Source organism: Cydia strobilella, chromosome 17, assembly GCF_947568885.1.
Source record: "Cydia strobilella chromosome 17, ilCydStro3.1, whole genome shotgun sequence".
NCBI classification, from domain to species: domain Eukaryota; kingdom Metazoa; phylum Arthropoda; class Insecta; order Lepidoptera; family Tortricidae; genus Cydia; species Cydia strobilella.
Genome location: NC_086057.1, coordinates 15,850,851 through 16,129,339, shown reverse-complemented (window position 1 = coordinate 16,129,339; position 278,489 = coordinate 15,850,851). Strand labels below are relative to the sequence as shown.

The window sequence follows — 278,489 nt, the reverse complement described above, 5'->3', positions numbered from 1 at the left end:
TCACATTTGATACTACATACATGCTAACCACACTGACACTTCTATGTCACAACTATGTGCAAGCATTAAATGTCTCTATAGTTTAAACTGTGTCACTAGTTATTCATTAATAATGAATTAGGTACCAACTAATAACTAACTAATTAGGTACTAACTTTCGACTATTTCATTATTTTCCACTGTTTTTTGTTGACGTGATCAGGTCCTGGCAGAAAATCAGTGCTTTTCCTAATGGGTGAAGCGTAATACTGAGCCAGAACCTTTTTGTTTTGCTGCGACGCACACAGGATTTTTATTTGTATAAAACAGTATTTTATGTATTTTTTCCTTTTTCTCTACATATTATGTAAAAATCGGTGTGTCTTATTTGTTGTTGTAATTTTTATTTATTTTCTGGATTGTTCTGTGTACCTATGTCATTTCTGTATTTGAATATTTTGTGTGTATTGTGGCAAACAAATAAACAGTTTATCCATCTATCTATCTCAGATTAAACGTAGTTAGTTTTAGGACTAAAATTATTTTACATAATATAATATCATCATTATCATCAATGCGTCTATGTCGCTGCGCGCATTGGACACGACTCCAACGGCGCGATTCGGGAAATGAATTAGAGATTCACTAGATATGAAATAGTAAAGATATATGTGACGTCCCACGGGTAATAGGTACCTTATGGCGGTTGGCTCTTACGCTAATATTAACGCCGCTCCAATTAATATTGGATGGCCGCCATACCTTTTTTTTTTTTTTTTTTTTTTTTAATCAGGTAAATACACATAATATACAACTTAATTACAAAAGTACCGTTAAACCAGTAAGGTTTGTCTCGGTACACCTTTTGCCGTGGAACGTCACATCTTTACTATTTACAGGTTGATTCAGAAGACGTGAGTAGGATCAACACTATTTCGTAAATTATAAACAACTGTTTCGTGTCACTATTAGTGAGATTAACGTTAAATATTTTAGTCGTGTTGAAAAAAAAGTAACTAATTTATTTACGATATGCATGGGCGCCCCAAAATTAGAATAAGTACGAAACTACTTACCGATATTCTGTGTCAAATTGAGTCTTTCATTATGCAATCTGGTTACTTTTGAAAACTCGTATCTCACTCAAATTTTACAGTTTATTTTCTTTACTAGCTTTTGCCCGCGACTTCGTCTGCGTGGACTTAGTAACTGCAGCTAGAGTAAGAATAGCGCCTGGAAAAATTCTCATAGCAATCTAAATTGAGCATATTATGCACACAAATTAGCAGGCACTTCGTTAATTATCTCAATTCCACCCCGCTTTTTGCTTTCTTAAGGGATGATTTTCGGGATAACAACTATCCTATGTCCTTCTCAGGGACTCAACCTATCTCTATGCCAAATTTCATCTAAATCGATTCAGCGGTTTAAGCGTGAAGAGGGAACACACAGACAGACAGACAGACATACTTTCGCATTTATAATATTAGTATGGATATGCATGGTCGACCTAAAATTAGAATACTTGTACGAAACTACTTCCCGATATTCTGTGTCAAATTGAGTCTTTCATTATGCAATCTGGTTACTTTTGAAAACTCGTATCTCACTCAAATTTGACAGTTTATTTTCTATACTAGCTTTTGCCCGCCACTTCGTCTGCGTGGACTTAGTAACTGCAGCTAGAGTAAGAATAGCACCTGGACAAATTCTCATAGCAATCTAAATTTAAGCATAATTATGCACACAAATTAGCAGGCACTTCGTTAATTATCTCAATTCCACCCCGCTTTTTACTTTCTTAAGGGATGATTTTCGGGATAAAAAACTATCCTATGTCCTTCTCAGGGACTCAACCTATCTCTATGCCAAATTTCATCTAAATCGGTTCAGCGGTTTAAGCGTGAAGAGGGAACAGACAGACAGACAGACAGACAGAAAGACTTTCCATTTATAATATTAGTATGGATAATCAAAATGCTGTCATTACGATTAAAGAGGTTTCATGTTTATTAAATAGGTGTTTAAGGTAACCATGATTATAGAGAACTAAATTTGTCGCCAAAAAGTTAAAAATCAGAAAGTGTGGTATATTTCAACTAAATACGACGGTGATCGATCAATCAAGAGTTACTGAGTGTGCAGGATTAGTCCTGCTCACGTCTCATGAATCACCCTGTATAGTCGGTCATTTAATTACTTTATCAATTTTTAGGGTTCCGTACCTCAAAAGGAAAAAACGGAACCCTTATAGGATCACTCGTGCGTCTGTCTGTCTGTCCGTCTGTCACAGCCCATTTTCTCCAAAACTACTGTACCAATTAAGTTGAAATTTGGTACACATATGTAAGTTTGTAACCCAAAGACGGACATGTAACGTAAACAAATGAATTTTGAACATGGGGGCCAGTTTTGGGGGGTAAATGGGAAAACTAAAAAATAAAGTTTTTCAAACTATATCGTGTTACATATCAAATAAAAAAGCTCATTTTGAGAATGTCAATTTTTTTTGTAATTTTAAAATAAATAGTTTGGAAGTTATTTAAGAAAATAGCCAAAAATGACCATCCCCCCTTTATCTAAATACACAAAATAGTTCTTTACCTATAGATGACAGGAAAACCTATAAGAAATGTGCAGTCAAGCTTGAGTCGGACTTAATTACTTAGTTGTTGATCCGACCCTACGGATTTTTAAAAACCCACGTTTCACGTAAAAAATACATTTTTAAAAATTGTGTAATGTACGGAACCCTTGAAACGCGAGTCCGACTCGCACTTGGCCGGTTTTTTACTCAGTACATTTTTAGGTAAGGAAGAGTTGGTTAAAAGTTAAATCCCTTAAACGTGCCGGTACGGCACGCTCAACATAATCCGAATAAAATAAATTTAAACCCCAAAAAATAAAGGTAACATTTACATTACCGGCTTCGGCGAATTTCGAAAAAAGAAAATTCATCACTTTAGTTACTGTTTTTGATTAATATTCCTGGTATTTTTCTATTTTGGAATTGGATTTAGGAAGGTGAATTTTTTACTTTGGAAGCAAATCTACTCAGTGTCAGAGTTTGATAGCCGGTCGATCAATACAATAAAATGTCAATGTTCAAATTGTTCATTTAATACGTCAAAGTTCTTTATAATTACGGTACAGTCGCATCAAAATTATAGGTCCGGATTACGCGTCGAAACAATCTACCATTCTCGAATAAACTATTAAATTGTTATTGGAGTTGAAACTCTAGGTCCATGGGGTCCCAGCGCGCATAAGTTGTTTGCAGAAATCGCGAAGCGTCTGGTTGCCGTAACTGGTGACCGAAGAGCTGGCGGCTTTCTCGCACAACGTATCAGCATTGCGATACAGCGGGGAAATGCCGCCAGCATCCTTGGTACAATGCCTCAAGGGCCTATTTTAGATTTAAGCTAGTTATTAATTTCGTTTACGTAGTACCACTGTATATATCTTGTATGTATTGTATATTGTGAGATAAATAAATCATATCATATTAAATTATTGTTTGAGATAGGCCTCCTCAGGGGCCCATTTCTCGAACGGTATTAGACTACCTAATATTATCACTCCACGAACTGTCAAATCGTATGGGTTACCATGGCAACACACTAATAATATTAGACTAATACCGTTCGAGAAACGGGCTCCAGGAGTCGGATACTATTAAAAGTTGTATTAACACCGCAAGCGTCACATCCCTTAGGCTCGGCCGGTTTATACGGAGACCGTGGAGTGATAATTTATAGGGATTTAATAAACTTGCCATGAAAATCGCAAGTTGGAGGTTTTATGCGAGTTTTTTTTAATGCTATAAGATGCAAACGAGCTGATGAATCGCCTGGTGGGAAGCAATTATCGTACACCGCAAGGCTACCAGCTAGTTTGCCGTCGAAAAATCATGCATCGAAGACGGCATGCCGGCAATGCATATATTGATTTATTAGGTCAAGATGTACTAAATCTAATATTGTAAGTGTTATTATAACATTTATAACTAACAATCTGTGGGCTAACTCACCTGAAATAATTTATTAGGTATTATTATTATATATTATAACAACAATACGATATCATGACCATGAAGTATGTAAGTTATTATTAAAGTTTGCATCTCGAAATAATTGTATATTTAGTTAGCCTAAATACTAAAATGACAGTTCGGTTGGACCAATTATGGAATAAATCATTGATATTGACATGGACTGATATTTTTTATGGAATAAATGTCTTTCTTCTTCTTTCTTTTTCAATTAACTACCCAATATTAAAATGATAATTGGGTCGTCATATAAAAACAGATTTTAAGAATAAAACCGATCTTCAAATTGAAATCTCCTTTGACAGATACCGTGTAACTATTTCCTGGCCGGCGAATGGATGGCTTTTAATATGCAAATGCATTTCCAATTTAACTGCAGTGAGCGATAATATCGTTAATAGTAGGTAGCAACGCAGACAAATTCAATTCAGCCAAAGCTGTTCACAACTTCTTTATAATACTAGACGGGGGGCTATTTTCAACGTGATAGAGAAAAAATGTAAAAATAAGTAGGTAGCAGGTAGCAAAATAAGTAGGTAATAGTTAGTAGGTAGGTAGGTATGGTGTATCGTAGCTCAAAGTACAAGCAAAGATAGATATAACTCCGTAATAGATGGATACAGTCTAAGGAAAAAACGTGTCTCGAAAATCACGACAATTTGATTCTCGACCAGATGACGCCACTACCTTTGGCCTACTCTCGTATAGAGGGCGTTGACGGTTTCGTTTGTTATTTGGGTGTGTTTGTTTGTGACGCATATCAGTGACGCATATGGGTCAAAATCATATCGAAATAATTAAGTAATGCAAATAAAAAAAAAACATTTATCCATATTTATATACATTTTATCGTATTTTTAAAATTTTCATTTTTAGTTTTGTTGAGCTGGCGCGGGATAGGGAAAGCTGGAAGATACTCCACCGACAAGAGAATAACTCTTAAGTTAATGATGAAGATTTTTAGTTTTAAAGTGTGTCGATAGATGGCAGCGAATTTACTGTGGTTACAAAATTTACAAGTAAAACATGGTCTCATTCAGCCGTTTTTATAAAAACGAGTTTTAATCAGGGACCGGCCCGCTATCCCTTATCGGGGTTTTATAAGGGTATTTCATAAGGCTTAACTCACCATACCCTTTGCCAGACGAAACCCTTTGTTTTGGTTTTAAAAACCCTTATATAAAGCTACCACATTTGAGTAATCGGTAGCCCAAATACCCTTATAAAACCCTTATCATCCGCTCACCAACACCTTGCATATTGCTTATAAGGGTTAGCCTTATAAAGGGCTTCCCTTTTAGCATATAAGCGTGCTAATTTAAGTCTACCTTGTTCATAAAGCACACATTACTTCGAATCCGAGCGATCGTCGGCGGCGACGGCGGCGTTCTTTGACTAGGCACGTATTTTCTTTCCTTTTCATACACTACCGTAGATATATACTAATCCTGTCTCTTTCACGCAAAGGGAAACCTTTATAAAAAGCGCTTAAAGATAAGGGTAACCCTTATTAAGAGCTAGCCTTATTTTTGGTTAGCTTTTCGGTAAGGGTTAGCCAAAGGTAAGGGTATGAATAGGCTTGCAGTTCAAAAGGGAAAGTCTTTCAATGTGTTAGCCGTGTTTAAGTGTCACCCATTGAAAGGGTTTTATCGCGGAAAGGGTTGTCCGGTCCCTGGTTTTAACTCAGTTTTCAAACGCATTCATTCAATTATGATACAGGTACCGTTTGAATTCAGATTTAAATATTTATCGTCAACTGAGAATAGCCGCCCGAGTAAGTTGTCAGCTCCTTTTTATTCGAACTCCGGGTCGTCCCGGATCACCGGTTATTCGTTCTCATTGGCATAGCGAGTATAGCGAGTTTTTGTTGTGTAATTGTTTTTTTTACTTAATTATTTTACTGAATTATTTACAATTTGACGACCTTTTTTTGAGTTCGTTATTTAGAAACATTGTGACATTGTTAAATATCATGTAATATAAATCTTGTAATATAATATAATCTTAATAGCTTTCCAATTAGCTGACCAAGGGCGGGTTTAAATCCAGCAAGCTGTACCCGCACCTTTTTCATTACTTACACCAATGTATAGATAAATACTTACCTAATACCTACTTGCTCTTTATACTTAAGATGGACTAATTACCTACCTAACCCTTATACTATAACTAAAAAAAGCTGTAAAAAGTAATGAAATAAACTCATTTGTATTGTATTGTATTGTAATTTCCAATAAGAAATAAATTAATCTATCTATCTAATTATCTATCTATAAGTGAGAACCAAACAAGTTGGACGCGATCTCTTGGCAACGTAATCGATATAATTAGAGCCTTATCCTTAAATTGATGGCAAGAGGGGAAGGGGAAGAAGGAGGGTCACCTGGCTTGACAACATAAAAAATGGACGAACGTCGATCACGCAGCCAACTGGCAAGAATGGCTAAGAACAGAGAGAAATGGCAAGGTGGTCGCCGATGTCCGTTAAGGCATGGCAAACGAAGAAGAAGAAGAGCCTTATCGCTGGCGATTTGCGGAAGAATCGAAATCAAGGCGAGCGCACAGCACGTTCGCAGTGATTTACAACGAATTTGCTTTTTGTTCAAAATTCCCAGTATCTCGCTTTCGTTGCGCGCTCGCGTCGAGAACGCGCTCACGGCGAACTCGCTTTTAATTTCCCAGGAAATCGCCAGTTAAGAAGAAAACTAATACTGATCGCCCTTAAGTTAGCTTCAATATTAAAGCCGTATTAACCATAACGACAGATTTTTTTTATCGGAACCCCTATTGTAAATTTCATTCGATTGTGTGACGTGACGGACGTACCTACGCGTTTGCGTTAAGTCTCATTTTTTATGGGATTTGGAACAGCGCGCCAAGCGGGAGGTTTTGGAAACTCTAAATCCCATACAAAATGAGACTTAACGTTTGCGTACGTCACGTCACACTATCGAATGAAATATACACTAGGGGTACCTGAGCTATAACCGTGAAAATTATGATGATATCCGCAGTAGAACTAGGGTCACCGACATAGCTCGCAGAATTGCAAACCTTAAGTGGCAGTGGGCGGGGCACATTGCTCGCAGAACTGATGGCCGGTGGGGCAGGAAGGTTCTGGAGTGGCGTCCGCGTACCGGAAGACGAACTGCTGGTAGGCCTCCAACGAGATGGAGCGACGACCTGGTGAAGGTCGCGGGAATTCGGTGGATGCGAGCGGCACAGGATCGGTCGGAGTGGCGAGCCCTGGGGGAGGCCTATGTCCAGCAGTGGACGTATATCGGCTGACATGATGATGATGATGATGATGATGAACCGCGAAAATCGAAGTTCGTCAATTGCGGGCATTTTACTCTATCAAAGAAAACTCTATCAAATGAAAGTAAAAGAGAAAGATCCCCGCAATTTGCGAATTTTTGTTTTCGCAGTAGGCCCCCATTAGCATTCAAGTACTTCGCCTGAGCTATCAAGTCGCTAAGTCATTGGAATAGAACTAGTTCCTGGTTCAATGCAAACTGTCTCGCTTTGATTAGTTCAAAACTAAAATTGAACTTAAACTGAAAGTGAGACGGGATTCTTATTTGAAGGTAGATTTGTAAAGTTTAATACTTCTTATTGTCTTCGGTTACCGCGATAGTTACTCATGAAATAAAACTATGAAAACGGATTATATCGCGTATATTGAATTTATAATACATCCCGACGTTTCGAACTCTTTACAGCGTTCGTGGTCAACGGGTGACTGAGGAAAAATTACAAAATGCAAAAATACCCACATACTAAAATAATGAACAATCATAGACTACAAACTTTAAGGCTGGTTGTACATGCAAAATCGGTTCATAAGGCTAGTTATACACTATAATTATTTTTCAAGTAAAGATATATATATATACGCGATAAAAAACTATGCCGGCTCCAACCCTACACCACGGACCCGAGAAGATTTAATTCCCTCCTAAATTGTAGGAGGGTATCCCAATATGGGACCGGCAACAAACTCGGCGGGACACATCTTTTCAAAAACATCAGAATGTCCAGCATCATCCAACACTACGGTCTCACAGTCTATGTCTCGCTTGCTCCTTTATCAGGTGGACTACAGGATCCCAAGCTGGTGGTAGAGAAAAGCCATCTTCCCTATTAAAGTTTGGATATTTCTTAATCTCAATGGCCTCGCGCAGCATTCTGGGTATGTAACGCTTCTCCTTGGCAAGAACCAGAGGCTTATCAAACTTGATTGAGTGATTGGCTTTATCCATGACATGCTCACAGACAGCAGACCTAGGTCGACGGTGCTTGACATCAGCTATGTGTTCCTTCACCCGAGTGGAAATGCTCCGTTTCGTCTGCCCGACATATGATAGGCCACACTCACAGTCCAGCCCGTACACTCCTGCAGTCTGTAGAGGGGTATTGCATTTTACAGGCCTCAGGAATTGTGACATCTTCTTCATTGGCTTGAAATATGTTTTTATAGAAGCACGCTTCAAGATGTGGCTGATCCTGTCCGTGACCCCCCTGACAAAAGGCAGAATGGCAGGCCTGCGCTCAACTGTGGGGATCTTAATGTGGGACCTCTGGTTGACCCGCGGTATCCTGAGCTCGTTTGCCTGGAGCGCGCGCCTGGCATGCTGGAGCTCCGCGGCCAGATGCTGGTCATCACATATCCTCTGGGCTCTCTGAAACAAAGATTTGCCTACTGTAACAAGTTGACTGGGATGGTGATGCGATTTGCCATTTAAGTACCTATCAGTATGAGTAGGTTTCCTATACACAGTGCGACCTAGGGTGTTATCAGGATTTCTTTTTACCAATACATCTAAGAAGGGGAGAGAACAGTCTTTTTCCAACTCCATAGTAAATTTTATTTTGCTATGGATGGAATTTAGGTGATCCAAGAAAGTTGAAACACTACTTTTTGGAAGTATAGTAAAAGTGTCATCTACGTATCTTTTAAATATCTTCGGTCGCACAGGAGCCAATGAGAGTGCCCTCTCCTCGAAGTCCTCCATAAAGATGTCAGCGACTACTGGAGACACCGGAGACCCCATGGCCACGCCGTCGACTTGAAGGTAGAATTCACCATTCCATAGCAAGTAGCCAGATGTAAGGCAATGTTCCAACAGCTTAGCATATTCCTCTGACATGTTCTGCTCACATAACCTCTTCTTGACAATTTCAATGCAGTCTTGTACCGGTAGGCTTGTAAATAGCGACTGGACGTCAAAACTGACCATGATCTCATCATCAGTCAATGTTAGGTCTTTAATCTCACCGATGAAATGGTAAGAATCCTTTGTATGCGTGCTAGTGTTACCACGTAATGCTGAGAGGGCTCCCGCGAGGTACTGAGCCAATTTATATGTGGGAGCATCTATCTGGCTCACTATGGGACGTAGTGGGGCACTAGGTTTGTGTATTTTTGGCAACCCATACAACTTTGGAGGCACGGGGCAGTCAGGAACTAAACTTGCAACATTCAGATCAAGGCTGTCCGAGTAATCACTAATTAGTTCTTTAGTGGTTTTCAATACTTTCATAGTCGGGTCCGTCTTTACATGTTTGTAGGTTGTAGTATCCGCTAATAATTCCCTAATTTTCTGGTTATAATCTGAAGTATTAAGTACAACCGTCGCATTTCCCTTATCCGCTCGAAGAATAGTAAGGTCTGGATCATCGCGTAACGTTTTCAACGCGGCCAATTCATCTCTAGGCAAATTCCTTTTCGGAGGCTTGGCTTTCCGTAATAATGACGAAACATCCTGCCGTATAGCCTCCAAATCTTCCTTCTTTACCTGATTTTTCACCAGACAGTCTTCTACACTAACAATAATGTCCTCAAAAGGGATCTTTCGCGGAGCCACAACATAATTAAGACCTTTTTCTAATACTGAAAACTCAGACGTCGACAATTGTTTACTGGATAGATTGACAACCGACCGATTTGACACTGACAGCGACGTTCCGTTAGCGCTATTATTCTGAAGCCCTCCGTTATCGCTGCGTCTCGTTTTCGATTTTAACTTGTCAAACTTGGCACTTTGTCGTTTCTTGCATTGTTCAAATGTAAATGCGTAACGTTTATTACCTTGTTCAACAACATCATTAAAATCGGTGCTTGTCAACACTTCCTGCAATTGACCGGTGCCTACCTTAATCTGTTGCTCAAGTCTATAAGCCGTGTAACGGTTGTTATGGATGGTTTTGCACAGTAATCTCTCACTCGCCCGGCGAAGTATGCGTTCACTGCCGATAATGTCCTTCTTCGGAGCTATCTTCACGCATGTAGGAATAAGATTTTCATCTCGACACCTCTTCAAGAAATGCAGAGCGCAACGAGCGCGTGCGAGCTTATTCCCAAGGTCTTCATGTCGCCGGATTTTGGTTGCAACTTCCAGTCCGTACTGGTGTACATAATATTGTCTTCGGTTACCGCGATAGTTACTCATGAAATAAAACTATGAAAACGGATTATATCGCGTATATTGAATTTATAATACATCCCGACGTTTCGAACTTATTACAGCGTTCGTGGTCAACGGGTGACTGAGGAAAAATTACAAAATGCAAAAATACCCACATACTAAAATAATGAACAATCATAGACTACAAACTTTAAGGCTGGTTGTACATGCAAAATCGGTTCAAAAGGCTAGTTATACACTATAATTATTTTTCAAGTAAAGATATATATATATACGCGATAAAAAAAAAAAAAAAAACCAATCACTCAATCAAGTTTGATAAGCCTCTGGTTCTTGCCAAGGAGAAGCGTTACATACCCAGAATGCTGCGCGAGGCCATTGAGATTAAGAAATATCCAAACTTTAATAGGGAAGATGGCTTTTCTCTACCACCAGCTTGGGATCCTGTAGTCCACCTGATAAAGGAGCAAGCGAGACATAGACTGTGAGACCGTAGTGTTGGATGATGCTGGACATTCTGATGTTTTTGAAAAGATGTGTCCCGCCGAGTTTGTTGCCGGTCCCATATTGGGATACCCTCCTACAATTTAGGAGGGAATTAAATCTTCTCGGGTCCGTGGTGTAGGGTTGGAGCCGGCATAGTTTTTTATCGCGTATATATATATATCTTTACTTGAAAAATAACTATAGTGTATAACTAGCCTTATGAACCGATTTTGCATGTACAACCAGCCTTAAAGTTTGTAGTCTATGATTGTTCATTATTTTAGTATGTGGGTATTTTTGCATTTTGTAATTTTTCCTCAGTCACCCGTTGACCACGAACGCTGTAAAGAGTTCGAAACGTCGGGATGTATTATAAATTCAATATACGCGATATAATCCGTTTTCATAGTTTTATTTTAATACTTCTGTTAGTACAAAGGGAGGAATTGGTTGAAAACTGCAAATCTTAGAAGGCTTGACAAAAATACACTACAATACAATACAATATTGACAACTACATAAAACTAAAAATAATTGATTACAGGACAAGGCGTGACGTTAATTTTCAGTAGTAGAAAAAAGTAGATAATAGTAGGTACATTACGATACAAGTGCGAAAAATAGGAAATTCGCAACGAGTGGCGATAAATTAAAACACGACCGAATGGAGTGTTTTAAATCAACACGAGTTGTGATTATCTATTCGCACATGTACAGTAAGTAGGTATCGTACAACGTTTTACAGTAGTTACATAACTTACATAATAGTAGGTAGTGATTTGACTGGTAGAGAATGCCTTAAGGCATTAAGTCCACCATTTGTACTTATTTTATGTGCAATAAAGTATAAATAAATAAATAATATGGCCCTTTAAATTTTTGACATAGTCTGCTAATTATCACACTAATAAATAGTACTGTAAAAATATATTATCAAACTTTCCTATATAAATACTCTTTTTATAACTTTTGAAACATGATTATTCCCAGGTAGCAAAATGACGTAAAATGACGTCATTTTGCTACCTGGGTTCATACACATTTACATTAACAATAAACACAATTGCATAGCGACTTGATTTCAAATAAAGGTACATCCCTATGGCTACACTCGAGAGCAATGAAAATTATGGAAGTTTCCATACAATGTAACCCGTTACTTTCGAGTGATATCGGGCACTGCCAAGTCTCGCGCCAGAAAACTTCTTACCTAACTACGTACACTGCTGCCTGGACGACCCGATACTGACATTCTGTTGAAATGCTTCAAAAATAAAACGATACAAACGGATCCCGTCCCGTCCCGTCCCGTGTAATGAATATAAAATACATTCCGACGTTTCGAACCCATTACAGCGTTCGTGGACAACAGGAGACTGATCATCACTCTACACTTGCATTCACTGTGAGACCATAGTGTTGAAGTGTGTGAACGTTTTAGTATAGTACTTAGATGTAACAGACCAATTCGACCGTGCACCTGACATCAAACCGATATTTGAATCTTGTCAGTTAACTGTCATTTTGCGCGGGCGTCCCGCTCGCAATACATGCACGGACGAGTCAGAGCGAAATGAACGCACGAATACTGATATGAATCCAATATGATTCAAAAATCTAAATACCTAAAATTGTTATACAGTACAACAATTAATTAAGGGAAGTTAAAAGCGAGGTGAGCGCGCAGCGAGTTCGCCGTAAGCGCGTTCTCGACGCGAGCGCGCAACGAAAGCGAGGTACTGGGAATTTTAAACAAATAAAAGCAAATTCGTTGTAAATCACTGCGGAAATGCTGTGCGATCGCCTTGATTTCGATTCTCCCGTAAATCGTCAGCGATAAGACTAGCCTTACGATCCTATTTTGCAAGTATCACTAGTCTTAAAATTTATAGTTTTCATTACTGTTGCATATGTACCTATTGTAATTTTGACAGAGAGACTCTGGTGTTGCAGGTGTCCAGGGGCGACGGTGATTACTCACCTTTACCATCCGAGCAGGAGATTGGTGGTTCTTGGCTCCTATATCATAAAAAAACTATTTAGCAAATACTTTTTAGGGATCCGTACCCAAAGGGTAAAAACGGGACGCTATTACTAAGACTCCGCTGTCCGTCTGTCCGTCCGTCTGTCCGTCTGTCTGTCACCAGGCTGTATCTCATAAACCGTGATAGCTAGGCAGTTGAAATTTTCGCAGATGATGTATTTCTGTTGCCGCTATAACAACAAATACTAAAAACAGAATAATATAAACATTTAAATGGGGCTCCCATACAATAAACGTGATTTTTTTGCTGTTTTTTTCCGCAATGGTACGGAACCCTTCGTGCGCGGATCCGACTCGCACTTGGCCGGTTTTTAGTATTTGTTGTTATAGCGGCAATAGAAATACATCATCTGTGAGAATTTCAACTGTCTAGCTATCACGGTTCATAAGATACAGCCTGGTGACAGACAGACAGACAGACAGACAGACGGACAGACGGACAGCGGAGTCTTAGTAATAGGGTCCCGTTTTTACCCTTTGGGTACGGAACCCTAAAAAAACATGTTGGTACAACATACATGCGTTGAGCAACCCTCCCTTCCGCCACTTGACCCCGCTTAGTTGCTGCTCTTTAAAACGTTTTAAAAATATTTTTATAAAACGACACACATTCGACTTGTAAACAGGTATTTTATTGAAGTAGGTAACCAGCTACATGGTAATTTTTTTATAGAAAAATAAAAGGCACACGAAATTTGAATATATTTTATTGTCACGAACACATGACTTTTCAATCGTATATAGCGTTGAAAAAGCCGGGAAAATTGCGGGAAAATTTCAAAACGGCTTTTTTTTTCAAGTTTAAAAAAAAAACAATGTATTTTCAATATACTTAATTAGGAATTTAAACAGGTAAGTTAAGGTTGCAGGTCTAATGTGTTTGTTTATGTCATTGACACTGTCATCACTCATCAGTGGTATTGTGTGTGACGTATTTAATTTTTCTGAATAGAACTGAAAAAAAACCGAAAAAAAACGAAATTTTCCCGAAAAAACATTTGATTTTTTCCGGATATTTCATCCCTAATCGTGTAATTATTTGTCATCCTGCTGAATTGTTATTTTTCGATTAGCATTTGCTTACCAACGATGATCATCTTATTAAATTACATTCTAAATGTGCTAATTTCAAAATATTTCGCTACTACAGGTATTACCAAAAATACTTCCATCTATAAATAAATTCCAGCGAAACGTAAAAAAGCAAGCATGCAGATAAACGAGGCAGTCAATTTACAAGAGTGTATTCGAGGGCTCTTCCTCAAATCTCCATTCGTAATGAGAGGGATAAGGGTAGAGACAGACCACTTACTTGTTTTACGGATGAAAAGGTTTGTTTTTGGTCACAACATGAAATTCAACTCGAACGCGTAACTACTTTGACATCAAAATTATATTTAAATGATCAAACTAACATTTTATGTCAAAATAATATCTAAATGGTGTCATTTTGTTACCATTCGCCCGTGCATCTAGATCATGCCATATACTAATATGTGTCCGAACAAGTCTGAGCGAAATGGTGTTTCAAAATGACAATGGTGTTACAAAAGCAAAACGACATCATTTATTTATCATTTTAACATCAAAATGTTAGTTCGAATTGGCCGCCATATAAATGCAATTTATAGTTTTTTAGGGTTCCGTACCCAAAGGGTAAAAACGGGACCCTATTACTAAGACTCCGCTGTCCGTCTGTCCGTCTGTCTGTCTGTCACCAGGCTGTATCTCATGAACCGTGATAGCTAGACAGTTGATATTTTCACAGATGATGTATTTCTGTTGCCGCTATAACAACAAATACTAAAAACAGAATAATATAAATATTTAAGTGGGGCTCCCATACAACAAACGTGATTTTTTTGCTGTTTTTATCCGTAATGGTACGGAACCCTTCGTGCGCGAGTCCGACTCGCACTTGGCCGGTTTTTTAACATCTCTGTTCAGTAGGAATGAAATATTATATAGTATAGTAGGTACAAGAAGACCAGCTCACGTTTATAAATCTATTACGATTATTTCGTAACTGTGCGGTCTATGGGAGGTAATCTTCGGGGTAGAGCATTCAGCCAAGTTCCAAACTTTCCCTCTTCATGTCCAACGCTAAGATAAGGGATTTTTGTTAACATAGAATGATCACTCGACATAGTTGACATAGTTAGGTAGGTATAGTTAACGCTATCTCTACTGAGCTCGTTCACTTACCTGTACTAACAATGGCATTCTGTTAAACAAAAGCCATTATTTCTTTTGGTGTGAGCGCCTGGCCTTTGTGCCTGAGGCTCACACACAATGGCCACGCGCTCAGGCACAAAGGCCACGCGCTCATACAAAAGAAATAATGGCTTTTGTTTAACAGAATGCCATTGCTAGTACAGGTAAGTGAACGAACTCAGTAGAGATAGCGTTAACTATACAAACAGCAACTCTTAACTGCCCCTTTTACTCCAATGAAGGCGTAATTAGAGTGACAGAGAAAAATGTCTGCAATTTGCGAACTTCGATTTTCGCGGTTATAGCCCCGTGCTCAAAGTCGCCAGCAACATGCTCAAATGTCAAAATGACGCTAGGTGGATGGACATTAGCGGCAGCAATGTCGTGCCGCATTACTGAAGCAGTAATCCTGATGTAGTAACAATCCAAACGGTACCTTTAATCAGACAGCAGTGTAGCAACGCTACGAGTTGCTGCGTTACGAGTGTGCCCATTCGCCTAATTACCGCGCCCTAACTGCCGCTAAACTTACGTAACGACTACACACAACGAGACAATTGCACTGAAACCATTTTGTCCAGCTGAGTTCCTTGGATACATGTAATCTTTAAGACAGGTTTGAAGCTCATATCATGTATAATATAGCTATTAATGTCTATATCAGACAGCATTGTAAAGCAGTGGACTCGAGATCATTTTTACATTACCTTAGCAATGGTTAGCCAAAGTTTTTTAGCTCTAGAATGTGCGAATGTGCGTTGTCAATCAAATTCTATATATACAGGAACTACTTTATAATGTATCTGTAGATAGCAGGGTAGCTTAGAGGATATAACCAAACGGATTAAATAGGCGGCCAATGGTCATACACAATGAATGGACTGACGTTTATCTAACATGGCTATGTTTACGTTACGTATACATTTGACGTTCCCCTCCCCAGCAAAAATCGGCAGACTGTTTTGTACATGGCGTCTGTTTGGTTATATCCTTTAAGGCGGTTCCCTGAGCCAGAAGGCGAAAAATCTCCTTCTATGATCATGTTTTTCTAAGAGGCGTTGATATTCGTAGACGTGGAATAAATATATGTAGTTCTTGACTATATTATCTTTAATATCATAGCTTCCGATACACGAATTATGACACTTCGCTCGATACAATTAATTCCCAAAGTAACCTCTAACTCGGACTTTTAATGCAACTTTACTCGGTTATTTATCATGTTATACTATAAACAAATAAAGAAGAAAAAACAATCTTAACTTAAATAGTAATTTCATAGCTTTCGAATTTCGATATTGTAGGGTAACGTTTTTAAAACAAATAAAAATCGACAAAATTCGATCGAAATTGACAGTTGGCGCGCATGATCTCTCCCGTTCTTTCTTGCGAAATGTGACAGAGACAGCGGCAAACCGATGGAACGGCCTTAAGCAGTGTAGACGCATTGCTCTTGTTCTGTTACGACTTCCAATCGTGTAATTACCGCCCTAACTGCCGCTAAACTTACGTAACGGCTGCACACACAGAGACTTTTGCACTGAAACTTACCAGATTAAACTAGAAGCTATGTAGGTATTAGACCTTGCTGACTCTGGATTTCGAAAACTTTCCGACAAAAAATCTATATAATTGTTGAACAAGCTTACAAAATTTCACGAGAATCTGTTAAGAAATGCGACCTAAGTATAGATAGCAGCCAGCCGGCCGGATATATGAAAGCATTTTTACCCAATCTAGCTATAGAAGCTAAATATTTAAAAAAAAAACCGGATCCCGTCATTAATACCTATTTTGTACTTTAGTTACGCACCAGTTAAGTTATGTATATATATATAAATATAAATTCGATGTATATATTTATATTATTAGTACAATATTATTGCCAGCGCCGTTGACTATGCTGGTCGTGCCAGCTGCATTGCTGAGTGAAGACCATTTCGGTTTCACATCTCTATATCTGAGAATAATTGAATAAGGGGAAACAGGTTGGGGCACTTGATACGGCACGATACTTACATAAAGTCTATAATAGAAGGAAGAATAGAAAAAAGGAGAGGCAGAGGAAGACCGAGACGTGCGTTTTTGGACCAAGCTAAGGAGAAAATCAACGTAGTGACGTATCAGGAGCTCAAAGCAGTGGCAGAAAGAAGAACGGAGTGGCGGTTACTCCACCGACAAGAGCCAGGCTCTTAAGAGTTATGATGATCTCTATTTCTACTCTTTTGTTTATCTTTGTCTTGTATTTGCTATATGTGTTGTATTGATGTGTTGTCTGAATAAATAATTTCTATTCTATTCAATCAGGAACAGTGGCGCTTAGCTCACGCTTTGCGGCTTTCGGACAATTTAAGCAGTGAAAAGGCATCGCTACAAGGTGCCCATTCGCCGAATTCTCCTTCTTCTTAGTCGTACACTCTTGACAGTGGTCGTGGTCATGTCACGGTCGATTTCTGCGCCACGGCAGCTCTTGTAATCCGTCGCCATGTGGCTCTGTTTTTGGTGGAGTGGGAGTATGGCTGTATTTCCTGTGATGGACTTAATGAGGTCCGTCCATCGTGTTGGGGAGCGACCACGAGATCTTTTGCCCTTGAATTTCCCTTGCACCACCAAGCGTTTCATGGAGTCCTCGTTACGAGTGTGTCCAAAAAAATTGAGACCTCCTAATTACCTCGAAATCGCCTAACAATCGCGCCCTAAATGCCGCTGAACTTACATAACGGCTGCATACAGCGAGGCATTTGAACTGGAACTTGAGAAATTAGTGGCTCTATAAGCTCTAGACCTCGCAAACCTCCGTGGTTTTCCCCATTAAAAAAATTTAAAACCTAACCTACTACAAATTCCATAATGATTAGGTATTGAAAATGCTCAGAAAATGTCATGAGAACCTCTAATGAAATGAAAATCTAAAGAATCGTTACCTAATTAAATGATTCATCACTTTTCCGTATCTACTCTGTTACGTGTGCGTATATCGAATCAACTTTAAAAGTACTAGACAAATGCATCCGAAATCCTACCGCAGTATTCCAAGCACATTTCTATTATTTTTACGTCTATCGTAGAACAATGAAACCTATTTCAGCCCGCGCTGCACCGAAAGGTAGACAATCGAAACCGTTTGGCTGTACAATTGTCACCAGTCAACTGAAAAAGCGCAATTACGCTTCTAACACACTTTTTGTCCCTTTTCCACCCATTATTCCGTCCTGTTTCGACAAACAAAGGAATAAATCGTGGGCAAACAGTGGGTGTTTTTCTAGAGCTTTGGTGGTGATGAATTGTCTGTTGTATTTTGTTATTTTTATTACATTTACGAATGTTATTCTACTGTCTGCTGTCTAAATTATTTGAACGAGGACTGAATGTCAGGTTAAAGGTACCGTTCGGATTCAGACTACACCAGCATTACTGCAGCAGTATTTTAGCGCGACATTACTGCTGACTGAATTAATGCAGAAAATGTCAAAAATCCAGGCGGCAACATCAACTGAGATTTCCAGCAATAATGTATTAGTCGGCAGTAATGTTGCGCTAAAACACTGCTGCAGTAATATGTAGTTTTAATCTTGCACTGCCGCAAATATCAAATTTAATATTGCACTGCCGCAAATATCAAATTTAATATTGCACTGCCGAAAATATCAAATTTAATATTGCACTGCCGCAAATATCAAATTTAATATAAATTTCTCGAGAAAATTACTGACGTTCCTTGCAGCAAGTAATTTATTATGTATGTGTATTTTTGTAAGCTATACACTACATGCAAAAATGCTTTAGCTAAGCTTAACCTGTTCTGTAACATAACATAGCCTGTAAGTTTATACTAACAACAGCTATGGATTGTAACTGTCTCAAAATAAATAATTTTTATTTTATTTTTATTTTTATTAAGTAGGCTGAGCTACAACATTTACAGTGACATGAAAAATACATAGCAACATTTATAAACACAACAACAGCCAACCTGGGTGAACATTACACTATAATAATCTTGAAATAAATAATTATGGTCGTATAGTATTGTAGATATTTCAAATTGCGTCGAAACAAACGAAAATTCCTTTAAAGTCTTTACCAATCCAAAGCCACACAATACCCGATCCCATCAATGGCCGGCGAAATCATGTTTTTATTTAATCTCCCAGCCGCCTGACAAAACATTAAATGGAAACAAAACTGGCTCCAATTTACATTTGACTTGGATATTGGATTGGCTGATTGACCGCCGGCGGTTTAATTGTAGGATTTAAAAGTTTATTTCGTTTATTATATTTTGGATGGCCTTGAATGTTGATTCGGTTGAAAGTATCTTTTTTTCTAAATACCTTGTAATTTTATTACAAATGTGTAAATGTAAATATTGTAAATACATTTTCTGTCCTCCGGCCGGAAAGCGTCAACTTTTAAGTTTGGACTAATCTCTCCTAATATACTATTTAAAAAAATATGGCCCAGAAGGCCGGCCGTATTGATATTTCTTCGCTGAATGGTGATAGGTACTTATTCACTCTGCGAAATAGGGGCAAGACCTTTTGGTCACCAGGATCTATAAGACGTGCCGACAAATCTTTATACAGACGCTCGTCTCCGTCATTTAAGTAAAAGTTTTTTCGTCTGCGTGAAATGATGATGATGATAATTGATAAAAACTACCCTATGTCCTTTCTCGGGGCCCAAACTATCTCCATATCAAATTTTATCCAAATCGGTTCAGCGGTTAAAGCGTGAAGACTGTGAAGAGGTTACAGACAGACACACTTTCGCATTTTATAATATTACTATGGAAAGTATGGATTAGTATGGATATTCAGTAAATAAAAGTAAAAAAACTTACCTGTTAAAAAAAGTAATTTACTTTAATGATTTTAAAACAATGCCGCTGACGCGTCGCCGGCCGTTCGGCGCGCGTCACTGCCTCCAATTTGCAGACTCCGGTAAAATGCGACGCGATCGACGCTTAATGCAGTTAACGCGTTAACGAGTTCGCGGTGTGAATTTTTTCACATGTCTGTAATTGGATGGATAGTTTTTTTTGAAGGCAACTCGAGAAATAAGTATAGTTAGAGCTTTAAAAAATATTGATGTGAATAATATTCCTGTGATAAATCTAACAATATGCCATAGTGGCATTAAAATAACAAACATTCAATACTGTTTTTTTTTTTAATAGCAATAATTTATTCAATAATTGTTAAAATAGAAAAGTGTTCACGTATTCGTATTTCATGTATTACATTCAAGCATTTGTAAATAATCATCGAGAACACCAAAAAAAATCGGTTTGAAAGGGTTTTTGCGTTTTTTTCGAAACTCACTTTTTGCACTTACTGTTGTTTAAGTATTGCACGTCAGAATGGTAGCCTTATACTACAGTCAGGGGCATAAATATATATACATTCCCAAAGTTTCAAAAATATGTATACGCTCTTAGATAATAAAGTTTTCTGCGATACGTGTTCTGCGAAGTGTATTTCTGACAAATAATATTCTGCCAGATGAGGGTAACCCTGACTAGACCTAAGAAATTCAAATGTATTTTTTTCTGGCATTACCCGTTGGCATTACGCAGAAACATCATCAGCGTCACAATACCCAGTCCAAAGCCGCAAAGTTGTTTGCAACTACTTTATCCCACTTCATCCACAAACGCGGTTAAAAAACAAGATGGCCAAAGGAAATGAAATCCCTTGCTACAATGGACTGAAAAAGGCTGGCCTAATGAGCAGTCGTACTCTTATTTCAAAGTCGGTGAATTCACGGAGGGTTATTGTTTAACCAAGCAGAGGCTTTCCTTTGGCTGGGATCTGGGAATGGGTAGATGATATTTTTGTCGTAGGTGAACGGATTTCTGTTTAATGTTTAAGTTCAGTCACACTTCGCTTGATAACTTAATACACTTTTGTCTTTTTTAGGGTTCCTTAGCCAAATGGCAAAAAACGGAACCCTTATGGATTCGTCATGTCTGTCTGTTTGTCCGTCCGTCCGTATGTCACAGCCACTTTTCTATGAAACTATAAGCACTATACTGTTGAAACTTGGTAAGTACATGTATTCTGTGAACCGCATTAAGATTTTCATACTAAAATAGAAAAAATATAATAAATTTTTGGGGTTCCCCATACTAGGAACTGAAACTCAAAAAAATTTTTTTCATCGAACCCATATGTGTGGGGTATCTATGAATAGGTCTTGAAAAATAATATTGAGGTTTCTAATATCATTTTTTTCTAAACTGAATAGCTTGCGCGAGAGACACTTCCAAAGTGGTAAAATGTGTGTCCCCCCCAGTAACTTCTAAAATAAGAGAATGATAAAACTGAAAAAAATATATGTTGTACATTACCATGCAAACTTCCACCGAAAATTGGTTTGAACGAGATCTAGTAAGTAGTTTTTTTTAATACGTCATAAATCGTAAACAGCAATTTACCTTTCACTCACGTTTCACATAAAAAATACACACACTGTTAAAATTATGTAATGTACGGAACCCTCGGTGCGCGAGTCCGACTCGCACTTGGCCGGTTTTTTAGCATGGGAAACAGACTCGGCCGAACAAACGCTTATAACCTATAACCTACCCTGAGCCATTTTTTCGGAAACCAAGTTTAGCTTATAACGGGTCGTAGAAAAATTAGCGCTCAGTAGACGATAGAACAGTAACATCTTGTGTAAAATTAAGCAACTATAAAATTAAACATTACCGTATGGGGTGAGTAGGGTTCGCGGGGAGAGTTGGGTTATGAATGGGGAGAGAAGGTATAAAAGGGGGGTGAAATGGGTTTTTAAGGCTACTTTTACAAAAATAATGTATTCCAATTTAAAATGGAGCTATAGTAATACTCATAATAAAAAAATCGATCCTACAATCTTCCAAAATCACCTTTGTATGAAAACCCATCTCACCCCAATTACGAGGGACTACGGGGTGAGGTGGGATTTCTTGTCCAGTGGTGAAGGCCGGATTCGAACCGGCGTCTTTAGCTATCGCGACTAACGCCATGAACCCCTAGGCCACCTCGCCACCGTTCGAACCCAGCCTTCACCATGGGCTTCGTCACTTTTTCTTTAATATATCTCATCTAGAACAGTTTACATTTAATGCGTTTAGGAATTTATACTGCGCCTGAATTTATGTACTATCAGTACAAAGTTCAAGGTCATGTAATCCCCTTGAAAACCCTTCACCATTTTCAATCTCATACGTAAAAGCATTATCCCCAAGCCTAGCCATTATGACGTAATGGTTACAAACCCGCAATCGTTCTACAACTCTCCGAAACTACGATATAACGACGACTTAAGCCCGTTTTTTGTTCCCATCCATCGTAGGCTAAGAGCTGGCCCCGGGAAATGGTGCATTATGACCAACAAACTAGTAGAGTAGGTAGTATAGTTTAGATCTGAGCAAATTGCAGCTGTTCATCGGTTCGGAGGTCTGAATGTCAGGCCAGCAACACTCATTTTGATTCCTTTACGAGATAAGTCCTCATTATTTTCTTATTTATCCTCGTAAGTCCTAGCGTACCTTATACAGGTCTTTCCTGAGACGTGAGCAAGACTAATCCTACACACTCAGTAACTGTTCACTGATCGATCACCGTCGTATTTAGTTGAAACATACCACATTTTTTCTTATTATTCAACTTTTAGGTAAGGACAAATTTAATTCTCTACAAGCATGGTTACCCTACAACACCTAATTAATAAACATAAAACCTCTTTAACCGCAATGACAGCATTTTGACTATGAAGAAAATCTGTCAAACTTGACTGAGATACGAGTTTTCAAAAGTAACCAGTCTCTGATGACAGTGATGACACTCAATTTGACACAGAATATCGGTAGTTTAGTACTATGGGTGGTATAGAAAGGATGCCAATCTCTTATGGCAGAATTGTTGCAAAAGTGACCGCTTTCAGCTTTAAATAATAGTTCCTAATCTCTCCGGTGGCGCTAGTTAGGCTCTGGAACATGAGTATAACATGAACCATATAAGGCAACAAATAACCCGACCAAATTACGTAGGTTGTTTTTGGTAGTATTTCGGTGTATGGTGGCGCCGCCTAATTACTGTTTTTTGATGGACACTTTTCATACATAGAGATTTGGCTCCTTTATATAGTCTCCATGTTTAGTACTTTCTATTTGTAGGGCGACCATGCATGTTGTAAATAAATTGATAACTTTTTTTTCAATACGACTAAAACATTTACGTTAATCTCACTAATATTGATATGAAACAGTTGCTTATAAGTTACTGAATGTGTAGGCTTAATCCTGCTCACGTCTCCTGAATCACCCTGTAGAAATAAAAGAAAGTACCTAATTCAAAAGCACAAAAATTGGCCTGGTGCTTACCAGGTTATAGACTGTCGGTCCTATATTTTGTCAATAGAAAAGGTAAAGCATTGAATTTAAATAAAAAACTACGTAACATAAATTATAGTTCCATTATTTATAGTTTAATAGTAAACTCAATAAGGTTTCTGTTGCGGGTAGTATACGATGCTGTATTATAAAATAGATAGATTATTATGAACATCTAAAACATAAAAAACATTAATAATTCAGGAATACCTAAATGTTTGTGATAAACGCACAATTTTTATCCTTATAAGGTTTCGAACCCGAGGGTCTACCGTGAACCAGTCGTTCGACGTGTTGTCTCTCTGTCGCACTTGTATATTCGTACGTAAGTGTGACACGGAAGCAACACGTCGATGCGGCTCACGGTAGGCCCTCTGCAGGGTCACTACCGACTGGGCTCGGAGGCCGTGAAACTGCATACATCAACTGGCTTGCTGGCTTGGCATCATGGTTGCGCTTTGCTCCTTATTCTACAATAATAAGGTGTTCAAATGTGTCGGCTTTGTTGTTGACTTTGCTTTTTTAATTACTCGCATGTGGTGTTTACCAGTAATTAGTTATACATTTAGCATGTTATTAATGTTTGTATAGATGTAAGCCTCAATATAATAACTGTTGGTGAACCTTAAAAAAAAAGGGCTGGCTCTCCGGCTATAGGGACCTCGGTTAGTGTAAACCAGTCCCCCCAGACCCGTTTACGAATCCTGTTGTTCGCGTAATGGCGGCTTCTTAAGCTTAGCTGTCTTCGTAAACGCACTCGTAACTGTACAACTTAAAATAAACCTTATAAGATACTGATAAGATTCGGTTTAGATCACCGTTGGGTAAAATTTATTAGTTTTCGCTGGAGATAAAGGATTTTAGAGCTGTGATAGTTTATTTTGAGTTTTGTTCAATTTATTTGATGGAATGATCGAGAGGCAATTTGCTGGAGCTTTTTGAAATAGTTGTTAAAAGAAAATTGGAGATTATTGACGTGTGATGTGTAAGAGAGACAAGAGTTTTTGTTCACGACATTGCTCAATTTGGTGCTTATTAAATGTGCCAATTTTTGGGTTTTTTTTTTATTTATTTTTTATAGGAACGTCTCTAGAGTAGGTATCAAGTTTCAAGATCTCTAATGTGATCAATTTGTGATCTAATGTATATCGATGTAGAGCAGGTAATTTTAGGAATTATGCAAGTTAACTAAACAGCTACTATTTAAAGTGTATCATCAAGTTATTCAGTGTTTCTTTATAAAAACAACTGATAACTTGAGTTAATGACTGCTTACATTTTTAAGGCTTTCGATGTCATGCTTAGTAGTGTTCAGTTTTAAAAGAATCATTCTGTATTTGTATTGTCTGTATGACATGTATGTATATCCTGGGTAACATTTTGAGTAGGATCTTTTAACCTTTCGCTGAATAAGGCTCTTCAAATTATCCGCTGCGAATTCTGCAGTCGACAGATCCAAAACCGTTAACTCCAAGAGTAAATTTGAACTAAGAACACTAATTTAAAAACCAAGCGATCCCTGTAAACAGCCAGCTACTGCATAACTTGGGAGTTTACAACAATGCTGCAGAAACAGACTTTAAAACACACTTGCTATGCCCTTATTAAGATCGCATAAAGTCTATAATCCTGCAATTATCTGGTAAACGATTGTAAGTAGGATTTTCTTCCCATTTTATTTAAGCATTCGATTTTGCTTTAGGCACTGGAGTTAGAGTTTAAATTCGTGTAATTGACTTTAAAGGAGAAAGTTGATGGGAAATACGTGAGAACTGTCCACGCCATCGCAAAGCTTCTTATCAGACTGAATTAAGGTTGATTATGGCTTGCTGGGGCGGTGATAGCAATAGGTGCATTTACGGAGGTCGGTACAGTATTTGCATTGTTAATACACTGATTCAATATCGACGTGCTGTCGTTAAGCCAGTCAAGTGTTGTTATAAATATTAAATTTGCTCGTTTTAAACGAGTATTGCGTTTCACAAATGGTGTCACTACTATATTTCAGCACTGTTTACCCAGTTTATTTTATTTGCTATAAGTCATGTATATAGCTTTGCGTTTATATACTTACCTAGTCAAACATACGCTGTAACACTGTACTATATAGTCTAATATCATCTAAACTGAAACCTTCTATTCTATATATCAAACCTAAAGAACCTTTGAACTAACCCAAGTTGTAAGGAACTCTAAAAGCTAATATAATTGTTTCTGTGGTTTTTATTGGTATTTAATGGTTTGCAAGTAACAAGGAAGTGTCACAGTGTGGTGCCGTGACCAGGATACATTTTTCATGACGGTAAATTGCATTTATCTTTAAATATGTTTTTGACCACTACCAAGCGTGCTAATAGAACATTGTATACAATTTAATATAATAAACTGTACTGTAATTAGGTAGCGTAGGACTAAAAGTATGTGCCATAAAATAATTTAATTTCGTCTAATCAACCATGATCTCTGCAAAACATAATAAACACATTTGAAATTAAAAATATTTACCACAAAACTAATTAGTTGCTGAATATCGGATATTAACTATATTACCAATATATTAAATACCTAATATTAATTTTAGCATAACCGCAACATCTAATACCTAGTCTTGAGCACTAAATTGTAATTTTCGTCAAGCCATCAATTATTTAAGCTAATTATTTGTTAGGTGATTATTCGTATTTATGGGCGAGCGCTGGTGAATCGAGTTTTTTGACCAGTGTTATGTGGTACCGGTTCTATAGGATACATATGAAATTGAGTTACGCAACGCCCTGAAGATCTAAAGGCTCTCCGTCAGTCCGTTACCCTGACATGTCACATGTGACGGGGTAGTCCGGAGGTCCAGAGCGTTAACCGCGTAAGCTGAAGAAGCCGGTTCGAATCCGGCCTCCACTTTATCTTTATTATATTGAGATCTATTTCAATTTATAATCCATCTTGTTGTTGAAGTGGTATCTGATCTATGTTTAACAATGTACTCGCTAGAGTTTCATAGCGATTGCAACGTCAGCGGTCCCATGGGTAACGCTAATAAATTCATTTGAATCGGTTTGTTCGGTCCCCAATTGATAATAATTAGTACCCTTGAAACGGGCTTTGCGATAATCCATTGTTGTAGTCCCTTGGATCCAAAATAATAGTTTGTTATTTTACGCTAGGCGCATTACTTATCAAGGTTACCTTGTAGTGCCTTCAACAATAAAAATGAATATTCTGGAAGTTGATCTCCGATGATCGCACAGAATCGTGTATAGTGCAACGGTGGTTCTGTTCTCCGCGCGTCTGGACGCGCTGAATTATACTGGTATAATAATGCTTTCAGGGTGCTGCTGGGGTTGTCACGTTTCTGCAGTGCATCGTCCATGTTCGCGGAAGCACGCGTAGACAGTTTCGATGCAGTGCTGTGCTGCGGAAAAAGATGGCATCGCTTCTGAACATACGTTAGCGTGGTAAATCATATGATGCACATTTTGCGTCAGGTGCAACTCGCGTGAATTTGAGATCCGAACGATACCTTAATGGATTAAATGCATGTCTTGATAGGTATCCAATAGGATTCGTCCAAGTATCGGGATCGATAAAAGCATTAAAATTGCTTGCAAAGCCTAAATTGAGTTATTTTACTCTTGTCTTCCAAAAGACAAAACATCCCAAAACCTTGTTTCAACTGTTAGCAATGTAAATAAACATTTCCATGCTAATGGAGACAAAACGTAGGACGGTGATGAATAATATATGTCCCGGAAACAAAGCGGCTCGCTTGAGAATTACCGCGCTTATTAACGGCAAGGGAAACTTGGTCACCGTAGGGACACGGCTACACGGGGCCCTCAACCGACTTCAAAGAGGAGGTATGTTTTGCTAAAATTGTTTTTGTTCTTCCCCGCTTTCTCAACTCCAACGTTTAATTTGCAAAATGTTTATTTGACCGAACGCGTTTTCTTGAAAACCGTTTTTTTTTACCTTTACAAAAATACATCATTTACTTACGTCCATGGGCGACGATGACTGCTTCCCATCAGGCGGCTCGCCTGCTCGTTTGCTGACTATCACATAAAAAAAAAGTTTAGAAGCTATTGGCTTAGGTTAGATTGAAGGTCCTTCTAAAAATTAGACTGTTTTTAAAAAACAACGCGTTCGGTCAAATGTAAATTTGACAAATTTAATGAATAATCGAATAAACTATGTTTCGAAGTTGCCTTTTTTTTGCCTACCATCTATCGGTAGGTAACTCTAAAATTGCACTAAACTCGTGCTCACCAGTGAACTAGAATAATATAAATAACTTCAGTTTGTTAACAATTTCGGCCTGATTCACAATTTAAAATACGTCAAAAATCTGCTAAAGATACGATATGTCGATATGACGTTTTTGTTTTGCAAATTCCTTCTAAATTATTTTTTTAATTTGTAATTAATGTGCTAGAATCATGGTTAGCAATCTTACATTGAAATATTAGTCCAGCACAATTCTGCCGACTTATGACGTGCTTATGCTTGCTACTGTCGGGATATTTTTTTTTGTATCATTAACCTCATTTTGGTTATTTTATCACTGGCACTGGTTATATTCAGACACTTTACGCTAAGACCGAACTTCGTCTAAGTATAAAATAAACTATACAAGTGTAGAATTTTATGCATATCATATCATAAAATATTCACTGTGTATAATAAATTCGGAAGGAAATTTAAGACGCTGTATGAAATAAATTCTAGTTTTCCAATATTTCTCTCTACCTCTTTGCCTTGTTGACTGATCATGATAATGACAATTATGAAATAAAGGTTTTATTTTGTGCAATATGGTAAGTACATAATGTTTTCCATAATGTCAGTATCCAGAAAGGAAAATGAGGATTACGTTTTATAGAGAAGCGGCCGTCATCCGTCATCTAAGGTACTCTAAGGGCCACTTGCGCATCTTAGCGGTGTCAGCATGGTTGCATTTTTATCACCTGTCACTATGCCTGTCACTTTCGCACTTACATACTTGCTAGAACGTAACAGGCATGGTGACAGGCGATAAAAATGTTACGGTGCTAAGCCCGCAGGTTTAGTCAACTTACTCGGAGTTAATACAGTTTAGTTTAACCACGTATAAACGGTTAAGTTGTTGGCTAACCCTGGAACGCGCAAATGCCCCTAATTTAATAAAATTTAATTTAAGGTGGCCTAGCGGTAAGAGCGTGCGACTTTCAATCTGGAGGCCGCGGGTTCAAACCCCGGCTCGTACCAATGAGTTTTTCGCAACTTATGTAGGTACGAAATATAATTTGATATTTACCAGTCGGTGAAGGAAAACATCGTGAGGAAACCGGACTAATTCCAATAAGGCCTAGTTTCCCCTCTGGGTTGGAAGGTCAGAAGGCAGTCACATTCCTAAAAACTTATTAACTTATTAGTTGCCAAGCTGCCATGCCAAGGACCCCGGGATCCCATGAGCTGTGGCAAAAAGCCGGGATAACGCAAGGAAGATGAATTTAATAAAATTTAATATCATTGCACTAAAGTCTCCAATAGTCTTATATTAAGAATACTCTAGTGAAGTGAACTCTTATAGTTCGTCTGGTTGTATCTCTGGAAAGAGATCGTGCAATAAAAATGTGTCCGCTCTTCATGAAGACGTCTTTATTGAACATAGCAATAACGATGTATCTGACAGATAAAAACAATTTTAATTTAATTACATTTACTTTAAAAAACTCTGCACATTTAATCTTTCTGGGTTTTGCCATTGTTTGACTGAAAAAGAATGCCTTAACGCATTAAGTCCTCTATTTTTGCTACCATGTGTTTTGCAGTAAAGATAATAATAACTTTCGTGAGTTAAACTAACTTAAACTAATTTCACGTGTTTTTAGTCACTCACGCAACATATTTCGCAGAGCCTAGGCCGGCACTTTTAAGCACTAAAAATGCATGAGCAGCGGTCATGATACACCGTCGCTACACTTTTAGTGCTTGAAAATGGAAACCTGGCTCTCCGAAACGTGTCGCGCCTGTGACTAAAAATACGGGAATTAAACCGTAAAATTGGTAAGCTTAACGGATGTTAAGTTTTTCTCCAGGCAATAGTTTTACTCGTAGCAAAGCTCTAGACTTGGCTCTCGTACAGAATAGTTTCTGTCCGTGGCATAGTTGCTCGCAGTTAAAACAGCACGCCGCAATAACAGAAGTTTGGGGATCGTCGGGCGCCTGTGTGGGCGCCTGTTATTGCAAGTGCGAACAGGATACCCGCTCCTGGCCCACGGCAGTTGGACAGTTCCTAATAGTGATCTTATAAGGAACAGTAACCAACTGTAATTTTACGGTATTCCTAGTTTTAGGTGGTTGGCTTAAGTATTAAAAAAAAAATTCAACTGCCCCACTACTTAACTCTCACTAGGCATAAGAGCTGAACAAAAAAACAGGAATTCTATAATTTATTCAGAGGTTTGAATTTATACCCACCATAATACGGTAATTTATATACACAACCGCAAATGTCAGTTTATTTAATTCTGGGTACAATTGTACGCTGATAACAAGGTACAATCGAACAAACTGATTTGTGATCCACCATAGAACGTTTTCACAATAAGTGTCATAATAATTTCACTTTTTAAATCAATTTATTGCCAGTGACTTAGTAAATGTGAAAAGGTTTCACAGTGGGTCAGGATTCAAGTTGTTCGTTTATATTGATAGCAAATCTGTTTATGATTAAAATTTATTATTTGCATTAAAAAAGCCCTACAGCCCAGGTCATAGACATAGTATAGTAGTTATAGACATGAAACCGAGCGACCAGGGGTAAGAGAAAGACATATTCATGTATTGACAGGTTAATGCAGCATAATCCTTTTTTTCTTTCACTTATAAATTTCGGTATTTCGCCATCGCCTCCTACCTATGCTGCCATAACCCGACCATGAAAAAAAACCCGGTCGGTGATAAGGACAAAGCATGGCACTATTTTCTCTTTCCTCTTATAGGAATCGCAATAAGACTATCTTTCTCTATCAAAGAGTGTCAGGCCCTTGGCCCAGCCGGGCTAGCACATGATTGGCGCGAGAGTATCTCGCCGCGACATAGACTACCCGTCCCCCTTTAATTCATACAGTTAGTAAAAGACGGGTAGTCTATCTCGCAGCGAGATATTGTCGCGTCAATCATGTGCTCGGCCTACAGGTAGATTAACTGGTTTGACGTACTGTTTCCACCGCCGCCACTGCGCCTACCATCTGTCGGTCGTTTAATTAAACTCAACCAGTCGCAATTAAATGCTTATATTTTGCAGATGATCGCAGTTCCAAGTTCCAGTCCGGTTGTTCCGGCTTTAGTTTAAATTACACTACTTTGGAAGACATACAATCGTGAAATCTCGGTTACCACCAAAGTTTAACGGAGCGTAGGTATTGTAATATTTGAAGACATCATGTCCATGTTAATATTATAAAATAAATGCAACAGTAATTTTGTGTATGTATTTACGCTTAAACCTCTGAACTGATTAAGATGAAATGATTGGTACTGGAGATAGTATAGGTAGGTACCTATGAGATCTGTAAAAATCGGCCAAGTGCGAGTCGGACTCGCGCACGAAGGGTTCCGTACCATTACGAAAAAAAAACAGCATTTAAATATTTATATCATTCTATTTTTAGTATTTGTTGTTATAGCGGCAACAGAACTACATCATCTGTGAAAATTTCAACCGTCTAGCTATCACGGTTCATGAGATACAGCCTGGTGTCAGACAGACAGACGGACGGACAGCGGAGTCTTAGTAATAGGGTCCCGTTTTTACCCTTTGGGTACGGAACCCTAAAAATCAAAGGGGGTTGAGAAGACGCTGAGGCGTCATTACGCCCAGCCCATTTGAATAGAATAGAATAGAAGAGATTTATTCAGAAAACGCTTAAATTTAGGTATTACATAGACAACTACACTGCGCTCCAGAACAGGCATAGCTGACGTAGGGGAGAAGACCGCTAGGCTGAAGTGGGACTGGGCAGGTCACGTCTGCCGCATGCATCCGGATAGGATGCTTATTACGCATATGCCTTCTCGTGGTTAAAATACGGTATTATACATTGGGGTGATGCTACAAATATTGAAGATTTATTCATCCTTCAAAAAAAATGCGTACGTATTCTAGGCAACATCAAAAGCCCAGAGAGTTGTAAGCAGCTCTTTGTAAACCACAAACTACTGACCTTAACATCAATCTATATTCTCGAAATATGCAAATTCGTTCGGAAATATCCCCACTTATTCACAAAAGTCTATGAACAACCACGACGATACCCCGCGAGATACAAAAATAATTTGGCAATTACAACAAAAATTAATTTAAAATTGTACCAAGCAAGCCCAAACATGATGGCTATAAAGATCTATAACAAGCTCTCAGATAAAATAAAGAACGAAACATCTGAAAAAAAATTCATAGATAAACTCAAACAATTTCTAATAAATAAAAACTACTATAGCCTTCAAGAATTTGTTGATGATATCGAAGAAACATAACAAATAAAAATCGTCGGTCTGCCTCTATTCACACTATTCACAGCAATGTAATGCGCATAATAAATTCCAGTAATACATTATATTATTATTTTAGCTAAGTATGTAGTAATGTTATGAATAAGACACTGATGAAATTAGGATTTTACATTGCAATTTGTCATTTTTTTTTCTACCATTAGCCTACTTATTATTATACGACATCAATAAATTGAAATAATAACTATTAATAATAAACTGACAAATCAATTCAATTAATCATTTACCAATATAATTATTTTTGACGATATATTCTTAGATTTATTTTTAAGATTTGCGGTCATTTATTTTATTTTAATTTAAATTGATTACTAATAAGTAAATGTAATTAGCCTAGAATAATATTACTATTGTGTGCCCTTACAGGGTGTCATGATCTGACTTTATATTATGTAACACCTATTATGTACATGACAATACAATAAATAAATGATAAATGATAGGTGGGCTAGTATAGCCACCAAGTGGATGCCGCAAAAGAAGCGCGGACGTGGCAGGCCCAGGCGGAGATGGCGGGACGACTTAGACACCTTCACTAATAACTGGCCGGAAACAGCTCAACAACGGGAGTCATGGAAATCTAAGGGCCTTTGCCCAGCAGTGGGATACTACAGGTTATTAAAAAAAAAATAGACAACAGAACAATTTATTATTAATAAGCGTCACTGAAAGGGTCTCCACTCAGCTTTGCTAGTGTGGGACATACATAAATAGTACCTGCAGCACATAATACCTTCGTACATATTCTTGTAGGTTCTGTTAGTGAACTACTTTTCCGATCAGTGGGACACGAATTAAGACTGTATAAAAAAGGAACGTTAAATCACGCTCATGCTTAACGCTTCGCTGCAATGTTTTTGAAAATTATTATTAAAAAGCCGTTATTTCCAAAGTAAATAAATAAATAAATATTATAGGACTCTTTTTTACACAGATTGACTAAGTCCCACAGTAAGCCCAAGGAGGCTTGTGTTGTGGGTACTCAGACAACGATATAATATATAAATACTACTATAGCCTTCAAGAATTTGTTGATGATATCGAAGAAACATAACAAATAAAAATCGTCGGTCTGCCTCTATTCACACTATTCACAGCAATGTAATGCGCATAATAAATTCCAGTAATACATTATATTATTATTTTAGCTAAGTATGTAGTAATGTTATGAATAAGACACTGATGAAATTAGGATTTTACATTGCAATTTGTCATTTTTTTTTCTACCATTAGCCTACTTATTATTATACGACATCAATAAATTGAAATAATAACTATTAATAATAAACTGACAAATCAATTCAATTAATCATTTACCAATATAATTATTTTTGACGATATATTCTTAGATTTATTTTTAAGATTTGCGGTCATTTATTTTATTTTAATTTAAATTGATTACTAATAAGTAAATGTAATTAGCCTAGAATAATATTACTATTGTGTGCCCTTACAGGGTGTCATGATCTGACTTTATATTATGTAACACCTATTATGTACATGACAATACAATAAATAAATGATAAATGATAGGTGGGCTAGTATAGCCACCAAGTGGATGCCGCAAAAGAAGCGCGGACGTGGCAGGCCCAGGCGGAGATGGCGGGACGACTTAGACACCTTCACTAATAACTGGCCGGAAACAGCTCAACAACGGGAGTCATGGAAATCTAAGGGCCTTTGCCCAGCAGTGGGATACTACAGGTTATTAAAAAAAAAATAGACAACAGAACAATTTATTATTAATAAGCGTCACTGAAAGGGTCTCCACTCAGCTTTGCTAGTGTGGGACATACATAAATAGTACCTGCAGCACATAATACCTTCGTACATATTCTTGTAGGTTCTGTTAGTGAACTACTTTTCCGATCAGTGGGACACGAATTAAGACTGTATAAAAAAGGAACGTTAAATCACGCTCATGCTTAACGCTTCGCTGCAATGTTTTTGAAAATTATTATTAAAAAGCCGTTATTTCCAAAGTAAATAAATAAATAAATATTATAGGACTCTTTTTTACACAGATTGACTAAGTCCCACAGTAAGCCCAAGGAGGCTTGTGTTGTGGGTACTCAGACAACGATATAATATATAAATACTTAAATACATAGAAAACACCCATGACTCAGGAACAAATATCTGTGCTCATCACACAAATAAATGCCCTTACCGGGATTCGAACCTAGGACCATCAGCTTCACAGGCAGGGTCACTACCCACTAGGCCAGACCGGTCGTCAAAGTGGTTCAAATAAACCCGGTCTACCCTAATTAAACATTAACTCCCAATTTTACGAGACCATTTTGAAAAAAGGCAATTTATCTCTGATTACATTACTTAAAACATCGCCTGAACAAAAGCTAAAAGAAATCTTAAAGAAGCCAACTTTAACCAACAATACGTTTAACCCTTTAGGGCGGAAAAAGCGTAATTCAATTATGAATGTAAAGCTCAGCTTTCCCGTAACGTTCAAGGGGCTTTGGGAGCTTCTAGTGAGGAATGCACTTAAGCTTTTAACGGCGGACTTACTCCTTAACCTTTTTGATATCGAGCTTTTGGGAAGGTCGAATGGCAAGGAAGGTTTCTAGATTAATCATGTCTGTCCGTGAATTTTATAAGCGGTACGGGCAATTTGCAAAGGAACTAGGTATGTGTCGAAGGTCCCACTTTGTTGCTTACTATTGTATCTTTATACGAATAACCTTAAAGCGTCCTTATGGCCGCAAGGAAGAATGGAGGAAACCAGATCGCGCGGCAAATCACCTATGCGCTGGACTGACTAAATAAAGTCCGCAGTGGGAAACCGCGTATCTGAGTCTGCTAGACAGTCTGCTAACTACCGCCTCTACTACCGATGCGGACGCCTCAACGTGACCACGTACGCTCTGTCAAGAGCGATACGACAGAGAAGAAGAAGAAGAAGTCCTTATGGCAAGCGACAAAGTGGGACTTTTTGCTTGAAAACGATACATATATAATATATCTAGTGCTGTTTGGCACCGGTAGTATCAAAATAAGATCAAAACCATTAACAAGTTGTTCAATCAGAATATCAGAATCAGGCTCATAAATTGTAAATCTGAATACCGCTACATGGTCGAGAGATCTATAGGTAATAAGTTCAAAATTATGAATAAAACAAAAACTATAATTGCTTAACTTCCGGACGGTAGACAAAGGTAATTCTACTCGTGTATTCTAAATTACTACCTTTTTGTACGCAAACAATAAAAAATCTTCTCAAATTGGGACAGAAACAATCTGCGTATAAAAACGAGTGAAAAACGTAACAAACAAATTAGAAATATTAAAACAGTCTGACACGGCAGGGAAACTGATACCAAGTATGAATACTATGTTAAAATACTTTGTAAGAATACCAAGTATTCAAAACTGACATTTGTTTTGTGTAAGTAATAGAGATAAATATACATATCATATATAATATATATATAATATATATTATATGTAGGTACATCAAAAACAAGCAAGCAGGCTAGATACATGAACTAACTGTAATACAAATGTGTTTATTTCATGTGTAATACAAATGTATTGTAACATCTTCATACTACTATATCAATACAAATAAATAATTTCTGATTTCTAAAATGATATAAAACAAATTCATTTGTAAATTAATTTTAAGACTTAAACCATTTATTTTCTAGTTAAATGTTTATCACACTGTACAAACAATTCTCTGATGCATTAGTTCCAAATTTCAATGGGGTTTCGTACATCAAGCAAAATGTTTTTTTTTTTGTTAATAAAATCATAGTTTTTTATAGATGGAGTAACAAGTGTCAACTATGCACGGTTGAGTTGGACCAAGATAACCCTGCATGTAATTGCAATAACAATGTCATCATTCATGTCAAATTTCTGTGAAAAAATGTCGTTTATTTCAATATAAACTTACAGTGTAACACTAAAACGTTTACATTATACTATTACACAATTATTATGTGACCTATATCTAAGATGTTAATATAATAAGAAACTATACTAATTAAAATCATGTTACTTGTTCCAAATACTAGCAAGTATTAATCCCTGTATCCATGGGGTCCCACCACGCACAAGTTATTTTCAGAAATCACGAAGCGCCTGATTGATGTAACTGGTGACCGAAAAGCTGGGACGGCTTCCTCGCACAACCTATCAGCATATCGATACAGCGAGGAAATGCCACCAGCATCCTTGGTACAATGCCTCAAGGCCCTATTTTAGATTTAAGCTAGTTATCATTTTAGTTTAATTTACCTCTGTATATATATTTTATGTAAATAAAGAATCCCTGTTCCGAGTAAAAATACTAGCAATCCCCTCAAAACGATTAATATGCCAGTGCCGTAAGCAGAGGATGGCATTACTCAAATACTTGGAGTGACGCGCAGTTAATCCTGAGCACTTTTCCGGAATTATTTTTTAAATTTTTCGAAAAATTTGGCGACATTTTTTGCTTGGAATTTAAACAGTTTTATAACGTGAATTTAGTTTCTTTGATGATATCCTGCGAGTTGTGTTGACAGAACAAATGCTATTGAAATGTGTTACCTCTATTACTCGTATCTCTAAAGAAGTTTCCATTTATGATTTTTTGCTCAAACTTTGACAAAGGGATCATTCAGAAATAGGTTTGTCTATTTCGGACATTTTCATTTGGATGGGAAATAATTTAGTTTAGGGTAGCATTCTAAGAGGCAACCACTTATTTTAAAACAACATAAATTAATGTATAAAACGCCTGATTTACCGTGTTTACTCTATTTCCCGGTAGATGTCGCTTTTTATATCTAGAACTAGCGAACGGTTGTCTATCGTAGGATACATAAGATCATGGAGACTATATAAAGGAGCCAAATCTCTATGTATGAAAAGTGTCCATCAAAAAACAGTAATTAGGCGGCGCCACTATACACCGAAATACTACCAAAAACAACCTACGTAATTTGGTCGGGTTATTTGTTGCCTTATATGGTTCATTTATACTCATGTCCCAGAACCTAACTAGCGCCATAGGACAGATTAGGAACTATCATTTACAGCTGAAAGCTGGTCACTTTTGCAATAGTTCTGCCATAAGAGATTGTCGTCCTTTCTATACCGTCCATACATAAGATATTTAAGTTATTTTTGTATAACGAGGTGATTTGTGTGAGCCCAATAAACATACTATTGTTTATACAATTAAACGAGGTGTTTAATTGAAGCTTTCCTCTCGAAACCAGTTTAAAATGTACAATTAATAGCTTTAAAAAAAAATTTTAATTTCGAATTTTGTAGTTGTATTCTAAGTACGTACGTACGTAAAATCTTTACGGCATTATTTTATTCAGTGGCTAAGGTTACGTGTCAAATCAATGAAAATAAACACATATAGAGACTAGCAGTCTATGCTATTAATCGTCTCTGGTATTACTTACTCCACCGTAGTAAGAATTAGGCCAATGCATCAGCTGCAGACTAAACTCAGTTAGGAATTAGTTACTGGCGTGCTCTACCCCGACTTGCAAGTTAGCGACTTAGTTACTTGTCTAATGATGATTTAGTAAGTGTTGTAATTTGCAACGCACTAAATTGGAAATAATCGAAGATAGGTTTTGTGAACTACCCACACTTGATCTTGATTATTCACTACGCTAGGGCCACGCCTAGCCTAGCGTACAAGTAAATAATCTAGATCTCGTAACGTACTTATGTACTTACAAGTATTTAAAAAATTTATTCTCTGCGGAGTCGCAAGTTAACGAATTATATTTTGTTTAAATAAGAGAAAAACGGATATGGCGGCGGAGGTTTTACGTTACCTACTTTTAGTTCATGTCATCTCATATGTGGGTGAATATGGTATCAATGCATTCAGTTTGATGTCCTGAACACAAATATATGAGATGACAAGCGCAAAAATGGCGGGGGTAGTTACTGTGACGCCATAAAGTCGGCAGAACAAAGTTTTAGGCAGTCTGCAGATCCACCGCATTAAATTTTCGAAAAACTACACAATATACGTGAGTCCGATTTAAAATATAGCAATACTAACATTAGTTCAATAAAGTAAAAGTATCAATTTTTATTAAGTATTTACATTCTAATCTATAGTTTTTTGTTTTGTTTATTAATTCATCAGTCATCTTAACATGGCGCTATAGGATTAGGTTGTAAGGAAGACTAATAAATGTATAAGATGTACTAAGGTATTGAATAACGCTCATCTGCGACTACATGATCTACAATAGTGACTCATAACTTCTCTTTTCGACTAAGTGATACAAGAGAGTATAGTAGCGATTGCGATACACGGAGCTATAAAATACTTTTTATCGCCTGTTTAGAACCTTAAGTGAAAATTGCAGCTGCTTATTACTCATATAGATGTGAAGATTGTAGAATTCACTTTGGGCTACAACACTAGCTGCTTAACATGCAATATAGCGACCATAACAGCTACTGTTTCAGTTTCAGTTCTTTATTTGCTTTCTTAAGATACAAGTATCATGCAAAATTGTATAAAATAAAATAACCTGCTATATACCTAACAACCTGTTGCTGCTGCTGCTGTGGATCTTAAAGCTATAGATTGACCTCTTAATGATGTTTATGTCACCAGAGCCTGTAAGCTAAGAATTTGTAGCTATTATACAGCCGTTCTATGTCTTTGGGTGATAAAATAAGTGCTAAGTGTCGCCTAATTGTTTGTTCGATGCTACGAACTTGATTCGGATGCTGTATTTATCTATATACTTAAATAAATGTATAGAAATAGTCACGTGACTTTTTGTAGCATCAGATTCTGTCATTCCGTTTTCCTTTGGCGTTTGTCGTTGTACGCTTGTCACCTTGGCTAAGCCCCCTGTACAGACAAAACTGCAGTAGGAAACATTTTTATAAGCTCTCTAAATTAATTTCACCGTCACTCCAGGTTTATTTATACGCTGTAAAGGTAATCTGTTGGTGGCGGTACCTACATAATAACATGCTATTAAGAGCGCCATTTTCGTAACATAGTTGTGAAGTTAGTTACGTATTAAAGTTAGCTATGTCATAGTTCTAACAATTAGGTAGGCTACTATGTACCCCAAACTTTAAATACACTTTTCGTCGGGTAGTCACACAAATATCTGTTTTAACATTTTGCTGGGACGTCAGTTAGTCTATCTATTTAAATATCTTGTTGTGCGTACAAAATTAAAATAATGAGGAAACGTAATAAACCGTTTTTTTTTTTTAATGTTTTACCGAAATTTTATAAAATGTTTTTTTATCTTAGGGTGGATGAATCAACGTTTAGACCAACCCTTTTTGGCTCTAGCGTTGCCAAAAATATCCCAGGTATTAATTAGAAATCACATTTCCAATTTAATATTGAGATCATTAAAAATTCTTTATTTAATATTTTGTCTAAATGTTAGCTCTTTCAGAGAGCAAATCGCTTGTAACGTATAACAAAATGACATAAAAGTAATTTATTACTTATAATCGTACTTAAACTATCGTGAGACATATTTCAAAATATTTATCATTACGGTTTTTACTCACTATTATTTTTAGTCGCTTTTGGCGACATGTTTCGGATTCTTTGGGAATCCATCCTCAGGCACGAGTGTCCGCGGCGGTTGTACGTCGTGCACTGCCCGCGCCGCCCGCCTCGTCGCTCGTTGCGCACGCGCTGATGGGGCCGGGGCGGGGGCGGGGGGCGCGGGGCAGTCCGCAGATGGAGTCGTCAACCCCCTGCCCCGCGCCCCTCGCCCCCGCCCCCGCCCAATCAGCGCGTGCGCAACGAGCGACGAGGCGGGCGGCGCGGGCAGTGCACGACGTACAACCGCCGCGGACACTCGTGCCTGAGGATGGATTCCCAAAGAATCCGAAACATGTCGCCAAAAGCGACTAAAAATAATAGTGAGTAAAAACCGTACTGATAAATATTTATTACTTATAATCGGAATTTTCGATAGAAGTTTAAATGGCGTAGACAGATTTGTGTCTAGAAGTTTATTTGTCCATACGTAACCACATAATTTTAGTAAGACACACAGACAGAACTGCAACAAATTAATTTGCGGATTTTGTAACTTACTTTCTCAGATATACTATGATTTATGTTCATGACACTTAGCAACAAATTCGAGGTAACGAGAACAATGAAATGTTTAAAAAGTTTATTTGGAACTGGGTTTATAAGGATTAGTTTGAGATGGAAAATGTGAAGCGATAGCTGGAACCCTATACTTGTTAAATTTTTGGGGTTTCGTACCTAAAGGGTAAAAACGGGACCCATTACTAAGACTCCACAGTCCACTGTACGGGTATCTGTCTGTCACCAGGCTGTATCTAATGAACCGTGATAGCTAGACAGATGAAATTTTTACAAATGATGTATTTCTGTTGCCGCTATAACAATAAATACTAAAAACTAAAAATTCAATTACTTCAACTTCAACTTCAAAAATCGTTTATTCAAGTAAGCTTAATAATAAATTAATAAGCACTTTTGACATGTCATACAAAATATAAGTAAAAATTACAATCATTAATAATAATAAAAAATAATAATAATAATAAACAATACAATTGGCAACAATTAACAACAAATTAAAAGATAATGTCAAACATACATAAAAGGAATAGGAGTCAGCAGAGTACAATAAAATATAAATATTAAAAGTGCAAAAAAAGGCACAAGTCAACTCAGTCCCAGGCATTTTTGTCATTAATATAATCCTTGATATTATAATAAGCTTTACCAATTAATTTACTCTTAATATGTTTTTTGAATCTATGCAATGGAAGTTCAGTTACACTACTTGGCAGTTTATTGTAGAACCGTACACAGTTACCCTTATGAGAGTTTTTGATCTTTTGCAGCCGTGTAGTTGGCACTGCTAGTTTGTCCTTGTTTCTGGTATTAATGTTATGAATGTCACAATTTCTTTTAAAGTTATCTATATGTTTATGAACATATACAATATTTTCATAAATATATTGGGAGTATACAGTCAATATATTAATCTCCATGAACTTATTTCTAAGCGATTCTCTAGCACTCATTTTATAAATAAAACGTATGGCGCGCTTTTGCAGTACAAAAATGGCATTGACATCAGCAGCACTACCCCAAAGCAAGATGCCGTATGACATGATGCTATGAAAGTAGGCAAAGTATACCAATCTAGCTGTCATTTCATCTGTTAGGTGACGTATTTTACATACTGCAAACGCTGCAGAACTGAGCTTGTTTGCGAGAACATTTATGTGGGAACCCCATTGCAGCTTGGCATTAGTATACGGAACCCTAAAGGAAAAAATTAAAAAAGTTACGCTTCCGGCAGGACTTGAACCCGCAACCTCCCTATACTTGTGTTCAGAATTAGAGTTAATTAGAAGGGAAAAAAGTCAGGAAATTAAAACGGAACAAAGGATATATGATGCGACGCGCGAAACTTGCGACGGATTAAATGGCCATCGAGCGGGTTTTCACATTTTATCTAATTTAGGAACTGTGTGGCTACCACTAGTTTGACACTGACATAAACGCTAGTGAACGTAACTTACTTTCTATGCATCTCGCTCGTATTGAGATATTAGTGCGAGCGAGATGTATACAACAGTAGATTGTGTCACAAGGGAGCAAAATGACTTATTTACGGCGAGGGCGTACAATTGAATTGTAAACGAAGCGAAGGATCCTATAATAGAATCCCGAGAGTAGCGAGGGGTTTTAAAGTAGAATCCTGAGCGTAGTGAGGGATTCAAGTGTGTTACGCCCAAGATGAAAATAATTTTGCTACCATGTGACACATATTGCTTTTCACATCATCTATAAGGTAATTGTAATGTTTAAAACTATTATTTAAGCTAAAAATAATAATGTGATAAAAATGTAAAAATTGTGTGCTAGAACAGAAAAGTGTTACTTTGATCCCTCCTAGCAGGGAAGAAAAATGCCACTTTGATCACTCCTAGCAGGTAGAAAAAGCCCTTTTTCAAATTGGTGATGTGAAAAGTAAATTACGTAGACATTAGCGTATATGTCAGTGTTGACACTGTCAGTGACTCATGGTATGGGGACTGTTTGTTAAAAACCAATAGAATCACTTTTTGTTTTCCTCGCTCAGCGTGCAGTGATTCTATTGGTTCTTAAAAACACATCCCTCGCAACGCATCCTCGCACATCCCTGGTCAAAACGCAGCCTTTATGTGGTCGTTCTAAAAACATGCATCCCGCACCGGAACGGTGCACATGAATTTTGAATAGTTCCTCTCGACATTATTATCGTGTCAATTAATCTGCCAATTAAGCGCTAATGAGGCTTACGATTAATGTCAAAACTGTGCTAATTAGCCGATTATTGTATTAGGTACCACTAGATATACGTGATATTTAGCGAGATGAGGATTGTGTTTTGGTTTTAGTGCTCCTTCCCATGCCCATTTATACCAAAATTCTAGATAACGAAGTTCGGAGTTTTATTTTTAATTTACGTTCGATACAACTTTTCAAAATCTTATTTCAGTTTCTTCCGCGAATCATTTTTTTCATTGTTTTGTCTAATTGCCTCTATCGCTCTAACTTTCAGAAAGAGTGATCGAGAGGCTAAATTTCGATTTCGCTGTACACCCTCAGTTCCTCGGTATAAACTCGACAGAAATAGGATGCTCCGGCATAAGGAATGGGGCTTTTGGCTCGAAGTTCACTTCGTTTGGCTTCGTAGAGCAGGGCAGAGGCCGGAACTCCATGCTCTGGACGAGCTCTGCTAGTAGGTAGCGCAAGGACATCTGAGCGAAACGTTTACCTGCAGAAGATAATCAGTTCATTGTTATTTGAAAATTTGCATTTTCACACACACATTTGGTTCATCAATGTACTCGTACCGTAGGACATCTGTTATTTAATTGTTCTAAGGGCTCATAGACGACGCGTGAACTCGCATGTTGCACATTGGGAACTATTGATGACATCAAATTTACCCAACCGATCAAACACCGATATGTCGCCGATAAGCTTCAAGAAAGGCGGCTGAGGTGGTTTGGGCAGGTCAAAATAAGGCCGCCTGAATACTTAAGCAACATAGCTCTTAGTTTTACCTTTCCAGGCCTTAACGCCTGTGCGTTAGCTGAGGACGATATCGGGGATAGAGCAAAATAGAAGGAGAAAAGCAGGAATGCGGATCCCGTGACAATACGGGACAAAAGATAGAATGATGATGATCAAATACCGCAATGTAAAGAAACTCGCAGGCGAGTTTCCGCTATGTCTTAATATTGTTCAAAAAACTTACCTATACACATTCTGGGACCATCTCCAAACGGCATATACGAAAAAGGGACAAAATTTTGCTTATTCTCGGGCAAGAATCTATCAGGGTCGAACTTGTAAGGTTCAGGAAAGAACTTAGGGTCATGATGCATGCCCATGGCGTTGATGAAGATGGGGGTGTTTGCAGGGAGGGTGACGGTGTCGGTAATCTTGTAGTCGGTGGAGCAGATGCGGTCCAGCCAGCCCATTGCAGGGTATTTTCGCAAGCTCTCTGTAAAAGTAAAATTGGTTAAAAAAAGCTCAAATATAGACTGTTTTTTTCTGTATAAGGAGTAGAGTAAGTAAGAAGGAAGTTACTACAAGCTTCGGTTCCACTCATGCTATTAAAATATTATTTATACCATTGTAAGGGAAATTTCAAGTTAGTATTTAAATCTTTGAAAATCGAACTTAAAACCTGGACAAAAAATTCGTCTCTTTTTGCTATTTTTCATGTAAAATTTATAAATGATTCAATATTATCACCATCTTTCGACCGATACGATTCGAAAGCGACTGCCATCTGACCTTCCAACCCAGAGAGGAAACTAGGCCTTATTGGGACGGCTATCTAACCTTACTAAGACCAAACATCAGGAAGAATGAGACAGTCTGACGGATCTAAAGTACTCAAAGCTCTTTATACAAGGAGTAGACTCCGGTTGAAGCAAAAAGCTTTGGAAACTTAGCAAAAGAAAACTCCAAATAATCCAAGCAATAACTGGCCATTTCGGGGTCGAAGGAATCCTGGCCAAGATGGGACACGCTGACAACACCGATTGTCATATGTGTGGCGAAGAGGAAGAGACGTAGAACACCTGATGTGTGAATGTCACGCCCTCGCCAGACAAAGAATGAAGGACTTTGGAACAGGCTATCTGAAACCAAAGGAATTCAAAACGCTACCCATGAGCTCCATCATCCGGCACATGGAGATGCTGGAAAAAGCTCTTGAGTAGCTGATAGATCTTTCCTAGGGGGAACTGCACAAAAGATCCCTATGGGTCGAAGTGTATCCACAAGGGTCTCGTAAACCATAATATAAGATAAGGCCTTATTGTAGTCCGGTTTCGTCAGGATATTTTCCTTCACAGAAAAGCGACTGGTGAATATCAAACGATATTTCGTACATAAGTTTCGAAAAACTCATTGATACGAGCCGGGGTTTGAACGTGCGATCTCCGGATTGCTAGTCGCACGTTCTTACCGCTAGGTCATCAGCGCTTCCAAATGTTTAAATATCTGTAAAAATGTCTACTTTTAATGAAATTACTAACTGTCGACACCTTTTGAGTGATATATTAACTCAATCATAACGATATGCATAAAAGTAAATTTATTAACGGTCCAGGTTTGCAAATAGCAGCACCTAAAAATCATAATTCTTTTTAAATAAGTATAAAACTAAAATAAACGGTATTTACCTTTAATAACGCAGTTTAGATAAACCAATTTCTCCAAATCACTAAAACTGAAGTCAGCACCATCTTTCTTCTTTTTACCCTCACTCAATTCCTTATATAGTTTATCCTGAAAAAAGTTACATTTTTTAAGTTACATTTAAAACTTGGAAATTTTGGCGCAAAAATGGTATTTTAAACAAAAGGTTTGTTTTGATCAATTGACTCAGGAACACGCATTAAAGCAATATAAAATCCAGAAACGACAGTCTGACAATCTTACACATGCAATATGTACAGAGTAAGCTTAATCTAACTCTATGCAAAGTAGGTTAGATATTTCCTCCATAATGATTGAATAGAATAGAATAGAATAGAATACTTTATTCGTAAACACACACAGACAATAGACATACATTAAAAGAACATGAAAATAAAGTGTCACGAAATGGCCCCATCTCAGCATGCTGCTGGCGATTTCCAGCGCTGATCTTCCGATGAGACCATCAGGTGAGAATCACGGAAGGTAACAGACAAAAAGATTGTTGTTTTATGTAAGCAATACAAGGCTTATATTATATATATTATATATATATATATTTTAGACGACCGGTCTGGCCTAGTGGGTAGTGACCCTGCCTGTGAAGCCGATGGTCCTGGGTTCGAATCCCGGTAAGGGCATTTATTTGTGTGATGAGCACAGATATTTGTTCCTGAGTCATGGGTGTTTTCTATGTATTTAAGTATTTATATATTATGTATATCGTTGTCTGTACCCATAACACAAGCCTCCTTGGGCTTATCGTGGGACTTAGTCAATCTGTGTAAGAATGTCCTATAAAAAAAAAAAAAACGATCAGCTACTTTGTAACCAGCTTGATGATGATGATAAATTCCTGTTATCCCTCATTAGGGACATAGGGCTCGCAGAAGAATCCTCCATTTCCACCATCTATTGTAATAGCTTATTAAAGATTAAATCTATTTATTTATTTACCTGTATCTTGGAATTGTGAGCTAGCTCATTCACCATGAGTGTGAGAGCGACTGCAGAAGTGTCGAATCCTCCTTGCAGCATGATAGTAGCCTGGGCGGCTAGCAGGTCATCACTAAATTCTGAAACAAATGGAATTATATAATCATCATCAATATGTAATTTTTATGTAATTTTGAAGAAACATTAGTTTTAAGCCACAGCTATTGCTTTTATATAAATTCTGCTACCACCTATGGGAGAGCGGTGTCTCTTGACACAAGTGTCATTGTACGCTTAAAAAGTGGCACCTGCCCAGTTATAATTACGTTTGTTTGTGCGAACTCAATAAACATTTTTTTTTTTTTTTTTTATAATCATTGTCATCATAATTATTTTTTGTACTAGCCCATGCTGGCATTTATTTGTGTGATGAACAAAGATATTTGTTCCTGAGTCATGGATGTTTTCTATGTATATAAGTATGTACATACTAACTCAGGTAACTTTAGTCCACAACTTACAAACCGATCTATAGTCCAAATTCAAGTTCCAGTAAAATATGGATAAATATTTTTCAAATTATATTGATGTTCACGCGCCTATGAGGCGTGACCTATATTCTTGATTTTGTTGTTGTAGAATAATGAAAACTTGTTATTATAATAAATTAGAAGATTATTTATTGTATCTTCACATTTGTCTTATTGTTTTATAGCGAATGAATAATGACATATATTTGAAATCATAGTTTTATAAGTAGCATCCGCGCTAGACCACAAAGGTTGGATCGCTAACAATTTTGATAATCTAATATTATATAGAAAAAACATTAGTACCTAGCTATATCTAAGCTCCAATATAAATGAAACGAATATAAAACCATAAAGGCTCGTTAATAATCAACGTTAAGAACCATAGTTGTATATATAATAGGACAATAGTTACCTGAGTTTACGGTATTTATCTATATAAGTATGTTTACATAGTCGCCTAGCATTCATAGTACAAGGTTTGTGTAGTTTGGGACTAGGTCGATCTATGTAAGATGTCCCCTAATATTTATTTATTTATTTTTATTTTAGTTTATGGTAGTCAAACGCGCTATTTTAGTAAGCTGTATTTTCGTTATATAATGTATATATGTCACTCTATTGAAAAGGATTAAGTACCGTCAAAGATAGATATAACTCCGTAATAGATGGATACAGTCTAAGGAAAAAACGTGCCTCGAAAATCAAGAAAATTTGATTCTCGTTCAGAGGGCGCTACTAGTTTTGGCCTACAGTCGTATAGATGGCGTTGACGGTTTCGTTTGTTATTTAACAATTTTAACGCATATCAGTGAAAGAACATGGTTCAAAATCATAAAAATAATAAATGCAAATAAAAAAAATCATTTATCTATATTTAAATACATTCTATCGTATTTTTATAAATCTTCATTTTTAGTTTTAAAGTGTGTCGACAGATGGCAGTGAATTTACTGGGGTTACAAAATTTACTATGACAGTACCGCTCTAGTATAAGTTACTCTATGGTACCGTCTACAAGTTGCGCGCAGCTCAGGTGAAAAAGGGTATCTGTTTTGGTACTTTGCTTTGTACCCTGTATCACCTGAGCCGCGTGAAACTTTGTACCTCTTTTTACTAAAGCCTAAAGTTTTACCTTGCCCATCGTCAAGTTTTTCTTTCTTCATCTTAACCAAAGCGTCAAGAAGATCATTGTTTTCAAGGTTGTTGGTTGTTCTGTGTTCAATGATCGTACTCACAGTCTTTCTAAAGAAATCCACACTTTTTCTCGGGAAAAACGAGAACCTGAAAAAAGGAAGATTTTTTGGAAAACAATAACTAAGGGTCTGACTATGAACAACAACTATTTAATCGATCCCGTTAAGTACTCTTTTAAGATTTTTGGAAGTAAAAATATCCTTTTTTTCATTACTGTAATCACGCTCTGCACCAAATTCTCTCGAAACTTTTAGCCCTGTCCCAGGATTAAGTAGGTAGCAGTCATCTACAAAAATATTTGATGATATATGTGAACCCAAAAGTTTAGCATTTATCACATTAATTTAATCAAAGTATGAATACGGATGGATAATAATTAACTTGTTGCTAAGGTACATTAGCTAAGAAGATATTCACACCCTCGCCTAACAAGTTATGAAGGACTTTGGAGCAGGCTATCTGGAACCAAAGGAATCGAGAACACTACCCATGGGCTCCATCATCCAACACATGGAGATGGTGAAAAAAGCTCTTGAGTAGGCGAAAGGTCAGTCTTAAGGGGTTAATTGCACAAAAGATCCCGATGGGTCAAATTGTAATTGTTGTGTAAGGGCTCCCGAAATAATATGATAAGATAAGAAGATATTACCTGAAAATATCCACAAGAGCAGGCCAGAAGAATATGCTGTAAATAGACAGACCGCGAAACCAATCGAATCTCATGAACTCCCGAGTAACAGCACGAAGGGCACTGTCACCAGTGCCGACGGCATCGTTCTGCATGCCGAAGAGGGATGTCCCGATGATGTCGGTGGTGTAGTCCGTGAAAAGAGTCTGGAAGGGGATAGATAATTTATGAAAAAATACAAATAGTTGGTGACAGACAAAGTGGCCAAATATGTTGCACGAGTGCTTAATGATATGCAACAAAGTCGGAGGTATTAACACACTAGTATTAGCAAGCGAACTACCGCTTGACTACTAAGTCAGCGAACAGAGTCTCAGAGATCTTAGATAACGTAGTGTGAACCTTGATGAACAAAAAAACGGCATATTCAACTAGGGAACAAATCAAATTATTTTTTGAAATATTTTTTGATTTGTTTTTTAAGTAGTCACACTACTAAATATAAATTATAAACTGTAATAGGTATCATACACATAAGAAAACGTGACCAAGTCCATCGGTGGCCGAGGCGGAAATCGATCCCGCGTCTTCAGCTTACGCGGCTAACGTCCTGACCACTAGACCACCCGGCCACGGCAGTACCCGCCCCAAACTCTCTGGTGTATGCTATCTTTTTTTTTTTAAGGCTAGGCGCCATTGACCAACTCCAAGCGCGAGCAGTGTGTGCTTGCACCTCCTATACGAATCCTTTACTGGATTACGATATAGCGAGAGAGATGGTACTGCCATCTATCCAACTAGGGAACACATTTTGTTCGGAAGATAACAATAGTCACAATCAAATAACCTTTGCTGCCACAAAAATGATGTGTTACGCTGTATATGCATTTTATTTATGTCACAGGCAGGTCTAGGTCAAATAACGTAGATAACTTTATCGGGTATATTATGAATGTATTTTGTTACCTTTATTTCTGTCGTTTCGTCACCGGTTACACTACCGGTCGTGGTCGCAGATAACCTTGCTGATAACCGTTTGCGGGACATCAATAATCTGCGACTACGACCAGTGTACATGTAAACTATGTAAATTCATGATAATAAACAAATAATAAATAAATATTATAGGGACATTCTTACACAAGTTGGCTAAGTCCCACGGTAAGCTCAAGAAGGCTTGTGTTGGTACTCAGACAACGATATATATATAATACTTATACAAACACTTAAATACATAGAAATTATCCATAACTCAGGAACAAATATCTGTGTTCATCACACAAATAAATGCCCTTACCGGGATTTGAACCCAGGACCATCGGCTTCACAGGCAGAGTCACTACCCACTAGGCCAGACCGGTCGTCGAGAGATGATAGATTCGATATGTGTTCATAACGCGAATGCTTTAAATTATTTTATCGATTATCTTAGTCCGGGTTTCAAATGTTTTAAATATTCCAAAATCGTGAACTTGCCCTAATCTCTGTGGTCTTGTTATTCGCCTTATCTTGCCGTATGCGGTTGACGGTCGCTTTTGATTTAGACGACAGCAGTCCATGCATCGCCTTTAGCTTTGCTGCGGTGAATATGTATGTTATACGCCGCCTAATGTTACTCCATGCTGGATCCTAAAAATAGATAAAGCCCTTGATAAAGATGAACTGTGTTGCTGGTCCTATACCTGAATTAAGATTAGTAAAGATTATTTTTAATTAAATAGCACAAATTCACAAAAAGGTCGTCAATTGTATACAGAAAAGAATAATAATAAGCAACAAATAATTGGGCCGTGCCCCGCTGCTGGCGACACCCTAGGTTAGGTTTTTTAAGAGGCGATGGCGAAATACCGAAATGTACAAAAAATAACAAAAATACAAAATTCTTTATTTTATAATAATTTACATTTTTGTGATACAGGGGATGGAGCCGCCCGGTAAGCAAAACAATGCTTGTGTTGGGAGGCACCGCTCTTCCCTAGGTTTATAAATAATACTTTTTTTTTTTACAGTTTTTATAAGCTTGAGGTACCAATGGTACCATAACTAATGTATAAGAGTGAAAGAGAAAAAATCCTATGCTGCCCAAATTTTATATGAATGTCGCTCGGTGGCGCGTCTATAACTACTTGTATATACTATGTCTATGTATAAAATACTATATTTGTTACAGCAGTCATCACGATGAAAAATGGTATCTTAACTTATCTTGCAATTGTAATTGCTTTTCTTTACTTGCAACACGCTCGCAAGAACCCTGAATCTCCAAGGGCTACCTTTCGGCTTTACAAACCAACTACATACACAATCTTTTAGAGTTTTGAATGATTTACGGATAGTTTCACTAGACTTATATTGACCGGGATATAGACCGTGATTACCTTTTGTATTATTTATGAGCTCCCGATATTTCGATGCAGTTACATGCATCATGTTCACGGGTGACTGAAGATAGTGGGTGGGTGTCAAAGTTTGTGTAGACGGCACTTGATCTACCCTCATTCTTGCGCGTCGGCTGCGTTCGCTTTCAACGTTACCATCGGTCGCATTCACACTTGTTGGTCTGTCCAAAAACACTACACTCACGGTAACACATGATGCATGTAACTGCGTCGAAGTATCGGGAACTCATAAATAATACAAAAGGTAATCACAGTCTAAATCAGGGACCGGCCCGCTATCCCTTATCGGGGTTTTATAAGGGTATTGCATAAGGCTTAACTCACCATACCCTTTGCCAGACGAAACCCTTTGTTTTGCTTTTAAAAACCCTTATATAAAGCTACCACATTTGAGTAATCGGTAGCCCAAATACCCTTACAAAACCCTTATCATCCGCTCACCAACACCTTGCATATTGCTTATAAGGGTTAGCCTTATAAGCAATATGCATATGGCTTCCCTTTAGCATATAAGCGTGCTAATTTAAGTCGTCTACCTTGTTCATAAAGCACACATTACTTCGAATCCGAGCGATCGTCGGCGGCGACGGCGGCGTTCTTTACTAGGCACGTATTTTCTTTCCTTTTCATACACTACCGTAGATATATACTAATCCTGTCTCTTTCACGCAAAGGGAAACCTTTATAAAAAGCGCTTAAAGATAAGGGTAACCCTTATTAAGAGCTAGCCTTATTTTTGGTTAGCTTTTCGGTAAGGGTTAGTCAAAGGTAAGGGTATGAATGGGCTTGCAGTTTAAAAGGGAAAGTCTTTTTAATGTGTTAGCCGTGTTTAAGTGTCGCCCATTAAAAGGGTTTTATCGCGGAAAGGGTTGTCCGGTCCCTGGTCTAAATCCCGGTCAATATAAGTCTAGTGATACACAATCTTATTTGTAGGGCCATATTCCAATGTAAAATATTTCGTTATTTGTTTTTACGTTTAGATTGTCTTCTAAAAAACTGTAGACCAGTATTTTTTATAAAAATGTTAACGATCTTATTGCGAAATTCAATCAAACTCACTCTAATGGTGAAAATGTTAAGCCCCCCAACAGGATCCGACTTTCCGGACGCCAAATATCTGTTGCGAAAGAGGTCACTATCGGACAGCAGGATACGCTTCGAAACCTCAGGATCCGCTACCACCAGGACAGGCTGCCGGAATACCCAGATACCAGTTAATGGGGCTTGAAACTTTGCGTGTAGATCACGCATCCATATACCCTGAAAAAATACGTTATATACACGGTGTTACTTGAGCCACTCAAAGACAGAAGATGCACTATAGAAACCACACGTTGGAAGGGACCAATTGGAAAAAGGAATGCTGGTCGACCAAACACACGGTGGGCTGATGATATCACACAAGTGACAGGAGCCGACTGGATTAAGTTGGGCAAGGACAGGGAGGCATGGAAGAGGATGGAGGAGGCCTTTACCCAGAAGGGGTCCATATTTAATTAAACGAGTTTTGTGCGACGTTCCCAGACTGATCTGGTGTAAGGATTCGGTAGGATCCCTTGGGACTCCCAAATTACAAAACAGTGAGATCGCAGGCTGGAGCACTCTTAACTTGTGGCGGTTCTTCTTCATGATTGGATGTTGGGTTTGTAACTTACCTACATACATCTTGGGAAGGATCTTGGGTTTGAAAAAATTGCGTGTTTGCAGCCAGAAAACTCAGTTTGTAGCAGGCCTCTTTGGTATACTTTGTTATACTCTGACATGGTATAAGGGAGAGGTAGAAACGGGAGTTGGAAGGGGCAGACCTCGGCGGACTTTTCAACAGATCAGATCGGGGAAATCCTGAAGAAAGGCCAGGTCAAGAGCACCCTAAACCGGCGAGCGTGTATGAGGAATGTTATGAAAGTGATGGAAGCGAAAGAGGTATGCCAGGATCGTAGCAAGTGAAAATCCGTGATCTCTGCCTACCCCTCCGGGAAATAGGCGTGATTATATATGTATATATGTATGGTATATTTGTGTATTTTGTACCCACCACATTCTGTTTGAAGAAGCAGTCGAAGTTACCCAGCAATGGGTGTGGGGGGGAGTGCGGCACACCCCGTTCAGCCCAGAAGCGACTGTTCTTGCGGTGTTGAATGTACAAAATAGCCAGCAGACTGGCAAACACAGCGACTAGTAGTGTTAATAACATCGTGCTGGAAAATCGTAAAGAAATAGATCAGCAGTAAGAGTAAGGTTATTAAACTACGATACCTATAGAATGTGTGGCCTGTAATAGGAGCAAAAAATTAAACTGTAGGCTGTACTCCTCATACCAACCAACATTTGTTCAGCGACTTTTAAAAATAACTTGTGTTTTGATTACACACTAAAGTTTTTTCCAAGACGCAATGTATTGCGAATTTTGTTATGTTTGAGGTGTGACAGGCAACGTCAATCACAATGATAATGGCGTACATTGAAGGTAATATTTATTTTGTATTAAAAATGCGAAGTTTAAAGTCTTCATTATTTTTAAAAGTCGCTGAACAAATGTTGGTCAGTTTGAGGAGTATAGCCTACAGTTAAATTTTTTGCTCCTATTACTGGCCACACATTGTATAGGTTGATGGGTTTTTCATATCTGTTAGAGAAGTTTTGATAAAAAATAAACGTCTAGGAGAAAGCTAATATATAAAAACAGTAAAAAAAATGAAACTTACCTATTTCGCCGCGCCGTAATCTTGCGTAATTTTGTAATCGGTCATCTATGTGCCAGGCGGCAGTCAAAGGCAGATTTTAAATACTTAAAATCTTTCTTATTATTTTTAAAAGTGCAACGACTCGTTTGTTCTTTTAAATGCAACTATAATAAATTACCGATAGTATTTATACTCCGGTTGTATTTGTATTCTCTGATAAGATAAATCAAATTTGTCAATAAATATAGGCACAACCGCTGCCAAACTAGACATGAAATAACTAGAGCGAACGGGCCGAGGTAGTATTTATAATAAGTATGTTATTGTCCAAATATAATGTCCTTGGACTTGGACACTTATGATGCTCTGGCATGACTTGCGTTCTCACATGCAACTCCATATTTGAAGTAGCGCTACATGTATGAGTAGCTCGGAAAAACGCAAGTCATGCTCATGCTAGAGAGTACCTATTATACATACTTTACTCTTTGCTAGAGAATATATCCTGCCGTTAACCACGTATAGTTCGATGAATTTTATAGACAAAAAAATATATAGTAAAAATGCCGTGCAATCCCTAATCGGCAGTAACGGCTAAAAGTGGATTTCCAGATACTTAAACGCAAAAAAATAGAAAGGTACGCTCAATACTGCTGGCACGTACAGGGAAACTACACACAGAACATTGGCTAAACCAGACTGGACGCAGACAGGCCAAACAAGCCATGCCTGGCATCAACGGAAAGCTCACAAGGGTGCTCCTTCAATTAGGAAAGACCCGACTGAGCATGGTAACCAATGTCATAACAGGTCATGGACTATTTAACAAGCGTCTTTTTATAACAGGTGTCACAGACAGTCCCCTATGCAGAGGATGCATGGAGATAGAAGAAACAGCCTCTCACGTGGTGCTGGAGTGCAGCGGAGTGGCCCCATACAGGTCAAAACATCTCGGATCCCCGAGAGACCTCCCCGAGGTCCTACTCAACATCAAAGGTTTGATAGGTTTCCTCGAGGAGCTGGGCTGGCAGGACTAGCCCACCCCCATGTCACGCAAAATAGGCGCCAGTCGTCGAGTTGCGGAAAATCGCCCGAACTACAATACAATACAATAGTAAGGACCCGGATTACATTATTTTATTGTTAATAATTCCGTATAGGATAGGATAGGATAACAGGATAGGAACTCTGATTTAAACTTTCACGATTTTTACTCATTATTATCAAAGAAATCAAGAAACATAGAAATTTCAATCGAGACGAAGGTTTTAAGATCTCATCCACATGGAACCCAGTCATTAGTAGGTGTAAGCGAAACCAAATATCGAAAGTTGAAAAATCGAATATTGTGAGTGTTGTGTATCGACCCGGTAACATCCCTAGTGCGCAAAACGTTCAAGTTAATAAACAAGACCAAGTGCGGGTAGTTCGAAAAACTCGCGCGCCTAGAAGATGTTGATGTCAACTTTAGCCAGTCTTCTCCGAGACCACGGGGACAACGCCGTCCTCGAAACGTCGGAGGTGGGTTTAATACTTATTTTACGCGATTAAGTCCCGTCGTTGTAAATAATAAGGATATGAACTAATGGCGAAACCTAGTATCGGAGGCCAAGATCCACTTAGGGTCGCTGAACCAGCGAAGTAAGTAATAATTCCGTTATACGTATTACGGAATTACGGAATTACGGCATGGAAGCCCTATTACCGGCTCCACCATAGCTGTTTATACACATTGTTTACATGTTGATAACCCATATCAAACGATATTTGTACACTGATAAACAATAGTGTAACACTGCCCTTTTTTTTTTTTTTTTGTCGGAGTGGGAATGCACTTACGCACGGTGTGTGGGACTCGCCGCTCCTTTTCCCTCTCTTGGCGAGAGGGGGGGAGAACTGGCCCTACCCACTAAACCCACTCCGGCGTTTCAACCTCTTGGCCGTTCGTGAGGGCGCACTGGGATCGATAACATTCCACCACTGCGCCCTCCGGCATCCCCGGCTTGTCGCCAGAGTACCCTCACAATGGAGGGGGGATCAGAAACGCTTGGTCCCCCCCAGACGTACAATGCGGGTTCGACACCCGCTGGCCCTCCTAGGGCTCGAGGCGAGCATATGCTCTCAGCCTTCGACCCTGCCGCCTGCGTCGGAGAGGAAGCGCGTCAGCAGCCGCTTCTCGCTCCCTCTCCGCCTCCTCCTTCTGTGACATGACCTCCTCGCAGAAGGAGGCCACCGCTTCCCATTTCCTCTCGCTACACAGCATCGCCGCTATTATGATGTGTAGCGAGAGGTCCGCCACCCCCGTCGCTGCCCTGAGGGCAGCTCTTTCCACGGCCCAGCGACTGCACACCTCCAGAGTGTGCTGGGCCGTGTCGTCCACCGCGCCACATTCATGGCACTGAGGCCCCGGCTCTCTCTGTATCTTGTGCAGGTAGTGTCCGAAACAGCCGTGTCCGGACACCACCTGCGTCACCCTAAATGTCAGGGCCCCCTTCCTTCTCCCTACCCACTCATCCATTACTGGGAGGATAGCCTATATGGTTCGGGTTCCATAACGGCCGTCCTCCAAGGCATCCCTCCACCTTTCTTTCAGGCGCTCTGCGGCTGCTCGGGCCAACCTCTCCTCCTCCTCCGCATCCATGGGCGCCACGCGCCTCCTGGCCTCAGCCCTCTGCCAGTATCTTTCGGCCAGCACCCCCGCGTCCAGCTCCCAAGGCGGGGTGCCGGCAAGGAGGCATGTCGCTGCGTGAGAGGTGGTGCGGTAGGCCCTCACCATCCTCTGGGCCACCACCCTCTGCGGCCGGCGGAGCAGCGCCTTCGTGGCCTCCGTGAGTCGTCCGGCCCAGATTGGGGCAGTGTAACACTGCCCTGCTTATCGCATGTGGTACTTGCATAGAAAAAGATAAACAATTGCATGACATTTCTCCTACGATTACTGCATATATTATATAACAATTTGCCCACTACTTTTATTAAAGTTGTTGCTGATTTTTGACATGCACGAAAAAGTGTCACGTTGTGGACAGATCTCCATGGTAACGTTGTGGACAGATCTCCATGGTAACGTTACGGCATTTTTACACCACTGCCTAAAAAAAGGAGTGTATTGCTTTCAGCGTTCATGTTTGTATGTATGTGAGTTTTTTTATTCCACCATAAGTTCTTAATGCCTTAACCGATTTAGATGTATGATATATCATTAGAATCCTTACGTCATCCCGGGTGACATAGGCTATGTGACGTTATTATAAAAACAACATGGCGGACTTAATACGCCATATTACGCCACCTTTACAATAAGAACCTACATCTTCGCGTAGACTTTCTATTTTTTATCAGAAAGTTTTATTATTTTAATCAGGTTTACACAAAAAGGTTTTTAAAATATCACGCATATTTTCATGGAAACCTGTAACTATAATATTATGTTTTCGCCTTTAAAACATCCCGCTGTATTCGAAATTAAACTATTGTGAAACATATTCCAAAATATTGCGTGCCTGAGGAAGGATTCCCGACGAATCCGAAACATGTCCCCAAAGACAACTAAAAATAATAGTGAGTGAAACCGTACTGATCTAAATATCCCACTGTTTGTTTTAGGTTTCTATTTTTTGACATTTACATGCTGTATATATATGTCTTGTCTATTGAGCATCAAAAGTAGCGGATCAGACTATGCATCAAAAGTATCTACATTATCTGATAGGCCAACAAAAAGGGGACTTGTTTCATTGGACCGCGAGCAAGGCGCAAATTTCGTCAATCATCGACTCGTATAGCGGTTAACCGCTATGTATGATGGACCCTCGTGAACGCCAGCTGCCGCTCCGTTTGTGGGTTGAGGAATGGCAGCCACCGAAACGCGTAACACGGTCTTTCCACCGCGATACAACCGGCTGACGATTTGTTTTATTAACTTTATATCATCTAACAAAGTTTTATCAAACGGGAGGCGATGACGCCGATGACTGAAAATAATTTTCTTTTTTACATGTTCATATGACCAGCTGACGGTCTTTCCACAGCGATACAATCGTCTGACGATTTTGTTTATTCACAATAGCATCTAAACTATCATCTGACAAAGTATCAAGCGGGAGGCGATGACTAAATTTTTTTATAGACTTTATTTGCTGCCATTCCTCAACCCACCAACGGAGCGGCAGCTGACGTTCACTAGGGTTCATCATACATAGCCGTTAACCACTATACGAGTTTTCGCCCGGGAGGCGATTGGTCATGGAAATCTGTTCCTGGCCCGCGGTCTACATGTTTGTTGTAGCTGCAATATTTATATTGACTAATCGCAACGAGGTCAAACGCAGCCCGCCGGCTGCGTGCACCGCCCCGTGCACGCGTGATCCCAGGGGTATTTACTCGCTGCGCGGCAAATAGTTTCAGATTTAGAACGGAATGTAAAAAATCCACGCGGATTTAAATGTTGAATTGCTAGCGTTTAAGCTTTGGTATTTAGGCTGCAAATATTGGTAAACGAATACAGAGATTAACGCCATCATTGTTGGAATGCGATAATCTGTGCGTTATGATTTGTTTATTATGTTCACGATAAGAAAATGACGTTTGAACATTCACCTTCACAGGATGGTCCAAAATAATTTATACTGACTGCAAGTACTAAACTAAAATTAATTAAATTTTAAAAACTGCTGCAAATGCAAAACAATTTATACCATTAAACTATACTCCATGTAGACGTCAGCAAGTTTAAAGCTTTGCTTCAGGATCAGATATGTACATACTATATATTTTACAAAGGATTTATAATTATTTTACATCTAAACGTACAAGAATGCACACATTTAGAAAATTCCGTTATAATTCCCGCTAAGCACACTCATTGCCTTTTCACTGCATTACGAATGAAAGAGGCGCTCAGTTAACCGCGCAGAACGCTGTTTAATAATTAGCTGCGCTTGTTTAAAGGTGACAGTCCATTTGCAACCGCAGCTGCGTTACTGCTCCGACACTACTGCAGCGGCCTGAACGCGTCGGTGTTATTGTCAATTTCCATAGTAAAATGAATGACGATATCGACTGCACGTAATATGGTGATTTTAACGTTTTCCCGACCGCAGCTGCACTACTGCTCCGACACGTCGGTGTTATTGTCAATTTCCATAGTAAAATGAATGACAAGACCGACCGCACGTAGCATGGCCATTTTTGCGTATTTGGTGTATTATTGCAACTGCGGCTGCAGACCGCACGTCAAATCTGTCACCTGCACTGAAATGTCTTTGGTCACAGATATTAGTAGTTCTAAGCAAAGAGGATATAACCACTACGTTCTAAGGAGCTTATTACACCCACGGACAAAGAATTCCGATGGTACAGTCGCCATATATCGCAGATATATCGGGGCGGCCAAGGAGCTCACACATATCTAAACACGCCTTTATTGTCAAGGCGCTAGAGTGCATGTTCAGATATTTTTAGCACCTCGGTCGCTCCGATATATCCGATGGCGACTGTACCTACTGTAAACTTTTTTGCTAATCTATATTGAGCCCTAGGAGGATATAACACAACGGAGTAGCCATTGGCATTCCCCTCTGTCGAAAATAGTCGGCCAATGGTCATACACAATGTATGGACTGACGTTTATCTGACATGGCTATTTTGACGTTACGTATACATTTGACGTTCCCCTCCCCCGCAAAAATTGGCAGACGTTTTTGTACCGCAAATTACAGACGTGGCGGCTCCGTTTGGTAATATCCTCATAGATTGAGCCATGTCACAGAGCCAGTCAGGAAACTAGAATGATAGGTCCGAAAAGAGAGCGTCAAATTCGGAAGTTAACTATAGTCTGGCAAACACTTCGAGCAACACCGGCTTCCGACACGTCGGAAGGGAGGAGCCCAAGCGATATCTTACCGTATAAATCGTTCTGCCATTTTTTACGGAGGAAAACGTGCACACAGTCGCACTTCTCACTCACTACTTACAAAATCCAATCTCTAATGATGACACAAATAAATAGAAAATGACACACGTCAAAGACAAGTCTTGCACACCTCGATCTCTTTATAATAAAGAGCGCATTACACAATTATTGTGTGCAACACGAGGTGTGTGTTGTACGTACCGCGCTAGTTGTATGCATGCACAATTGATCTTGTACCTCGACAGAGGGGAAATAGTGCGAATGCCGACTCCTTTCCGTGTTGCTCGAAGGGCAAACCCAATTTGTCAGTAAATAAGAACAACCACAAAACTACTCATCCATTTCCTATACTATATATATATATACTATATTTCATATACTAGCCCAAGACAAAGATAGTATATGATTCTCTCTGTCTGTTTCAATTGAGACAGTCTCTATATTTTCCTATGTGATTTTTTTAACATTTCATGATAAATTCATTATATAAACTGTTCTTATATTTTTTCGTAGTTTTGCGAAGATAGCCATAAGGCCTATAAGCTCGACAGGGCACGAGCGATAGAGAGGCAAATAGAATACCGAATATTCGGCAAAGTGGCCGAATAGGCCGAATACCGAATAGTTGCGAATATTCCTGGCAACTCTAGTCGTAATATCATAGTATAGTTGGTCATCTAATGTTTGAAATGAGACAGTCCTTTGACAAACTATAATTATATAATGTCGTTTATGGTGACACTTTCTCATTTTGTCATTGCAAAGCCATTCCTGAGCTAAATAAAAGAAGCAATCATTAATTTTTATTACAAGGGGCAAAGATGTTGTTTAATATCTCATGGTATTGATACCCAAACGTACGAAAGGATACAAAATTGAACTACGAGAGAAGCGAATGGTTTAAAATTTAGAATATTGACAGTTACGGGGATCTCAAGGCATGAGGGTTAAACAAACTTTGTTACAGTGCAACACGTAATTTTTCATTACACCAACACGAGGAAACCATTTATTATTCAAATTAATTTATTAAAAGTTCTTTCTATCGGCCAAGGTGAGGGAAATAGCTTAAGGATTTCTTGTCTCGCCCGTCAAGTTTTATATGGATGGTGCGGTCATATCATGAAGAGTGGGACACCTGCAACACGAGAGGAATTATAAGATTTAAATTTGTGTTTCAGTTTGAAATACGAAACTGGACAATATGAAGTGTAAATTGCGCAATTACTTATAGCTCTTACAAATTATTTTATTCATCATACTTCACTGTTAGGTACTTAAAGAAAGTAAAATTGGCTTAATATGCATACTTAGAAAGATAAATCAGTAATATTTTGCTAATACGGAACGACTGTCTGCCCACCATTGGATAATTTATTGTTACGTGTCGCATCGCCATCTCCGGAACCCACGAATCACTGCAGAAATCAATGAAAGACCTGATAAAGAGCCTACCTGGCATGGTTTTGAGGGGACGTTTATCACAGACTTCTAAATCCAGCCGCACGTTTCTGACGGCCGAGTAGGTACCTATACTTGATGCAGGTGGATTAAGTAGTATATATCACGAGCTACATGAGTCCCGTTTGCGTCGGCTTGCTGTGTGCGGTGGTCACGGATTCAGGCAAGAGGATGGGGAAGAAAATTTCACAATGTGATCTTACCTTAATGTTAAGAATAATATTTTTCCTCTGCATTAATTTCATTTGAGGAATTTGGTTGTATTTCGTCAATTATTAAGTCTCATTCAATGTTGAATTGCTTTTCATTTAATCGGCAATATTCCCTGAATAAACGATCACCATTAAATATCAGATTTTATATTAATATTGCGTAGCTGCCTTCGTCGGACTCTGACTATTGTACTATTGTAGAAAGGCAAACTGGTCTTCTTTTTCATGTAACATGTAGCATTATCGTCACTCGCTTCTTCTCGTAAAAAATACAAAAATAAAATAAGTATTTTATTTGTACGTCTGACATTATATGACTTGACATTGACAAGCCATCAACGAACGCTGTCGCAACTGCACGCCGCAACAGCAGCAGTCGTGCTGCTACAATAGTGCTGGACCGCGTAACGTCGCAACTGCAGTGCAGCGGCAGTCACAAATGGACAGTCACCTTTAGTGTTACGGCTCTACAGCTTTTCATTGTTGGAAATAGAATTAAGTTTTGTATTTTAGTGAATTACCGTAAAATTTGTCTACTTTACTCCTCGCTGGATAATTTTCTTGTGCTCCAATAGTTTTTATAACAATGAAATGAAATATAATAACTAAATCGCAACCCAAAAGTAAGTTTTACAATACGATAGTATACGGTCTCCTTTAAATCGGCACATTTATATAAAGTAGTTTTAATATTTAAAGTAAGTTTCGAATTATGAGCAAAGTAGGCACATTTTACGGTATATAGAAGACAAAAATTAGCCGCAGCCAAATAACAACCCTACTCATAGTGTTGTGTTCCTGCCGGTGAGTAAGGTTGCCAAAGCTCAACGAGGGAGAGGAGTGTTAGGGTCGGCAACGCGCATGTAACTCCTCTGGAGTTGCAGGCGTACATAGGCTACGGAGACTGCTTAACATCAGGCGGGCCGTATGCTTGTTTTCCACCGACGTAGTATAAAAAAAAATACAACAAGAACAATTGAGATTGACACAAAATTTGTTTTGAATTGCCTTTTTAATTTAGTAACAGCGTGTATTTTTGATTACACAAACACTGTTTTTGAGGCATCTTGTCTGAAAACCGGTAGTATTTTTCTAAGACAAAAATCAATTTACTAAGCGTTGTCGAGTAATAGGTTCCACTCAACTCGGTCTATTGTAAATAAGTTACTAATCGGGTTAAAATAAATTAGAAATGGTTCTCTTAAGACGAAAGTGATCGCCTTTTCATACAAACGTAGTTCTCATTTTCTTCTCTGGATATTAACATTATTGAGTGAGTTGAGTGATTTTATTATAAGTTTTTCGGAACTTATGTACGAAATATCATTTGATATTTACCAGTCGCTTTTCGTTGAAGGAAAACATCGAGAGGAAACCGGACTGATCCTAACAAGGCCTAGTTCCCCCTCTGGGTTGAAAGGTCAGATGGCAGTCGCTTTCGTAAAAACTAGTGCCTACGTCAATTCTTAGGATTAGTTGTCAAGCGGACCCCAGGCTCCCAGGAGCCGTGGTAAAATGCCGGGATAACGCGAGGAAGAAGGAAGAAGAAGGGATATTAACATTATTGAAAATATTTTGACACAACTTGTTGTATAACATCCAACACAGCTATGCCCCTACGTTAGATATTTTCGAATTATATATTTAAATCATATAAAAATAAGAGGAAAATGGGGACTACGTTTGTATGGAGAAACGGCCGTCCCCTTTCCTCTTAATGTACTACACAAAGGAATGCCTACATTTGATTATGCCTGGAAAAATCACATCTGTACCATTGGGTTATTATTAGTAGAGCAGCAGCCATACCAAACAATGAAATTGTCCCAATTGCAAACTGTAGCAGGCGAACAAAACTTTGTAAGCGCCGTACATTTCATGGCGCTTACGCGTTTAGATCGCGAGACACGCTCCGCTTCTATGGTTTGTTGTCACAACAACTAACTCATAGTGCAATCTACTGGTTCTCTGTGAAAGTTCTATACGTTAGTAATAATAGTTCAATAATCTGTAATTCTGTACATTATTGTCTCATCAAAATACTTTTACATAACGTTAAATCTTAGGCTTAGGCTTAGAACGCACTGCGGTTTTTTTCTTGCGGTTTCAGTCTAATTTCTTGCGGTTTTAGTCTAATTTCTTGCGGTTTCAGTCTTTTAAGTGCGTGCGCTTATAAAGCATGCCGTACGTTAAATTTTTTGCGGTTGCGGAACCGCTTTTGAAAAAACCGCAGTGCGTTCTAAGGCGTCTAAGCCTTATGTAGTTTTCACGAAATTAAGTAAGCCTTTTCTGTAAACAAATGGCTTACTTGAATTAAGGCCAGACTCGCCTGTCATTATTTCATGTGGTCGATGTTTTTATAAAATAGGTACAAACTGTGAGCCACTGTTTTTAAACCGCAACCACGTTCCAATTTATTTAAAATCTCCGCTGAAAGTAATACTTACACGTGCCGACGAAAACCGACAAACTGTGTAGCAACTAGCGACCGACCGCGAAATCCCATTAAATTCGATTTAATTATCAATTTAATTGCCTATCAGGGTCGTTAATTATTTCCAAATTTAAATTAAATTCATCATTTGTCGAGCGTTATTCATATCCGGACCGGGACGGAAGAACCATTTAACTATTATTATAAATGAATGGAACCGACACACAAAAACCAGTAGATTAACGTGTTAATGTTGTCGTAACAACAAACCATAGAAATCTAAACGCGTAAGCGCCATGAATTTTACGGCGCTTACGAAGTTTTATTCGCCTGGTACAGTTTGCGATTGGGACAATTTCTGCTGGCTGCTGCACTAATAATATCTCAATAGGCAGAACGAATAAAAAAACCGGCCAAGTGCGAGTCGGTTCATCTTTTATCTTTTTATCTTTTATTTATTTCATAATATTAAATTACAATATAAATTATTTTTACACTAATCTATACGAATTTATATTATGATCGTCAAGTGGAAAATAACATTTGATTATAATTATACAAAAACAATACACAATTTAAAAACCATTTGAATAAGCAATCGATTAATTAATTAATTAAATTTTTAACAATGTCAAATAAAATGAGAAAAACAATGTCAATACGGCTAAGCAAGATATCTAATAATGATCGTCAAAATAAAATGAAATACACGTCAATAGAAAAATTAATTAGTTAATAAATAATAAATATTACATTTAATTTATTATATTACATGTTATTTCCATATATTCATTAACCGAGGTTTATTAGGTAGGTTAACATTTTTTTTTTTTTTTTTTGATAATTTGCATGTCGTTATGCGACTGAATACTCACCATATTTTAACAAAACAACATCTGTATTTTAGAATTAAGTATTCTTGCAAATAAAGAATCTTTATCTTTAGTATTATATATTTCTTCCTTTAGTATTATTTTTAATCAGAATTTAATCAATCTATTATTATTAGTACCAGTATCCATTATTATGATCAATCTATTAAATTTAAATGTCAAGATTTATTTATTATTAATTTTAACATAATTTTATTTTAATTCTTATTATAAGTGCAACTGTTGTCTTATTGTGTTATGCTTATTATGTATATGGACCAATGTTGTCTGCAATAAATGATAAATAAATAAATAAATTTTATCTTTAGCTTCAGATGCCCGAAGGGCAAAAAGCCCAGAAATAGGAGCCCCGTGAAAGGAAATGTTTCTTGAAAAGAAATAGGGCGGTGGAACCATGGTTAGCTATTTTGAGCACTAGACATATTGACTTTCAAAATATTGTCATTAGGCTTTTTGAACGTAGCTATTTTGAGCACTAGACATATCGACTTTCAAAGTATTGAAAATAAGATCGTTCGATTAAAAGTGTGTAAGCGTAAGTGTGTGTGTGTAAGTGTGTGTAGTGTAGTGTGATTAGGACCAGGCATCGTAAACTGCGAGCGAAATCCATTGAAGTACTAGGGTTTAGTCAAGTCAAAGTACGTCATTTCAATGGATTTCGCTCGCAGTTTACGATGCCTGATTAGGACATGCATCTAGGAATTTCGTACATTAGACATTTTGATTTTCAATGTTCTCTTTTAGGAATTTCGTACTTAGGATATTTGATTTTAGAAATTATGGTACGTAACCTATCAAACCGATACGTGCGTTCATTACGCTCAGACTTGTCCGCACAAGTATCAGCACGTTTGAATTTCAAGATATATCTCTAAATTGGAAATTGGTTCGTACGTGGTCCATTGTATATACCATTGGCTATTCAATTCAAACCGGGAACGCAGCTGGTATTTTGAGGACATTTGTGCCACGTACTTACCGGATTAGGATGGAGATTATTCCTTTATTTTTTATTGTATTTAATCAATTATAAAAAAACCGGCCAAGTGCGAGTCGGACTCGCGCACGAAGGGTTCCGAACCATTACGGAAAAAACAGCAAAAAAATCACGTTTGTTTGTTGTTGTTAAATATTTATATTATTCTGTTTTTAGTATTTGTTGTTATAGCAGCGGCAACAGAAATACATCATCTGTGAAAATTTCAACTGTCTAGCTATCACGGTTCATGAGATACAGCCTGGTGACAGACAGACAGACAGACGGACAGCGGAGTCTTAGTAATAGGGTCCCGTTTTTACCCTTTGGGTACGGAACCCTAAAAAGGAAAGTAATCAAGGGTTGCAGATACTTTTGGCGCGTTGTTTCATACTATTGATACTGACTGTACTCTCGTAAAGACGATTTATTATACAATTTATAATTAAAAAAAAACACATCAGTGAATTTAGATGAATATATAAAATTTATCGGCTATATTTCAGTCTAGATATAAAAAATGATCACAGGCGCAATATAATTTGATAAATTACCAGTTCTAATGGAATAACGTAAAATATTTCTTTCACGATGAAAAACTAAGAGCACCTATTATTTTGATTTTATGTTTCCAATATTTTCGGCTACATAGTTCAACCAAAATAGTTTTATTTTGAAACGGCTAGTTCTATACATTAAATAAGTTAAGGAAATGGTATGCTTCGACGACAAGGAAGATATAAGACGCACTCACACACACACACACACACACACACACACACACACACACACACACACACACACACACACACACACACACACACACACATTTCATTTTCATGATATATTTAAATTGTATTGTTTATTATACTTCCTAATAATGAAATGAAATAAAATGAATATTCTTTAATTCAGACCATGTCCATATACAATTAAATTACATGTAAAATTAATATTAAATTATATAATAATAATGTATCATTGGGTAAAATGTTTATGTAAAACCGGCTCGGTGAGTCCCAAGATACAGGCTCAGCCTAGTTTGGGACACGCAGGACAACATTTTCTACCATGTTTCTGTTAAGATAATAAATTATTTTTATTCTTATTCTTAGGTTGCTCGGAAACTTTGTACTTACAATAGGATAAGGTTTATCTATGCCTGTAATTAGTTTATGTAGTTTCAAATACCGTAGTTAAAAAAATACAGCGATTTAAATTTTTCATACGAAATTTGTTCTTGCTCTATTTCGTTAGTTTTATAAACTGGAGCTATATAAACTAATTACAGGAATAGATATACCACATGTCATTGTATGTACAAAGTTTCATTACAATCCGATACGTAGTATTAAAATGAGAACGAAACTCCGTTTTTATGGGAAGGTGAAAATTGGCCGAGCTTGCTGCGCACTCTTAAAAGAAGTTTTCCATGAAAACGGATATTAGGTTCAATAATTCAAAAAGTTCGTGCCACAGCCATAATTCATACCTCAGACTCTTTCAAATTCTTACGCTAACATCTAGTCGTCATAAATTTAATATTGCTTAACATTTACGCAATAATAGTATGATCATATTGCAAATAATGACGAAAAAAAGATAATTTATTACATTTGATTTATGAGAGGTTTGATTTGTATAGGTATATTCATTATATTTTTATTACTCTTGCTCGAAAAATATCTTATTTCATGCAGGTGTACTAAAACATAAAGGCCTATATTGTTCCCTCGGGAGTTATGGATTGTGAAAAAAAGCTATAGCTCCCTAGGGAGTTACAATTTTTTGTGTCACTAATTCATACAAACCAAGTAGGTTATAAGTTAAATACTTGTTCAAAGTCAGGGTATAGTTATATAAATGAGTTTTACTTTTAAAATACTGACGCTAATAATTTATTTCATTTGTTTATGTTTAAAAATATTTAATTTGATTAATTTAGTAGCAGTAAAAATATTTTTTCACAAATTTCAATCGGGGCTGAATGCCGGATGACAGACAGTTTTCGATGTCTAACCTGTCAAAAAATGACAGTATGCCAGACGAATGTTTGAGATGTCACCGTATTCGATAATAATTCACGACAGTCGCAGGAACAATATTTTTCATCACACTTGCGGAGAAAAAACTAAATTTCAAGCGAAATAATAATTATTTCGCGACAGCCGTAGGCACAATATTTTTCATCACACTTCGCACTTTTTCCCAAGCCTGCGGCTGTCGTGAATCTATAGACTCTCGTTTACAATATTTCACTTACACCCCCCCCCCCTCGTCTTACAAAGTACTATTAGCGTTCTCTGAGTATCCACAACACAAGCTTTCTTACTTAGTGGGGTTTAGGGGCAATAGTTTGATTTGTGTAAGGATTTCTTGTAATATTTATTTATTAATTAATCCTTATGATTTTACCCACACTTATAGAGCGACATAAAATAGTAGAAATTAAAAAAAGAACTAAAAAAAATCCATACTAAATTGCTGCCATGTTTAAGCATTTTACGTCAAAAATGTGACTAGTTACGTAGGAAGTGGCGCGATCGGTTTAATGTATTGCCAAAAATCGTTTCCCAAAGTATTACTTCCCAAACTATTTTACGCAAATTATCATTTGGCTAAATTTCATTTCGCAAATTTTCATAATCCAACCTAACCTTTTTTTTTTCGTTGGAAAAATGCTTTATGCATACCCACACCCTCGGGGGAGAAAGTGCGGGTTATGTGGGACTCGGCAAAAGGCGCCACTATCCACTAACAAACCAACGGTATGCCTGCGCGCCGCCAATGGGGCGTAGCCACGGGTTCTCTTAAGTACGCAACCGTGACCACGCCGGCGCCGCCCGGACTGCCGGACGAGGAGCCTCTGCGCCTCTACTTCCCTGGGCGCAGGATGGTACTCCTGGAGCCGGAGGTCCCTGCGCCACTCGTACAGAGACGCTTGGGCCTCCGCCTCCAGATCCCAAGGAGGTGTTCCCGCTAATAAGCACGCCGCATCGTATGAGGTGGTGCGGTACCCGCGTACGACGCTGATGGCCATCGCCCTAATCCAACCTAACCTAACCCAACCTAGTACGTCATTTTCATTTCGCAAGTATGGGGTTGGGAAATGAAATGGTTGAGAAGTAAAAAACTTGCTAAAATTTCATTTGGGAAATGAAACTGATGCCATAAGTTTGTTGGGAAGTGAAATTTGGCGAAAAATATTTTAGCTAAACGGCGGTATCCCGGCGCGATCAATTATTTACTACAATTTCTTGTCGGACTATATAATGTGCACATATTTATAGACTTAGAGGATATAACAAAACGGAGCAATTAACAGGCGTTCCCCTCTGTCGAAAATAGTCGGCCAATGGTCATACACAATGTACGGACTGACGTTTATCTGACATGGCGATTTTGTCGTTACGTATACATTTGACGTTCCCCTTCCCCGCAAAAATTGGCACTTTTTTGTACAGCAAATTACAGACGGCGTCTCCGTTGGTTATATCCTCTAAGTTTTTAAACGTATAGTCTAGATCTGAACTATAATCTACCTAATATTATATTTCCTGTAATCCTGTGTGTTGTCTGTATATTTTGTTTTGTAGGTTTATTTATTGTATGTATATTTAATATTGTCTTCGGTTACCGCGATAGTTACTCATGAAATAAAACTATGAAAAACGGATTATATCGCGTATATTGAATTTATTTAATACATCCCGACGTTTCGAACTCTTTACAGCGTTCGTGGTCAACGGGTGACAAATAAAAAAAAGTTCGGGTGTAAAGAATTCGAAACGTCGGGATGTATTATAAATTCAATATACGCGATATAATCCGTTTTTCATAGTTTTATTTCATGTATGTATATTTGTTTGTTTATTTTGTGAGTCAGAAAAATGTGCCATTTTCAACCAAGAGGGTACTTATTGTCGGTTGTCAATAAGCCGCTTTTTCCATATAGCTTCAACCTACCTTTTGGTTGAAAACGTCACAAATGCATTACGTAATCGTAAAACATTAATTTTGCCATTGCCTTAGTTCGAAATTATTTCCTATTCGTTAGTAACGCCACTATAGGAGCATTGCAATATTTGCATACACGTCTGTCCTGAAAGGGGTATTTTTTGCGATTCTAATTTGACGATGCAAAACTGCCAAAAAGCGGAACTGGTGAAGCAACGAATGTGGGCAATTGGCAAGGCACGGGTAACGAGGGAACAGTAGAAAACTGTAGTATTACACAAATACACAAGAGTACATATTTCCTGGAGAAACTCAAAGGCCCAGAGCCTTTGACCGTTATGAATTTGGCTAGATATGGTTTGCTAAAATAATATTAGTCCTTTTTTACATTTTTGAGCGTAACGTATAGGAGTTTAAATTAATTAACCTTTTTTAATCAAAAAATGTTATTACACATTGAACGAATATTTAAATGATAATAATATAAACGAATAACGAAACAATATAGAATGAATAATTAATATCTTAGTAATTATGTCATTTTCTATTAGAATGTAATATGTATGTAACTTATAAAATAAAAATAAAAAAATTGTTTTGTTAATTTAGTTTTTAAGAGAATTTTGCTGTGCCCTAACAGGGTATCATGTACCGACTATATTTTATTTACCACCTGTATGAAATGAACATGATTGCAATAAATAAATGAAATAAAATGAAAAAAAAAAATGAAATGAAAAATTTGAGTCCTGAGAAAGACACAAAAATGGAATATGGAACATTACGCGAAACTCTGCGTGGTGGCGCCACTACCACAATCTGAGGGTCAATCGCGAAACAAGAAAATCGAAAATTCGTTATCTAACATCTCTGTCACTCTTGCCAACTCAAGCGATAAAGAGGCAGATAGCGAAGTTTCAGATTCGCGTTTCCCGGTAGATCCTCTGATCCTCTGTAAACAAACCGCCTTGATGCATCAATATCATATTTCATTATCTCTGAAAACTTGTCATAAACCTGTTAAAGGTACAGTATGTATAAGTTACTCTAATGGTTTACTAAAAAGGCTAGTGGTGCACTCTGGTGGCAGAACATTGCAATATCCCCTATTGAAATAACGTAGTTTGCTGTAAAAATCTTTGATTATTTGTAGAAAGTACTAGAATTCCTACACAATAATTAATTCCGTATGAAGATTAGAAGAAGTTTCGGCGTATTTGTAGTACCTAACTTGAGTCTAACGGTTCACGGAAATGGATAAATAGGACATACTATTCGAAGAGAGAAAACGAATAACGGAACCAATGGCTTTCGGTTGGAAACCGCCGGATGGAAGCCGTGGTTCCGGGCGTGTACACTTTTGGCGACGGCCTGTCGAGAGTGACCTACAACCGGTCGGACTGATTTGGAGCGAGGCCAGAAGGGTCGCTGAGGATAGGCACATGCTTGTGGATGCCCTCTGCACCACTGGGGTGACTTAGGACAACAATAACAACAACTGGAGTCAAGTATTGAGTCTAGTCCTTAAGAGGAAGAGTCAAACTCGCTTCCCGCTTAGGTACATATCGCGATTGAGTTGTGCTGCAAGTAATAACAAATCAACAACAAATTTAGAGTTCAAATGCCGCTATAAATTTCTACAAGTCAGATTATGACATTTTGTCGTTGGAGAGCTTATTGTAATGCCTACATTCACGGCCTCCTAACCTAGCCGGTAGTGTTCCTACGAAGCGGGATGTTTTGGTTATGTTTGACTTTTTTCTTCTGTAAGTATCTATGTACCTATATCAACAGAATAAATAGTAGTACTAGGTACAGAAGTTTCACTCTCTAACAAAACGCGTATATTACGACAGATGTGACCGCAAGGTGGCGCAAGCGCGAGCAGGCGTCCATTCCTTAGCGGTGCGCGGCAATTACTATGGCTAGACACCAAAATTGGTGTGGGCCGCATGTACTTGTAACGACACGACGAAATCGCGGAGTGACTCACGCCTGCCTATATAAAAATCACTCGCACCTGAACGAAGATATTCGACCTTCTGTTGAAGTTGGAAGCTTTTGGGTGGTTTTTACTGTACTCGTAGTAGGATATGACTGTGGAAAGAAAAGTACAGCCGGCTCAGCTTAGTTCTTGGAAAAAACTAATTTCATTTCTTTTTTTTTTTTTTTATTTATTTAGGCAACAAACAGTCATATACAAAAATGATGTAATAATAAGCAATGTGTTAATAGACCTTGAGTGCCCTACCTTAATTAAATAATTTCTAATCTAAAGTAGCTAGTGTAGGAGCAGTAAGCGGAGAACAAAGTTATCATTAATTAACAAACTTATCAGTAACTTGAAGTGTATCTATATTCATTCATCCATGTATATGTATGCACGGGCAGGTTGCTTACTCGTACATACAACCACACGGGGTACACACAGAAAGTTATAAATTATTTGTGCATAAGTTACCTATTACAATGTTAAATTATAGAAGTTTCATACAAATAGGCGCAAAAGAATGCGATTTGGATACGGTTTAATCTAGTTTTAATGATGAACACCGAGTGCGGTCGGCGATACAACGAGCATAATACTGCTACAGTCTTTTTGATTAACTAAAGCCACTGGATTGAATGCCCCCGGTTATTTGTGGCTGGATTTCAGTTACCAGCATGCGGTATTTTGTTAAAAATTAACATGTCGTTTGCAATGTTTTTGATAATTAACGAAGCCTGCCTAATTAATAAGTACAGTTTATGTAGAAATTTAAATTTTTCCTTTGGAACACCTACTGACATGTGTAAAATTAATTTCCGCTACCTAAGGGTCCGGTCCCACCTGTACCCGTACCATGAGTCACTGGAAATTGTCAAAACGTCGCGTTATTAGGTAATAGACTCCAAAAAATCGACGATGTCTCAACTCTCCTCTGTCACAACTCACCTCGCTCTCCCCTATTGCTGCGGCCTCGACGCGGTCGCTGCACCTATCTGTAAATTTTCTTAATAAAATGAGTGATGAATGGAATGTCATGATCGCGGAAGTAATATGACGAACGCCGCTCAGGGCTAAGTGAGTTCGTGTTCTTCTCTCACTCTCACTAAGTAAGCGTGATCGAGATGGAAGTACGTGCCTGCGAGCGCGGATATCATGTTTTTTTTTAATGTTTAAATAAAAAACCGGCAAAGTGCGAGTCGGACTCGCGCACCGAGGGTTCCGTACTTTTTAGTATTTGTTGTTATAGCGGCAACAGAAATACATCACCTGTTAAAATTTCAACTGCCTAGCTATCACGGTTCATGAGATACAGCCTGGTGACAGACAGACAGACAGACGAACAGACGGACCGACGGACAGACGGACAGACGGACCGACGGACAGAGTGACAGACGGACAGACGGACAGCGGAGTCCTAGTAATAGGGTCCCGTTTTTACCCTTTGGGTACGGAACCCTAAAAAGTAATTGATACGAATACAATCATGATATTGCCGACTTTTAGAAGCAATTTTCATATATTTAGCTTTTTTGTGCAAAAGTGTACAAATTATTGCTACAAATTTTGAAAGTGCATCTTAGGATAGGATAGGATAGGATCATAAGATGCACTTTCAAAATTTGTAGACCTTTCTCGAGGGACTTTATCCATGCGAATCCTGTTTTTAACTTTCGCTCGATAGAAAAAACATCACGAACATAGAACAGGATAGGATAAGATAGGACAGGATTTTAGGATAGGATAGGATAGGATCATAAAATCCTGTCCTATGTTCGTGATGTTTTTTCTATCCAGCGAAAGTTAGAAACAGGATTCGCATGGATAAAGTCCCTCGAGAAAGGTCTCAAGATTGCTAATTAAATATATGGCAGCCGTATTGTGATCCGAAAAAGCCCTGCTGCAAAACAGATCGGCGACATCAACTCCTCAGCAGTAACGTCGCAACCGTAGTGCAGCTGCAGTTGCCATTAGGATGTTACCTTAATTATTATTATTTTATATATACAGTTGTACTACATAAACGAAATTAATAACTAGCTTAAATCTAAAATAGGTCCTTGAGGCATTGTACCTAGGATGCTGGCGGCATTTCCTGGCTGTATCGCAAAGCTGATACGTTGTGCGAGGAAGCACAAAGTATTCTATTTAAATTGTATTATTTCAACTTATCTGTGTCCAATTTCGTCTGAATACTTAATGTAAATAATATGTAAAAAAGAAAGAAGAAAGAAAGAAAAAGCATTTATTAGCAACAGCATAACAAGACTAAAACTAGAAATAATTAAACAGAATGAGGTTGCGCTAAATGGTCTTTACTCAGCTTGGTGTCGCGGTGTGAGCCAACATGGCACACTCCGCGACGCTGATTTTCAGTAAGGCCCAGTAGATGGACTAGTAAACACAATGTAAAAAATAAATAAGGGAAAGCTTAAATACAAATGTCAATGTGATACGAGCGAAAGCTTGAAATAAATGATTTTATTTATAAGAATTCGGGCTGAAAAATGGTTTCGACGAGGTACGTCAAGAGGATGAGGAGTACGCGAGGATAATGACGTTTTAATAGTACATTTCACACGTGTTGTAAACGACGTTTTTTAATACAATTGCGAAAAAATAATAAATTAATATATCATTAGTAGAATCATACCACCAAACCAAACCAAAACCAAAAGTACCTATACAGCCCGCGATACTTGAGCTGCCGCAGCCCGCGATACCTTCATACTCGTGCGCGCCCCGGCCGCGGCCGCCGCGGGCCCGGCGCGGGTTGGTCAACGACACCTCCTCATAACTCATGAGGCCCTGGTACCTGCTCCGCGCTAAATTCAATTTTAACTGCGTTTCGAAAGTATAGTTTGGAACTAAAAAGTAAAAAGCACTAGTTCGAGAAATTGAGCTTCTCGCACGCTACGCAGCCACAAAAAGTACCACTTTTTGAGCAACTGTATTAAAAATTCGATTTTGATTTAGACAATAGATTGGCGTTTTGTGACTATGTGGGCCTTTGTAGAAATAAAACAAAGAGTTGTTCCACGTCGTGGAAATATGGCCGCGCGCGGTTCCGTACGGCCTTGTTTATGTGCCGTGAAATACCGCCCGAGGACCTCTATAAACACTGAATGGCTCAAATACATAGTGAAACAGATACATCACTTTAACTCAGCTGCACAAAAAGCCACGGACTTTAATTTTTAAGTCATTTGCAAAAGACATTTTGACTTCACTTTGTCTCGGATGGTAAAGTAGGCCTTATTTTGTTAAGTTAAAGTTAAGAAATTTGTGCTCGTAGCTTCAGGAAAATAAATGTCACAAGTCAACATCGGTATGACCCGTTGAACTTTTCAGCGTGTAACCCCTACTTATTCGTTGCCTGGGCGCAAAGTATATTGTTGATAACTGAACTTAATGGATTTAATGGATTTTATCAGAATTGTTAATGTGTTAATAATCTTAAATGAAAAAAGGAAAAGCTTGACTGCCCTCCTTTTGCTATAAAAATGTTGTTGGTAACACTATATAGTTGCGGTTGTCATTATATTTGCCTATTTGCAAAAAATATATTGTTGGCTGACTAATTTGCAATTTTTTTTTATTTGCACAGTCAGCTGTAGCAAAAAGCATATAAATTTGTACGCAAAAGTGCTAAAAGCTTATAGTATTGCTGACCGTACCATCACATTTTTTTGGTTACGTACGCAAAGGGTAAAACCGGGACCCTATTACTAAGACTCCGCTGTCCGTCTGCCTGTCACCAGGCTCTCACGTTCATGTCTATTAGCTATCACGGTTCATGAGATAAAGCTTGGTGACAGACGGACAGTGGAGTCATAGTAATAGGGTCCCGTTTACCCTTTGGGCACGGAACCCTAAAAACAGGTATGATAGATTGACACAGCTCACAGTTGTTTAAATTCGAATAAAAGTGGATATTTGGGGGTTAGCCATGTTACAGTCTTTAATATTATAATAAAAAAACCGGACAAGTGCGAGTCGGACTCGCCCACCGAGGGTTCCGTACTTTTTAGTATTTGTTGTTATAGCGGCAACAGGAATACACCATCTGTGAAAATTTCAACTCTCTAGCTATCACGGTTCATGAGATACAGCCTGGTGACAGACAGACAGACGGACAGACGGGCAGTGGAGTCTTAGTAATAGGGTCCCGTTTTTACCCTTTGGGTACGGAACCCTGAAAGCAGGTATGATAGATTGACTCACAGCTAACAACTGTTTAAATTCTAATAAAAGTAGATATTTGGGGGCCAATTTAGTATAAAACAAAGTCGCTTCCTGCTGTCTGTCTGTCCCTATGTATGCTTAGATCTGTAAAACTACGCAACGGATTATGATGGGGTTTTCTTTTATATAATAGATAGATTCAAGAGGAAGGTTTATATATATAATACATCCTATTGCACCCGTGCGAAGCCGGAGCGGGTAATATAACGAAAAAATCCTGTGGATATATGTACATTTTGAAGCAGCTGTTTCGTCCTACCCTGTGAACCGTTCGTTACGGAAGCTCGTATTTTATTTGCGAATAGGAAAGGACTTACATTAGAATGTGATTAATACTTTTTATTTCTTTTTTATTGTCCTCTCAGTTGACAATGCCAATTTCGCTACCAGTCCATTTGGCAATAAATTATTGCGCATTAACTTTCTACATTGGAAATGAAGATGTAATAATAATTATTATTACGACGGAGCTAAAGTAAATAAGTTAGGTCTTTTGGGGAGAAAATAATGTTTGGTTCTTTTGTGGGAGTTAAATTGGATCATGACAAAACAAATAAGTCATATTGAAAGGCAAAGTGTTTCTTTTTGAGTGAAATTACGACATCATCATTATCTGTACTGTTTTAAATAAATAAATAAATATTAAACAAATAAATATTATAGGGAACATTCTTACACAAATTGACTAAGTCCCACGGTAAGCTCAAGAAGGCTTGTGTTGTGGGTACTTAACCACGATATATATAATACTTATACAAATACATAGAAAACATCCATGACTCAGGAACAAATTTAATATCTGTACTCATCACACAAATAAATACCCTTACCGGGATTCGAACCCAGGACCATCGGCTTCACAGGCAGGGTCACTACCCACGTACATATAAAAATTGTATGAGACATTCGAAAAGTTATTTAATTGTATACCGTATTTGGAATTATATAAGATTGAACTAATTTGCGGGAATTCGGTGGATGCGAGAGGCACAGGATCGGTCGGAGTGGCGAGCCTTGGGGAGGCCTATGTCCAGCAGTGGACGTCTATCGGCTGACATGATGATGATGATGATGAACTAATTTGACAATGCATGGACGATGGGGATGGAATTAACCGGACCGGATGGTCTCATCGGAAAACCAGCATCAGCATTTTAAGTCGCCAACATCGTGCTGTGATGAGACCATTTCTTGGCACTTTCTCCTTTTTTGTTTTTCTGTTTTGTATATTTTTTTTATTCTTGTGTCTTACGAATAAAATATTTCTGTTTTTAGGGTTCCGTACCCAAAGGGTAAAAACGGGACCCTATTACTAAGACTCCGCTGTCCGTCTGTCCGTCTGTCCGTTTGTCTGTCTGTCACCAGGCTGTATCTCATGAATCGTGATAGCTAGACAGTTGAAATTTTCACAGAAATGATGTATTTCTGTTGCCGCTATAACAACAAATACTAAAAAGTACGGAACCCTCGGTGCGCAAGTCCGACTCGACCGATTCGTATGTACATGATACTCTGATATTTACTTAGGTAGGTCCTACTTACCTATTTATGAATTGGGAAAGTCATCACATCTAAATCTCAATCACATTTTGTTTGGAATTTTAAAAATGCATTGCGTACATTTTTTAATTATGTAGTGGCTTTGGCAAGACTTAAATATTTACCTACATGTATTAGTTAGAACCAGCATTTTTATTTTATTTTTAATAATTATATTGGTCATATTAACACCAATATACCTACTCTGTAAAACCTCAACGTATACAAAAGCATCGAAAAACGTAGTACATCCGCTACGTCGGTACATCACTCAAATTGTGACTTTTTGTGCAGCCGCGTCCCATGTTAGGGATCCCTGTTTGAATCGAAACTATCGCAAAGCGAGAATTTTACTCGAGCAGTAGGTACTTACTTATCTCTTTCCTGAACTTTTCCATAATAGTTTCCGTACGGAATGGCAACGGCTGCGTCATTCCTCAACCCACCAACGGAGCGGCAGCTGACGTTCACGAGGGTTCATCATACATAGCCGTTAACCACTATACGAGTTTTCGCCCGGGAAGCGATTGGTCATGGAAATCTGTTCCTGGCCCGCGGCCTATTACGTAAGCGAACAACAACGGGCCCACAGCGTTCGCGTTCGCAACGAGATCGCCCACGTATGACACTTGTAATAGGTATCAAAGGATTGATTTACCCGCGCCGCATCGGTTCGCTTCGCGTTCACGTGAAGTTCGCCTACGTAGTACACTGCGTTACAGGTAGCGTTCGTAATGCGGCGCGCTATTGCTGCCGACTGCATTGCTGCCGCAAGTAGCAGTACTGCAATACTGCTGCAGCAGTAATGCTGCCGAATGCATTGCTGCAGGAAAAGTCAAAAAGATCATTTCATTAAGAGACCTGACCGACATAATTTATACTAACATGCCAATTCTAATCGAAATTAAACTATCGTGAGACATATTTCAAAATATTTATATCAGTACGGTTTCACTCACTATTATTATTATTAGCAGTGCACGACGTACAACCGCAGCGGACACTCGTGCCTGAGGAAGGATTCCCGAAGAATCCGAAACATGTCGCCAAAAGCGACTAAAAATAATAGTGAGTGAAACCGTACTTATCCAAATATTATGCCAATTCTAGTTTTAGTTATTGGATCTCATTCCAATTTGATACTGGTCTGTCAGTGCAGTGTCCAAATTGACGTTTTTGGTGTAAGTTGTTGTTGTTAACGTACACTGACATTAAAATGATATTAAAATCTTATTATTTATTTATCGTGCGTCTCGCCCGCTTCAATAATAATGACATCAGTTAGATGTCAGTCTGATATCAGTGTAGTTTAGAATTGGCCTGTAAATTAAGTATAAATTAGTATTTTTATTGATAAATGTAAAAAACACGGAACCCTAATAAATAACCAATCGCAGGCTTGCCCCGGGCGCGTTGACATCACCAATTTGCAGGCGCGCGTAAAGTTTGCATTCCTCTTTTTGAGCCGGCTGTTACGTTCGTCAACGAACTTTTATTGATAGCTGAAACTCTGGCTGGGATACGAACGTGTGTAATGTTTCGTCCAAAAAGGTATAAAATTGTAAATGGGCTAGGTGCTATTAAATATAATTGATAAAAGAACAATAATTAATGGATGAAAAATTCAAAATATTTAGATCAGTACGGTTTCACTCACTATTATTTTTAGTCGCTTTTGGCGACATGTTTCGGATTCTTTGGGAATCCTTCCTCAGGCACGAGTGGATGAAAAATTATTGTTGATGGATTGACACATGCACAGAGACACGGCAAAGTGCCGGAGGCATATTCTGAGTGTTATAACAGGTTATTACTTTGATCTGAATTTGAGTGTGTATCAGATCATATCCGAAACAAATCCAGATCAAATTCATAACATAATGTGTTATTAGCGTGTACTGCATGTAAAGGGGCGTATAGTTTTTATAATGTTTTGTTTCTATAAGCTTGAGTTCGAAGGGTAAGTAAATTGTAATAGAAATTTATTATAAGCAAAAGAGGCCGATTCTGATTGAACAATCCGTTAAGGCTTTGATCTTGTTTTCATCGAACTTGTCAATCGCTAACGCTGCGCTGTCATGTCAAAGCATTTCTCTTGCACTTGTTAGTACGCGTGAGATGAGCTGTGATTCGTTTCAATGTCGTATCATAACAAGATCATATCTATAACATTTTATTAGAATAGGCCTCCAGATTACTAAACCTCTGCAAATAGCTTATAGCTGTTAGATAAAACAATAGGCAAACCTACATATACTTACACAGGACGTATAAAAAAATCTAGGGATCCGTTTAAGGACATATTCAGTCTCGAGTTGTGATTAGGAAAAGGTAGAAGAAAAATATTGTTGACGCAAAAAATTTTTGGCTTTTGTATAGACTATAGAGGGTTGGCCGACTTGAACGACCTGCCCATAAAAAAAATTCGTCACAAAAAAAACCTACTTTTTCCTAATCAGAAAACGACACCGAATATGCCCTTAAACGGATCCCCTCTATTTGTTAAATCATTTTACGGTTTAGACTCACTTGTTTTAGTCACTCGCGCGACATGTTTCGGAGAGCCTAGGTCTCCTTTCTCAAGCACTAATAGTGCGAGCAGCGTTCACGACGACCGTGTATTGCGTACAACAGTTTAAATTCGATTATTGCAAACCCTCTATTTGTGTTACATCGTGTGTAATGTGTGTAGGTTATACACGCGGGTTTCATAAAATAAAACAAATCCATTTTACGGCACCGCATAAACGCACACGGATAATTGGACGAGAAACCTTTTTATAAACATTTTGTTTGTTTTTTTCCCTTTTAACGGTTCCAGCATTGATTGGATTAAAATTATGAAAGGGTTATTATCAATGATCGTTCATTGCTTTTTAGGGTTCCGTACCCAAAGGGTAAAAACGGGACCCTATTTATATTACCACTCCACTATAAGTCTGTCCGTCACCAGACTGTATATCTCATGAAAACATGATGTATTTCTGTTGCCGTTATAACAACTACGAAACCCTCGTTTGATGAGGCCGACTCCCACTTGTCCGGTTTTTTTTTATTTAATCCTTTATTGAGCAACTGACAGGCCAATTCGAGTTTTAGATATTAAATGCCATTCCAATATGATACTGTTCTCTCAGTGTCAAAACTCAAAAGTGACATTTTTGGTTGAAGGTTGACATAATGCGCAATTCAGCAGGTCCTCTACATTAAACTATTATTACTAACGTATAGAACCGACACAGAGAACCAGTATTTTACGCCATCAGTTGCTGCCGTTTTGGCATCAAACCATAGAAGCGGAGCGACAATCTCGCGAACTAAACGCGTAAGCGCCATGAATTTTACGGTGGCTTAGAATGTCGTTAGAAATTCATCACAATTTTATTCTGCGCATAAAAACTTGAATTGACAAGTAGGTACTTGTTGAAAAGAATTTCAAACCTTTTTTTAGGTATTTTATGCTCGGCATTCGTATATTTTTAAATCAGCATAAGGGTTGTTTTGTAAACAGGGATAATCCCGGGAGGCTGACTATTAATTTAATTTAAGGGCATTTTGTCATCCCTGATGTAGGTCGGTCCGTTCTTTATTAAACAGGTATTTACTGGTTTCGATATAGTCCAGAATAACTTGAACCCTTAAGGTTTCGTGTTGCGAATGCTATTGTAGTGTCACTGTTGCAACATTGCAGCAGTTGAAAAGGGGCGATGTCCTTAGTGAATTGGATGGGTGACATTGCCTTATTGCAGTTTGCGATTTGAGCAAATAATTCCGTCACTCTTTTTGTCAAGGAAGTTGATAGTAACAACAACTATTATTTGCTGCTGCTGCTGCTCCTGAAACGCTGCACGAACAACGCTGCTATCGCGATCCGAGTGTAATGTGCAAGTTGAGGTGAAAAGATAACTTTACATCGTATTATTTCCATTAAATTTTTTATAACATATCTATTGTCGCTTCTTGTGGAAGACAAATCTAGAGGCGCCGTCTGCAGCAAATAAAATTACATACCGTTTTTTGCGGGCCTCCCGTGTTGTAGCCCTTAGCCCAGTATCAGACCATCGCTTTCACCCGTTCATTTCAAACTCCATCAACTCTCAATCCCTTTCGTGTGCTGCCTCTGATGCGTCCCATGACACAAGCAAGGGCAGTATCCGCTCGGTACTCCTTACGTCTAATTAGTGTCAAAACTGCGAGTTGGCTGGCTCCGTGCGCGCCTCCCAAATATCCGGAACACATTGTTCCTTTATGGATAAAGACGTATCTAGTAACGTGAGCGTTAATAGGAGGCTACATTTAAACTATTAAGCTTAGAATAAATTAAAAGTGGAAAAATTACTGCCTTGGGTGAGACTTGAACTCACGGCCTCTGGATAGATACTCCAGCGCTCTGCCAACTGAGCCACCAAGACCTCATCCATAGTCAGCAAATCTTCCCACTATATGGGTCTAGGGGACCCTAGCGACATCTACCGTAAGAGTGTTACACTTCTTAAACGGCCACCGGAGTTCCAAGTCATATTGGAAATTCACCAGTTACGATGTGCTACCCATTCTAGATTAATTTTTAACAAGCAGAAACGTCTGCGATCGATGCTATTAAGCTTAGAATAAATTAAAAGTGGAAAAATCAAGTCTCAAAAATCAAGTTCAAGTCTCACCCAAGTGAGTAATTTTTCCACTTTTAATTTATTCTAAGCTTAATAGCATCGATCGCAGACGTTTCTGCTTGTTAAAAATTAATTTACATTTAAACTAGTCTACGATACAGCTTTATGAATAGCAGCCGTGTGACGTTCATTATAATTTATAATTTATCACGCGATTTGTCTTTTTTTCAGACGTCGGGACGGTAAACGACTTAGGGATGTATTTGGGATTTAAAAGTTTCGGAGGGGTTAAAAAAGTTCTGACATATTTATCAATAAAATCTTGTTTCTTTTCACAAAACCAATGTTAGAATGTGTCTTCGTAAACTAAAAGAATCTTGTCTTATAGGTAACTGCATAAACGCGCGTGGAACAAGTTTGAATAATATACAGCTTTTGTTCGCGTGCGTGATGCCGCCACATTCTTTTCGACTTTGTTGCTGAATAGTCTAAATTTGTATCAGTGCTTGTTTTCTTTGACAATATATATCATCACATGGACTTCTCATAGTTTCCTTTTACGCCCGGATCTAACAGGTTATGGGCCCAGCACGCTTCCACTGGTTTGCCAAAGTGAAATAAGTAAGCGTGTGACTATTAAGGTCTTGGATTCGGATCACAGGAGAAACCTATGAATTTTCCGCATTTTCCATGTTTATTTTTAATTAACTCATTAATTTGATTCTAGCTTATTAATCACAAAAATGCCCTCATGAGGATTCCAGTAACTTGAACAAGGCTTTGCGAAATTAAAAATAATTCTAAAGCACTGTAGGTGGCTTAAATCATTTTATTTTGAAGAGTTACCTCGATTTCTACAAGATTAGACCCCTTTCCAACTAGGGAACAAATCAAATTATTTTTATGTAATATACCTATATATCATTTTATAGTCTCACTAGCTCACTACTATATATAAATTATAAACTGAAATAGATATTATACACTAAAGAAAAAGTGACCAAGTACACGTGGACTTGGTCACTTTTTCTTTAGTGTATGATATAGATATAGATATAGATAGCGTTTATTCGTGGCAAAAAAGAGGAAAACACGTACATAGGAAAAACAACATAAATAATATAAGCCACGAAATGGTCCCGACTCAGCATGGTGCTAGCCTGGCTGGGCTAGCGCTGATCTTCCGTCGGGGCCATGAACTAGTGCAGTTCTAAGAATACTAACACAGTATAAAACAAATAATAAAAGACACGTCAAGATTAATTAAAACAAACAAGATGCAAAAATAAAAATAAACAACAATTCGTTAAATAATAAAAATGAGAGTGAGTGGCGGTTGCGGAAGGGACAAAAAAGGCAGTAAGTACATACTTAATACACTTATGTAAATATAATAATCTATATTGAATCTAAATGTAGCTTGTCTCAAGTTTGAGGCATTCCTCGTTAAATTGATGTTTAAGCATAAACTTTTTTAAAATTGTTTTAAAACTATGAATGCTTTGCAGGTTTCTGATAGGAGGTGGGATGTTGTTCCAACACCTAGTGGCTGCGTAACGAAAACTGCCTCTGAAGGCTGCTGATGTGTGTCTAGGAGTTAGAAGTTGAGTTGCAGACCGCCGACCCCAGCGTGACTCAGATATGGAAAGCTTCTCATACAAATAAATAGGAGTCTGACAGTTTATTACTCCAAAGAGTAAAGAAGCAAGGTGCAGCTTACGGCGGTGGTGCATTTTTAGGATATTGTGCTGATTAAGGAATGGTGATACGTGGCCCCGCAATGGAATGCAGAAACAAAAGCGAGCACAGGCGTTTTGGACACGTTGTATAAGTCTTTTGGTTTTACAAAGAAGTCGTGGTCCAAATACCGCATCCACATAATTTAATTTTGACAAAATAAGTGACTCTACTAACCTAACACGCAGTATTTCATTAATGAAAGGTCTAACTTTGTACAACACTTTTAGCTTGTAAAAGCAGCTCCTTACTACATCAGCAGTATGCTTCTCAAAACGAAGGCCATTATCCATCAAGAGACCCAGGTTCCGAGCCTCATAAACTTGCTCGATCGGCTCGTCTAATAGCGTGACTTTCATAGTTGGTGTGATACCAGCCAACAGGTGTTTACTTCCAAAGACTAGATATTTCGTTTTGTTCGGGTTAAGTAGCAGGCAGTTATCTGAAGCCCATGATGCTATATTACTAAGATCAGTGTTGAGTTTAGCTATAGCGTCATCAATATCAGATGGCTTGCATGAAATGTACACTTGAACATCATCTGCATAGACATGGTACTTACAGTGCGTGATGCGTGAGCCAATGTCGGCTGAGTATAAAATAAACAGAATAGGGCCAAGGATTGAGCCTTGGGGGACTCCCTTGGTTACGCTAATTGGGTCAGAGGTAATTGTGGAACCGTATATCTATTTCAGTATATAATTATACCCCTTCTTCATACACTGACGTGATGACACTTGGGTCGACTGTGAACCCAGGTAGCAAAATGACGTCAAATGACGTCAGCGACGTCATAATGACGGCATTATTACGTCATTATGACGTCGCTGACGTCATTTGACGTCATTTTGCTACCTGGGAAGTAAACTCTTAAAAAGAACACGAGTTGGTTTAACCGTGTTTGAGGAAACAAAAGCTAAAATAAGTTAAAAAAAAAACTGTAATAGATGTAGTGTGACTACTTAAAAAACACAAATCAAAATATTTAATAAAATAATTTGATTTGTTCCCAAACTTGTTTAAGTTAAAAATAACCAATATTTAAACAAATTTAAAATATATTTCTTTGAAATTAGTTAAAAAAAGATCAGTGGTAATAAAAGAGGCTAATAAAAATACTTAAGAAGTGAGTACCTGTGTAATTTAATTTTATTCGTTTGAAAGTCAAGGGCCAAATGAACAAGATAAAAAAACCGGGCTTCGTTTTATTTCATTGTATTTTAGTGCTCATGACAGCTGTCATCTCAGTACACCTTTTTACTTTAAAACATAATCTTGTGTCTGTCTGAGACAGTTTTAGTTGTCAATTTTTTTTTCTTGCTTGGTCTGACTACGCGATATTCTCGTTTTTCTTTTTCTGCTTGTGTTTTTAGTTGATCTACGAAACATTACTTACGAGTGAAATGAAAACAACGTCGAAACATCCAATGAATCAAAAGTTGCGCTGCGAGTTGGAGAGGCTAAGCGTGATCTGATTTGTCATGAAGGTTCCGAATGCGAAAATAATAATATCACGAAAATACTTACTGGTCAATGAGTAGTAGAGGTACGAATTAAGAGAAAAGGTTTCAGTCACGTATTTTTAGTCACTCGCGCGACATGTTTCGGAGAGCCTAGGTCTCCATTTTCAAGCACTAACAGTGCCTGAGTGAGTAGCGGTCACGACGGATGGGCGTCACATGGCGTCACGTACCCGCTCGCCGTCGTGACCGCTACTCACTCAGGCACTGTTAATAGTGCTTGAATATGGAGACCTAGGCTCTCCGAAACATATCGCGCGAGTGACTAAAAATACGTGAGTGAAACCGCTAAATTAGTTAAGTTAATATGTCTCACGATAGTTTAAATTCGAGAAAAGGTATTCTCCCTCTATCACTCTTTCGTATTAGTTTAACTGAGAGACTTTTGCGTATCGTTCGCTACGGCGCAAACGATTTGGTATCTTGGCTAGACACCCTGAAGTCGATCATAGCCTCCATCACTAAAGACTGCCATGTTTCTGTTCAAAGCCGTTTCTCTCCAACCGACGGCGCTGAGTTCGCTAAGGTATTTATGTAATTAATTGGTACTACGTCTCTCCAGACAATAAATGTCAACATCCAGGGCGGAAAATGTGACGTTTTCAACCAAAAGGTACCGCATTCTAATTGTCGATTTCTAATTGAAGCTATATGGATATAGCGCCTTACTGACAAGCGTCAATAAGTACCCTTTTGGTTGAAAATGGCACAAATAGAGAGTACGTTTATATGGAGATGCGGCCGTTCACTGCCATCTTAACTTAAGAAATGCACTGTTAAAGATCTCGGGTATCGGTAATATCGTAGTAGGTAGCTAAAACCCTTTTTATATCTAGTTGGATAATCATTCCATAATTGAAATTTGTAACTATGACGTAATGTTCGCAGACTCGTTACAAACTTTGCTGAGAAGTTTGATCCTGTCCACACAATTTTTTTATGAAGATTCAACAAAACTTGTTGGCTATGTAATTTGTTTAATTTTTTTTATTATTTTTTGTCGGTGAAATATTGCGTTTATGTATATAGTTGCTATACAATCTTTCTTTTTTTCATTTATTTAATGCGTTTACTTTAGAAATCTTCATGCCTACAATCTTTGGGTCTTCAGTTAAATATTTTCCACCACATCAGTTCATTATACCATACTCATGAGTGGCAAAGTAATTAGACGCAAATATTGAGATGTTTGCTTCATAATTATTAGCTGATGATGTGCGCGTTTTGAAAAATATAGATTTGACAGCGTTCATTTCGATTTGATTAGCAAACATTTGTTTAACACTCATACCTGACTTCTGTAATACAGGTTTTTACCTAGCTCAGAAGTCAGGGACTTCAAAACCTATTTTGTACTTGCTTCTGTCAATTTGTTTTTTTTTTATACCTTAAAATCTTAAGACGAACCCTTTAATTTTGAAATCTTTCGGATGTCAATATTAGCACGAAGAGTTAAACAACAACTTTCCCCGTTTGTTTAAAAAGCTAACCTATAAGTACCTAAGCCATTTCTGAGCGATTCCTGCTTACCCCTAAAATCCTCAGTCAACGGATATGAACTCATAAAGAACACAGAATAGGACAGCATAAGCTTGTACTCACCATGCTGGCCCGAAATATTGTGCTGCATTGTCAAGTTTATGCTAGGACTGTGGCCTAGTTCCTAACCTGAAACTTTTGCTGTGGAATTACCTTAGTTTATTGGTCCTGTCCATGCCAGCTTTTAGGTTTCCGCTTTTGGTTTCCCGACTGATTAGGTACACGACGTTCAGTATCAGGCGTCAGGCGGCCTAGCCAAGGCGACAATGGCTTATGTCTCTCTATCACTCTTCCATATTAGTGTGACAGTGACAGTTGCGTTTCGTTCGCTATGGAGCGGAAGCGATTGGTATGTTGTCTACGGGGCCAGTTCATTTATCTCGCGCTGACTTTTATTTATTGTTTATTATTTATTTATTTAATAAAATACAGAGTATTCATACAATAATCATAGCCCCGCAAAACTCAATAATGAGTTTGACTGTGGGGTCATCAGTCTCTAGTTACATATGTACTTAACTTAATTTTATAGTAGTGCAATTACTTGGCTGGTTGTTCTTCAGCAATTTCATCATTAACGGCCTGGGCGTCTAATTAGCTGGCTAATTAAACCAAATGACTACGAAATATCTACATTCGTTGTTACCAGAATCCTTCTTCAATCCATCTTTAAACACGTTCAGAAACAAAAACATCGACAAAACAAAAATATCGGATATATTTTCCATCCTTCGGCGAAGCTTTCTGCGGTTCGAGATGCCGGCGTATACCTAATCTAATCGATCTGCTTTACTATACATAAATAATACAATCGGAGGCCTTGGGGAGTTACATTTCTGTGGAAATCATTTTTCCAATGAAAAATGCTTTTATTCAATTAAAAAAATATGTTTTACTAGCTTTTGCCCGCGACTTCGTCTGCGTGGACTTGGTAACAGCAGCTAAAGTAAGTATAGCGCCTGGAAAAATTGTCATAGCAATTATTCAATTTGAGCAAATAATTAATTTGCACACAAATTAGCAGGCACTTTATTAATTATCTCAATTCCACCCCGCTTTTTACTTTCTTAAGGAATGATTTTCGGGATAAAAACTATCCTATGTCCTTCTCAGGGACTCAACCTATGCTAAATTTCATCTAAATCAATTCAGCGGTTTAAGCGTGAAGAGGGAACACACAGACAGAAAGACAGACAGATAGACTTTCGCATTTATAATATTAGTATGGATATTCTGTTGTACAGTTAGTAGCGGACAAGACAACACGTCAAAAAGTATATACTGTAAGGTATTAACAGAAATAAATAATAAATATACAAACATACACATATGCCCGCCGCGGGCAGAGGGTGAGAACGACCGAGGCCTAAGAGGCATATTATTACAGAATACCTCGCAATTTAAGGCTGCATTTCCGTTAAGGCTTAGATGAGCGGACATGAGTATTTCCATTAAGGCTTAGATGAGCGGACATGAGTATTTCCGTTAAGGCTTAGATGAGCGAACATGAGAATCTACATAATGTATCTTCTCCAATGCTATTGCTTGATTCTCGCATGTCTCCTTTCATGCCTCAGTAGAAAGACAGCCTATAAGTAAACATTTTAGTCGTATTTAATAGTAGAGATGCGCAAAACGCTTTACTGAGTTGAAAAGATTGATTCATATCCTTCGCTCGCGGTGATATATATCACTCATTTCGAGTTATACCTATATACATAGACATAGATAGTAGTACTGTGCGGTTTAAGAGGAATTTCCTCCCGCGTACGCTTCGGCTGTGGAATGAGCTCCCTGCCGAGGTTTTCCCGAGGGGCTACAGTATGGGGTTCTTCAAAAAAGGAGTGTACAGGTTTTTAAAGGGTCGGCAACGCGCATGTAATATCTCTGGTGTTGCAGGCGTCCATAGGCTACGGTGACTGCTTACCATCAGGCGGCCGTATGCTTGTTTGCCACCGTCGTGGTATAAAAAAAAAGTAGTTATAGACATAAAACCGAGCGACCAGGAGTAAGAGAAAGACATGTTCATGTATTGACTGGTTAATGTATGGCAGCATAATCCTTTTTCTCTTTCACTCTTATTGTCGGTATTTCGCCATCGCCTCTTACCTATGCTGCCATAACCCGACCATGAAAAAAAAAACCGGTCGGTGATAAGGACAAAGCATGGCACTATTTTCTCTTTCCTCTTATAGGAAAAGAGTGTCAGGCCCTTGCCTATATATCATCGCAAGTTGTTCACGAGTGAGCGGAGAAGAGAAGAGAGAGAAGTTAATCAATCAGATTGAATAAAGCCAAAATGTCACCACTATGGCGAACCACGCGTTACGGATTCCTCGATGTTTTCCCGACGCCCTCCGAATTCTTCCGAACCATTCCGAAACTGATCGTTTCGCATATTCTCATCGTCTCACTCGTTTTGGCTCGGCCGGCTCATTCGAATCATGAGTAGGAAAGAGCGAGCAAGTAACACTGTGATAGGTGTGAGTTGAAGAGTGAGTGAGTTCAAGATACAGGCCAATTCGAACAATGAGATACGTCATTTACTAGTTCTACAAACGATATGGATTAGATATGTCAGTGCCAGTGTCATTTTTGACACTGACATATCATATCGTTTGTAGATCTAGTAAATGACGTAAAATTGTTCGAGTTGGCCTGATAGTTCATTTAAATCACTCACTCGTGAACGATCATGTCTATTTGATAGAATAGAATAGAATGAGATTTTATTCGTAAGCACAAAATACAAAAGAAAACATAAAATAAGATTAAAGTGCCACGAAATGGCCTCATCTCAGCATGTTGCTGGTGACTTCCAGCGCTGATCAGGTGAGAAGAATCACGGAAGGTAATAGACAAGAAGAAAAGATACATAACACACACACACACACACACACATACACACATACATTTTTTTGTTATTTAACATACAATGAACAAATAGTTAAATACAACAAGCAAGAAGATACAACATAACGCTCTAATTAAAAATTATTTCTATAAAGTAAGCATCGTACTTGTAACATAACATAGAAGAAACAAGAAGATAGCGTTCTCAAACACAAATTTCTAATTATCAAGGTTCCACACACCTCCAGCAGAAACCACAAGAGTACCACAAATATTCCCAAATGTTCCTAATTAACCACCTTTGCATTTAAAACGGTGTCGTCAGACGTATGCATACTACGTTGGGCTCACAAACTTCGTCTAATGGAATAATCCATCGAACTTGCGTAAAGTCTGCAATTACATGCGCATGAATATGCATGCGATGTCATAATCGACCGTAGACTGCCTGACGTAGATTCCGCATTATTAAGCATGTTATTTATTTATATTTTGGAGATCCAACATCAATACAAAGTAGTTAAGTATGCATATTGCATAGGATATAACAAATTATATTTTTATTACATTGTCAGGACGGACTGAGCAACTTTCGCTTTTTATCATAAGTTAATTAAAAAGACTTCTACAATGTTTCACAAGTTATGATTTTACGACCGGCCCTAATCCAGTTGTCACACATGATTTGTTACGCATGGTTTCACTTTTAAGATAACCCTACTCTTAAACGATAAGAAGACGGTATATAAACCCATGCTCATCCTCAGGAGCTCATTCTGTCCTCTGACTCTTAGCAGTAGCTTTAACTCTAATTGTTAAATTGTTAAAATTTAAAAGTAATAAAGTAATTATTTTCAAGTTGAGCCTTAATCATTGAAAACTTCCAACGACGAGTGGTTCCCGACAACCGAAGAAGTAGACCTCCCCCTCGGTCGAAACCATCACTAAGTAGCAACAATTCATAAGAGGTGGAAAGCCAATTACAGGATCACACTTGTAGCTACATATTATTACATTCAAGTTTTACTTAAATGAAAAGTGTCTACGCTCAGACACAGCAACATACAACATAAAAGTTCATACAGTACGTAATGTAATTAAAAAAATTGAAAAAGATCTACAATCAGAAATACAAGAAAAAAGAAATATCTTGCTAGGCATATATTATTATGATAAAGCTTTGTAATAACTGGGTTAGAACTCACTGTCTCTAAGGCTTCCTTTCCACTGAGGCGGAGATGAGCAAAGATGATAGGAGACGTGCGGGAATCAACTAATAGCGTTTGTTATAATCCATATCTCTTCTCCAATCCGCTGGATTACAACCAATGCTATTGATTGATTTCCGTACGTCTTCTCTCATCTTAAGTTGAGCTCCCGAACTTCGTCTAATGGAATAATCCGTCGATCTTGTGTAAAGTCTGCAATTACATGCGCATGAATATGCATGCGATGCCATAATCGATCGTAGATCAGCAGAAAGTCGTGCTGCAGAAAGTCGTAGCGCTTTTTTAGACCACAATACATTTGCCAAAAATTTAATTAGCAATATTGAGGCCTTTCTTCCGTTTTTGACTATAGCTCGATAAAAAATCACGAACATAGGCCAGAAATGCACATTAAAAACTATAATAAATTATGCACAAAAACTATAAACAAAAAAAGTATTTCGAAAAATGAGCAATATTATCCTTGAGCGAATTGAGCGATTACTTTTTTATTATGTAACAAACAAAAAAATTATCCGCGGTCCCGAGCACGCATGTCCATCCCGCTCACGCTAACGCTCAATGAGAGTGAGAGAAGAACACGAACCGGGTCTTATGGGATGACTCACGTTAGAACGGTCCGAGCCGACATCCGTTTTTTATAGAAAGCATCACGTGGTCACCGATCGCTCGTCATAAAAACGAACGAACGAATTGTCGGATCTCGGTTTGGAGCAGGAGCGGTCTAGCGTGGGTCATTCTTAGGCTTAGAACGCACTGCGGTTTTTTCAAAAGCGGTTCCGCAACCGCAATAAATGTAACATACAGCATGCTTTATAAGCGCCCGCACTTAAAAGACTGAAACCGCATGAAATTAGAATGAAAACGCAAGAAAAAAACCGCAGTGCGTTCTACGGCTTAAATCGGAAGTCCAGCGGTGGCGAGGCACTTCTGCCTGGGCAATGGGACTGTATATGCTTACACTTCCTTATACGGAAAAAAACATAATAAGGACTATGTTTGTATTTGGTTCTTTATAATTATATTTAATTTAGGAACGCAACAGTCGTAAATGAGGTCGAAACAAAAATGTGCAGGCGTCGTCGTCTTATGTGCTATTTAGTGGATGTGATCTATGTAATCGAAGAATAAGTTGGGCAGTTCAGGGGTTCCAAACTCTGTCTGAAAAACTACTGGTTAATATTCATTCGAGCATGTTAGTCTTCACGTAAGGGTAATTAATTATGATCGAACATGGCTTTACACAGCTGCGTGTTTTGGAAAGAATAGTTATAGGTAGTAGGTAAAAATCACTACTAGGGTGCGTTGGGGTTAGATTGTAAGGGTTTTACACGATGAAAAGTCGCCCGTAATGCTTCGGCATACGGATGATTTTTTGTCTTACCCATCATGAAAAACCCATTCAATCTTACCCCAACGCACCTTACCACATAAAGTCGTTAGTTCTTGGCCATTATACGTTATTGCGTTTAGCGTTCCAAATAGCATCAAGTTTATTATAAAAATACAACAATAATATGTCCGTGTATAAACACGAAAATGTTACTTAACAATTGAAATGAAATGAAATGTATTTATTTGCCAGAATAATATATGGTACATTAATGTGATCTTAAGTAATTACCTTCTTTGATGAAAAATTAATACTGTGTGACGTTATAACAAAACTAAATTGAAAATATACTGTACGTTTTTGAATCCGTTTCCTGGAAGCTTTTATGTTTGAAAGCACTAAAAACAGTTTGTAACAATTCCCTAGATGTTACATCGGATCACGAGCAAATGCTTGAAGATTATTTCGCTACACAGCGGGAAGAAGTTGATAACTCGAGATATCAAATTGAAGAAATTTGAACCTAAAAGTAAAATCACATGAGGTTCTAATTTCTTCAATTTTATATCTCCAGTTATTTGATTTCAATTTCTTGCCGCCGTGGACGGATTTATGAAAGAAAATTTTGATATCTACTCATTCATCGTTTTAAACAGTATTTTATTTTTGATTATATTCTGTTTTTTTATTCCGTAGACTAAAATGACATTTCATGTGGTACTAAGAAATGTCATGTCTTACACATGAAACGTCATTTTAGTCTACGGAATAAAGAAAACAGACCTTAGGTAAATATATTTTAGACGAAAAAGTATTTTTTTAGACAAGCAATTTTATACCAAAACAGAGATAAAACGTGCAGTGAAAGTTTTAATTTAATAAAACAATATTCGCCTCTACACCTGGTACAAATTAGTATTTTAATCCCTGGATAATTCTATATGCAATAATATAGGCGATAACGAACCTAAAAGTTTTATAAATAATTTGTGTTGTTTGTGTTTAAGTATTAAAAGTTGGAAGTATGGCTTTATGAACGATCATAAAGAGGATAGAAGGGAATTCATTTTATTCTTAATTAAATTGTTGCAGATTAGTGATATCTATCTGAATTTAGATAGTAATATAATAAACTACCTTCCTACCCATGATTCCTTCGCGTGGAATGATGATTTTCGAAAAAAAAGTTTTTTGTTTCTTCCATGGACTCAAACTATCTTCATACCAAATTTTTACCTAAAGATTTTTAAGCGTGATGATAGAGAAACATGAAAGATTAAGAATACCTACTTCATATTTAATCAATACTTTTTTTTATAAATCTAACGTGACTTGAACATTATAGATAGTTTAGCCAATTAAGTAGATTAATAATTATAAACTGTTGATATAACAGTAAAATTATGACACATATAATTATTTTGATAAAGTAAAAAATAACAGTTTTCGTTTGATGTTGTATAAGCATTTCTATAAACATTTCTGTGAAAACAATTTTGTCGAATTTAATCAATGTAATACAAATTTCGACGAAAGACTAGGATCGATCAATTCCAATCTTTTCTTCATCTGTCAGTCTCAGAGGTAACAGAAATATACCAAATTCATTTTATATTTATGTTCGATGATATAATATAATTTCATAAGGATAAAAATACACAAAAACTGCTTCTTAAACCAAACGGCGATAAAAATACTATAAAAATAAATAAAATTGGGTTATCATAATAAGACAGGCTTTGTCGCACATGACGCAAATATTTGATTTATTATTTTCATTTGAAAATTTTATTTTGAGGAAATAGTTTACACAAATGTGAAACTTGTTATTTGTTAATGACTAGTCCTCGCATGTTTCTTAATTATTTCTTTTATACTTAGTAAATACGTTAGGTGTCGTAGGTTCAGAGAGTGGAGTTTTAAAAAAATCGGACCGCTTTAGATCACAATACGGTTGCCAAAACTTTTATTAGCAATCTTCAGGATTTTCTCTATTAACTTCCTCGATTCGAATCCTGATTTTTTTTAATTTTAAACTGCACTAAGAATTTGTAACAATTTATGCACGAAAGTCAAAAATTGCTTTTAAAAATGCGCAATTTTAAATTGAGGGAAGCCAGCGTTATTTGTTACTTTTTAGGTTTCCGTGCCCAAAGGGTAAAAACGGGACCCTATTACTAAGACTCCGCTGTCCGTCCGTCTGTCCGTCTGTCCGTCTGTCTGTATGTCTGCCACCAGGCTGTATCTCTTGAACCGTGATAGACAGTTGAAATTTTCACAGATGATGTATTCCTGTAGCCGCTATAACAACAAATACTAAAAAACAGAATAATATAAATATTTAAATGGGGCTCCCATACAACAAACGTGATTTTTTTGCTGTTTTATTTTCGTAATGGTACGGAACCCTTCGTGCGCGAGTCCGACTCGCACTTGGCCGGTTTTTTTTGTTACTTACAATAAATTAAAATTCAAAAACGTGGTGTCCGCGCGCTCCCGGGCACGCACATCCATATCGCTCGTGCTTACGCTCAGTGACAGTAAAAGAAGAACACGAACTTACTGGGACCTCATACTACAAATTCGTGCCTTAGTGAACCTTAGTAAAAAAACAAGATTAATTTTGATGGCTTCATTATTTTTTTGCAATTAGTGAGTTTTGATGGTCACATAACGATTTAATTTGTTGTATTATTAGGCGCCTAAAGGGGCCCACTGACTATCAGTCCGCCGGACGATATCGGCCTGTCAGTTGGAACAAAAAATTTACAGTTACGAACAACTGACTGGCCGATATCGTCCGGCGGACTGATAGTCAGTGGGCCCCTTAAAGTGTTTTGTTTAAGTACTACATTCCTAGTAGGAATTTCGTACTAGGAAAAACAATCTCCGAATGCAATTTCGTTGACCTCAGCGAATTATTCCTAATAATGCTCACAACAGTAATGATTTCGGGCACAAATCAAATGGGCTATCCCATCTCATCTATCTCATAAACCAATCCATATGCATCGAATATCCCAAATTGGATATGTCTCATAACCAATAGTCAATTTATTCGGAAATACGTCCCAATGTTGACCAATAGATACCTACCTACGCCAAACGTTATCCTCAATTGTGTCGCTAAAGGTGTCGTTCAAATTTCACCAGCATTATTGTTGCAGCAACATGATTAACGTTCGCAAAAATGTCTCGCTGCAATACTGTTGCAATAATGGCTGCCGATGGCATTACTACCGCAATGTAAAATTTCTTACAAATTTGTAAATAAAATTACCTTTTGACCTTTCCCTTTAGCAAAGCAGTCGACTGCATTACTACTGCAGTTGTATCGCAGCGCGACATTACTGCCGACTGCATTGCTCCTGCGGTGGCAGCACTTTCGTACATACATACTTGTTAGAACGTGACAGGCATGGTGACAGGCGATAAAAATGGGGCCGTGCTCAGCCCGCTGCAAATGCGCGATTTTTGATATTTGTGGCAGAAATGCATACGACAGTAATGTCACGCAGGTTACGCTGCAATACTACATGCAGTATTGCTGGTGTACTCTAAATCCAAACGGTTCCTTTATCGCATGGGTATCGCGATTAGAACGTTCAATCCGTCACTGCATTTGTCCAGAATACTACTCCAGTAACGCTCCTGTGCGTCACCATCCGTATATGACCTTAACATTTAAGATCTCGATGAGGTAAAAAATAACATTAAATATCAGAGTAATCACTCAAAAGCTTAACAGTCCCTTCGAAAATCTCCAAGCAAAACACCGAAACATTAACAGTTAAAGCATTCCAGTTTAAAATATATTTATTTATACAAAGACTAAATTATGGGCTATTTTCACCAACGGATTTATCTTATTTCGGCTTCATCTTTAAGCAGTATTCTTTCCCTGTACTTCGATTCACAAAGTTAAAGTTAAACATGGCTACTGCAGCATACACTGCTTCGTAAGTTTGTGATAAAATCAACTACGCTTCAATCCCAAGCGTCAATGTATACTTTGTAGTATACAATCTTGCGCCAAATGGTGGCATAAGGTGCACCCGAATCCAGGATTTCTTATAGTCAAGCAAGATAAACATCCAAAGAGGAAAAGGTCTCTAGCGAGTTTCCCCGCCCATTTGGACCTTTTTTTGCGCACCGACCAGATTCTTTCATTTTGACGACATTCCTCGGAAAATGATATTGATAAAATGTCCGGGTCACTGGAGTACCAATTTAAGCCTGATCGCCAGAGTTCAGATTTGAAATGAATGATGATTTATATGGAAGTCATTTTATAGCCGCATAAATCGGGGCAGGTGAGACATACAAAAGATTCAGTGTAAGTAAAACTCACATAAAATATCCGTCTAACACACACACACCGACTTTTCACATAGCTTGTGTACATTACAGTGATAACTGTCATCTCAATATAATTTTACGTTCGGTTATTGTAATAACCTGTCACAGAGTTTACAGTGGCAACACTGCGTCATGAACTGTCATTCATACCATGTAACGGAACGCATGTGTATATAGCTATTAATAAACCGTAATTAAATAATTTACAGTTTTATTTGGCTCCAAAATATAACAGTTATAAATTGTCATCGTGCCCAACCTATGTGAAAAATACTAGATTCTTAGATAGAGCGAATGCGTTGGTAAGTAGTCTACCGTTCGTTGGCGAAGTAGACACATGTAGCTTTTTTCTAACCTAAGTAATTAGCACAACTCTCGCCTAAAGCGCACGTTACTCAGAAGTGCTTTAAAATGAATTGTACTTATCATTAATGAAATGTTTACAGCAATCCTCTGTGCTATTAGCAATTCTCTTTGAATACAATACCTTTATGTTGCAGTAAGCAGATCTTAATATTAAGTTCTTTGTTTAATTTCTGGTAAGCAAAATTTAATTGTTATAAGTATATCTCTTAAATCATCCTTAATTTTTCTTCACCCGTCTCCAGTTTAATTAAAAAACAGAAATGTAATTAAAGATAATCCAGCCAATAGCAAAACACTGGCGTCGCAGGGACATTATAAAGTTAGCTCCGTACAAGACACTCGCTGTTATTTAGTATACCGCCGGGTGCGGGTAACGACTCCTCGAGCCTGCGAGCTCCGCTGTACCGTACAATGGAGTAGAAGTTGGGACGGGTGATGTACGACGTCGCGCTGTGTGAATTTGGAGATATAGACTTGGAACTAAACTTGGTAAGATATGTGCAAGCATGATATGACATTACGTCGCCGCTTTACCGTACAATTGAGTAGTGATTTTGGGCCCACGTTTGGGCGCCAATGAGCCTCATGCATGAAGTTTATATTTGTTACCGTTATATCATGTTACAAATGCATTTCCGTTTTTAAATTACCATTTAATTACTTAAAATTATAAATAAAAAGTACAAAAATTTGCCCGCGAAAAGCTAGTGAGCGAAACGCTCGAAACGCCACGTGACGTCACGCGTTCGACAGATTAGTGTCATTAGTAGCAAACGTCAGTTGGGCCGCCCAACGTGTCATCACGCTCTGTCGAATTCGCGCCAAAATTTATGAGCGTTTCAACCGCTCAAAAATTTTCAACATTTTAAATATTTTTTAATAAAATAATGTTAGGGTTTACAAAAGTATTTTTATCATTTCCGGTGTTCCAACGATATAAATTATGAATCCAAAAATAAAAATAAATTTATGCATGGAGCTAATTTACGTAAATTTATAAAAAAAATTGAAAAATATTTAAAAATGAGCAGGTGATATATGATCCATCGCGTACTGTAAATTCGAAGATACAGACTTGGTAAGATATGTGCAAGCATGATATGACATTATGACGCCGCTTTACCGTACAATTGAGTAGTGATTTTGGCCCCACGTTTGGGCGCCAATTTACGTAAATTAATAAAAATGGATGAAAATATTTAAAAATGGGCAGGCGATATATAATAACGCATACTGTGAATTCGAAGATACAGACTTGGAAATTAAACTTGGTAAGATATGTGCAAGCATGATATGACATTATGACGCCGCTTTACCGTACAATTGAGTAGTGATTTGGGCCCCACGTTTGGGCGCCAATTTACGTAAATTTATAAAAATGAGTGTAAAATATTTGAAAATGGGCAGCTGATATATATATGATACCATCGAGTTCTGTAAATTCGAAGATATAGACTTGGAACTAAACTTGGTAAGATATTATGTTCAAACATATTTTTTTATTATGAAGCCGCTTCACCGGGCTATTTATTGGTTTTGGCCCCACGTTTGGGCGCCAATTTTCATTAAATTTATAAAATAGACGTAGAATATTTAAAAAGGATGGGTGATGTACGATGCCATCGCGCTGAGTGAATTAGGAGATTATATACTTGGATTTGGAGATATAGTGTGAAATTGAAACGCCGCTTTACCGTACAATTGAGTGAAGTGATTTTGGTTTGGACGCCAAAGTATGATAATCAAACATAAATAAAATAGAAGGTAACTGAAAGACTATGATAACTAGGTTTGATCTTTTTAATTACATTTACAAAAACAGCGCGAAGTTTAAATGTTCCAATTAATCGTACATCGATCCGTAGTAAGCCGTTAAATTATCAAGAATAATAATAATTATTATACATACTCGAACGGTTTTTTATTTCTCTCCAGTCTCGCTTCGCGTAATTGTAATAACAAACGCATAATGTATCACTGATTTAAACTTTCACGATTTTTACTCATTATTATTTACAACGACGGGACTTAATCGCGTAATTCGCGCGTCGGAAGTAAATTTAAAACTTATTTTACGCGATTAAGTCCCGTCGTTGTAAATAATAATGCATAATGTATCGTTTGTACGGCGGCCTGTCTAAAGCAAGCTCCGCTTAACGACATCTCGGAGTTCGCAGCTGAAATGTTGGCCAATCATATTAAATTCCAAATATTCCGCACTCCGAATTAACAGTTTTAAACTCGAAACTGTCGTCGGCAGTTAGGCATTTAAACTTTGAAAAAAGGCTTAGCCTGATTATGCAGCGAAACTAGCTTGGATTTTTGCCAAAAAAAGGGTGTTATAATTTTTACGTGTATGTGTGTGGTAAGAGCTCCCGGTCGGATAAGTCTAGTGAAACTAACTGTGAATCATTCAAAACTGTTAAGGTTCATGAAATGGTATGCAAATTAATTTCTGTGACTCTACATATCAAATATAAATAATGTAAGTATTATCAAACCAATTGTACGTGAATTATGAAGTTCTGAATTCGCGTTTTACACGTTTATCTTCGTATTATTTCTTCTTTGTCAGGAAACAAAACATAAGAAAAGTGGAAATGTATTCAATGAAACAAACTTTCCTAGACTACAACATTATGTTTCCTTAAGAAATAAAAGTAAAAGTCACCGAGAACCCGTCACATTAATAAAATGAAATCGTGTTCAGAACGTACTATATACGGTGGGTAAAAAATAAGTGCATTCCCGTTGCCAGGGAGGTTTTGGGATTACACTGAGCAACTTTTACAATGGGACCAACACCGAAATCGCGAAAAAAAATTTGGCTGTCATACATTTTTGCTGGTCCATTTTCTATAGAAGGGTTAAAAAAAAAATTGCGATTTCGTGGTTGGTTCTAAAATTGCTTAGTATAATCCCAAAACGTCCCTGGCAACAGAAATGCACTTATTTTTTAGCCAGTCTGTATATTAATTTATTGCAATAGCAAGTAATATTAACAAAAATGAATAAAGCCTTATAGTACGGAATGGAATCTTTTCTTACCCTAGGTTACTGCTTTTTTCGAAGGGAGCGTAACCTGTTTTGAAGCCATGTAGGTACCCATTTTTGTACCTACTTTTCTATTTCTATGACACTTTACAAACCGAATAATTGTCATGTCATGCAACCGATGGTTTTCCGATTTTTATTAGAATTCCGATTAGAAAAATTTCACTCACGTATTTTTAGTCACTCGCGCGACATGTCGCCGCTAAAAACCTAAGTTAGTTAATATGTCTCACGATAGTTTAAATTCGAGAATAATTTCAATTTGGCATGTTCCATTAGTCAATAGATAGCGGGCAAAAGCTTTTCACAGACATTCTTTAGCTCTTTGAATGCATTTGCAAAGCATTCTTAGTCGTGAAATTAGCTGTCTAGACTGGTATCTTACTAAATTTAAATTTGATTCTTGGAATACCTTCTTTGAAAGTGCCCTGGAAATCAAGTTACATTTAATTTAGTACTCTTAGAACCCTTATCTTATTTACGTCGTATTTTTTATTTTGCAACTTTTAGAACATTATATTGCAAGTGCAATCAGATAATAAATGTTAGGACCGATATTTAATCACTTGCTTTTTTGCAAAAGGACAATTTCCCGAGAAACGTGTATGTATGTACCACACTTCTTGTCCACAATTCGTAAGACGGTGGTAAAGAAAAAAATCTAAGAAAGTAAGGTTATCTAGAATTAGGAATCGTTAGGTAGATTAGTTTTGGGATTAAGATATATTATAATATTAAGGGGGCGTAAAGCCAGAAAATTCATCATGTCAGCGGATAGACGTCCACTGCTGGACATAGGCCTCCCCCAAGGCTCGCCAAATAATTAAAAGGGAACAAAAGATATGGCATGCTTCGTTTAAGGGAAGATATGGCCATAGCGCGGGTTTATACATTTTACCTCAATTCATCATCATCATCATCATCATGTCAGCCGATAGACGTCCATTGCTGGACATAGGCCTCCCCCAAGGCTCGCCACTCCGACCGATCCTGTGCCGCTCGCAACCACCGAATTCCCGCGACCTTCACCAGGTCGTCGCTCCATCTCGTTGGAGGCCTACCGGCAGTTCGTCTTCCGTGCCTCAATTACTATGAAAATATATATCAGTTTATAATTTTGCTCGTTAGGTCCCCCGGCTACATCACTAGCTATTTTATATCCACATTTTCATACATATCGATTCGTATCGTAGGCAGGGTCACATGTCGAATTGACCCCTGGTCTATATGATTGGGGCGTGTGTCCTTTAATAACTACCCTTAAATACATAGCCCCGGCATAAACATCTAAACACGGAGACAATAGTATATAATTATCAAGAGCGAGACAATAAAGGACAATGAGGACAAAGAGGACAAGACAAAGAAAACCGGCCGCTTAGCCGGTTTCAGTCTGCGTTGCGGGTAAACCCAAAATTAGGTTAATTCAATCATATTAAATATTATTATATATATTTGTATAGTACAGTCGCCATCAGATCTACCTGAGCGGCTAAGTTGCTCAAATATATCTGAACACGCACTCTAACTCCTTGACAATGGAGGCGTGTTCAGATATTTGTGAGAACCTTGGCCGCTCGCTCCGATATATCTGATGACGACTGTCCTCACAACAAGCCTTATTGAGCTACTGTGGGACTGAGTCGATTTATGTAAGATAAGATAATTATTTATTTATTTACTGTTTCAAAATTCAACAATGCGATTATTTAATTACGCGAGTAACCCGTATAAGATACTCTTATTATGTTCGAGTCTCACGGGAGTTTTATAGTTGAAATTATTATCCCCCACCAAAAACATTTTCATGTAAAATGTTGCAAAAACGAGACCATATGGCTCGCATTGTCAAAAAGTTATCAGATCTCATGTAGAGCCAAGCTTCTAACTCTACAATTCCTTTAGCTACACAAAGTCTACACCTTAGTCAAAATATGTGGCTTAACTGTTTCGTTACTACAGGAACTATTGTATGACAATATTTTTTAATTTGTTAATTTTTAAGTAAGTTTTTTTTGTTAGTTTGTAAGTGTTAATTTTTAGGGTTCCGTACCCAAAGGGTAAAACGGGACCCTATTACTTAGACTCCGCTGTCTGTCCGTCTGTCACCAGGCTGTATCTCATGAAGAGTGATAGCTAGACATTTGAAATTTTCACAGATGATGTATCTCTGTTGCCGCTATAACAAAAAATAATGTCTCGCCCTAGCAGGGTCCATGCTGTACTCCATAATGGAAACACCTTGTAATACCATGGTTGGCATTCAATAAATGATATGATATGATATGATAAATTATATGATATTAAAAACAGAATACAATTTATGTGGGGCTCCCATACAAGAAACGTGATTTTTTTTGCCGTTCTTTTGCGTAAAGGTACGGAACCCTTCGTGCGCGAGTCCGACTCGCACTTGGCCGATTTTTTCTTTTTTCTTTTGGGGTATTCTAGCAATATGACGGTCTTCCCAGCAATATATTTTTTAGGTACCACATTAACTTTAAAATAATTATTTGATTGCGGTTTTATACACACGAAATGCAGGCATTTCCATCATTGTCCTATTTATCCGCTGGTCACAGCACGCATTGTTTTTCCACACACGACCCGGCTCTGTTTGCTGTCATTAATTATTATAATTAACAGCCCTTGGCTTTGACAGGGATAATTATTCTGGGAAATTAGAAACTTAATGGAGATCACTAGTGTATGGAATTAATATGGATATTAATTGTGTACTGAATTAAATCTGCTAGCAAAATCATGTTTGAAATAAAGTAAACATGTACCGCCTCGAATGAGACTCGAAATGATGAAACCAGGACTCACCTGGTCACCCTCGCTACCAACTGAGCTACCTAGACTTACTCGTCTGCATCATTCCAGGCAGTTATATTTTCTTTTTAGGGTTCCGTACCTCAAAAGGAAAAAATGGAACCCTTATAGGATCACTTTGTTGTCCGTCCGTCCTTCCGTCTGTCTGTCAAGACCCTCTCGGGAGCGCGTGGAGATATCGAGTCGAAATTAAGACCATATGCTCTATGCCATATGGTCTATGGTCCCTTGAAGCTGTGCAAAATCAAACTTCTAAGTTAACGTAAAAAAAGATACGGCCGTTTATAAATAAGTGAATAAATAATTCATTTATTGCAAGTAATGTGGTTAGTAAAACTTAATTCTATATTTTTTAGTTTATGCCGCTAAAAACGTATATTTCCACGCTCTCAAGGGAATCAAAATTTATAGGGTACTTCCCGTTGACTTAGAACTATGAAATTTGGCTAGTAATAATGCCCATACACTACGAGTACAGGGAAAAACATCTCAAAAATAATAAAATAAAAAATAAGTTAAATTTGTACCCCTTAGTGGGCGAGCCCGACTCGCACTTGTCCGGGTTTTTTTTTTCAAACAGAGACAATATTTTATTGCATTGGAACATATCCCCTCGAGCGGCAAAGAAATATTTTAAATTTTCGCGCCGTGCGGCGCGCAGCCGCCAGGAGGCGTGTTTTCCATATTAAAAATGGCGGCCAGCCGCACGCGCGGTTGTCAGAGAGCGTCCCATTCGAGGTAGCTTGCATTCTTACACTTTTTTATGATGGAGGCAAACTAGGAGATCGTCTAATGGTAAGCGATTACACTCCAGAGAATTAAAACTACTTTGTATACCAAAATAAATATTTGAAAGCTTAATGATATTAAAGCAAATGAAGCCCAATCTAGTTTTGTACAGTCGAGTTCATAAATATGTGTACATTTTTTCACCTTATTGCAATGGATAAAGGTAAATAAATATATGCATATTTATGAACTCGACTGTACAGCCAAAGAATTAAATTTCCGACCCATTTTGTACCTTGTCATAGTGGCAATCAATATGAAAGTCGCTAAAGACCTTATACAATTGTCACTTTGACAAGGTACAAAATAATTACCCACTATGGAAAGTCTCAATCTCAAAACGTTCTTATAAACAACACGATACATAACTGTATCAATTAAATCAATTTAAGTAATAAAATAGTAGTGTAAAAATGCTAACAATCTCGACGATAAATAATATTATATTCTTCTTAATTTTATTCGACTAATTTTGTAATCAACCCTCGCTCCAAATGAAAAAACATATTTGCGGACCTAATTGTAAATTGTAAAACCTAACAACAATTTCCAGCAGCAGCCCCTCAATTACAGAATTCATTACGGACCTTCCCAACAAAAACACGTTTCGTAAACAGAGAATAAAAACACCCCAAGGTCTCTCCTTTTTAAAACAATGTACCGCAAGCTTATTACATGTGTGCTCCGCCGTAACAGCAATTGAACGACTCATTCAAATCTTTAATTCTTTACCATATTTCCTCGCAACAAATTCATAATTCAAAATAGTTAAGAGGCGGCAGGCTGTGTTCAGTGCACCAAACTAACGAAGGACGATGATTCATATTTCGTACCGAAAAACCGATTTGACCTAGATAACACACGATATTTTCTGTGACTTTTAAGGCAACTACACATAATTATAGCGCCGTCATGAAGATGTCATGCGAGTTTCCAGTGAATTATCTCTCATTGTTAACGCCTCGTCTTTGTTCGGGCATCTTCGGGAGCCGTCGCCGACGCAATGCATGGTGCGGGGCGCGGGGCAGCGGGGCCGGCATCGGCCATTCTCTCAGCAATCTTGTGACGGACGGTCGAGCCCGTCCGCTTACCGTGATATTATACCACCTCTGTATCACCTACGTATCACAAAGTTAATATTATACGTGAATGTATTGGACTATGAGTGTCATTTAACTCACCTCATCCACGACCCCAAGATCTTCTCGTCCACCCCTACATGCGTGGACACTCATTTTATGTGAAACCCTTAATTTGTCTGGGTTACGTACCTTATTTAGTAACGAAGCAGTTAAGCGATCCCAGTCTTTTCTAGAATGTTACTATAAAAGCAGTAGGAACAAAATACAGAAGGAATTGATTTAATCTCATCTTCCCTGTCCCGTAAAGTAAATTTTCGATTTCCTCTTCTCTTGCCTTAATGAACGGTGCTGAAAACCGCTTGTAATTTCCACCGACGCAATGGATTTGGCCTGTGTGTGTTATTATAACCACGTGCCGAGCTTGATCAGGCGAACCATTATCATGCATTATAGGAAAAACTCCTTCCTTCTAAGAGCTGGTAAGTCTTTCAATCAGCTTTGCAAACATCATGGTCTCATCGATCTGTTCTGCGATAGCTTTAGTTCGATACGTAAGCTAATGACTCAGGACTTTTCCCACTGTTAAGTGTTAACAGTGGAAAAAGTGTTAACTCAACATTGTATCTCTATCCTGTTCTTTTTTCTCTCTTTTGTTCTTCTTGTTAACTGTTTAAACCAATTTTCCCTCTCTAGTAAGATAAGTAAAGTATATTTATAAGTTAGTAAGTATTATTAGTTGTAATTTCGCACACCATGCACTTTACGCAGTTTCTATCTGTGGAAACTTGTAATTGGCTCACTGCTTCTATGTTATTACCTAACGTGTTACTTCAGCTGTAAGTTTTCCTAATAAATAAAATAAAATAAAAAATAATAGTAGTTTATGTGACTGCTACATAATGCCTAATTATGTACAGTTACATACACTGCTTTATCTACATCACGAGTTGCTAATTACCTATTCGAACATGTATCGTACAACGTTTTACAGTATATAATATGACCATTAAAATTTTCGACATAGTCACATAATGTGCTAATTATTGCATTAGTGCGGTAAAGTAGCACCATAATATGTACTGTCAAATACATAAATACATAGAAAAATATAGTATTAAAAGGACACGAAATTGAGCGCTTGAAATTCAAAAATCGGCCCCCTGTGAAGCGCCTTACGCTTAAGCGAATTACGCCTGCAAACAGCATGTAACCTGAAACCAGGAAGCATATTCGAAACGGCTGCGATCGTGACCCAAAATGGTCCCGCCGGAAGATCAGCGCTGACCTTCGGGTCAGCATTATGCTGAGGCGAGACCATTTCGTGGTAAACTTCAACTCCCACCTATTTTATAAGTTCCTATAGCTTTAGTATACTTTTGTATGTAATTTTAGTTTTAAGTTTATCACGAATAAAACATTTGAATTTGAAAAAAAAAAAAATTACAAATCTTAAGCCCCCTTTAGACTGTTCAAGAACTAGCATGCAATATTTGATACATTGCTGAATTCATTCGATCGGTCAAATACCGCAATGTACCGAAAATGTCATGGAAGTATTTGAATCGTCTAGTGGGCCTTTAATTTGATTAGTTAATTAATAATACCTACAGTTGCGGGAAAAATCTATCGCTAAAGCCGTTTTTGAGAAATTACCAAAAAATATATGCAAATTGTATCTGAAAAAATATGATAGATTATTTGCCGCTACTGTACAGTCAAGGGCACAAATATACATTTCCAAAGTTACAAAAATATGTGTACGCTCTCACACCTTAGACAATAAAATCATATATTTTGCCTGTGACAGAATTTTTAGTGGGGTCTGCGTTTATTGTGATAGGCCTCAAAATTCTTAATGACTAGGGGATCATATTACACTGAATCTACGTGGCAAAGCTTGCAACCAAACGGAAACCAGAGGGTCTACCGCGAACCACGTTCGACGTGTTGCCTCCCTGTCGCACTTGTAAATTCGTACGTAAGTGTGACAGGAAGGCAACACGTCGAACGCGGTTCGCGGTAGGCCCTCAGACCTCCCCTAGGTGAGATTGTTTACAGGCCGTCATCCATCAATCAGCGATGACGCCGAGGTTATCTCGCCCTTATTTATCACCGTCTGTTTACCACCGACTTGTCTGCATTTGTTGGACGGATGTCTTCATTTCGCGGGATTCATGGATTCCCTAAGACAAAGTGGGTACGGGAATGGAATACGAATGAGTGAGTGGTATTAAATATAAATAGTTATTTTCAGAGGCTAAAATCTCATAAACGTTGAGTTTTGCTATTGAAATTCAGGATTTAGTAATTAAAATTAAAATGTACAGAACAAAAAGGAACTCTATCTATCCACCAAATTTTATCAAACTCTGAGAAAGAAAAAATGAACAAAAAAAAACCGGCCAAGTGCGAGTCGGACTCGCCCACCGAGGGTTCCGTACTTTTTAATATTTGTTGTTATAGCGGCAATAGAAATACATCATCTGTGAAAATTTCAACTGTCTAGCTATCACGGTTGATGAGATACAGCCTGCTAACAGACAGATGGACAGACAGACGGATAGACGTACAGCGGAGTCTTAGTAATAGGGCCCCGTTTTTACCCTTTGGGTACGGAACCCTAAAAATTGAATAAAATAAATATTTAAGTGGGGCTCCCATAAAACAATTTTGCCGTTTTTTGCGTAATGGTACGGAACCCTTCGCACTTGGCCGGTTTTTTAAATCTTACACAGATTGCATTTTTTTTTACAGCAATCTCACCAGGTGCTCACAGGTCCTGTCCCTTCCCTCTACCATTGTCCGTCCACGAAACTTCTATCAATGTTAGGCTATTTTGCCCTGCCCTTATTTTTTATGTATAGAAATATTTTCGGAGGGATTCCTCTAGTACCTTTGTTGAATACTTTATCTAATATTTTATTATGATTGCCAACCGATCATAGTCTGTATGGGATATTGGATGTTTTTTCGTAGAATACGCGATAAAAACTGGTTTTCTTTTAGTAATAAAGAATAAAGTTGACCTATTTGAGGTAATGGGGTTTGAGAAACTTTTCACAGGGTTGTATGGTCAAGGAATGAAAAGAGAATGGAAGCATTTGAAATGTGGTGCTGGAGGCGAATGGAAGGCATTAGTTGGAGAGACAGGATAACGAATGAGGAGGTGCTAAGAAGAGTGAGTGAAAGAAGAGCTATTCTGAACACTATTGCAAATAGACGCGGGAAAATGATTGGACACTTAATACGACACGACTACTTCTTTAAAACTATCCTGGAGGGGCGGATAGGAAGGAAGCGGGGTAGAGGAAAACCCAGACGCAGCTTTTTAGATCAAGTAAAAGAAAAAGTAGGGATCGTGTCGTATCTAAAAGTCAAAGAGCTGGCGCGGGATAGGGAAAGCTGGAAGATACTCCACCGACAAGAGAATAACTCTTAAGCTAATGATGATGATGATGTATGGTCAAGGAATTAAAGATTCATAAGAATCTAGCCTAAATTAGGGTCATTTTTATGGTTCCGTACCCAAAGGGTAAAAACGGGACCCTATTATAGTTAACGCTATCTCTACTGAGCTCGTTCACTTACCTATGCTGACAATGGCATTCTGTTAAACAAAAGCCATTATTTCTTTTGTGCCTGAGCGCGTGGCCTTTGTGCCTGAGCGCGTGGCCATTGTGTGTGAGCCTCAGGCGCAAAGGCCACGCGCTCAGGCACAAAAGAAATAATGGCTTTTGTTTAACAAAATGCCATTGTTAGTACAGGTAAGTGAACGAGCTCAGTAGATAGACCGCATACTATACTAAGACTTCGCTGTCTGTTTGTCTATCTGTCTGTTTGTCCGTCTGTCACCAGACATTAGTATTATCATTTAATTTAGTTTGTAATTTGTTTATTGTTTAAGTATCTCAAAGTTTTTATATTCTTACTGTAATTTAAGACTTCGCTGTCTGTTTGTCTATCTGTCTGTCTGTCCGTCTGTCACCAGACATTAGTATTATCATTTAATTTAGTTTGTAATTTGTTTATTGTTTAAGTATCTTAGTTTTTATATTCTTACTGTAATTTAAGACTTCGCTGTCTGTTTGTCTATCTGTCTGTCTGTCCGTCTGTCACCAGACATTAGTATTATCATTTAATTTAGTTTGTAATTTGTTTATTGTTTAAGTATCTTAAAGTTTTTATATTCTTACTGTAATTTATTTTAGTTAAATAAATGTCGTTTTGCTAGACAGTTGAAATTTTCACAGATGATGTACTTTTGTTTAGTTACCGCGCACATAATCTCATGTTAGGGATTTTGCACACAAATATAAAATAGATTTACCTAACCACTATTTTTTCTTGAAATAGATTTAAATTTTTTTTTTCAAATCTGGACATTCTTGGGCTCATTCTACTCAGAATCGACAGCATTCTCGACCCTGCCACAAAAAAATATGACCCAAAATTTCCATTCCATTACGTCACGTTTTAGTATGAATTTTTTTCACTTGTATATGAAAAGTGTACATACTACATGTACAATTTTCATACAAATTTTTGGGACATTTTTTTATCATCAAGATTGAATATGCTAGTGATTCTGAATTAAAACAACCCAAAAACACCAGGATTTGTGAGAATCAGGTTTACAATATTTATAGAAATAAAAATAGATAACGTCCGAATAATATATGTCTACGGTTGCGTCTAATTACCACGACTCTTTTCATAGATTTTTTATGGGTCGCGGCAATTAGACCGCAGACATATATTTTGAGAATGCTCCAGAAATCAAATTCCTTTAGTGTACTTCAAGGGCTTGACACTGTTTGATAGACAAAGATAGTCTTATTGCGATTCCTATAAGAGGAAAGAGAAAATAGTGCCATGCTTTGTCCTTATCACCGACCGGGTGGCAGCATAGGTAGGAGGCGATGGCGAAATACCAAAATTTATAAGAGTGAAAGAGAAGAAATCCTATGCTGCCCAAATTTTATATGAATATTCTTTCTCTTACCCCCGGTCGCTCGGTGGCGCGTCTATAACTACTTGTATATACTACGTCTGTTGAGCGTAGACTGTTTTTCTTGAAGCTCGTACGCCGAAGACTGGAACGCGCTGGCCGAAGTGAAGCTACCGCTGCCAATTACCTCAGAAATACCACCACCATGTTACCGGGTTAGTGTGAGGGTTAGTAAGAACACTTATTTCAGGGTTAAAGTTGTTAAGTGTAGAGGTGTTGTAGAAAGACTAGTTGTTGACGGACTGACGAGGCTAGGTTGGGCAAATAAATATGTATGAGAGCGCGACCGCGCCCCGCCCACTGTGTCACGTGGGTGAGTTGTGCAGAGTCAGTATCCATTTATTGGCCAATCAGCTTACGCTATTTTACAAAGTTAGGGAATAGGTAATATTTATTGTGGGACATTGATTCTTATAACTATGCACGAAATATAAAAATAAACATAAACACACAATGATTAAAAGACATAGAAAGTTACACAATAATAAAACACAAAATTAGAGGATCACAAAACGTACAATAAAAATATCTTAAAAGCTATATACGACAATCTCCCCCGCGTGTGCCAACACCGTCTCCATTCGTGGAGTATATAGGTATAAGCCGGGAAACTGGACGGCGGACTTCACCCGCTCGGGTGCGAACAATGGCTACTCTTACGTGGCCATCAGGGCCGGGAAAGAGTTGTGCGATTTCGCCTCTAGGCCATGTTCCTCGTGGCATAGAGCTGTCCGCTACGATGACGATGTCGCCTATATTTAGCTTCTGCACGTTCTGGTGAGCACTGGGCCGAGGGAGGAGGCTGGGTCTGTATTATTTCTGCCAGCGCCTCCAAAAGTGATCGGCTAAGTTCTGCGCTGTCTTCCATGACGACAGTGACATATCTTTGTCTGTGAAGACGCCCAGCGGTGCCATTGCGCTCGACCGGCCGATGAGAAAATGGTTCGGCGTCAGAGCCTCGACATCTAGGTCTGGATTCACAGGTGTCAGTGGTCTGGAGTTCACTACGTGCTCGGCTTCTAGAAGCAGCGTATGTAGAACTTCTTCATGAGGTGCTCTCTCTTTTAGTGTAGCTTTCAATGCAGTTTTCACGCTGCCCACGAGTCGTTCCCATGCACCGCCGGCGGAAGGGTTGCCAGGCGGTATCTTTTTCCAGGTGATCGCTCGTTCAGTCAGGAATGGCTTTAGACTGTCTGGCAGCGTTTTCTTGGCCTCTGCAATTTCTCGTTCTGCTCCGTAGAAGTTAGTTGCGTTGTCGGAGTACAGAACGGTAGGCGTGCCGCGCCGAGCTATCATTCTGCGCAGTGAGAGTATCATAGAGGATGCCGAAAGTGAGGCGGCAAGCTCTAAATGCACAGCTCGGGTAGTGAGGCAAGTATATAATACGCCCCATCTTTTCTCGCGGCGGCGGCCTATTGTAATATTCATTGGGCCAAATAAATCTACGGCTGCGGCGGTAAATGGCGGTTGATTCGCCTGGAGCCTCTCTGGTGGTAAGTCGCCTACAGGAACCTTGAGTGTGGTCCCCTTATAGGTCCGACACCATTGGCACTTATTCGTTATATAACGAATGCTATCGCGCAGACCGATAATATAATATCTCTGTTTCAGCTCGTTTATTACTGTTGAATGGTTGCCGTGATTGTAGAGAGCATGAAAATGATGTATTAGCAGCTTGACGAAATCTTCTTTAGCGTGTAGAACGGGTATGTGTACATCTTTATCTATTCTGGCGTTCAGCACGATGACTCCATTTTTGTCGAGTTTTACTGCGATTTTATGGAGTGGCGATTTCTTCGGAATCGGCCGTCCAGTTTCCATTAACTTGATTTCCTCTGGAAAGGCTTCATGTTGACTCCGGCGTATAAGCAATATCTCTGCTAAGTTCAAATGCCCCTTATTTATGTCTGTGTCTGGTTTCTTTTTAAGCAATGCGGCTTTAAAAACCTCGGCGGCAACCAGTGTTTTAGCGGTGGCGCGGACTAAGCGTACGAACTTTGAGAACCTACATACCTCCGGCAGGTACTCAAACTTATTTTTCGCGGCGCCTACCGAGCATACGAGCTTGTTAACGCGTTCTTCGCCCGTATCGGCGACGGGCGCGGGCGTTTTCTCTGTCGGCCAATGCTCCTCGCTTTTACGTACGAAATCGGGCCCTATGAACCATCGGTGGTTCGCTCCAAATTGCGTAGGTATACCGCGCGTCGCGTCGTCAGCTACGTTAGCTGCACTAGGCACCCAGCGCCAGTTGGCGGGGGTGGTAGTGTTCTCGATTTCCGCTAACCTATGTGCGACGAACGTTTTGTACCTACGTGGGTCCGACCGTATCCACGTGAGTGCCGTTTTGGAGTCAGACCAAAAATACTTGTCCTTTATTACGTAGTCTGACTCTTTGACTATGGTCTCCGCTAACCTAGTCGCTAGTACGCAGCTCTGTAATTCCATTCGTGGAATACTAACTACCCGGAGAGGTGACACTCGGGCCTTTGCGGCCACTAATGCGGACGTTCTAGTCCCCTCGGGGTTGACGCTGACTAGGTACACGGCCGCGGCATATATTTTTTCACTTGCGTCGCAAAAAACATGCATATATGCCTCCCTATTAAATGCGGGCACGTGTCGCGGAATTTCCAAGTCCCGTAATTGTTGTACGTTATCTATGAACGATCGCCATGCGGGTGCGAGCGAGACGGGTATGGGCGAGTCCCATCCGATTCCGGTGCGCCATATCTCCTGCATTAATGCCTTGCCTAAGACGGATATGGGGCTTACGTATCCGATCGGATCGAATATCGACATCGCACTACTCGTAACCTGTCGTTTTGTGGGTAATTTCTGACCGTTAAGTACGTCCTCGGGCGTGTTGCGAAAGTTTACGTTGAAACCTAAGGTGTCACGCTTGTGATTCCATTTCAAACCTAACGTACGTTCGCTCTCGCTAGCGCCTAACAATGACGTTTCCTCTTTACTGTTAACTACGTCAGCAATAACCGCAGGATGATTCGACGCGAACCCGCGAAGCTCGAATGACGCGCGCATATTTAGTTCGTAAACCTCGTTTACTATGCGCCTGGCGTCGTCCTCGGACGTATCGAGCGCGATCAACATGTCGTCCATGTACGTATTTTTTATTGTTTTTTCAGCTGCGATCGGAAATTGTTCGCTATGCGTTCTTGCGTTTTCGTTTTTGACGTATAGCGCGGTTGTCGGCGACGCTGCCGATCCAAATATAAGCCGCTTCATTCTGTATTCTTGCGGTGGAGAGGTGCGGTCCTCCCCCCGCCAAACGAAACGTAACGCATCGCGATCTTGTTCAATTATCTCGATCTGTAAAAACATTTATTTGACGTCCGCTATTACCGCGATTTTACCCTCGCGGAAACGCACTAGTACGCCAAAGAGTGACTCTAATAAGTCGGGGCCGGCCAAAAGCGCGCTATTGAGCGACCGTCCGTAGGCCGTGGCGGCCGCGTCCCACACTAATCTCATTTTGCCGCGTTGCGGGTGAAAAGTTGGGAAATGCGCTAAGTACCACACCCGGGGCGCATCGAGGGGGGGCGGCGACTCCATTTTCTCCGCGTAACCTTTGTCAAGCAAGTTAGCCATATGCTTTGCATATTCGGCCTTTAACGTTGCATCTCGGTCTAGTTTTCGTTCTAGACTGTACAGCCGTTTTAATGCTTGCGCTCGGTTATCTGGGAGCTTTTCGTCGTCTGTCCGCCATAATAAGCCCGCTCGATACCTATTCTCCCCCGGTATTTTTACACAGGTGGTTTTCAGCAAGTCTAGCGCGCGCTGGTCGGGATCGGCCCGAGGTAGCTTTTGTGAAACGCCTAATGATTCTATGTCAAAATGCCGTTTCATTAGCTCTAAAGCCTCGTCGTCCGCGGTTTTAGGCCGTGCGTGCCCTACAAAATTTACCGCGGCGCGGCGCGTTCTATCTGGGCCGTGTAAAACCCAGCCCAGTCTAGTTAGGCTAGCAATGGGAAGCTCAGGCGGGCCCTCTAAAATTTGCCGAGAAATGATGAGGTGCCAATTATCTTGTCCTATCACGATGGTAGGTATGCCGGTCGGGTAACTTAATTCGTCCGCGATCTTAGTCAAGTGTTCGCACTTGTCGACTACGTCACGTGGTACGCCCTGCATTCCTATGCCAATATCGCCAATCGTGATTACCTCCATCATTTCCATGTGTCGGCTACAAAAACCCCGTATTGCGACTCGTAACGTATACGAATCTGGATTTCTGACTACGCCGCCTATGCCTTTTATTTCCAAAGTTTCGCCTTTTACGCGAGGCGCGAGTTTATCGGCCGTTTCGTGAAGCATCAAAGTCATAGCCGCGCCTTCGTCTAGCAGCGCGAGGGTTTGCACGGTACCTAGCGGTCCCGACACCTCTACAGGCATGACTTTGAGGTACGTTTGCGGGAGCCTAATATTATTAACCGCTACCGCCGGAGCACTATTATCGTTCGCGGGCGCGGCCGCGTTCAGTCCGTGTAATAGCTTATGATGTCCGGCTTCGCATTGGTTAACTCCGCACGCGATGTACTTGCACTTGAACTTACGGTGAGCCGCGTCTAAGCACCTATAGCATAATTTAGCGCCCTTCGCTAAGTCCCACCGTTCAGAAATCGTCGCCGCTAAAAATTTACGACACGCGCTAACTTTGTGCTCGTGGCCGTTCTGGCAAACGGCGCACGTGCTGCGCGAGACAGGGACGGACGATGTCGGTTGTTTGGGCTTAGCTCCGGTCGACGCGGGTTTTTTTTTGTTACTATCGCGAGGCTTAACTTGCGCGATAGCGGGTTTATTACTACGACGCGCTTCGCGTACGTAATGATCGTGGGAATCTGATTCCGACTCCGTGCTAGAATCGCGGGAAAACGCGGGGGCGCGACGCCTATCGCGAGAACTGCTTGCTCGCCTAGGGTCGTGCTCAAAAGATACCGTGTTTACTGTGTTCCGCAATCTGTTCGACGGCCTATGTCGGTTGACGCGTTTGGCTGCAGTGCTAATTTCGTTCAAAAACTCCGATAATGCAACTAGACCGGGAGTTTGACTATTAGACTGCCTATATTTTGCCCATTCGTAACGCACAATCAGATTGAGTTTGTCCACGATTTTGTTTACAAGTTCAGGCGCGTGTAAGTACTGCTCTTGTCGCAGCGAACGTATGGTTGCGACGGCATTCGCAATATGTGCGGCGAAGGAAGCTATGTTCGCGTTGTCTTCTGACAAGCGCGGCATACGTTTTATATTATGCAACTCCGTTAACACAATTTCCTCCGGGTTGCCGAATTGCCGTTCTAGCGCCTCCATAATTTCGTACGGGTCCTGAACTGTGTACATTATTGATTTCACGGCGGTCCGAGCCTCGCCTTTGAGCGCGCGCCTAATACGACTTACGTTATTGACGGCACTAAACATGGGAGACGTGTCCTCGAACTCTGCCCTAAATGAAATCCATTCGGTTATATCTCCTCCGAATGAGGGTAACTCGGGCGGCTTATGGTAGATAGGTGCATAACTGCCGTGTGGCACCTCTAAATAACGCGGTTGCGGCCTACTAGTACCCCGCTCAATGGCGGCGGCGCGCGGCGGCGGCGCTGTCTCCTTCGGCAAGGGAATTTTACTATTCTCGATCGCGACGTCGTGCTCCTGTGGCCTACACTGTTGTCCTACCCAATTCCTAGTACGCCGTTCAGACTCGTCAGCCACGGTACTGCCTCTGTCAGAATTCGCCTCCAATTCGGCGATCTGCAGCTTTAATTTGGCAGTATCGGACTGCTTCTGAGCGACAACTAGAGCGGCTTTATGAACCTCGAGCTCGGCCATGAGCACCGATAATTGACTATCACGATCCCTATTTACCGATTCGCGACCTCTGATTGATCCACGAACAGACGGCGCCCGCGGCGGCGGCGGCGCGACCACGGGGTCTTTATTTACTAGCGTATTCGACCTACTGCGAACTGCTACCGTATTTTCTAACGCGTCCGAGTGTACCGAATTGTTGTCTATCTCTCCACCGCTATTCACTTGGTTGCCGGTGGAGCCTTTGCTCCATGTATGTGTCTCGGTAGACGTGGTCTTGCCGGACGAGGGGGTAAGGGTGTCTGTGGGCGCGGGGGCAGGCGGGCCCTTAGCGCGCGGTCGAAGATTTCTCGTACTCTTCGTATACATCTTCTTCTTTCTTGCACACACGCGGGGGGTCCCTAACTATATACAAATTTACCTGCCTAACACCTATGCCCTGACGCCACAGAGCGCAACGTCAGTGCCCCTAAGCGTAAATCCCTCGGTGCACTGAATCTCCCGCAATGACAAAGTGCAATGCCTAGAGCGTTCGAAAGCAGTGTGATGGCATCACCATGTGACACATGCAACGAAAGTTGCCAGGACGCGTGAGTGGAGGAAAACCTACAACACAGCACGGTCCGACCGGCAAGCCGGTTTGGTGGGGTATGGAGGGGTAATTGGGTAAGGGTCTGAGCCGAAGCGTACTTCAAGGCTCAGCGCGTTCGTTTTTCAAGCTTCTTTTTTCTATCTGAGTGGAGAAAAATCTCGACACTCAGCGCGTACTTGTTTCTTTGTTCTTTCTTCTATCTGAGTGGAGAAAATCTCAACACTCAGCGCGTACTTGTTTCTTTGTTCTTTATTCGGCTATCGAAGGACCATAATTGTTGAGCGTAGACTGTTTTTCTTGAAGCTCGTACGCCGAAGACTGGAACGCGCTGGCCGAAGTGAAGCTACCGCTGCCAATTACCTCAGAAATACCACCACCATGTTACCGGGTTAGTGTGAGGGTTAGTAAGAACACTTATTTCAGGGTTAAAGTTGTTAAGTGTAGAGGTGTTGTAGAAAGACTAGTTGTTGACGGACTGACGAGGCTAGGTTGGGCAGTCATATTTATATGAGAGCGCGACCGCGCCCCGCCCACTGTGTCACGTGGGTGAGTTGTGCAGAGTCAGTATCCATTTATTGGCCAATCAGCTTACGCTATTTTACAAAGTTAGGGAATAGGTAATATTTATTGTGGGACATTGATTCTTATAACTATGCACGAAATATAAAAATAAACATAAACACACAATGATTAAAAGACATAGAAAGTTACACAATAATAAAACACAAAATTAGAGGATCACAAAACGTCCAATAAAAATATCTTAAAAGCTATATACGACAACGTCTATGGTGTACTTGCATAGTGACATTGGAAAATCAGTTAAACTTTGAATTTATTGCACGATACGGTAAATAAATTCAACTGGTTGTCGAATGTCACTCACGGCTATTTCGCAGCGCTGTAATTTAAATACTTTTTAAATTAACAGAACGGCAGATGTACCTACAGGGAACTAAAAGAGTTACGTTTTTGCTTATTTGGCTACGGCACCTTAAAATTGATATTAAGGAGATAACAAGATACTGTAGCAATTTCAATACATCTTATAAAATTATAAACCAATGTGTGGTATGAAACAATTTGTGGTATTTTCTATAAAAAGGGACCGTATTGTCGATGGCGCTTACGCCATTATAAACGATGCTCCGATATAAATACAATGCCGCGCGACGCTGTGCGCCGTAAGCGCCATCGACAATGACAAAGGTACCTTTTTATCGAAAATACCACATTATACTTCATTCAATAATGCTTGTGTTGTACTAGACAACATATACAGGGTGGCAAAAAGTTGCAATCCCGTTGCCAGGGAGGTTTTGGGATTATATTGAGCAACTTTTACTATGGGTACATACATACATTTTGGCTGGTCCATTTTCTATGGGAGGGTAAAAATTTTTTTCGCGATTTCGTGTTTGGTCCCATAGTAAAAGTTTCTCAGTATAATCCCAAAACCACCCTAGCAACGGGAATGAACTTAATTTTTAGCGACACTGTAGATTGAGAAAGTTAGGATTCAGTATTATGCCTCAACTTAAAACCTCAAAGATTTTTGTTTAACCAATCCTTTTTTTAAACATTCGCTATTCGACCCTCGTAAAGATACCCTGAATTGTTATCTATCCACCAATATTATTTCGCGTTGGGTTTCCTGAAAATCAGAGAAGGGTCTGTCTCGAGGGAATCCGGTATCCATTAAAAGTTAGATTAGCGATGCCATCTGTTGCCCATCAGTTCATTAGGCAAGTTTTTACCCTTCGTCGTCTATTTGACACCCACAGAGGCATGTTTAGTTGGCCAAACCATGTTTATAGGTCACAGATAGTAAAATAAATCAATGGGGTTGGCAACTGTCAAAGGTTTCCATGGCGCCATCTTAGTTTTCCCCTTTCACTGTGATATTTGGCTTGAAGGACTGGCATCCAGGGCATAAAATTCCATTAAAAATGAATCTCGCGACCCAAACGCTTGGCTGTGGAATGAGCTCCCTGCCGAGGTTTTCCCGAGGGGCTACAGTATGGGGTTCTTCAAAAAAGGAGTGTACAGGTTTTTAAAGGGTCGGCAACGCGCGTGTAATATCTCTGGTGTTGCAGGCGTTCATAGGCTACGGTAACTGCTTACCATCAGGCGGGCCGTATGCTTGACTGCCACCGACGTGGTATAAAAAAAAAAAAAAAAAGCGCGTAAGCGCCATGAAACTTACGGCGCTTACGACGTTTTGGTCGCGTGGTACAGATTGCAATTGCGACACGTTCATTATTTGGTATGGCTTTTCTATAGTAATAGTAACTCATGTAATCAGGGAATAAAAGAGGGACTATGTTTGTATGGAAACGCGATCGTTCAAACGTCTTAAAACTTTTAAAAATGAACACTCCCTTCATAGATTTGCAATTTTAACTATAAAACTCCCGTGAAACTCAAACATATTAAATTATTTTAAACCGGGTCACTCACGTATTATTAAGTCGAATAGCTCGACATGTTTAAATAAATAAATATAAATAAACAAATATTATAGGGACATTCATACACAAATTTGCTAAGTCCCACGGTAAGCTCAAGAAGGCTTGTGTTGTGGGTACTCAGACAACGATATATATAATACAGGGAAATGCCGCCAGCATCCTTGGTACAATGCCTCAAGGGCCTATTTTAGATTTAAGCTAGTTATTAATTTCGTTTACATAGTACCACTGTATATATCTTGTATGTAAATAAATGTTTACTAGTTATAATACTTATACAAATACTTAAATACATAGAAAACGTCCATGACTCAGGAACAAATATCTGTGTTCATCACACCAATAAATGTCCTTACCGGGATTCGAACCCAGGACCATCGGCTTCACAGGCAGGGTCACTACCCACTAGGCCAGACCGGTCGCATGTTTCGGTCTAAACACCCAGCCCCTCGACCAGTGAAGACGTGTCGTGCTCCGTGAAGACGGTCCTCGTAAATTGGACCGAAACATGTCGAGCTATTCGACTTAATAATACGTGAGTGACCCGGTTTAAAATATATATTGTTTCATTATTCACGTTAAGCAGCGAACAGGCAAGTCCGTTATTTACAAAGTACACTTGAGGCCAACAGTAACAATTAAACAGCTCTGCGAGCTCGTTACGCCGAGTGCACTTCAGTGCAAATAAACGGTTGGTATTTACATATGCAGTTTTATCAAGTTCCGGCGAATCCGAGTTGGGGCAATTATTGTTTTACTTGTAGGCCTTTTAAGGGCAATTTTTGGTTTAATATATAGGGATGTCAATTGTGAAATATTCGCGTTGTTTGTATTAGTGTAGAGTTAAATTGTTAAGCTACCTTTACACGTCAACTTACGTCACGTACGTGACGCCCACCGTCGTGACCGCTACTCACTCATTCACTGTTAGTGCTTGAAAATGGAGACCTAAGCTCTCCGAAGCATGTTGCGCGAGTGATTAAAAATACGTGAGTGAAACTGCTAAGTTAGTAAAGTTAATATGTCTCACGATAGTTTAAATTCGGTTTACACGTCAACATATCTTACATACAAGCAAAAAAAAACACCAACAATTATAAGATACAACTAACTGCAATGCAAATATCAAATTCAAACTAAAGTATTATAAACTAAAATAGATGTCATACATTAAAGGAAAAGTGACGAAGTCCTCCTGCCCAGTGGTAAGGGCCGGATTCGAACCAGCATCTTTAGCAATTCGTGCTAACGCCTTGAACCCCTAGGCCACCCCGCCACGGCGCAACTGGTCCCAATTTCTCGACTATATGCCATCTTACTAAGACTACGCGTCTTTGACCAACTCTAAGGGCAAGCAGTACGTGCTTGCACCTCTTATACGAATTCCTCACGGAATTACGATATAGCGAGAGATTGGTGCTGCTATCTATACACAACTTTGGGAACAAATCAAATCAATACATAGTGTAAAACAGTCGCTTTCCGATGTCTGTAGGTATGTCTATCCCTTTGTATGCTTAGATCTTTAAATCTACGCAACGGATTTTGATGCGGTTTTTTTAATAGATAGTGATTCAAGAGGAAGGTTTATATGTATAATTTGTAAAGGTTTTGTGTAAATTAGTTGAACTACCGGTGCGAAGCCGGGGCGGGTCGCTAGTATTTAATAAAATAATTTGATTTGTTCCCTAAGTTGTGTAAAAGTATTATAATTACTTTGACATGTAGGTATAAAGTCTCTTAATATCGAATTACAAAAAAAAAAAAAATTCAAAGAACATACTATATAGTTTATTAAATTATCTTTAGAGATGTATAGGGTCTCCAAGAGTCAAAATCCTATTCAGAGTTAAACATAATTGTGAGATTTGTGACAAGGCAGCCTATTGTGGCATAAGGGGAACTACGCAAACCTACACTGAGTAATTGAGTACGGCCTGACATGCTGTTGGCCGGGTTTTTACAATAGAAAATGTGCCATTCGAAGTAAAATTTCATCATCTTACCTATTTCATCGTAGCTTATTTATTACCTGTCCTACACTGTAATACTTCTTTAAAAGGACCTAAGTCTTAGCCGTCAACCTTCCTGATTGCATTTCAGAGACTATCTCATCCCGATTAACAATTCCATTGCAATTTTCACTTAACCACTATTCTTTGGTCTCCTTCGCCCCTTTTCTAAACTATCCTGTACTTTAATAAAAAGGAAGTGCAAGGGGAAACAGGGGTCGAAAGTATCTGGTCATGTTTGTTGACTTTCTGAAGCTGTCGAGTTTAATTGAAAGAAATTGCTTTACTGCAGCGGATAAAAGGCGTTGCCACTTTTTTGCAAGTAAATTGAGCTGCAGTAAACTAAGAATTTTTAAGGGTTAAAGTGCTTCTTGAAGGCTGTGTAATTAAATATACCAAGAACGAGGAAAATTGGTCAATTAAAGCGACTCTATGTAGTATTTGAAGCGGATTTAGTTCTTAGCGTGAAGTCTTAGATATAAAATAAAAAATAAAAATATCATTATTACTAAATAATTTCACGGTTTAGCCTCACTTGTTTTAGTCACTCGCGCGACATGTTCCGGAGAGCCTAGGTCTCCTTTCTCAAGCACTAATAGTGCGAGCAGCGTTCACGACGACCGTGTATTGCGTACTGCCGCGCGCCGCAGTATGTCGCGCGAGTGACTAAAACAAGCGAGTCTAAACCGTGAAATTATTTAATGTTAGTATGTCTCACAACAGTTTAAATTCGATCATTATCACTAGTTACCTATGTATACAAACAGATTAAACAGTTTATAAAACAATTATTAGCAGCGCACTGACCTGCATTTGTAAATTAAAATTCTTATGTTCTTTGCTCCTCCGTCCGTTTAACATCCGTCTATAGAAACAACAACACTCTTAACTGTCCATCGGTGGACCTTATGTCTGTGGTAATAAGGTTTAAGAACTGTCAGTTAACAGTGTGGGCGATGGTACACTCCTTTTTTGGATAACCCCATACTTAGCCCCTCGATAAAACCTCGGCAGGGAGCGAGTCATGCGTCGAATGTGACATCTGATGTAGGTTTGCAGCAAAAGAAAACCTACACAGTTCTAAAGGCAAACTGTAGTTAGGAATTAAAATTCTACTTTTACTCAGTTCCTGCGATTCCTTCAAGCTCTGCAATTTTAATTTAAAAAGGAAGCCATGAAACAATTTTATTTATAAAACGGCACATTTTTATAAGAAAACGATGCCACTTATGATGTTGAGTTTGAATAGAACCATTTTGTTTACCTTTTGTGTTTTATTTCTCTTGATAATAGAGAAGAGTATTTGTATTTCACACCGTTGATCGCTCTTTGTTTTCATTTTAGACTTAAATTACATAATACAGTATTCACAAGTACTTATATGTAGCGTCAACATGTAAACCAACTGGAGCATACATCACGCTAAGCTCCGCTCTGCGTCAGCGTATCTCGACGTCACGTGTCACGGTCCTTGGGGCGTCACATAACGTCACGCCGTCATGGGTGTGACATGTTTAGCAGTCTATAATTCTTACTAGAGGACCTAGCCATGATACCAATCATTTGCATCGTAGCGAACTAAACGGAGTCCCTCTATCACTCTTCCATATAAGTGCGACAGAGAGACATTAGCGTTACGTTCGCTGCGGCGCAAACGATTTGGCATCTTGGCTAAGCCTTCTTCAGAAAGTTTGAAGTAATTTGAAGCCGATTAACAGGTTATTACTTTTATTTGGTTCTTGATAAGCTTGGAAGTAAATTAAATTGTTATTAGAGGCTGGTAAGCCAATTTTTCCAGTAGAAAAAGGCGACATTTTATTAGCGAAGGAACGACCTCCCCGACAAAACTAATTTTCTAGATTATAAGTAGGTAGACAAAAAATTGTATGTTTTTTTTAATGATATTGGAGGCAAACGAGCAGACAGATCACCTGATGGTAAGCGATTACCGCCGCCCATGGACATCCGTAACACCAGAGGGACATTTTAGTATGAATTACAACTGCATGCCTCTGCTCTTTATATAACTCTCTTTATTGCGTATATCTCAAATTACAACAGCTGATATCAATGAACTAGGTTGAGAAATGATATTTTGCCATTTGAGAATTAAGGTGATTTCGGTGTAATTATCAAAATATGAATGATGGTGTAATTGTTCCGTGGTCAATTAACCCCAGTCTACCCTATTCTAATGAATCCATATTATGAAACCAGTCGTATTAGCAACAGCATCAATCCTAATACAAATGTCAATTATCCAATCATTCGCTGGGGATACGAAAACACTATTAATGCAAATACTCGTACCTGATTCCCTGGTATCCGTGTAATCCGCGATTCGAATTATCTGCCAGGAGCTCGATTCGACATTTGCGTCACATCACCTTGATAAATAAGTTTTGAATGTTATGGGACAGTCTTACATAAATCGACCTAATCCTACAGTAAGCACATCAAAGCTAATGTTGTGCAAAGAGGATATAATAGGAGGTACCGCTCATAGTCAATTTTGTAACCCCAGTAAATACACTGCCATCTCGACACACGATTAAAACTAAAAATATCAAAAAATGTATTTATATATGGATTAATGTTTTTTTTTATTTGCAATATTTGCATTAATTATTTTTATATTATTTTCACTCATGTTCTTTTACTGATATGCGTTAAACTTGTTAAATAACAAACGAAACCGTCAACGCCACCTATACGAGAGTAGGCCAAAGGTAGTGGCGCCATCTGATCGAGAATCAAAATTTCTTGATTTTCGAGGCACGTTTTTTCCTTAGACTGTATCCATCTATTACGGAGTTATATATATCTTTGGTTGTGGGTTATGTGGGTACTAGACGACAAAACAGTATACAATATTATATAATAGATAGATAAAGATACCACGTGTATTATGCCACACGCGACACAACTCTATAGCGCGTAGCTTGATCACGTCAAATATTACAAATTTTTGAATTTTAAATTAGCAGTAAAAGTGATATGAGATGTGAGTCAGATGTGTCAGTCATATAAACCATTTCTGAAGTTAAAATGTACGGAGAGCTTCTTTTATATATTATATTCCGTCGCTGGGCAAATGTATTTAATAACAAAACTTCCGTGAGACACAGACATATTAAATATATTAATAACGGTAAACGAGGGTAGTTTCTCGCCCCCCCTGCCGCCACCGGCGCCCGCGCCGTCATCGGGCGCGGAGGGCTGCGGCCCGCAGTCTGCGCCGGTCCGTCACCGTCGACGCAAGCTCCTGATGACGCTCCTCGGTACGGAGTGAAACATGTCGAGCGTTTTCGACTTAAAACACGTGAGTGACCCGTTATTAATATATTTAATACAAATGTATTTAAGTTCAGGTTTACAAAAGTAGAAGACTAGTGAGCCAGTCTTGTCAATACTGCATACTGTATCCCTAGTGTTTTCATTCGATAGCGTGACGTAACGCGTTTGCGTTAAGTGTCATTTTGTATGGGATTTTGACTTTCCAAAACGTCCCGCTTGGCGCGCTGTTCAAAATTCCATACAAAAAGAGACAACGCAAACGCAAACTTACACTAGGGGTTCTGAAGGCTCTTTCGTGTACAAAAACAAAATGTGAATGAATGGTTCAATAATCCCCCTAACAGCATTTATACGTCATTATGACGTCAGCGACGTCATTATGACGTCGCTGACGTCACTGCTCCCGTGCTTAAATTTTCCCCGGCCTACCCTAATTTGTGATAATTCATTTCGTGTCATATGTCGAAATGCTATAGTAACAGCATGAATATAGCTATTGTCCATCACTAGAATATCTGCGTCCTGCGGGGCTGTGTTTGAAATAGTTTCCTCTATTAAGCGAGGCTGTGGGGAGCTCGGTATTAAAAGTTAGATTACGGCCGCCTACGCCATCTAGTGGGGGTGCTCGAACTTGCTTATTGCGCATTTTTGTGGTGCTGACGTTTATTTAGTTATTAATTAAAATAAAATTACACTCCGACACGTTCACGATACGATTTAAATACACATCCGAATTTATTTTGTTACCTTTATTTCCGACGTTTATATAGGCACAAGTTGGTCGTGCATGGTCCCGGCTGGAACTGAGGCCCCAGCAAAATATCAAAACAGAGATTTGTGTACTTAATATTGTCTTCGGTTACCGCGATAGTTACTCATGAAATAAAACTATGAAAACGGATTATATCGCGTATATTGAATTTATAATACATCCCGACGTTTCGAACCCTTTACAGCGTTCGTGGTCAACGGGTGACTGAGGAAAAATTACAAAGTGCAAAAATACCCACATACTAAAATAATGAACAATCATAGACTATAAACTTTAAAGTTTAAAGTAAGTATGATTGTTCATTATTTTAGTATGTGGGTATTTTTGCACTTTGTAATTTTTCCTCAGTCACCCGTTGACCACGAACGCTGTAAAGGGTTCGAAACGTCGGGATGATTGATGGATAAATTCAATATACGCGATATAATCCGTTTTCATAGTTTTATTTCATTTGTGTACTTAACTACTTTTAGTGCAATCAAATTAGATTTATTCCAGGAATTAATTCTCAGCAAGCTGGAAATCGTCTTAATACCTTCATTTGGTTCTAAATTAGTGTAATCCGAGTATTCTCCATTCCAGGAGTTGTGGATTTTTTTTTTCCTTTTTTTCAGTTTTTTATTTGCTTGCTCAGTGTGCATCCGACGGTAAATTTGCTCTAGTCATGAAAAAATTGACATCTGAGGATCCGAAAGATACTCTAATAATGAATTCGTAGTCAAATATTGTAAAAAATGGCCGCCACTTTGAATTTCATTCTTTTTGGTATAATCGTGTTAAAATACGATTTTTTTTCACCAGTGTCTGATCCACAACAACAATTTTTTTGGTAGTGACATTGTAATTGATGGTGGGTTCCTAAAATGTATCTCCCAAGGCTCCCAAAATTTATCCAAATCTCCTGAGATGGAGCAAACTCGGATAATACGCATTTAGGACCAAATGAAGGTATTACAATAATTTCCAGCTTGCTGGGAATTAATTTCTCGAGTTTTCCCATTGACCTGTTTATTTCTGGGGAATTACCTGCGAAACGATTCATAGCTGCTAATGTAATTGTAATGTAATTGAAGCGTTTTCAAATGGCTTATTATTACGATACATATGAATAGAATAATTCGGCTGAATATTCTGTTCGGCTGAATGATCTGTCTTCGTCAAACTCCATATTCGTCCCATCTCTAATTAGAATCATGAAGCGAAACATGTCTAGAAGTGGTAAAACCACGGTAAGTGTATTTATTGTACTACCTTTACTCTAAACTAAATGGTGTTACTAAATTTTTATCACAAAGTTGGTGTAATTTTATTAAGTTAACACAAATAGTGTCATAGATAGCAATTAGCGTATTAACAACAAGTGTATTTATCAATTGTATCAAATAATTTCGCATAGTCATAGTCATAGTCATTTATTCATATAACAATATACATTGCGTTTGAATTTCACATTATATCACAATAACAATTTTATAAATAACAATTAAAAATTAAAGTATTACAACTATCTAACATAACAACAATTTGGCTTATAATAAAATAATAAATATAATTTCCAAGTCTATGTCAATTCATCTAAATTAATTATTCGTTGCTATTGATTATGTCAGAAAAAAAGAGAAAAAAAAAACGATTCATTAATACTATATTGTACTCTGAGCTGACAAAAACTCATCAACCGAATAAAAGCACTTCTTTAACAAATAAGTTTTGAGACAATTTTTAAACAAATTTAATTTAGTGACTGTCTTCAAATCGGATGGCAATCTATTGAATAGAGTAACTGCCTGGTAAGCCGAAGAGTGTTTGCATGTTGTATTTGTCTGTAATTGGTTGTGCATTTAGCTCTTAAGCTAAAGACTTATCTTTTAAGTCATCGTGTTCTTTTTGTTGGACATTTCTGTTTCTTATAATTTTACATTTTTGATGATTACACATAAATATTCTTAATACTTTAGATAATCTACTCCGAATGCCCTGATGTTGTGTAGTTGTATTGTTGACAAACCTAATAAATAAAATAAAATAAATGCAAATCCTTGTCCAATAACAATGCTTGTTAAAAATGTCATTTTAAATTCAGGAAATCGTTATAGCTCTCTTTGTGGCGAAGATACCTTTGTCCACATAAAGGCTAGATAATGGTGCACATTTTATTTCTGAGTTTCAAAGAGGTATTTGATCTTTTTCGGATTCGGCAGAGTATTACAATTACTTGGAGGTAAAATTGTTTCCTTTTTCTTGCGCAAGTATTCAGTTAACAGTTACGAGTACCTACGGTCGATTGTATTTTAAGTACCTTTTTATTTTCCCCTATCTTTTTAGGGTTCTGTACCCAAAGGGTAAAAACGGGACCCTATTACTAAGACTCCGCTGTCCGTCTGTTTTTCACCAGGCTGTATCTCATGAACCGTGATAGCTAGACAGTTAAAATTTTCACAGATGATATATTTCTGTTGCCACTATAACAACAAATACTAAAAACAGAATAAAATTAATATTTAAGTGGGGCTCCCATACAAAAAGCGCGATTTATTTGCCGTTTTTTGCATAATGGTACGGATTCCTTCGTGCGCGAGTCCGACTCGCACTGGCCTGGTTTTTATGTCCATTGTAACCTCCTAATACGTCTCTATTCACTAGTTCGAAAGTCACATCCACCATAATCAATTGATCAGCCATTGGAATTCATTAAGTGACATGTTCGAAGTTCGAACAAGTTTCTCGCAAACAGGTCGTTTCTTCCAGTCTTTTATGGCTGTTTTATTTTATTCTGGCTAATAAAGACTGTTTGCTTCAAATAAGCACGTATTTATTTCGGCGTATTCGAAACAATGGCACTTAGGTATATACCTACGCACGTGCGTAATGTGACTGATGACTGAAACTGAGATTGGGAACGTGTTAAGCTTTAGGCGTATCGGGTAGTGTATTGCAATAGTTAGGTACTTAGTTATTTGATTTACAAGGGGGCAAAGTTGTTGTTTAACACCTTAAGGCGGTTCCCTGAGCCAGAAGGCGAAAAATCTCCTTATATGATCATGTTTTTCTAAGAGGCGTTGATATTCGTAGACATGGAAAAAATATATATAGTTCTTGACTATATTCTCTTTAACAACATAGCTTCCGATACACGAATTATGACACTTCGCTCGATACAATTAATTCCCAAAGTCACCTCTAACTCGGACTTTTAGGCCTACTTTACTCGGTTATTTATTATGTGATACTATAAACAAAAAAAGATTAAAAAACAATCTTAACATAAATAGTAATTTCATAGCTTTAGAATTTCGATATTGTAAGGTAACGTTTTTAAAATAAATAAAAACCGACAAAATTCGATCAAAATTGACACTTGGCTCGTATGTTCTTTCCCGTTCTTTCTTGCGAAATGTGACAAAGACAGCGGCAGACCGATGGAACGGCCTTAATAGCCGAGCAAGCGAAAGATTTCAAAATTAATACATAAAACTTTCACAGGAAAGTACAAACTAGTGAGCAAAATACAAACTATAAAGCATCACAAATCAAATCCAAATAAATGTTATTAAAAATGTTTTATCTTTCAAAATTGTCACTTAAAAGTCAATTGCATCAAAATACTTTGCAACTCTTGTGCATAAAATGCAACTTACTCATATGTTTTTGAAGAATAAAGAGTCTTTATGAGCTGGTGAAAAAAAAAAAACATTTTCGGATTTGTTACAGCTATCGTTTGGCATTTGGCATTTAATTTGTAATTTCTGTAGTGTTGTATAAAATAAAATAATAAATCAGCTTTATAATGGGGGAATGAGTAACATTGGTGAGCAGGTCGTTTCAGTTTTTAAATTTTTTTAAAATGGCCATCATAGGGGTACGCGAAGTCTACAGCTCACAGAGCCACTTGTCATATTATGGGAGAGAAATCTGCAGATAAAACCAAGAGCATTAGTATGCATACTTAATTAAGTATTAAACTTTTGGACTTCAGTTTTACTTTTTTTTTATGTGACAGCAAACGAGCAGATGAGCCTTACCGTTCCATTCGAACTTGGTACTAGATACGTCAAACGTCAACGTACGTTAAATATTACGTCTGAATACGATATGGATTAGATATTTCAAACAAAAACGTCACTTTTTACACTGACATCCGATCCATATCGTATCGAGACAAAATATTTTACGTATCTTGAAGTTTGAATCGGGCCGTTATTTACAAAGAACTACTTTACTGGTAACATAGAGTAACTTATACTAGAGCGGTACTGTCACAGAAAATTTTGTAAATTCACTGCCATCTGTCGACACACTTTAAAACTAAAAATGAAGATTTATAAAAATACGATAAAATGTATTTAAATATGGATAAATGATTTTTTTTATTTGCATTAATTATTTTTATGATTTTGACCCATGTTCTTTCACTGATATGCGTTAAAATTGTTAAATAACAAACGAAACCGTCAACGCCATCTATACGACTGTAGGCCAAAGCTAGTAGCGCCCTCTGAACGAGAATCAAATTTTCTTGATTTTCGAGGCACGTGTTTTCCTTAGACTGTATCCATCTATTACGGAGTTATATCTATCTTTGCTGGTAAGAAGTACTTTACTGGTATTGCTGCTGCACAAAATAAAGCGCCTTTTGGCCAATTAAAAACGTCAATGTGTCAATTGCCTTTATGCCACGTGTTTCCAATAGGCTCCTTAGTAGTGCATAATTGTTTTCCATCGTATTTTCCAGTATTTTCACAAAAACGTAAGAACGTATCTTGCTATTTCAGCCAGTCTTGGTACAAAAAGTACTGAAGTTGACTGAAGTAGCATGACAAATACGAACGTTTCCGAGAAAATACGCACACAATTATGCACATTAGATTAGATTTAGATTTATTTATTTCAGGATAAAAATTACACTATGAATTTGCATCAATGTCAAAATTATGCTTATCTTCTTAATCGTCAAACATTACATAATAAAAAATACAAAATAAATTAAAATAATTTTCTCTCCCAATAAGGATCGTCATATAAGTTCGTATAAACAAAAACATGTCAAAAATAGATGTCAATCTTAGCAATTTAGAATCATCATTAAATGTCAAACAAAATAAAATATCACAAAAGAAGTAAATGTCATTTTTAAAATACAATAAATCATTTGAATCATAAAATTATTATATTACAAAAATTACATATTTGTAATTTTGAATTTTTGAATTTTAATCCTTTTAATTTTTATTTCAATTTTTATTAATTTTTTTTTATGATTTAATTGTTCGTTTATTTATATTTTTTGACTTGGTTTATGAATTTTGTGATTGATTATTTTTAATTAATTTTAATTCTACTTGTAAATAGTGTGTAGGTACATAATATGGACTATTGGTTTGCAATAAACGATTACGATACGATACGATACGATAAAAAAATTACATATACATTACAATTTTACAAATTCAATTCCATGAAGTCACTTATAGAGTACAGAGGGTTCAACAAAAGGTTTCTCAATTTGCGCTTAAATGCTTCGTCACACGGCTCATTTTTTAGGTCAGCAGGTAATTTGTAATTATATTTTCAATGAATCACAATATATTCCTGATTCAACAGATTACATTAAGTATTTTTTTCCGACAAGATCAAAGTGCCCAGAGCCCTGGAAACACGAAGGAAGTTATATTAGACCCTGTACAAGTACAAAATCGTAATTGATTAAAAAAGTTGTCAAAGAGTATTCTACTATGCCGAGTATGGGCAGAGCGCAGATTAAAAGAAAGCAGACAGTCTGGAGCAACTAATAAAAAAAAGTAGACTGCTTATTTTATTAAATTATTAAAGAAAGATTACAAACAATACTATTACCTGCTTTAAATGGAGTTAAATCTAAGTTGAGATAATGCATTACATTTCTCTATAAGTTTCTTTACTTTAATTTGTTTAATAGAAGACCTAAGTTAATTATTTGCTTAATCCGAATGTTTTTTTAGTTCATTCAACAGTCAAGTTTTAAATCTTCCAAAAGTATTTACTAATTAAACTAAAGTATTAGTGTCATGGGGACGTTTGGGCCGGCTACGGTCCGGGGTGGCACCATAGCCTAAATAGTTTAATTTAGTGGTTAAGATTGACAAAGCCTGTTGCGGATTACATCATTTGTAAGTAGATGACGAAGCCTGTTGCTGATTTGCTTTTGTGTCCACTTGACGAAGCCTGCGTTGCCGATCACGATCTATGCATGGACTTTCTATTTACTGTCTTATTTATTGTGACGTGAAAATCTGCAAATAAATTGTTAATTAAACTAAAGTTAAATATTAGGAGTATATATAGGTATACTCCTAATATACCTAACTGCTATAGACCAATTATAACTCTCTTTTATTTTTATTAAACTGGCTCGAGTGAAGTTTTGTGCTATTTTTTATTTAGCAAAAGTACACACAATAGGGTATTTGACTGTACTTAAAATAAATTATTTTACACCATGCATGAAATAAAGCACCAGAAGATTAATGGAAAAAACGTAGACAGCAGTTATTTTTAGACACAATTTCTATTTTAAAACTCGTATAAAACTATGAAGAGTAGGTAATTTGAGTGTGACGTCACATGCTAGTGTTTCATATAAATTCCATAGTAGCAAAATCGTTTTGACAGTTCGAAAAAAGAAACTGATTTGACTAAATAGTAGTCAAATACCCTATTGCTTGGGATATAATAATTATGTATTGACAAAGTTTATGTTTCTATAGGCAAACAGCCTCAAAAGCAGCGGATCAGATTAAGCGACAAAAGTATCTAGTTAATGAAACCCCTTAATTTTTCTTTGGTGCGTGTTATTTATGTGTCATGTTTTACTTCCTCTCTTGCATTGAATATTTCTTTCTATTAAAGATCTTCACGAAATGAAAAACCTAGTGAACTTTCTGCAACAAGCTATTCTGTGGCATTGTCAAAGCAACCGCCCGTATGTGGGGAATGCGGCCGTGAGGCGGACTTACAACTTGCCGGCATTCTCTTCAGCTTTATGAGATACGAGTTGAATTGTTCTGACGCTTTAATATATGTTCTGTCCGCTGTTGGAACGATGTGGCGACACGAATTTGGTAAGCGTTTGAATTTGAATGAGTATGAGCATCTTACGACATCCTTAGACTTATATTGAATATAAGTATATTGACCGGGATATAGACCGTGATTACCTTTTGTATTATTTGTGAGCTCCCGATATTTCGACGCAGTTACATGCATCATGTTCAAGGGTGACTGAAGATAGCGGGTGGGTGTCAAAATTGTTGTGTTATGTTGTGGGTCTATATCCCGGTCAATATAAGTCTAGTGAAACTAACCGTGAATCATTCAAAACTTATGACATCCTTGTTGTTGTTGTTGTTGTTTGTTCTTGAAGCGCTGGTGGTCTAGCGGTAAGAGCGTGCGACTTTCAATCCGGAGGTCGCGGGTTCAAACCCCGGCTCGTACCAATGAGTTTTTCGGAACTTATGTACGAAATATCATTTGATATTTACCAGTCGCTTTTCGGTGAAGGAAAACATCGTGAGGAAACCGGACTGATCCTAACAAGGCCTAGTTCCCCCTCTGGGTTGAAAGGTCAGATGGCAGTCGCTTTCGTAAAAACTAGTGCCTACGTCAATTCTTAGGATAAGTTGTCATACGGACCCCAGGCTCCCAGGAGCCGTGGTAAAATGCCGGGATAACGCGAGGAAGAATGATAAGTGTAGTGAAACTAACCGTGAATTATTCAAAACTTACGACATCCTTGTTGTTGTTGTTGTTTGTTCTTGTTGTGACGAAGTGCAGAAAGACCTCAGCGAACTCGGCGCCGTCGACTGGATAGAAACGGCTTTGGACAGAGTAGCATGGCGGTCTTTGGTGTCGGAGGCCAAGATCCACTTCGGGTCGTCGCGCCACAGCAGTAAGTAAGTGATGTGATACAATGTCGATTGTTGTTAGTTCATTTGCAATTAGGTGTTTTGAGACTACTATCTGTAATTCGTAAATAATATGTTGAAGAAAAAATAGAGGTTATATTTATTTATTTATTTACATACAAAATTTGTACAGCGTTACAGTAAAACTAATGAACTATACAAATTAATGAAAAAGATAAAAGGTATATACAAGAAATGACAGTTAACAAAACAATTTAAGTGACATCCAGAGTTTCACAGTACGCCAGACATGTCCGACATATATTCGCCCAAGAAGTTGCAAAAATATCACTTTCTGGTGCCTATGACAGAAGCGAATTCAAAAGTCTTAGGGCTTGCACGGCCGGAGAGTTTCTGTGCGCTACAGTGCGTGTGGTTGGGGCTGCCAAGAGATTATGAGTTCGCGGCTTTAGGGGAATTCTGGGCACAAAGGGATTTAATGGATTACAAATCTATAACTTAATGTACTTTTAAATAAATAATATAGGACATTCTTACACAGATTGACCAAGTCCCACAGTAAGCTCAAGAAAGCTTGTATTGTGGGTACTCAGACAACGATATATATAATATATAAATGATTAAATACATAGAAAACACCTAATGAACTTAGGAACTCACACTCAGGAACAAATATCTGTGCTCATCACACAAATAAATGCCTTTACCGGGATTCGAACCCAGGACCATCGGCTTCACAGGCAGGGTCACTACCCACTAGGCCAGAATAGTCGTAAACTAGTAGGACTTTTAAACATTAAAGAACATCAAGAACAAATGTGACATTTTCAACTAAAAGGTGCCACATTGTCGCTTGTCAATAAGGTTGATTTCAAATTGAAGCTGTATGGACATAGCGCCTTATTGACAATGACAATCGACAATAAGTACCCTTTTGATTGAAAATGGCACAAATAAAGAAGATATGATAAAACAAATATTTATGTATAATAAATTAAGACACTGCCAACAACTAATTCCCTTAAATCCAACATTGTACCGGTACATTTTTTAAAGTCATAAGTTCGCCATTGTGACGAGAAAGGTATTAAGAATGAATGTGGAGAGAAGTACGAGGAGAGGAAAACCGAGGAAAAGGTGGATGGACTGTGTGAAAGATGATATGAAACTAACGCAAGTGAATGATGAGATGACGGGTGACAGAGATGTATGGAAGAAAAAGACATGCTGCGCCGACCCCAAGTGAATGGGACAAGGGCAAGCGAATGATGATGATGAAGTTCGCCATTATGTATTAAAACAAAGAACTATCAATACATTAAACAATCTCATGGTTTAGACTCACTTTGTTTTAGTCACTTGCGCGACATCAGTGACTAAAACAAGCGAGTCTAAACCGTGAAATTATTTAATGTTAGTATGCTTCACAACAGTTTAAATTCAACTATCAATATCGCCAGAACAAAACCCTCTATAGCTAGATACTATCACATACTATATACTGGAAAGGTCAAGCCAAAATAACCTAAAAAGTGGAAAGTCCAAGTTTGACAAGTTATTCCACCATAAGTTGACCGCGATATCCGTATTGTCCGCGTGATAGATGGCGCTAGTGATTGATGTGCCTGAGGCTTTTTGTTATCTTTGGACACAGACCACATGCGCACTAGATGGTGCATAGAGTCGGTTTAAGCTAATATTAAGGTGAATTGGGCCAATTACTATAAACTTAATACTTAATACTTTTTTTTTCAACCGTAGGAAAAACAGCCCATCTGCTTTTGATAAGATAAAGATAAAGAAAGTTTATTATTAATTTGATTGCTGAAACTAGAAGCAATCGCTGCTTGGTCGATAAAATTATCAATACCTAGTATTGTTTGGAAAAAAAACGCTTGTCTCGTCCCTCTGACGGATTTGGCCACATTGACCTTACACCGATTTCATTAGAACAGTTAGATAGTGTCATTAAAATGACATATTATCATAGAAATTGGTCATTAATAATAATGATATCGTCACATTTTGTCATCGCAATTGCTATATAGAGTTAACTTAGCTAAGGCATAATATGCAGTTGCCTAGCGATATGACTGACTAGTGACGCCAAGTGAATATTATTTTTTAATGGTCTCTGAACTAAGTTCGCCTTTTGTACATTAAGTTTTTCTTTTGTGCAATAAAATTTAAATAAATAAATAAATAGGGGACTGTCTGTATGCCTGAATTAAAAATATGTGACATATACAACCAAAAGGTACCACATTGTCGCTTGTCAATAAGGTTGATTTCAAATTGAAGCTGTATGGAAATAGCGCAATATTGACAACCGACAATAAGTACCCTTTTGATTGAAAATGGCACATATTATGTTTAATGACGGTAAATATTAAATACCTAATGCGGTATCTAAGAAGGATGTTCTATATATTGGATGAGAAGGCCGTAGGTATGTTGTGGACACGCATTTTCTAAAGGATTCCATCACTGTGGAGGACAATAGTGGACAATATAGTGAATATAGAAGAGAAGAAATAAATTGACCGGATAAAATATTCTATCGGAAGATAAGAAAGGTATCTTAAAAATTATTCTAGGAAAAGGTAGTTGACCTTTAAAAGTTTGTTTATTAACTTTTGGAACTAAAACTAGTTTATATAATATTATATATTATTTATTTAACATAATAAAAATCATCTTCATGTATCCGCGTCCATGCCTTCGACCAGTCCGTAGTTGACAATAAGTTTTATTGGGGTGATTTAGAAAGCGTGGTAAATTTAAAATGGCAAATATCTACCAGAAGCACTTTTCTTACTTTAGCAACACTTATGCTCCTCCAACGCTTACCAAGGCATCTTGCTTACTGTTTCTACAATAGAAAGTGCTAGAAGTTCAGTAAATTTAAGCGATTATCAAAATTGTCTCGCGTACGAAGTTACCCCAATACACATCAATAATTTCTTAACAACCGCCTAAATTATATACGGTAGACCTACACGCGTAAGGCATTACTTTTCCTCTGACCTTCAAAATTATCTGCGTAAACCGCCCCTATGCCTCACCGGCTAACCCATTTCCCTTTATTCATCCATATTACGCACGCATTCAGCTATTACACGACAAACTAATCATTACCGCCGTCTACAGCGCCACTGTCCATCTTCACCTTATCATTTCAAGAGAGATCATTAGGTTTATCTATTTCCTCACCCGCAAATATAACTTTGTCGTGTTCGCATAAACATTTGCGCCCGTGACCAGAGTAAGAATGTGTTTTTTCCTGGCGGTATTACTTTTTATTACTGTACACTTTATTACTGGTCAGTTTGGGTATATTGTTTTTTGGGTATAAAGTGAGTTATATGGGCGTGCTGTGTGGCATTGTTAAGTATGTCACGGGATATGATGCGTGACGTAATTTTCATATTATCTAGGTATTACATATAAATATATACGTATTTCTTAAAACACAGACATTAAAAAAAAAAAAAAATAATTTCAGTGGGTAGGTAGATTAAGAGGAGGCTAATGAAAAATTATAATTTTTATACCTATCAGTTGTTTTCATGAAATTACTTTTTCAAATCGCTCGGTATTACGTCCTTCATCATTCTGATGTCGCAATTTTTCCGCGTTTAAGATGTTTCCTAATCATTCAAGTAACTTCGCCAGATGTATTTGATGGCGGAGATAATATGGGGTTTTGATCTTAGGCATGAAATGACTGAAATGTTAAAAATGAGTTACGGCCCGATTCGGGAAATGAATTAGAGATTCACTAGATATGAAATAACCAACCTTAACTAGCCTTATGAACCGATTTTGCATGTACAACCAGCCTTAAAGTTTGTAGTCTATGATTGTTCATTATTTTAGTATGTGGGTATTTTTGCACTTTGTAATAATTACAGTCACCCGTTGACCACGAACGCTGTAAAGGGTTCGAAACGTCGGGATGTATTATAAATTCAATATACGCGATATAATCCGTTTTCATAGTTTTATTTCATGAGTAACTATCGCGGTAACCGAAGACAATATTAGATATGAAATAGTAAAGATATGTGACGTCCCAAGGGTAAAGGTACCTTATAGCGGTTGGAGTTTACGCTATTATTAACGCCACAGAAATAAATATACCATAGAAGACGCAAATGCATCTACTTCGCGTGTCCGAACCCCGACCAAGCGTCGAGGTTGACCTTCGCTCTTTACAGTCCATGCGCGTCAGTTGTTGCAGCCGGACGTCCGTGAAAACTTAAAAAATGCTTCGTTGCATGTTAATTAACTGCAACAGCCCAAAAATTGCGAGCACCCAAAGGCAAGAACATATTTCCTATCACAGATAAGTAATTTAAAATTATATTATGCGTAAATTTTGTATGAAAAAGTCGGCACGCTTAGTTTCAATACAAATCGTGGTATTTGCGTCATCTAGCGTATATATTAAATCTGTGATTAACGCCGCCGCTCCAATTTAATATTGGATGGCGCTTACGTCGCTATAAGGTACCTTTTGCCGTGATATGTCACATAGTCGCAAGGTTGCCAGCCTGTCGATCTTTTATAGGATACATTTCGGAGTGTGCCGAGAAACTGCACAACCTTATTCCTCCGTCCCATTTTTACCATCGGACCACACGACAAACGGCACTCCGGCATCGCTTCATGGTAGGAATTCCAAAAATACGCACGAAGCGTTTTGCTTCCACATTTCTTATGCGAACTGCCAAGGAGTGGAACGCCCTGCCCGAGTCTGTGTTTCCGCATGAGTACAATTTGGAGCTCTTCAAGGCAAGAGTTAATAGGTATCTCATAGGTAAGCGTGCTCCACCGTAGACCACATCATCACTTACCATCAGGTGGGATCGTGGTCAAACGCCTGCCTATTCATCATAAAAAAAAATAAAAAAATACCTTTACTATTTCACATCTAGTGAATCTCTAATTCTCTAATTTTTAACATTTCAATTAGAGGATATTACTTATTGTATGTATTATATCGGTATTAAAGCCAGTGGTTTATATAAAGGCTGACTTGGTACACTGATAGAGAATTCCTCAAGGCGTTAAGTCCGCCTTTTGTACTTTTTACTTGTTCTTGTGCAATAAAGTTTAAAATAAATAGTCAAAGTCCCTATTAATAAAATGCAACACGTGTGGTGTACTTAAATAAAACATTAAACTCATAACGAAACTCCCACATTTATTAAAAACACAAAATGGCCATTTTTTAGAAAACTCCGAGATTAACTGTTGCCCCGGGATTAAGGCGGGACTTTATTGGCTCCAAATTTACGGTCCAATTAGGTACCATTAAACTTTTCCAGCAACTCTTGCTTTTACTGCGACTCGGACAAAAACTTGGAGTGGATTGGACTATAAACAAAACGTTGTCTGCGAGTTGAGAATTATGCTTTTGAATTGTTTGTATTTAAGTTTGTCTGTTAAGTATCGTAACCAAAATTACATAGAATAAACAGAACAGTTCGAGAAAATATTTACAAATGTAGGGTCGGGTAGGAATCAGTGACTCATGCGGGTACATTAGCTCGCGACTATAGAAGAAGAAGAAGAAGAAGAAAGCCATTTATTCTATAAAGCACACATACACAGGACAATACAATGAAAGAAAAAATATGTTTAAAAAAGGGAATATAAAAATAATAGCAAAAAAAAAAAAACAAAAAAAAATTAAATTATTTACACATTAAAAACATAAAAAAAACATAAAAATTACACACGGGTCCAGCAATGTGTGCAGTAGGGAAGAGGCCCTGCCTCAGCATATTGTTGCAATTTGGAAGCGAGGCAAATTCCAACGCTGTTATTCTGCCAAGACCTTAGGGAGTGACATATTAAATATTAATAAGATGTATATAAATATATATATATATATTTGCTATACAGAGCAGCAATATCTATTCGTCTCTTTCATTTTCTGGAAGCACTCACCACCCAAACACACGAACGAATCAGCCGCATGCTCCGGCGCTATTTGGTTGTGCAGTGAGTGATTTTCTATTTTAGGTGTAGAAAAAACACTTTTCAAGGTAAGTCTCATTGTGTTTTAATTCATGTCACTGTAAATCTTGTATTGACTTATAAAAGAACCCTTGAGGCCTACTAATAGAGTAAATTTTTGAATTTTGCGTTTAAATATTTGTTTTAAAAGAGCAAAGTGCAAATATAGACACACGAGTAAGCGAAACATTTAAAAATTAAACCACTTACTCGCTACGTATGTGATTGGTTCGAAAAGTGGAATCTTCAGCGTTGCGAAGGTTTCAATGCACGATGGTTAAAAAATCTGCTATCGAGTGAAACAAAAAACCGGACAAGTGCGAGTCGGACTCGCCCACCTAGGGCTCCGTACTTTTTAGTATTTGTTGTTATAGCGGCAACAGAAATACATCATCTGTGCAAATTTCAACTGTCTAGCTATCACGGTTCATGAGATACAGCCTGGTGACAGACAGACGAACAGACGGATAGAGGAATCTTAGTAATAGGGTCCCGTTTTTACCCTTTGGATACGGAACCCTAAAAAGGTTTCCGACAACGTAAGGAAAATATCAGCAGTAAAACATTAAACACTGAAAATCAGCGCTACGGATTACCGCGGGGCATTATGCTGAGTGGGGTCCTATTTTAGCGTCTAATGTTTTTTATGTCTGTATGTTTCCTTTTCCATATGTTATATGTTGTGGCGTTAAATAAATGTATTTTCTTTCTTTCAAACATCATCCAAATAAACGTTTTTAGGGTTCCGTACCCAAAGGGTAAAAACGGGACCCTATTACTAAGACTCCGCTGTCTGTCTGTCTGTCTGTCTGTTGTGTGTCCGTCAGTCACCAGGCTGTATCTCATGAACCGTGATAGCTAGACAGTTGAAATTTTCACAGATGATGTATTTCTGTTGCCGCTATAACACCAAATACTAAAAACAGAATAAAATATTTAAGGGGGCCTCCCATGCAACAAACGTGTTTTTTTTGCTGTTTTTTGCGTAATGGTACGGAACCCTTCGTGCACGAGTTAGACTCACACTTGGCCGGTTTTTAAATATTGATCAGTCAAAATCATCGCTTAAAAGTCAATTCTACAAGCCAATATGAGGAAACCCCTCAAAATTTGCATCAAATTACTTTTCCACTCTTGTGGATAAAATGCAACTTCCTCGTCTATATTAAAGAATATTTTTAAAAGAAAGCCTTTACGAGGAAAAGAAAATACCCAAACTGGGGTAACAGGTAGCTGGCGTAGTCAAAAAATTATAATAATATAGGACAATTTTAACACGGGGTCCCTTTGTTTGACATAATTATTGAAAGTCATAATGTAATGATTGTCATATTATCATTAGTCATATTTCTCATGACCATCAACCATCAACCTAACCTAACCCAACCTAGTACGTTATTTTCATTTCGCAAGTATGGGGTTGGGAAATAAAATGGTTGCGAAGTAAGGGTATGCCAACGATTGGTTTGCCAAATGAAACTTTGGCGAAAAGTTGGTTGCCAAGTAAAATTTGGCGAAATAAATTTCACCAAAAAGGAAGTACACCTAGGCTAGGATCAACTAACACTCATTGGACCATTTGTTGTCTTTAATAAAATAATACTAATAATTTTGAAACCGTTAACTTTTCAGGATTTTTCTCAGGTTTATCCTATAGATAGGCTAGGTTAGGTTAAGTTTGTTTTATGGCAATCCTGAACAGTTACGCGTTTCTGAGAAAAACCAAATTATGACTAACGAAAATGTGGACAAACAATACATTATGACTTAAAACTTTATGGGAAACAATAGAGACCCTTTTGACACAGATTGACCTAGAGTAAGCTCAATAAGGCCGGTTGTAGACGTCCGGTGTTTTCACCGGAAACCGGACCGTGTCGCGACTACCAGTTTTGTATGTGGCTACCAACAGCTACTACCAAGAACACAAGACATCGTGGCCGAACCTGTACAATTGTCCGGCGAAAACACCGGACGCCTACATCCGGCCTTAGGCTTGTGTTCTGGGTGCAAAATAACAATAGATTAGATTGGATTATATATATTTATTTTACAGTACAAATTAAATTAATGTCAATTTATAAGAATCTACATTCATTCATCCATCATTCATCATTTTCATTCATTAATAAATCGTAAATTACAATATCCATCACTTTAACGTAATTAACTTGTTATAAGATAAGTTTTGTTGCAAATGGACGAGTTTTCTTCAAAAAAGCGAAATCATTCTTCTAAGTAATATTGCCTTTTATTCAAATTTAAAATGAAATTTTTATTAAAAATTATTTATTTATTTAATCTTTACTGCACAAAAGAAAAGTTATCGTACAAAAGGTGGACTTAATGCCAAAAGCATTCTCTACCAGTCAACCTTAGGGCAAAGCAGAGAGATTCTCAACTTCAAAGTATTTTCTTACTGATTAGTAAACCAATGAACAATTAAATAGAGGAGTGTCTTTTCAAAAGGGCTTATTTTTGTATGGTGTTCATAGAGAAATAGGCCCTTTTGAAAAGACTCTCCTCAATAAATTTACGTATAATCGAATCCCAAATTGAAACCATAACTGACCCTAACCACCCACCTTAATTGCTGCTTTAAAAATACCGCCCAATTTCCAATGCCCATAACCAATCAGAAACCTCCTGCCGAGGCCTATAGTGGCCGATTCTGTGACATCAATTTGATAAGAATTTTATCATATTTCGATACGACCTTATGGGCCTGTTTCACAATGTCCAAGTAAAGTATTGGATAGCTAATTAACAAATAAATTAACTGCCAGATAAAATTTCCTACAAAAAAGCACTTTATCCAACAGATAAAGCTTATTTGGAGATTGTGAAACGCCAACGATGACTTTATTCGTCAGATAAGTGGCAAGTAGCTTATTCAGGACTTTACTTGGACATTGTGAAACAGGCCCTAAGCCTTGTCCGGCATCTTACTCACACCGATAAAGGTAATACTCGGATGCCAACTGCAACCGCATTACTGTTGCGGTGTCGTTGTTGCCAACGCTGCATCTATCAATTACTTTATTTAAATGAGTCTTTAGCCGCCGCATTACAGCCGTGATTATTGAAGTTCATGTCACTAATTCAATCACCCGATGGACCCGGTTATGTCCTTAAACTACGTCCAAGAGAGGTATGGGCACTGTGAATGACATCTCGCTTTGTGTAGACAGCGGATGTCATTCCAGATCTAGAGCAGAGCCCAACTGGGGAGGTACCTCCACCTTACAGAAAACCGCAGCCAAATAACACTAGACCCTACTAATAGTGTTGTGTTCCTGCCGGTGAGTAAGGTTGCCAGAGCTCGAGGGAGAGGAGTGTTAGGGTCGGCAACGCGCATGTAACTCCTCTGGAGTTGCAGGCGTACATAGGCTATGAAGACTGCTTAACATCAGGCGGTACGGCCTTGCTTGTTTGCCACTGACGTAGTATAAAAAAAAATCAACGAAAATGACAGATATAGCGGCGGCAACGATGACGCCGCAGCAGCAATGCAGCTAACAGTTGGCATTCCAACGTTATTTCAAAGGTAACAATCCGATGACAACTACTGCGGATGCACTATTGAATTTTGCCACATTACGCAGCGTCTTACGTAAGCGAACATCTCGCGAACGCGAAGCGAAGCGGCGCGGCGCGGCGGGCCCACGGCGTTCGCGTTCGCAACGAGATCGCCCACATAGAACACTATAGGTATCAAAGGATTGATTCACCCCGCGCTATTGCAAGCTCATTATTAATTAATAGATTCCAAAAAATCGACGATGTCACAACTCACGTCGGTCTCCCCTACAAAATTACAACATAAAACAAAACTGATCCATCCAATCCAGAATCGGTTTCCTAGCCGTAACGCGCTAAAAAGTAAGAAATATCTTCTTTTTATTTTAATTTGAAAACTGGAGTCTCTGGAGCCTTTAGCGAAATTGATTTTACGCCGACCGCGAGTACTCCCACTTATTAAGAGGGGAAAATGGAACGTATCCGCTGTGCTTAGATCTTAATATTATAATAATTATCGTTTTTTAAGCTTGAGTTAGCAAAGCCTTTTCCATCATCACCATCATCATTGGCCACAGCATCTTTACAGATGATAGTTGCAGCGACTAGAGGTATTTGAGGAGATGTCTACAGTCTACATCGACTGCGGTGACTGTAAAGACCAATGGCTGATCGGCATTTCTTGCCGCACCGATCACAGATGTGTCTTGACTCCTGGGGTGGTCCAGCAGCTCTGCGAATTCGTTTCTGGTTAAGGTGATCCAACCAGAGCTCGTCGTGCTTTGTCACGTGTTACGACGCCACACGGGTCTCATCTCCGCGCGTTCCTCCCAACGGTTAGTTGGAATGCTGAAGCCATTCATGTCGCGCTTACATGAATCCTTGAAGCGGAGAACGGGGCGGGGAAAGCCTTTTAGGTTCTTGGATATACCACGGTTTTTTTTAAGAAGTTGGTCATTGTAATCCATCTAAATTCTAAGCGGTGTCTCGGCTTATTGCCCCGGTTCGCTGGAGTTATGCTTGAGATAGGTACCTACCGTAGGAATATTAATCTTCACCGGCCTATCGTTTCATTTATGTAATGTACAATCGATTTCACAAACATCTTTTACAAACCAACGTTCCAAAAATATATTTACACCACCTTATTGGCAGTACCACTGGCGTGAAAATATAAAAGTTGAAGTAAAATTGCGTTAAAATACAGTCAAATGGCCTTTCATAGAAAGTGGTCCGTATTTTCAGCATTTTTTCAATCTGCTCTTAAAATAGAACATAAATAACTGACAGAATAACATTAAAAAGACAAACGGTTTCGCAAACAAAATACATGAATTACGCAGATAATGTGTTTTTGCCAACTGACAAGTCACAAAGATAAATCGTTGAAAGGTTTAAGAACGACTGAACACGAGTAGACGGTTTTTCAACAAATAACGAATTTTCTTATTGTAGAATGGAAGCTGAAAGCTGATTGGAAAAAGACACTCACATTGACAGCTTGATAATAAATGAACTCAGAAAGTGGCTTCTTATAGAATTGTATGGAGAATGGCAGCATTATACCTTTTAAAATTCAATATTCAAAAAAATATTTAGTACGAAGGCCGCAAATACATTTTCACAAGTCAAAGCAACATCTAGTGACATGAAAAATACATAGCACATTTATAAATACGGATACAACAGTCAATACCTGGGTAAACATTACATATTAATACCTAATAATCTTAAAATAAGTCAAGACCGCAGCAGTACTAAAGCCACCTTAAGATATACTCGCGAAATACTTTAGCACATTGATAATAATATACTCGTACATATTTAATTAAGATATTATTAACGAAAAGCTTTCAAGTCGCCTGTTACAAGGAACTCATTTTACGACTCGCATCGTACTTAGTCAGAAGAAGAAGATATTATTAATTTGTATGCGGTTCTGATATTCAAATCAAATTGATGGCGTTAGAGCGTTTTCACATGGCCCGATCCGATATCGGATGTCGGATGGAAATAATATATAAGATATGTGTTTTTCTGTATTAATTTATTCATTTAACTAAAAACTATAGATAACGCAAAAAAGGCGGACTTGATGCCACATGGCACTCTCTTGCAGCTGTTTTTCTCCTTGCTTGCCATCCGACATCCGATATCGGAAGGGCGCTTCCGATAATATCAGCCATGTCGGAGCCCCCCGTCAGCTGTCGGACCGATAATATTTGTTTGTGTGCGTAAGGGTGTGCATAATGTTTGTTGTAATGTACGTGACCGCTAAAGCCGGTGCCCGCGCCCACGCGGATCAGATTACCAACGCGGGTAAAACGATCCTACATCCGATATCGGATCGGACAATGTGAAAACTCTCATATACGCTAGTCTATCATATAAAAATACTAGCTTTTGCCCGCGACTTCGTCTGCGCGGACTTAGTAACAGCAGCTAAAGTAAGTATAGCGCCTGGAAAAATTCTCATAGCAATCATTCAATTTGAGCATATATTCACACAAATTAGCAGGCACTTCATTGATTATCTCAATTCCACCCCGCTTTTTACTTTCTTAAGGGATGATTTTCGGGATAAAAACTATCCTATGTCCTTCTCAGGGACTCAACCTATCTCTATGCCAAATTTCATCTAAAGCGATTAAGCGGTTTAAGCGTGAAGAGGGAACACACAGACAGACAGACAGACAGACTTTCGCATTTATAATATTAAGTATGGATGTCTACCTAAAGTTACTCTTTGGATATCTGTAATAAATCGTCACAAAATACGGTCCAGTTACACACTTTTCTGGCATCAGTTAGAAAGCAACTCAAAAAAATCGGAACACTGAGAGTCCCATAAATTAACAGTCTGATGTTGCCGACGCTACCCACCATGTATCGAAATGATTTATTGTTTAATTTGCATACCGTACTTTTGGGGATTCGACGCAGGGTTATTTGTTACTTTTGTAAGCAGATTAATCCTTGATAATGGGACTGATGGTCGAATAATTCAGTGAAAGCGATATTAAATTCAGAAAAAAGACAATCATAGAGGTTTCGCTTTTATGGATGAAATGACAATTTCGCGGATACCTACTGGAAAATCGAACATCTGGGAAATAATTCAGAATATTCGTGTTTTATGGTGTATTCCCATCTGTTCCCGCAGTGCACAAATGGGAAGGATCCATTCCCATCTGTGGCATTACACTCGGTGGCAAAATTTGTTTAACCTTCGTGCCTTGAAACCGTCGCAACGCTTAAGATTACACTTTTCGAACCACTAGCTACGCTGGTGGTTCAGTTTTGGAATCTTTCGCTTGCTCGGGTTTCAATATTGGCCACCTTGTAAAACAAAATAATTATTTATACATAGTCATGATTAATGCTGATGTATTTTGCCAAGTTCTCAACGAGATATCTTGGACCAGGTCATCATTACCATCTTCATAATATTTTGTCGTCACAAGTATACATCCTCCAATATTAATCGTATGAGCACTAAACCCTAAATTCTAGAGAAATTTACATATTTACCACTTCAACTAACATACTAACAATACCACATAGTCAAACCGACTTTACCGCCAAAGTCAACATCCATTGCTTGCTTAATTCAAGAATTATATACGAACGGGAGACCACAGCAGTAATGGAAATGGTTTTGCTATATGTGTGGATATTGATCGGAGTTTGGTGTATGTTTTGGAAGCTCATTGAATTTCATAAGGTAGGATTACAAGTAGACGGCTGGTTGTACGGTGGTTATGTGCAAACATGTTATATGGTGCAGTGATCATTTCTGTAAGCACTGTAAGTTTAGACTACCTAACAAAATGATAGCTCAAATTTGAACTGTCGTCAGACATACTAACATTAAGCTTTACGGTTTTACTCACATATTTTTAATCATTCGTGTGACATGTTTCGGAGAGCCTAGGTCTTCGTTTTCAAGCACTAACAGTGCATAAGTGAGTGACTAAAAACACGTGAGTTAAATCGTAAAATTATCTTAATAATTATAGTAACAGGTCTTTTTTAGGGTTCCGTGGCCAAAATTGCAAAAAAGGAACCTTTATAGAATATAATCTGTCCGTCCTTTCGTCGGTCTGTCCGTACCTAGCTGTAACAGCCATTTTACTCCAAAAACCTTGAAGTATATTTTAAGTGAAAAATAGTTATATTTTGTGAGCCGCTAATTAAATGAGAAGTAAAAGTTAAAGAAAGTAAAGAAAAATCAGTAAATATCTAAGTGTGACACAAATATTAATAGGTATTCTAAAATAAGGTTTAGGTTTCGAAAAAAGTTTTTGATAAGGTGAAAACTTTAAAACTGGGTGGCTCTGTGAGCTGTGGACTTCGCGTTAAGCTTAGAAAATGTAAAATACATAGTTCGTTGAGTCTTTATCACAGTGAACTGGTGCTTAAGTTCTTTATGCCAATTTCAGCATTAAAAAAAAATGAAAAACAAAATTTCAAGATAATCGGTTATGAATTGCGACCCGTAGATGAGAACATCCGGACATACGAAAGCAAAATGCCCGAGTTAAAACGGAGACTTTCGCTAACGATTCGGTCAATAATTGATTCAAAAGTTGAAAAGAATGTGTCTAGCAGGACTTTATGTGTGTGATGTTCAAAGTGGAGTCTTATTATTAGCCTGCAGATATTTTTCAATCTAACAAATTGAAATAAATGGCTCCTGTCTATCTCTTGACATGCTTTTGTTTGATCTCTTATTTCGATATCATATCATTTATTGAATGCCAACCGATGCCAGCCGATAAAAGGCGACTTTATATGTCTGCCCTGTGACCCGTGAACCTGTACCGCTACCATGGGTTTATTGCGACCGAAGTCGCTAGCGACTGCGTAAACTCGCAATCGTCCGTCCACTGGCGCCCTCATTAGAGTAAATTGTGTTTTCTTATAAACCAATTAATTTCTGTTTAATCAGTATATAAATATTGTTGTCAATTATTCCCCAACTTTTGTTCTTTGTCACATAGTTACAATGTACGTCCGAAACTGGTTTTCCCATAGAAATCAGCGGCATCCCATCAGCCGGGATGTATGATTTCGGCATTGGTCCTATAATAAAAGTTGTTCATTATGACCTATATAGTCACTACGCAGAGTACGGCTGGCGGTTATTTAATTCTATTATTTATTTCAAATCATTTTGATCATTTTTTGTTTTTTTATTTTATTTTTTTCTGTGTAATTTATTTTTCGCCATATTTTATGTTTCTTAACTTTATGTTGTTTTCTTTTTATCTGTTACCTTCCGTGATTCTCAACTTAATGGTGTCATCGGAAGATCAGCGCTGGAAGTCGCCAGCAGCATGCTGAGATGGGGCCATTTCGTAACACTTTATTTTCACTGTGTTCTTTTAATGTATGTCTATTGTCTGTGTGTTTTTACGAATAAACTATTCTAGTCTATTCTATCCTAGTGGTAGTAAGTACAACAAAACTAAAAATTAATTAAGGTTAGTGACATACAATTACAAATTACAATTTATAATTTCACCCTGGATGTGTTTACCAAATTCTTAAGAACAGGATTCATTTAAACCGTGAAAAATATCTACAGTAAAGTCTGGACGGCTAATTTATCTTAGATAAGAGACGCTTTGATCCTTTTTACGTCAGATACACTGCAACTACCCACACATAACAACCGTAAAACACATTTTACTCATGCTATTGTTTACCGTATTCTCGCGTAATAAATCCCAAATTTAAACTGGTTTTATCTTGACTTACGGCTGTTATGCCTGGTAGGGTAAAACATGTGGCTTTATTAGCAATCAAATGGCAAATTCTTTGATGTTCAGTTCATTGAAGCCAATCACAGAAGTCGATTCTAATAACAATTTGTGATGGTTTTGATCTTCTAGGTGATTAGCGCGCATTTAACCTAACAAGTTAGTTTTAAGTTTAACATTATTATTATTATTTATTTATTTATTTTTTAATTTTAATAATATGTAATTTCTATGGATGTAATTAATCCGAAATAAAAGCTTTTTAATTTTTTAATTTTTTTTTAATTTAACGCAAGACACTGAATTTTGCATGCATCAATAATTAGCTCGAGCGATTCTCGAGGTCGTATCAAAACAAGATCAAAACCGTAGCATAATTTTAAATCGGAACCGGGTTCATAGTTCAATAAAATTTAAGCATACTACGTTATGAAACAGAAACTACCACCGGTTCCACACTACACTACAGCTCCGAGAAGATAGGGACCGGTTGGAAGGTCTGGCAAATAAATAAATTCTATTCTATTCTATTCTATTCTATTCTATTCTATTCTATTCTATTCTATTCTATTCTATTCTATTCTATTCTGCCATCTTGTGGCCTAAATCAGAAACATAAACATGTACATTGCCATAGCAAGTGCTACCATCTAACGTTCTTGGGCATAGTAGGTTTTGCCATATTGTGGGATACTTCGGAAGCATAAACTTGACATTTACGCCTCGCGCCAAAAATGTAACTATAGGGGCAGCATAGGCCTCCTGGCCATGCACATGCTGCATGCTGCTGGCTGTGCATGCTGGTTGATGCACGCTCACTATACTGGCGCAAAAAACTCGGCAAGACTTGTTTTCAAATAATTATACATCAAATCGCAGAAATACGTAACGCGTTGTTCTTTAAGAAAACTTATCAACAACTAAGTATATGAAAAAAAATAGTTTTGTTATAAAATAAATCAATATCATTAAAAACAAAATATTCACAGAAAGAAAAAACAACCGGCCAAGTACGAGTCGGACTCGCGCACGAAGGGTTCCGTACCATTACGCAAAAAACGGCAAAAAAACACGTTTGTTGTATGGGAGCCCCCTTAATTTTTTATTTCATTCTGTTTTTAGTATTTGTTGTTATAGCGGCAACAGAAATACATCATCTGTGAAATTTCAACTGTCTAGCTATCACGGTTCATGAGATACAGCCTGGAGACAGACGGATAGACAGGCAGACAGACAAATCAACAGACAGACAGACAGAGCGGAGTCTTAGTAATAGGGTCCTGTTTTTACCCTTTGGGTACGTAACCCTAAAAAGAAATAAAAATATTTATAAAAATTTGACTGCTTGATCTCCAATTTTCAATTTACACAGCCCTACTGATGAATTAAACAAAAACAAACACGTTGATGAAGCAAATCATCTGAATTATACGTCAAATATTTGTACAATCATATAAATCACAATCAAAAATAACAAAGGATCAGTGGGGCAAGCAATTTCAGTTTTGCTGAAATATTATTATTTATTTTCAAAACGGTACACATTTTTTATGGTTCCGTAACCAAAAGGTAAAAACGGGACCCTATTACTAAGATTCCTCTGTCCGTCTGTCTGGCTGTCTGCCTGTCTGTCCGTCTGTCTTTCACCAGGCTGTATATCATGAACCGTGATAGCTAGACAGTTGAAATTTTCACAGATGATGTATTTTCTTCTGCTGCAACAATGAAAACTTTTTTAAACATGACCGGTTAAATCGTTTCTGAGTTGTCGTAAAAAAGTTATCCCGTCTTAGTAAAATAACGCGAAGATATTTCCTTTTTGAAAATAAGTCTATGGTAAGTACTTACCTATAATAAAAAGGCGGCCAAATGCGTGTCAGACAACGCATAATGGAGGGTTCCTTTCCTTCATACAATACAAGAAGACATACAAGCAAAAGGGAGAATCATCGCGGCATTATTTCGTTTTAATAAGAAGATAAGTTATTTCGAAAGAGCTCGTTAATTTCTCAACCGATCAGATTCGAAATTTCGTGGAAAGTATTTATTAAGGTTTATTTTCTGCACGCCTTGTTCTAAAGTTAGAGGGAGGATTATTTTTGACGATACGATTATTTCCAAAAGTATCACTGAATCGAAAAACGCTTTTAGCAACATTAATGTTATATTTAAATTCTAAGCAAATGATGTGCCAAACGTCTTTTCAACTCAGCTACATGTATGAAGATTTTTTTATGTTTAGCAGGGGCCAACATGTCATTAGTCGGTTTTTAGGGTTCCGTACCTCAAAAGGAAAAAACGGAACCCTTATAGGATCACTCGTGCGTCTGTCTGTCTGTCTGTCTGTGTGTCTGTCTGTCTGTCCGTCTGTCACAGCCTATTTTCTCCGAAACTACTGGACCAATTAAGTTGAAATTTGGTACACATATGTAAGTTTGTGACCCAAAGATGGACATGTAACGTAAATAAATTAATTTTAAACAGGGGGCTACTTTTGGGCGGTAAATGAGAAAATTAAAAAATAAAGTTTGTCAAACTATATCGTGTTGCATATCAAATGAAAGAGCTCATTGTGAGAATCTCAAATATATTTTTTTTATAATTTTAAGATGAATAGTTTAGAAGTTATTCAAGAAAATAGGCAAACAATGACCATTCCCCCCTTTATCTCCGAAACTACTGGGTCAAAAATTTCGAAAAAAATACACAAAATAGATCTTTACCTATAGATAACTGAAAACCTATTAGAAATGTGCAGTCAAGTGTGAGTCGGACTTAATTACTTAGTTTTTGATCCGACCCCTACGGGTTTTTTAAAGAGATTTCACATAAAAAATACATTGTTTAAATTGTGTAATGTACGGAACTCTTGGAACGCGAGTCCGACTCGCACTTGGCCGGTTTTTTTGGCAATGTCGTCACCGGTCCTCATCAAGTTCCGTCCGGGACCCTGAATGTGGATTTATAATTATTTCATTTAGCTACTTAAATTTTTTGAGAATGTTTATGTAAATACGCCATACGATTGATTAAATACATCAAGTAGGTTCCATCTTCTTACTCTCCTCACTTCATTGGTGGCTTTGTCCGTTAATTGAATTCCATCTTCTGACATCAGCAAACTCGATTTCCTGTTTTCCTCTGTCAAAATATATTACACGTCATGCCAAGAGAGATCAAGTCAAAAACAAGGTGAAATGAGTTTATTTTTCCTTATTAGTGCTGAATTCCGTGTTGTTTGTTGGATCCATTAACAGGAATCTCGATTTTATTTGGCACGTGTTTTTCTTGTACTTTAAATACCTTAGCTAAATTGAAATTGTTTGTTTATCGTGAATTCATTAGCTGACTCAAACAATTGAGTTAATATGTAGGTCTCGTTTGAGAGAGGAGAATGGAACGGATTAACACACACACACACACACGCACGCACGACACGTGTAAAATTTGACAGTTCCGAACAACTGACAGGCTGATATCGTCCCGCGGACTGCAGGTGGTGGTGGTGGTTAGGGTGGAGTCCTGCCAGAGGTGTAAATTTTTCCATTTATCCTTCAATTTAAAAATTTGTAGTATCGCTCGCAGACGTTTCTGATTGATAAAAAAACCGGCCAAGTGCGAGTCGGTTTCGCCCACCGAGGTTTCCGTACTTTTAGGGTTCCGTACCTCAAAAGGAAAAAAACGAACCCTTATAGGATCACTCGTGCGTCTGTCTGTCTGTCTGTCCGTCGTCACAACCTATTTTCTCCGAAACTACTGGACCAATTAAATTGAAATTTGGTATACTTATGTAAGTTTGTGACCCATAGACGGACATGTAACATAAACAAATGAATTTTAAACATGGGGGCCACTTTTGGGGGGTAAATGAGAAAATTAAAAAATAAAGATTTCAAACCATATCGTGTTACATATCAAATGAAAGAGCTCATTGTGAGAATCTCAAATATGTTTTTTTTATAATTTTAGGATAAACCATTTAGAAGTTATTCAAGAAAATAGGCAAAAAAATTACCACCCCCCCCCCTTTATCTCCGAAACTACTGGGTCTAAAATGTTGAAAAAAATACACAAAATAGATCTTTACCTATAGATTACAGGAAAACCTATTATAAATTGCAGTCAAGCGTGAGTCGGACTTAATTACTTAGTTTTTGATCCGCCCCTACGGGTTTTTTAAAGACATTTCACTCACGTTTCACATAAAAAATACATTTGTCTAAATTGTTTAATGTACGGAACCCTTGGAACGCGAGTCCGACTCGCACTTGGCCAGTTTTTTTAGTATTTTTTGTTATAGCGGCAACAGAAATACATCATCTGTGAAAATTTCAACTGTCTAGCTATCACGGTTCATGAGATACAGCCTGGTGATAGACGGAAAGAGAGACAGACAGACCGACGAACAGCGGAGTCTTAGTAATAGGGTCCCGTTTTTACCTTTTGGGTACGGAACCCTAAAAATGGATACAAAATCTGCGTACGATACACCTACTTTTAAAAATTGTAGACGGGTCTGTCCAATAATAGGTATACCTACACTATAAACCATATATATTATATGTATGTGTGATAGCGGGTAGGCTCGATAGTCGCTATATGCAGCACTGGTCGAGCCTGCATCGTTCCCTAGCTAGCATATTTAGTAGCTAGTATGTATTGTAGTTATAGATTTCTAGTAAATTAAGTAATAATTAATTGCATCTAACATAGTTTTAAGTTCCTGCATGTTCGACTAACCTGTTATGGATTTCTGTGGTCCGAAATAAATGTTTTTTTTTTTTTACAAAACCTTTTCCTTTATAAAATACCGCCACCTCAAACTTCTATATCAAAACAATGCCCTCGCAGGTTCATTTTTACTTCGTCTAAGAAATTCCTAACAAGCTTAAATTCCTCAGTAAAAATCCAATTAAGTTTTTATGGAGCATTTGCTCCCGAATATTAGAATATTATGAATATTCAATACTTGCCCTCGACTTGAGGCAGAATTGTTTTAGCCGTCAATATCTCTTAATAGCATTAGCTACCTTTCAACTCTTTCCAACGTCCTCCCAATCTTAAACGTTCTTATTTCCTCAATGTTAAGGTAAAAAATCGTTTATCATTTTCCAAGTATCTCACTAACGTTGTAAAAATCCCAGCTCATTTCATTTTGCACTTTATGCTCTTGACAATAGCGCTGGAATTGACTTGGGTTCTTTAAGTAGCCCAGTGCATTTTTTTAGGGTAAATGTATTTTTCTTTGCCGTTTCTTTAGTGATGTTATCAAGCCGTGTTCGAGCACAATGTTAATGGAACGGAGGTATTTTGGTTGAAATTTAAAAACATCTTTTGGAACTTTACTAACGGAAATCCTTTTGTGATATTCATTGTTGGTAACGTTAATGCTTCTTCTACGCTTTTAGTAAACGTGGTGGGAACTTGAGAAAATCAATTTCTGGAAATAGAAGAAAGTCTGAATTCAGCACATATTATATTGGACAGTAATAATGCATGTTTTTCTAAAACCAAGATTTCCTGGAGCGAGGCGTGAATAGTGAATCTATCCCATAAGGAGATGAAAGAAGATAGAAATGTAGAAAAATTCGCATCTATTTGTTATTGTTAGTGGTAGTATAAGTACGACGTTACTCAATGGAATGAGTACACTACATAAATTCTAAATTAGACGTGTATGTAGGATCATCATCACCTTCATCGAAACATTCATTGGTACGAGATAATGGGCCGAATTTTAGTTTGTTCTCGATTAATTTTTAGACAAATTTCGATAAAATTTGGTAAATAGACAGAATTTCCTATTCTATACATACCTACCTACAGTATAAGCACATTTTTACCGTATATCCTTCTTCAGTCGGTCCCTCAATGCTGAGGATCGTGACATCATGTCCTTCTGTTGAAGATCAGGTTCCTCCATAGGCTTCTATTCTTCGCCAAGCGCATGGCCTCGTGCAGTTTAAATTGCATAAGTGCAGTGATTTGAGCATACCATCTAGTAGGAGGAGGGCCCTGAGGTCTGGTGCCTTCAACTTTACCCGTCATTTTAACATTCTCCAGGCTATCCGAGGAGCGACGTGAGAGGTGTCCGAAGTAAATGAGTATTAGGTCCTGGCATATTGTTGACAATGGGCCTCATAAGAAGGCTCACGGTCACGCAAAGGGCAATGAAGAGAGCTATGCTCGTGGTTTCTATGCGTGATAGAGTCAGAAATGATGATATCCGCAGTAGAACTAGGGTCACCGACATAGCTCGCAGAATTGCAAACCTTAAGTGGCAGTGGGCGGGGCACATTGCTCGCAGAACTGATGGCCGGTGGGGCCGGAAGGTTCTGGAATGGCGTCCGCGTACCGGAAGACGAACTGCCGGTAGGCCTCCAACGAGATGGAGCGACGACCTGGTGAAGGTCGCGGGAATTCGGTGGTTGCGAGCGGCACAGGATCGGTCGGAGTGGCGAGCCTTGGGGGAGGCCTATGTCCAGCAGTGGACGTCTATCGGCTGACATGATGATGATGATGATGATGATATTGTTGACAACCGGCGTTTTATGCGTAACCGTATATCTTAAACACTTCGTATGAGTTACGAAAAAGTATGATAACGCAACTCAATGGAAATTTATATACCTACATTATTTTCGAGACAATTTGTGAGTTTGTTTTTATTCCGCCCGGAATGAGGATCTTTTCAAATCAGCTAAATTTTATCTTAGTAATACTCTTCTTTTTCTTTCCCTTGTCCCATCTACTTGGGGTCGGGTCTCCTTGATCGGGTGCGCCAGACATTTCTGTTCTGAGTTGTCGTTTCTTGAAGTGCTGCGGTTTCCAAATCCTTCGTGACACTTGACCACCACGTTACTTTTGGTGGTCCCCTACCTCGGGGGTTCTCGCACAAGTTGAGCGCCACTTTGACTTTATCTTAGTAATACTAACGGGGAAAAAAATTCCGAATTTATATACGTATTAATAAAACAATAGTTATTTGTGCAACAAGAGAGGAAGTTGGTTTTTCTTGCGAGTGTTTATTTTGAGTCCCGAGAAAGGGAAAGATTCTATAATTGAATCACAAGCGAAGCGAGTGATTCTAAGGTAGAATCTTGAGCGTAGCGAGGGACTCAAAAACACGAGATGTAAAATAACTTTGCTCTCGTGTTGCACACATAATTTTTAACCTCAGTAGTGAGAACATATTAAAGGTTAAAATGTATTTCGAATTACACAGAATAAACAGAAAAAAAAGTATTATAATATGTACGATACGATAAGATACGATACGATACGATACGAGACCGGACCGGACCGGACCGGACCGGACCGGACCGGACCGTACCGTACCGTACCGTACCGTACCGTACCGTACCATAAAAAAAGTAATAAAAGTATGAAGTTCATAGCCTTCACTTAATTAAAAAGCTACATTGTTTCACTCCCTGGAGTGAGGAAAGTGCGACTTTCCTCACTCCAGGGAGTGACGAAAGTAGGCTTGTTAGAGCTGCTGAGGTGAAAATACTATACTTTGTACTGCCTATTCTGTGCCATACAATACATACATGTTTTGTACAATAGAGTTTATATATACATACAAATGCACACGTGTAGCGAATTGTCTTAACAAATGCTCCATCTTGCTGGTTGAGGTAATCTGTGCTACAAGACCTGTAAGTTCAGTGTAAGCTTAAACAATTTTTGTACCCCAAAGGGTACAAACGGGACCCTATTACTAAGACTCCGCTGTCCGTCTGTCCGTCTGTCTGTCTGTCACCAGGCTGTATCTCATGTACCGTGCTACCGCTGCGTGTGCGTGCTGTATCGCTAGACAGTTGAAATTTTCACAGATGTTGTATTTCTGTTGCCGCTATAACAACAAATACTAAAAAGTACGGAACCCTCGGTGCGCGAGTCGGACTCGCACTTGGCCAGTTTTTTTACGTTTATTAACTCCAATCGAACCATCTTAAAATTACCCATTTCATAATTAAACATTTCCGGAAATTAACATCTAACAAATTTTACTTAAAATTAATAATAATTTTGAAATTCTTTCCTCAACTTAAATGTGCGAAAATTATCTAATAACTCTTACAATGTTAATTAACGCTAAGCAATCAAACTCGCTAACTCATTACGCAGTATCTGTTCCTAATTAATAAATTAATTAATATTTTTGAGACAAATATGCTTCCGATATATTTACAACAAATTAATATTCCCTATAATAAGGCATGAACTTATTCATGTAACATGCACTGGGTATTACCTACAGTTGTTCAAATCCTCCTTTTAAGTTAAATAACTTGTACAGTCGCCATCAGATATATCGGAGCGGTCAAGGCGCTCATAAATATCTGAACACGCCTCTATTGTCAAGGCGTTAGAGTGCGTGTTCAGATATTGTGATCACCTTGGCCGCTCCGACATATCTAATGGCGACTGTACCTATTTAGGAGGAATTCGCTCTTTCATACAAGGTTGCGAATTCCGATTTGCGATGAAAAAGGAAACGGCTAAACAGAAAAGGTTTAGATTATACATATTCATACTGTTCATCATCATCATCATCATCATGTCAGCCGATAGACGTCCACTGCTGGACATAGGCCTCCCCCAAGGCTCGCCACTCCGACCGATCCTGTGCCGCTCGCAACCACCGAATTCCCGCGACCTTCACCAGGTCGTCGCTCCATCTCGTTGGAGGCCTACCGGCCGTTCGTCTTCCGGTACGCGGACGCCACTCCAGAACCTTCCGGCCCCACCGGCCATCAGTTCTGCGAGCAATGTGCCCCGCCCACTGCCACTTAAGGTTTGCAATTCTGCGAGCTATGTCGGTGACCCTAGTTCTACTGCGGATATCATCATTTCTGACTCTATCATGCAGAGAAACCCCGAGCATAGCTCTCTCCATTGCCCTTTGCGTGACCTTGAGCCTTCTTATGAGGCCCATCGTTAGCGCACACGTCTCAGATCCGTATGTCATCACTGGCAACACACACTGGTCAAAGACTTTTGACTTAAGACACTGCGGCAATTTGGACAGAAAGATACTGTGGAGCTTCCCGAACGCTGCCCAACCGAGTCGGATTCGACGAGTGACCTCTTCATACTGTTATATACGAATAATAGTTACATACGATTATAGAGATATACTGATATTCGGATTCAATAATAAATTATTTTTAACTCTTCTGAGACCGCAATTGCTATTAATGCATCCAATCCAAATTACTTTCATATTAACGTGCGTACCGTAGTTATTTTTGTTGCATTAAGGACTAAGGCGTTATGATTCGGGGTAAATGGTTACGAGTAAGGACCTACTTTTGTATTATTTTTAGGGTTCCATACCCAAACGGGACCCTATTACTAAGACTCTACTGTCCGTCTGTCCGTCTGTCTGTCTGTCACCAGGCTGTATCTCATGAACCGTGATAGCTAGACAGCTGAAATTTTTACAGATGATGTATTTCTGTTGCCGCTATAACAACAAATACTAAAAAGTACGGAACCCTCGGTGGGCGAGTACGACTCGCACTTGTCCGGTTTTTATTTATTTATCTTAATTAGGTATATAACTTTCACGAGACGCGAATTATTTTAAACTGCTTAGCGCAACTTGCACCATCCTACTAACCCGGGGTTAACCGGTTAACTCAGTGTCAAATTGTACTGGTAACTATGGTAACCCCAGGTTTAACCGGTTAATCCCAGGTTAGTGGGATGGTGCAAGTAGCTGATTAAGACTTAATACTTATTATTTATTTTATTACAAGATATATACAGTGGTACTACGTAAACGAAATTAATAACTAGCTTAAATCTAAAATAGGCCCTTGAGGCATTGTACCAAGGATGCTGGCGGCATTTCCCCGCTGTATCGCAATGCTGATACGTTGTGCGAGAAAGCCACCAGCTCTTCGGTCACCAGTTACGTCAACCAGACGCTTCGCGATTTCTGCAAACAACTTGTGCGCGCTGGGACCCCATGGACCTAGAGTTTCAACTCCATTGTAGTTTAACTGATTAAGTAGTTTGGAACATTCTCTATAGAATAGATTTGGTTTTGACTTTTGTGTCATCCATAGTACAAACAGCAACACTTCTGTCAATCGGTGGAACTTATTACAATAGGCATTTTTGTATATATATAAAGGCATTTTATAGGTTGGACATTTAAGAGTGTGGGCGATGGTACATGGTACTATGTAAGTTTATTGAATATATGCTTGTACATAGATTGTACACCCGATATACATATTAATTATAAGGTGGAATATTATATAAGCAAGCTGGATGCCGACCAGCTGGTCGCATGCCAAGACTCGATTCAATAACAAATTATTAGCCGTCCCACTACGCAGTGTTATGTACCGTTCACACGATTAACTGACTATACGTAAAGCGTATTGTAAAGAGATAAGGCTCACAATAGTTTGGCTAAGATTATTGCTGTTAATTTCGGATCTGCGTTATTTATGTTAAAGTTATATGTATATAAGTCTAGTGAAAGGTCCCCGTCGCTTAGCATAAGGACGATATTTGATATCTCTATACGAATAACCTCAAAGCGTTATGGCATGCGACAAAGTGGGAATTTTTGCTTGGAAACGACACATATTATGTTACGTAGCCCCTCATGTTAGTTTTACGGCATAAGACTTCATAATAGTTATTTGTTATACAAGGGTGCAAAGTTGTATTTTACCCGCGAGTGTGGAATTGAAACACGAGCAAGCGAAATGATTCTATAGTTGAACCACGAGCGAAGCGAGTGGTTCTAAAATATAAGCCTGAGCGTAGCGAGTGGTTTCAACACACGAGAAGTAAAATACATTTGGACCCGTGAGTAACACAAAACTTTTCCCCTCACTATAGCGAGGAAAGTGCAACATCCACAGGCGTTAGATCATCTTCATCACTGGAATCACTAATTTTTTTACGGAAATACGATATTATAACAGAAAACTCTGGAAGTTGTGTATTTTTACGCATCGGAGTCGGCGAGAAAAATTTTGTTGACAATGTTGACATTTCTGACTATGCGTTTTGAAATTGCATCGACTCAACTTGTGCGTTCAGAATTACATTCAACATCATTTAAAAAAACAAATGTTTCTTATGGAATTTATGACTTAAAATCATTAAATAAAGCTTAATTTGGTATTTTTTATTAAATTCTCAAACCATTTATTTAATGATAATTAATATCGAACGAACCATTATTATGAGCGTTTTACGTTTTGTTATCTGTCAAAAGCTACTTACTCGTAAACACGCTCCATCCAAGGTCAAATTACTTTCCCCACTAGTGGATAAAATGCGTTTTTCCCGCTTGTTTTAAAGGATAAAAGACGGCTTTCCGAGCTAGTGAGGGGAAAATATTATTTTTACGTTAAAAAATAACATCGTATTCTTAGAATTAGAAATAACTACAAGAATAAGCATGAGGGTTCTAAATCGGGTACTTTTTGCGGTAAATATATCGATAAAATGAGTAGGTAGGTATTCTAAAAATAGGTCACCAACGGAAGACTCCTAAAATCTGGGAACAATAGCGTAAGTTCAGCTTCTTGATCACGTTCACACGGCTCGGGCTCTCTTGTCCTCGAGCCAAACAATCTATTGTTTTACAGTGGTTTAAACTCGCGATTTCTACACATTATTAAATTGTAAAACGGGACTTAATCGCGTATTTAAGTTGTAAGATTTACCTCCAACGCCGTCCTCGAAACTTCGCGCGTCGGAGGTAAATCTTAAAACTTAAAGTCCCGTTTTACAATTTAATAATCTATTGTTTTATTTCTAACCTACTTATATTTTTAGCGTTCCGTATCCGAAGTGACAAACGGGACCTTATTATTAGGAGCGTTTTCACGTTGTCTGTTGCGCTTTTTTATATTTATTTAAATTAAATTAAATTAAAAAATATTTATTGCCACACCTTAGGAAAATAATTTACCTAATGTAAGGTGAGGGGTTTTTTTTATATGATCATTTTGTTCAAAATATAACCTTAAACAATAAAGATGGACTTGATGACATATTTATCTTATACTTGCAGCCGTGAGGAATAATTGTAGCATAACACATTCGAGTTTTAGATAAAAAATCAGTGTACCTAAGTATTTTTAATTAATTAATTAGAACTAATTTGATTTGTAACTTTTAATTTTAATCTCATTTTAGTTTAGTTTTCCTTTCCTTTTAATAACGTTCTAACATAGTTCTTAAGTAAAGAGTTACTAACCATATTATGGAACCTATGTTTTCTGAAATAAAAGATTTTTATTTTTATTTTTTTATTCCCACTTGTCCCCGCCCCACGTGACTGCCGCCATACATCAGGCGAGGACAGATCTGATGGGAATGATTTATATATAAATGCACCTATTCTCTTCTGTGCCTGACGGGGACCAATAGGAATACATCGAAAAATTCAGGCTATAAAAGCGATGTTTTAGCGAAACAATATAATTTACTGGGCTATGTTTACATATGTCTAACAGAGGCTGAGCCAAGACTGCTGTAAGGCTTGGCGTCGGATTCAATTCCCGCTCATTGACTTGCATGCGGCGATGCTAATGCGAGTTACTCGACTGCCGACTTGCCGCGGATTTCGCACTGCATATTGTAGAGCGAGCTTGGTAAAAAGAAATGCTTTAAATAGTACATTTTACAACTAGTGTGAAAAGACATTTCACACGTGTTGTAAACGACGTTTTTTAATACAATTGCGAAAAAATAATAAATTAATATATCATTAGTAGAATCATACCACCAAACCAAACCAAAACCAAAAGTACCTATACAGCCCGCGATACGCGAGCTGCCGCAGCCCGCGATACCTTCATACTCGTGCGCGCCCCGGCCGCGGCCGCCGCGGGCCCGGCGCGGGTTGGTCAACGACACCTCCGAGTAACTCATGAGGCCCTGGTACCTGCTCCGCGCTAAATTACATTTTAACTGCGTTTCGAAAGTATAGTTTGGAACTAAAAAGTAAAAAGCACTAGTTCGAGAAATTGAGCTTCTCGCACGCTACGCAGCCACAAAAAGTACCACTTTTTGAGCAACTGTATTAAAAAATAAGTTTTAGTAGTTATTTATAATGAAATATAATTATATGTTTTAAATCGTTCTTTATAAATTAAGTCACTGCTGCTGTTTCTTTAAAACACTGACGTATTTAGGGTTCCGTAAGGGAAAAAACGGAAACCTTATGGGTGATCCTTGTTGTCTGTCTGTCTGTCCGTCCGTCCGTCTGTCTGTCAAGACCCTTTATCTTGGGAACGTGTGGAGGTTTGGTTCGAGTTGAAATTAAAACCATATTATTAAACTCAGGTCTACAGTCCCTTGAAGCTGTAAAAAAAAACAAATAAAAAAGATACGGCCGGCACTTCCTACAGCTAAATTTTTTCTAAGGAAAATGAAGAAAAAGTGGTGATTTACTTTGTTTTTCGGAAAGCCAACTCTATAGGGCTTTATCAACCATAATATACGTATAACGATGGCATACCACAGTCTTTATTATTTTTGTTACAAGATTTTTTTAGACGAGCATGAAATCTAACCGGGCTCTAAATATACCGGGTGTGGCCTGGCAATTAATTAAAACATATGTCGTACTTCTCAAACGATAAAACTATTGTTAAACAACTTTTAGAAATTATGAAGTCTTTAGTTTTTCTCTTTTTCATACAAATTAAATATTATTTTCAATGTAAGTACACTGTCATCAGTGTGATTGACGTTGCTTGTCACGCTTTAAACATACTCGTAACAAAATTCGCAATAACATCATTGCGAATTAGAATAAACCTGCCCGCCTAGCACATGATTGGCGCGAGAGTATCTCGCCGCGACAAAGACTACCCGTCCCCCTTTAATTCATGCAGTTAGTAAAATACGGGTAATCTATCTCGCGGCGAGATACTGTCACGTCAATCATGTGCTCGGTCTATTGAAAGTGTAATAAAAATCAACACAAGTTATTTTTATAAGTCGCTAAACAAATGTTGATCAGTTTGTTAATTTATTGCTCGTGTTTACATGCCACACCCGGTATATCTGTGATGAACGAACGAACGAACGTGTGAACGAATGAAGAACGAATGATCGTTCTTCATTCGTTTCATCAAATCACAAGAACAGCATCGGGAGATAAATGAGGTTATTTGTATTCGGGAACGTTCCCTGAAGTTGTAATGAATGCACACGTGGGTTTGATTGTTGATGAGTACGGCAAACACTTTTCATTAAGAGGATTTAGGTTTTACGTGTGACATAGGTAAGAATAAAACATGTCAGAATGTGAGAATGCGAGTTATTTCTTGGTATTTTGATAAATATGGGGCCAACTGTGGGACAAATGGGACACAATTGCAAACAAAATAACATATTCCTTGGTTATATGGTCAGCCATCTTCGAGAATTTGAGGGACACACGCACCTATTTAAAACAAACAAATATCCCGATTTGAAAACTTCCTCGGAAATCTTATAGTAGGTTAAAATACTCAAAAGTTCTGCTTCGGTATTTTCTGCTTAATTTTGGGAAAATCGCAAATTAGAGGGTACCGGAAGCCGACGTCACTTTTCCTTCACAATATTATTTTATTTAGAAAGCAAACAGAAATAAGTGAGCAGGAGATGAGTTTCAAAATACACATTAAGGACATTCACTTATTACCTTAACAGCTCTCACTAAAACGTCGGCGCATCGGGCATGTTTGCGCAAGCTCACACGGATGACTACTATGCCATAATACGCAAGAGAATTGCCTCGTTGCTCTGCAGAGTGCGGGTCAGCTCCAACCCCATCCTGACCACTGTTGCGGGCCGATACGACTCACCTATAATGCGGCATTTTGAATGTGTTTTGAATTTTATTGCTGTCAGTTTTTGTTTTGTCGCTTTCTGTTGTCTGTTCCACTAACACTGTTTTTAATCTTAAACCGTCACACACACACACACACACACACACACACACACACACACACACACACACACACACACACACACACACACACACACACACACACACACACACACACACACACACACACACACACACACACACACACACACACACACACACACACACACACACACACACACACACACACACACACACGCTCGCACAGTTTATACATAAGTTTAAAATAATAAGATATAGATTGTTTATTAGTTTTTAAAAGTAGTTTAATTTAGATTTATATTTGTAACTCGTATTTTATCTGTATTTTTTTCGCATCATCTTATTGATAAATCTACTGAATTTCCTAGTCCTCACGACACAGGCTTGACCTAGTGTGAGGGCTACTGCTAACCAAATTGTCATATTTGTAAGTGAAACCGACTGTTTTATCCTATATTTCATCTATACCTGGTAACGAAAATTTTTTTTGTATATATTTCTTTTATTTAAAAGGCTTTTTCCAATAATTCATATATTCTCTTTTGTCAAGGGACTTGCCACCTTTATTCAATATGGAAGGGTAAAATACCTAAAATACATATTTTATATTACGGGCTCTCCATAATTTTAGTCATAAAAAGTAGGTCAAGTAATGCGAAGCGTCCCTTTTCGCCCTGGGGACAATACCGTTTATGGGAGGATAGGAATGATATAGTAAGATACGACTGCACCTGACACTTGCCCTTTATATTAATATTAGTCGTTGGTCCTTCAAATTCCTTAGAGAAAAGTAAGGAGAGTGTAAAGACACGGTATTTTACCGGCTTTCCAAAAAGGTTCTTAAAGGATACTTACTTCTCTGGCGCAACGACCCAAAGTGTGTCTTGGCCTCCAACATGACTGCTCGCCATTGATCCCGGTCCTGTGCAGTTTCTCGCCAGTCTTGAACCTGGAGCTCGCGCAGATCAGCGTCCACCACATCCTCCCATCGATACCTAAGTCGTCCGACCGAGCGGCGTGCTGTCGGTTTTCCCTCAAACGCTCTTTTCACCGCCCGATCGCCTCCCATTCGCGCAACATGGCCGAGCCACAGAACCTTTGCGCCTTTGTCACACCAGGATATCTTTGTTTAATTTTTCCTATCTAAACGTGACGTTCGGATTTCAACTGCAGCTGCTGCTGCTGTATCGTTGTTGCCGCCGCTGTACCTGTCAATTGTTGACATGCGAACTTCAGTTCATCATCATCATCATCATCATGTCAGCCGATAGACGTCCACTGCTGGACATAGGCCTCCCCCAAGGCTCGCCACTCCGACCGATCCTGTGCCGCTCGCATCCACCGAATTCCCGCGACCTTCACGAGGTCGTCGCTCCATATTGTTGGAGGCCTACCGGCAGTTCGTCTTCCGGTACGCGGACGCCGCTCCAGAAGCTTCCGGCCCCACCGGCCATCAGTTCTGCGAGCAATGTGCCCCGCCCACTTGCACTTAAGATTCGCAATTCTGCGAGATATGTCGGCGTTTTTTATTTGTGTGTTCTTCACAAATTTCATGTTCTTGAGTTATGGATGTTATCTGTGTTTCTAAGTCTGTATTCATCTATATAAGTATGTATATCGTCTCCTAGTATCCATAGTACAAGTTTTGATCCGTACGGGGCCAGGATTGTCCCCAAATATTTATTTATTTATAGATACCGCATATTTAATGATAACCGTTATTATTAATAAAATACCCGTATCATCGCGAAATGTAATAAATGTTGTGGAAAGTGCATAATTCCCACCGAAATTGTGCATTACAGTGCAGTTCCGTGCAATTTATGCGACAGAACGGTACCAGCGGACCAGGATTAAATTAATAAATAATTATGTGTTATGGAAGCTATTTATAATATTAATATACTACGGATATTACTCGAACAAATTTGTTATTATTATTATTTGCATATTAACCTATTAATTCAATTTCATGATTCTGCCCGATGTGTTCAACTATACGGACATTTTCGTTCCGATTTTAGATATTCTGGACAGGAACTACATGAAATAAAATGTTCTTTTATTTATAATAGGCATTTGTTGTTGAGTGAAAATAAAAACACATTTTATATAAAATATCTGAGATATAGCCCTGTGACAGGCAGACACGGACAGTACAGGCTTAGAGCGTATTCCGAATCGATATCGGATATAGGATATCACAAACAACGTTTTTATATTTGTTCATTCATTATAAACTGAAATATTATGATACAATACAAGTGTGCTAAGTCGGCCACCATACTCGAGGCGATATTGTGCGCGCGAACTGAAAAACAATAAGAAAGCCGATGTGTGCAATGACCAATGCACACATGTTTCATGCGACGTTTTTCAACACACTTTTGCGAGAAAAAAAACAAAACTTATATAGGTATTAATTAAATTGAATTGCTGAAACAATTAGGAAAAGTACAATTCAGATTATCATAATGCGTAAGTGCGGTAATGTAACTGCAACAAGTTCGATAATTATAATGAAAAAAAGCACGCGGGTTTATTATCTAGGATTATAAGCCTAAAAGCGGTTTGTCAATAAGTTCAACGTTACGAGCAAAAAAACTATAAGTGTTGCAGTTATGATTAAACATCAGTTGTAGGGACATACCTCTTGTGAAACTACATAGGTATTAGTGTGGAAGGGTCTTTTGTAGCGCTGTTTCATCTCATATATATTGAAACCTTTTCCTGTACCCGTCTCGCTAGCTTCCGGCTCGCGTTCGAATATAATAAAACAATCATCATCATACATAATTCATTAAATATGCCCATTTAACTACAAAGTAGGCATCGCCATTTTAAAGCAGAATAAATTGTATCTAACCCGTTACAACTGGAACATTGCATTGCATGCAATGCATTAAATAAGGGTCGGCTGGTTTTTTATATACATATATTAAATTCAAATTTCTGACCTTGAACGCCCACTCGGTCATTCGGCCTGATTCGTTTTTAATATACGTCAAATGTTAGGTTTAGATACGATATGGATCGGATATGTCAGTGTCAATAGTGACAATTGTTTGTAGAAACGTCACTTTTGACACTGACACTTAGTCCTTTATTTAGTCGTTATTTTTTAAGCCCACAATCTCAAAAAAGAGCTAGTTAAAAGTATCCCTTAGCAATGCTTCAAAGATCTAGTCAAAGATAATAATTAAGAAATCCTGCTTGCTTCAAAATGGCCGTACAAAGACCGCTACTAGAATTTAAAACGTTTTATCTTCCTTCGGTCATAATGTTTTTGTTACATTTCGTAGCAAACCCGCAAAGATCGATGGTTATAATCCTTCCAGTTCATTTACTCGCAAAGAAATTAGAAATTTTGATTGAATTCCTTTTATCTGGGTTCAGCGATAAACCGATTAAAATATCTCGGTTATTTCAAATTTGGGCAAAGATTTTAAATTATAGGCGTGGGTAGCTTAGCAATTTTGTAACAGTTAAATTGCGGAAATAGGCAATAAGCGAATCGTTATGGCCCAGCCACGACGTTGCGCGACCGGCAGCGGCGGCGGCGACAACCATAGGTGGGATCAAAAGGTAGATCTCTGTCTCGCTGCAATCTATGGCACAGGGCGGACACGCTATGCATCAAAAATCACTCGCGTTTCTATGCGTGAACGGCACGTCCGTACACGCGTGATGCGTCATAGTGTAAGTTGCTTTAAAATAGTACTGAGAGCCACGCCAGAAGTCCGCCAGATTTCTGTCGCGGGGCGAGGTAATTCGAGTCGGGGCGGGGCGGTGCGTGGCCGTTCTGTATGATAATACTAATACTTATTGTGCCTATGGTTACCGCCGCCACCGCCGCCGGTCGCGCAATGTCGTTGTTGCTTTGCTAATAAGCTGCGACCAAAGTTAACAATTATATATTACAATGTGTAGCCGCCGTGCAGGTAAGGATCTCGATAACCCAAATAAAAATTAAATTCGTAGTGAACTATAACCAAATGGCACTGTTTTAATTTTTTTCAGAGATTTTAATTGTAAACTTTTAGTGCCTTTGCCTTGAGCACTATTTTTATATTAAATGATACGCGGAGTGCGATGAATATATATAATGAGAGAATATTTACAATGGCTAATTACAATTGGATTCACAAATAAGATTTAGGCTTCCGTATGATAGAAGGAAAATTTAGTTGTGTAGGAATGACATTGACACGTTGACGTAGCAACGTAGACGGGTTGTGAGCAGCCAGTATTGTGATGCGCCACAGGACCCCCCTGGGAGAATCAGAGTCCTGCCTGAAAATGAGAAGGAAAGGTTACTTTCCGGCCAGACCGAGTGGTTCTCACCGGGACAACAGCTTGAGTAGGCCTAGCATTTGTGCCTGTAGGTGAAGCTGTGTCGTTCTGCATGTAGGCTGGTTTGATACGGTCAATGGAGACTGTCACTGGTCCTCGTAGTAAGTCCAATGTGACGGTCTTGTCCGTTCTACGTAGCACGCGATATGGGCCTGTGTATGGCGGTTCTAGTGATCCACGCAGTGTATCCTGTCTAAGGAAAACATGGCTGCATGAACTTAGGTCCTTATGAACAAAGACTGATTTGTTTCCGTGCCTTGATGCGGGGATAGGTCTGAGGTGAGACATCTGGCGTTTCAACTGAGTGACAAAATCATCAGGCTGCAGGGTGTTAGAGTTATGAGAATGAAAGAACTCACCCGGGATGCGTAAAGGCTCACCATACACCATCTCTGCAGCTGAGCATTTGATGTCTTCCTTCCACGCACTTCTTATGCCGAGTAGGACGATCGGCAACACCTCAGTCCACCTCGTGCTGTTGTGGGCCATGATGGCTGCCTTCAGGGAGCGGTGCAGACGCTCGACCATCGAATTGGCTTGTGGATGATAAGCCGTCGTGTGACGCAGCTGTGCACCACAAAGCTCTGCCAAGACCTTAAACATACGTGAGGTAAATTGACGTCCTTGGTCAGTAGTTACGGTTTGAGGACAACCAAATCGCGATATCCAAGTGTCGTAGAATGCATGGGCTACCGATTCAGCCGTGATATCAGACAGTGGCTTTGCCTCGGGCCACCGTGTGGACCTGTCTATGGCTGTGAAAAGGTAACGGAATCCTGATGAATGTGGCAATGGGCCGACCAGATCAATGTGGACATGACTAAACCTTTCTTCTGGTAATTTGAAATTTCCAAGAGGAGAAGAGGTATGACGTTGCACTTTAGCACGTTGACACGATTCGCATGCACGTACCCAGGTACCGCAATCTTTGCGTACAGATGGCCACACGAATCTCTGAGTTACAAGTTTGATTGTGGATCTCGTACCTGGATGACTCATGCCATGGATGGTGTTAAATATCTTCTGTCGATGCTGCTTGACGATAAACGGACGTGGCTTTGCTTGAGACGTGTCACAATATAAATAAATATTGGTACCTGGTACGGGTACTTTCTCAAGCTTCAGAGACGAAGATCGATTGACAAGAAGCTCTTGTAGTTCTGGGTCTTTCTGCTGAGCTTGCGCGATGGCTTCGAAGTCTGGTGGCACGGCAATGGTCTCGATACGGGAGAGCGTGTCAGCGGTGATGTTGTCTTTCCCGGAGATATGTCTGATGTCGCTTGTGAACTGCGAAATAAAATCAAGATAATTGAATTGTCTCGGGGAACATTTCCTGTCTTTTTGCTGAAAGGCGAAGGTGATAGGTTTATGATCTGTATAAATGACAAAATGTCTGCCTTCGACCATGTAGCGGAAATGTTTGACACTTTCATATATAGCGAGCAACTCCCGATCGTACGCGCTGTATTGCGTCTGTTGCCGTGTCATCTTCTTTGAGAAGAAAGCAAGTGGTTGCCACTCTCCTCGTACAAATTGTTGTAATACGCCGGCCAAAGCCGTGCTTGAAGCATCAGTTACTAGAGCGAGTTCAGCGTCCATAACGGGATGAACCAGTAATGTAGATTTTGTAAGACTAGACTTACACTTCTGAAAAGCCTCTAACTGTTGATCTGTCCAAGTTAGTGGAGACGAACTTTTCAGTTTAGGTCCAGTTAGCATGTCGTGAAGAGGGGCTTGGTGTTCGGCAGCGTGAGGAACGAATCTTCTATAAAAATTCAGCATGCCGAGAAACCTGCGTAAGCCACCGACGGTCTTTGGGGGAGGAAACTCCTGCATAATCTTTACCTTCTCGTCGATGGGACATGTGCCTTCTTCAGAGACAGTAAATCCTAGGAATGTGACTTCTTTCTGACCAAAAGAACATTTGGATTCATTGATGAGCATACCGTACTCATGGAACCTATCGAACACTTGCCGTAGATGATCTAAGTGCTGCTCGGCATCTTTAGAATAGATGAGCACGTCATCGATGTAGGAGTACACGAAGTCCAAATCTCTGAGCACCTCATCTAGGAACCGTTGAAAGGTTTGGGCAGCATTTCGGAGTCCAAATGGCATGAATGGAAAGGAGAACATTCCAAATGGTGTTGTAATTGAGGTTTTGCAGATATCATCTTTGTAAACGGGAATTTGATTGTAAGCTTTAACTAAATCGATTTTTGAAAAGATTTTACTACCAGCGAGTCGATGTGCGTAGTCCTCTATGTGGCGAACAGGGTATCTGTCGGGGATAGTGCGTGCGTTCAGCGCGCGGTAATCCCCGCACGGCCGCCATCCGTTGCCTTTTTTTGGCACCATATGTAGCGCCGACGCCCACGGTGAATTAGAGCGTTGTGCTACACCGTCACGAAGCATCTCTTCAAACTGCTCCTTGGCGATCTTCAGGCGGTCTGGAGCTAAACGGCGTGGTCTACAGAAGGTAGGAGGACCTGGAGTAGTTCGGATGTAGTGAACAGTGGAATGCTTTACCTCTCGCGGCAGTCCAGATGGTTTCGTTAAGCTGGAATACTCTGCTAGCAAGCGGTGGTACTCACTGTCACCCGAAATTGCCTTAACGCTGGGTTGGTTGCAGTGCTTAAGCTGTCCCGTAGTCGACAAAGTTGTTAAGCTGTCAATTAGTCTTCTATTTCTGCAATCGATAATAATACCATAATGTGCAAGAAAATCAGCGCCGATTATAGGTTTATTTACATTTGCTACGACAAAGTTCCAAATAAAGTCTCTGCGTAATCCTATGTCTAACTTTTGCTTGATTATGCCGTACGTATATATGAGCGAACCATTAGCGGCAGTAAGCGAGTAGTTGTCAGGCGACTTGCATTTAGGCATAAAATTTCGTGGCAGAACGCACAGGTCAGATCCGGTATCAATAAAATAAAAAATAAAAATAAAAAATAAAAATCATTTAATTCGGACGATAGTACAATCCATATTTTGTTAGTTACAATTATACTTAAATTACTATGTTAGTACCTAAACTAAGATGTTGGGAGGTCCAGTGCCTAATAAGTGCACTGTCCCATCTCCCTGCCACGACGGTCAGGAGACTGTGGCGGCTGTCGCGCACCCTTCGGAGCGTCGCGGCGCAGCGCTTGCGCAGCGTCGCGTGGAAACCATCCACATGCGCGTCGGCGAACATGCCCGACGCGCTGCAGAATCGCGGCAGACGCAACAGTACCCTGAACGCGTCGTTGTACTGTACACGCATGGCATTCATAGGACGCTGCGTGTACCTCGTCCAGAGGCTGCAGGCGTACAGCGAAGTACAGTACGCTCGAAAAAGTGTTATTTTAACTTGCGCTGTACACCCGCTGAACCTACGGGCGATCATATTAGCCCTAATAGCTAATGCCCTACGTTCGCGTTCAATGTCCGCGTCGTCACGCAAATCGTCGGTGATCAAGTGCCCAAGATATTTGAATGAATATACCCTCCTCAGCTGCTCGCCATTCAAACGAATGGGTGGGACGTATGATGGGCACCTGCTCCCCGCCTTGAAAACCATGTACTCACTTTTCGCGACATTATATCGTAAGTTATGTTTTTGGGCATAAGACTCGCACTTCTCAATTAGTATTCTTATACCGCCGACCGATGGGCTCAGCAGTACCATGTCATCGGCATAACTTATATCAATGAGGTATTGAATTTTAGTTACTCTGTCCGTGATGAATAGGCGGCTGGTTGTAGTAGGACAGTCAGCAGCCGCCACGGTAGACTGTCTTACTAGTTTTCCGCTTTAAAGTTGCACGGCGGAATGCAATTCCGTGCGTTGGTATTGAAGTGACTATGATACCAGCACATACCTGATTTGACAGCTCGATACCGACCGTGTGACTTGGATCTGCTGCGACTGCGCGACCTGTTCTTATTAAAAAGCGAGCGTCGCTGACCGCTGCTGCTACCGGTGCTTAGCTGAGCAATCTGTTGAGTCATTTCGCTCTGGATGCGCGCCGTTATAGATTGCTCCATCTTCTTGAACATGTCTTCAAACGAACTCATGCTTGCAACCTGCTTAAAAGAAGAACCAGGTGTCACGTCTAAGATTTGGTCTGCAAGGATTGCGATGTCGTCTAAAGAAGCCGTCTTCTGAGACGCGATGATCGCTTGCACTTGAGTAGGTAGGCGAGTCGACCACAAACTTCGGAGAAAATCGTCAGTGACACTATCGCCAGCTAATCCTCGAAGGTGACGAAGGAATTGGCTTGGTTTTCTGTCTCCAAGTTCTTCAAATTGCAGCAACTGACGTCTTTTGTTTTCTTGCGACGTTGACAGTCGATCGATCAATTGTTTTTTTAATTTTTCATATTTGTCTGTTTCTGGGGGCTTCGTTATGATATCCCGTACTTCGCGAGCCGTTTTGGGATCTAGCTCTCTGATCACTTGGAAATATTTCGTAGAATCCGCTTTCACGCCCCAAACAGCGAACTGCGCCTCGACCTGGGCGAACCAAACTTCCGCATCTTCTGCCCAAAATGGTGGTAATCTCATGGTCAAACGATCTACCGCTGCGCTGGATTGTTCGGCCTCTATTTTCTCGCAAACGGAGTCTTCGAAGTTGTCGGTCATTTTGAAAGTCGCGGGTCACCAATTTAGTGCCTTTGCCTTGAGCACTATTTTTATATTAAATGATACGCGGAGTGCGATGAATATATATAATGAGAGAATATTTACAATGGCTAATTACAATTGGATTCACAAATAAGATTTAGGCTTCCGTATGATAGAAGGAAAATTTAGTTGTGTAGGAATGACATTGACACGTTGACGTAGCAACGTAGACGGGTTGTGAGCAGCCAGTATTGTGATGCGCCACAAACTCATTATTAGTCATTATTTCAACTCTGAGAACTTTTTTTTTTTATTACAAAGAGGCAAGCATTTGACCGCAATCTCACCTGGTGGTAAGTGCCGATGCAGTCTAGGATGGATCATGCTTACCTAAAAGATGTCTATTCACTCTTGATTTAAAAGATCCAAGTTATAGTGGACTGGGAATATATTTGCAGGAAGTGAATTCCACTCCTTAGCCGTTCGCATGATAAAGCTGGATGCATAGCGCTTAGTACGAATCAGTGGCAGAGTAACGACGTAAGGGTGAAACGCAAGTCCGCGTCTAGTCCCACGGTGGCAGAATGGAGATGGGGGGATTAAATTATGTAATCCCATCGCACACTCCCCGAAATGTATCCTGTAGAACACCGATAAACAAGCTACCTTTCTACGGTGTTCAAGGCTCTGCAGTCTATCCTATACTAATCCCGCATCTCCAATAAGCTTGCTAGCCCGTTTGTCTATGGAATCTAAGGCGGCTAACTACGTAAAACATTCTGAATATTGTTAATAAATTTTTGCTTTAAAAACATTCTGAATTCTGTTAATAAATTTTTTCTCGCTGGGTGGATGACGTTCGAAAAATCGCGGGGCACTTTTGGATAAGATTAGCCCAGGACCGGGATAAGTGGCATACACGAATAGGCCTATGCTCAGCAGTGGGCAACTGAAGGCTAAAATGATGATAATGATGATGAAACAAATGTTTAGGGCATAGCACAGCATAATACGTATCAACTAAGCTTGTATCTGTAAAATAATATTATATGACTACTTATGTCTAACATAAATACCTACCTATTTCTGGTACACATGCTTCTTTTTAAAGGTAAATATTTCTGTGAAAATATTATATTATGTATCGCTAATATCGAAAAAGAAAAATAACATTTTCTAAAAGCGTCACCTAAGTCTCGACTCCATTATTGTTACCTAGTACTTAACAGTTACCAGACTGGAAACAGGAAAGTTCCTTTTTCGGTAAATATTAGTGTCGATCGAAGTTTCGGTTTCGGTATCAGCAGGTTTAGGCATAAAAATCAAGTTTCGGCCGAAGGTTTGGTTTTATCCAAAATTTTCCTTTCGGCCGCGCCGAAACTAAATACATTGTACATTCGGATCGCGCTCGGTTAGATTTCTATAACGATAAGTACTCTAATGAGTCTCTTAAGCAGAATATGCGTGGTCCGACACGCACTTGGCCGGTTTGGCCGGCCACTTCCACGAATTATGTTTTAATTAAATTATACCAAGGTATTTCATCAGTAACAAAACTGACAAACAATCGTTAATTAAATTATAGGTATTTCATTGTCCATAAATGTTTCTAAAAAGAAAAGCCACCGACATTTTTTTCAAAGATTTAACACGTCTATTATAAGTTTCGATTTCGAGTTTAATTTCTGCCGAAACTGACTCAAAACTGAATCTTTCGGCAAAATATGAAAATCCCAGTTTTGGTCGGCCACTAAGTAAATATGAAGTGTCTCAAAGTTTCAAAGTCCTTAAGAATTATGTGCAACGTATTCTATCACAATATATTGTCACAATAAGCAAAATGAAAATCTATCATAGCCTAGACCGAGAGCTTGCCCCGGAAAATGATGATCATTTTCTCTTAATGAATGTTTTAATTATACAGGATTTTGACTTTTTGGAGATACTATACATGCCTAAGGATAACTTGATTAACTATACGAGTATAATCTTTTAGTTCTGACACTTAGAGACATTTACACCTCTAAATAATTTTAGATTTTTTAAATATTATTATTCTCTTTATTTGTCTTTATTCTTACGTTAATATTATTATCATTACAGTTTTATTGGCGGAGTGCCGCGGCGGGTGGAGTGGCGTCCGCGTACCGGAAGACGAACTGCCGGTAGGCCTCCAACGAGATGGAGCGACGACCTGGTGAAGGTCGCGGGAATTCGGTGGATGCGAGCGGCACAGGATCGGAGTGGCGAGCCTTGGGGGAGGCCTATGTCCAGCAGTGGACGTTTATCGGCTGACATGATGATGATGATGATGTTGAGTTTTATTTTATTTTATTCGACATTAAGAGACTTTAAACATCTCTAAGTAATTGTAATACTTTAGTTTGAATTGATATTTGCAATTATAGTTAGACCAAGTGCCAGTGTTATTTATACGTCATAATTTCATAGAAGTTTGACGTTTAAAATAACACCTGCACTGCGTGTGCTGTCAAAATCTCTGCAGACTATTCTTGGTTTGACTCTAGATGTATTTTATAATTGTTGATGATTTTTTTGTTTGTATGTATATTTTATGTTGACGTGTAAAAGTGCCCTTGTAGCCTATTTGCTGAATAAATGTTGAAGTTTGAAGTTTGAGTAATGATAGTGTTGTGACTGAAATAAAGGAATGACAGTAAGTAATAAAGTTAGTTTACATTTCTTGCTTCAGTATTGGAGTAATGAAAAACTTGTTTCGTTATTCAAAGTACGTGGTTGTTTTTTTGATTATCCGAACAGTCTCGGTTCCAATTAGTTCGGATAATCGAGGTTTTCTGTATGAGATGATTTTCCGGGGCTAGCTCTTAATCTACATTTCTACAAGAAGCGATACAGTGGCCGGATAAACGACCTATTGAGCGAACAAAACACCCTTACCCCGACACTGAGACATCGTAAGAATATTGTTGAAATAAATGCAAAACGGCCTTATGTAATCAAAAGGTTTAATCTAAAGAAAAGATTTTTCTACAGATTGTAGGAAAAAGGCCACGCCGCCGCCGCTGACCAATGTCAGCGAAATGTCTTCGCGGGTGAATGGATCTGACCCAGAGGCCAATTCAAACTAACATTTTTACATCAAAATGTGGTTTTGTTATTATTCGCCCGTGCGTTTCGCTCGCGCTAATACATGTACGAACATCTCACAACAAACAAGAGTGAAGAATGAGAGAGAGTGGTTTAGTTGATAAGTGTTTGCAACACTCGATATAAAAACAGTTTTATTCGTATGGAAACGTCGATAGAAAATGTAAATGCAAAGTTGCATGGACACATTATGAATGAATTTATTCATAAAGTGGAAAAAAAAACATAATATTATGGCGTAGTTACATTGTGGAAGTAGTTACTAATATTAATTCCAAATATGTAAAGAAGTAAACTCAAATTTCCCTTTTGCATACTCTAGCATTTAAAATAAATATAGATGTATCCTTTTAGTTTTGTATAGTTTCTTGAAACATACGGAAAAGAGAAAAAGTGAGGTTAGTTTTGTGGAATCTAATTACAAATCAGAGTATAAGCGACAATTGCTGAATTATAAAACAGTCAGAAGAACTTCGTAATAAGAGGAAACACTTAAAAATGTTTCCAGTTCACTGAAATTTAATTGAGCTCTGGCTCTAAGGGACCTAAATGCAGGCATTTTTGAGTATTTTGCTCAAATAAATTTAAGTATTGGAATCGACTCTCAAATTTAGATTTAAGTAGTAATTGGGGTATTATTCCGTAAACGGTATTTATCTTCTTACAATCTTCTAAATTAACTCCGTTTTAAGCAAAACTTACCAACACGCTTATCAATTAATTAATAATTTCTTTGATAAAATGAATGATGAATGATTGTTATCACGTTAAGATCGTTAATCTTTTAATTAAGAAAATTCATAAACTCCGCCACAGTAATGTTATTACATTACTGGGCATTAATAATATCGTAAAGTAATGTAGCAATAGGTAGTAGGTAATCAGCTGCAGTTGAAATCCTATTGCAATGGACTAATATGATTCAAAGTTAAAGGACAAAGGACTCATCATCATCATCATCATCATCCTGTCCTGGTCGGTTTGGGCCACGGCGACTGGGATTTGTACTAGTTAGTGAAAGCGACGATCTTAAGCTCTCAGGTGGCTGACGTAGCCTTTTTTTGCAGTGAATGTACTTACGGCCACACTCAACGCAGGTCAGCACCCCTCCGACAAAATTGTAGTCGATGACCGCAGGTAGGTAGTCGAGTCTAAGCCAAAAAAATTTTTTGGACTAAGATTTTTTTTTAACTCGTCACGCTTCCTGTCGAGTTTCACACGCCTCTCTTCGAAGGCTTGCACTTTTATACTCACTGTATGCCTCCACTTCAGTCGATCTTGTGCTGATAAAGGACTATTGTGAGTACAAATTTAGGAATCGCGTCCTTTAGAAACGACATCCTTCTTCTTCTTCTTCTTAAGTTTTCTTGATTCTCCGTGTTTCCCTATTAACAGCATTTGAACAAAAACCTTCGGGAAAACCGAGAAAATTACAAACGTTAACGATTTCGATACATATTTCTAAGACTTTCATCATACAAGTCGCATAGCCTTAACTCATACTAAAAAAGTTTTTGTCCCATTTGATTCTTTTTATATCAGACGACCAAAAACATCAGAAAAAAAACAATATATTTCGTTTTCAAATTTTCATATCCTCGTATCTTTTCGTTGTCTTGATTGGACAAAAATTAAATAAATGAACAACGGAACTGTGAAGAGAATTCGGGCAGAGATCGAGATTTCTACGAAAATGCTGACTCAAATATCGAGAACGAATGTTTTCGTGTTAATTATCATTTTGTAATACGTTTTACAAAAGATTTAACGAATTGTAATATCTTTGCGTACTTGTCAGTTAATATTTATAATTAATTGTTTGGGGTCTGATGTTTCTTTAAAGAATAATGTTTTTTTTTTCTTTATTAACTGATAGACTGAAAATTTTCTATTATTGGGGGTATTTTTGACTGATTAATTTTGATTATAAATACTTGTAGGATAGGATAGCCATCGACAAAAAAGTCTAATCTTATATAAGGCAAAGGAATTATATCATTATTTAAAAAAAAAATGTTCACGTTTCTTTCGATTAATTCCAGACATAATTATCTAATTAAGCTAAAAAAAATCTCAAAACAACTGTTCATGAGAACTTGAATGCGATTGCTGGAGTTACAAGCGTCCATAGGCTACATTAACCGCTTTCCACCAAGCGAGCCGTATACTTTTTTGCCACCAACTTGGTACTTAAAACAAAATTGTATATTTTTGCTTTCAGCTTAAGTTATTAAACTTAATAAAAATACTTAAATGACATGAGATACCTCATCTAGGTCTGAAATAACTAACTTATAAAACTTAAAAACTAAAACTAAAAATAAATAAAACTAATCTTAAAATAAATAACTAAAAACTATTGTCTTCGGCATGGTGCCGTAGATGCTGGCAGCATTTCCTCGCTGTATCGCAATGCTTACTCTTTGTGCGGGGAAGCTGCCAGCTCTACGATCAAAATTTGATGTGGTCCAACAGAACATTTACCATTAAGATGCAATCACGAAAAGCTTCTTACATAATCGTACCTACTTATAAGAATGTTTAAAAGCTCCCTTTTCCCTAATAATTTCGAGCCTTGGTAATATTTTTGATGAAACATTTCAGAAATATTCATCAGTGAAGTTGGGGGAGCGTAATATAAAATTCGTGTTCACATTTAATATTAATATTTAACGACTGCCTGATGTTAAGTTGATCAAACAAATGGAAAAAGAAAACGGTTTTACGATATTTGTTTGAGTAAAAGGAATTTTGTTAGTTGTACTGGGATGTGTCTTAAGTTTGTTAAGAAAACTTGGTAATGTATTTATTCCTAAATTAACTCATACAATTATTACAATATCTTGTAAATGTGATTTAATATGTGTTCAAAACGCGAAAGTTTTAAATGTTATGTTACCTTTATTGTTATAATACCCTAAATTTAAGTAATTTGTTTCCCGGGCCAGGAAACTCAAATTAGTCCTGAATTCAGGTTATACCTTAGAAAATCTTCTCAAAGCTACAGCTCGCCCTGCGGTTTGCCCACTCCGACATCCCCAGGAATTCAATTAGGAACTCTTAGACGGAGTCAAGGATAGATTCGTGAGTGCCAAATCTAATTTCCACCTATACTGGACCTTCATTTTATTAGACTTATATTGACCGGGATATAGACCGTGATTACCTTTTGTATTATTTATGAGCTCCCGATATTTCGACGCAGTTATATGCATCTTGTTCACGGGTACCGAGCGCGGTCTACACAACTTTGACACCCACCCGCTATCTTCAGTCACCCGTGAACAAGATGCATGTAACTGCGTCGAAATATCGGGAGCTCATAAATAATACAAAAGGTAATCACGGTCTATATCCCGGTCGATATAAGTCTAGTGAAACTAACCGTGAATCATTCAAAACTTAATTTTATTATTCCATTAGATTGACTGACGTAAATGTCAAATACGAGTAAACATATATCGATAAATTGCCTTTCTGACGTTACTGCATCAGTATTGCAGCATGATATTACTGCCGCAAATGTCAAAATCGATGTTGTTGCTTAGATATTTGACATTTGCGGCAGCAATGTTTGTCCGTATTACTGCAGCATTAATGCTGGTATAGTCTGAATCCGAACGGCAAATTAAATTAGCATAGGAATGTGGCTCGGATACTTAGAGAATGGGAGAGGATCGTCGATTGGAACAACCAAATAAGAGACGCCCTTTGGGACGCCCTAGGTACCCCTGGAACGACGGAGTAAACTGCTCAAGACCTGCTCAACCTCGGCCACGGCGACTGGCTAGAGCTATCGCAGGACTGAGAGGCATGGCGTGATCTTGTGTCGGAGCCAAAGGACTCACTTTGGATCGTTGCGTCACCGTAGTAAAAGGAATGTCACTTTTAATAATGAACGACGCGTCTACAATAAGTATAATTAACAGTCACAAACAGCATGGCAGGTGGGCGAGGAAGGGAACGCTGCCGCTGACCTCTGCTGTACGCGACTTTGGCGAAGGATAGTTATAATTTAACATTCAAATAGTCTACTTAGCGCCACTTGCAACATCCACTAACCCGGGGTTAACCGGTTAAACCGGGAATTACCATGGCTACCAGTACAATTCGACACTGGGTTAACGGTTAACCCCGGGTTAGTGGCTAACCCTTGCTGGCGCAAGTGGCCCTCAGGTACTGCTCCATTTAGCTAAGCTAGAATTATGAAGAGGATAGGTAACCGAGACTGGGAGAGGCTCGCAGAACAACGGACGGAGTGGCGCAAAGGCGTTTTGGAGGGTCGCAAGTATTGTGATGAGACCTGGTTCGCCGCATCCGCTGACAAGAGGCAAAAACGACGTCAAGACCTTTCAGTACCGTTTTCCGCAAGCTTCTCTTGTCAGGCCTGCGGTAGGCCATGTCGGTCTCGCATAGGTCTTTTTAGCCATCAAAAACGGTGTCTCTCCGGTGTTACACCATAAATCGTCTGCAACAGGCGATAAGGCCAATGATGATGAGGTAACCTCTTCAAAAATTCTATGGAATTCATAAACGTTCGTCCAATGCATAATGTGTCCATGATTTAGCAGCTCTCTGTATTATTAAAATATAAATCACAAAAAAAATGAATGCTGGGTTAATTCAAAGTGTTGCTAGTCCATAAGTATTTTTATTTTATTTATTGTTTTATAAAGAAAACATACATTAATTTCGTTACAAAAATTTCATTTCATTTCATTTCAATTTCATATAATTAGTCCTATTATTTGTGATTCAAGAGAATCAATTAAAGGTGAAAGTCGGATGGCAACTACAGATGCATTACTGTTGCAGCATTGACGCGGGCGCGGTCACTGTCAATTTATTTGATAAAATGAATATAGTCCGTTGGGGGACTTCCGGTTCGAGCGCCATCTTGATAGTTAGCATCGTGATTAATTACTTTGTTTTTTGCTCATTAATATTGTTTAAAGTGTAATATCGATAGCTTATTATACAGTAAACTAATGTGGTAGTGTGCAGTGAATGGAGAATTAATTTTGAAGCGCGTTTAACCACCATCTTGGAGTCAACGGCCGGTAGTCCACGTGCTTCTTGTAAAGTCTAGCTATCGATTTACAAGAGCTAACAAATCACCGTACACTGTCTTGTACAACCGTACAATTTTTGTCGTTTTTAAACCTCTTAATACCTTGATACTGGCGAAATAGTCCTACTGGGCTGAAGCCATAATTTTAAAAGAAGAAGAAGAAGATAGTCCGTTGGTTGCATTGCTGCCTCGATTAGAAAGTTTACTTTGTTACTAATTTAGTACGTAGTACACACTGCTCGCCCTTAGAGTTGGTCAAAGGTGCCTAGCCTTTCAAAGATAACATACACCAGTGAATTTGGGACGGATACCGCCGTGGCCGGGTGATCCAGTCGTCAGGACGTTAGCTGTGTAAGCTGAAGACGCGGGTTCGATCCCGCCTCGGCCACCGATGGACGTGGTCACTTTTTATTTAGTGTATGTTATCTATTTCAATTTAGTACGTGTAGTAGTAATTAGAACCATAGTGACTAAATTATATTCACATTCAGATGGATAATTTCCGTTAAGCAGCAGAATCAATTACCTACATAATCGTTAACTACTTTTTAAAATGTATTCATCTATACCGGGTGTTTCCTGTAACAGGAGCAATAAATTAAACTGGAGGCTGTACGCCTCAAACTGACCAACATTTGTTCAGCAACTTTTTAAAATTATGAAATTTTTAGATTATACCTTTTTCATACTAATTAAATATTATGTTCAATGTACGCTGCCATCTGTGTGTTTGACGTTGCTTGTCACCCTTTAAACATAACAAATTTTGCAATACATTGCGTCTTAGAATAAACTTTAAAGTGTAATGAAAATCAAAACACAAGTTATTTTTAGAAGTTGCTGAACAAATGTTGGTCAGTTTGAGGAGTACAGCCTACAGTTTAATTTAATGCTCCTGTTACAGAAAACACCCGGTATACCTACAAATATAAACTTACTCCATTCCCTTATCTCTTGGAAGATTATATGTTAGCGTAAGCAATACAAAACATAACATATGTAGTGTTAAACGAATACACCATCATGATCAAATAAAGGATTTAATACAATAAAAACAGACATAACTTGGAAAAATAGCACTACGACGCCGCCATTGCGGCGATGCTCAACTATCAGTATTTGCCGATAGTGATGTGAACATTTCCAATACCGATCGTAGGGCTGCACTCGCGAAAGCCTCATGGTCGGTTATCAGTAGACAAAATACATTATCTGTCTTCATGTATGTGCCCAGATAATAATCGCGCGTGCGTTAATCGACACGTGGAAACGGATACGATTGTAATGCTAATCCTGAAGGCCGATTCAGGTCTACAATTTGTTATGGTTATGAACTGGTTTTGACACGTCTTTGGCGATCATCTTGGGGATTGCGCATCTCACGACTATCACTTTATTGCCCGAAATTAATATATGTGTTACGTAATTGTTTGCTGATTATGGGAAAAATGGTAAAAAAAATAACATCGATTTTCACTGCGAAATCGGTGTTAGAATTTGAATAGGCTAAATAATATTTATGTAAATATATAATTTTCAATAAGAGATATATTAAAAATAGATATATTAAAAATCGGAAAACGAATTAGTTTTACTATTGAAATAATAAATAGGAACAAATAGATTTTATGCAAATTATAAAATTAGATGTTTTTGTTGTGTAGGCCATCCTACACTATGCGTTTAAGGGTTAAAGGTCGTGTAAAAGTGTGATCAATATTCTAACAAATTGTTAAAATAAATCTGAATCGTATTCCTAGTTTTAATTTTATTTAGATATAAGACCTTGAGCATCAATCAGCGTTAGCAGGTCACTATGAATGCCCCCCTGGTTGCATTTCGCCAAACCAAGAGATTGTCCTCTTGTCTAGGCCCCCTGGTGTCGTCTCCGAAAACCGTATCAATTTTCAAACCACAATCGGCCCGAAGGCGGCGCTGATTCGTGGCACGCTGCACACTACTTCCGGTGTACACTTGCAGATTACAATACGAGTAGTTTGTAGATTATATTCAATACCTGTTACCACTTAATCAATATTAAGTATATTGAACATTAAAATCTATTGAAAGCGTTCCAAATAAGGGATTAAAATAAGGGTCAGCCTCGCATTAAGGGGCTACCTGAGGTTTTCATCGATTTTTGACAAGTTTTGAATCGTATCTCCTACTTTTGCACTACATATAGAATTATAAGACAAGCGGCTATCGGTTCTTCAATCTTTTATCTCCATTTTTGTCTACCGGATTGTGAAAAAAATGAATATATTGTCTAAAAAAACACTTTTTTCGTATCTCGATTGCTGTGAAAGATCTTACTTATACGAAATCTACATATTTGGGTTCGTCTTAGACGTCTCTAAAAATTTGTCTAAGGTTTTAATTTTAAACTAATTAACACAAAAGTTATGGCCAGAAAACCAGTTTTTTGGCCTAAAATTGTTCAACTTTGATGCCAAATATTTCGAAAACAATGAACTTTAAAGTAAATATGGGATACTATATTGCTAAAATCCGTTGCTGTTAATATGATAAGCTACAAAAAACATTAGAAAACTAAGGGATTCAAATCGAAGGTCATTGGGGCATGGGATCCCCTTAAATATGGGTCTGCTGTTTTTTTTACTATGTTTGTTAATTGACAAAATGCTGTTGTTAAATTTAAGTTTCTAACCTCGAAAGCGCACCGGATCATTTTGAAATGCTTCAAAAACCATGAAATTTTAAATAAAGGTTGTCTGGAAGAGATCTCTTTTTAGCAATAAGACCGCCTGTTGGTTACCTACTTCTGTTGCTGTTTTCTTTCTGTATTGTTTTTTATTGAGGTGTGCAATAGAGTATTTGTATTGTATTTAAATTTTCTGATATATTTTTTTGACAACTTGGAAAAGGAGGAATTGTACCAATTACATAGTTATAGTTTTTTTTTTTATGAAATAGGAGGCAAACGAGCAGACGGATCTACTGATGGTAAGCGATTACCGCCGCCCATGGACACCCGCAACACCAGAGGGGTTGTAAGTGCGTTGCCGGCCTTTAAGATGGGAGTACGTTCTTTTCTTGAAGGTTTGAAGGTCATATCGGTCCGGAAATACCCAGTTTGTCAAAGGACTGTTTCAAACATAGACAGAGAATCATACTATCTTTGTCTTACACTAGTACTAGCACCTAAAACAAAAGGATGAGTAGCTTTTTTTTGTTCTTATTTACTGACAATTTGGTTTGACAAACTATATTACACAAAATAAGATTGTGTAATTTGTGTAACTACCTAACGAATTTAATTATTGCGTTCGACGTCAGGAACCTGTTATGTTAACACTTTTACACCTTACTCTTTTCACATAAGGCGAAAACTTACCTATCTTCAACCTCAACTCCAAGCTGGAAACAATACCCCTAAAAAGCCCGTGTCCTCCAACACATGAAATTAATTACTCCATTTCAATACCCAAATCAATCTCTTTGTCTGATTCAAATTATAATGATCTGGCATCGAACAGAAAGGGCCATCACGGAGCTTTTGTGCCTTAATTAACTTCTGATCAGCTAAATTCGCCTGTCGGGCTTATAAATACGACGCCATTTTGGTCAATTCATTTCATTCATCAATTTTTAATTTGCGAAAGAGGTAGATCATGATCTTACGGCGCTGTTAAATAAATTGCGCGGTTCTTACGATTAATATTTAGGCTTATTTTTCTTTCTACTATAATATCTCCCGCAATAAATTCATGTTGAGTGCTAATAGAGTGATATTAAAATTTTAAAATCGGTTACGGTTTTTTTATTGATATGAATCACTTTTTAATGCGCATGAAATACCTGCACTGCGAATCGTGTCAAAGTTTTATAGTAATAACAAATCAAGTTGAAATTTTAAATTTAAAAATCCGTCTACTTGATGCATAGACATAGTATGTACAAGTAGTTATAGACAGAAACCGAGCGCCCAAGGGTAAGGAGAGACATATTCATTTATTGACAGTTTCATGTCATGAAAAAATGCCCGGTCGGTGATAAATACAAAGCATGGCACTATTTTCTCTTTCCTCTTATAGGACTCGCAATAACACTATCTTTCTCTGGCAAATAGTGTCAGGTCCTTGACTTGGTGTCATTTAATGATCCGTTATTTAAACGCTAATATTCGCTCTGCGCATGACTGATGTGCCACCCGTCAGCTCTATATACCTAAGTGAGTTATGTCATACCAGTTGTAGACTCTAAGGTCTGTTTTTTTATTCCGTAGACTAAAATGACGTTTCATGTGTAAGACATGACATTTCTTAGTACCACTTGAAATGTCATTTAAGTCTACGGAATAAAAAAAACAGAATATAGACGGTGAAAGGGGTGCAGGAAAGAAGAGTAGCAGAAGAAAAACAAATAAGTATACGAAATGAAAGATTGGTTAGCGGCCACGAGGGACAGCGTCTGCGTGTGACATTGGTCAGTTAGCAACTGATTTGGGTTCGATACAGCCGATACAGGTACGTATGCATCTATGCATCTATGTATATATATATATATATATAGTATTGCATGTCGCTCGCGCTCACCATTCAATGCGTAATAGATTTATTTATATAAGAAGTACATCATCATACATATTAGGTAAGTAAGAAAGGTATATATAGATATAAGTATTAGGTAAGTATTTGTTTTTAAGTTTCTTTTTCGGGTTCTGTCGTCTACACCAGTTATGTCGATTTGCGGAAAATGCCCAGCATAACTAACTAACTATGTCATACCAGCAGTCCATATTATTATTTTTACCTTTGTTAACTTACTTATTTATGTTACCATAAAACCATAGTTCAATATATACAGTTCTCAGGCGGCTTTCTCGCGCAAAGATTGGCCATAGCAATCCAGCGCGGGAACGCTGCCTGCGTGATGGGCACCCTACCAAGGGCACAAAACTTTGATAGGTATTTTTAATTTTTAGCTTTAGTTATTACAATTGTAGTTAGTTTTAGTTTTATTATTTATTTTATGTGTAATTGTTATATTTTTTTGTAATACTCTTTGTATTAATAAAAGTTTTTTTTATAGTTCAATACTACAACCCTCGTCCTCAGTCCTCAGTTTCAATATCTTGCCTATCCTGTAAAGATCTTGCCTCAAAACTGCGTCATTTAAATAATAGTGTAGCCTAAATTTTGGCCTGTACTTGGGAGATTTTTGACCATTTGGATGGTTTTACGATATTTATTTGTTTATTTACAAACATAATTTACATGACATTACAGTAGGCTACTACACTTTTTTTGAATATATTTGAAAATTATTATTTACAACGACGGGACTTAATCGCGTAAAATAAGTTTTAAATTTAATATTTAAGTTTTAATTTTATTAAGTCCCGTCGTTGTAAATAATAATGAGTAAAAATCGTGAAAGTGAACACTATTTTGGCGACATAACGGCGTGGCGCCGTTGAATCGTCTGCTTTTGTATCGGATTCGGCAGTTTGCCTCGGAACCTCCGAAACATCACCCTTCGGCCAGGAGTCGTGCCTAATGTATACCAATGAATAAGAATCTGAGACATTATAAACTAAATAACTGAGCAATAACACACAGGATCTGAGTTTTTGTCTAAAAACTTGAGGCACGGGCACGTCTCTTTATGAGACACATAACTCACAGCCCTCGTAGAACAAAAGACAAACGCCCTTATCTCGCAAACGACCTAGCAAATCCAGCCGACCGCAAAATTACTCGGAATACTTACAAAACTCCAACTACAGCCACAATATGTTAATACGTGGAAAAAACTAAAAGAAAAAGCCTTCATTCAGGGCTCGCATAATTCGCTATTTGTATAGTCCATTCGGTCCGTTGTAACACTATGAATAGAATTATCCGACCGCATAGAGTGTACCTCATTTCCATGCCGAATGTCCGGCTGGCGGGACTCTCTCATTTGGCAGTATTTGCACTTAAATCGACTGGGCCACGATGTTAGACGTTACGAATTTGAATTTTAAACTAAGCGTTCCGTTTTACGCGGAAGGTAAATTGTGGAGCTTTTTTGGGCAATTTGGTTTGTGAATAATGTAAGCTAACTAAGCTATTCGGATATACTAAGAGCAGGGGAAAAAAGCAGCACTGTTTTTTTAAAGAGATGCTTAAATTAAGTGCAGTTGCATCAATGTAGTTTAACGATTTTCAGGTACTTTAGTCTAAGTTAGACGAAGACGACCACCAAGTGACCCTGAACGACAAAGGGCTAGGCAAATTAAGGAACCTCCACAACGACCGATCATGATTTGTTGGTGATTTGCTGCTAGGAAGTTTCCAAAATGTATAAATAAATAAACATTATGATATAATCCCACACAAATCGACCGAGTCCCACAGTAAGCTCAGGAAGGCTTGTGTTGTGGCTAATAAATAGACTAGACGACGAAAAAGTTTAAAAAGTTCTCAGAAAATTACAGAACTCATTTTGATACTGATAATTTCGCTACTTACGAATATACAACAACGACAATTTTTTTTTTCTGATGAGAATATTTCAAAATTCTGACACCTATCCAGCCAGGAATCACGTTCGTAGGCACGTAAAAAGGCTATTGAAAAGATATTCTAGAATTTAAAATTTAGTCATAATTTAAATTGACAAGAATAACAACAGTTGTGTCGTAATGTATTTCTTTATTCTAAGCCTTCTCTTCGCCTATAACTTGCTGAAAATGTCTGGCAGCTGCAAGACGGAAGGAAATATAAGTTTGTTTCTTCACAAGTTTGCGTCGCATTGAGCTACCTACGTGTACAAGAGCATCAAGTTTCGTATACGTAACTAATGAGATGTTTTTTGACGTAGCATATCGCAGTTCAAAACTTACGAGGTTTGTGTTGTGCTTCTATAATTTTCTAGATATTGTTTTAGAAACTACTGTAGACCAAAACATTGTCAGTGTTTCATGATTGGGTTACTTGGTAGTGAACAACTAATTCTAATAAACATTTCAGAAATAAACAACACATAAACCAAAAAAAAGATATGGGATAAGCGACAGTTTTAAATAGTTCCTTGAAAAGTGATTAGATAATTTATCTTGATTTTTTCTATGTCGATTTTTACATATATATATTTTCAAAATTAATTTTTAACAAGCAGAAACGTCTGCGATCGATCAATTAAGAATGGGTAGCACATCGTAACTGGTGAATTTCCAATATGACTTGGAACTCCGGTGGCCGTTTAAGAAGTGTAACACTCTTACGGTAGATGTCGCTAGGGTCCCCTAGACCCATATAGTGGGAAGATTTGCTGACTATGGATGAGGTCTTGGTGGCTCAGTTGGCAGAGCGCTGGAGTATCGATCCAGAGGCCGTGAGTTCAAGTCTCACCCAAGGCAGTATTTTTTTCCACTTTTAAATTTATATATTTTCACTTGACTACAATAAGCATCTTTTGCAATAAGATAATTTTTACTAATTATTATGCCAAATTCAGCTTGGACTCTTTTACCTGAATAATCTCTTGTGAAACATGTCGGTAAGATAATTTTAACTAACTTTATTTTTACGGTTACTTTGCTTAAGCGACACTAAATACTAAAATAACCTATGTAAAGGTATAATTATGATAGGATAATACATATAGGACATATCGCTATAACAATATAAAGTTACTTATTTAAGATATTTGACTTCATTACGAATTTTAATGATTTTTTTTCTGAAAATATCGCAGTTTTTTTTGGCTACCTTGTAAAGTTAGCTACATGTTGTTTATCCCATTTCTCCTTTCCAGCTTCGATATTGCATTTCCTCATGGGGCGGATTGGCTAAAAGCACTCTTTTTAACCTAGAGAGCCCAAAGAGCTATTCCAAAGGTAGCTCCATTCCGTTTGTTCCTCTTCCCCTCTAACCTACTTTATAAGTCCTTCGGGGTACCTTACTGTTAATTATTTATTATAAGCGTTGTTTTAAGCTGTCATGCAGTTTGACGATAAAATATGTCTACTGAATATTGCTGTGTAGTTTTTATTGAGTAAATAAATTTAAAAAAAAAAACAGCACGCCGCAACCATTACAGTACTGAATATACTAACAAAACACGCAAAGATTTTATTACTTAGATATGATAGACATTAGTGAATAGCGCCATTAGTATGTAGATTCACTCAGCTCCAGATAATATTAATATCTTCAATGCTTATAGTATTTTGTAACAAAGGAATTTTCTGTTATTTTCTCCAGCAGCTGTTAATTAATGGGTGTTATTTAATCGATCTGCAAAATATTCCTATTTTGATGAACAAAAATATATATTTGGTCAGCCAAAATTGTATTTGATCAGCAACTTAAGGTTAGCAAGTATTTCAAAATCAGTTCGCAATTAATGTCATAATGAGCTGCTCTAAATTGATTTGATGATTCTCATTGGTTACATTATTTTAATATCATACGATTTTTACGTTCCAAAAACAATTTTAAATGGTAAAATTTTATATGGTTATAATGGACGTGGCAACATACTATTTAGACGTAAACATAGACATACGTAGTTATAGACGCGCCACCGAGCGACCGGGGGTAAGAGAAAGAATATTCATATAAAATTTGGGCCGCATAGGAGTTTTTTTCTTTCACTCTTATAAATTTCGGTATTTCGCCATCGCCTCCTACCTATGATGCCACCCGGTCGATGATAAGGACAAAGCATGGCACTATTTCCTCTTTCCTCTTATAGGAATCGCAATAAGACTATATTTCTCTATCAAAGAGTGTCAGGCCCTTGGACGTGAACCACAAAATCTGTTAAATAAGTATTTAACGTCAGTTTTTAAACACTGGCAACATTTTATTGTTAACGAAAACTGCATGGAGACTATATAAAGGAGCCAAATCTCTATATATGAAAAGTGTCCATCAAAAAACAGTAATTAGGCAGCGCCACCATACACCGAAATATTACCAAAAACAACCTACGTAATTTGGTCGGGTTATTTGTTGCCTTACATGGTTCATGTTATACTCATGTCCCAGAGCCTAACTAGCGCCACCGGAGAGATTAGGAACTATTATGTAAAACTGAAAGCGGTCACTTTTGCAACAATTCTGCCATAAGAGATTGGCATCCTTTCTATACCATCCATAGAAAAGTGCTTAAGTTTGACGTATCATTAATTTCTGTCTGTCTTCAAAGAAATGGCGCCATACTGTCCATGAGTAGAGAAAAAAAAAACACAGTTTTAATTTAATTTGTTAATTATGTTGAAACCAATTGATTGATTGATTGATTGTTGAAGTCATGTGACGAGAAAGGTATTAAGCATGACTGTGGAGGGAGGTACGAGGAAAGGAAAACCGAGGAAAAGGTGGATGGACTGTGTGAGAGATGATATGAAACGAACGCTAGTGAATGATGAGATGACGGGTGACAGAGAGCCCCCAAGTGAATGGGACAAGGGCAAGCGAATGATGATGATGTTGAAACTAATTGCAGTATCTTTCATTAAACGGGTCAAAAGTTTTAACGCACAAGGCGGTTGAAAATTTTACAAGTAGGTATCAGAGACGTAATCTAAAATAGTCCAAATTTTCTCTTAAATGTCTCATGATTAGGAACGAGAAAGGATTTGGGAAACAAACAGCTTACAATATTACACAATATGAATTAATATTAATAAAACACAAGCCAAAACAGTTTCCACTAATTAATTAAGGCAGAAAAGCTCAAAGGGAACTTAATGAAATACAAAATGTAGAAAAGTAATTATTCAAAGCAATCAGGCAAACCAAAAACTTAAATTTTAGCTGAAACTTATGCTTGAAAAAAAAAAGGTACAATACAAATCTTACATAAGTATGCTAGGTTTTTTTTTTTTTTTTTTCATTAAGTTAACAAATTTACCCAGCTTCATATTGAACACATCAAAATTGGAATATTTAGAATTATACATTGATCGTCGTTAAAAAGAAGCCAACCAATGTACAGCAAAACTTTCGCGCACGTAACCCAATGTAATTGCGAAGGTGTCAACGTAAAATTCCCCACTGCAGCCTCCGCCTGCCATATTTCACGCGACTATCGACGATCGGTTAAAATGAAATATGCGTCTTACCCGCGTTTGAATATATTGGAAGGAAAAGGAAAAATCTACGGCAATTTATGCCGATGAATATAGTGAATGGTTTTATTTGAATTTACTGCAGTTTGGAAGACGTGGTGGTGAGGGATTCATGGCATGCTGAATGGCGGTTTTTTATGGCGATAGGCTGGTGTGGACGATCTGGAACCGATGACTCGGGCGGCTGTTTTTAGGGTCCCGTAGCCAAAATGGCAAAAATTCAACACTAAAAGCTCCAAAATGGAACCCTTAGAGTCGTGTTATGTCCGCTCTCTTAAATATAATATATTTAAGTGCGCTCTATTCATGTAACTATTTTTTATGCATAACAAGAGCTGGTAATGCTAAAGTTACGTTAAATATATTAAATGACCATTTCATAACTTGCACTTTGACAGTTACGTACTCAGGTCGGCCCAAAAATACGTTAACACACTCACTGCCCAACACTATTTATACCAAGTAGATAAAACTATTTTTTTTTATTTATTTATTCAACAGATTACACAGTATGACAGTTAAAACCAATTCACTGTGGAATTTATATAAAGTGTATACAATTATGTAATCAATTATATAACAGAGACATTTAAAAATATAAATCTAATATATAACAGACGACTCACGTTTATCCATCGCCTCACAGAACTTCATACACTCACTACTGACAATAGACCAGACACTTGCAAAAACATCACATTCCGGTGCTGATGCGAGGAGCGCGTTAAGCAGTTGAAGAGCTTATAGAGAGCTAAGAGGTTATACTTATATATTCATCAAACAAAAATAAACAACTGTTCGCTGGCTCAGCCTTGTCTGTCCAATAATGTACTTAAATCTAATATTAATAATATAAGCATGTAAAACATGCATGCATGTGTTATGTGCATGTATTATTTTAACTATGTAAAATTTATAATTCTGGTGCAATAACGAATATTTCCTTACTTGCTTAATATTATAAGCCTTAGCATTAAGTATTGTAAACCTGACATGTAAAATTTTATTTTGTCAATAAAGTATTGAAATTGAAATTGAAACTGCCAGCGACCCGCTACTCCTCTCTATTCGTAAGCGCATTTCGCTACATACGGTTTTTCCAGTGTTAAAATAAAAACTACAAGCATTTTTTTTTTTTTTTACTAGCCTATTATGGTGTCCCACTGCTGGGCAAAGGCCTCCCCACTTGTCTTCCACGACTCCCGATATAGTGCCTCCGGCCAGTTGTTGAGAAAGGTGTCTAGGTCGTCCCGCCATCTCCGTCTGGGCCTGCCGGGTCCGCGCCCCTCTTCTGGCATCCATTTGGTGGCTATGCTAGCCCATCTGTCTGGATGCATGCGGCAGACGTGACCGGCCCAGTCCCATTTGAGCCTAGCAGTCTTCTCACCGACGTTAGCAATACGGGTTTTTGCGCGCAGCGTGGTGTTCCGGATACGATCGGTCCTCTTCACACCTAAAATGCTGCGTCCGTCCTTCAACTTGGACTTCTGACTCTCTGTGAGTGACCATGTTTGAGCACCGTAGGTTAGGACGGGCAGGATACACATGTCGACGAGTTTTCGCTTCAGTGACAGTGGAAGGCTACCCTTCATCAGCTCTTTCATGGACCAGTAGCTCTTCCAGGCGTTTTCGACACGGCGCTCGATTTCTTTGTCTTGCCTGTTGCTGAAAGCAACAAACATTTAACTAAAATAAAACGTATTATCTTTAAAATATTCTCATTTAGCTTTTGAAGCATAAACGCGTTCGTTTGTTAAAATTATCAACAATATGCCGCAGTAACAATCTCTGTCAAAGAATTTTTTACCCTCTGAATTCTCGAAACCTATAAGTATTTCGCGTCAACAATTTACGGAAGTGATATAGAGTATTCCGCTAATAACCAGGTCGTTCTAACGTCAGCAGTCCCCGGTACAATACCGTTATCGATATTGTAATTCAATTACCGGTACCGGTACCGGACCGATCCAGGCAATTATCCGAGACAATGCCGACGTCGGTCTTATTGGAATAATAAGCCTTTATAGGTATTTAATGAGAAAAGGTTTTGTGAAAAATTGCAAGATAAAAGTTTGGGTTTTACCGTTGGGCAAAGATAGATATAACTCCGTAATAGATGGATACAGTCTAAGGAAAAAACGTGCCTCGAAAATCAAAAAAAATCTCGATCAGATGGCGCCACTACCTTTGGCCTACTCTCGTATTGCCGGCCGGCGTTGACGGTTTCGTTTGTTATTTAACAATTTTAACGCATATCAGTGAAAGAACATGGGTCAAAATCATATAAAAATAATTAATGCAAATATTGCAAATAAATAAAAACTTTCATCCATATATAAATACATTTTTTAATATTTTTATTTTTAGTTTTAATCGTGTGTCTATAGATGGCAGTGAATTTCCTGTGGTTACAAAATTTACTATGACAGTACCGCTCTATCCTATTATATCCTCTTTGCGTTGGGTAAGATAATTAGAACTTTTATTTCTTGTCTTTGCCTGTTTTTTTTTTCGGAAGAAATTTATCTATGTTGATGTATTGCTAGATACCTATATTTTATTTCATAACTACGTTAGGAGCGCAAGTTTGTAAATGTATTAGAAAATAATAGAATACAATAGAACAGAATAGTTTTTTTTAATTCGTAAGCCCACAGACAATCAATCAACATATAAGAATAACATAGTAAGAATAAAGTGCCACAAAATAGCCTCATCTCAGCATATTGCTGGCGACTTCCAGCGCTGATATTCCGATGAGACCATTATTTAAGTGAAAAACAGACAAAAAGAAAAAAAACAAGAAATAAGCCGAAATAACTAAGTGTAATATTTACTTTCTTATTTTACTCTATATACTAGTTACTTTTACACTGTATTTTCTACTTTATTTTCAAAGTACTTAAATATACACAGGTCATTTCTTTGTGTTCCTGAAAGTTAAAGGACATTGGGGCAACATAATGCCTGCAATTTTGGAACAAGCCAAAATATCGACGATGGCCGTTATTTTTTTAACAATACAGGTACAAATTGAAGCCAAAGCATTACCGTAAAATGGGGTGAGTAGGGTTCGCGGGGAGAGTTGGGTTATGAATGGGGAGAGAAGGGATGAAAGGGGGGGTGAGATGGGATTTTAAGGCTACTGCTACAAAAATAATGTATTTAAATTTAAAATGGAGCTATAGTACTACTAATACAAAACTAATAAAAAAAATCGATTCAAAAATCTTCCAAAATCGCCTTTCTATGAAATCCCATCTCACCCCAATTACGAGGGACTACGGGGTGAGGTGGGATTTCCTGTTTATGGTCAGTTATGAAATGGAACTACCCAAAATAAAATAAAAACTAAAATACAAACGTCCGGAACACTTATTATACCTACACCATTCAGTTTGCATATGAAAAATTAAATGTTATGGAGGTTTGAATGTCAGTTTTGTCCCTACTCACCCCATTTTACGGTATTAATATTTCATTTTATTAACATCACCGAAGCTATCGTAAGCTAAGCGGTATGTAAAAGCTCCAAGGCTGGACTTAACCTTAATAACCATTTGAAAGGTACTAAGGAAAAGGTTTTTCCTAAAATTCTGGCAATTTACCGGCCCAGGTAATCTGGCATTAATTTGATGCTACACGTAAACCAGAGGTTAACTTAAGGTTAATTAAAACCGACTTTATAATCTCATTTATCTTCGAAAATGGAGCTGAAGGCTTTGCTATGCGAACGAAATCGCGATAAGAGGCTGGTATTTCATTTTTATGTTTCAAAATAGCACTATTTAGTTTTTTTATCAATTTTACTGACAACATTTGCTCACCATATAATACTTTTTTCATCGTGATAGAGAAATAAATAAACTTAGAGTGCTTACGTCATACAAGGCATTCCTTATTTAATAATAATAAGTTGTAGTTTGTATGAATAGTATTGTATACCTTATTATTGATAAGTTGTGCTTGCTTAAAACTTAATAACTACTTATTAAGTTCAAATCTAATCATTAATAAGTTTTCGCAGCTTAAAATAATAAGAAATTGATAAATGGAAAAACACTTTATTGTACATAAGACAGATTACAAACACAATAAAAGAACATAAATATATACAATGTACAAAGGCGGACCTATCCCTATAAGGGATCTCTTCCAGTCAACCTTTGAGCAATTGAGAATGAAACAATAAACAGATCAAGATAGACAAACGAACACTATGAACAGAAAGTAAATTATGGTATGGTAATGGTATGGTATTACGTATAGTAGTAGAACGGATAGTGTAAACTATAATAGCTAATGCTAATATCGATATTATTATAAAATTTTCAAATACGTTTTTACACAGTTTTTAATCGTGGTTCTATGCTGGCTAGGTCTTTGCAGTTTGCCCTTAATGCCTTATAATTCATAAATGAATATAACAGTAGGACATTATTATCAAAATACATACATACATATAATCACGCCTATTTCCCGGAGGGGTAGGCAGAGACCACGGATTTCCACTTGCTACGATCCTGACATATCTCTTTCGCTTCCTTCACTTTCATAACATTCCTCATACACGCTCGCCGGTTTAGGGTGCTCTTGACCTGGCCTTTCTTCAGGATTTCCCCGATCTGATCAGAGAAAGTCCGCCGAGGTCTGCCCCTTCCAACTCCCGTTTCTACCTCTCCCTTATACACTCTCTTTGTTAGCCTTCTTTCACTCATTCTTTCCACGTGTCCAAACCATCTTAACATACCTTTCTCAATTTTTGTTACATCTTCGCTCAGTCCACACTTTTCCCTTATCAAAATAAACTTGCAAAATTCACTCCAAAACCAGGCCAAGTTAGCTTAAAATGTAGCCGTTATTAAGCTACTTTCTTGGAACGTTTTATGTTCGGCGCCGTAAATCAACCGCCAGACACCTGATATTATTTGCTGCCATAATGTACTCGTGTCAGTCGTGTTCATATTCATACAAATATTGCTGAAAACGCTGAAGGATAGCTATCGTGACTTTTCTTTCATAGAGTGGAGGTTTATGAAAAATACCTGTTAAAAGTGGTAGAAGGAATTTATATGATTTACCACTTAGATGGTTGGCAGTCCTCAACTGTGCGTTTCTCTAGAAACATCCTGCCTCGCACAGCTAAACTGTGGAATGAACTGTCGCCTGCGGTATTTCCGGACCGATATGACCTTCAAACCTTCAAGAAAAGAGCGTATTCCCATCTTAAAGGCCGGCAACGCACTTACAACCCCTCTGGTGTTGCGGGTGTCCATGGGCGGCGGTAATCGCTTACCATCAGGTGATCCGTCTGCTCGTTTGCCTTCCATTTCATAAAAAATATATATATATTAGTAGCAGAATTCGAGGCTTATCCTATGTTAAGTTAAAAGTTAAAGGGAGGATTTAGAGTGAAATGTAGTTGATTTCTTCTTACAGGACATATAAAATTACTGTAAGGTTTCGTCTCGTTTAAGTTTTCCTTTAACCCTTACTTAAATCAAGAAAAATAAGTTTATAGGTACTTAAGAGCCTACCTACCTACCTACCTACCTACCTACCTACCTACCTACCTAACTACCTACCTGCCTACCTACCTACCTACCTACCTACCTACCTACCTACCTACCTGTACCTATTAAAACTTTCTTAAGAGGTTATCTCTCTAAGAGGTCTCAGAAAGTTACCTGCATCGAAAGTGATATCATCAGAAAGTGCAGTCCTAGGAAAGTGATATCCTCAGAAAGTGCCTACCCCGAAATAGACGTTCAAAAAGTGACTTAGGTACCTCGATAGTGACATCTTTAGAAAGTGACCGAACTCGAAAGTGACCTACAAACTGACCCACTACGCTCAAAAAACTAGTGAAATAATAAAAACGAGTAAGTCACCTAAACTGGTCACGTTTTTATAGTGGCCATCACTTTCTATCAAATATGTAAGTGTAACAGCAACGCGTGACATGATAAACGATAAAAGCGCAACCACCACATTCTTACTGTATGAAGGTACAGTTGTACAAGTGTATACTTTTCCTAACTGCATAAAATAACCATTTGATTTCCACGTACCGTAATTTAAAGGCCGCGGCGAAACTTGAAAGCATAAAGGGAACCATACACTGTATTGTACAAGTTGATTAAAGCCAGAACAGCCTGCTTTACCAGGCTAGCTGGTATTGGGTATGAAACAATAGAGCTTTTCGAGAGATTTCTAGTTGGTTCTATGAAAGTAAGGAATAAGACTGCATAGTTGCATACAAGGTTAATGAACATGAATAAATTGTAAGGATCAGGCTGTGATACAATAGTACATTTCTTCATTCTTCAGAAAGTATGTCAGCACCTCACGAGTACCGAGTTATTGCCACGAGCCGTAGGCGAGTGGCAAGACTCGGGACAAGTAAATGTGACGTTTTCAACCAAAAGGTACCACATTGTCGGTTGTCGATAAGGTCGATTTCTAATTGAAGTTATATGGAAATAGCGCCTTACTGACGAGCGACAATACAAGTACCCTTTTGGTTGAAAATGGCACAAATAAAAAAAAATTCACGCGTACATTGAACCACGTTTTTTTAATACGTATTACACTTACAGTTATCAATTTTCCTTGAACTTGAATGACATTATATATTGTATATTATATATTATTCAGCATTATAAACTACGTTCAGCGTTGATTTACATTGCAAAAATTAATCACATTAACTCATTTCATAAAAAAACACAGTTACAAGTTGCAATTTAACTTAATTATTTTGATACAACTAAATTTTAAGTGAAAATAACGGGCGCCGGTTTTACTTTTTCATTTTTAGGGTTCCGTACCTCAAAGGAAAAACGGAACCCTTATAGGATCACTCGTGCGTCTGTCTGTCTGTCTGTCCGTCTGTCACAACCTATTTTCTCCGAAACTACTGGACCAATTAAGGTGAAATTTGGTACATATAATAATATGTAAGTTTGTGACCCAAAGATGGACATGTAACGTTAACAAATTAATTTTAAACAGGGGGGCCACTTTTGGGGGGTAAATAAGAAAATTTAAAAATAAAGTTTGTCAAACTTAATAATAAATAATAATAATAAATAAATAAATAAATATTATAGGACATTCTTACACAGATTGACCAAGTCCCACGGTAAGCCCAAGGAGGCTTGTGTTATGGGTACTCAGACAACGATATATATAATATATAAATACTTAATTACATAGAAAACACCCATGACTCGGGAACAAATATCTGTGCTCATCACACAAATAAATGCCCTTACCGGGATTCGAACCCAGGACCATCGGCTTCACAGGCAGGGTAACTACCCACTAGGCCAGACCGGTCGTCAACAGGTCCCAAACTATATCGTGTTATATGTATATGCAATGAAAGAGCTCATTGTGAGAATCTCAAATATATTTTTTTATAATTTTAAGATAAACAGTTTAGAAGTTATTCAAGAAAATAGGCAAAAAATGACCATTCTCCCCCCCCTTTATCAAACTACTGTGTCAAAAACTACTGTGTTTACTACTGTGTCAAAAATTTTGAAAAAAATACAAAAAATAGATTTTTACCTATAGATCACCGGAAAACCTATTAGAAATGTGCAGTCAAGCATGAGTCGGACTTAATTACTTAGTTTTTGATCCTACTCCTACGGGTTTTTTAAAGACATTCACATAAAAATACATTGTTTAAATTGTGTAATGTACGGAACCCTTGGAACGCGAGTCCGACTCGCAATTGGCCGGTTTTTCTTTTAACGACAGCTAAAGTGGCAAAAATAGTTCAATTCGGCCAAATAATAAAAATGTTTTTGTGAAATATCGTATTATTTAACGTTTTATTTATATAATAACAAATAAATATTTACTTTTTATCGTTAAACAATACTTTTTGTACGTAAAAAATGTCTAATGGCAAAATAAAAAAGTTAAGTTAAAGTTTTTGAACATTCAAACTCTTTGGTGTTGGACGTATCGATTACGGTCAGAATGAAATTTTAAAAAAGCTGGAAAAGTAAAAAGCACTAGTTCGCAAAAACCAACTTTACGAACGCTAAACAGCTACGTTAAGTAGCACTATGAGAAATTGCATTAAAAATACTTCTAACGCTTTGAATTTGACTTACTATCTTCTAGCCCCATCGCGTCACACCTTAACCTTCGCAACTCGAACCCCCGACCTTGTTACCTATATTAAGGGCCCGTAACTTCGCAAGACACACAACACACAAGCCCCTAATTACCGACCCTTCTTTCCCTCCCTGAGGTCTCTGGAAAGTCATCGAGTAATAAAGCTATAGGTGACTGGTGGGTTCTTAGTAGTTTGTGAGGTTGTGTTAATAGTTTGAACGAAGAGAATATTCTAGAATCTTAGTATTTTTGGTCTTACAATCCGTTGTAAAAAGGTCTCAATTCTCAACCGATTCACGTGAAATTTTGTGATGTTTGATGGTTAAATGGATTTTTTTAGCTTATAATAAATTTAAAAAGTGGAAAAATTACTGCCTTGGGTGAGACTTGAACTCACGGCCTCTGGATCGACATTTCAAGTCATACTGGAACTTCGGTGGCCGTTTAAGAAGTGTAACGCTCTTACGGTAGATGTCGCTATATAGGGTCCCCTAAACCCATATAGTGGGAAGATTTGCTGACTATGGATGAGGTCTTGGTGGCTCAGTTGGCAGAGCGCTGGAGTATCGATCCAGAGGCCGTGAGTTCAAGTCTCACCCAAGGCAGTAATTTTTCCACTTTTAAATTTATTCTAAGCTCTGTTTTTTTTTAGTTTTTTTTAGTTATTGGAATATTGTCTAAATGGCGGAGCCATACATTTTATTGAGTTTTAAGCTATCCTCGCAAGGTAGACCTCAATTTAAGAACAATTTTCTTGATAGACACAGACACAAACAAATGCCTGAACCGAGATTCGAACCCGTGATTTCTAGCTTCGTAGGCCCATTCAATCGACAAGGCCGTTCAAATTATATAACCTACTAAAATAAATCATCCCTATTGTGCGGGCCTGACACTCTTTGATAGAGAAAGATAGTTTTATTGCGATTCCTATAAGAGGAAAGAGAAAATAGTGCCATGATTTGTCCTTATCACCGACCGGGTGGCATCATAGGTAGGAGGCGATGGCGAAATACCGAAATTTATAAGAGTGAAAGAGAATAAATCCTATGCTGCCCAAATTTTATATGAATATTCTTTCTCTTCCCCCGGTCGCTCGGTGGCGCGTCTATAACCACTTGTATATGCTATGTCTATGCTATTATTGTGTTCGTAATGGAATGTCAAACGCTGCACTAGTTGTCTAAACATGTTACTGTCGCCCCGGCACTATAATTAACCATTAACCCCGTTTACCCTAATATTACCATTCATAACGACACTTATACAGGGTGGAAATAATTAATGGGCCCTGGAGGGAAAGTGCCTTAAAATAGCTCATTTTACTTAAAGAAAACATTCTTTTTTTATTTTTAAAAAGAAGCAAAACTGCATTCGAAGATTTTCCATTTTTTTTATTACGCATGTCTAAAAATATTCTTGAGTAATAAATATTCGATTTTAAGAATATTTTGTACGACAGACGAGTTTACGGCCTAATGTTTCTTGGAGAAATGTTATCAGCCTACATTTTCGTCTTTAATCTATGATTTAATTTAAATCCCTATTTCAAAGCAACTGAAAGGTATTACCAAAGTTTAAAGTATTTCAAACCGTTAAGCTCCCTTAACGACCGTGTTACGAGAAAGGTTTCGGATGTTCTTGTGAATTAACCGTAACTGCTTGTAAAGGGCCAGTTTTACTTGATCGATCGTCCTCCCTTTTAAACGTATGTCGTAAGGTAGAGGAGAGATCTTGGTTATTTGGTGGATAGGTAAAGGTGGCGTATTAAGTTTTATGCAAGTGTAATGGTCGAGTTCTGACGTTTAGAAGTAGTGTTAGACCTATGTTGGGATAGGTTGCGATGTTAGATGGGATGGCCTGGGTTTAAAGTCCACGAATTGTGGCTACTGAAGTATAAAATCTGGCTATCAGTAGTCGGGACACTCACAGCAGCGTCGACGGTGTTGCAGGACGCAGCAAATGGTTGTGTCCAGTCGGTGCTGGTTTCCTTCTCTTCTCCTCCTTCTTAAAACCATCCTCGTCGTATCGCGACTCTCTTAGAGTCGGCTGTAATTGGTCCTTGTGAACATGTTCACGAAGGCTCTGCACCCCTTTCTTCGACCGCTGATTAGACTTGGACACAGCAGGCTTAAGAGGCCGGTGTCGATTTTAGTCGCAAAAATGTAAAATTGATAGATTTAGTCCGTGAAATTTTACACCTTTTGTTACCTCATTGAAATAACAAGTACTGGTTTCTATTAGCACGTCTTCTTATCTTACCTTTTATCAGATAATTTTTTTGAAAACAGACTCACTAAATTAGTAATGTTTGCTTTTCTGATGGACGTTTAAGTAAACGCGCGTAAAGCACTGATTTTGTCGCTCTTATTTGTAAATTTCGTAAAGTTTGGACTGCTAAACATGGTAATTTTGTATTACACATATCCTGTACTTGACGTTTATCAGACTACATTTTTATTATTATGACTTTGAAGTAGTGTAAATGAAAGTTAGACGAAATCAATTTTCTCCAGAAATTACTTCAAAACAAGTGACAATTTCTCTGAAAATCGACTTAATTTCAACGTAATTTTGATACTTAAACAATCTACAACATTTGCTGTAACTATTCTTATACATCAATTTGTATAATTTACCACCATGATTTTTTGATGAATTTTTTAAAACTGCCCCTTATCTTCATGCATTACCGGTGACGCACGCTCGCGACCTCATTATTAAAAGGCAAGATGAGAAGACGTGCTAATAGAAATCAATACTTGTTATTTAGATATTACGTAACAAAACGTGTATAATTTCAACGACTAAATCTATCAATTTTACATTTTTGCTCCAAAATCGACTACGGTCTCTTAATTACGACTTTGACGATCGTTTTGATGATTGGAGCGCATCTCACGCACGTCTTTATAACGCGCTTCCGGCTGACGTAATACTCACCTAGTGACTCAATTTTCAAAAACTCAACTTAAAAATGTTTTATTACAGATGGCTTATTACAGTATTGACGAATACTTCCAAAATGTTCATTGACCCACTACAAAAATAAACCACGTTCTACAACCTACACACAAAACCAAGGACCATGTACCTAACGAATAATGTACCTAATTATGCTATAATTATTTATAATTTTCATAATTGTTGTAACATGTAACATATTTTGTAAATATTATTATGTATACCCAATTCCTGACATGTAAAATAATATTGCTTTTACCAATAAACGTTCTGATTCTGATTCTTTCACTTCATTTTGTATGCACTAATCAGCATGGGCGATCTTCAAGATCGTATCAAAACCATAACAAACTTTTAAATCTGGATCGGGCTCCGTATGTTGTACACGTTGAGACGTTACCTTTGACACAATCTCCGGGCGGCGAATACGGCGCGGGCAGGAAATTGGTCGGCCATTGCAGAAACTTACTTCATAGCATAATGTACGATTCATATCGACCGATGTCACTCGTTAGAACAAATATTTTTTATAGTATGTGTTTTATGGTGGTGTATTATTAGACGAAGTGTAAATATAAAAATACACTATAGCCACTATACCAAGAACAACGTTAGAGTTAGACCAAGAAAAGTCTGCAACGATTTTGATAGCACACGCAGTGCAAGGGTTATTTTAAACGGCAAACTTCTATGAAATTCTATGAAACGCGACAACATTACCATCCTCACCACTTAGATGGTTGGCAGTCCTCAACTGTGCGTTTCTCTAGAAACTTCTTGCCTCGCACAGCTAAACAGTGGAATGAACTGTCGCCTGCGGTATTTCCGGACCGATATGACCTTCAAACCTTCAAGAAAAGAGCGTACTCCCATCTTAAAGGCCGGCAACGCACTTACAACCCCTCTGGTGTTGCGGGTGTGCATGGGCGGCGGTAATCGCTTACCATCAGGTGATCCGTCTGCTCGTTTGCCTCCTATTTCCTATTTCATAAAATAATGACGTATAATATATGGAAAACAAGGAAATTGCAATTTTGTCGGTGAAATATTGCGTTTATGTACCTATATTGTTGCTTTACAATTTAATTTTTTTAATAATATGTAATGAATCGAATGGTACTATTATTTTTCTTCTATTTGGATGTTAAAATGTTTTTTCTTTACGGAGGTCTTGTATCTTTTTATAAATTCCATATATATTTTCAATTTCTAATTTATTGTATTAAATTGCTCATTTTCTATCTATTTTTTTATACCACGTCGGTGGCAATCAAGAATACGGCCCGCCTGATAGTAAGCAGTTACCGTAACCTATGGACGCCTGCAACACCGGAGATATTACACGCGCGTTGCCGACCCTTTTCTAGATGTAGTTATAAAATTCAACATGTGTCACCACCCTAAATAAAATACCGTCGAATGCATTTATGATTGTATGTTGTACACGGTTGTGAGACCTTTGACACAATCTCCGGGCGGCGAAATACGTCGCGGGCAGGAAATTGGTCGGCCATTGCAGCACCCTTGCTTTATAGCGGAATGTACAGTCAAAAAATTAATTTCCGTACCTTGTCAGAGTGACAATCAATATGAAAGTCGCTAAGGTCGCTAGGGACCTCATACTATGGTCACTGCGACATGGTACGAAATGGTACTGAAATTGAAAATTGAAATTCCTTGACCGTATTTCACTTCGACTCTGTAAATACAGTATACAAGTTTCAATTTATTTTGACAAAACTGCGCTAAACTAATTTCTTCTAGTATTTTCCCAACGCTTTGGAAAGAAGCACATATAATTCCTTTACCTAAAAAGTCTAAACCTTCTTCCTTTTCTGACTACCGCCCCATTTCCATTCTCCCTTTTCTTTCCAAGGTTCTTGAACGGTTAGTCCATCAACAACTAACTTCTTATCTAAATAGATATAGCCTCATGAACCCTTTCCAATCCGGTTTCCGGTCCGGTCATAGCACGGTCACATCGCTTATTAAAATCACTGATGACATCCGAGCGGGAATGGATAAAAGGATGGTGACGGTATTAACGTTGTTGGATTTCAGCAACGCGTTTAATACTGTCGATTTTGACATTCTTATTTCAGTATTAGGTTCCCTTAATCTATCACCTCCGGTTCTTCAATGGTTTAGAAGTTACCTTGTTGGCCGTCGGCAGCGAATTAAGGTGGAAGGTTCTCATTCCTCTTGGTGCAACACTATTGCCGGCGTTCCGCAGGGTGGCGTTCTATCCCCACTTCTCTTTTCGGTCTTTATTAATTCTATAACTAGCAACATTGTTTCTTCTTATCACTTGTATGCTGACGATTTACAAATTTATTCCCAGGGTGTGCTTGACGATCTACCATCCGTTATTAATATTACCAATAATGATTTAGAAAACATTTTAGATTGGAGTCATCGCTATGGTCTCATTGTCAATCCATCTAAAACGCAAGCAATCATTATAGGTAGTTCGAAATTAATCTCCCGAATTGATTTTTCCAATTTACCTACGATTTTATTTAACGGCACACAGATTCCTTATTCTTTTCAAGTTAAAAATCTAGGCATAATTATGGACCGTACTCTATCTTGGATTCCCCAAATCAATGAGGTTAGTAGAAAAATGTTTGCTGCAACAGGATCTCTACGGCGGCTTCGTAACTTTTTACCGCTCGCTACTAAAATTGCGCTTGCTCATGCTCTGCTTCTTCCCATTTTAGATTATGCGGATATCAGCTACCCCGATCTTTCTGAAGAGCAACTAAATAAACTTGAACGTCTTCAAAACCTATGCATCCGGTTCATTTATGGCTTGCGAAAATATGATCACGTCTCCTACTATCGTTCGCAGCTCAAGTGGCTTCCTATACGTTTGCGACGCAATTCCCACATTCTAGCTCACCTATACGGTATTCTCTTCAACCCCTCTACCCCGCTTTACCTGAAGGAGCGCTTCAAATACCTCTCTTCTTTAAGATGCTCCCAGAATTATCTGCTTACCCAAGTTTCTTCTTCTTCTAAATTCTATAACGATTCTTTTACCTTCCAAGCGATTCGGTTGTGGAATGCTCTGCCGTCGGAGCTAAGACGAGCTAAATCACTCCCCATTTTTAAGGCTCAGCTCAAAATCCACTATCTGTCCCTTCCTCAAACTCGTTAATTATTAGATTCTGTCTGTCTATCTGTATTGTGTGATATGTTTATATATATATATATATATATATATATATTTATTGTATATATTACATTTATGCATGTATTGATATTGTTATATATTTAGTTGTGCTGATATATATTTTTTTCCTGTACTCGTTCTCCATTTATTTTTGCTACCCTTATATATATTTCTTCCTTGCGCTAATTTCTACTACCTGAAGGTTGTCTGGAAGAGATCGCTTTTAAGCGATAAGACCGCCTGTTGCTGCTTAGTTTTTTATGTTAATTTGCTGTATTTAATCATGTTTCATTGTGCACAATAAAGAATATTATTATTATTATTTGTATCTCCTTCGATATCACGGGTCTATAAATCCCGGTCTTTTGATAGGCTTGCGTGGGGATATAGATCCAACACGTAGAGGCCCCTTGGAGAGCTTTAATGTCATGTAGAACGCCTGCTGGAACCCGTTCACAGGCGCAAAAATAGACACCCATGAACCGGTCGCAGCAGGCATTGGGTCTATTGCAGAAAAAGTGAACAGTATACCGGTCTATGGATTGAAGTTTGGGTGGACAATGAGACTGGGCTATTGTAAAGAACTCCGGACACCTGCCATAACAATGTTAAAACACGTTATCGAGGCAGGTGGTGACTTGCCGCTGACTAGATGGGCCCCTGAAACTGCCGTCGTGAAGACGACCAGGAGCAACACCGGTGTGAGCGGCTCAGGGGTGTCGAGAGGTGTGCGCCGCTTTCTACCCAGTGGCTGTTAGCAGCCACTGTGCCAACTCGCGTCTTATGCATCTTTCACTTCCAGCCCTGGAGCATATAGCTCTTACGACTCCCCTCTGGACGGCCAATGAAGGCAAGCCAGAGCTGAGAGTCCTGCGGGTCCCCTTGGGGTCCACTCCGACCGACGAAGACATGCCGGAGACGGAGACCCTGACCGACTCTCTGGAGCACTCGGGTCCGTGGGGTCGTCACTCCCCAACAGCTCGCCACAAGCTGCCCTGCGGGCTTATTATTATTATTATTATTAAACTTCATGATCATTATTCTCTGACGTTGTTAATAATTGTACAAGTTTAAGTTGTAAGTAAGTATGTCTTATCATAAAAGAATCAAACATATAACAAAGTAATAAAAGAGTACCTCTCCCTGACGACACTTCGCTCGGTCCATTATTTATTCATTTATTTAAATAGATCCAATATCTGATAGATACGAGTAGATAGATAGATAAAACGTTTATTTGGATGCTGCAAAACACACAATTTTAGTGTATAGTATAAGTAGGTACATTGCAGTCAGAACAAAACTTATGTACTAAATTAAATTAACAAATTTTTTTTTACTTAAACACGAAAAATTAGTTTTTAGTGGTTAGCTGCACGCTGTGTGCATTGCAGCAACAACAAAAGGGTTCCGACTCAGCTATACGCTCCACTCTATTGAGCGGAGCACTGATATTCTGCCGGAACCCAGATCACGTTACAGTTAGGTAAATATGACGGTGATAAGTATACGGTACTGTAAAAAGTGTGTAGTTAAGTGGTGTTAGAAAGTTCTGAAATAAAATACATAAATAAAACAGAAAATAAGCATAAACATAGAAATAAAAATAGAAGTGGCCATAAAATAAGAGTGAGAAAGCGCGAAAGGTTCGGTACAAGATCTCATAGCAATACCGATTAGATCCTATCTAATTAAATAACAATAGAATCTTAAAGGTAGGTAAGGTAGCCAAGTACAGGAACTCACAATTAGATGTAGTATAGAAAACACATAGTAATACATACTAAGATATAAAAATATAATATATAAAGTTCCAATGCCCCGCCATGCTGCACGTAGACAGATCTTCCGTATCATTTATTAATCCCAGACTAGAACGGGCACCCAGTGTTCGCCTAATAAGCGAATAAATTCAATATATGAAACAGTGCTAGTGGAGACGAGCTTTGGACTGCTTCCAACATGGTTACGAGGTCGCTAACAATTCGGAGTTAGGTAAGATTTTGCTTCTTCGAGTTACTTCTCGGAGTATCCGATAAATGGCGCTACTGTTCGTTTCTTAGACTAGTTATGGCTTTAAGGCAACTTATTGCATATAATTGAATGAATGAGTGTCATCATCATCATCATAACTTAAGAGCTTTGCTCTTGTCGGTGGAGTAATTGCCAATCCTTTCTTTTCTGAGCCAGTCTTTTGAGTCTTTTGAATGAGTGTAAGTGAATGAAATAGTGCTAGGGGAGACGGACTTCGGACAGTTTCCAACATGGTTAAAAGGAAACTGACGCATAACGACGCGACGACAACCATTTCAACATGTACATTCGGTGCCCTAGCATATTTAAGCATCCATTTTTATATACAATTAGTATTTCGACGTGAGTACTTAAGTTGGGGCACCGACCGTACGTAACTTGTCTCTATTCATTTGACAAATATCAAATATGAAAACCGAAATAAACGCCCGCACCATAACAAGTTCTGTTATAATACTACTCAACTGTTATAAGTAATTATCTTGTTAAAGTTGACATCGTACTACTGCGTTGCTGGTGGAGCATTGCAGCAGCTGTAAACGGGCGACGTTATTACACTAATGTAATGTATCTTTAAGTATGCACTGTCAGTATTAATATGTGGGTAGATTAAGATGTAGGGTAGGTTGTAGCGGCATGCAAGAAAATAATAAATCAGTCTATAATCAACTGAGGTGGTTTCATTGATCAATTCCCACATCTTTACATGGCGCAGTCGGAAAAAAGACTTAGTTAGTGTAAAAATAATAAATAATGAGTAAAACTTTGTGCGGACAGTAATATACGTGTGCGTCATTATTAATAAGAGAGTATTGTAAGAGTGAGAATAAATTATCGCCGCAATGGAGTCAGTGCTGCATCCGCCATTACCGTTCAAATTCGAGAACAATTTAGTCAACGTTACATCGGGAAATTTATGCAAAGAATGGGAAAAATGGAAAAAGGCCTTTCTAATTTATTACGAAGCTTGTGAAATCGCGAAAAAACCACAAAAGGTCCAGATTAACATCTTGCTGCATGTAATAGGTGATAAGTGCCGCGAGGTATATGACCAGTTTAGCGAAGAATCAAAAACAGTAGATGAGTTGTTAAAGAAGTTTGACAAATTTTTTGAACCCAAAAAGAACCTCGCCGTAGAAAGGCACAAATTTTTCACACGAAACCAGCAGGAGTTCGAATCTATTGAACATTATGTCTTTGAATTAAATGTGATGGCAGCAAAGTGTGAGTTTAAAGATCTGTGCAGTGACCTTGTGAGGGATCGGTTAATATGTGGTATTCAGGAGACAAACTTGCGGGAACGACTTCTACGAGAAAGTGACTTAACGCTGCAAAAAGCCATAGAAATATGTAGGCTAGCCGAAATAGCCCGTGCTCAAGCTGGAGATATAAAGCAGGAGAAGGTGGAACATCATGTGCATGAAATTAAAAATAAGCAAAGAATCGCGATAGAACGTCAAGGTCAACCGAGCTGTTGTTATAGACAAGACCGTGAGGAAACAGAGAATAAAGCGGTGCATGCGGTCAGCGCGAACGGGCAGCAACTCTGAGCAATATTGACGTCGCAGCAGTCGCAATTCGAATTTCGCCTTAATGAACAACCCGGTTAGAAAGAAAGAAAAGTATTTTATTTGCGAAAAAGTGTCTTATTTATAAACAATGAAGTACAATTTATTAGTACAAATAAAAATTATTTCAACTAAGTGTGTCAGCAAAAAGGCTCAAGCTCAGCATTGTTCTACAGCTCGGAGGCTGCAGCGATGATTTTTAGCTTGCTTTTTGTTGGTTTGACATTTCTTCATAAAGTTGCCAAGTTCCCACTCGCAGTGGCCACTGCCACTCCCCCAGGATACTTCTAGAATTTTATCTGAATTCAGCTACAAAGAGGTTTTGGATCAATTTTACCGTTTTATTCCTTGTCCGCCTGTGCCCGGGATATATAGCCGTTATATAGTATCGGAACAAAAGGATTTAAGGCCTTTATAACACTTTTATATGACCATTTGTACGTAGTTCTTGGGTTATATGAGTAATATAGCAGGTAAAAAAATATTTTCTCTTGTGAGAAAATATTTTTTTCCCTTAACGGGAGAATAGTCTGACAGATACATTATGTAAATAAGTGAGTACAGTCAGTAAAGCTATTAGCTCAGCACCCCTGCTACAAAATATGAATAACAAACTTGAGGCTTTTCTCTAGTAACTTCATCGATTTGAAACCTAATTCCTTGACTTTCGCTCCATATAAAATAATCACGAACATGAATTTAAAATACAACTTAAAAATTGTAAGAATTTTTGCAAAAAGGCTAAAAATATGAAAATTGCTTCTAAAAAAGCGCAATTTTATTTATGATCGACCTCATCTATTACAATATCTTTTTTTTTTTGTTAAAACCATACTAAAAATAAGAATTCAGGAACATGATATCCGCGATACCGGGCACGCCCAGCCGTCTCGCTCATGCTTACATTCAGTGAGAGTGAGAAAAGAACCTTAACCCACGGGGCCTTAATGGTATCAGTCGATCCAGTTTGTTTTAAAGGGACCCGCTACGTTAAATCAATACAAAAGTCAGAATTGACAGTCAAAATCTACTTCTACTCGCGGAAAGCCCTAAACCCAGCCTAAACCGTAATCACGGTTGTTATGTTATCTCGAAACCGTATCACGAAAAGAAAACAAACTTTAATTAGTTCTGTCCCCGGCTTACAGATGATCCGAACTTGATTAGGTATTTGATAAACGGGACACCTACTGAATAATTCCTTTTTTTCCTCTCTAGGGATTAAATGCCTCCATTTATTCAACGGAAACAAAATTAGATAGAGATAAGTAAGGCTATTTTTTTTTCTATTCTGAAATCAGGTAAAGACGACACTAAATATGGTAAATTTGACGACCAGTCTGGCTTAGTGGCACAGAATAAGTAATAGTATTATAATACAGAACGGCCACGCGCCGCCCCGCCCCGACTCGAATTACCTTGCCCCGCGACAGCAGATTGACGGCCGTTTGCCGTATTAAGTATTAAGTTAAATATATATTTGTAGAAAAATCTACGAATTTAATTATCTACATATTTAACTAGTCAGATCACTCACATCACTATTTACATTATCACACGTGGAAAAAACAATCAACTTTTAAATCTCTATTTCGTCCAGTTTTACCCCATGCCTTGTTCAAAACCCGGTGTACCTATACCAAATGCTATACCCGATGTTGGCCCTTACTAAAAATAGGACGGATAGTTACGGAACCCTAAGAATCAAAATATATCATGACATAGACACGGAATAAGTAATAGTATTATCATACAGAACGGCCACGCACCGCCCCGCCCCGACTCGAATTACCTCGCCCAGCGACAGAAATCTGGCGGACTTCTGGCGTACTCTCAGTACTATTTTTAAGCAACTTACACTATGACGCATGCCGCGTGTACAGACGTGCCGTTCACACATAGAAACGCAAGTGATTTTTGATGTATAGCGTGTCCGCCCTGTGACATAGATTTGTTCCTATGAATTCAACATCTAAAATGGATGAACAAAGCCTTATTCAAACTAACAATGTCACACAAAGCTTTACAATAGTACTTCAAAAGTTCAGGTGTACCGGCAAGTTGACCCGGAAGCCGGATGTCGGCCATGTTGAAATCAATAGCAAGTATATCCTTATGAAATATGCAACGAGTCCTACATACATTAACGGATGTTTTCGGGATCGTATACAGGGTGGCATGCTTACAAGGGCGCTTTATCACGTTTGTAATATTTAGTATCGATTCTTATGTCATTTTAACACGTACAAAAATAGTGAATATTTAACAACGATAACCAATTGAATTTAACATTGTAATTATTTATACCTCATACATATACGAAATTTGCTCTGACTTAATTATTAATTACCCCATCCGGACTACGTCAGCGAACTCGGCGCCGTCGACTGGACAGAAACGGCTTTGGAGTAGCATGGCGGTCTTTGGTGTCGGAGGCCAAGATCCACTTCGGGTCGTCGCGCCACAGCAGTAAGTAAGTAATTATTCATTATTCATTCTTGGCGACCCGGGGCCCGTTTATCAACAGCTTGTAGCTTATAATACAAGTGGAAGTCCCTTTTTGACAGCTTTTGTTAGAAAGGGACTTCCACTTGTATTACAAGCTACAAGCTTTTGATAAATGGCCACCCGGGCAAGGAGCTAGCGAAGCGTCTCACTGATGCTACGGGTGACCAGAGGGCTGGTTACTTCCTTGCCCAGCGAATTGGCATCGCCATTCAGCGCGGCAATGCTACCAGCCTTCTGGGCACCCTACCATCCGGCGCTGAGCTAGCTCCCATGTTTTACTTGTAAATATGTATATATGTATAGGTAGATATTTTTTGTTAATTTAATTGTAGTATTATATCTGTTTTTATATTTTTATGTTTTTTTAAATATATTTACTGACATAATATGGGTTTCAAACCTAAAATAAAACATTATTCATTAATTGTTTTTTTTTTCATGTGATAGTCAGCAAACGAGCAGACGAGCCGCCTGATAGGAAGCAGTCATCGTCGCCCATGGACGTAAGCAACATCACAGGAGCCACTTAAGCATTGCCGACCCTTGATAACCCTAAATACCCGCTTCTTGAAGAATCCCATGTCGTAGCACAAAGGAAATACCTCAGGAGGCAACTCATTCCACATTCTGCACGTTCTGGGAAGAAACGAGCGGGATGTCCGCTTATTCATGGTGTGCCATGTGTCTAAGAAGTGAGGATGAGCTTTGCTCCTTTGGCGGGAGGTGCGGTGATAGAAACGAGACGATGGCACCAGATCAAAAAGTTCTTCAGAACATTCCCCATTGTACAGACGGTAGAACATGCAAAGAGAGCCAACGTCTCTCCGAAGACTAAGAGGATTAATTCAAATATTATACATAATAGCATGCATGGCCTCCTGTAATGTAATTTAGCACTAATTAAGCTAAATATATGACAATTTGTGTACCCTGACAGGGTGTCATGGAAGCTTCCTGTATAACTGTAATAACATTCCATGTACATGACTTTACAAATGAACATCTTTTCTTAACTGGCTCGGACGCCGAACTACTCTTAGAAAGACTAGGCGTCAATTATTGATGTACGTGATATAGTCTAATATTGTTGATGAATAAACTCAGATTTCCGTATTCTACCTAAGTAAACCTAAGTTTTCAAACCAGCAACGGATTCAAGTATTACAACTGGGCTAAATGACATAGAATCCACCGCACTGAGCCGAATTTAAGTAAACTTGACTCCAACACTATCTATAGTTAACCTAGCGTTTAGGCAGTCGAGACCGCAAGCTGGGTTCTCAGGAAATTCACACATGTGACCCTACAACAACCAACATAACCCTACAACTAACCAAGGAAATTAAGACTTTAAAACAAGGGGTTAAAGCTAAAAGAACTGCACGTACATTTTGGATGAGCGCCTAAATTTACAACAATATAACTTACAGCTATGTTAAGTGAAAGCAGACTTTATATCCTTGTAGTAAGGTTGATGTTAATTGAAAATAAAAGGTTTACAGACTAAATGCCTCATACTCATAGGACTAATGCCGCAGTTGTTTCTCTTACGGCTTATAAGTATGTGTCATGTGCTCTGGGGCTTGTAAATGGGGGTGAATTAAAAAATAAAGGGTGGTTAAGGCCTTTTTTGATGTCCTTTGGGAATGGGCTGTGACTAAGCTAAAATTACCTATGTAATAGGCGTTTTATAAAAGGTCGTTTTTTTTAAGCTCAAAACCGGCTCGTACAAATGAGAATGGATAGAATGGTATAAAACGCCTTCTGGCATTAAGTCCGCCATTTGTACATAATTGTATATCTTTGTGCAATAAAGTTTAAATAAATAAATAACTACAAATGAGTTTTTTTATGATATAGGAGACAAACGATCAGACGGATCGCCTGACGGTGAGCAATAGGGTATTTGACTACTAATCAAATCAGTTTCTTTTTTCGAACTGTCAAAACGATTTTGCTACTATGGAATTTATATGAAACACTAGCATGTGACGTCACAATCAAATTACCTACTCTCCATTTAAAACAAATTATATAAGTAATTACATAAGTTATTTTTATACACAATTTCTATTTTAAACCCCGTATAAAACTATAAAGTGTAGGTAATTTGATTGTGACGTCACATGCTAGTATTTCATATAGATACCGTAGTAGCAAAACCGTTTTGACAGTTCGAAAAAAGGAATTGATTTGACTGGTAGTCAAATACCCTATTACCGTCGGAAGAATAACCTTTCATAATGTCCACCGGCAAGATGCCCGTTTTCCCGTAGGTTTTTGACCCATCTAAGAGACTTGTCTAGCCCCGAACACAACAGAATGTAATTTAGTCTGATATGAGGTTCAAACCAAGGGCCGATTCTGATTAAACTGGTATTGTTGAATGACGATTTTCTATCTGAAATAATCGTTTTTTAGGGTTCCGTGCCCAAAGGGTAAAAACGGTACCCTATTACTAAGACTCAACTGTCCGTCTGTACGTCTCTCCGTCTGTCCGTCTGTCCATCTATCTGTCTGTCACCAGGCTGTATCTCATGAACCGTGATAGCTAGACAGTTGAAATTTTCACAGATGATCTATTTCTGTTGCCGCTAATAACAACAAATACTAAAACGTACGAAACCCTCGGTGGGCGAGTACGACTCGCACTTGTAATGTTTTTTTATATTTCTTATTAGAGTTCATTGTGTGTTAGGTATCGGCTACGCTGATAGTGAATGTATTAAGGCATCTAGTTCGTACTTATTGGTGTGCAAGATATCAATATGAGATCAAAACCTTATCATCTTTTAAAACAGAATAGCCCTCCAAATGAACGTTGCAGGCATTGTTGGATCTCAATCAGGATTCAATCCCGGCTGTTTTCATATCGGCCGATCGAAATATCATCGGGAATGTCGCGAGCAGCGACTGTGAGTGCGTTACGGGGGGGAATAGCGGACAGGACCGAATAACCACTTACTATCTAATAACTTGTTATTATTAAGGGGCCCACTGCATGACTATCAGTCCCCCGGACGATATCGGCCTGTCAGTTAGAACAAAAATTAGACAGTTCCGAACAACTGACAGGCCGATATCGTCCGGCGGACTGATAGTCAGTGGGCTCCTTTAGATCTTAACCTACGTTGATTGTAAATATTTTAATATTTACGTAATTTCCTACGTATTACTAGGTATTTATATAGATATGTAAATTTATTTAGCATGTTAGTAAGCAGGCGGCCCGGATACGGTCTTTTCACACTTCTATCTTCATCCATTCTCTCAAGATGGCCAAACTAACGGAGTCTGTGAGCTTTAGGCCCCCATGATGTTAGGTCCAGACATCAGGTCTTCAATTTCGCGGTTTCTAAGAACTGTCCAGTTTCCATCCGGTCTTCGTGTGGGGCCCAGTATCTTACGGAGTATCTTCCTATCAACCAATCCACAAAAAATTGAATTTGAATTTTCTGTCAATACGAAAAGTCATTGATTTAAATGGCAAATTTTATCCTCTAAAATTTGCCATTTAAATCAATGACTTTTCTTAACGCTTCCTTTTTGCTTAACGGCGTCCATTTCTTCCTTAAATGGTCGCGTCCGAACTTCGCTTCAGTAGGTTAGAATTGAGCGCATTAGTTGGGTCTGATCGTTCGTAAATGAACTATAAGCCCGTATGTTTCCACCACTGAGCGAGCCGGAGCAAAACGATTTCACATCGCATTTCGTGCCCGTACCTTTTATTTAAGTTTATTTTCTCTCAATCCAATATTCCTAATTTTTCCAAGGAATTGGAGATTCATTTGGTATAGGCGCAAAATTCGGAGGCTGTTATTTAATTACATATAAATATTCTATGTTATGTAATGAATTGGTACTTCGTCTCTCCAGCGGTACCTAGGGGGTCCAGACGAAATGCAGAAAGACCTCAGAGAACTCGGCGCCGTCAACTGGACAGAAACGGCTTTGGACAGAGTAGCATGGCGGTCTTTGATGTCGGAGGTCAAGATCCACTTCGAATCGTTGCGCCACAGCAGTAAGTAAGTAATGAATTGGTAAGGTACACAATGAACTTTGAAGGAATAACATAATATTTATATTACATTATAATTTATTCTACCCGACTGGTAGGCAGACGAAGGATAGAAGGTAAAGCAATGATTTAATACGTGTATGTCCATGTCGACGGCTTGTAGGATTTAATAGAGAGGCTGTAAGCGATTCAAGCTTTGAATATAAATAAATAAAATGGCTTATTGGAAAATGTTTCTACAGTTATAAAGAAATTATTGAACACAAAAAAAAATAACAATATGTATAAATAATCATAATTGAATAAGGTGCGTTGGGGTAGGATTGAAAAGGTTTTTCATGCGGGGTAAGATGAAAAGTCGCCCGTAATGCTTCTGCATACAGACTATTCTTTGTCTTACCCCTCAAGAGAGAAAGGACAAGAAAAGCAGACCTTACAATCAGATGGCAATAATAATGCTAAGGAGAGAGAGAGATATATGATTTTAAAAAACACATGTACCTATATTAAGTAGGTACCTTCGTCGTATTCGAAATAAAAAGTAGTGTTTAACTCGGGTGAAAGGCATAATTTCATCCCTTGGTTAATAATCTACAAGGTAGATATATCGATTGCCACCTTCAATACTGAAATCAAATTTAAAAAATGAAGATATAATATTCAATAGGTATTACCTAGTAAGCTAAGCTTTTGATTTGTAGATTAGTATTGGCCAAAGTTCATCTAAGAACATTTCACGTCAGTTATCTTCTCCTTTTTGCAAAAGTCTCAAAATTGTCTAAGGTGTATTGTGGTTATTGCGATAAGTTTTTGGATGACTTAAGATCTAGTAATGAATGTTTCAACCTATCCCGTAATTGTTGTTATTAGTAGTAGTAGTAGTAAATCACTTTATTGTACAAAACACAAATTGTTAACATGAAATTCATATAAATTTAGGTACAAAGGCGAGCTTATCCCTATAAAATATTGAAATTGAGCAAAATTTGGTATGCTTTTTCAAAATATAACTGCATAACCTGTAGACGGGTAGGTCCGATTTTTTAATACTAAATACATAAGTATTTTGATTAAAAAAAATTTTGTTCCGAAATCCGTGGAATAGTTCTGAGAAACAGTAAAAACCGGCCAAGTGCGAGTCGGACTCGCGCAACGAGGGTTCCGTACTTTTTAGTATTTGTTGTTATAGTTGCAACAGAAATACATCATCTGTGAAAATTTCATATATCACGGTTCTGGAGATACAGCCTGGTGACAGACAGACAGACGGATAGACGGACAGCGGAGTCGGAGTCTTAGTAATAGGGTCCCGTTTTTACCCTTTGGGTACGGAACCCTAAAAACGATTTTCATATACCTATAATAGCTTGTACAGATGTGTCCGTCACATGATATGACTTATGTCCATGTGCTGCTGAATCTGTCACTTTCCTTGACAAAATGAGTGACATTCGCCGCCGCATTACTGCCACGACAATGACATTTATGATGTTTATTCCGTCACTCATTTTATCAAGGAAACTGACAGATACGGCGTGCAGCGGCGGCAACAACGACGCTGCAACATTAATGCAGCTGCAGTTGATATCTGAATGTTCCCTTTCCAGATTAACATTAGCAAATGTGGCAAGAGAACAGGGGCGTATTCTGATTGTAATAACAGGTCATGAATTTGATCTGGATATGGTCTGTGAGGGTCAAAAGTGACGTTTCTGGTAACAAATTTTATCCATAACAGAATTAGCCTCCAGCATGTTTCGAATAATATATAGTATTAACGATTGTCGGAAACCCATTTATTGAATAACCACAATATACCTGACGAATCCGCGATCTTCCAAGTACGTATTTATTACTAAACTTGGCTAATAAATCGACGAACACTGACGGATCCTCACTTCTGAGAGTTTTCTGTTTGTTCGAAAAGCGACCTTAAAGCAATGACTTTACAGTTCATGATTCGCTGAAATAACCAAGACTTAAAAGCAAGCTTCTTGGCACCTTTAAAATGTTCAGTGTTTAATTGCAGTTCAAAGTTTTTGCCAAGCTCACTGTACATCGCTGAGATTCTAAAATATACGGGGTGATTTATAGTACCTACCTACCATACGTACCTACCTAGGTGTACGTAGCTCCACACAACTCTTACCATTAACCCTGAAACCGTGAAAAAATATCAGTTGTTTCATTAACTAAATACATCTGCGTTACTTTGTCAGTTGTTGACTCCGAGTTTGCGCAGATCCGCCTCCACCATGTCGCTCCACCGATACCTGGCCCCTATTTCACCACGGCTACAATTGTCAGTGACATATGTCGAGCGACAATTGTCAAGCGTCAGGTGACTAGGTATATAGTCTAGTATAGTCTAGCATTGTAGACTATAATTCTACATATATGTCATATTTTGTGACAATTGGCGCACCTGTCACCGATGTGAAATTGGGGCCTGGGGCATCCGACAGGACGTCCTCCTGCTAGCGCGGATTAAGTATGCTCTTTTCATATTCCGATCCTCATTCACTCTCTCAAGTTGAAGCCCAGCTAAGGCCCACTCCTCCCCCCCTCCTTGCATCGGTTTCCTCATCACTGCAATGAGGGTCGTGGTCACTTCTGGGAGCAGCTTCTCTTGGACAATTTGCCGCCACCTCTTTCTGTCTGTTGCCCACTCAAAGGAATTATTAAAAACCAGCGTTACTTTATGGAAATCCATATAAATCAATACAAAAAGTTTACTTTGCTAATCCGCGAAATAATAACGTGCTAGTCAATCAGTGCTTAAATCAGTGTTTAAAGACTGTGTCAAGCGAGACATGTCAGCATTTGAAAACGACCACCATGCCTGGGAAACCTTAGCTGAGGACCGTGATGGATGGCGCAAGCGTGTTGTGGAGGGGAGAAGACTATACGACCAAGCCTGGTTTAATGCGTTAGATGGCAGAAGGTGTCGCAGAAAGAACCTCAGGTGGCTAAGCTTTCTTTGCCAAAAATGTGGAAGGTGGTGCCGCTCACGCATCGGCCTCCACAGTCACAAACCCGTTGTCTGAACAGCAATGCATAAATCGTCTGCAATAGACGCAAAGGCCTGTGATGAGTCAATCAGTGCTAACCAACGGGGGGGGTGGCAGTAAAGCGTTAGTTGCGTATTTTTACATGAAATTAATCGTAAAACGAAGCATAGCATTATTTTTTCTTTCTTAGCAACAAAACTACATATCTATAGTCGGTCAAGCCAATCCTGTCAGTAGAAAAAGGCGCGAAATTCAAATTTTCTATGGGATGATAACCCTACGCGCCTACAATTTTTTAAATTTGCCGCCTTTTTTACTGACAAGATTTGCTTGACCAACTATATAAACCTTTCTATGATTGCAAATTTTATTTCAAACTATAAATCTGTGGGTCATGATAGGTTATTTGATCGATCTAAGGTCGCAGACAAATATTTAGGCTAATAATAGTTTGTCGTATAAGAGGTTTCTAGCCAATAGCTGTAACCAGTGTTAAACTGGACAGGGTTACTATTGTTTTCATTAGATAATCCCCCCGATAGTCCCCCATCCAGTGCATAAAGTCTATAACGGCTCGAAAGGCGGTCACCGCCAGTATGGCACATGATTCGGCGACCGAGGCGTTACAGCAGGGCATCCGTGACGTGCCTGCAAGGGCGCATGTAGGGACTCATAGACATGCGGCCAGTTACTGCACCCTCTAGGTCAATTTAGTCGTAGCGGACCTCCGCTCCACTGATAACTTGGGTTAGGGGACGAGAGAGTGGATCTGTGTGTGCGCAAATGCATATCCACTTTAATATATTCACGCGCTGATGACTCTTGGCAAGAATTACTGGATAATGAGTGCATGTCCTACGGCGATGGAGACTGGTGGTGGGGATCATCTTCATTATCATTGGATTAAGCGGTAAGACCGTCTGAATTCCGACTATATCAATATAATAAGTACTGCAGCGTTGAAAAGCGCCCACGAGATCTTTTGCCCTCGACTTTCCCTTGCACCACCAGTCGTTCCATAGAGTCCTCATTGCGGGAGATGTGCCCGAAGAACTTGAGGATTCGTTTTTGCACAGTCGACGATAATCTCTCTTCAATATTAAGTTCTTTCAGGATCAAAACGTTAGTTCGTTACGCAGTCCATGGGATTCTGAGCATGCGTCTCCAACACCACATTCTCAGTGCGTCGATTTTGTGACGGCTGCATTAATATCGCGCTGCAATACCAGTGCAGTAATGCTGCTGACGGTCATCACCATCTTACTCTACTCGCGTTGTGCCGGCTTTTTACCACGGCTCAAAGGGAGCCTGGGGTCCGCTTGTAGGCACTAGTTTTTACGAAAGCGACCCAGAAGGTAAACTAGGCTTTATTGGTATTAGTCCGGTTTCCTCACGATGTTTTCCTTCAGCGAAAAGCGACTGGTAAATATCAAATGATATATCAAGTGGAGTCAACAAATGGTTTGAAACCGCGACCTCCGGATTGTAAGTCGCTCGCTCTTACCGCTAGGCCACCAGCGCTAACCACTGCCAGGCAGACGGTATACAGTAAAATACGTGCACGTTCCCCCCCCCCCGCAAAAACTGGCAGATCGATTTGAACGGTAAGATATCGCTCGGGCTCCTCCCTTCCGTGTCGAAAGCCGGTGTTGCTCGGAAATTTACACAAAACTGTGATCTCACCTTCAACAAAGTTGTGAGAATCTTCAGTAGCACTGCAGACCTCTAGGGGCCTGGCAATAAAACTTTATAGTGGCATATGTTGCTATAATAAAACCTTTTGCCCAAAAAACTACCTTTTACAATCCGGCCGGGCGGGCCCCGTAAAAATGGACCGTCGTTTTTCAAATCTTAATAGGTTTCGTAGGATATATTTAAAAGTACTAAGTAAGTTTTACGTCAAATAGGAAAAAGCATAAAAAAGCGTATGTAAGAAAATATGGATGCTTTGAAGAAATAGTAGATTATTAACAAAGGGACGAAAGGCACGCATTTCTATCGAAGTAATTTAATAATTAAAGTAAGTAAGTAAGTTAGAGTAAGTAGTATTTAGTAAGTAATTTGGTAAAAGTCCGAGACTGAGCTTTCATTTGATATGTAACACAATAATTATAGTTTGAAAACCTTTATTTTTTAATTTTCTTATTTACCCCCCAAAAGTGGCCCCCATGTTTAAAATTAATTTGTTTGCGTTACATGTCCGTCTTTGGGTCACTAACTTACGTATGTGTACCAAATTTCAACTTAATTGGTCCAGTAGTTTCGGAGAAAATAGGCTGTGAGAGACGTACAGACAGACAGACAGACGCACGAGTGATCCTCGGAGTGATCGGGTTTCGGTTTTTTTTCCTTTTGAGGTACGGAACCCCTAAAAATGTCACCAGTATGCTGTATGTATGTATTGCTCATCTTATTCCATACAAATGATGATATATCTAATATTTGCTACAAATAGTTCATGTAAAAATCAATCCTACAACATCTCTTTTCCAACGATACCTATCAAATACGAGTGTGTATAGTCTTTCATTTCTTTACGAAGTCCTCGATTGGGTATAAATTAGTTTCTTTGTACAACTCTACCTCAGAACTATGACGACTCAAATCCATATTGATTTCTACGCAATACTCGTCCTTAATTGTATGTTGATATGTCATAGAATAGCTAGTAGAGTTCCCAGGTAGGTATTATGTAAGAAGTTATTAATCACATGGTATTGAAACGATACAGTTAGGTTTAATGATCCGTGGCTCATAGATTTTCCTAAAAGGAAGTTGTGTGTCAGTCGTTTTGTCTGTTAGCGTATTCAAAGTTCTTATGTATCATTAGCAAAGCTTTGAAGTAGAAACCAATCAGAAAATGTAATGATTACATGGATTAGATATGGATCTGATCTGTCAGTGTCAAAGTGACGTTTTGAGTTGAAGAAATGTCACTTTTGACGCTAACAGATCAGATTAAATCCGATCCAATTTTAAAAGTTTGCATTGGATTGCTTGTCGGTCGTTTTGTCAGTTAGCGTATTCAAAGTTCTTATGTATCATTAGCAAATCTTTGATGTAGAAACCAATCAGAAAATGTAATGATTACATGGATTATATATGGATCTGATCTGTCAGTGTCAAAGTGACGTTTTGAGTTGAAGAAATGTCACTTTTGACGCTAACAGATCAGATTAAATCCGATCCAATTTTAAAAGTTTGCATTGGATTGCTTGTCGGTCGCCATATTGGTCGCATCTTGATCGGGATTAATTTCTTTTTTTTTTTGCTCATTAATATTGTTTAGAGTGTAATACTGATAGCTTATTACGCAGTGAACTAATGAGGAAGTGTGCGGATAATGAATAATTAATCTTGATACGAGTTTAATCTCCATTCTGGCGTCAACGCCACGTAACTCCACGTGGCCCTTGTAAAGAAAGCTCATAATTTAATTTAACTACCGAGCAACGTTGCGCTCTATGAGCATTTACACAATTCCTATTACCAAATCAAAATACGTCATTAGCAAAATCCTTCCCGAACCTACAAGAGGGGAAAGCCACATTTTAATAATATTGTCTTCGGTTACCGCGATAGTTACTCATGAAATAAAACTATGAAAACGGATTATATCGCGTATATTGAATTTATAATACATCCCGACGTTTCGAACTCTTTACAGCGTTCGTGGTCAACGGGTGACTGATAATATACGCGATATAATCCGTTTTCATAGTTTTACCACATTTTAATTTTAAAAAAAAGTTTGCACTTAAAAAAACAGTTGTATTAATTAAAATATGATCAAAGTACCAACAACTCAAAAATGACAAATAATATGACGTATGCCACTTGAAGGGATAACAACACACTGCTGTTATGATCCTATTGACAAGCGCGCGCTCGCACCTCGCGCCGCGCTTCTAATGAAGTTGATTGAGATATAACTGCCAGTCATAAAAATTGAAGTGCTTGAGTATAAAAAGTTATGCTAACGTTATAAATGCATGGCACGTGCTTTAAATTATCACATTAAAAACAAAACACGAACAAAACGACAATTATGAAAGCATAAACCCAAGAGCCTTTTAACCGCAACCAGAATTGACAACCCTAATGGCAATCACGTTAATCATGTTGGCGCGGCGGCCGCAGCGCGCGCTGGTATTGGTCCGCGGCGACGGTAATTGGCTCTGATTGGCGGGCGATACAGAGATTAGGGCTGTCACTAGAGTCTGACATAATGAGCTAATAGGTAGTGACAGTGGCTTGTTGGTTTTAATCTGCGGTTAGTTGCGTGGCTATTTGATATTTTATGCTGAAATCGAATTATTGGTTAATATAAAATTGACATGGTTAATATAAAATTGGAATTTTAAAATTGACATGTTTAACTTATTTTCCAACCCTGATACTCAGTTATTTTAATTATTTCCTAATTGTAATGTTTATATTTTAAATTGTATTGTTTGCATGCTTGCTTGCCGCTTCCTTTATATTGCATGCCTATCATAGGGTAGAACATAAGGACTAGTATTTATTTTAAGACCACCGACTGTATGAAAACACTATGTTCTAGCAATAAATATATTTCATTTCATTTCATTTCATTTATATAATTTACGTACGTGTTAAGCAGACAGGACAGACTAACGGTGCGATTCGAGAAATAAATTAGAGAATCACTAGATGTGAAATAGTAAAGATATGTGACATTTCACGGCAAAAGGTACCTTATGGCGGCTGGCGTTTACGTGGCATAGCGTCGCAAATTATAGCGGCGCTATGCGACGTAAGCGCCATCCAATATTAATTGGAGCGGCGTAAGCTCCAACTGCCAGGTACCTTTACCCGTGGGACGTCACATATCTTTACTATCTCATATCTAGTGAATCTCTAATTCATTTCCTGAATCGCACCGTAAGTAAAAGGCCTTAAAGGTCCACTTTGGGTAAGAAGGTCAGATGGCAGTCGCTTTCGTAAAAAGCAGTGTCATTGCCCTTGGGATATAAATACAATTTTTCACGAAAATTCTACCTGTTAACGGGAAAACAGCCAGCATCTAAATGTCACTTCCATATCAACTTAAACTTATTATATAAACTGCGTGTTCAACTCGTTTCAAAACGTGCAGTTCAATATTGCATGTAAGCGTAGGTATTTTAGTTGGTGAAACCGCGGCCACATTATATTGCTTTTATACCACTTGTACTGTCAACAAGAGAACGGTGAGTATCGAAATATGTCACTTTCATATCAACTAGGACGTACATAATATATACATGGGTATTATAAAACTGCATGTTCAACTCGTTAACACACGTGCGACGTACTATAGCGTAGGCACTTTAATTGGTGAAGCCGCAGCCACATTATTTTGCTTTATTCTTTTGACGACCGGGTATCAAAATTTGCCAGTTTCAATTGAACTAAATTTAGTGTCAAATTGACAAAAAGTCAAAAGTTAATTGGGATCAAAGTACTTTGTGTAGAATGATACTGATTCCCGTATCAAGATGTTATTCCTTTCAATTTTGGACTGAACTGTTGCCGTCCCAGCACAGTCTAGAATATTAAACATTATTTTAAAAATGTTGGATCATGTCCAGTCCATTATTGTTTAATTAATAACCCTATGAATTTTTATAATGTCCTAACTCAGACTTTTATTGGCATCAAAATGAGCATATTACTATAAAATGTTGTTGATAACTGTTCTAAATTAGTACATAATTACTCGTAAGTACCTAAGCCTTATATACATTCAGCAGTAAATGTCATCATCATCATCATCATCATTGGCCACAGCATCTTGACGGATGATTGTTGCAGCGACAGTTTATTATGAAGAAGAGGTCTGTGCGCCGTCGGAGATCGGAGGTGCGGCACATCTCTTCCTGTGGCTGTAAAGTCCAATCGCAGCACGACACTTTCTGCCACAAAGATCGCAGGTGAAACGCGAGTCTGTTGGTGGTTCCTGTGCAGCCCGGAGTCTTTTCTACTTCAAATCATCGAGCCAGACTTCGTCATTTATTTTAATTCAGCAGTAAATGTATAATCTTTGTAATCGCCAGAACTTTAGAAAAAATATATTTTTTTCTTAACTAGGGAAACTAGAAAAATAATTAGTTACCTAGTACCTACCCACTGAAGGCTTGTATTTACTGTTTGTAGTTTTCAAACTAGAGCGAGCGTAGAGTTGAAAGTTTACCGTCTTACAAATGAAGGGACTCTAGTAAATAAATGACCATAATGTCGCAAAATTTAAGGCAAATTCTGTACATAAAGTTCTCACGGTTCTGACAAAGCTTAATTACAGCTCATTCAGTAAATTAGTTGGGCAAAGTTGAAAGAAACTTCGCGGAGCGATTTTTTGCCCGGGAAAGTTTAAATTGTCCACGTTTAATTTAAAGAACATTTTACACTTAGGCCCGGCTCTGAGATAATTGGAGGACTTTAAGGTTAGAGTTCATGAATGTAGGTGAATGATGACACGGGCTTTCGGTCAGTTCACTGTGCTCGAACCACGAACGGTACCTTTAAGGGGCCCACTGACTATCAGTCCGCCGGACGACATCGGCCTGTCAGTTGTTCGCAACTGACAAATTTTTGTTCTAACTGACAGGCCAATATCGTCCGGCGGACTGGTAGTCAGTGGGCCCCTTTAAAATTAGTAAGAACTCTGGAGAAGTAAGTACCTATCCGATTCTTAATCGGGCACTTTATGCGGGAATCCTAATATAAATGGGTGGATGGGTTTTTTGTGTTGTTATTTTCTCTACAAGGGACAATAATGGTACAGTTTGTTTAGAAGAAATTCTCTAAATACCTCAGTAGGTATTTAGTACATAATTGACTAATCTTTGGCATAGAGTAACTTATACTAGGGCGGTACTGTCATAGTAAATTTTGTAACCCCAGTAAATTCACTGCCATCTGTCGACACACTTTAAAACTAAAAATAAATATTTACAAAAATACGATAAAATGTATTTAAATATGGATAAATGATTTTTTTATTTGCATTAATTATTTTTATATGATTTTGACCCATGTTCTTTCACTGGTATGCGTTAAAATTATAAATAACAAACGAAACAGTCAACGCCCTCTATACGAGTGGAGGCCAAAACTAGTGGCGCCACCTGATCGAGAATCAAATTTTCGTGATTTTCGAGGCACGTTTTTTCCTTAGACTGTATCCATCTATTACGGAGTTATATCTATCTTTGTCTTTGGTAAAGTTAAACACCGTAAATAGGGGATATTACTGCAATGTTCTACCACCAGAGTGCAGGACTAGTCTTTTTAGTAAAGCATAGAGTAACTATACATACTACCTTTAACAGGTTTTTGACAAGTTTTCAGAGATAATAAAATATGACATTGATGCATCAAGGCGGTTTGTTTACAAAGGACCTACCGGGAAACGCGAATCCGAAATTTCGCTATCTGCCTCTTTATCGCTCGAATGTGCAAGAGTGACAGAGATGTTAGATAACGAAATTTCGATTTTCTTGTTTTGCGATATACCCTTAAATTGTGGTAATGGCGCCCCCTAAGCAGAGTATCGCGTAATATTCCCTATTCAGGGTTTTAAGAGCTGTCCAGGGAAACGTAGCCATGGCAACGAGCGGCACAAAAAAGGTAATTCACCCAAATAAATAGCAGAGTTGGACCAAACTAACTCTGCATGGCGTTTACAATGTCAAAGTGTCATCATTTATGTCAAATTTCTATGAAAACACGACGTTCATAAAGACACTCCCTCACTTTTTCCTGTTTAAGTCGATGCAAGCTTGCCAAGTTAGCTTAGACAGATTTTATTCATTAATCGTTGAGTATATAATCATAGCATGCCTCACTAGACCATTGACCGGGATATAGACCGTGATTACCTTTTGTATTATTTGTGAGCTCCCGATATTTCGACGCAGTTACATGCATCATGTTCACGGGTGACTGAAGATAGCGGGTGGGTGTCAAAGTTGTGTAGACAGCCTTCTGTCTACCCTCATTCTTGCGCGTCGTCTGCGTTCACTTTCAACGTTACCAACGGTCGCATTCACACTTGTTGGTCCGGTCGCAAAAGCAATAAATAATACAAAAGGTAATCACGGTCTATATCCCGGTCAATATAAGTCTAGTGAAACTAACCGTGAATCATTCAAAACTCATAGCATGCCTGATAAAAATTCTTAAGCTGCTTTCTGCCATACATAGTAACACGCTGCCAGCGCTTAGAAGCTAATAAAACAACTATGTAACAATATAACACGTGTAAACTTGCCAACATTTTCCAAAGTATACGGCGAAAAATGATTAGCCCTGCGCTCGCATGAATCATTAGTATTATCATAAATAAATATTCAGGGGCGTATTAAATTTCATCCCGCTGTGGCTTGGCGAGGCTCCAAGCTATCGGTCATTGATGGCGGGAGAATGGAAGAGGCCTGCGATATTGAGCGTAGTCTTGGAGTAGCTAGTTGTATCTCCAAGGAAAACCGGCTTACGGATTGGACGGTGACGGAAGGATTACTCAGACAGTCCAAAATAACTTTTGACCAAGCAGATACGTCTCGTATTAAAGGTAAAATGGAAAAGTTCACCCCTTCGAGCAAAACTCGAACTTCCGACCATTTTCGGAACACCAGTCCATCCGCTAGTAAGTAACTAAACTACTTGTAGAAGCTTACGAGGAGCGTGCGATTTTTGAAGAAAGATAGGATTTCTTGCGGTAGTTCGCTGTGCGCTTGTGTGTAAATAATTAATGAAGAAATAAAATGATTTGCTTAAGAGCATAGCAAATAGCAAGAGCCGACTACATGGCAGTCTGAATCCGAACGGACCTCTTTTTAAATACACCTAAATATATAACTTAAAATATATTCATGAAATAAAATTATGAAAACGAATTATATTGCGTATATAACGTACTACAATTTATAACCACTCACTGACTGTAAATAATTTGTAATGTATTGAATTTATTATACATCCCGACGTTTCGAAACCTTTACAGCGTTCGTGGTCAACGGGTGACTGAGGAAAAACCAGTGTGCCAAACTGATAAAATTTAAGTATTTTTAAATGTACTGGTACAATACAATATACATACAATTTTTAACGTGTCATATCATATCCAGTACCTCCACGTCCGTGTACTAACTGACTATGCAAAACCCCCAATGCCGCGCACTATCCATTCTCCTTCCATTAAGAGCCGATTCTTTCCGCGATTGTTTGCCTTAAGTGAAAACTTGAGCACTTTGACTTTGATGTCTGAATACATTCGGCTGTCGGTTGTTTGTTCAACTTTGTGACTGAAAAGTTCGAGTTTGAATGTTGCTTCATTACGGTGATAGAAGCTTAAGTTGTTATAGACTGGTTGGGTAGTGATATTAATTTATATTAATTTCTTTTTTATCTTATATTTACGGTCATTGATTAACCTTTTATCACAGTATTGCATTGAGGCATCCGGTGTAATATTTCATGTGTTGTTATAATACTAATTAACCTAAGAAATAAGTTAATGTAAAATAAACATATACTATAATTAATTAAATAAAAAGAAAAGAATTTACAAATGTTTAAAAGTGGTAATAAATGAAATCTTAGTTAAATAGTTGTTACACCACGAATGTTGAGAGAAAGGATTGTCTTCGACAGGCAATATGGCGTCGCCGGTGAAAAATCTAGCTGTGTTTCTTGTAATTGTCTGATAATAGTGATAACATAAATACTCTACAATTGGAATAGTTGTTTGATTTAATAGTAGGTAATGATGATTGTCTGTTTTCTGAGATACCATTTAATATCATCATCATCATCATATCAGCCCTTTATCGCCCACTGCTGAGCATAGGCCTCTCTTCCAGTACGCCACTTGTCCCGGTCCTGAGCTAATCTCATCCAGAAGTGACCCGCAACCTTCCGGATGTCGTCCACCCAACGAGCCGATGGACGCCAGGGGCTTCTTTCATTCGAAAATTTAATGTAGTACAATATAAGTATATATAGATCGAAGATATACAGATGGAGTGCATAATTGCCTAACATGTAGGACCTACCTACATTGTAGATACCTACAGGAGTGCCCCCTCAGAGACTGCTCTTGAAGCGTCCCCAACAGCTGTTCTCCCTCGCATTTGACGCAGCTCAATGGCTGAAACCTTGGACATCAATTTGTGATATACCTGATGGATTTCCAGTTTTTTTTGTGTTTTTTATGCGATGCGATTCAATTAATATATGTAGGTATGACCGTTTTGTTTTGCTTTCTGTTCTTCTTCTTCTAAGCCTTTTCCCATTATCTGGGGTCGGCTCTCCTTGTCCTCTTTCTCCACACAGGACGATTTTGTGCTGTTCCGGCGTCAATGTTTTTTTTGTTTTTCAGGTCATTTTGGACCGTTGTCAGCCAAGTAGCAGGGCGTCGTCCACGGCTCCGTTTCGTCGTTTGCTTTCTGTTAAAGAATTTAAATATTTAAACACCATCCTCGTTTATTGGTATACGTACCGTCGGAAGTGTTCGTTGGAATATCTCGAACAAATATTTCGAGAGTTAAATATTCAAGAGCAAACATTAGTTGCAAACCTTTTGGGCGTTGCTTTGAAAGTGCCTCGGGGAAAATTAGATTTGGTGACTGTTAGTGGTGGCCGCTTTCGTTCGAATGAAAGAAGTCCCTGACGTCCATCGGCTCGTTGGGTGGACGACATCCGGAAGGTTGCGGGTCACTTCTGGATGAGGTTAGCTCAGGACCGGGACAAGTGGCGTACTGGAAGAGAGGCCTATGCTCAGCAGTGGGCGATAAAGGGCTGATATGATGATGATGATGATAGTGGAATTATCAGTTCAGTGTTCTCTGAACAAGTCACTAAAATAAAATAATTATACATAAAAAAACAGAGATGTAAACTTAACTTTTCAGATAGTCAAGTCTAACCTAACCCTAATTGTCAGTCTTTAAGTTATATCAAAATCAAAAACCAAGAATTTATAACTGCATTATATAAGTTTTTATCATCTACGGCGTATTATACCATTTAAGAATATCTCAATGAAACACATTTTTAATAGAGTAGGTAAGTAATTTATGCATGCGATAGATACGCTGGCATTCTTAAATATTTAAATGTCACCATGTTTTAGGTAAAAAAACATGTTTTTGTTCGTTTTACAAATGTTCTTAACTTTTGAGAGATTCTTTCTCAGAGAGAATATAAAAACTAGCCTAATCATAATAATTATCTATGTTATATTGCTGTACAAATTTCATCTAGACCTGCAAAGCAGTCAGTTAAATGAAAAAAACAATCGGGATAGGCATCTATACTGTTCGACTTCATTTTTAGGGTTCCGTACCCAAAGGGTAAAAACGGGACCCTATTATTTAGACTCCGCTGTCCGTCTATCCGTCTGTCTGTCACCAGGCTGTATCTCATGAACCGTGATAGCTAGACAGTTGAAATTTTCACAAATGATGTATTTCTGTTGCCGCTATAACAACAAATACTAAAAACAGAATAAATATTTAAATGGGGCTCCCATACAACAAACGTGATTTTTTTTGCTGTTTTTTTCCGTAATGGTACGGAACCCTTCGTTCGCGAGTCCGACTCGCACTTGGCCGGTTTTTAATTCTTAGCCACCTCTTTAATATTCCATTCCATTATATTCTATTATAATATCAAACAAACCAGTTTTGCAGAAATCGCGAAGCGTCTGGTTGACGTAACTGGTGACCGAAGAGCTGGCGGCTTTCTCGCACAACGTATCAGCATTGCGATACAGCGGGGAAATGCCGCCAGCATCCTTGGTACAATGCCTCAAGGGCCTATTTTAGATTTAAGCTAGTTATTAATTTCGTTTACGTAGTACCACTGTATATATCTTGTATGTAAATGAAATAAATATTTTAACAAACCAGAACATAAACCTCCTCCTTAATTTTTTTTTTTAATTAAACCTGATTTTACTGGAACTGGAACTGAAAGAGCCGTCACTCCGGTTAACTGGAAGAGATCTCTCAAAGGGTTTTGCCTATGTACTTCTTACTAATAATTGTATCTTATTTTTAAAATGTTTTTTGTACAATAAAGAGTTTACTATATTACTACTATTTTTTTAAACCGACCGCCAATAAATCGATATCTTAGAAACTCACCTCAAGAATATTCAGTAAAATAAACCCGACTGCGACTGAACGCGATAAATTAACCCGGGTTCAACAAAAGACTGCCCGTGAATGGCAGCACATTGTTCTGCCAGCCAGACAAAGCGTCGCGGCGATTGTATGCCGACACTCATTATAACTTGCGGACGCTGTTCACGGGGCGATTTACAGACGCATAAAAATCTCTGTCTCCAAGATTTTTGAATTGAAAAATGTTTTATAGTAAGAAATGTGGCTTGTGTTTCTGTTACATTTTGTTTTGGAAACTTAAAAACTAAAGTTTTATTATTTAAGGTAACTTTGGGATGGCAACTGCAGCTACATTACTATTGCAACATTACTGCTGCAGTTGACGCGGGCGCTGTACCTATCTGTTAAACAAAAGCCATTTTTCTTTTGTGTAAGCGCGTGGCCTTTGTGCCTGAGCGTGAGCCACAAAAAGCCCACGCGCTCACACAAAAGAAATAATGGCTTTTGTTTAACAGAATGCCATTGTTAGTACCAGTAGAGATAGCGTTAACTATAATTTGCTTGATAAAATGAGTGACATTCGCCGTCTCATTACTGCCGCTATTATAACATTCATTCCTTCACCCATTTTATCAAGGAAATTGACAGATACAACGACGTCGCTACAGTGATGCAGCAGCAGTTGAGATCCGAACGTCAACTTTATGGAGCCTGCTCTTCACGGGTAGATTATTTATTGTCTCCCAAGTCTTTAAAAAAAGAAAAGAGTTTTAAGATGAACATGGCGACTTACACTCCAGTTACTTTTATATACAAATAAGTACTTCATTACCGAGGTTTTTCTTCTACTTCAGTATTCTCTTGGCTATGTATGTGCAAAGTGTGTGGGGAGAGAAATATAAGCGACATCAACGACGAACTAGGAAATAGGCAGTGAAACAGATGATTACGTTGCAGCAGTTGCAAGTGCTGCAGTCGCTACACAAATATAACCTTAAAAGTACCGTTCGGATTCAGATTATACCAGGATAAATGTCTCAATAATATGACCTCTTAGACGTTTTCTGCAGTAATTCAGTCGGCAGCATTTCCTCAGGAGCATTGCATGCATTGCTACCGCAGACGAGTACGATGCCGACCAGATTTTTAACATTTGCGGCAGCAATGCAGTCGGCAGCAATGTTGCGCCGCATTACCGTAGCAGTAATGTTGGTGTAGTCTTCAGTTCAGACTACACCATCGGATTTATCTAATGAAATAATACGAGTTTTGAGGGAAAAACAAAAAAAATATATTTTAAAAACTTAAATGAAGATTAACATGAAACGTAGCTAGTCGCGTAAGTATGGCAAGAGATCCCCCTAGAACTCGAGAAACTTCATGCGCTGCGTCGTGCGTATTGCATGTGGTAAAACAGCAGGCGCTTACGTTTGTGGTATATTTCCAACACCCTCCTCTGGGCACAAACCCATTGCCATTGAGAATGTCTGATGCTTCGGCCGGTGCAGCCCCTTTGTGAGAACATCGGCCAACATATCTTGAGTGCTTTTGTAGCAAACGGAGATTTGTTTGTTGGTAATACGCTCCCTCACAAAATGATAGCGTTATATCGATGTGCTTGCTTCTGGGTGGCAGCAAAAAGTGTTTTAAGATACCTTAATAAGTTTTTGGTACAAGCTTTTATCGCTGACTGTACTTTTCTTTCCACAGGCAATTAATACTCATCGAGACAGTTCTAAAAACGCCAAATACAATTAGGTCTCGTTGTTTTATCACAGAGTTCCTATGGCCACCTCCTGTCTCCATCATCAGATTAGCTCGATGGTTCCATTATATTGCATTGTCACCCGACTTACATATGTATGCAAATTTTCAGCTTGCAAAGTCGGGATGTGGGTCAAATTTAACTTGCAAGATTTGACCCATACAAACATAGTTACATACATAGCAAGCTAATAAAAAAAAAACTTGTAATAAAGACATCGCGTCAAGCCTCCTGTCTTCCATGAATGGCTCGCGTTACTTAAGAATATCCACACGCTGGTGCTAGTTTATCTCCTGGTTGCCCATTAGCTGCCTGGGGCAGTAAAAACAGTTTTTGTACAATATAGATAATCGTGACCAATAAAGTTACAAGTAGTACACTTTAATAAGGGTTTGGGACATTTAACCCTTTCGACGCCGTATCAAACACAAAAGCTGTCATCTAGACGCCGTCACCGAAGTGTCAAAACTGAAAATGAACTTTATGCATATGCTTGTAGGTCTATGTTGCTCTGTGGTCTATGACGGATTGATCGGTCTTTGGCGTTGAACCTACGATGCTTATATATCGGTCATTGGCGTCCAAAAGGTTAAAGCTAGTATGTCCCATACCCTGACAATTAAACCACTTAATAGTTCCCTTCTGGCTATTACTTTTAGATCTGCTTTGGTAAATAACCATTTGTGTTACCTGGACGCCTATCGCGATTCATATTATTTGAGTTATCGAATTGATTTCTATTATTAAATTTTATTCAGGCTTGTCAAATTTAGCTGCTTGGGCGCCTCACCTCTGTCATCTATCGCGTAAAGTAAACAGTCCACAGCTCGCTTTCCAAATATCTTGCATCTATTTAAAAGATTATTTTTTGCAAAGTAATACATCTCAAATGATTCCCCAGGGCAGACCCGTCTATTAGGCATATCTGTTAATAACTCAGCGTAATTTTCAGTGGCTGGAAATGATTCTTTCAATAATTCTTTCCACTCAGTCCTGGTTTGCTTAATTGAGGGTAGACCCTTACCAGGTCTTCGCAAGTCCAGTAAGTTTTGACAGGGCGTAGTGAATCGTTTATCGTTCCAGTTATAAATTTCTGAGCGTTCCTCGACTTTATCGAGCCAGACATTTATTATCTGCTCTTTTGACATAGGGTTAAACTCAGGTATGACATTATTTAAACTCAAGCCAGAAAACGATTCACTATGCCCATCAGTTTTAGGAGCTTAAGTGACAATATAACGACAAACGAAACTCAAATAATGAATCGAAATGATCACGTCGTCTATTATATTTCTATAAGTAGTTTCAAATATTTTTGAGACGATAGTGGATGACCGCGCCGAAACCGCCTTTTAATACAAACTTAATTGTCATTTTCCTCTCTGGATATTTACATTATTGAAAACATTTTGACACAATTTTATGTACTTATATCAATCTCAGCTATAATACCCCTTCGTTTGTTTTTTATTTCGAATATTTAATATTATAAAGATACGATGTAAATATATATATTAACATTTATATTTACCCAAATTGACATTGTAATTTCTATTATTAAATTTCTGTATCTCCTCGGATTTCACGGGCCTATAAATCCCGGTCTTTTGATAGGCTTGCGTGGGGATATAGATCCAACACGTAGAGGCCCCTTGGAGAGCTTTAATGTCATGTAGAACGCCTGCTGGAACCCGTTCACAGGTGCAACAATAGACACCCATGAACCGGTCGCAGCAGGCATTGGGACTATTGTAGAAAAAGTGATACCGGTCTATGGATTGAAGTTTGGGTGGACAATGAGACTGGGCTATTGAAAAGAACTCCGGACACCTGCCATAACAATGCTAACACACGTTATCGAGGCAGGTGGTGACTTGCCGCTTACTAGATGGGCCCCTGAAACTACCGTCGTGAAGACGACCAGGAGCAACACCGGTGTGAGCGGCTCAGGGGTGTCGAGAGGTGTGCGCCGCTTTCTACCCAGTGACTGATGTTAACAGCCACTGTGCCAACTCGCGTCTTATGCATCTTTCACTTCCACCCCTGGAGCATATAGCTCTTACGACTCCCCTCTGGACGGCCAATGAAGGCAAGCCAGAGCTAAGAGTCATGCGGGTCCCCTTGGGGTCCACTCCGACCGACGAAGACACGCCGGAGACGGAGACCCTGACCGACTCTCTGGAGCACTCGGGACCGTGGGGTCGTCACTCCCCAACAGCTCGCCACAAGCTGCCCTGCAATTTCTGTATTATTATTATTTTATTCTTAACTTTTATTTAAGTGAAATGTATGTACCAATGACAATATATGATTATTACTGAATAAATGATATGATATGATATGATATGATATATACTAACATACCTATACTTTTACCAACCTTTATACATACTTTGTATGCCTTCTCAGTTTCTCCTCTAAGATCATGAAAGCATGTCATACCTAAGCAAAACTTGGCACATATTCATAGATTGAAACTATAACCTTTTATTACAATAGGTCCAAATCAACCATTATGTTCTTGACATGTTTATACCCACTTCGGAAAGCCAAACTCCCTTATCGACGAGCAAGTCCCGAATAAATGCTACGTCATGAATAATAATAGCCTAAACGCACAAAGTCCTATTTCTATACTAAAGCGGAGTCATTTAGGACCTTTTGACAGTGAGTAGGGTGTTCGTATCACGCAGTGTATACTCCTATTGTTATAATATGAGACAGATATATTGGAGTCGCTACTGTTTCGCGGTGGGGTGTGGGTAAGTGAGAGCGGGTAGCGGGGACGGTAGCGGAGCGGGTGGAAAAACAATTATGGCGTTATTCATAATAATCATTAACACGTTACAGGCTTGAATTACCTATGAATGGTTTGTCTTTATCTGTCATTTTGACTTATGTATCAGACCCATAGACATAGTATATACAACTATTTATAGACGCGCCACCGAGCGACCGGGGGTAAGAGAAAGAATATTCATATAAAATTTGGGCAGCGTAGGATTTTTTCTCTTTCACTCATACATTTCGGTATTTGGCCATCGCCTCCTACCTATGATGCCACCTGGTCGGTGATAAGGACAAAGCATGGCACTATTTTCTCTTTTCTCTTATAGGAATTGCAATAAGACTATCTTTCTCTATCAAAGAGTGTCAGGCCCTTGATCAGACCCGTAAAATTTTATGAATTAGGGGGAGAGCATCGATCTAAGCTAACAGATATGGATGGTATATAAAGGATGCAAATCTCTTATGGCATAATTGTTGAAAAAGTGACCGCTTTCAGCTTTAAATAATAGTTCCTAATCTCTCCGGTGGCGCTAGTTAGTCTCTGGGACACGAGTATAACATGAACCAACAAATAACCCGACCAAATTACGTAGGTTGTTTTTGGTAGTATTTCGGTGTATGGTGGCGCCGCCTAATTACTGTTTTTTGATGGACACTTTTCATACATAGAGATTTGGCTCCTTTATAAAGTCTCCATGCTAACAGAGCTCTGCACCGACTTTGACGTGTCAGTGTGAAAGTAGGCTAGTAGTAGGTAAGCTGCAAAGACACGGATGGCTCTGTGATAAAACAACGCCACCTAATTGCATTTGGGTCTGTTAGAATTGTCTAGATGAATATAAGTTGCCTTTTGAAAGAAAAGTACAGTCACCGGTAAAAGCTTGTATCGAATTTGGAATTTTTGACAAAAAGCTTATTTATCATACAAATTCACCTAAGTATAACCCTACCCTGGCGCCTGCGATCATTTCCCGTCGCATTGTCACCCGTCACCTTGTTATTTATTTCCATTGCTTCATAAATAGGGGAGAGTCGAGCTTTGGGTGAAACAGGATAAAAAGGGACCTCGGGAAAGACGGCCATCTTAGGACTATAAAGTGTGACATCGAAAATCTTATCCTTGGTACAATGCTAATCCGGACGCCAAAGTTTTTAGGTCAAGATAGGGATTTGTGCGACTCTGGACTTAAAGGAAAAATTACGGTTTATAAAAATGTCCTCTCGAATAATTTCCTCCCAGAATAATTTTGATTTTTGCGCGAACTTCGAGTCACTAATTGGCGAGAGTACAGGATCGAGAAAAGTGGTGCTGTCTTGTGTCGGAGGCCAAGTCTCATTTTGGGTCGCTGAGCCAACGGAGTAAGTATAATTTTGACCTAATTTATGTATTTCGGACACGTGGCTCGTAGAAACCCGGATATTTTAGAAAAGCTGATGGTGGTTGGTCAGGAGGTCGACGGGAAAAGAGCACGCAATCGATCTCCTACCCGATGGTCAGACTTGATAAAACCAATAACAGGCTATAAAATACGGTATCACTCACTATTGTTTTTAATCGCTTTTGGCGACATGTTTCGACACCGAAAAGCGACTAATAACAATAATAAAAATAATAACCCGCAGGGCAGCTTGTGGCGAGCTGTTGGGGAGTAACGACCCCACGGACCCGAGTGCTCCCGAGAGTCGGTCAGGGTCTCCGTCTCCGGCGTGTCTTCGTCGGTCGGAGTGGACCCCAAGGGGACCCGCAGGACTCTCAGCTCTGGCTTGCCTTCATTGGCTGTCCAGAGAGGAGTCGCTAGAGCTATATGCTCCAGGGGTGGAAGTGAAAGATGCATAAGACGCGAGTTGGCACAGTGGCTGTTAACATCAGTCACTGGGTAGAAAGCGGCGCACACCTCTTGACACCCCTGAGCCGCTCACACCGGTGTTGCTCCTGGTCGTCTTCACGACGGCAGTTTCAGGGGCCCATCTAGTCAGCGGCAAGTCACCACCTGCCTCGATAACGTATATTAACATTGTTATGGCAGGTGTCCGGAGTTCTTTACAATAGCCCAGTCTCATTGTCCATCCAAACTTCAATCCATAGACCGGTATACTGTTCACTTTTTCTGAAATAGTCCCAATGCCTGCTGCGACCGGTTCATGGGTGTCCATTGTTGCGCCTGTGAACGGGTTCCAGCAGGCGTTCTACATGACATTAAAGCTCTCCAAGGGGCCTCTACGTGTTGGATCTATATCCCCACGCAAGCCTATCAAAAGACCGGGATTTATAGGCCCGTGATATCCAAGGAGATAAAAATAATAATAATGTAAGAAGAAGAATAAATAAAGAATAAATAATAATAATGTGAAGCGATTAAAAACATAAGTAAGTAAAATCGTTGATCTAAATATTTATAAATATGTCTCACGATAGTTTAATTTCGATTAATAAACTGGCTTGCCGATACCTAAGGCTATTAAGACCGCCGAGGACAGAAACACTAGGAAGAGCATGGTATATACATCACGCAGGAAAAAATTCAAGCTAGACACGACCTTCAGCAATGAAGATGCCAACATTGCCAACTATGACCTATATAAGAAAGGGTAACATGTCGCACTTCGAAATATGTTTCCCTGGTGTTTCATTTGCCGAATTTTACCAAGTGCAAGTCGGACTCGCGCACCGAGGGTTCCGTACTTTTTAGTATTTGTTGTTATAGAGTTGATATACATCATCTGTGAAAATTTCAACTGTCTAGCTATTACGATTCATGAGATACAGCCTGGTGACAGACAGACAGACGGACAGCGGAGTCTTAATAATAGGGTCCCGTTTGGGTCCGGAACCCTAAAAAGAGGGAAAAATATTAAACCTGACAGTGCTTTTTTTGCAATATCATGTGACTAATACTACTTAGTTTTCTCAATGGCTCATTTATTTAAACAATCCACCTAGTATTGGTTCCCTATTGTTGGACTCTCCTGTGCTCTGCAAGTGATTTGAATCTTACCATTGTTATGATCTGTATTATTCGACGTTGGTTTAGATACAATGGGGTGAATGCGTTTACGTACCATTGTTGTTTATGGTTATTTTGTAACTCACTTGTATGTTATAAACAGAGACCGGAATTATTGTGGCATTTTTGAACTGTCACCAGACAATATGGAAAAAAGATGACTACTTGTTTATTTTATAAAGAAACTAATGGAATATTTGAGTACTAAAACAGAGTTTGAACGTGAAATTGAAAAAAAAACACGGAACTGAAGTAATTAAATGTGAAACTTAGTAACATAGTAAACAGTTAGTAGTAGTTAGTTAGTGTCTTAGTAGTTTTCCGACAGCCCCATGTGCAGAGCGTGCATGGAGGAAGAAGAAACAACAAAACATATTCTCCTTGACTGTAAACAGGTAGAAGTATATAGGAGCAAATACCTAGGGAATCCATGCACACTAAAGGAGGCAACTAGCAACCTGAAGATTTTGCTAGGCTTCGTGGAGGAGCTGGGGTGGTTAAAGTAGCGCTACCTCGTTTCACGCAAAATAGGCACATTGGATGTCGATTTGCGGAAAATGCCCAGCATAACTAACTAACTAAAGTAGTTTTCATTGTTTTTATTGCACATCTCTATTTCGCATTTTCAACTACTCAAAAGTTTTCTAGAAGAGTTCGCTCTCTAGCTTTAAGATCGCTTGTTATTTACCTCTACTTTCAATCTTTTTTAATATGATGTAGGTATACATTGTATTGATATCGGTATATCGAAAGTCCCTAATGACAATTAAAAATGCCACGAGAATTCCGGCCTCTGCCTCTGGTTATAAGTAATAAACACACTTAAGTGTTGGTCTTTCTTTTTTTAATTTTTCTGCTCATATATCCAATCTTTGAATTAAGCATCAATTATCAAACGATGGTGGCAAATCTCAAAAGCATTGTAGCCTTTGTAGCACAGCGTTGCTGCAGACAGTGCAGACTGCATTGCTACAAGTAAAGTCAATGCTCCAACGGTGGCAGCATGGTTCCATTAACATCGCCTGTCTTGTTAGAACGTGACAGGCATGATGACAGGCGATAAAAATGCGACCGTGCTACCGGATACTGCAGGATATTGATAATGAAATTGTCATTTCCTGCAGCAATGCCGCGCTGCCATGCTGCAGACTGCATTAGTGCACAGCAGCGCAGCATTTAAACATGTAATACAAGATGACCCAAATATACGTTGACAAAGATTTTTTTTACTGTGCATATTGTTGATAATTTTAACTCACACCCAAAGGAGAATATTTTGAAGATAATACAGTTCGTTTCAGTTAATGTTTGTAGAAGTTTTGTACAAGTCGTGAAAGTAAGAATAATATTCCTAAAATTAATAAATAATTTCACGGTTTAGACTCGATTGTTTTAGTCACACACACACATATGCAATCACAGTTTAAATTCGATTATTATTTCTAAAAATATGCTGTCAACGTATTTTTCCTGCCAGGCTGTAGTGTAGATTCATTGAGACTATTGAGAGGAGGAAAATATGGCAAAATGTGACTACAAACCTACCAACGTTTTTAACGTAGGTATCCAAGTATCCATTGTAATTGTAAAGATATAAATTTCGATACGATCATAGTTTATAAAATTGTTTCGTTACTTTATCTACACAATATATGTTAAATAAAAACCCTATACAAACATGAGGCGTCAAAACCCCTACGGCGTAGAATCGATATTCTGTAATCGAGGACTAACGCGCGATAGATATCAATATTGCACGTTGCGATTCGACGGGGCGATTACAGTTCTCCCCTACTATGGAAATTCGAGACAAACTTCTGCTTTTTTCCGTCATTAAAGAGGAGGATATAAGGAGATCAAGGAGATGCGCAAGAGAACCAAGATCTTTGACATAGTTCAGAAAATTACTGCTTAAGTATTTACCAAATGGTAGAAGGTGGAGCACCTTGTTTGTAAAACAAGATCAAAAGAATAAAAGAAGCTGAAGAAGAAGAAGATGAATCGCCTGGTAAGTCATTACCGTCGCCCATAGACACTCGCACAACACCAGTTGTGCGTTGTCGGCCTTTAAAATGGGAGTACGCTCTTTTCTTGGAAGTTTGAAGGTCAGAAATCACTGCCAGATCCAGAAGCACTGCGGGCGAAAGTTTTTTTTACAGTTAAGCTGTGCGAAGCACGAAGTTTCTGGAGAAACGCATAGTTGAAGACTGCCAACCATTTAAGTGTTAAAGATGGAAATGTCGCGTAGAGAGTAGAGAGGTGGCTACATTGGTTACCGCAAGAAAGTCTTGAGTTGCAGTCGTGAAGCGAAGAATTTAAGAAGAGAAAGCAAAACAAAATAGACGGCAACGAACGACCAGGGTGGGATCTATATCCAATTATCCAGCAATGTGCAGAAGCGTTCTTTCAGCCGACATAATGTTCACGATGAAGAAATGGCTAGTAATTAGTAAGGTATACAACTACAGTAGCAAACATTTTAAAGCACCAACAGTCCAACACTGTTAAGTACGTATTCTGCTAAGCAGACAATTTTTTTTTATATCTGTGGGAATCTGAATCGCAGGGAATTTAGCCCAAAAATATTGATGAGAGCATCTTGGTTCGTGCTCGGCGAGTAACGTCTACAGGTATCGTTTGGACTACATTCAGTGTACACCAAGATTATTGCTGCAGTGTTGCAGCGCGACGTTACTGCCGAGTGCATTACTGTCGTAAATGTCAATAGCAACATCGAGCAATATATCGATATCAGGGCAGCAATATCGATATATTGCTGCCCTGATTTTTGACATTTGCAGCAGCATTGCAGTCAGCAGCAATGTCCCACTCTAAAAACAAATTAAATTATTTTCTATGAAAATATTTTCGACCCATGCCACCGTAACCAGATAGCCGAGCGGTTCAGGCACCTGTCCGGTAAACGGGGGACGCTGGTTCGATTCCAGCTCTGGACACTGGAGGCTTTGGTCATTTTTTCTTTCGTATATGACATTTATTTCAGTTTATAGCAATGTCCCACTGTAATACTACTGCAGTAGTGCTAAGTATAGTCGTAATCCAAATGGTACCTGAAGAATGACACTTGAAAAATTATGTAAGTAGATGATTTACCTCACCATCATCATTGGCCTTTGAGTTTATTACAGACTATTCAAACAATGTCAGGTAGGGCGGCAGTGTTTCTCATGGCTGTAAGCCAATACGGAAGCGGCAACCATGACCACAAGCAAGGCAGGTGTAGTGTGCCCGTGGCGAACAGGTATCGCGCTGATGATGCCTTCCTCTAACTTGAAAAACAGTCCAGTTGCCAATAGTCAAGAAAACAACGCTACGCGAGTAATTCTCGCTTTGACTAATCATCAATGTTCAGGTCAAGGTGAATATCGTTCGAGTTCCCTTAGTACGTCTGAAGATACAATCGTCGCGGGCAATGGCGTGTTCTGTTAATAATTGATCGCAATATCTCCGGCTTGCTCGGAGCAATCTCGAGCCGTCACCAGCTACGAGTAATTCTCATTGTCACTACCATTTCACTTCAGCGCAATGTACTTTAATGTTCATTTTATTTATTTACAATTGTATCTTAGATTGACCCTTGAAAATGATGTAAATTATTTATCTACGGTATTGAAAAACTGTCCAATGAAAGAAAGAAAGAAGGAAAATACATTTATGGACATCGTAATTTGCAAAAACATTAGACAATACTATAAAATAACACATACAATACAAACTAGATGCTAAACAGTATCCCCCCTCAGCATATTGCCACGGGAAGCCATGACGCTGATTTTCAGTGAATACCTGACTTAAAACTATATATTGTATATACATACTCTCCCGGCCGGTTTCGACCATGGCGACTGCTTCAACTCCGCTGCTGAAGACGTACCCGCGTGTAGCTTGCGTAGCAGATCTTATTAACAAAGACCCGAGCACATAACGGGCAGGTAAGGACACCATTGTTGTAATTATACCTGATAGCCGCTGGTGGTCGGGCTTTCAGCTCATCCCGTTTGATGTCTAGTTTGTTTAATGACAAAAGATCTCCATACAGGGCGGTCGGCTGCCTGCTTCTTGGGAATATATCTAAGCCATATTATTCCCTATGTCACTGAAAATTCAGGGTTCTAGCTTTAGCCAGCACAAAATGAATTCTTGAATGTTTTTCTTTTTTTTTTTCTTGTATACTTGTTTTTTTTATTTTTGTTTGTGCTCTTCATGTATTTCTTGTTGGTTTGGTTAATATGTTTGTATATAATTAGGTATTCTTTGTGTGTATCTTTGTAATGTTTTAATATGTATCTTTGTGTGTTATCTGTCGTGGCATCACCGAATGGGCCCTACGGAAGACCAGCGCTGGCTTTATAGCTAGCATTATGCTGAGTTGGGTCCATTTCGTGATGCACACTTGATGATCTCTTCTTTTCTTGCTGTTGTTGTTTGTACATGTTCGTACTTGTGTTGTGATCGTCACGAATAAATGTCTTTTATCTTTATCTTATCTTAAAATTACAGGACGTTGAAAATGGCCTGAATGGCTTCGAGAAAGGGATGGTACGGCCGTGCCTCTTTGTTTTGCTCGACTTGGCGATTTGTTACTTGAATGTCCATGCCAAGTTTCATATCATTTTAGCTAGTCGTTTTAAATGAGAGCGTGATTTCAAGTTTTCAACTTAATGGGAGCGGATTTTTGGCGTCGAGTTTCTGTGACTCTTAAATAAAATAGTTTCTTACATAAAACAACTTTCCTTGTCTATTAACACGTCACTATAATATGTTATCCGCGGCCCTAATTCACAAATACAGTGTGTTTGGACACGCCAGCCGCAGCTAAAAGGCCGGCGTGCAAATATTTGCGGCGGCGGCGTGACTTCTCACACAATGAATATTCCTGTCATGGTCCATGTGACGGGTTAGCTTTAGCTGTAGGTAGGGATTCGTTACTTTATTTAAACTACATCACAGGGCGGACACGCTATACATCAAAAATCACTTGCGTTTCTATGTGTGAACGACACGTCTGTACACGCGTCGTGCGTCATAGTGTAAGTTGTTTAAAAATAGTACTGAGAGTACGCCAGAAGTCCGCCAGATTTCTGTCGCGGGGCGAGGTAATTCGAGTCGGGGCGGGGCGGTGCGTGGCCGTTCTGTATGATAATACTATTACTTATTCTGTGACTACATTAACTAAAGTAACAGGGTATTCCACAATTTTTGGTGTTCCGTATCCAAATGGTAAATACGAAACCCTATAACTAAGATTGCACTGTCCGTCTGTCTGTCACCAGGCTGAATCTCATGAAATATAGCTAGACAGTTGAAATTTTCACAGATGATGTATTTCTGTTACCGCTATAACAACAAATACTTAAAAGTACGGAACCCTCGGTGGACGAGTCCGACTGGCACATGTCCGGTTTTTCATTAATGGTATCAGTCGATCAGGTGTGAGGATCAAATGTCTGTATGGGACCCATTGTCTTAAAGCAATACAAAAGTCACAATGATGGTCAGTCTGGCCGCACTTTACTGACGAAACGCTAACAAATTGGCATTACATCGTGACGTCAGCGTGTAAGGTCGCTATTGATACACGAGTATGAGCATAGAGTAACTTATACTAGAGCGGTACTGTCATAGTAATATTTGTAACCACAGTAAATTCTGTCGACACACTTTAAAACTAAAAATGAAGATTTATAAAAATACGTAAAAATGTATTTAAATATGGATAAATGATTTTTTTTATTTGCATTAATTATTTTTATGATTTTGACCCATGTTCTTTCACTGATATGCGTTAAAATTGTTAAATAACAAACGAAACCGTCAACGCCATCTATACGACAGTAGGCCAAAGCTAGTAGCGCCCTCTGAACGAGAATCAAATTTTCTTGATTTTCGAGGCACGTTTTTTCCTTAGACTGTATTCATCTATTACGGAGTTATATCTATCTTTGGTATGAGTATTGCTTAGATGCCGTGGAAAACAAGGAAATTGTGATTGTGTCGGTGAAATATTGCGTTTATGTATATATATTGTTGCTATACAATATATTTTTTCCTATTTGGAAGTTTTTTTTAGAATAAGAAGAGGAATAAGAATAATTTATTGACAATAGAAAACAATTTGGGGCATTTTCTATGAAAAGGGACCTTATTGTCGATGGCGCTTACGCCGCACAGCGTCGCGCGGCATTGTATTTATTTCGGAGCATCGTTTATAATGGCGTAAGCGCCATCGACAATAAGGTCCCTTTTTATAGAAAATACCACATTTTACAGACACATGGATACAGTGGATCCCAAACTAGGCTATGCCTGTGACCTCCCCGCGCCCTGAAAGGATTTACCGCCTGCTGCAGGATGCATCAGATGCTCTAGGGCACTGGTGTAAACTGTGGAGGGTGGAAATTAATCCTGAAAAGAGTGTGGGGATTGTTTTCTCCCGTACCTCCACTTATGCTAAAATGATGCAAAAAATTCCCAACATTACCCTCTGCGGTCAACCCATACCCTGGAAGCCAGACATCAAATATTTAGGTGTAACTTTAGACAAAAGGCTAAATTTCCAAAAACACATACGTACAGTCAGAAACCGTGCCTTATTTTACCTGGGTCGCCTCCACTCGCTCATGACGAGGAATAGTGGCATGTCAGTCAGAAACAAATTACACATTTATAAGATTGCGATACGGACCGTGTTCTCGTACTCGGCGATCGCTTTTGCTCAAAGTTCAAAAAGTTCAATCAATAGTCTACAAACGCTCCAAAACAAATTTTTGAGAAAAATTATGGGAGCCCCCTGGTATGTAAAAAACATAGACTTACATAGGGACCTTCACATCCAAACTGTGGCCCAACATTTTAAAGTTCTGAGTCAGCGTTATTTCGACAAAGCCTCAAATCATAATAATGATCTGATAAGGCATGCCTCGGTGTACACCCCTGAGATTCCTCCCAGGAAACGTGTACGTAGGCCGAGGCATGTACTATTAGATCCCGATGACGAAATAACGCTGGCTCAGATCAAAGAGCTCGCAATAGATAAAGCCTTGGCAGAGCAGCGTGGTAAATCATTCAAGACTAAAAAAAGAAAACCATCCTCATACTATTCAACCCGCCCAGTTTGGGAAAATAGACGTAAAGTGGTTCACGACACACAGGGCCCTCTGCCCTAGGACTTAGGGTCTTTTTTATTGTTATAAAATACAGCTCTCCATAACAAATTTCAATTTAAGTTTATATAAAGTCATAGTTTTCTTTTGCTTATTTTGTTATCTACTCTCCTCTATTCATATCTCTGTCATCTTTCATTCTTCCATACTCTCTCTCTCTCTCTCTCCTCTCCTCTTGGCAGTATCGCGGCCCTTCAGGCCGCGACACTGATCTCACTCATTCCACCAACTGTAACTGGCCCCAGGAGAGGCCAAACAGTGTAGCCATTATTAAAAAAAAAAAGAAGAAGACATAAATTAAAATAATAGGAAGCTTACAGCTAATAACTAACTAATAAATTTACAAATTAAAGTGGGTGAGTGAGTATATGTGAGTGAGCGTGTGTGTGAGTGTGTTTGTATATGAGGGAGGATGGGAGGAGAGGATGGGAGTCTCAAATATATATATATTATATATATTTATAATATATATAATATATATATATATATATTTTGACTGAAGTCTTGTATTTATTAATTATTAAGTACCATATTTTTTTAAAGTTTCTAATTTATTGTGATAAATTGCTAATTTTCTATTTATTTAACTAGATTTAGTTATAAAATTCAACATGTGTCAACTACCCTATTGTACATTATTACAATCAGCATCAATCGTGGCAGAGTTGATGGAGACTCGTGTTGGTAAGACTCGAGTCCTTCGTCCGCTGCTTTCAGACTCGTGTCACTCGTGTAATTAATTCCATTCGATGTAGAGACTTGAGTCCTTTTCAGAGCTCTAAATTTTTTAACAAAAAAATTCAATGTGCATTGTTTTCATATAAAACTCAGGAGATAGGGACAAAATTAAAATAATCCAAAAGGGCCGGATTATTCTAAGAACAAATTAAATTATTTTCTATGAAAATATTTTAATTTGTGGTTTTTCAAGTAGACACACTACTATTTAAACTATAAACTGAAATAAATATCATATACGAAGGAAAAAATGACCAAAGCCTCCAGTGTCCAGAGCTGGAATCGAACCAGCGTACCCCGTTTACCGGACAGGTGCCTGAACCGCTCGGCTATCCGGCCACGGTGGCATGGGTCGAAATTTCCAAGTATATGACAATTCCCGAAGGCTTGTGGCACCCCCTGGCCATCTCTAAGGTAGAACAGTATGGTTCGACCTTCTAACTGAATCAACTCAGGTGATTACGGGCTAGCGAAGAGAGGTGGCGCTGCCATTAATACTCCCATCCATTTTTTCATACATTTTTCCTTCGTATATGATATTTATTTCAGGCCGGATTATGTTTACTGTTATTTTAAAATGTATGAAATTGTTGAACGAGTCTTTATTCTAAGACAAGATGCTTTAACATTGGCATTTTAGTTTTATGATGTATTTTAGCCCACAGTCCACCTGTTACGCCGTTACAAACGGTTTTTCTTATTTCCCAAAATCCCTTTAAAAAGTAAATGACATCGAAAAACTGCCAGCAGCACCCGATATCGTTAATAGACATAACGTCGGGGTTTATACCACCCCCCATCCCTCCCTCCCCCACGGATTACTTAATGCCGTAGCAGATACGGCACACTGAAAAACTTTGTCGTTTAGTCTTATAAATGTGACGTTTTCATTGTAGGTTGTCGATAAGGTTATTGATTTCAAATTGAAGCTATATGGAAATGGCGCCTTATTGACAACCGACAGTAAGTACCCTTTTGGATGAAAATGGCATAAATGTGACGTTTTCAACCAAAAGGTACCACATTGTCGCTAGTTTATAAGGTTGATTTCTAATTGAAGCTATATGGAAATAGCGCCTTATTGACAACCGAGAATAAGTACCCTTTTGGATGAAAATGGCATAAATCGCATAATAGGTACAGTTTGTATACGAGATCTCTGTTTTTAGGGTTCCGTACCCAAAGGGTAAAATCGGGACCCTATTACTAAGACTCCGCTGTCCGTCTGTCCGTCCGTCTGTCCGTCTGTCTGTCATCAGGTTCCTGTATCATGTATCTAATAAACCGTGATAGCTAGACAGTTGAATTTTTCACAGATGATGTATTTCTGTTGCCGCTATAACAACAAATACTAAAAACATAATAATATAAATATTTAAATGGGGCTCCCATACAACAAACGTGATTTTTTTGCTGTTTTTTCCGTAATGGCACGGAACCCTTCGTGCGCGAGTCCGACTCGCACTTGGCCGGTTTTTTCGAAGCGGGAAATTGTGCGCCGCGCCGTGCGGGCTATATTTCTCTGAACTCGTCTGGTGACAGCAGTTATCTTATATCTGATCTTACTTTATCGTATAGTGAGGCAAGGTGTTGTTCACTGAAGAGACAAACATGGCATAGGTAATGCGACATCGTCGTTGTGAAAATATTGTAAGCTGGTTGTAAGTGTGTGTTCTCACCACACTATCGCCACACTATCGCGACACACACAGCCGGGCTAACACATGATTGCTACCCGTCCCTATTTAATTAATACAGTTAGAAAAAGACGGATAGTCTATCTCGCGGCGAGATACTGTGGCGCCAATCATGTGCTTGGCCTACAGCCGGGCTAGCACATGATTGGCGCGACAGTATCTCGCCGCGAAATAGACTACCCGGTCCTATTTAATTAACACAGTTAGAAAAAGATGGATAGTCTATCTCGCGGCGAGATACTTTAATTTAATTTATTTTATTTAAGAAACAAACAGTCGTTTACAAACAAGTTTACAAATATTTCTTAAATTAAGACCTGGAGTTTCATTATTGTATATAAATTGCAGTCTATAAAACAACAAAAACATAAAGTAGGTAGGTACTAGGTAGTAATAGTTTGAAGGTAGGTATAGGTAAAACTCACGAGAGCCGGCGGAAGATTTGTACTGAAACTGTAAATTATATCTAAAAGAAAATCCTCGCCGATTCTCGTGAATCGACCCATGAGTAGGTACAGGTAATAAAGTTAATAAGTAATGTAGGAATTAATAAGTAATGACATGATTTCCGGAAAGTGACATAAGTATACATAAGAAAAATTTACATAATTAATTAACTACCGAAAAACACATCGCGCTAATCATGTGCTTGGCCTACTGAAACCTAAAATTAAAAACACAATATCAAACAGTGGAAGGATAAACATGAACAATCATCTTTTTCGTTGAAACACGGACATACATCACTCACTAACATCACACTTACGATCTCACGTGGGAAAATCGTAGATCGTTTATAAAAGACGTTCAGCTACCAGCACCACAATTAATAATCATATTTCAGTAGGTATAATTAAAAATGGCAAACCTGGAGTTACCATGGTTACCAGTACAATTTAACACTGGGTTAACGGTTTAACCGGTTAACCCCAGGTTAGGATGGTGCAAGTGGCGCTAAGTCTGACTACGTCTTTTCAGGGTTAAAGTCGCGCACACAACCACATATAATGACGACAGGATTTTGAAAATGAAAAGGGCAAATAGAATTTTCAAAATGGCGAATCTGATTCCATTATGCGATCTGTGTCGAAAGCTCGGGGACCATAAACTAGTATTGATGAGTCCCGACTCAAAGGGTGCGAATGTGAGGCAGTTCGGGCTCCGGATAACTTTGATGAAGACAACGGCGGGGTGAATAATAATATAGAGTCTAGAAAACTAGAACTAGTGTTATAAATAATATTGTCTTCGGTTACCGCGATAGTTACTCATGAAATAAAACTTTGAAAACGGATTATATCGCGTATATTGAATTTATACCACCACCACCACTGACCACGAACGCTGTAAAGGGTTCGAAACGTCGGGATGTATGATAAATTCAATATACGCGATATAATCCGTTTTCATAGTTTTAGTGTTACAAACTAAATTAATTAGATCAAACACTTAAAAAAAAACACCGGCCAAGTGCGAGTCGTACTCGCGCACGAAGGGTTCCGCAAAAAACGGCATAAAATCAAGTTTGTTGTATGGCAGCTCCACATAACTAAAATAACCGACTTGGTTTCACATTACATCTCAATTTTTTTTTGTAGTAGAAGAATTGCGTTGCGAGACTTGCATCTTTTTACATGTAATGTTTTTGATGGGATCCTTTTTACAAGCTTTTATTTGACTTGCAATGTACCTATGTAAGTATGTATGTAATATGTATGTAACATGTTTGTTAGGGTCAAATCTTGCAAGTTAAATTTGACCCACTTCCCGGTTTCCGATAAAGCTGAAAATTTACATACGTATGTAAGTCTGGTGACAATGCAATATTATAGTACCATCGAGCTGATCTGATGATGGAGACAGGAGGTGGCCATAGGAACTCTGTGATAAAACAACGCAACCTAATTGTGTTTGGGGTTAGAATTGTCTCGATAAATATTAGTTGCCTGTGGAAAGAAAAGTACAGTCAGCGATAAATGCTTGTACCAAAAATTAAATTTTTGCCAAAAACTTATTATCCTTTAATCTCCTTACAGCCTTAAAATCACTTCCTATAACATAAATACTAAGCGATATTTTCAGTTTGCAGAAAGCACTCTTAAAGTAAAATGATATCCTAAAATGCTTCACATAATGTGTGTTCAAATATTATAGTTTAGACTTTAGAATACCTAGTCACTTAAACTCATGTAAATAGTAAATACCTTTTTTGAAAATCTCTTAAATATTTATACAACGATAGCGACGAGTTTACCTCCACTAAACCTCTTTTTTTAACCTTAAAAATGTTCCAATTTTAAACGAAAATTCACTTTACAATATCAAGGCGAGCCACAATGTTGTTATCAAAAAATTGGATATTTTTATTAGCTGCGTACGTGTCTCTTGGCACATCTCTTCTTTAGAAAGGGGGTGTTACACTTCACGTTCTGTAGGGCCCTGTCTTTAGGAACAAAGGGCCCATTCACACTTACATTGTGACATCCAAAATATATGTCAGTGGAGGTACTTCCCCAGTTGAATAGAATAGAATAAGAATAGAATTTTTTTTTTTAATTAATTGAAGTTGGGCTCTGCTCTAGATCTGGAATGACATCCGCTGTCCTGTGCCCTACCACACAAAGCGAGATGTCATTCACAGTGCCCATACCTCTCCTTCGGACGTAGTTTAAGGACATACCCGGGTCCGGACGTAGTTTATGGACATACCCGGGTCCACGCGCGCGACTATCATTATTGACTTAGATATCATTTTGATGTCGCAATGTATGTTTGAGTATGAATTGGCGTCCTTACTAAACAAGTTACCTAAATACCTGCTTTCAAAGAATGGGTTAGTGTTAGGATTAGTATCCGAAAGATCGCGTAGTGTATATAGTAACCCCTTAAAACAGGACTGTGGAAACACTTCCCTCTATCACGAAGACTATAAATTCAGAGCGAGTGTACCGACGTACGCGACAGTGAAGCAGGAGGGAATGTGGTCTTCAAATAAGTTTTTTGGTCAAAAAATTCATTTTTGATACAAGCTTAACAGCAGAGCTTGTATCAAAAATGTTTTATTTTTATTTTCGCTGACTGTACTTTTCTTTCAACAGGCAAGAGTAAGAATAATAAGAAAAATTTGTTTATTGTATTCCGCGTCAAATAAGATGTTAAAATGATACATAGCACCAACGGCTACTACTACTATAGTACCTACTTCATTTAAATTTATAATACAAACACAGACACACGACACACGTCACACACACACACACACACACACACACACACACACACACACACACACACACACACACACACACACACACACACACACACACACACACACACACACACACACACACACACACACACACACACACACACACACACACGACACTGATTTTGCTGTAGTTAAAATGACTTTCCGCTTAACATTATATATTAAGACTATTGGGTAAATGGTTGAAAACTTTGATGGCCGAGATAAATGTACAATAATTGCAATATGTTGCGTTACTAACCCTCGGGAGAAATATATTGTACTGATTTGGAGGCGTAAACTGTTACGCCGCAACACATCGAGACAATAAAATTATAACATTGGGTATTATAACATTTGTAACATTTATAACAATTATAACATACCCATACAGAAAACATTAGTTTGCGTAATTGTAATACTGTGGTTCTGCCTCTTGTGTCCATCATCAGATTAGCTCGATGGTACCATAATATTGCATTGTTATTGTTACCCAACTTTTATACGAGTATGTACTTACCGATGCGCAGATTCAGCTTAATCGAATGTTAGGAAGTTGGTCTAATTTAACTTGCAAGATTTGACCCAAACATACAATACTACATACGTTGCAAGTTAAATAAAAGCTTGTAAAAAACTTGAAACCAAAACTAAAATATTATATACAGTTTTACCCCATAATACACTCCCCTATCTCCGTGCGTCCCGCTCTGCTGAACTTATGGTCCCCCAGAGACCCTCTCAGTCGCACAACTTTATTATTTTTCAACTCTCATTACAAATTTAAAAGAAGTCGTTTTTAAAACTATATAAAAAGTTTTTTGCGCGCCTGGATTTGAATAAAAGCGGATATAAAACTGTTTTTATTAAACCCTTTTGAATTTTGGTCGGCGCTTATGGGAATTCTTCAGTATGCACGTATTAGTTTTTTCAGTTTTATTTTATTGGAATGCGTTTCATTAAGGCGGTTCCCTGAGCCAGAAGGCGAAAAATCTCCTTATATGATCATGTTTTTGTAAGAGGCGTTGATATTTGTAGACGTGGTTCTTGACTATATTATCTTTAACAACATAGCTTCCGATACACGAATTATGACACTTCGCTCGATACAATTAATTCCTAAAGTAACCTCTAACTCGGACTTTTAATCCTACTTTACTCGGTTATTTATTATGTGATACTTTAAACAAAAAAAGAAGAATAAACAATCTTAACGTAAATAGTAATTTCATAGCTTTAGAATTTCGATATTGTGAGGTAACGTTTTGAAAATAAATAAAAACCGACAAAATTCGATCAAAATTGACACTTGGCGCGTATGTTCTTTCCCGTTCTTTCTTGCGAAATGTGACAAAGACAGCGGCAACCCCCCCCCCCCCCCAAATTGCGTTACGTAATATTTCAACGCCCCCTTGTCACAGTGACAATAGTATTAGGTTCCTATTATCGACTTACGTATTGATTGTCACCGTGACAGGGTACGAAATTTCACTGAAATTAAATTCCTTGACCGTACAATATTGAATTACTTAAAGTGCACAGCTATAAATGTATCATGTTTTTTTTTTTTTCACCAAAGATATCTTATGTTCTCATCGATGCTTCGGTATGGCTGCAAGAAAAGCTAATTTTATCAAGGCATTCATTTTCAATTCGAAGTTTCCTGTAGTATTAGGGGAGAAAGGCCTAAAGTGGATAAGCTATCGGAGAAGGCCTAAAAGTTGTAACGTAAATGATTTATCGTGACGTTTATTGTGAGCCAATTTTCGTGCCAACAGAACGGACGCACGTGTGACGTCATCAATCGTGTCGCGCTGGCGTCACGTCACAGATTAATGACACTTCATGCACTTGATCCACTAATGAGCTCGCACTGATTCTACAAGGAAACTGATTGTAAGTTTAAATCACAAGTTTACCTATAATCCATATCCATACTAATCCATACTAATATTATAAATGCGAAAGTCTGTCTGTCTGTCTGTCTGTCTGTGTGTTACCTCTTCACGCTTAAACCGCTGAACCGATTTAGTTAAAATTTGCTATACAGATAGTTTGAGTCCCGGGGAAGGACATAGGATACTTTTTATCCCAGAACTCACCCCTCAAGGGGGTGAAAAGGGGGGTGGAAATTTGTATGGGGAATCAATAACCGCTGAACCGATTTAGATGAAACTTGATATGGGGATAGTTTGAGCTGTGGGAAAGGATATAGAATAACTTTTATCCCCGAAATCATCCCTTAAGGGTGTAAAAAATGGGATGGAAATGTATAGTGTGGACCAATTTGGGGGTGAAAAAGGGTGGATTAAAAAGCAGATTTGATTAAGAATTAAGGTACCCAAATTACTAATTCCACGCAGACGAAGTCGCGGGCAAAAGCTAGTACGACCATAAGCGCGAACGATTGTATTCATATCAAAACGAAAACAACAACAGGGACACACTGATTAGTGCTTCAGACTTTAAATTGTAAACCTAATGTATTTGTACTATGGACGGTATAGAAAGGCCGACAATCTCTTATGGCAGAACTGTTGCAAAAGTGACCAGCTTTCAGCTGTAAAAAGGTGGCGCTAGGTAGGCTCTGGGACATGAGTATGACATGAAGGCAACAAAATAACCCGACCAAATTACGTAGGTTGTTTTTGGTATTATTTCGGTGTATGGTGGCGCAGCCTAATTACTGTTTTTTTATGGACACTTTTCATACAGAGAGATTTTGCTCCTTGATATGTATAGTCTCCATGATTAGTACCTTTTTTACGTCATAAATGTGGCAGTCACGAAGGAAGTGACGCCCTCATTTAATTTCTACTATTTTATGTCGCACTGTATGTGTCAATACAATATTAAGTTTCTCCCTTATAGTAAATAGCGAAGGTCGGTAATGGTAGACTAACTGATAAACCCCCACCCTAACCCTTAACTAGCCCTAATCTAAAGGTATTTGCCTAATAAATTAAACCCACAATAAACTCCCTATTAACTCAAACCACCCAATTCTAATATCTAAATTCCTAATACACCAACTGGAAATTAACAACTTGAAACCAGACATGGCGGTTATGAAACTTTAGGCGTCGCTATTATTTAATATATTAACAGGTCAATTCGAGTTTTAGTTATTATAATCTGTTTATGATCTGTCAGTGTCAAAATCGTTTTTGGATCAAGAAATGTCACTTGCCACTGACATATCGGAAACAGATCGAATAACTAAAACTCGAATTGGCCTAATGGATTCAAACATGAACAGTGCGGACTGTGCGGCAAAGAAAGTGGGTTTTAAGCAAGCGATTTTGAACGTTATGCCTTTGATTTAAAGCTGTTTAACTGGTTCCGTAATTTGACTTTGAGATTGCCGACAGATGTTTGAGTTTCGTATTAAGGAGTCATTGTATTGTTAATTAAAACTTTTCAGTTCAAGGTCAATCGAGGTCAAACAGATTAATTACATCGATTAGTGATAAGTTGACGAGAAGGACCGAAATGGAAGGACTTTAATTGAAATGCCTACTTTGTCACAATTGTCTGTATTATAATTATGTGTTGTTTACATACCTACCTACTCAAAATTAAACTCACTTAGTCAAATGAAAACTCGTACCTGGGCGTTTTCTAAAATAAATACTGAAAATTTGATTATTACAAATCTGAATATTCTTGGGCTCATCATCATCATCATAATCATGTCAGCCGATAGACGTCCACTGCTGGACATAGGCCTCCCCCAAGGCTCGCCACTCCGACCGATCCTGTGCCGCTCGCAACCACCGAATTCCCGCGACCTTCACCAGGTCGTCGCTCCATCTTGTTGGAGGCCTACCGGCAGTTCGTCTTCCGGTACGCGGACGCCGCTCCAGAACTCGAGTGTTGCCAGATACTCTCTCTACACAACGATCTCGGAACATGAAAACGCTGTCGCATCGCTCGCTCCGAAGCTTGAGCTCAAACCCCAAAATCAAACCATACCAAGTGTCCAGCACAAATAGAAGATCGTCTGTCGACTCCAGCCTATGAGGTTGCTACATTCATCATCGAAGGAACAGGGGCCCCTGGAGAAAGTCTAACACGTCATCAGGTTAGTCCCAAATTACGGTCTATGCTAGGCTATCAACTACATTTCCCCAACATACTTGTGTAGAAACAAAAAAAGAGGCAGCAGATGCCATGAATAGTAGACTCGCTAGTGCGGCCGCTACATGCGGAGTGCCACCTGCGGACGCACCGCGCGCGTTAGCTCTGCTGTGCGCCGCCCGCCCGCCCTCAGACCGATGCATTAGACTGAAACCATTTACACCCGACGAGGTATATCGCATTATCACCTCTAGTATAGCTAAAAAAGCAACACGGGATATTTATGAACTCTCTGTGAAGCTGATCAATTCCTCTGCAACAGAACTGTCTCCAATACTTACTATTATATATAACAGGTGCCTCCGCGAGGGCGTTTTTCCCGATCCACTAAAGGAAAGCCGCATCTCACCGCTGTACAAGGGTAAGGGAAGGAGGGACGATCTCGACGGCTACAGACCTGTTGCGATAATTCCCGTAATGGCAAAGATCTTTGAGTACGGCCTAAGTTCGAGGTTAACAGATTTTTTACAATCAACTGACGCCTTATCCGATAAGCAATTTGCATATCGGAAAGGGCGTTCAACTACCTCATTAACACGAGCCCTAGTTCGGCAAATAATGGACGCCCGTGAGCGTAAGAGCCAGGTCGCTGTACTGTGTTGCGACTTGTCGAAAGCATTCGACGTCGCAGACCATGATCAACAAGCTGCAGCACTACGGATTTGAAGGCTCCGCACTTGCATTAATTGCTGACCTATTACGCAACAGGTCGCAAGTTGTGGTTGCTAATAACGGTCATGTGCGATCAGACGCAGTTACCACGAATATGGGCGTGGCACAGGGTTCGTCCGTATCCAATATTCTATTTACGCTACTGCTAAACGACCTTCCGAACGCCATCGATACCGGACAAACGTTCATGTACGCTGATGATGTGGCTGTGGTAGTGGACGCCTCGACCTGTGATGAGCTCGAATATAAATTAAATTTGACCGCGGCATCAGTGTCAAAGTGGTTTATGGCTAATGGACTTAGTTTAAACACCAAAAAAACCCAGTACATCCACTTTGACCTCTCTAACCGGCAAACGAGACAACTGTCAGTATTGGTTAACGGTAAGCTGATCAATCAAGTCCAAAACTCAACGTTTCTTGGGTTCGAGTTGAGTGGCAGCCTCACCTGGAGCTGTCATATAGACAAAGTGTGCAGTAGATTAGCTACGGCATGTTTCGCGATTAAACGACTGGCGAGACTACTTCCGACGGAAATGGTTCGAGTGTGTTATTTCGCGTCCATACATTCGCACCTTCAATATGGGGTCGAACTGTGGGCGGCAGCCGCTGATTGGGAAAGGGTATTTCGTCTACAAAAGCGGGCAGTAAGAGCTATAGTGCGAATCCCTCCGACCGAAACTTGCAAGCCACACTTCAAGTCACTAGGCATTTTAACTCTGCCTTCTCTCTTTATTTTCAATATGGCGGTAACTACACGGGAAGAAGTAGACGCAACGCCTAAGAACTGTAACGCTACCCCGCGCAGGTATGAGACCCGCAGCGCGCGCGCTGGTAAGCTACCTTACGTGCCACACCGACTCGCAAAGTCAGGAAAGCTCACACACGTCATGGGTCGCAAGATCTATAACCACCTCCCGGGTGAAATCATCGCTGCACATAGTGCAGCAATATTTAAAGCTAAACTTAAAAAATGGCTTATAGAGCAGGCGTTCTATGACCATAAAGAATTATTTTTAAGCAATAGGACCTTAAACTAAGAATGTTATTTACAATTGTATTTACATTATTTTGACATGTAATTATTTATTACCAATAAAATATATGAATATGAATATGAATATGAACCTTCCGGCCCCACCGGCCATCATTTATGCGAGCAATGTGCCCCGCCCACTGCCACTCATCATTCTTGGGCTCATTCTACTCAAAATCGACAACATTCCTGCCATTAAAAACAGATATCCCAAAACGTTCGTTCCATTACGACACGTTTTTAGTGTGCACAATTTTTTCACTTGTATGTGCGTGACGTTTTCATACAAATTTTTGGGACCTTTTTTTTAGCATCAGGATTGTATGCTAGTCATTCTGAGTTGAAGGAACCCAAAAACAGCAGGATCTCTGAGAAACCGTCAACAAATAATAATCACACCTAAACATTCGAGAACTTTTGGACTATCATCATCATCAGCAAAAAGACGTCGCCTGCTGGACGAAGGCCTCCACCAAGGATCTCCACAATGTCCCTACTATTTATTTATTTATTTAAACCTTTGGGAAACAAACAGCCAAAAACAACACACACACATATTAAATCAGATAACACATTCACAAGCCACACAGTTTCCACTAATGAATGATAACAGTTATGTTGCTGAAACTAACATTAATTTATACAATTTAAACTTAATTTAACATTAATATAATTTACAACATGCAAAACTCAAATACCTCTCGAATTGTACTGTTGGGTGGTTTTACGCATGGAGATTGGAGACTATATAAAGGAGCCAAATCTCTATGTATGAAAAGTGTCCATCAAAAACAGTAATTAGGCGGCGCCACCCAGGGACCGGACAACCCTTTCCGCGATAAAACCCTTTCAATGGGCGACACTTAAACACGGCTAACACATTGAAAGACTTTCCCTTTTAAACTGCAAGCCCATTCATACCCCTACCTTTGACTAACCCTTACCGAAAAGCTAACCAAAAATAAGGCTAGCCCTTAATAAGGGTTACCCTTATCTTTAAGCGCTTTTTATAAAGGTTTCCCTTTGCGTGAAAGAGACAGGATTAGTATATATCTACGGTAGTGTATGAAAAGGAAAGAAAATACGTGCCTAGTCAAAGAACGCCGCCGTCGCCGCCGATGATCGCTCGGATTCGAAGTAATGTGTGCTTTATGAACAAGGTAGACGACTTAAATTAGCACGCTTATATGCTAAAAGTGAAGCCCTTTATAAGGCTAACCCTTATAAGCAATATGCAAGGTGTTGGTGAGCGGATGATAAGGGTTTTGTAAGGGTATTTGGGCTACCGATTACTCAAATGTGGTAGCTTTATATAAGGGTTTTTAAAAGCAAAACAAAGGGTTTCGTCAGGCAAAGGGTATGGTGAGTTAAGCCTTATGCAATACCCTTATAAAACCCCGATAAGGGATAGCGGGCCGGTCCCTGGCGCCACCATACACTACTACCGAAATACTACCAAAAACAACCTACGTAATTTGGTCGGGTTATTTGTTGTCTTATATGGTTCATGTTATACTCATGTCCCAGAGCCTAACTAGCGCCACCGGAGTGATTAGGAACTATTATTTAAAGCTGAAAGCGGTCACTTTTGCAACAATTCTGCCATAAGAGATTGGCATCCTTTCTAGACCATCCATAGTTTTACGGTATTTAAAGATGCGAGTAGGCCTCAAGCAAGGAGGTGTTGTGCTCGTTAGTATTTTCGTTGCTTATTCATACTTTTTATTTATTTTTTGTAAATAAATCTTCACCAAACAATCTAACGTAAACATCCTTTCAACAAAATCAATGTTTGTGCCCAATCCCATTAGACGAGCTGTCTAAGAGTACGCGGGCCGCATACAGGGTGGCTTGAGTAGCGTTCAATCTACCGGGAATTAAGAGGAAAATGTTTACGTGAACTATTTGTTAAAGGGGAGGCCACGAAACAAGCGGCTCGCGGCCTTTACTGGGAGTTATCCGACGTCTTTCTCTATTTATTATGTTTTAAGTAACATATTGGTTACATTTTAAGTGACTATACGAATAAAAATCTAATAAATAAGATCTCTTAAGTGATTCTAACGTAGACGCCTGTATTTGCACTATTTGTTATATTGGGGCTTTAAGAATAAAATAAAATAAATGAAAAAGAAAAGTGCCAGTGTTATTTATACGTCATAATTTCATAGAAGTTTGACGTTAAAAATAACACCTGCATTGCGTGTGCTGTCAAAATCTCTGCAGACTTTTCTTGGTTTGACTCTAGCGTCATCTTGATCACAATTGTGATTGTGAGAGTTCAAGCAAGAATGTTAATGATGATTATAATATATAATATATCGCAGCGGCTGAGATGGGCGGGTCACCTTGAAAGGATGCCGGACAAGAGGGCAGCAAAAGTAATGACAAGGTGGACGCCGCAACAAAAAAGACCGCATGGCAGGCCTAAGAAGCGTTGGATGGATTGTGTAGAGGAAGATCTAAGGAAGATGGGAAAGTTTACCAACTGGAAGAAGGTCGCCAGGCACCGCGACAAATGGAGGAAGATTGTGGAGGAGGCCAAGACAAAGGGTTGCGCCAACGGAAGTAAGAAGAAGTAATAGCCCTATAACCCTACTTTTCAATAAACTGCAGCATTGATAACGGATATAAACGGATTAGATATAAGTAGGTAGGTAGTTTATCTTTTCCGAAAATCCTCGCTGGTTTCATTGCCACTACGCGTAGTATTAGTGCGCCCTCTGTATAAAGTGATATGTGCAATTAATTACTAACTCTTCCGTATACAGAATCGCATTTACATTCATCTGAGATACAACAATAAAGCATTTACTGGTGAGCACGTACGCGTAAATAATGTTCGTTTTGCTGGCCTAGTGCGGTAATAATGAAGTGGTTTATTTACAGGAAAGTCGGGTAAGAGGTATATCTTGTTATTGAGTAACATTTATTTAGACGATTAAAAGTGAACTGGGTTTGTCATGGCATTGTACTTACGTCTTTCCCGCGTATTCACTGTTTTATAGTAAATGAAAATTAGACATGTTTTCTATGAAGCACTAAAACTTTAACTCTTTAAGTTTTCTTTAGTGTGCCTGTACAAAGCTAGTCTAGAATCTAGATTCACTGTATTCGTAGTATTTGTCCTTGATTAAAACATGTAAAAATTCAATACCAATACTATAAATTTGCGTCAGCACCCTCTAAGTACACGTCTGGCAGTGATACCAATATGCTAAAAAGTAAAGGAAAAGTGGAAAAATCACTTTCAGGCAAGACTCGAACTCCGCGTTACCAGCCTGGCGTTCTATTCTACCAATTACTACCGAGACTTACTCGTATTGTAAGAAACAAAAAATCAACAAATAACACTAGCAAGCAGACTTTAAGGGTCCCCAGCAAGCTCGGTTTGTATGGAGACAAACGTAGTTCCGCTCTCATTTTAAAACGACTAGCTAGATTGCTCTAAAACTATGTCCTTACAATAGGATAAGGTATATCTATGTCTGTAATTAGTTTATGTAGCTTCAGATACCATAGTTAAAAAACTACAGCGAATTTAAATTTTTCATTTCATTCAAAATTTGTTTTTGCTCTATTTCGTTTATTTTATAAACTGGAGCTATATAAACTAATTACAGACCTAGATATACTTCATGTCATTGTATGTGCAAAGTTTCATTACAATCCAACACGTAGTTTTAAAATGAGAGCGGAACTACGTTTGTATGAAAAGGTGCAATTCGGCCGAGCTTGCCGGAGACTCTTAACTATAAAGCTCAAAAATACTTTTTTTTATACTACGTCGGTGGCAAACAAGCATACGGCCCGCCTAATGTTAAGCAGTCTCCGTAGCCTATGTACGCCTGCAACTCCAGAGGAGTTACATGCGCGTTGCCGACCTTAACACTCCTCTCCCTCGTTGAGCTCTGGCAACCTTACTCACCGGCAGGAACACAACACTATGAGTAGGGTCTAGTGTTATTTGGCTGCGGTTTTCTGTAAGGTGGAGGTACTTCCCCAGTTGGGCTCTGCTCTAGATCTGTAATGACATCCGCTGTCCTGTGCCCTACCACACAAAGCGAGATGTCATTCACATTGCCCATATCTCTCTTTTGGACGTAGTTTAAGGACATACCCGGGTCCAACTTTCCCTAAACATCCAAAGGTCAAAAACAATTGCACACAAAATGTCGGCCATTTTTTATCGTGTCCTTATTCGTGTGTCGAGATCTCGTAACACAGTACTACGGTACTCGTCCCAAGAGATCACAGATTGTGACCACGTTGAGAAGAGGCAGCGGATCTTTTTTTTTTTTTTTTTTTTTTTTTCCACGATCTTATCCACGAAGATTTTAGATTTAATTACTACATTCCGCCTTGTATAAAATAAGGCCGTCTTAAATAAGGGACGGCTGGTTTTAATATGTTAATACTGGCAAAATGTTCTTATTAAATTCAATTACATTGGTTTCTGACCTCGAAAGCCCACCGGTCATTGACAAATACTTGATAAAAACCGGCCAAGTGCGAGTCGGACTCGCGCACCGAGGGTTCCGTACTTTGTAGTATTTGTTGTTATAGCGGCAACAGAAATACATCATCTGTGAAAATTTCAACTGTCTAGCTATCACGGTTCATGAGATCAGCCTGGTGACAGACAGACGGACCTGGACAGCGGAAACTTGGTAATAGGGTCCGGTTTTTACCCTTTGGGTACGGAACCCTAAAAATCATGATTGTTTTTGATATTTTTTGGTTTTCTCAATTTTTCCATCTAAAGACTTATGTAACGGCAATAGTTACTACGGAAAGATAATCAGACTTAATTTACGTCAAAATGAGTCCAATTTTGTCTACATAGGACTTAGGTCTTGAGATACAGCTTTTTCAATGCTAAATATAGTTCAGAACCAGAACCAACTATTAAAATTTTGTTAGATAGCCGTGGTAGGTACTAAGCCTCTAAAACATGTTAGTCATATAGAGACAACTTGCTGAGTAAAGGATAACTCACGTTAGACCGGGCCGTGTCCGGGCCGGAGCTTCCGGCGCTTCCTTTTCTATGAAATGACAGGTGATCACGTGATGCTTTCCATAGAAAACGAAGCGCCGGAAGCTCCGGCCCGGACACGGCCCGGTCTAACGTGAGTCATCCTTTATGACTAAAAATGACCTCGTCATTGCCTATCGCCGCATCATTGCCAAATGACCCAAACAGTTGATTGCAAAAACATATTATGTGTAAATGAAATTTGATTAAATATTCTACGATTTTTTTGTATAAAGCTTTGCATTTCTTACCTAAGGAGACCACATAATAACCGCATCGCCGATGGTTCAATTGCCTCTTGGTTCCATGGTCCCCGGTCTACCCTTACATCTACATATTTGTATTATATATCACTCGCTGCCATTCACACTAAGCCCCCAGCCGATCTAAGATTTCGTTTTTTCGCCGCCATTAAGTATGCAAAGAGAACCGAAAAAGGTTCAGAGAAGAATGTTTACTTATATATTCTTAATGATTCATGATCGAAAACCGGTTTTACTTTACTCGACTGCGGTGAATCCAAAACCAGCCATGTGTGTTTGACATGTACTTACATCATGCATGGATAAATGTTTTTATATTAGCATTAATTATTTTTATATTATTTTGACCCATGTTCTGTCACTGATGTGCGTTTAAATTGTTAAATAACAAACGAAACCGTCAACGCTATCTATACGAGAGTAGGCGAAAGGTAGTGGCGCCATCTGATCGAGACTATAATTTTCTTGATTTTCGAGGCACGTTTACGGAGTTATTTCTATCTTTGAAATAACCCTAAAGTGCCTTCGTGAATAAATTGATTTAAGTGTTTCTTATTTAGGTATCTGAACGTATTTTATGCATTTTTTTTGGGCGAAAAATCAAATCAAAAATATCAAATATCAATTTATTCCTTTTTCAGGCTTAACCTTACAAACTAACATACCTAAATTTATCTTTCCTAGGGGGTAACTGCACAAAAGATCCCTATGGGTCGAAGTGTATCCGTAAGGGCCCCCGAAACTATAAGATAACATACCTAAATAAAATAAATACAAAAATCACCTGGGCTGTAGGTATTAAAAATATATTGCTAAAATCACCCAGACCCATAGTGGGCCCCATAAATATTATAGCACATTCTTACACAGATTGACTAAGTCCCACGGTAAGCCTAAGGAGGCTTGTGTTATGGGTACTCAGACAACGATATATATAATATATAAATACTTAAATACATAGAAAACACCCATGACTCAGGAACAAATATCTGTGCTCATCACACAAATAAATGCCCTTACCGGGATTCGAACCCAGGACCATCGGCTTCACAGGCAGGGTCTACCCACTAGGCTAAACCGGTCGTCAATATAAATGAAGGCTTTTATTTAAAATAACAAAAAAATTATCTAAAACAGGACATGTTTGCTGCCCACACCAACTATGCTCCTCTGTTTGGCTTAAAGGTTGACAGGCAGAGAATGCCTTGTGAAAAAAAGGGATGTCCTGGTGGATAAGGGAGAACGGAGACGAAAGTAACACTTTTTACTATACAACTATCTCGATAGGTCTATCATATTCACGATGAAATTAAAATATTGGGTATAAATTTCGTTTACGTTCTATAAACGTATTTCAGCTACGTGTATACGTAGGTGTATTGTAGCTAGCTACGATTTATCCAAATAGGCATGTGTTTCAATCCGTCACCAGCCACGGTCGTAACAAGTGGGAAAATATTTTTATCGCAATATTGGGTGAGGCGGGAACACAGATCTCACCTACTAGATACAACATGTCATGTTTGTTTGAGAGCATAATCTCTTAATTTGATGTGGTCATTATAATAGGTGTGGTCAAACGCCATTGTTTCTTTAACGCGAGCGGTCGGCCATTGTGTGTTCGCGCGTGCCACGGCGCGTGCGGCGCTCACACAGAATGGCCGACCGCACGCATAAAAGAGACAATGGCTTTTGTTTAACAGATTACCGTCTTAAGCGTAAAAATCATTTGAGAAGATTCAGACTATAACATTCCGTGCCAAGTGCTACGTCAACTGCTATATATTGCCTTGTCACCAATAGGTTAAGGCTGCCTGCCACGTCTTCACTCATCCCCGCCTCAGTGTAAAGGCAGCCGACTTAGCGTAGCCGCGGAGTCTTGGCAATATGTGGTGTCCGCCAGGCTTCGAAAAAAAATTTTTTATACTACGTCGGTGGCAAACAAGCATACGGCCCGCCTGATGTTAAGCAGTCTCCATAGCCTATGTACGTCTGCAATATATATATACTGCTAATAAAATATATATATGCTGTATTTATTTAAGAAACAAACGGTCTTTTATAGTTATACATAACACTGGAAATTTTCTTAAAGCTGGACTTACAGTTTCCTTAATGAAAATATTTTAACATCATGTTTAATAAAGTTTAAAAAAAGTGTAAAACAGAGCTATTTGTGCAAACAAGAACAAAAACAATAATAACAATAATGAAAATAAAATGCAAGAGTATCAGAGTGTTAATAATTAATTTGTATATAAACTGAATTCTAAAAAGGTTTTGTTATTCTTATTACTTATTAACGTTCTATACTGAGATTTTTGCCTAATAGCGCCAAACTAATGATTTAAAATAATAATTTTAAGATTTGAAATATGGAGCTTCCCTGCGAATTCTACAAAAAGGTAGTCTGTGCCCCAGGATTTACGGTTCACATGAAATACGAGCGAGGGAGGGGATCTAAGCCATGGGGGGAATTAGGTAAATTTAATTTTCGCACGCGCAATAGGTTTTTATGAGTTTATAAGCAGCTTTTCGTTGTTCCGCTATTTGGTTTTAGGGTTGAGGATGTTTGCTACCCTTTTTCGAATGAATTACAGTTGAAAGCAAATATTTGTTGTTTATACACTGAATTTTTTTTATTAGCCTAATTTAGTGTCCCTGCTGCTGGGCAAAGGCCGTCCGAATTTTCCCGCCAGTCCGAATAAAATGCGTCCAAGTCGTCCCACCATCTCCTTTTCGGCCTGCCTGCACCCCGGCCAGCACCGTCTATGGTGTTCCGTGGGTCCCACTCACCAACCATTTTGTCCCACCTTTCAGGGTGCATGCGGCAGACATGCCCAGCCCAGTCCCACTTAAGCTTAGCGGTCACTGGACATATTACTTTTAAAATAAATCTGGGAGATTACGTCTAAGGGCAGGATTACTTCTAGCTCGCTTCTCTGCTACTTTGTAAGGCTGCAATAAGGATGAGATGAGCGGAGATGAGAGGAGACCAGCGGGAACCAACCAATATCATTGGTTGTACGGGAAAGTGGGGTAGAACCGGGACGCTAAGGGAAATGTTGAATAAAAAACGTATTTGTAGAAAAATCTACGAACTTTACTAGTCTCTGTTTAATTGACTTAATTTAACTAACTTAGCGGTTTCACTCACGTATTTTTAGTCACTCGCGCGACATGTTTCGGAGAGCCTAGGTCTCCATTTACAAGCACTAACAGTGCCTGAGTGAGTAGCGGTGACGCCCACCCGTCTTGACCGCTAAGTTAGTTAAATTAATATGACTTAATTTAGTACATATTTAATCAGTGAGATCACTATTTACACACGTGTAAACATAAACTTTTAAATCTCTATTTCGTCCGGTTTTACCCCGGGCCCTTGTCCACGAGTCCTTGTGCGAGAGTCCGACTCGCACTTGGCAGGTTTTTTTTCTTAAGTATACTATTTGTAGTAAGACATAAATTTTTGACTTTTTATAAAATACCAAAGCAAACTAAGCTTATCACACAAACATTTCCCCTTACCGGGAATTGAACCCGTCACCAATGGCTACATAACACTTAGTAAACCGACATCTTTCACCGTTTTATAGCTGTCCTTGTCTCCCCCGTTACAGTATGTCAGGTGAAAAAAGGACCGAAGCACGGTCGAGTCGATTTATCTTATGGCGGACACCGTTGGGCCGAGGGTTACAGGAATAAAATGAACTGGAAGTGACCTTAGCTTTAAACAAGTTATTGTAAAAAAAACCGGTCAAGTGCGAGTCGGACTCGCGCACGAAGGGTTCCGTACCATTACGTAAAAAACGGCAAAAAAATCACGTTTGTTGTATGGGAGCCCAAAGTGTGCACAGTCGACGCCTGACGCCGAGCGCCATACGTTTGTTTTGAAGCAAGTACGAGTAGCCATAAGCGTCTAACGTGCGTTTCGTGTCCAAGGCTTTATGGTGACCACCGCGAAATTTGTTGTAACAGAACAGTTTATATTAATGTTGGTCATTATTAACGGATTTTGATCATATAGGGTTTGTTATGTGTGATAGATAATAGTTACTTGTTATACAAGGGTGCAAAGTTGTATTTTACCCGCGAGTGTGGAATTGAAACACGAGCAAGCGAAAGGATTCTATAGTTGAACCGCGAGCGAAGCGAGTGGTTCTAAAATAGAATCCTGAGCGTAGCGAGTGTTTTAACACACGAGACGTAAAATACATTTGCACCCGTGTGTAACACAAAACTTTTCCCCTCACTATAGCGAGGAAAGTGCAACATCCACAGGCGTTAGATCATCTTCATCAACTGGAATCACTCATTTTTTTACGATACTATAACAAAAAACTCTGGAAATTCTGTACTGCAACGTGAGAAGTTTTTAAGTAAAATTTTTGTTGACAATGTTGACATTTCTGACGTATGAAATGTCAATGATGCGTTTTGAAATTGCATCGACTTGTGCGTTCAGAATTATATTTAACATAATTATTAAAAAACAAACGTTTATTATGGAATTTGAAGGTTTATGACTTAAAATCATTAAATAAAGCTAAATCTGGTATTTTTTATTAGATTCTCAAACCATTTATTTAATGATAATTAATATCGAACGAACGTTTTATTTTTGTCAAGCTACTTAAACACGCTCCATCCAAGGTCAAGTTACTTTCCCCACTAGTGGATAAAATGCGTTTTTCCCCGCTTGTTTTAAAGGATAAAAGACGGCTTTCCGAGATAGTGAGGGGAAAAAATATAAATTTCACTTCGACAACTTACAACGCCCGAATTATTGGTAACTACGCTTAAAATACGTTCTAAACTACGCTCAAAACATCTTATATCCCTTCTTTTCTGTTCACGAAAAAGATTAATGTAAGAAATGGGAATGTTTTCGAGCCGTACGAATGTTGAGATGACTCGCGGCTGTCGACTCTTTAATGTAGTACAAGCAAACGCTTTTGTGGCCAAATGTGCTTTGGGAATGTAACTGTTTGTTACCAGCTGTAAAGGGGAAAGTCGGTTATATCGATCCTTTGTCGTACACGTGGATATTCACGTTTTTAGACACTAGTGGCGCGACATGTTTTACGCGTACTCATCGCACGCCTATCGTGACCTCAGCTCATGCACTGGTAGCTTAGTTAGAGTACCTTGCCTTACCCAGATGATGGGATAAGGCTTAGGACAAGAAGTTAGAGTACCTTGCAAAATTGTGCATACTTTTTAGGTATTCTTCTTCTTCTTCCTCGCGTTATCCCGGCATTTTGCCACGACTCGTGGAAGTCTGGGGTCCGCTTGACAACTAATCCCAAGAATTGACGTAGGCACTAGTTTTTACGAAAGCGACTGCCATCTGACCTTCCAACCCAGTGGGGAAACTAGGCCTTAATGGGATTATAGTCCGGTTTCCTCACGATGTTTTCCTTCACCGAAAAGCAAATGGTAAATATCGAACGATATTTCGTACATAAGTTACGAAAAACTCATTGGTACGAGCCGGGGTTTGAACCCGCGACCTCCGGATTGAAAGTCGGACGCTCTTACCGCTAGGCCACCAGCGCCCAGGCCACCAGCACTTTTTAGGTATTAGAACCTGTTAAGTTTCGTTACACTGGCTGACTGACTCACGCTGGACCTTGCTAGCTACCACCTGGAAAGGACCTGCAGGCAAAAGACGCTCCGGGAAACCAAATAGCCGCTGGACTGATGACATAAATAAAACCGTCGGTACAAACTGGAGATATATAGCTGCAAATAGATGGAAGTCCTTGGAGGAGGCCTTCACCCGATGAGGGGTTCTTGTCCGCAAACTTAATTTTTGGTATTATAATATCAAATTACTTAATAATATATGTGAAAATTGATTTATTTAAATTGACATACTAAGAATACATACTAAATAAATTATATAAATGCTTTACTGTAACAAAACTGACTTATTTAATGTGGCCTATGCTATGTGGCTTATGTGTGGGGTGGCCTAGGGGTTCATGGCGTTAGCCGCAATAGCTAAAGACGCCGGTTCGAATCCGGCCTTCACCACTGGAGGGCTTCGTCACTTTTTCTTTAATATATGACATCTATTACAGTTTTTTTTTATTTAATGTAATTAACTTGGAGTCGAAATAGAGGCTTTTTTTATTTTTATTTTTATTTAAGTTTCGTTATGTCCATCTGTTACTTCTATCAGTATGTTTTTTTAATCCAATATTAGTATGTACTAAAAAAGGTATGATATGTAATTGTATTGTAGTTCAATTACTTAATATTTTCCACAAAATAATTTATACAAAAAACGTACTCTAAATGCGTTGCATGCTTTCTTTTAATATTTAGGTACTTTAAATTTTGCATGCCAGTTTCTGGTGGAATGTGTGCGTGACCGCCATATATTTTTATAACATCTCTTGTACCACATTTTAAAGCGAAATAAAGATATTCTATTTTATTATATTCTATTCTATTCAAAGGCACTGAACTAAATAAATTAAACTTAACTGAGATTAATTACTTGAAGTAAATGAAAGGAAATGAAAAAATATACGATGCAACGTCGCTCGAGTAGATGAAGACAAATGCATTTACAGTCAAGATCCAGGAGGCCTATTCGGAGTTTCAAAACTTGATCAGATGCGTCGAGTCTACTAAAAAACCGGCCAAGTGCGAGTCGGACTCGCGCACCGAGGGTTCCGTACTGTTTTAGTATTTGTTATTATAGCGGCAACAGAAATACATTATCTGTGAAAATTTCAACTGTCTAGCTATCACGGTTCATGAGATACAGCCTGGTGACAGACAGACAGTCGGACAGCGGAGTCTTAGTAATAGGGTCCCGTTTTTACCCTTTGGGTACGGAACCCTAAAAAGGAGACTGACAACTATTATATACTCTGTATTACTTTGGTAGAGTTAACATTCAAAATATAGGTATAGGTATTTAAAGCAGTTTTACCTAGCAACAACTTAAACTCTTCAACAGTGAATAAATAGTCTATTCGATTAGAACCTTAAAATGTATAAACAAGGATGTCGTACAATAGCTCAGCCAATAAAATAATTCTATAGATACAGAAGGTTGTATAGTATGTCATTGGCAAAATGTTTTGAGCAAGGGCCTGACAATCTTTGATAGAGAAAGATAGTCTTATTGCGATTCTTATAAGAGGAAAGAGAAAATAGTGCCATGCTTTGTCCTAATCACCGACCGGGTGGCATCATTAGGTAGGAGGCGATGGCGAAATACCGAAATTTATAAGAGTGAAAGAGAAAAAAACCTATGCTGGCCAAATTTTATTTATGAATATTCTTTCTCTTATCCCCGGTCGCTCGGTGGCGCGTCTATCTTGTATATACTATGTCTATGGTTTTGAGTCATGTATAGTTTGGTTTGTTTAGGTACATTCTTTTTATGTGTACTGAAACCCAAAAAAAACTTATTCCGAATCATAACCCAGGAATCATCTAGTACGGATCGAAGCATCCGACACTTCAATTTTCTATAGAAACACACCGATAACTCGTCATAGAAAACGAAGTGCCTCGGCGCGGACCCGTATCATTCTAGCGCAAGTCATCCCTAATTCATAACTTTCATATTTTAAGTTATCGTATCGTACCTATGTAATGTAAATTAAAGTATTATAAAACTTAGTCACAAACAAAACAGACCTCAGCGAACTCGGCGCCGTCGACTGGACAGAAACGGCTTTGGACAGAGTAGCATGGCGGTCTTTGGTGTCGGAGGCCAAGATCCACTTCGGGCCGTCGCGCCACAGCAGTAGTTTCTGTCCGCGACTTTGATGGCGTAGAATGATGATGATGATTGATAAAGACTATCCTATGTCCATCTCCGGGCCTACAACTATCTCGTTTCAGCGGTTAAGCTAAAATAAAAAAGCTAAGGTTAAGAAATAACAGACAGAAATACAAGCAGGGATAGTAGATATCAAAAATGTCCCGCAGGACATAGAATAATCTAATAAGCAGAAAAAGCTTCCATCAACGTCAAAAGAGCGTCTGTTGTACACGGGCATTAGCGAATAAAAAGGTATAAAGAATAAAAAGCGCGTAAAAAAACAAACAAATGACTCGGGGCCACAAACAAACACACGGGACGTGTAAAACGAGCGCTACTGCTGGCGGGACTAAAAAAAATATGTGTGGAACTCGGGGTTTGGAGAAAGGGTTCTATTAAAGTTGAAACAAAAATGAACTTTGATAAACACCGGCTTGACAAAACAATTGAAAATGGTATTTTCTGATTAATGATTCCTTGGCGAAAGGGTACTTTTCCGAGAATAAATGCACAAATAGGTATAAAAAACTCATATACCTTCACGTCTTTAAATACGTGTACATACCTTGTACATACCTATGTACACGTATTTGAAGACTCTCATCGATTTCTCTGGTATTACTTCATAGATAGATAGATAAACCATTTATTAGCTTGTCACAATACACATTATAGATGAACAATAGAAACAATAACAATACCAAAATAAAAATAAAATAAAGAACAAGAAGCATCAATAAAATAAAATAGAATCAGAATTTGAAATTCGAAAACAAATTTTAAATTATATAGAGTTGATAATACTAGTCACAGATTTCAATTCATATGGTAAAATTATACAATTGGAAAATTGTGATATTATTGTTATGGTGGTATTAACTACTCTTATATAGTTTAAAGTGTTGGATTGCAACTAAATCAGTAAGAGACTGTCATTTTCTATTACGCGATTACATCCGATTTTACCCGAAAAACGAATGTCGTCTGAGAGTTAACGGACTGTAGATAGGTTTGCTGTGTGCGTTGCAGCAAAACAAAAGAATTCTGGCTCAGTAATACGCTCCACTCTTTCGGGTGAAGCACTGATAATTCTGCTAGAACCCAAATCACGAACAGATTTTGGACCCGGGTATGTCCTTAAACTACGTCCAAAAGAGAGGTATGGGCACTGTGAATGACATCTCGCTTTGTGTGGTAGGGCACAGGACAGCGGATGTCATTCCAGATCTAGAGCAGAGCCCAACTGGGGAGGTACCTCCACCTTACAGAAAACCGCAGCCAAATAACACTAGACCCTACTAATAGTGTTGTGTTCCTGCCGGTGAGTAAGGTTGCCAGAGCTCGAGGGAAAGGAGTGTTAGGATCGGCAACGCGCATGTTACTCCTCTGGAGTTGCAGGTGTACATAGGCTACGGAGACTGCTTAACATCAGGCGGGCCGTATGCTTGTTTGCCACCGAGGTAGTATAAAAAAAATCGATACAAAAATATAATATAAATATATACAAAAATAATTAGAAGCTTCATGATAATAGTGGGTAAGTAATATGTAGGTAAATATAACGTAAACTATTAAGGAGCGTCTTGGTTTGGTCATCAATCACCAATGCCGATAAGGTAAGCGTCTCATTCGCATTAACTTATTATCTACACTACAGGAACTAGACTTTCAGTAGCCTTACCACGACTTACACGACTAATTAATGTCAAACTGACATATTCGCTAACGTCTGCGTAACTTACTTCATATACATCTCGCTCGCACTAATGTGCCAATACAAGCGAGATGTATAGAAACTAAGTTACGCTGGCGCTAACGAATATGACAGTGCCAAAGCCATGGTAAGGCTACAGGGTGCGTAGACAGGATGGTAATCGTTCACGCTCCATAGCGTAGCGTTGTTATCTCTCTCTATCACTCTTCCATATTAGTGCGACAGAGACTAACTAACCTAACCCTTTCGTTCGCTACGCTAGCGTTAACGATTGACAGGTTATGATAGTAAGTAATAGCCTTTAGGTTACATACAAGCATAGAGTAACTTATACTAGAGCGTTACTGTCATAGTAAATTTTGTAACCCCAGTAAATTCACTGCCATCTGTCGACACACTTTAAAACTAAAAATGAAGATTTATAAAAATACGATAGAATGTATTTAAATATAGATAAATGATTTTTTTTATTTGCATTAATTATTTTTATGATTTTGACCCATGTTCTTTCACTGATATGCGTTAAAATTGTTAAATAACAAACGAAACCGTCAACGCCATCTATACGACTGTAGGCCAAAACTAGTAGCGCCCTCTGAACGAGAATCAAATTTTCTTGATTTTCGAGGCACGTTTTTTCCTTAGACTGTATCCATCTATTACGGAGTTATATCTATCTTTGATACAAGTGTCTTGTAAATAAGAAACTACTTGGAGTCGTAATTTTACAGACCAGTGGTATTTTTATCGCCGCGAAATAGACTACCCGGTCCTATTTAATTAACACAGTTAGAAAAAGATGGATAGTCTATAGGGACCGGCCCGCTATCCCTTATCGGGGTTTTATAAGGGTATTGCATAAGGCTTAACTCACCATACCCTTTGCCAGACGAAACCCTTTGTTTTGGTTTTAAAAACCCTTATATAAAGCTACCACATTTGAGTAATCGGTAGCCCAAATACCCTTACAAACCCCTTATCATCCGCTCACCAACACCTTGCATATTGCTTATAAGGGTTAGCCTTATAAAGGGCTTCCCTTTTAGCATATAAGCGTGCTAATTTAAGTCGTCTACCTTGTTCATAAAGCACACATTACTTCGAATCCGAGCGATCGTCGGCGGCGATGGCGGCGTTCTTTGACTAGGCACGTATTTTCTTTCCTTTTCATACACTACCGTAGATATATACTAATCCTGTCTCTTTCACGCAAAGGGAAACCTTTATAAAAAGCGCTTAAAGATAAGGGTAACCCTTATTAAGAGCTAGCCTTATTTTTGGTTAGCTTTTCGGTAAGGGTTAGTCAAAGGTAAGGGTATGAATGGGCTTGCAGTTCAAAAAGGAAAGTCTTTCAATGTGTTAGCCGTGTTTAAGTGTCGCCCATTGAAAGGGTTTTATCGCGGAAAGGGTTGTCCGGTCCCTGATTTTTATATGCCTGAATATGTTTATTCTCCAACTTCCCAGGCATATCCAATTCTTTCACTGTCCAACTGTCCAGGCTATCAGACTTTGGAACGCTCTCCCACTCAGACAAACGCAAACCAAATTCACATTCAAGCGCATGTTGCGCAAGTATTTCCTTGACAAACTTTCTTCTTCGTCAACTTAGTGATTCAATAAAAAATAATAAATATGTATAGTATCTATGTATGTATGTTTATTTGTATTAAGTATATGTGTAAGTTTATCAATATAGTTTATATTCATTTAGTCTTTTTCATTTACTTTAAAAGTCACTGTACTTAATCTTTCTGGCTTAACCCATTGGTGGACTGGTAGAGAATGCCTTAAGGCATTAATTCCGCCTTTTGTACCTTCATGTATTGTGCAATAAAGTTTAAATAAATAAATAAATATTATAAGCCGTAGTTTAAGCCGCATTAAACGCCATAGGCGTTTTCCTCGCTCTCCATCCATTCCCGTAAAAAAACACGGAAAAACTCGTACACGCTTCGTTTGTAGGAATTTTCTCCACGCGAATTTTTTGCTTCCTTTTATATTTGACGAGTTTGTATTAAGCGCGGGATCTCACAGGGAAGCGTTTTCGCGCCAAAAAGTCTCAAGTTAGGGTATTTTGGTGTAAAGATGAGCTGTTTTTGGTGAGATGGGCGTTGGCAGCGGTAATCTTTAAGCAATTTGTCACGGGCGGCCAGAAAGTTCTTTACATCGTCCTGCGTGGCGCGGGTTTGGTCGGGTTTAGTGCTCGAACGAGTACTTGTAAGGTACCTATGTACCTTACAAGTTACGGCATTGGGATAGTATCAGGTGAACGCAACTAGGTGCCTAAACTGAAAGAAATGTTTGCATAAGAGTAAACATTTCTTTCAGTATTCCATTTCTTACAGCTAAAGTAGCTTTCCTGTAGTCCTTTTGGTAGAAGTTGAAAGAACGAAATCCTAAGGGCGATTAGTGATAATCGGAAATAATGATGTTGAATTTTATTTATTGTTCATTAATCATTAAAGATTTTGACTTTTATCCACATCATATATTTCTGTTAATACTTTTCAGATTCCATTGTTTTTTTATGCTTGCAACAAAACATTTTATTTATTTGAAATGGGCACCGCTATTATTTCTACAATTTCTACATACGATAATAAGCCCCTTATTTTGTGCCGATTTTGATTTTGTTGTAATTTTTTTCCGTCAGAATTCGATAAAATTTGGTTGATTATATAGAGTTCCTTATTTTGCAAATATAGTGCACTGTACGAAAACGTGTAGTATCTTCGTCACCCGTCAGAAAATAACAGTTACCTACATTTATTTGATCTTTACATGGATTTCGCACTTATTTCTCCCAAAATCAGGAGCTCTTCAAACTCATCAAGTTTTATCTAAATCTGACAAAAAAATATAACAAAAAATAATTATCCTTTTAGCGCCACTTGCATCATTCCACTAACAAGGAATCCTGGAATTACCATGGTTACCCAGTACAATTTGACACTGGGTTGGTTTAACCACTTAACGGGGTTAGTGGGATGATGCAAGTGGCGCTTAGTAACTCTTCAACTCCCTCGTGTAAACGCAGCACAGCAAGTAGACTTTTTATCGTTTACACTTGCGAGTTGCGTTGAATTATGAAAACGAAAGTTTTTTTACGTATTTATTGTTTAGCCACGAAATTAAATAGGATTAAAGAGCTTCAACTTGAAGCTTTCTCCTCGGGGCTTTCCTGTTCGAATTCGCCGTAATTGAATTTATCGAAGGAAATCTAATTTATTTTTTCCCGACCTGTAGGATTTGTGTCAGTGAAGGACTTGAAGGAGGCTTTTAAATAAACATTTTGTTGTGAATAGGGGAATTTCTAATGTTCGTCTCTTGTGCTAGAATTTGGAATGGCGGTAAATATTGTATGTGACATTCTTATGTTCAAGGCCTGACAAACGTTTATAATATTTATAAATCTGATTGAATGAGTTACGTGAAATAAATAAAAAAGGCCAAGCGCGAGTCGGACTCGTGCACGAAGGGCTCCGTACCATTACGCAAAAAAACGGCAAAAAAATCACGTTTGTTTTATGGGAACTTTAATATTGATTTTATTCTGTTTTTAGTATTTGTTGTTATGGCGGCAAGAGAAATACATCATCTGTGTAAATTTTAACCAGTTCATCACAGTTCATGAGATACAGCCTGGTGACAGGCAGACAGACAGACAGCGGAGTCTTAGTAATAGGGTCCCGTTTTTACCCTTTGGGTACGGAACCCTACCGGAACCCGAAAAATATACCGCATCAGGCAAGGTTCGATCTCGTGACCTTTCGAAACAACAATCCGATCCTGGACTGGTCGGTGGTCGGAGCGATGAATTTGTCCATATTTTTTTTGGTACAAAATTTGAAATAAATGTTGATATATATTTTTTAATATATTAGTATCTCTGCTATTTTAATTTTTCACGGTCTTTGTAGTGACAGAGTGTGGAATTGACACCAAAAATGAAATTGCTCTAAAATCATGACTTTTACATTTTATAATGTCACATCATACTTTGTCACGTCAAAGTCCATTCATACTTTATCACGTCAAAGTCCGTTCATACTTTATCACGTCAAAGTCCGTTCATACTTTATCATGTCAAAGTCCGTTCATACTTTATCACGTCAAAGTCCGTTCATACTTTATCATGTCAAAGTCCGTTCATACTTTGTCACGTCAAAATCCATTCATACTTTGTCACGTCAAAGTCCGTTCATACTTTTTCACGTCAAAGCCCGTTCATACTGTGTTACGTAAAGGCCGTTCATACTTAATCACGTCAAAGTCCGTGCCATGAATAAATGAAATTATTCTTGTTCTTATATGAGGTCAAACAAACATCAATTTGTGATTTCGCATCGGCTTATTTATCCATTCGGTAAAAAGGGAGTCCCATGTATTTGATGTTTATAAACGCAGAGAGAAGTCACCAATCATTTGCATCCGCCATTGTGCGAAATTTAATACAGGACTCTAGGTAATTATTCAATTCGGATGCCGCAGATTCCGTCTAGCTGAAGGCCCGTTACTAGAAATTAGTGAATTAATTCAATTCAAATCAATTAAATAGATTTATTTTCAGACCATGTCCATAGTGTTAGAGTAGGTACATACACACTTTAGTTAGTTAAACCTATACTAAACTATAATACATTATACACTAAGCCTCCGGATCCCATATGTACATCATCAGGCGACTCTAACACTAGGCGCAAGAGGCTGTTGAAACTGTCACGCAACAGAAAGCTCACAAGGGTGCTCCTTCAATTAGGAAAGACCCGACTGAGCATGTTAACCAGTGTCATAACAGGTCATGGACTATTTAACAAACATCTTTTTATAACAGGTGTCACAGACAGTCCCCTATGCAGAGGATGCATGGAGACAGAAGAAACCGCCTCTCACGTGATGCTGGAGTGCAGCGGAGTGGCCCCATACAGGGCAAAACATCTCGGATCCCCGAGAGACCTCCCCGAGGTCCTACTCAACATCAAAGGTTTGATAGGTTTCCTCGAGGAGCTGGGCTTGCAGGACTAGCCCACCGCCATGTAACGCAAAATAGGCGCCAGTCGTCGAGTTGCGGAGAATCGCCCGAACTACAATACAACAATACTGTCACGCACGCGACGCATCAGGGAGGCAGTTCTATTTCGTATTAATCCCTTACTGCATGTATTAAAAAATATTTGTTTAACTTTGAACTTTAATAGCTGTCAAAAGAGATGAATATCATATCCGCCATATATATGGCTTCGTATTTGGTAAAGGGTTAATTATCGCACCGAAGCAGTCAGTGCGCGCCTCCGCGAACATACCTGACACCTGACGCAGGATACGTGGAACAGACCTAATTAAGAGAGGGGATTTAAATAAGGTGTATTGACCTGGGTAAGTGTCACTGGCCTTCACATTGGGGCCCATTTACACATTGATTAGTGTTATAAGTAAGAAAAAATACCGGGGCCTACCCAAAGTGGTTTTCGCATGCTCTTAAAAAAACCCTAAAAAGAAAAGAAAAGGTATGGCTAAAATGGAAAACATATAAGTCCCTTAGGGATTACAGTGAATTTTCGTTGCTACGTACACGATGCAAATCGCTAATGACAAACTGTTTTCGCAACTACACAGAAAATACTGAAAACGCAATGAGGTCAAATATAAAATCATTTTGGGCTTACATATCTTCGCTAAAAAAAACAAAGTCGAACTACCCCCAGACTATGGTCCTGGAAAATAGTTCTGCGAATACCCCCAAGGACGTAAGCGAGCTCTTTTCAAAATTCTTTAGTTCCGTATTTGAGCCCAAAAGCAGTTGCACTGGGCGCGATTTAGACAACTTACCATGCTCAGAGTCGGCTCGTATTATTTCTGACATTTATATAAGCGACATTGATATCAAACGCAAGCTCCGCCATCTGGACACTAAGAAAGGGCCTGGCCCGGATAAAATTAGCCCGCAATTCTTGAAACATACTGCACCGGCAATAGTAACCCCACTTAAAATATTATTTAATAAATGTCTCCGAGAGGGTACTTACCCCGAATATTGGAAGATATCTCTCGTAACTCCCATACATAAATCTGGGTCCAAAGCCCAGGTCAATAATTATCGACCGATATCAATACAATCATGTATATCGAAACTGCTTGAGTCGCTTATACACGATATAATATTTCCGCTTGTCAGAAATAATATAATACCACAACAGCACGGCTTTATGAAGAATAAGTCTACAACAACAAATCTGCTTGTGTACTCTAACTATTTGTTTTCTTCCATGGACAAGCGCGCTCAGGTAGATGTGGTATATACGGACTTCCGAAAAGCCTTCGATAAAGTGGATCACCTGCTACTATTGCGTAAATTAGCTTTTAATGGCATCAAAGGTAATCTACTGAGATGGTTTGCTTCCTACCTAGACAATCGTACCCAAAAAATCGTTATCAATGGTTATGAATCGCAAGCATCCCACGTAGCGTCTGGGGTAATTCAGGGGTCAATTTTGGGACCGCTTCTGTACTCTTTATTTATTAACGACATTGGAAACTGTTTTTTGAATTGTAATTTTGCTATGTTCGCAGACGACCTGAAAATATATAAAACAGTAAGAAACCAGCATGACTGCACTCTCATTCAGGATGACTTAGATCGGTTCCATAATTATTGCCTAGACAATAAACTATACTTGGCCTATGATAAGTGCGTCCAAATGACTTTCACAAAAAATAAAAATAAAATAGTCTCTAGATACAACATAGGAGGGGAAACGGTCCAAAGAGTATCACAAGTAAAAGATCTTGGGGTGACATTCGACGAGAAGTTAACGTTTGACCAACATGTGTACAGAATAACGGCAAAGGCTTTTCAAATGTTAGGATTTGTTCTCAGATCAGCTAAACCTTTAAGAAAATGTTCGTCATATATGTTACTTTATAACGCTCTTGTGCGCCCTTACCTCGAGTATGCATCAGAGGTATGGAACCCACATTACGCCGTCTATATAAATGTTGTAGAGGCGGTACAGAAGCGTTTCCTCAGAGCCCTCCACTACAGACTCGAACGTACAACAATGTCATATGACAAACTACTCGACACATACAAGTTGAAGACCCTGGCGAGCAGACGCCACGCCAAAGACGCCACCATATTATACAACATATGTACAGGTCAGTACAACTGTCCGGAGCTACTTGAGGCTATTAGTTTCCGAGCTCCTAACTACAGGACACGAAATCTGTCCCTATTCGCGGTCCCGATAGCTGCCACTAACGCTGGGGTGCGAGCTCCGCTGCGTAGGATATGTAATAACTACAATAAACGCCTAGTCTCGGTTGACATATTTAATAATACTCGAGTTGAATTTAAGCGCAAAGTCAGCTCGATATTACAACTTTAATTTTAAGCCTATTTATATTGTGTAATTTTGTTTTTTTTGTATATCTTGTAGTGTTCATTAGCCATAATTTATTTTTATGATAAACCTATGCTTGTGCTTATGTACTTTAGAAGTGTTAAATGTCGTTATTGTTAAGTTTAAGTATATAGTGTATGTCTGTGTATTTAGTTCCGATCACAATGCTATCCTAAAACTACTGTCGAACCTCCTAGTGGGAATTGTCTTAGGATGTAGGCTATATGTACTGTTTTAACTTTGTCTGTAAATCTTATTGGTCTGTATCTGTTTTTTTCCCCAATAAAGAAAATAAAATAAAATAAAATAAAATAAAATAAAAAGTGAAATAAATGTCATATACGAAGGAAAAAATGACCAAAGCCTCCAGTGTCCAGAGCTGGAATCGAACCAGCGTCCCCCGTTTACCGATCCAGGATCCTGGACACTGGAGGCTTTGGTAATTTTTTCCTTCGTATTTATTTCAGTTTATAGTTAAAATAATAGTGTGTCTACTTTAAAAAAACACAAATTAAAATATTTTCATAGATAATAATTCAATTTGTTTTTAGAGATGGTTAGTGTTTATTGCGAGGTCGTTCGAAGCTAGTTTGGCCTCCCGATACCGTTCGCTCCGGTCGCTAGCATGTGGTGTATGTGAGCTGTGATCAAAAGTTTAGTCACACGAGTAGGTACCTTAACTTAACTTATATGTAGATTTATTTTTTATATTTTAGGCACTCCTTTATGTTACAGTCTGATTTCGTTCTGAGTTACGCGACATTTTACAGAATTAGGTTTAAGGAAAAAACCCTATGTACTTGTCATATCATATCATATCTTCATCTTTCCCCTAGACCGGGTCTTACTTGGGGTCGGCCCTCCTCGTCCGCATCCAGCGGCCGGCAAAAGGCCGTCAATCTGCTGTCGCGGGGCGAGGTAATTCGAGTCGGGGCGGGGCGGTGCGTGGCCG

At 38.5% G+C, this 278,489-nt stretch overlaps 3 protein-coding genes and 1 long non-coding RNA gene across 4 annotated transcripts; 2 read left to right on the top strand and 2 right to left on the bottom strand.

Moving 5' to 3' along the window:
* Nucleotides 1-42,758: 42,758 nt before the first annotated feature.
* Nucleotides 42,759-52,764, bottom strand: LOC134749118 (cytochrome P450 6k1-like). Its single transcript, XM_063684022.1, has 9 exons — nucleotides 52,600-52,764; nucleotides 51,624-51,824; nucleotides 49,642-49,794; nucleotides 48,187-48,371; nucleotides 47,476-47,624; nucleotides 45,832-45,950; nucleotides 44,859-44,964; nucleotides 43,418-43,666; nucleotides 42,759-42,931 (listed from the first exon to the last, which is right to left on the bottom strand). The coding sequence occupies exons 1-9, from the start codon at nucleotides 52,756-52,758 to the stop codon at nucleotides 42,759-42,761; spliced, it is 1,494 nt and encodes a 497-aa protein (XP_063540092.1). The 5' UTR covers nucleotides 52,759-52,764.
* A 2,579-nt stretch (nucleotides 52,765-55,343) lies between these two features.
* On the bottom strand, nucleotides 55,344-55,766 carry LOC134749117 (uncharacterized). Its single transcript, XM_063684021.1, has one exon. It carries the CDS (start codon nucleotides 55,764-55,766, stop codon nucleotides 55,344-55,346), a length of 423 nt encoding a protein of 140 aa, XP_063540091.1.
* Nucleotides 55,767-61,605: 5,839 nt separating this feature from the next.
* On the top strand, nucleotides 61,606-269,849 carry LOC134748929 (uncharacterized). The gene is made up of 2 exons (XR_010128445.1): nucleotides 61,606-61,672; nucleotides 269,779-269,849. It is a non-coding gene; the product is annotated as an uncharacterized LOC134748929 (long non-coding RNA).
* LOC134749063 (uncharacterized) lies at nucleotides 206,607-207,374 on the top strand. Its single transcript, XM_063683969.1, has one exon. It carries the CDS (start codon nucleotides 206,667-206,669, stop codon nucleotides 207,372-207,374), a length of 708 nt encoding a protein of 235 aa, XP_063540039.1. The 5' UTR covers nucleotides 206,607-206,666.
* Nucleotides 269,850-278,489: the final 8,640 nt, after the last annotated feature.

Coding starts and splice junctions, on each gene's coding strand:
- LOC134749063 (XM_063683969.1), top strand. CDS start 206,667: ATGGAGTCAGTGCTGCATCCGCCATTACCGTTCAAATTCGAGAACAAT.
- LOC134749117 (XM_063684021.1), bottom strand. CDS start 55,766: ATGGATGAGTGGGTAGGGAGAAGGAAGGGGGCCCTGACATTTAGGGTG.
- LOC134749118 (XM_063684022.1), bottom strand. CDS start 52,758: ATGTTATTAACACTACTAGTCGCTGTGTTTGCCAGTCTGCTGGCTATT. Junction 44,965..45,831: donor CTCACAATTCCAAGATACAG/GTAAATAAATAA, acceptor AACTTTTTTCAG/GATAAACTATATAAGGAATT. Junction 43,667..44,858: donor TCTAAACTGCGTTATTAAAG/GTAAATACCGTT, acceptor TTACTTTTACAG/AGAGCTTGCGAAAATACCCT.